General features: G+C 32.1%; 14 protein-coding genes and 1 long non-coding RNA gene across 18 annotated transcripts; 5 read left to right on the forward strand and 10 right to left on the reverse strand.

Moving 5' to 3' along the window:
• Positions 1–8,392: 8,392 nt before the first annotated feature.
• On the reverse strand, positions 8,393–26,120 carry LOC136987610 (PITH domain-containing protein CG6153). 2 transcript variants are annotated; one of them, XM_067285373.1, is made up of 6 exons: positions 25,929–26,120; positions 24,176–24,219; positions 22,208–22,285; positions 19,145–19,249; positions 16,970–17,078; positions 8,393–8,668 (listed from the first exon to the last, which is right to left on the reverse strand). In XM_067285373.1, exons 1-6 carry the CDS (start codon positions 26,112–26,114, stop codon positions 8,567–8,569), a joined length of 624 nt encoding a protein of 207 aa, XP_067141474.1. In that variant the 5' UTR covers positions 26,115–26,120; the 3' UTR covers positions 8,393–8,566. The 2 variants fall into 2 exon arrangements, with proteins under 2 accessions (XP_067141474.1, XP_067141475.1); XM_067285374.1 differs by having other exon boundaries at positions 26,051–26,113.
• A 2,799-nt stretch (positions 26,121–28,919) lies between these two features.
• Positions 28,920–35,927, reverse strand: LOC136987548 (peroxidase-like). Its single transcript, XM_067285292.1, has 13 exons — positions 35,795–35,927; positions 33,571–33,749; positions 33,366–33,498; positions 33,068–33,291; positions 31,963–32,136; positions 31,735–31,890; positions 31,278–31,382; positions 31,089–31,202; positions 30,746–30,881; positions 30,116–30,676; positions 29,874–30,043; positions 29,047–29,149; positions 28,920–28,980 (listed from the first exon to the last, which is right to left on the reverse strand). The coding sequence occupies exons 1-13, from the start codon at positions 35,797–35,799 to the stop codon at positions 28,920–28,922; spliced, it is 2,121 nt and encodes a 706-aa protein (XP_067141393.1). The 5' UTR covers positions 35,800–35,927.
• A 3,991-nt stretch (positions 35,928–39,918) lies between these two features.
• LOC136987549 (rhomboid-related protein 4-like) lies at positions 39,919–40,491 on the forward strand. The gene has a single exon (XM_067285293.1). The coding sequence runs from the start codon at positions 39,919–39,921 to the stop codon at positions 40,489–40,491; it is 573 nt and encodes a 190-aa protein (XP_067141394.1).
• Positions 40,492–43,210: 2,719 nt separating this feature from the next.
• On the reverse strand, positions 43,211–94,753 carry l(2)gd1 (lethal (2) giant discs 1). Its single transcript, XM_067285314.1, is given in 25 exon segments — positions 43,211–43,462; positions 43,465–43,510; positions 51,503–51,593; positions 52,562–52,661; positions 55,813–55,864; positions 55,941–56,041; positions 60,291–60,355; positions 60,459–60,575; positions 61,886–61,944; positions 62,019–62,150; positions 63,920–63,976; positions 65,634–65,773; positions 65,856–66,047; positions 66,841–66,913; positions 72,016–72,170; positions 75,958–76,053; positions 77,724–77,808; positions 82,487–82,611; positions 83,982–84,032; positions 84,102–84,224; positions 85,674–85,770; positions 90,108–90,302; positions 90,375–90,478; positions 90,574–90,736; positions 94,566–94,753. Coding segments are annotated over 25 exon segments (2,553 nt in total). The 5' UTR covers positions 94,629–94,753; the 3' UTR covers positions 43,211–43,391.
• A 1,998-nt stretch (positions 94,754–96,751) lies between these two features.
• On the forward strand, positions 96,752–106,363 carry LOC136987535 (transmembrane protein 237-like). The gene is made up of 4 exons (XM_067285282.1): positions 96,752–97,319; positions 102,738–103,044; positions 104,320–104,500; positions 106,160–106,363. The coding sequence occupies exons 1-4, from the start codon at positions 96,818–96,820 to the stop codon at positions 106,349–106,351; spliced, it is 1,182 nt and encodes a 393-aa protein (XP_067141383.1). The 5' UTR covers positions 96,752–96,817; the 3' UTR covers positions 106,352–106,363.
• A 4,249-nt stretch (positions 106,364–110,612) lies between these two features.
• Positions 110,613–112,772, reverse strand: LOC136987530 (serine/threonine-protein phosphatase 6 regulatory ankyrin repeat subunit C-like). Its single transcript, XM_067285273.1, has one exon. It carries the CDS (start codon positions 112,450–112,452, stop codon positions 111,565–111,567), a length of 888 nt encoding a protein of 295 aa, XP_067141374.1. The 5' UTR covers positions 112,453–112,772; the 3' UTR covers positions 110,613–111,564.
• Positions 112,773–120,000: 7,228 nt separating this feature from the next.
• LOC136987532 (uncharacterized) lies at positions 120,001–132,962 on the reverse strand. The gene is made up of 7 exons (XM_067285278.1): positions 132,780–132,962; positions 130,289–130,472; positions 128,583–128,773; positions 128,302–128,511; positions 127,945–128,223; positions 122,681–122,785; positions 120,001–122,601 (listed from the first exon to the last, which is right to left on the reverse strand). The coding sequence occupies exons 1-7, from the start codon at positions 132,916–132,918 to the stop codon at positions 121,550–121,552; spliced, it is 2,160 nt and encodes a 719-aa protein (XP_067141379.1). The 5' UTR covers positions 132,919–132,962; the 3' UTR covers positions 120,001–121,549.
• Positions 132,963–143,988: 11,026 nt separating this feature from the next.
• On the reverse strand, positions 143,989–145,800 carry LOC136987550 (piggyBac transposable element-derived protein 4-like). Its single transcript, XM_067285294.1, has one exon. It carries the CDS (start codon positions 145,798–145,800, stop codon positions 143,989–143,991), a length of 1,812 nt encoding a protein of 603 aa, XP_067141395.1.
• A 2,375-nt stretch (positions 145,801–148,175) lies between these two features.
• LOC136987618 (tetraspanin-9-like) lies at positions 148,176–155,350 on the forward strand. The gene is made up of 9 exons (XM_067285381.1): positions 148,176–148,349; positions 152,846–152,929; positions 153,004–153,052; positions 153,120–153,172; positions 153,252–153,326; positions 153,406–153,474; positions 153,604–153,726; positions 153,819–153,905; positions 153,983–155,350. Exons 1-9 carry the CDS (start codon positions 148,290–148,292, stop codon positions 154,085–154,087), a joined length of 705 nt encoding a protein of 234 aa, XP_067141482.1. The 5' UTR covers positions 148,176–148,289; the 3' UTR covers positions 154,088–155,350.
• Positions 155,351–158,315: 2,965 nt separating this feature from the next.
• On the reverse strand, positions 158,316–170,773 carry VGAT (vesicular GABA transporter). The gene is made up of 3 exons (XM_067285326.1): positions 170,701–170,773; positions 169,813–170,240; positions 158,316–160,115 (listed from the first exon to the last, which is right to left on the reverse strand). The coding sequence occupies exons 2-3, from the start codon at positions 170,116–170,118 to the stop codon at positions 158,916–158,918; spliced, it is 1,506 nt and encodes a 501-aa protein (XP_067141427.1). The 5' UTR covers positions 170,119–170,240; positions 170,701–170,773; the 3' UTR covers positions 158,316–158,915.
• A 1,528-nt stretch (positions 170,774–172,301) lies between these two features.
• On the forward strand, positions 172,302–173,054 carry LOC136987552 (uncharacterized). Its single transcript, XM_067285295.1, has one exon. The coding sequence runs from the start codon at positions 172,302–172,304 to the stop codon at positions 173,052–173,054; it is 753 nt and encodes a 250-aa protein (XP_067141396.1).
• A 903-nt stretch (positions 173,055–173,957) lies between these two features.
• LOC136987616 (uncharacterized) lies at positions 173,958–177,995 on the reverse strand. The gene is made up of 8 exons (XM_067285380.1): positions 177,782–177,995; positions 176,818–176,992; positions 176,634–176,737; positions 174,943–175,293; positions 174,694–174,870; positions 174,535–174,621; positions 174,183–174,264; positions 173,958–174,113 (listed from the first exon to the last, which is right to left on the reverse strand). The coding sequence occupies exons 1-8, from the start codon at positions 177,834–177,836 to the stop codon at positions 174,020–174,022; spliced, it is 1,125 nt and encodes a 374-aa protein (XP_067141481.1). The 5' UTR covers positions 177,837–177,995; the 3' UTR covers positions 173,958–174,019.
• Positions 177,996–181,633: 3,638 nt separating this feature from the next.
• Positions 181,634–190,772, reverse strand: LOC136987563 (sushi, von Willebrand factor type A, EGF and pentraxin domain-containing protein 1). 2 transcript variants are annotated; one of them, XM_067285312.1, is made up of 13 exons: positions 190,419–190,768; positions 190,003–190,182; positions 185,666–185,878; positions 185,500–185,595; positions 185,294–185,419; positions 184,928–185,215; positions 184,718–184,849; positions 184,468–184,644; positions 184,225–184,404; positions 183,969–184,148; positions 182,809–183,249; positions 182,643–182,724; positions 181,634–182,326 (listed from the first exon to the last, which is right to left on the reverse strand). In XM_067285312.1, exons 1-13 carry the CDS (start codon positions 190,471–190,473, stop codon positions 181,903–181,905), a joined length of 2,574 nt encoding a protein of 857 aa, XP_067141413.1. In that variant the 5' UTR covers positions 190,474–190,768; the 3' UTR covers positions 181,634–181,902. The 2 variants fall into 2 exon arrangements, with proteins under 2 accessions (XP_067141413.1, XP_067141414.1); XM_067285313.1 differs by having other exon boundaries at positions 182,184–182,391; positions 190,419–190,772.
• A 2,965-nt stretch (positions 190,773–193,737) lies between these two features.
• LOC136987588 (uncharacterized) lies at positions 193,738–215,028 on the forward strand. The gene is made up of 3 exons (XR_010882626.1): positions 193,738–193,828; positions 194,906–195,038; positions 214,767–215,028. It is a non-coding gene; the product is annotated as an uncharacterized lncRNA (long non-coding RNA).
• LOC136987582 (TATA box-binding protein-like 1) lies at positions 206,221–238,533 on the reverse strand. Of its 2 annotated transcripts, XM_067285343.1 has the most exons (6): positions 238,459–238,533; positions 238,026–238,282; positions 222,395–222,477; positions 218,519–218,686; positions 214,931–215,025; positions 206,221–207,002 (listed from the first exon to the last, which is right to left on the reverse strand). In XM_067285343.1, the coding sequence occupies exons 2-6, from the start codon at positions 238,260–238,262 to the stop codon at positions 206,794–206,796; spliced, it is 792 nt and encodes a 263-aa protein (XP_067141444.1). In that variant the 5' UTR covers positions 238,263–238,282; positions 238,459–238,533; the 3' UTR covers positions 206,221–206,793. The 2 variants fall into 2 exon arrangements, with proteins under 2 accessions (XP_067141444.1, XP_067141443.1); XM_067285342.1 differs by having other exon boundaries at positions 238,026–238,490.
• Positions 238,534–243,956: the final 5,423 nt, after the last annotated feature.

The following is a 243,956-nucleotide window of genomic DNA, read 5'->3' on the forward strand; positions in this document are numbered from 1 at the left end:
TGATAAAACCGGAAACAAATAGAAAAATAGAAAAAAAAGCAGACCAAACATCAATTTTGGAAAAAAGAAAGGAAAATAAAACTTTTCTGTCCATTGTAAACGGGTACGAGATCTAACTGTAATTTCTTAGGTAGAGTGCATTGTTAACATATGTGCACCCCACTGAGGATACTCCTTTACACTTCAGTTATCCTCCAAGCTCATTTGACTGACTCTATTCTTTTATTTAGTTTAATTAAACTCTAATGTTCCTTCAAACGTAAAACAGCTTTGGATGAATCGTCGGTTAATTAAAAAATAATTTTCAAAGAAAATTTGAATAAACTAAACTCCTACGATCTTACGCTTGATAAGCTTCTGCTCTAGGAAAATTAACTCGAAGTCTGTTCCCCCCTTCTTCATTAAACATTGCAACTATCGTATTTAGTCTCTGTGCTTTGTAAAGAGACTCAATTAGATGAGAGTCGTTCTCACGAATTTGTCAAAATTTGTCGAGTAAAATATATATATAATTCGTTGGGAATTTAAGGAAATTAACTAGTCGTGTTTCATTAAAATATTATGCTTAGTCTCTTCTCTATTGTTTCCTCTGTTGTGAGAGACTCAATTAGATGAGGTATGTCCTGGTAAAAGAGAATTTATATATTCATCACTTCTACTGAATTTACTTGGCGTGTGACTCGCTCTTCGTTAAAATACTAAGCTTAGTCTGTCTTCTGTAGTTTCCTATGTTGATAGAATTATTTAGAAGAGGTATATTTTCGTGAATTTATTAAGAACTTGGCCATGTCCTGCTCTTCATTAAATTAATACTTAGTCTCTTATATAGTCTAGATTGAGAGGCTGGGTCAGATAAAACTTATCTTCAAATGTTTCAGGTGAAAATCCAAAATTACATACAAGTTAAGGGTTTCTAACTAAGGAAAAGTACTTGGAGTGTGTTCTATCGTCGTTAAATAATATGTATATTCTATAGTCTCCCTGGGAAGAGAGACTTCGACGGTAGAGACACACTTTCGAATTTCTTAAGATGCGCCATGTAAAAACTAAAAATATGAATAAATTTAAAGCTCCTGCTCTTGGAAATTTACTTGGCGTACACCTTCCTCTTCATCAAAGTAATCTGCTCAAACTTTTCTATCGTATCCGCTCGTAAATTTGTTATTACGCACCAAGTAATTTTGTTTGTATTTTCGAAAATTTAACTTGGCGCGTATCCTTTTCTATATTAAACAATGTATTTAATATCATTTTATATAGTTTTAGTTAAGCAGGTTCTGTTAGCCAGCATGTTTCAAAATGCGCCAAGTAAAAACAAACAAGTCAAGGCTCGTGCCTTCTTCTTTATTAAACAATGCAATTGTTCCCTGTTGAAGAAGAAGAAGAAGAAGAAGAGAGACGGAGAGATTCTCACGAATTTACCGAAATTCGCCAAGTAAAAATAAAAAATTCGAAATTGCATGCAGGCCATATTATATAGTTAACAAAAGTGGACTCGGACACGATTCGTGATCCGACAATGATACTTCGTGATGGCATCTTGACCGTTTTAAATTCTCTTCGTGACAAGAAACAATCTGTGGCAACTCTATAATTAATTACATTGCGCTCATTTTTGAATGTGGATGTTAGAAACGGACGAATTATTAACATTTAGGACCGAATTGGAATCGTTAATCTTGTTTCTTTTCTGGAATTTAAAAAAATGTTCGTGAGTGTCTCGAAGGGATTAAAAAATTTGAGAATGTGTAATTTAAGGCTAATTAAACTGTATTTAAATATACAAATTCAATTTTTGGAAGGAGGGAACCATTTCTAGTCTCGGAATTCACAGTTTGGTCCTTCAAATGCGGTTCAGTTTAGGCGCGTGTTGCTCTAGTCTCCTGTTAGTTTTATCGCGAATTTTGGCGCAATTTTTATACGCTAAACGGTTTATTTATGCAAATTATACTGTTGTTCAGCGATTAAACTGTATATATGAAAGAAATGCTGGACTAGTTAAGTGATAGGAATTTTAGTAAGGGAGTCGATAGTGGACATCGATTGTGTTCATCTCTTTTCTCGTTCCCCATCTCCACACCTGAAACGTCAGACGGTAATTTTCGTGTGATGTGATTCTTTCTTTCCCATTCTATGTAATTGTGATGCCAATTATGTTCCCGGCTGAATGGGGTGTGTACGAGTAAGAACTCGTCTCTATCTGAGGCGAACCGAAATGACGGGGTCTACTAACGATTACTTAACATCCCAGTGATTTGTACGTATGTCACGAAGAACACTAGAAAATTATTACATACCTGCATGAAAATGCTATTTGTTCTGATCATCATTTGTTTCTTTCGACATGAGAATTACTACTGTCACATACTGTTGGTCCATTATGCAGAGACTCGAGTATCCATCGGAAGATTTATACCCACTAACACAAATGGCAAACTACGAGAAATTAGTGTTGCCTGTGTCAGTTTTATGTTATGTGATTCTCAACTAAATGCATACCATTCTAACTCTTAACGTGACAAAATGCGGCCTCCAATTTTCACGGCCCTGATTACGTTCTACACCGTATCATTTATTAATTATTAGGTTTTCCCCCCATCTTCGTGTGTTTTTTGATGGCCAAACACCGCCAGGTTTTCTTAGAACGGTATCGATATAAACCCACACCTCGCTTGGTATTCGTAGAACTTGAATAAAATAATAAAAAAAAAACCCCAACGTCATTCCCTGTACGTTACGTAAGTGATATCGACCTCATTTGTGTTTCGTACAACATAATTTATGAAACAATTTGGATGTTGTATAAAAAAAAAATGGTTTAATAAAAGGTACATTCTATGATAATTAGATGAGCACCATCCAATTGTAGGCTTCTGCTATCATCAGAAAACTAACCCTACAATTTAGATAGAGGGTTCCACCCTAACATTTACGATTGCGTTGACACGAAGGACCGAGTTGCGAGTCTAAGTAGTTGTACCCACCCCCTCCGTCCCACTTGTACATTGGATGAGGAGGAAAAGTCAGCACGCCTCTTCATTGTTTATAAAGTAAACAGGTGAGAATTGTTCAACTACCAATTATTTATATAAGAAATAATAATAATAATAATTTTTTTTAATTATTATTTTTTTTTTCAAATTAAAAATCGTTTTTCCTTTAAATTAACGAATTTCTAACCTTTAAATTCCTATTTTTTTAATATTTAAATTGTTTTATTTTAATTGATTTTAAAGCCACGTGTTCTTAAAGGATAGCTTTTAAATGTTTAAATTTAAATTCGTTGTTTAAAAGTATTTATAATTATATATTTTAAGTGATTATTTTCTAAATTTAATTAAGTATTTATCAAACTATTTATATTTCAGCATTAAAATCGCCAATTTTAAATTTAAATACGTTTAAATTTCGATCAAACATTTTATTTTTAAAATGATCCGTTTCAAATTTTCAATTGTTTCTTTTCTGATCAAATACTTTAAATTGTCTGTTTCGTCACATAAGAAAAAGTCAATTTCAAAATTGAAATCGTTCACACTTTGATTAAACACTATAAAATTGTCTATTTCATCAATAAAATAATCAATTTCAAATTTAAATTGTGCACGTGTTTAAAACTAATCTGTTATGAAATTAAGATGAAATTTTTCAATTTTTTCATTAAATAAATAAAATTTTATTCTAAAACCTTTAATTATAAAAATATAAAACCGTTGGATCGAAATCTAAACACGAAAATTGACAATTTTTCCAGCACGAAATCCTAAACTCCAATTAGATCATAATCTAAATGGGACAAGGATTCGCAAAATTGTACACTACCGACAATCATGTTGTATATATAATATATATAAATATATATAACATACATTTATACAAACAAAACCACGCGGTAGCTCTTAGAAAATGATATTTTTTAGCCCATGGGCTTAGAAAATGCTGCAAGGTAAATCACGTACATCGTCCTAAATTAAAGACGTTGTATAGCTCCAAGTTCTTCTGTATGTCGGTCCGAAAGAAACGAAATTGTTTCGCTTAGCCTATTTTGATTAAATTAAGAGCTACGGGCCATATTATTACTCATTGACTTCGTTTAGTTATTTTGCTTCCAGCCAAATTCAAAATGGGGGCAACAATGACGTTAGGTCCTAAATATGATAAGAGGAACGGATAATTTATATGGCTTATTTACTTATATAAGTAATTTATGGGTTGGAAGTTGTTAATTTATCTACTACTCCTTCCTATATCTTAATAACTGCGTTCGGTTATTTTGTTTCCTTGATTTACAGTTAGTTCTTGTGACTGACAAGAGGGGCGCTCTACTAAGAAGTTAATAATCGAATTTATAACGTGTTTGGCAGCAAATTTATTAAGCATTTTTCACTTTTTTTGTTGAATTACACTTAAACGGACGGTTCCGGTTTCCTTTTAAGCGCGCGAATTTACCCGAAATTTCCAGTAGAGAGTCATCTACATACATATAAATGCCCAAGAAGAATTCATCAATTTAAATATTTTTATTTCGTATTCAAGTAATAATTAAACTGATACGTAACCGAACATTCATTCTGCGTGACACGTATAATTTAATCTTAAATGGCACTTAAATCCCGACCCGAGACGATTATAAATTCCAGCCAACCTGATATAAATCATAGTGAAGGCAGACTAATGTCTTCGAGTCACGTGTTTGTACGGCGGTTATTTTATGCGATTTTTATGCAAATTCATTTTTTCCCCTGTATTTAGTAATGGAACAAGAGTTCTCGGTACCGATGGTAATTAAAAATTACTACTTAATTCTACAACAATTAGAAGCATTTCCACTCATCGTGGGCGAGACAAAGAGTTGAGGAAGGAGCCATCCATCTACGGAGACGACGAGTCAACGTCACATTGTGTCCTCAGCTGTAACAAGTTAGACATATTGCTGTTAATACAAAAACACGTTCGGCTATATTCTCAGCTATCAATCATTCAAGAAGATAAAACTTACTCGGACTAAGCGATAAGTCGATGTCATTAGGCGAGCTAACAAAGAACCACTACATCACATGTTTAATGGACTTTTCTAACTTTTCTCCCGTGTCATTCCTTTGTATTTAGGAAGACTAAGCAAGCCTCGAGGGGTCAACCCCCCTCCACCATCCGCATTTCTTCTACCATCGGAAATGATTCCACTTTGGCAGATAAGAGACACAGAAAAAAAAACCCCACACAATACAAAGGTGGTGATGGATGAACAACTTAGCCCCGAGCTGTTCCAACCAACCCGTTCATGTATTAAGCGAGACACCGAAAGAAGTTAAAAAGAAAATTGCACTAAAGACATGACTTAGGTAAACAATGTCGCAATACTGAATTCGTTTTTTCAGTTCAGCTTTATCGGAACGCAAGGGAAAGTTTATAAGCCAAAGAAGGAGGAGGAGGAGGAGGAGGAGGAGGAGGAGGCAAGGGAAAAAAATGAAGCTGCATTCATTTTCTTTTCTCGGATGAATGGTTTGAAGCTGTTAGATGAAGGAGGGTAGGATGTTTACTTGATGGTGGAAGAAATTATGACGATTGCTTTATACTAGAGCAGCATCGTGGAGCAATAATGAAAGTGAATCCGCTTGATTTACTTTAGCCGATATGCATCGATTCCATCTTTTCTCATCGCGATTTCTCCTCGCTACTGTTTCTCTATGTAATTTCTGACGATACTACACTCTCTCCACTCATTTTAATAACCTAATTTGACTAAAATATTAAAAATTATTTTAAAAAATCCGCCATTTTTGTACTTTGTATTTAAAAAAGAAAAAAAAATGTACGTTTCGTTTCTCAAAAATGGCGCCGCCGTTTTTAATTAATAAAGTGAATTACAATTCATATCTTGTAGATTTTTTGTTGTAGACAGATATTTAGATTGTTGTTACACCTTTTATCTGCCAAATTAACATTGTATAACGTGTTCTCCGCCATCACGATCGTTGTTAAACAATGCGCACGAGTTATATTTAAATATAATATGAACGGCCATTAAAGATTGCTATCTGTAAATACGACCATTAAAGATGTTTATTGTGTTTACAGAATCGGCATCTCCTTTTGACTAGTAGAATGGCGGAAGGATAAGAGGCCGACGACAGCGTGTAATTATATTGTGATGTATTCTATAATGGTGGCCATTCTCTCGTTCTATGGACAATGCAGTAGCTACCGACTATACCTAATTTCGATCGTCGGAAATGGAGTAAATATCAACGTTGTAGGTCTATTAATAATGATGGATGGAAACAATCGTAAAAAAATTAAAAAATTAATTTATTTATCTCTAATAGATTCCTCCTCGATTTCCATAGTTTGTAATTAAAGCGCCACCTTAATTTTATTTAAATTAATTTCGCAAATATTTAAAAAAAAGCAGGCGGCGCTCTAAATCTACTTTATGGATTTCCGAAGATGTAAACATTTATCAATGCTTAAGAATGGAGGTAAGGCTTAATTTTTTGTAAGCGCGGTTCTTTTTTGGTACGGATAGAAAACAAACGATTTTAAATAAATGAAATGACGTAGCTTAGAGGTAAGAGTTAAGATAATTTTCTAATGGATATGTTATTGCCATAATGGATGCGCGTGGCCTGTATCAAGATGCCGATATATGTAATCACTCGCGATTTAGATCATCGGAGACTGCCTTAATCAAAATTACGATAGCAAGACCAAGTTAACGCAATTTAACACGAATTTGATCATATTCTAGCATTTGCAACCCCTTAATTTATGTAAACAATCGATATAATTTTGAATAACAACAGGATAATTCCGTGCAAAGCCATTTATAACGCTAGGTATATAGTAATACACGGCGGAGTATCGGCATGTTCCGGCAGACATTTTTACATAAAAATAAATGGCCAACGGGTTAAAAATATCATTTTTAATTATTTAAAGCGCCGTATTCCATCGTAACATTATACAACTCGCCAGAGATTTAACAATATTTGTTAAATTTTACGATCATTACGCGTCGAGTCGCATCGCGGCCATTTTGAAAAATTTCATATTTTATTGACGTTGCTGCGACGTCGTAAACGTTGCTTCATCAAATTCTCTTCCTCTAGAGATTCATTCAAACTCTTTTCATTATTTTCTGTTACTTTTAAGTATTTAAAACATTGTAAAAAAGTTTTAATTGAAAACTTCTCGGTTAATTCGCGCAGAAAACGTGTTGTTGTTGTTGTCGTCAACGTTTTTTGTAGTGATTTTTATTGTTATAAACAATGTAACCTGCAGCGTTAACTTTGATATTTTATTGTATGGCTAATTACGAATTTAATTCGATTGAAAGGGATATTTATCAGAAACAATTGTACATCCCGAGGCCTCTTCACCATCTTTAGTTTACTTTCTTTCCAGATAAACAAAACATAAATGTTTCCTTTAATATCAAATATTTAAATTCCGATTACACATAATCTATTATTAATTTTAATCACTTTTAATTCGACCGTTCAGATTTTCTTTTTTTATTTTTTCTTCTTTTGTAAACGTAAGCAGAAACATATTAATATATCTATTGTTTGCTTGAATTCTTCTAAAAAACAAATAATAATAACGCATTCTTTTGTATAAATTATATATGAAACCCTTTATTAGATTTATGATTTTATCCAATAGCTTCATTAAAAATATTTTTGCAAGTTTTTTGTAAATATTTTAAAGTCAATTCATACTGAAAACTTTTATAATTTGTGATTTACAGCGCTTAAAGTTCCCCCGAAACTATAAAAAGTATCAGTTTATATTTTGCAGCATTCGTTCTTTATGGTATTTTCTAGAGCCTTAATTCGGTAGCCACGAACATTTTTGGTGCCTGACTTTTGTGTGTCACCCATTAACATTTTTTGAGTGTTATCAGTTATAAACCATCCATTTTTTGATTCTTCAGCAATTCACTTTTAGAGCCTCAATTTACTGAAGATGAATACTTCAGGCTTAATTAACCATTGAAGACATTTTTTTTTAAGCCTAACTACCATCTGATTCTATTATTTCTGTGCCTAAAAATCGTTTCATTTAGAAGCCTTGACCAATTACAGTATTTTTAGATGATTAAACTGATTTTATATCGGTCGAAGGGAGTTTATTATAATTTAATCTTAAATGAAAGGACGAGAAGAAAACTCATCACGTTAATATTTTTTCCTGAAATTTTGGAGCTTGAAAACTTCGAAAAATAACGTTTTTAGCGGCATCAAAAAACGTTGAACCCACCGAAGCACAGCAAGGGGTTTACTCCGTGGCGCCATCTGGCATACAAAACTGTAACACCCCGCAAAATTTTTCAAAAATTCAAAGTAATCTCAACAGATTATTAAGAACAAAGCACAAAAGGAGAGCGCAATTGAGAAAAATTAATCATTTTTTTAATTCAGATATTCATTTATAGATTTACATCTCGCAGTTTTTGCCTTCTTTTGGCTTTATACAGCGACAAACGTTGAAAGTAGAAGAAAATAAATTACAAAAAATGTTGTTATTATTATTTTTTAAATTAATAATTTGTTTAAAAAACTTTTTAAAGCACTTCACGTGAAACGTTTTCGAATAAAGTTGTCTTGTGATCGGCCGGATTGGGAGCTGCTTCGTAAGAACAGATGGCAACCTCCTGTCTTTGAGCCTGAAAAATAGAAGGAAAAACATCAAAAAATTCAGTTAAAATTTTTATAAATTTAAGGGGGGGGGGAAAAAAATAGAATTTTTCTGCCAGAAAATTGCATTTTTCTTATAAAATACTTTTATTGATATTTTGGACGTTAAATATCATTTTTTCTCCACAATTTAGTTTTATTAAGTTATAAAACGCAAAATTTCATTTATACGTTTGTTTTTTACTCTAACTTCTTGTACTTTTTTAGATTTTTGAAAATTTTTTCGATGGCGCGCACGGTGTATGCGACGCAACGCGAAATTGTATTTATAAAATATATCGCATCTCGCTTCGCTGAAGTGTAAAATTATGATCAAATTAGTGATGAAATGTATTTAAATGATTCGTTTGTCAAAAAAAAAAAAAAAACCAATTTAATAGAATTTTGTTTTGGCTGCGAGATGGAGAAGCGAAGCAACGCGCCGCGCCGCGCCGCGCGATCATTCGAATAACAATGCGATCTATTGGGGATTTTATTGGTAATTTAATGTTTTTTTTTAAAATAAGAAGTAAGTAAGTATAGTCTTATATTCGCTAAAATTATATTAAAAAGAAATTCTCATTTATACATTTCTTGAAATATTGGTAGGGGCTAACCATTAACCTCGCGCGTATGGTCGCGCATGATGGCGTGGCTTTGCGTCACGTGTGGCGATAATATATATATATATTTTTTTCTTTTTTCTAGTTAAAGCAGATGCTAATTGTTATCTGTTTGCTTATTCTAACGCAAATTTAAATTATATTCATATGTTTTAATGTTAATACACCAAGATAAATTATCGGGGCAGAAGCATGTTATGTGGCACGATGCGAAGCGTCGACGCGCGCAGACACCCGAACATTCATATTTTCACTAGCAGTTATCTATAAAAGAAAATGTTCCTAGTGTTATTTTGTTTCTAAGAATTATAAGAATCATTTTCGAGTTTATTAAACCTAGTTGGAATAGTATAAACTGAGGAAGTGTGTTACGCGAAACGTCGCATCGCCTCGTCGCAGCGCTACCATGCGCGGACATGCAAATGAGTTCAAGTAGTAATGAAATATCAGTTTTTTGCATAAAATAACATGATAAGAGGCCAGAAATATCATTAAAACATCAGATTTTAGGCCAAATAATCACGAAAACGTAATAAAATAACAAATTCGGCACATAAAAGTATGTAGCATACCTCAAAATCTGCCTGAATATTGAGTTTTTTCCTCACTGACAGCAACATTAAACTTTCTAGTTCATGCAGGAAGAATTTTATATTCAAATTCATGTTGTAAAGCACAACTCAACGAATGAAGCATTACTTTTGTATACAAATCAGATGTTAAGATCCTTAATGCGTGTCCAAAAAAAAAATATTTAAGGACTCATACAACAAATTTTGCACAAAAAATAGTGCTGCAAACAATTTTATGTTGGGAAGTTTACTTTACACACAAGATAACAGCTTAAACCTTTTAATTTGAGTCAAATTAGCTTATTTTCAATGCCATGTGCCTGAGAAGGCAAAGTTTCTGGTTTGTAAGGAAAGTATGCAACTAATTCAAGTTTCCAATGAAAAAAGAGTGGTGTATATCACTGGTTCTTAACCTTTCTATACTCGCGGCCCACCAAATATTTCATAATTTTTTGTGACCCCCATATTTTTAATAATAATTTATATTTGTTAAATTATCTATAATAATTTGATTTTTTTATTATTGCTTTATTTTTTTATATAGTAAATGCAAATCATAAGGAAATAATAAAGTTATCTATTTCAATAACATTCAAACTTCACAATTAAACATGAAAACTCATTAATTTTTAACAAAAAATAAGAAACATGTCGATAAATCGATCCAAAATCGATGCTAAAACTAAAACACCCACAACTTGTGGTAAAGATTTTGCGTATCTTTTGCAAAAATATTTAAATTTTCAAAGCCTACTACTAGGCCTACTATTTTTCCTAATTATTTTTAAAATTCCAGGCATTAATAGTTTCTTAGAATTGCTTTGAAATAAAAGAAGTAAATACTACAATGTAAGTAGCATATTTGCATTTATTTTTTCTGTACTAACAAAGTTGTATGTAGGAAAAAATAAATAAAGTTCTCCTATTTAGTTTTTTTTATCTTTCTTATTTCACTTTTCAATACGATATTCAGTTATACATCAATTTCCTTTATTATATTCTGAAGGAAATTTTGCATGATTTGGCAACCCCCTGGCAAACTTCTTAAGAATCACTGGTGTATATGACAAAATTTTACAATAAACTCTGTGACAAAAGCAATTTTATTCATAAAAAAACTAGTTTAAGTGCTTTAATTTTTGATTGACATATAAAGTTTAATCTAGTTGCTTCCTTGAATACTTTAAACTTTTATAGTGTGAAGTTTTAAGTCAAACTTTTCAAGTTTACATTAAAGGAAAGAAGTCAATTTTCTATCCAAAATCTGCCTAAAACTGTATACAATTTCGTTTACGGCACAGCAAATTAATAAACTTTCATTTAAACGTCAAAAACTTTCTTAATTAAATTTAACAAGATGCTCATTTTCCACTATTATTAAGATAATTTTTAATTACACTTGTTAAACTTTTGAGTGAGTTTTTCTTCTTAATTCTTTCAAAAAAAGATGAAGCAAAAAAATTAATTTCCGGTATTTAAATGTTGCAATCGAAAAGTTTAGTTTCATTCTCATTTTATGAAAGTTTTGAGTAATTTTTAAGTGTCTGAAGATGAGGAAAACTTTGTTTGGAAGTACAGTTTATATTAAGACGTTCTCAACTTAAATGTGGATATTAGGAAATTTCTATTTTTTTTTTTTTTTTTAATATTTGAATAACATTACATTCTTCAATTATCCTCACAATTAACTTTATGTGGACTAACAGAATAAGTGTTAGTGTGAACAAAAGCAAATTTAAAGCTGCATTAACCGATTTTAAAATATATATTCGAGTAGTTAAGCTTTTAACTCTAAAACCGAGCATACTCGAGAAATATTTACCTTCTAAACGGTTTTCTAATGTTTACGGCACCAAAAATCCCGAAAAGCTTTAACTTTCCTCGTCACAAAAATGGCCAAAACCTTACATAATAGTGGGAAATGTTGTATTTTTGTACAAATAAAAGCATTCTTTGAGTCATTTTAATTTAAAATACCCAAAATTTCACATATATTTTAAAGATAAATGTGTGCTTTCACGACACAAGCTATACATCAATCAGTTCCTGTCTGTCAATAATATTTTTGAGTTAAACTTAAATGGACTCAAGGGAATTTGATAGTTACTGATTGTATTTAACACCACTAAATAGTTAGAGGGCACTACTGCTAGGAAACTAACATTATAAATGAGTGAAACAGCAATTCAAGCTAAACAACTGTTCATATATTTTCAAATTCTTTTTAATTTTTAAAATTAATAATCACTGATATCAGTAGATTTGAAAACTTTATATGTCTATAGATTCTTTCCAAATTAAGGAACTGTGAATATTCACAAATAGTAATCAAACTACTGGATTCGAGAACTAAAAATGCTAGTTATATAATTAAAAACCAAATTATTTACTGAAAACCTGTGCACATGATTACTTCACAGTGTTACAAACATTAACGAAACAGATAAGGTAAGTTTTCATATTTACGAGCAGTTCCGCAATGGTATTCTGCCCGAGTTCGGTTCCGGAATATCGGCTTTCGTCCGCGATAAATTAATTGGAATTGAAAGGAATCCCAGTTTAAGTCAATTGTAACTATTATCTTAACAAATACACAGTTTACTTCTAGAAAATCCCAGATCTTCTATAACGTTTACAAGAACCTTTTAGGGTGTTTACCCGATTGAGAACTATGTCTCTCTCTCTTCGGTTAACTGTGCAATGTCAATGTTAGCTAATTTATTTATTTTCTAAGAAAAAAGTTTGCGAGACAATAAAAACATCTTATGTAAATCTTTGTTTTTCCTCGCCAAGCTTGTTTGGAAATTTTGTTAATTATTATTTGAACCGTTTTTATTTTTTCTGAGCAAATGAAACAAACCAAAGTAAATGTATACCATTGTGTTGTTTTATAGACAAGATAATTCACCGTCTCCAAACTTTGAGTTTAATTTTTGATTTTCTACTAGTCAAGCTTGTATCTGCTGCATAAAATTGCCATCAAAAATGCAATTTTTTGTAAAAATAGGATAGGATATATAAAAAATAAAAGATTACAAACAAAATAACGGCTTAATTTTTTACTTCTGTCGAGAGATTTTAACTTACTTCCAATGCCAAGTGCCTAAGAAAGTAAAGTTTCTAGTTCCTATGAGAAAGTATGTAACTAATTCAACTTTCCTGTGTAAAAAGAGTTCTTTGGTGTACATGAATAAATTTTATACTGAAAACTTTGACAAAAGCAATGTCATTCATAAAAAACTAGCTTAAAATGGTTTAAACTTTCTATATCAATCAAAAATTAATCTTGTTGCTTCACCCAAGTACTTCAAAACTCAACATGACAAAAATTTAAGTCAAAGTTTTCAAGATTACATAAAAAAGAATTGAAGTAAAAAGTCAATTTTCTATCCAAAAATCTGTGTAAAACAGTAAGCAATTTCATTTATAATGCAGCAAGTCAAACTTTAAGTTATTCTCATTATCAACTTCATGTCATTGAACTTTACAAGTTCAACTCACAGATAGCTTCAATTTGAACCTCAATTACCAATATAAAGAATTGCAATATAAGGTAACATTCGTAAGATGGATAACTTCTTGTTCTCGGATAGTTCTGTTGTGGACCCACCATAAAAATTTATCCAACTTTATCGGTCACAAATTAAACAAATTGTTATATTTTGATTATACAGGGTGTATCAGTACAGTGGTTACAAACTTTCAAGAGAAATAGAGTACACTTAGATGATGGGAAATCACATAGCAATGCATGGTCGGAAACGCTTTCCTGGCGCAGTAGTGACGACACAAAACACAAGAAAGGACACAAACAGGGTGAGAAAACATGTTTATTATTCTTAATGTGTACAGCAAAAATCTGGGACGTCTTTGGCCAGTGTAGCGCGTCGCTACCGGCACCGGGAAAGCGTTTCCGACCATGCACTGCTATGTGATTTCCCATCGTCTAAGTGTACTCTTTCTCCCGAAAGTTTGTAACCGCTGTACTGATACACCCTGTATATGTGTTTAGTTAGATCTAGTAGGAATGATTTACTTGCCATAGGGTATGAACAAGTAAAAAAGAGCAATAGTTTTCAATTGAGACAATTCCTGTATCTATGTTAGGCTCAAAGACCGAAATTGCTCATTGAACGATAAAAATGACCACAACGCATTGTGGCTAATTCAAAATGGCCACAAAATGAATTCATGTCGTGGCATTTGTAAAAACAGCCACAATGCATTGAGGTCATTTTCAGTTAGCCACAAAGTGAAATTCGTGTTGTAGCTTTCATGATATCTGACCACGATGCATTCTGTTTAGGTTACTCAGACAGGTTGAAATTAGTTTGAATGTTTTAGTTAGGGTGTCTGATGTTGATCGGGGATGTATAGCTCCCAGAAATGTTTTAGCTGTTGTGAGCATTAATCAATCAGGTCTCTATCAATTAAGAAACAAGGGTCTTCTTGATCAACTTTATGCTCATAATGAATTTACAATTTCTGAGAGTAACTTTATTAACATTCAGGACGTACCCTCAACTTCACTCTTTGATCAGCATCAACGTTAACATCTAGAAGTAAGCAAGGGTTTATAATGTGTCACTGTAAAAAACACTATATTGATAAAAAAATGCAAATGCCACTTAAAGAACATAAAGTGCAACTCAAAATGTCACGGTAATAGTTCTTGTAAAAACAAATAACTCTGAAACATTCTTGATTCTCATAAAAAAGACTGATTTATTAATAAAAGTTTCTGACAAAGTAATTATTTTTAGTAAATTAGTTGTTAGAAAACGTTGACATATCGAGCACCACAACAGATTTTCACAAATGATTACATGTTGTTGAAAGTAACTAAGCAACCTAACCTAACCTAACCTAACCGAACACGTGGTCAGATATCAAGAAAGCCACGACACTAATTTCACTTTGTGGTCGTTTTTTTCGCTCGATGAGCAATTTCAGTCTTTGAGCCTAACATGTACATTTAAATAATGGCAAAAGAAGCTTCCATTTACGAAAAAATATCAAACAAAACAATAGCGTGTGAATCAAAAACTATATTCAATGAAATATGACAGAACAATAGTACATTTTTAGAAAAGGGTATACATCAATTCCAAGAGGGGGGAAAAAATTCACTGCAGGTGGTTTCGGAATGCATTCTTATCAGCTTCCAATGATAATGTTGGCTGAATTACATAACTGATTAATGAAACTTATAACTTAACAAGCAATTAATTATTGTGACATGTCACAATGCCGGGCTGAAATTTTTAATCATTTTTTAATTTAAAATATATACTCTCCGCCTCAAATTGGTAGTGGCTTGCCCCTGTGCTGTACATCATACTTTTCTGTTAGATAACTGGTATGAATCTATCATTAACTTCTTTCAGGAGAAAATTTTTGAATTGAAATAATGCAACTTCCAGTTTGCACCAGAAGTTTGTATATAGTTAATCAGGTCCTCCTATCCCTAATCTTTCCATATCTGGTCTTGGCTTTCATCTAACTCTGTTCTCAAGATTAAGGAAGGACAGACAACAGTGGGAATTTATATATCTACAATTTTTTCAAATTGCATTCCAAAAAGTAATCCAAAAAACTTGGCAGAGTTTCAATCTTTGATCTATTGTAATTAAACTAAAAAAGTTTTTAACTGATTCAAACACAATAGAACAAATATTCATTTGAAGTAAAACAAAATTACAGGATCATGTAATCTTGAAGATGCTAAAGACTTACTTTACAACAAAAGTACTTGAAATAAATCTTTAACTAGTTCATAAAGGAATTAAGCATAAAATGCATTGTTTTCTTCTTGAAATTTATCTATCTGTGGCATACATGCAAACAGTGCCAAGGGCAACAAGATCGAGCATTTTAAATAAATCTGGTTCTTTTCTAATAGTTAAAAAAAAAAAAAAAAATCACCAATATAAAACTGATATATTATTCATTCACTCTATTTATCAGTTACAAAATTTGATAGTAAATATTGTCCTGGCCATTTTAAGTTTATACTTAGACAATACTTTATAAGTCTTCTCACTTCATCCCTTTCATGCACTATCAGGAAATAACAGTCATGCAGTGGGGTTGACCTTTCTTTAGAGACTTTTCACCTCGATATGGAAAACAAATATTTTAATGTTTTAATTATTGAGGCAGAGGAGAAGCCTCTAAAGATTGTCGACTCCACCACACGACTGTTATTTCCTGATGGAGAATGAAAGGGATGAAGTCAGAAGACTTTTTAAAGTATTGTCTATTTGAGAAGTTTTGTAAATTTTCTAAGTAACTGATTAAGTTAAAAAAATCAGAATAAAGCAAAATTCTCAAAATAACCTGACAATACTTGAATTAAATACTAACAGTATATATATAGAATGTCCTAAAAATATGTATATACACTTTAAATTAGAAAATTAAAGTAAATATTATTATATAAATTGAAGTCTAAATCACAGTTATTAAATATTAAGTAAAGAAGGAAGTTATTAAAAATCAAAGTATCTATTCACTTTTTTTTTTAGGGGCAAACCCGTATAAAATTGGAAAAGCTTTTGTAGATATATTATTATTTCAAGTTTAAGAATCCAAAACAGGACACACATTAAGAATTTGAATAATTTTGTACAAATAAGTAAAGCATTTTAAAATTTATTCTATAATTATTTCAATTTTCAATGCTAAATATGAATGTGAAGATAAGTTCCCAGAATTAAAGATTTTCATTCAATAATCATAAACCATAGATCAGTTATAATTAATTATAGTACATGAAATTTTATATTAAAAGATAAGGTTAACTAATAACATGCTTTCATAGGCTTGAAACAGTTAAGGATTTGATTCTGTTCTACTCTTTCAAATGTTTCCGAATTATTTAATTTCGAATTAATTCAGATGATTAAAACTCTTATAAATGACAAAATTTCCTACTTTTTTATACATAATTCAATTAATTATAATCTTGGAATCGTGTAGCAGCATCTGAGTAATTATTTGAATTTTAGGTTGTTTCACATTTTACATGTTAGTATGAATCACTTCACAAGTTTAAGTTTCTCAGTAATTATTATTAACTAACTGAAGCACTTACCTCTGAAAATTCTCCCCGTAAACCTATGTAATATATTCTTGTTTTGTCACTTCCAAAATTTTTTGGAAAATGTATGGAAAGATAATACATACTAGAAAATTTTACTATCCTGTCAAATAAAAAATAATTTTATTAATTGTTATTTGTTTTATTTACTAAATATGTTAAATTCTACTCAATTAAACAGCTAGTTTCTAATTTGTATAAAATGTATACTTTGATATACTGAATTTTAAAAATTTCTTTCGGTGGCTCGGAGCCTTTTAAGTTAGCGGCACTTTCTTAATTTCAAATTTTTGACAGTATACCGGTACTGATTTTGCAGCAAACGTATTCTTGTATGTACCAGTGATCAAATGAAAGTTTGAGTGTACTTGGTGAAGCTGCAAGCCAGATGCGTATGGAACAACTGTATGCCCCAAGAAATGCTTAAATACTTATACTATGATCTACAATATATACTTGAGAGAAAACATTTGAGACCCCTTACAAATAAACTTTTCATTTGATTGCCCTATTTAAACAAGATGCCATCCCAATGATTTACATAAAAGTAAGTAAGTACAGTGATGCCTCGTACTTCAAACAATTCTAGCTTTGAACATTCCAGAATTTGAACACTAAATTCGACAGAAATTCAATCTCAAGTTCATCCCATGTTCAAACTACACATGCATGTGCATTCAAATAGTCTCTCTCTCGCCGTGAAAGCATCTCTTGTATTATGTTCATATATTTTCAATACATTTTGCTTTATTTTTTTGCTTTTATTATATATTAATATATTACCCCTACCTATTAACTATGGCATCCAAGAAGAACGTGGAAGCAATGAAACCTAAGAGTAAGGTTGTTAGTTTTCATTTTATTTTACAGTATTTATGGATTTTATTTATTGATTTCATGTTTTAATTTACAGTCAAACCTTTGTTTTCAAACATAATTTGTTCCTAAAAGATGTTCTAAAACCAAAACAAATTTTCCTATAAAAACAATAATCTGTTCCTAATTCCAAAAATAAAAGTTTTTTTTAAAAATTTTTCTTTTTAGCTTTATTTCATGCATAAAAATGCTACAAATGCAATGTAATATTATATATAATATAATACTGTATTATATATAATAAATTTTTATTTAATTTGACTTAAACACTTTTAAACACGAATTCTTGTTGTCATTTATATTATGCAAATTTCAATTAACAGCATTTTCATTAATTTATATGATTTAAATTCTACTGTGGCACATTCTGAAAAACGGAAGTAGTATCTTTCCCAAATGCTCGTCGAAATCTAATTTAAACATCATAGATCATTCGTGTCGTGATATCTAATGATGCCAGGCAATCTTGGCACCTCTGAATCGGTAATCCTGTTGTTAATTGGTCAAGCTATAGATTTTCTTTAACATAGGAAGGATAGGGAGTCGACCATCTGTGACTGGCTCTTGTCGAATAGCTTGCTCGGCAATGGGTGCAATTACTAGTTTGAAATTCTGTTCATAAACTGATTTGTTTGAAAAATGAGATGTTCAAAAACAGAGGCTTGACTATATTATTTAGGGCATTTAATTATGTAATTTTTACTTTAAATTATGTATGTTTGCTTGTTTAAGTTTTTAAAAATGCATATTGTTTAGGGTCTAGAAATAGATTAATTCACTTTCCCATTATTTCTAATGGGGAAAATTGATTTGGAGTTCAAACTGCCCCCTTGAATGAATTAAATTCATGGAAGCATCACCATAATATAAAAAAAAGTAGACAAACAATAAGCATTTAAGTTTTTGAAATTTTGTAGCATTCTCAAAGTATTCATGCCACACAGTGGTTGAGAATAGCAAATTTCTTCTACAAATCCACACTTTATAATACCACGTAATAACTCTGGATGCATACGGGAAGTAATTTGAAAATATGTTCTATATTAAAGAATATTTGAATATTTAACAAATACATAAACATAAAAAATTAAATTGCAACTAAAACTAAAAAATGTTCATATCTAAACTTAAAAACTACCTGAACAAGTGAATAACAATATGTAAAAAATGATATCAAAAATTCAATTATGAAAAACTTCTATTCCTTTCCTTGTAAATTTTATTTATTTATAACACTGTACTTTAAATATTAATACTATTATTAATCAAATAAATAAATAAATAATGATTTACTTTGTTGAATATTCTAACGTTCCGGTGGGATCATGATATAATTCAAATTCTTGATCCGGAGTGGCACCGACGTCATCAAACGACAGGTGAGGCCTATTTTTGAATCTAGAATAATATATAATGTTTATATAAATTTTATAAACGTTCTAAATTCCTAATGGAAGTAATGATTATAAACGTTAAATTTTAAGAATCAATAACAAGTGTACAAAACTTCACAAAAAACATTTGTTTGCAAATTTCATCACATGCAAATTTATGAATATTTTTAAAAATTATGTTCAATACTGAAAACTTTGACATTATCTTAACTTTATTCTTAAATTTCTATTAAAAAAAAATATATATATACAAATCCTTTGAGAAAGCAAATAATGCATTTAATATATAATTTTCTTAAAATTATGTCTATAGTAGCAACCAAAATAATGTCACGCTTATGCAACATTGCCTAAAGAATACATCTGTATTATGGCAGCAAGATTTAGATATGTTTTGCCATACTGTAAACAAATAAATAAATTACAACAGAGAGATTAGAATTAGAAATACTGCGAGATTTAGACACTGACCTAGAGTTAAATTTCATACATGACAATCGACGATGACAACAGAACAAGAATGAAATGGCAATGTATCATCTAACACTACACTTTTCAACTGAAGTACTGCCAGACGTCGATCCGACATTATTTATGAGAGAAATACCATATTTACTCACATATAGGACAAGGTGTGACTTTAGGTGCGACAAATAAATTTAGAATTGTATTAATAATCATAAATAAAATATATAAAATGCACATATTAAGGCAAACATGGTTGTTTGCTTTAATAGGTGATGAATGGAAAACAAAACCAAAACACTATAATGAGCATGACCGAAAAAGTTTATTTTTAATTTATTCAGAATATGCTAATATTCATTAAAAATCATTAAAATAACAATTTAACTGTTTAATATGAAATAACTACATTTATAATAATAGCTGAGTGACCTGTATTTCATTAATGATTCTATAAATAATGAGGAACTATTTCTGCGGACAAATGAGATGAAATGTGGTTTTAATTGATGGACGTAGGATTAAACCAATAAACAAAGGAGATGTGTCTTAATTTATTTACAGTACATGTCAACTTACAATAAATAGACTGTAGACCTATAATGGCAGCACGAACTATATATGGTTCACAGAAATTATTGCAAAAATGCTTTGGGTTTTAGACCAAATCATCACAGATCTTAAAAAAAATAAAATAATTTTATTTGGAACTGGGGTACAAGGACTGGCATCAGTACAATGCATGTAGTAAGAATGAACTCAAGAGGGAGACAAAGACTATGTGGGAGATGCACTGAACTGTTGCCAGGATGACCACAATGCAAAGAATCCTTTGCTCACATGTATAGGATGACCTAGGTCAGGGATGGCAAACCTTTTTGAGTCCGCGTGCCATACGGTAAGCATACTTAGCTTTAAAGATGTTAATGCGTGCCAAAGTCTTAGACTTCAAATAATGATATTTAAAGAAATTAAACGAATACGCTTTAATTTGAATAAATGTAAAAAATCTGATTGAAAAAAAGGATGATCGAGTGATAAAACAGAAAGGATGATTGAAAAGGACAGAAATCATATGATACACTACGTACCAGATAATTTCTCTTACGTGCCACTTTGGACACGTGTGCCATAGGTTCGCCACCCCTGACCTAGGTTTTTGAAGCAGTGAAAAATGAATGAAAACTTTGTATTATACGTGAGTAAATATATCTCTAAACAAGACACTTGTATTAATTCCCATGTAAAAGAATATTCAAAATAATTTAAAATGTCAAAAATATATCTTAACAATAATCACAAGATGAGGCTTTTTGTATTAAATAAAGTGGTTCTCAAATCAAACTAGTACCTTGTTGAGGTTGGTCAATACTTAATAAAAATCTTAATAAATCAGACAAATGCAAACATCTGTGACCAAAGTGGCTTTTGAATTCGAAACCTGATAAATTAGAAGTAAAGCTTTTGCAAACTCCACTATTGGATTAACAAAATTGAGAAACAATCCAGTCTTAACATTCATGAAAATTCTACTTTGAGCTTCCAGAGCAGACAAAGCCAATATACAGGGGCCACATACAAATATAAACAGTTCTTAAGAAGAAAAATGGTTAAAACTTATGTTTCTTTTTTTAATTTGAATCCCAGTAGAGCTGTGGTTCTCAATCTGTGCTCCGTGAAGCCACTTCGAGTGTTCCGCAAAAAATCAAATATACAATTAAAAATTGTTGCAAAAGAAATATCAATACAATGTAAAAATAATTTTTGTATGGGATACATTCCCATCAGCAAATGCCAATGTCTCATCTACTAGACAGTGTTCTTGATTTCAAAAAGGTTTGCCACCCTGCTTTAAAGCTGATGTATTGTAAGTGTTCCACAGGGAAAAAAATGTCAAAGTTTAGTGTTCCCCGACTTCAAAAACATTGAGAACCACTGCAGTAGAGGATACTTAATAATTTGATATGTCTTCTGTCAGTATTTTCTTAAAATTAAATGCATTCATATACTTAACATTTCCTTTTAATAACCGTTCGTCTTTGGGAACTCGTGTACAAATATAATCTTTGTTAGTCCTAAAGTACTTGGAAACACAAAATTTATCAACAGTCCTCCAATAAAGTAGGCTTTTCTGTGAATCAAGACTAATGTTTTTATTATTATTTACCGACAGAGATATCCAAAAGAACTTTTACTCTTGCTATAAACCTTTCAGAAGCACTATATATTAATTTTATAATATTTATACTTAAACTAAACAAGAACTGGTTTTTGTGTTTATTTAACACCTATAAAACTGGCTACAGAATACAATTATACTATTAAAAACATTTTTCTCCCCACAGCCGATACTTGATATTCCGAGCAAAAAGGAAGTAGAAATGTCGTCGCAATTTAGCTTGCTTGTATGAAATATTCTACATTGTGTACGAGCATGCATCGTAAGATTTACAAATATATAGTTTAACTTAATTTAAATAAGAAAAATTTAACTCACAGCCTCATTTTGGAAGGGTGGCTTCCGTTTTCTCCTCCGATTACTATAATACCTTTTAACTTTACATTTCCGGTGAAACTGTAGTTGAAAGAAAGGAATAAATTAGAAAGTTTATTAAATATTTTATGTTAAAATCATTCAAACAAATTAACTTTCTCATATCTTAAAATTAATACAAGATAAATCTATTTTAATTTTCAAAAAACCAGTATATTTGTGATACAGAATACAAGTTTTATAATTTTAAATCTATTTTAAAGAACTTAAATTGGGCCAGAAAACAAATCTTATTCAAAAATAATTTTGAATTAACCAATGCTTTATGTTAACAATTTCCCATTTGGCATCGAGATGACTTTGTCAAACAATTGATGTCAAAAGTTATTTGCAGAAATTGCATACAAATATATATATATATAATTAGTGAAATTCACACAATTGATGTCTTTTTATCGGTCATTCTTTTCAACGCCAACCTCAAATACGCTCCCCTAAAAGTAGCAGCATCCAAACTAGTTTAGTTGTTGCTTCCTACTTCAGTTGTGCTTCTTATTGTCTGTCAAATAACTTGATCCTCTTCCACCCACACAACTTTAAAACTAAACAGCATAAAAAGCATCACAGTTACTCATTGGACAAAACAGAAAATGTGCACATCAAACTGAAAATACCTAGACTATGCAAATGGCCACAAGGTAAAGGAATAAAATTTAATAGTTGTTCTCATTCAGCCTTTTCTTGTTTTTATTGAGCACTTAACATATATCACTGATTTGCATATGACACACAAGGAGTTGCCACATCAATTCAGCATCTTTCACAATAATGCATTGCTAGTGATTTTGGGCTATTGCATTTTTACGGTAGCCTACTTACTAAGCCTATGCAAATTCCCAGCAATGCATGTGATCCACATTCGTGTTTTTCAGGTTACGTCCCCAATCATCTACAGACCAGTCAGAGCAACTATCAAAAATTCACAAGGTTCCATTCTAGATTCAAATTTGGATCTCTCGGAACAATCTGTCATTTCAGTTAAAAATTCACCCCATTACATTATCATAAATGGTTCTTTCAAAGTAGAACATCCCATACCCTTAACATATCAATTTTGCAATAACTAGTATCAAGAGTTCCAGAATTAAACATTGTAAACCTCCAAAAACTTGCATCTCTCTAAGATAATTTTCAGTTAACTTTCCAAGGCAACAAGCACCACAAAACATGAGTATTTGCCATTTTGAGTTGAGGCTTCTTAAACTTTATTATTGTAATTCTTTTTACCTCTTTGTCCTTACTTTTTACATTTCTGTATATATATTGTCTACTTTATTATTGTAATATTTTACTTTCTTCCATACTGGAAATAGAAAATTATCATATATATGACATTCAAAGAGATGAACTAACTAATTTCACTAAAGATGACAAAGTATACACCACTATGTATAAATAATAATAAACTTTACTCAGTTTCCAGTGTTAATTTCATATACCTTTTTAATTATACTAAAAAATATATACGACTTACTGTTTTGATGATGATAAAATTAACATCTTTAGCATTTTTTAATAGGATTTCAAAGCTGACAAGTTCTAAAAATGCTTCACATGCATGAGAATTTGAGTTGGTGTTTTTGTTCTCCACGTATGAGGAGAAAAAATACCAACCAGAGCTTTTATGGAAGACATGCCAGAAACTTAATTGCTACATATCTAATATAGAGGAAAGTAAAGGTTATAACTTCTGTCTTTTATTTTAAGCTTATAAAATTTATAAATATCCTTCACATAACAAGATAATCCAAAAATATTGTGATTTTGTCACCAAAAATAATAATAATAATAATAATAATAATAATAATTAAGTAAAATAATGTGACCCAATCTGAAATTTATCTGTTCTAATTGCATATTATAGAAAATATAACAATTTTATTTAAAATTTTAAACATAAAGAATACTCACGGAATGTTAAACAGCAATTCCTCATCAACGTCGCTGTCTACATACTAAAATAATAAAAATCAATATTTAGTATCTAACATATTTTACAAAAAACTATTATGTTGTTTATTCATTCATATTTTAATATATTTATAGTCTTTTGGTTTTGGATCCTAGTCTCATTCATGCAAATAATTCCCAAATGCCAATTCATCAATTAACTTTGGATTTTAATTTTCCATCAAATTATCAGAATCTCTCATAGAGTCACACGAGGAAGTCGGCGGTCAGATAAAGCCGTAAGAGAACGAGAGAAAGCTAAATACGACCGCACAAGAGAGCAAGTCTTCGAGCATTTCTCACGATGCCATTTTATAATTTAAAAAGAATTTTTAAACATTTATAAATACATTAATGATGTGATTTTGAAACTAGAATTTCAAGCTAAATATTTAATTCTGGAATAATGTCAAAATTCAAACAGAATTTTTGCTCGGGGCCCATACTGATCTATATAATGTTCCAATTTCGGAATAGACAGACCTAACTTGTATTCTTACAGAAAATTTGTATGCCAAGCAGAACTTGTATCACCTTTTATACAGTATAATGCAGCAATTTTCTCAATATTTTCTTCAAAGGTTTTGTACTTCTTTTATCAATGCTAAATATTTGCATGATTTCATAAGTTACTTTTTCTATGTTTATACCAGTGACTGTAACTAAAATATCCCTATAGTTCAAATGCAACAAAATTTAGTATGGTGACATTTCAGAGCACGTGGAAGAATTCCTGTAAAAAAATAGTACTAAAACTCACCACTGAACTTAGTACTTTTTGCACTGCTAGCAACAAACATTTTATTTGTATCAGACACTCATGCCATTCTAAAAGTGTAAAAGGTATATGCATTCTCAACCTAGTATAGTCGGCTAAGCAGCACAGAACGCTCGCAGATCCACGTCGAACCGCACAAAAAATTTCCGAGGTTCCGACTCGGAATCGAACAGAGTCCTCTCCGAGCAACGAGTGGTTATTTTTGCCGATTTGACGAGCAAGCATTTGAAATCTAATTAAAAACTCGTTTATAAAATATTTGTTTGCAGGAGGAAAAATTAATTTCGTAGGCATTAACTTTTAAAAAACAACACCGACAAGATTTTATTTCTGCAAAAGGCCAGTACTACTGTGCATGGAGTTGCAAAACACTCTGACATAAGCAAAGGAAACCAAAAGGAACCATACACTTAAGAGCAATCTTTGACAAAATATTCTCTCCTTAAGTTTTCTGCATTTATACCAAATAAAAATTAAGAAATAATCTCATGTCAGCAATATATATAGGAAACCGCCCAGCATTTTAACGAGAAAAACATTGAATTTTAAACACCGTTTAAGGATAATATTCAGATTTGTTTCGAACGGTTCATAAAAATTACGGCAACACTTCGGGGCAAGTTTTAGGAGTGCACACCTCTCAAATTATCATTCCCAAAGCTGTGGTTCCTTTTGATCTTTCAGTCTCAGTCCTTTGACGTAAATAAAATCTTGTCTTAACGAATGTAGAGTCACTGTTTAGCTAATATGCATGAAATAAGCTGCAAAAAACAAGAATAAATATATTAATTTGTAAAAAAACTCGGCATTCATTTGCCAAATAGTAATTACAGTTAATCCTTGTTTTTCGTACATTTATGTAAATTCGAGCACATTCTGAAATTCAAAACAATTTACTGTATATATTTTCAATGGTGGGAAAGTATCATTGCCAACCTTTTCTAGATCTAGTCTCTTCTCCCATGGTTTAAATATATATTTTCCCGAACCATCGACTTCTTCGTTTAAACATTGCACATGATCAATATCAATCTTATTAAATAAACTATATTCTATACCAAGCTGTGGAGAGCTGTCTGCACCAGAGTGTTCGCATCCAGCATGGTGTCGATGACCCGCCATTTTGCAAGTTACTTCGCCGCCCTCTGTCGTTCTGAAACGGCAGCTTAAATATTCTGTATTGTTAATTATACAAATTTTAAGAAATTTGTAAACTTTATTAAGTTTATTTTTATAATACTACTAATAATTATATTTATTTATTTTTGTGTTTGAGTAATTAAATTACGTATTATTTGATCATCGCTTCGGCTAGTTGGCCGCATGATATTAATCTAGTGAACCCCGATTAATATCATGGATACGATTTCGAATCCTCGGCTTCTTTGCAAATATTCTTTAATAAACTTTCGTTGGATAAAATGACGAAAATGTTCGTATAGTTCAATACACGGTGACAATTCCGCAAAAAATTGATTTAGTTCGTCTTCTGATGGGAGCATTTTTTTCCTTCGGGAATTCTCGTAGTTATCTCGTAGAATTCTTGCGCCTGACGTGATTCTTTCAAATAGGAGACACGCGATCACCTGACACAGTCAGGAAAAGTAACGCGCATCGGATCGAAAATTAAGGAAGGAGCAAAGGACTTCAAAAAAAATTTGTAGACATTTTAAGGCAGTTTATAAGAGACGGAAATTATTTTTTCAGGTCACCAGTCGCGCATTCTGTTCATTTGCATATGCGCACGCTTTTTCGCGTAAACTGCGAGCGTTTTGAGTAACTGGTTGATGGAAAAGTATGTAGTGTATCTGGTTTCGACTTTCAAGTATCTAACTCCGTTTTCAAGATTAAGGAAAGACTGAAGGATGGACGACAGTGGGAATTTATAGGTTTACAATTTTTTCAAATTGCAGTCCAACAAGTCAAAAGAGAGATACAAAATGGAGGCCGAGATAGGAAAAATCCAGTCTTTTCTGATACGTGAAGGGATAGAAGTTTTGATGGATACTTGCAAAGAGACGGTAAGTTAAGCCTTTTAAGCATATCTAGAAGTACACTGATAAAAAAAAACGCTCATGTGTTTGATGTGTTCCATTTAACGATCCTTTAATTTTTTGTAATATGGTAAACGCGTCGAAATCGATTCGTGGAAGAAGCGGGTAAAACAGATTTAAGAAAGGAAATTGTTGCAGATCACAATGGCAGGCAAACAGTGACTTAACTACAGGAAAGGCCTTTTTAAAAAATTGAAAGGCTGTCTTGTTAATAACACACGTAGCATTTCGATATATACGGATGCATTATAAACGATTGTTGCGTTACAAAGAATTCTTCAATAATTGAAAGTAACGATTGTTGTTAATACAGTAATTTCTTATTTAGAAGCGTGATGTTAATATGTGGATGTCGATTCCCTATAATTCTTGCTACTTTTGTTCAATCCAGGTGAAATTTTGGTTATATTCTTGTGCGTAACACAAAAATACGCGAAGGAAAATTTAGGCAACTTAATTTGCGGAGATATTAACTATTAGCTATATAAAAGAAAGGTTTTATCTATTTCGGCTCAGTAACGTCATTTGCCTAAAGTTGCATTTTAAAATATTTTGACAAATGCTGAAATTTTAAATTTACTTTATTCGATTTAAAAAATAGCCGCATAGTGTCGCTTCTACAATAAATTTTTTCAAACGTTCCATAGTGACCACGTGACGCTCTATTATCCAATCGGAACTAGCGATCTGTCTAAAATGTATTACAGCGCATCAGTTGTATAGCCTACTTAATTTGTACAAATTTTAGATGCTTTTCTTAAATTTCTTGGAATCTCTACTCTTCACAATTCTTCAATCTGTACTTTCTATTTTTACATGGAAAGTAGTCCGTCATTGCTTGACAGAAAAATTTCTAGTTAAATAGTTTTCTAATTATGGAATAATAGATCAAAGTCAATAATGACTATAAAAAAAAACTGCCCTGAAATAAGTCGGCCAGATGGCCGTAGCGGTTAAGGCCTCAGTCGTCTACTATGGTGGATCCGAGATCGTGATTTTTCGTGAACGAGTGCTGCTAGGCTTGCAATTGTTCTATAATACGATAAAGTATAGCGTCAATTCAAATTGTTTCGAATATGTTGGGTCCCGTCTTTCGCCACCCGTCTGTCCATTATTGGCCTGGCTGAACCCACGATAGGTCTACAAAAAAAATCTCGTAGTGTCCACAGGACGAAAAGAGTAAAAAAGCCGTAAAATAAGTGCCGCCCTTATGTAAACTTATTATTGTAGAAATAATAAGCATTATAAATAATTTTTACATTGTCGCCCTATATAAATCTGCCCAGACTAAAACTATATGGTATAGATCAGGGGTGGCGAACCTATGACGCGTACTCAAAGTGGCACGTAAAAAATCACGTGGCATGTAACGTATCGTAGGATTTCGATTCATCACTTGTCTTTTCAATCATTCTTTTTGTTTATCACCCGATTACCCTTTTATCAGCTAGCATTTTTACATTTATTCTAATTAAAGCAAATTCCTTTCATTTATTTAAATATGTTTACGTGTGTCAAGGTTTTAGACTTCGAATAAACATATTTAAAACTAATAAGTATGCATACATATGGCAGGCGTACTTAAAAAGGTTGGCCATCCCTGGCATAGAACATAATCTAGCACTGATCAATGCTTCGTGCATCCATGCATCTTCCCTTCTTAGCAAACGAATAACTACTGAATGATATATAGGAATTTGAATATTTAAATATTTATATCATTGATGTCAGCGTGTGAATTCTTCAAAAATAAATGATAAGTGTTCATTTACGTTTTTATATGTATATAAAAAAAAAAAGCACTTTGAATCTAAAAAGTTCACTATAATACATTTATTAGCTGGTTATTAAGCATTAACTGACAATACACGGATTAATAACTGAATATTTTCAAATTGATAGATGGAATCTTTGAGCAGCTCACAATGGAATTCCTGAAATTAAAATTTAATTTAATTAAATTCAAAATGTAAATACATTATCTTAATTTAATTTCTTACCAATGATCCGAAATTCTGAATACTTTTTTTTGTAAATCTTTAATTTCGGTATTATCACATAGGACCCTTGCCAGTGTTGTTTTGCGAATTTCTCGTAATTGTTCTGTAATACGAAACAATACATTGCCAGCAATCTCATTACAAATTAATAATTTGAATAACGTCATTAATCCTTAAAAATATTTAACAATACTCTGTTGTCTGTCTATCATTAGAAGAGACTTGGCTCTTACGTTGCTAACTATTAGTTGCTATAGAAACAGGCGAATTCATTTGTTTTTAGGTGGATGACTATAAAGTGGGATAGGCTTAAAAATATTGTTTTAGTGATACGAAAGCCTTATCATAGGAGACTGGCAGGGCTTTTTGGCTTGGTCTTAATATTTACAGACCCCAAAGGTATTTCTTACAAATTATTCATTCGAAGCGGCCGGATGGCCGAGCGGTCAAGGTTAGCAGCCGGGGGACCCGGGATCGAATCCGGACGGGTCGAAAAATCCCCAGGAATTTTTCGGGGAGTGGTCCGTCCGGATATGTCGGTCCCCGTCCCTCACCACCCGGCCGAACCCATAATGGGCTTGCTATAAGAGGCCGTCTTAGTGCCCACAGGGCGGAAAGAGTTACCAAAAAAAAAAAAAAAAAAATTATTCATTCATCGTTTTTCTTGTGAATTTAGTAAAAACCTTCAATATTGATTTTTAATTAATATACTGGAGATGTCTCAAATTCTGAAATGCCCTGATGATAACATATTGAACCAAATCTCTTCTGGATGCTGATAAAAAATTACTATTTTTGGTTGTTCTAAAAATATAAATAAGTAAAACCTGAGGTGAAGGATCCAATCTCGTTGCAGTGTTCAAAATAGAAACGATCACCAAATTTTAAGCGCTCGAATTGTTCCGCAATTATCGATGCAAAAACAGGACCAACAATACTCCCTTGAACGGGAGTCTCAGATGTACCACCGGTATATAAATCGATGTCGTGTACGCTCCTATATAAGAAAAGTAAATATTATGAAGGTAGATTTCACAAAATATCAGTGGAAACTTTAAACAAGGCTTACTTGTACAGTTTCTTGAGAATCTCAATAGTATTTGGATTGATAAATCTTCTCAAATCGCTAAATGTTTCAATTTTAACATTGAAAAAATGTTCGACGTAAGAGACGTAACCGGGTAGACCGTGATCTCTACCTCTTTGGATGTTAAAAGCCACGAGATCTAGTCCAGAATTATTGCCTCGTCTTTGGTACAGATGATTTCTGACGTCATCAACGAGCAATTCGTCAAAACACTGAGAAGGTTGTTGCGTGGCACCTTTCATCAGTCCATCCAGTTGTCCATTGTACAGTTCAAAAGGGTGAAAATAGTTGTCGCGTAAACTAATGCTCGATTTTTGGTTTTCGAAGTAGATCAAATCGAAGATGCCATCTATCAACGAGTGGCCAAATCTATAAGCGGCTGTGCTAAACTCGTTGAGTAACGAAGGATCAAATTCGGGATCGTAAACGGTGCATCCACTTTCGGCCACGTCTAAAGAGTAACGTTTCATGTAGTTGCTTCCGAGAATCGCAGGCAGAAATTCGTTCCACGTGATCATTTGCATCTCGGCAATAACTATTCTCCTATAATTTGATTTTTAAAAAATATATTAAAACTTGCAAATATGGTTGAAAAGTAATTTTCAATGTCACCTTGTCTCTTGAAATAATTTTTCATCCGACCATTTAGGATTATAACACGCTAATTGTTCCGCAATGCGATTATGTTCTCTGGCCCAAATTGTGTGCATGCTGGTCAATGCGGGATTTTGGTTTAATCGGACGTCCCCTATTCAAAAATTAGAAATATAAAATATACTAAATCTCGAGTACTAGCCTTAGATGCCTAATTTGATGGCATCTAAAAGTCTTCATTTTATAGTGCGAGTGGTTCCTATCTCTCATCTGTGCTAACTGATTTCAATGGACAAAATTTAGGCCCTATCACATAGCATATATCGAGCCCAATGTAAGGTGGTTTCATAGAAGAAATTACCTGCTCGAAAGCAGAAAAGATTTTCATTGGGTCTACTGCAACTATCCGAATTAGGATTGGTGGAGGCGGGTAATACGTCGCCACTACGAGGATGAAACCTCATTAGCAATTTGCCTAAAAAGACGTAATTGATCAGTTATAATTTTAATATTAAAAAATGCGTATAAATCGGTAGAATAAAATTCTTACCGTCGTTGTTATTGCTTCTTAAATTATTGTTCTCGTCAACTGCAGTCCCGTAAACTTGAGAAGCATCAACAAAAGCCGTTTGTTGGTTGGTTTGTTGGCGTGGTCCTCGAGAATTTGTAGAAAAATACTAAATTATTCAGTTTGCTGCGTTCGTATTTACTTTAAATAACCATAAGAGATGGCTTCAAGCAATTTTAAATTGTCTTCTTCGTGTTTATAAGAATCAATTTAACAAGCCAGTGAAGTAAAGATTAGCAGAAACAGATGTGTCTTCACTGATTTTCCCGCTTTGCATCAAAAATATCAAATAAAATTTCAGGCAATCACCACTAAATACTTCCTATATAAAGCTTAGTGTGATTACCATTTTTCCGGAGTTAGTTATCTACGAAAGTGATGCCATCTTCCATGATTATAATTCTTATTGTATATGATATAAAGTATTATTTATAAATACCAAATATGCAAGAACTGCATCTGGCTGATCGAACGAAATTTAAACACTTCCTATTAAATTTAGAGTAGAAATAATCACGAGGACTGATGAGGATGGGCAGACATTGTGGATGATCATTTTCGTTTGCTGGACAGCATTGAATCATTTCGTTGTCAACTGAAAAAACGAAATGTCATCCACGTCAACAATATACTTAAGGTGTATTTAATACTAATTGTTATTAATTACCCGTTCGACTAATCGGTGTTAAGGTGATGTCGTGATCTATAAATTGACCCCATATCATGACGATGTGGGTATTTCTGTCGGATGGTTCGTTATAAATTTGCTTGTGAACCTTCACAGATAATTCACGAGGAGAAGGGAGAGGACCATTTCTGCCAGTTCGAGGAAGAGAGATATCTGTCAAAAACAATAAAATCTTCAACCCTTCAAATAAATCCTTTCTACCCGCATATCGTCCTTCTTAGGGTATAAACGTAAAAGGAATTGCTAGCAAGAAAATATTTATCAAATGGTAATTTATATACAATAGCTTCGTGTTCTGATGCTGCTGTAGGTCATACGTATTGAAATTTATTTATTAATAAAATGTACTGACAATACACTAACTATGGTAAAGCCTCGCACAGTGTTGGTTAGAAGCAAAGATTGCTAAGATCAAGGTCAAATGAATAAACACAATCGAACCCACCCATCCAGCATCAACTATTTTCATCGTATATTATCGTCTTACGTCATTTGCATAATGACTTAAGACGATAATATACGATTATGATGATGAAGAGGGTTGTTGCGAGGTAAAATGTATCACTATCATCTTCGCCATCTTGGTAATCTATGTATTGGAATCGTTCATCTGTCACGTACTCGTATTACTTCATAAACCATTTAATTAATTATCGAATGATACACACGAAAGTAAAATTAACCTTTGGTTTATTTAAAAATTTAATATAATATGTGCTTATTTCTTTATTGTTATCAGTTATTTTCTTATTAACCGAGCTAAGTAGGTTTATTCGTATACGGACACGTGGGGATGCCTCCCGGGATGAGGACTTTCTATGGCAACTGGTCCCAATTCAGTTGTTAGGTCCAACGTGCCGCTCGCTCGGAGTTTTCCGGAAAAACCGGAAAACTCCACGTGGCCGGCATGTTGGACAGGCGCGAACCCGCGACCAATGTTTAGTGTTTTATCCAGTCGGCCACATCGAACTGTCTTTAGCAACAAAAGCATAAATATTAACATATCCTAAAACTTTAAGTTAAAAAATAATAGTTATACTTTTCTTTATGAATTGTTTTGTAACTAATTTTTAATTGATCTTACTATCCTCGTAATCCGGCGACAGGATTCTTCTTAAGCAAATAAATGCTTCGCCCCACTTGGGATTTTGCAAATTATTGCAGCTTCCATCAAACGTTCTGTACTTCGAATCAGTGCAATTATTGGCAATCTTCCGTCCGCAAAGATCTACAGAATCGATTTCGAGTTCGTGACCGATATCAATATTCTTCATGTCGTGAAGAATTTGATATTTGTTGAGATCCAACCTAAGAAAACACAATTCCTAGTTATGGCACGCGCCGTTTTTAATTAAATATTTAATTTTTTCATTCATAATTACTTGGCCGTTAATAATTTTGACATTTCTTCGTAACATTCGGCAACTTTTTCCATTTCTATCGATTTACGAAAGGTCATTGTAAACTTTTGATGATGCACTTCGGCGTAATCGCGACCGCTGTTCAAAATTCTTCCTAAAGATAATTATATTTAAGTTCAATTACATTTAAGTGCGTTTAATAAGATGAAAAATGTGTAAATATTACCTTGACTGATCCATCTTCTTTCTTTTTCTCTCATTTTCTGTATAAGATTATTGGCTTCGTCAAAGGCCTCGCGCAATAACGATGATGATACTTCCGTACGAGAATGTTGCGAGTGATGATGAGGTATCGTTAAACAATTGATGATGACGGTCAAAAATACTCCCAGAATTGCTATTTTACTAACAAGGATGCAAATTGAAACGTAACTTTCAACTAAATCGCATTAACTTCACAATGGCAATGAAATTAAAAGCAAGTAAATTCATTATAAAAAATTAAATTTTTAAAGTTTATTCACTATATATTTATAATTTTTAATTTGTACGCATATGTACAGTGAAAACTGCTTAGGCCACCACCCGCATTCGATGGGCACCTGTCAAAACGGGCAAAAATTTCTGGCACGGAATACTTTATACATAGTCAGTGTCGTCTTTAGGGGAGGGCCTACGGGGCCCGGGCCAGGGCCCCGAGGTCGTAGGGACCCCCCGAATCCGAAAGTAATAAAGTTACAAAGAAAACAAATAGGTTACTCGAAATGAAAAAAACATTAATAATACGATTGAAATTACTCCTCCAATACGTAGTGTGAAGTGTTGAGTACAGGATGAAAAACCTCACTGGCTAAAAAGAAAAAAGGTCAACAGATTTTCTGGGATATGTTAAAAGGGTGATAGCACGATATCCGTAACCGGTCTCGCCCGCGCTAGTTCCAGCGACCCCTAGGTCTGTATTCTAGTATTGATTCTGTTTCTTCATGGGGGCCCCCAACATTCTTCTGGCCCAGGGCCCCTTACGTTCTAAAGACGGCACTGCATAGAGTCTTCGTATAAATTACCCGTATTAAACGACCACCCGTGTAACGCGACCGCGGGCATCGATGTTTGGTCCGAAACAACATACAACTGTAATAAGCGACCACTTCCGCCAATATATCCGGTCTAAACTATTGTTCGAACCCATCCGAACAACGTTTCTCCCTCCTAATATAATAAATTAGTTTAAACTCTTGTTGGAACCCACCCACCCTTGAAATTAAGTGCAGGTATTAATGAATTAGTCTAGCAACAAAGGAAATTCATTTCAATTTGTTCGAAAAACAAAAGAAATGCGAAGCGCTGTCGTTAGAAGATCGTGTTAAAGTTATCAGAGAAAGTGAAAACGGTTATCAGAACGGCAATTGGAGAACTGTGGGAAAACGAAATTTATTTTACCGTAGGTCTACAGTATTTTCCTTGGGGGTATAAATTATTGTACAGGATACAATTAATCGGCTGATCTCATCGTTTGATAAATTTATTTTGAAGTTCATATACAGTACACGTGCGATAAACAGTTTCTGTATCAACCTATTTTATTTCCACGATATTTTAAGGAAAATAATGTCCAAGTAATTTTCGCAAGCAAAATATTCAAAAAACAATAAATGCATTAATGCAAAAATCAGTTTTACGGGCAACCTTCCTTTCTTGATTCGGCCGTTGTCATTGGACAATCTCGGAATATAATGAAATCGCATTATGAAAGAAATAATAAAATCGCTTTATTATTAATTAATAATTTTTCTTGTTGTACCTGTACTTAAGGAAATATTAAATATTAAAAAATACAGCATTTTAAAAGTTAGAATAAGGTTAAACTAACGAAAACCAAAACCAGCGCGTGGTATCTCTCCATTACTTTGGTGATGGAGAGATACCACGCGCTTGTATATCGATGACGTAATACGCGTAACTGAGGAGCGAACGAAAAGAATCGAGTTGAATTAAGTCGGAAAAAGAGAGTGCATTATAATGGAGAAAATGCGAGTATTGTATTGTATTAATCTTTAAAATATTAGTATTAAATCTGTCTTATAAAATCGCGACGATTCCTGTTAATCGAGTTATCCGATAAGAATAAAATACAATAGCAATATAGCTCTATCGTGGAAAAAATTCGCTTATTTTTGCCCACTTCGAGTTTTGCTTAGTGGAAATGGCTAAAAAGTGCGCAATATACGTACGGAAATGCGGTATTACAGCACCACCTGTATTGGACGACCACTTTTTGAAGGAACCGTGGGTGATCGCCATAGACAGGTTTTACTGTATATGCATTATAGTTAATGAAATTCTGTATAGAATTAAAACCCATTGAAGGATCCTTAACTTTATCTCGAACGTTGAAGTCTCTTCAGAAAAGCATTTAAGAAAGATCAACATAGAACGAGACTCGAACTTACCTCATTGTGTTACTGGATAACTGATTAAGTGTAACAACCGAACGGAAAATTTATTTAAGTATGAGTAATTTTAAATTCCCTCCCATTGTCTTCTGATTGGAAGTTATTGAATTCAACTCGGCACGCGTCTGCTCTCATCTGCAATGTTCAACACATAAACCCATGGATAAAACGAGCAACATCCTCTTCTGACAAGAATCTTTCGAGAATTCCAAGTAAAAATAATTTAGAAGAGGGGTCAGATATTTTCATTAATCAAAACCTTAATATGGCACTCGTAAATCACGTTGCAAATATAGCCTATGGTTAATTCGAGGCACGAAAAATTCCGTGTAACGGCTCGTTGAACCATAAAGAAATTTCCAATTGGTTAATTATAAATTCATAATTTAGTACATGTTTTAATTTTTTAATATATGGTTCCTCATGGAATATATTAAAGCATGAATGGAGGAGGTTCAAAGGATAATTCATGTTCGAGTCGCTGAACTCGAATTTATTCAAAGTCAGTTGAAGAACATTTCAAGGTTGAATCACAATTAAGGTAAATTATATTATGCCTTAACTTTCGAAGGAAAAGTGTTTCTCGAAAGGTTAACACACTAAATAATACTGTATCGTGTAAGTATGACACGAAAAGCAACGTGCACGACACGTAACTTCGGTGTCCAGAGTCGTCATTTCACTTTTATTTTTCAAGGTTATCCGAATTAAAATTAAAAATACATCAATTCGCGCGTTGTGTATCTGTGCAACTTCCTAATAAATTAGTAATATCAAAGCCTCATTCGGTAGAAACTAAATAATATATCCCTGTCTGTCTGTCTTTCACGCTGTACGTGTAGAGAAATTAAATATGAACCAACGTATTTTAAATGTTTGCCTCGAATACAATGCAGCAATTTCTTTTAGGAAATTTGGGCCTCGTTAGAAACAAAACCACGTTCTTACATTTTGAAAACGCTCCGAAAATGGAGTCAATTTAAAATCATACACTGCACCTTAATCAAAATGGCGGCAGCGTATTAAATCTACGAAAATTAACTTTATTCGCTTACATTAGATGGAAATCTTTAAATTACGCGAATTTTCTATTAAAAATGATTAATTTTAGGAGAAAACATTAAGAATTCTTTTACCAAATCAGTTTTAGATTAATAACGCGCGGACACGCGACAGGATTGCAAATTTTGAAGCTAATTAATATAACACTCGGTAAAAGCACAATCTGCTTAATTAATTAAATTGCATTATGTAGTTATAAAATACAACAAATTATCAAATTTACATTTATATATAAAATTTTGCTGCGCGAGGCTAACAACGAAACCACGCGAAACTAACTAACATGGCGACCACCCCGCTATAGACAAGATTTACAAAATTGAACTGATTAAACTACGTAAATGACAATTAAATGCATTCGTTTATAAAGTACGAAAGGAATTAAGTGTAAACAAGAGTAAGGTAACGAACGTTAACCAGCAAAACAAGTGGTTACGCAATTGGAAAACCGGCCGAATGGCGGATTTCCAGTGACATTAATATGATGCAAAATCGCGTGATGAATATTGTAAGTAATAAATGGCCGTGTTAAGTTCATGCAGTGTCATTTATAAATAAGTTTTTTTTTTTTTTTTGGACCGGTTTCCCTCTTAACCAAGGTCTTATTAAAGACGTTACAAATTATACATAATAACATAAATTAACTACCGTATTTAGTTGTGCCAGCATCTTCAATTTGGGTCGTTAACATAGATTTAAGCCAGTTCGACGGTTAGATTTAGTTAAAAAAAGAAATTTAATTCGTATTTTTATTATTAAACCCCACACTCGACGTGTTTTCTACACACGAAGGCAATTCTATACCGTGTAGTTCAGTTCGTTGATGCCGAATTACCCGTTTCTTGCAATTCTGTTGAAGATAATCCATTTGAATCCGGGTTTAACTTAATTACAATTAAATGAAGCCAAATCTTATTTTGTTGTAGGGTGAAATATCCCAAAGTTTTTGCGATCAGAAACAAATTCCGCAAACCGAATTCTCGATTTCATTTGGATCTTTTTATTCTTCTGCGTTGTGTGCCATTTTCCGTATCCATCGTGGGGACCGCCCATAAAATATTCGTGGGAAGTTGCTCTCCCGAATTCTATCCCGGTTCCCCCAGGGTGGGAGGACGACGCCTTAATCCCCTCTGCCCTCCTTCCCGGTTCGTGGTATATGTTGTTGCAATGAGATTTGGAGGCTGCTAAAGTATTATATTTTATGATATTGTGATGACATCTGGAAGGAATTTAACACCTTCGGCAGGAGTTATTTGATATTCTCTTGACGACCATTGCCGAAAATCACTGTACAACAAAGTAGTGATTTTCAGCAATGGTCGTCGAAGAGTTGGTAATAAACGCCTTCGGCAGAAATCTTTGCGAAATAAATACCAATCTCTTCGTTGTAACATTCAGCATTTAAACATTCTTTTTGTAATTTCGTGATTGCATTCTTTACAATTTGAACTTAAATATAATAAAATCGAGTTTGGTATTAAATATAATTGAACTTTTAAGACTTCCGAGGAATGATTTTAGTATGTATTTTTAACTGCCGATTGCATAAATTCGAAAAAATTAACTTTACATCGTGATGAATCCACCCAAGAATGTTTGGGATTTACATCGTTTGTGAATTTGAAATCGACTGCATAAATGCGCTATATCATCGACACACCTTATCGGGAATATCAAGAAATCCACTGAAAAGTTTCACTCGGACATCGAGGCCAACTTTATGAGCGTATTGCTTCAATTGTCTCAGCCCATCTTTGTGACTGCTTTATGACTCGTTTACGTTTTGTGTGTGTTCGCGTGCGCTTTAACTGGAGTTCTTGTGTTGTTTTTTTTCGTCGCGAATATCACTATGAAGATTTGTTGTGTAATTGGGTGTAATGCTAGTTCACTCAAGAACAAAGGAACATCATTTTTTTTAAAATTCCCGGCATTATTTGTCATCAAGGATCCCAAACTGAGGAGCTTTCACGACGAAGGCAAACTGCATGGCTCTCGAGAATTAACCGGAAAAATTTCGTTACGAATAAAGTGAATATCAATACAAGAGTTTGTCAGAAACATTTCATTTCAATATTTACGTTAATAAACACTAAGTTATATTTTAAAACCTAAAAGAGTTTACTGATTTGCTTATATTAATTTAGTTAGGTATAGTGCATTTATAAACGAATAACTAATGTAATTTCAGGATTTAGCTAGTGCAAACTTATAAACATTACACGTTAAAACTAAAAGCAAGTAGGCTTATTATATGCTAGTTTCAACTAGAAAATAAAAGTACTGAACAATTTGAATAAAAAAATTTCCACAGCTGTTTTTAATTAAACTTTTACTTTCAGACAAAAATTCTTAGTTAAGAAATACGTAAAAACACGAGTTTAAACAAACAAAAGAAAACATATCTTTCCAGGCAATATTACTTCGCTGTTATTCATTACTTTTACTTTTATATCAGGAGAAACCCAGCCACTTGTTAAATAGTTATGGGCCTCTAAAGATTTATAAGCTTTCATTTGTGACGGTGTAGAAATTTGTTGTCAAAACCAAATAGTTTATAATGTCACCAAATTTTACTTTCGGCCACAACTTTTGATCTACGACGAAGTCTGATAAACTGGCTTCGTATGGATCGCCTTGAAATAACGAAATTTTCTCTTCGTACAGAGCTGCATCTCGTCCTGTTAGACCGCTAGAATAGCCCACAAGAAAAGAATCTTTTTTAACTTAATCCATGATAATAGAACTGCAGTATTTTTGTACGTTTAAACTAAAAAACGACGTCGAATAACAGACCACGTGCAAGCTTACATCGTGATGAATCCACCCAAGAATGTTTGGGATTTACATCGTTTGTGAATTTGAAATCGACTGCATAAATGCGCTATATCATCGACACACCTTATCGGGAATATCAAGAAATCCACTGAAAAATTTGACACTCGGACATCGAGGCCAACTTTATTGATGCAGTATTACTTCAATTGTTTGAAAAAATTCTTCGTTACGCAACAATCGCTTATAATGTACGCGTGTAACAAGATAATCTTTCGATATGTAAGATGGCCTTTCCCGTGGGTACGTCACTCTTTGTTTGCCTGCAACTATGCATCTACAACGCTCGACACGTTCTATTCTTAAAACCCGAAAATGTCTGCATAGGAGTAATAAAAATATGCAAGACAGATCCTTCCAGGTTATTTTTGGCATCGTTCGAGCATCTGGACGAGAGCCACATTTTCTTCAACATGCTCTTGTTTACCGTCTATGGTCGAGCTATAGAAGGAAGAATAGGAAGCGCCAAATTTTTCTGCTGCCTGCTGATCCTCATAATAACTAGCAATGCCATTCTTACCGTTCTATTAAGTATTATGGACACCGTAGATCGAGACTATGCCAAACAATGCATCGTGGGTGCATCCGGAGTTATTTTCTCGCTTAAAGTATTAGCCAATCGTTACTGGCCTTTCATAAGTATTTTGTCCGTGAAAATAGATACGTTTTGGTGTATGTGGACTGAAATTTTGTTCGTTCACGTAATCGATCCGAATTCGTCCTTTTTGGGTCATTTAGCTGGAATCTTAGCCGGGATGCTACTGGTTAAAACGAATATTGACACGCCAACAAACCAATGAGAACACGTTTCTATATTAATGCATTCAAATAAAGAAGCAATTTATTTATTAACTAAAACAGCAATAGCAAATAATATTTAAAGATACCATAAATAAAAATATAATTCATTAAATTTAATCGTGAAATTCTTTAATAAACAAGATGCGGCATTCAAAATTTCTCCAAAATTAATTAAGATATACAGTATTGTACTGTACATCATGTGAGATTTGTCATTGTATTCAGGAATAGTTTTACCGTAGTTTGATTTTGAGTAAAAGTAATCGGATGATCCCGTCGCCTAGTTTGAACAGAGTCGATAGATATTCTGGTCCTTGAGCTATGCTCTGAAGTAGAGTCGCACTACAGCCACAAGTTTATCTACTGTATTTGGTTAGTAGGTAGTTTTTCTGTTTACAAGCATTTTTGTAACTTTTTTCTACTGTTCTGTCAAAAAAATCTTATTCGTAATTACATTTTTTAATTTTATATCACGTATAAAAAAAGAAAAATTGTTTGGTTTATAAAAAAAAATTAATATGATGGTAATTGAAATTACAGATGAGGATGTGCATAAATCGAAAATATAATTATTTTCGATTTAATTTATCCAGGTTTTAAATAGAGATCTGTTTAAAACTGTTATATAATGTTCTGCATTATCAAAAGTAGAATATGAATGAAGATTTATTGATGGCCTACTACACCTGTCCTTAGTGATATTTTAAACCTATATAAAAAAACATGTCTTTCTTTAGTCTCCATGTCATCACTAATCATTATCACTATCTCTTGCCATCCTACGTTTACCTATTTTATTTGTCAATCTCTAACTCGTCGTCTTCTAATTACGTCTAAGTTATTATGTGTGTGTAAATAGTTGGAATTTCTTCCTTTCCCTCTAACAGCCTATATTTGAAATACAAGAACTAAATCTACTGACTTTTAATCCCCTTCTCTAACCTGTTCCTAACTTTATTTGGCTCAACTTTAATCTCTCTCTATCTCACATTAATAAACACAATATAAATTGTGAATAACATACATCACGGCTATTTTCTCACTGCAAACTACAATTCACCTAATATTAATAAATAAATAAAAAAGATAGGGGCTTAACCTTGACAAACTCAAAAGCCACCCTACAAACCTCTTGTTTTGTAACACTTTAAATCTATCCTATATGTTAACATTTCTATACATTTCCATAATTAAATGTATATAATTCTCGTCGACCTCTTTTCTTCCCGATTCGGAGTTCTTGGGAATCCCGAAGGTATCCCTTATTAAATAATATGTATACAGGCTTAGTCAAAAAATTTATAGTTATGTTTTCTTCTCAATGAAAATTCCCAAAAATATATTTAAAAATGAACACAAATTGTAAGCAAAAACCAAACAGTCTAATCAATTTAAAGTTTAAAATAGTGAAAGTGACAGTTAAGAGAAATATAAACATTAACAACATTTATGAATAAATAATGTTCAAAACTGAATTAAAATAGTAATTATAAGCAGTCCTTTAAAAAAAACAAAACAATATTTGAGTTAAAAACAAGAAAAATTTCAATATTAGAAGAATTTCGAATGTTTATAGCCGATTCTCCCTACGCTGGGAAGTGATTGCAGTGCTCGAATTGAGAAATATTTATTACGCAACTATCGTAGTATTAGAGCTATTGGCAGCTCGAGGACCGGTATATCCGTCGACTACGATAATAGAGAAAATAGCTTATAGTGGTGGTGCGGGTAGTATGACGAGGACTGGAATCCGTTTTGACCCGGTTTGGACCGATGAAAAATTTTCGAGATTCCAACCAGTGGGTTACTCCCTGTAATTCCCTCAGCTATTTGGCTGGTGCTACTGATAATTAAATAATGCAGGTTGTATTTACCTTTTTTAAAATAAATTATATATTTAGAATTTGAACACACAAAAACTTCAAATTGTTCAGTGTACTTTTAAAATGTTTGAAGGAATGCAAAAAAAAAAAAAAAAAAAAAAAAAAAAAATAGCTTAGATTGCTAAGTTGGTCTACAACCAGAATTTTGGAAGTAAATCAGGCTCTGTCCCTCATCAGCTGGCCATCTGACTAAAAGGCTCTCTTACTACACAAAAGGCAAAGAAATAAAATAATGTATAAGTTTTATCTATTAATATATAGGGTGTGATGCTAAGCATTTGGTAATTATGAGATAAATTCAGCTCTTTTGCATGAAAAGCAATAAGAACCTAAAAGTACTTTCTGCATTAATTTTTGTCAGAGCAGAGAACAAAAGAATACTCATAAAAATTGAATGCAAATGCAAATGGGCAAGATCCTTGAGTATTTTTCTTTAACCAATAAAATTTTCTTACTGCAAGCTCTGCGCTTAGGCACAACCGAGGATCTCTGAAGTAAAACATGTTACGTGACATTAGTATCATTTCCAGTAGGTAAAAATCTGTTAACTGTGATTTGAATAGATTTTACATGCTATAATACTGGAAACGATATTGTCACGTAACATGTTTTACTTCTGAGGTCCTCGATTATGCTCACTATGAATGACCACAAAGCCCAAAAAAACTGGATGGCAGAAATAACACCATGAATTTTCTTTTAAATTCTTTCTGACCTATAGCTAGTTTTTTACAGGCCCATTTATGGGGCATGACATATCCAGAATTACAGGTAATATATTGATACTAATATTTGTCTTTGATAATATGGAACATAATAATACTATATATCTACATTTAACAGATAACGAAATCAATTTATTATTAAACAATAAATTTACATAATTTACAGATTTAAGGCAGATTTATATGCAATAATCGCGTTTCCAGCAGTTACATTTTCGATTAAGGACACTTTAAAAGTACAATTTTCTGAAAGGATGCTAAGATAAAATGCTCATCTATTAATTAAAAGAATTAGCTGCCAATTACTAACCACCTCTCTCTGACTTCTTCCACCTGTTTCATGAGCAGGGGATCACGAATCCCATTTTCACTTCCAATTTTCCTCCGGTAGATTTGCGGCCATCCATTATCTGCACAAACAATTTTTAAATTAGAAAACTGTTGCTTTAATGTTCATTTAAATGAGGTACACTTAAACCAAACCAAATAATAATTCATCCAGTGGTTATTGAAGCTCTAACTTAATTATTAACTTCTTTGTATTCACATCAATCTGTAACAGGACTCAAATCCAATTTCTGTTACTCTATACAGACCTCTGTCCGATTGATTCTGCACCCATGGCCCTCATTTTCTGTATTATACAGTTACGTATAATTGGATGATTAGCAGATCATATGTAAGTATATTTTAATAAGTTTAAGCGCCACAATACAAAGACAAATTATCACCCTGGGCCATTATCTTTTTCTATAGACAAAGTAGCATAAATCTGATGGCCATTTAATATAATTTTGTTTGCATTGTTACATAATAACAATTATTTGTTTTCTTTTTATTTACATGAATGTTTTTCTTGCACAATGAACATGAATATCTATATAAATAAAAATGTAAATGTTCATTTGTTCAAATCAATCAGTGAAGAACTTTCGTTCTTCACCGATTGCTTTGAAATTTTGACACAATGTTGCATTTGAATACATGTGTGTTTTTATATACCAACTATTATACAGATGTTGAAATTCCCTCACAGGGGAGAGGGACAGGATTAAGGCTTACTGTGAAGAACTCGGCTTCTATTATACCATTTTAGATGCAGTTTTTTGTGTTTTAATAGGGTACGTCGAGAGAGTGTGCACTAAGAAGGAATTTTTTGAAATTCCCCTCTGCGAGGGAAGTGTTACAAGAATGTGATGTGCAAGATTTACAGGCACAGATGTGGATTTTTGCAGGAAATCGAACATATTTTTAGATCCATCTAAAAATTTTCTAATTAGTTGGAAATGGGGACCTAATTCTTGCATTCTGTGAAAACAGGTAAGATTGGCTATAATGTAATAATCTTAATCTTTGCTATTGTTATGTTACTAGCAGATAAGCCAGGCATTGCTTGGGCAAAAAGTATGAAATATAAGGAAAATTTGCCATTTCTAATTTTTTTAGGGAAAAAATTAAATTCCTATCATAAAGAAAAATTTACTGGGCCAAGTAAAATTTTCATAACCTCAGGCCTTGCTCTATTTCCATTACATTTATATTACTTCAAACTCAGACAGCATAGATTTCAATGCATAGCATGTGTTGCAGAAATGCAAGACACACCACTTAAAATTAATAACAACACTGGAAAAAATCTCAAATAAGCTTTAGTCCCAAACTCAGTTAACAGAGAATAACTGCCACCAATGTCATCATATATAGGTGCATCATTTAGCTTGTCTTTTAATGGCAAAAGATGATAGTTACTGGTGTTTAGCATTTGTTTCTGTGAGATCAAACTCTCTTTTCCTTCTGATGTAAAAGCACCAGAATCTTAACCTAACCCTCAAGAAAACCGTGAATGTTTTAGTGGATTCGTTTTTATTGGCCTGACCTCTTGGAATTGTCAAGATAATTGGGCTGATTGTTTGTGGGAAAAAAATTTATGGTTGTGTAATAATCATCTACCTCTAGCCAAACTGCTTTTAAGCTGTGATCTCTTGATAAATTATTTCTGTTAATTTGTGTTTCGTTCCAGCCTAATACTAAACTGGCAACTCTAGTTATGCATTCTGGACCCCAATCTGATCTTCACTTCCAAATTATTAATTTAGGTATAACCATACCGGTTATGACTTTAGCACCCGGGGCCCTCCACAACAGTCGGTTGATCAACACGGTGTACATATCTAATGCATTTTTGGTTTTTATTTATATCTTTCTATATGATCTGCCAAGTTTAATCAATATGTTTAATATAACTTGATAAAAACTGGACAGATCATATGGAAAAATCTAATATATCTTTTTGGTCGTTTTGAAATTCACAGGAAGAATATGTAAATTAGTTAGCACATAATTTTCTACTAAAATAATACAGTGGACAAAAGTTTCAGACCACTTCAATGCACTACATATGTAGAATTTTAGTATATTTTAATAAGTTTCACTGTTTGTTGTTGTTTAAATATATTTAATTTGCACATACTGTTTGACTAATCTGTTAATTCTAGAGGGTTTTGCACCGTACATACCCATTTATCAAGTAAAAAATTTGATCTCTAATAGATGCCATATTAAAAGACCACCAGACATTTTGTACCAGTGAAAGCATCTGATTAAATACAAAGGTGCAATAACAAAACAAGGCATTTTTCTTGAGTTCACAAGTGATCTCTGGAAACATGGTGATGTGTACGGGACATATCTTTGCTCAGGCTGTTTAGCACATCAACTGTCCAAACAAATTCTGATTCACATAGTAGTAGAAAGCCAAATTATCAAACTAAACTTTTGTAACAGGCTAACTTGCTCAAAACATCTATTGTAAGTTTTATAGAAAATGTATAACAACTATGATTAGTGAAAAGTAGCATTCAATATGTTTTTTACCATCACAGACATCAGTCAAAGTATTTATCAGATTGCCATTGCAAGTCTTTTTTGAGAGATGTTAACTTGAAAATACATGAAGAATATAAAAATAATTAATAAACCATTATTATTATTGTTGTGTTAAGTGAGATATACTCGGTTAACACCGGTGGCTGTGTACTATGACGGACCAAAACAAAAATTAATGAAGTGTATCAGTGTGTGTGTCTGTATTCAGGAATTTCCTCACAATATGACATGTATTCAATATAGTGACCTTCTGTAGTGTGATGTATGTGTTACTATTCAATTGTAATGTGCCCAGGCTTCAGTGTAGTGTGTGTGGTATGACACCTGTAGAAGAGAGAACGACAGGTACAATAAGCACCCTATCCATCCTCCACAGATGCCTTATTTCCTGGGCAAGTTCTGTGTACTTGCTGACTTTTTCAGTGCATGTGTTTTGTATATTGTGAGTGTTTGGAATGGATATGTCTATAATGTATGTAATTTTATTGTTTGTCAATGAGTGTAATGTCTGGTCTGTTGTGGTAAATTGTTTTATCTGTGATTATGGCTCTGTCGTAGTACATTTTGTGCGTGTTGTTTTCCAATACTGTCTGTGGACTGTACTTTTAGTATGGTTCATGGATGTCTAATAATTTGTGTTTCTTTGCAAGCTCTTGGTGTATTATATTTGCTACTTGATTATGTCTGTACCAGGAGCTTGCAACCAGAAGTGATGTGTTGTATAGTTTCTGGCATAATGTGACATTTTCTGCACACATCATTTGCGAGTGTTGTATCTTTGAGTATGTGTTTTCTGTAGTTTTTAGTATTTGACCTGATCCTGTATGGCAATCATGAATTCCTCCATCTCCCCAAAGAGGCATCCCAGAGCTAACCAGCTGTTTGACACAGTTTTGTCAATAAAATCCTGGGCCAGGTCATAAGGATGCCTGCCATGGAGTGCCTTTTGAGCCCATGATTGCTTAACAGTGTCTATGCTTTTTATATGTTGTATTGTGTCCATATGTTGAGTGTAAATTTAATCGTGTGTTATTCGAGTCTGCTAGAGTTACTGCTTTATGTAATTGTGATGTTTCTTGCTTTTTGTAGAAAAACTCTCGCAGTGTCTGTATTTGTTTTAGTGAAGGTTAACTATGTCAATGTAAAGATGGCGGCCACGTCTGCCATCTTTACGTGGAAGGGTTAATCTTTCCGTGGCAGATTTAGGATGATGTTGTTTGGTGCTTAGTGAGTGTTGTTCTTGTTTTCCTTTGGAGTTGCTTGAGATCTGTGTGAGTCCAATGTATAACTCCAAAAGAATATGATACGAGTACTGGGATGGCATACGTGTTTATTGCTTTAACTGTGTGTTTTGCATTTAACTCTGTTCTAAGAATAGTATTTAACCTACTTTGGTATTCTTTACTTAATCTTTGCTTTATTTGTGCATGTTCTGTTAGTTCTGCCTGTTGGAATCCTAAATACTTGTAGACCTCGCCCTCTTCCATGGATTCAATAGCGTCTCCATTTCCAAGTGCAAAATCTTCTTTCTTCAGGATTCTTTTTTCTATGTGAAGTGTTTGCATTTGTCTAGGCCAAACTCCATTTGTATGTCCTTGGTGTATGAATGTGTGATTTGTAGGAGTTGATGAAGTTGTTTTTGTGTGGATGTATAAAGTTTTATGTCGTCCATGTACATGAGATGTGATTATAATAATAATAATAATCTTATTTCGTCCACTAGTACATATCTATTAGCAGGACTTATTAAACTGGCTTTAAGGATACTGTAACTCAGTTTCACAATTATAAAATTACTGTTCCAAACACTGTAACTCAACTGGATGTGGAATAGTATTAATTACAGTAAAAATAAGGAAAAAGGAAAAAAAATTATAAACAACAATTATATGAACATATTAATATCCCAATCATGGAGAAGATTCATAGAGGGAGGGGAGAGTGTGACGTATAAAGAGAATGATCACAACAGGTTGAGATGTAGTGTAAGTCATGGTGAACAATTGAAAATGTAAGTGTAATAATAGAATTTAAATGTAAAACAACATGGTAAATTTAATGGTTAACTTAATAATTTTATGTTTTAATATAGAAATTTGTCTAAAAAGTCACTGTTAATAATGTTTAAATTTAATTACTGGATGGAAATCTGGATGGAAATCAGAATGGAAAGAATTAGCCCTGAAATTGTAAGAATTTTATATTATTATTGGTAAATTTTTTAATAAGATTGTCGGAAAATTTAAAAAAGATTTTTTTTTTTAATGTAGAATGTGTCATATAAATACCTGCTGATGAGGGACGAACAAATCCGAAATGCAATATTAAAATGTGTGTGTCCAGGTAAATTAAATAAAACAATAATTTTATAATCTGTGAAACTGAGCTGCAGTATCCTTAAAGCCAGTTTAATAAGTTCTGCTAATAGATATCTACTAGTGGACAAAATAAGATTATAATAAGTTAAGGACATTGAGGCATATTAATTTAACCATTATTATTATTATTGTGAAAGTTCATTATCAATTTTATTGATCAGATAACAAATAATTAAAATAGGGGCTGAGGAGAAAGATAAAACTTATTATTATAAAAAGTAACAGAGAAATGGACAGATCTAATATAGAAGATAGATATGCTAATAAAACCATTTAAAATTTTAATTTTTCTGAGCTTTGAATTTTATTATCAAAACCAAAACAGAAGATATAAAACAAATGTATTACACCTTTAATAGCTTAAAAACATTTTCAGCTGCGTTAATCAGCCTTCGTCAGTTAAATGAATACCAAAAACGAACAAAATTCGAATTTACAAAAAACCGCATCTGCGCATTGACGGGTCTAAACTACAAACAGAATAAAAGAAGAAATTAATAAACTGCAATAAATAGAAGAATATGACGAGACCGTAGTAGGTTCCATCTCTTTCCCGTGCCAAAGCGTAATGTTATTCGACAAGTGACTTCCAGGCAGATGATAGGCCATCCGCATCTCTGTGGTTGATACATAAAGCGCAGTTATCTACGCTTTGCATTTCCATTTTTTCCAAGTATTTGACAGCCTGCTTGGATTGAGTGGCTCTTATGACGGAGGCCTTATCCCAGTGCACCGTTATATCATGTTGTCTAGCAAAGGTTGCTAGGACCGTGCTGTCACTGCCACTGTTTACCGAGTATTTATGCTCTTTTATCCTCTGTTTCAGGTTACGTAATGTGGTGCCTACGTACACAATGTTGGTGTTAAAACGATGATCTTTTATCGGTATAGAATATACCCCTGTTAACTCACTCAAGCGATCTCTCCTCTTGCCGTTTCTCAGTAGTCGGTAAATCGTTGGATTACGTTTGTAAATTACGCGCAGGTTCGTCTCTCTGGCCACATTTTTGACAACCTTATTAAGAAAGGGCATATAGCTCAACACAACCATTTTCTGTGGATCCCCATCGTTGTGCTGCCGACTGTTCTTCTGCAATTTAGTTATTAGCCGATCAACGACACTCCTTTGGTAACCATGCTGTGCAGCCACCCTTCGTATGTAGGCCAACTCCTTTAAAGTGTCTTGAATACTCGAGCAGTGGGTGTAAGCTCGTTTGATCCAGGAACGAAACGCCGCCATCTTAAACTGTCCGGGGTCTACAGAGTTACTGGGGATGACGAGGGGCTGGTACACCGGTTTACGGTAGACACTCGTTCTTATCTCCCCTTCTTTGCAGGCGATGGACAGGTCCACGAAGTTAACAAGAAACTCACTCTTTTGATCCAATTCCACAGTTAGACCGTACGGGTTGTGGTTGATTACGTCTATGAAGTGCTGGATGTTGCAATCATTAGCCCAGAGGATGAAAATGTCATCGACGTACCTGGTATATATTACCATGTCGTTCTGGAATAATGGTAAGATATCGCGTTCAAGGTTGTGTAGCACCATCTCACAGAGGACTGCGGACATGGGGCTTCCCATCGGGACACCCCTTCCTTGTATATAAATTTTCTCATCAAACTCGAAGAAAGCAGAGTGGCAGACCAAATCCGCTAACTCCTTCTTCGAGTTTGATGAGAAAATTTATATACAAGGAAGGGGTGTCCCGATGGGAAGCCCCATGTCCGCAGTCCTCTGTGAGATGGTGCTACACAACCTTGAACGCGATATCTTACCATTATTCCAGAACGACATGGTAATATATACCAGGTACGTCGATGACATTTTCATCCTCTGGGCTAATGATTGCAACATCCAGCACTTCATAGACGTAATCAACCACAACCCGTACGGTCTAACTGTGGAATTGGATCAAAAGAGTGAGTTTCTTGTTAACTTCGTGGACCTGTCCATCGCCTGCAAAGAAGGGGAGATAAGAACGAGTGTCTACCGTAAACCGGTGTACCAGCCCCTCTTCATCCCCAGTAACTCTGTAGACCCCGGACAGTTTAAGATGGCGGCGTTTCGTTCCTGGATCAAACGAGCTTACACCCACTGCTCGAGTATTCAAGACACTTTAAAGGAGTTGGCCTACATACGAAGGGTGGCTGCACAGCATGGTTACCAAAGGAGTGTCGTTGATCGGCTAATAACTAAATTGCAGAAGAACAGTCGGCAGCACAACGATGGGGATCCACAGAAAATGGTTGTGTTGAGCTATATGCCCTTTCTTAATAAGGTTGTCAAAAATGTGGCCAGAGAGACGAACCTGTGCGTAATTTACAAACGTAATCCAACGATTTACCGACTACTGAGAAACGGCAAGAGGAGAGATCGCTTGAGTGAGTTAACAGGGGTATATTCTATACCGATAAAAGATCATCGTTTTAACACCAACATTGTGTACGTAGGCGCCACATTACGTAACCTGAAACAGAGGATAAAAGAGCATAAATACTCGGTAAACAGTGGCAGTGACAGCACGGTCCTAGCGACCTTTGCTAGACAACATGATATAACGGTGCACTGGGATAAGGCCTCCGTCATAAGAGCCACTCAATCCAAGCAGGCTGTCAAATACTTGGAAAAAATGGAAATGCAAAGCGTAGATAACTGCGCTTTATGTATCAACCACAGAGATGCGGATGGCCTATCATCTGCCTGGAAGTCACTTGTCGAATAACATTACGCTTTGGCACGGGAAAGAGATGGAACCTACTACGGTCTCGTCATATTCTTCTATTTATTGCAGTTTATTAATTTCTTCTTTTATTCTGTTTGTAGTTTAGACCCGTCAATGCGCAGATGCGGTTTTTTGTAATTTCGAATTTTGTTCGTTTTTGGTATTCATTTAACTGACGAAGGCTGATTAACGCAGCCGAAAACGTTTTTAAGCTATTAAAGACTTCCTACTGGATATATTAAAGGTGTAGTATGTTTGATTTATATTCCAATAAACGTTTCTCTTTTGTTTTATTCGAAGTTATTTAAAACTGTTTTATAATTTGTATTTTAACAAACAACCTAAATATATTGCTTCGATTTATTTTGCAAAACAAGCTAAATAAACTTTTAAAACAAAAGTCATTTCCTACCTCAAAACTATCATGAATGGTACATTTCTTTTCTAGGTCGGTCAGTTTTATACTTAACGTTCCCAAGAGTACGTCACTCCTGAAAAATCCCCTGCAATGATAAAATTTATTATAGACAGATCAATTTTCTTGTAGATTTTAAAGATCTATGTATTGTATTATAATTTTATTTTATAAGATTAAATCTGTTTCATTAATTAATATCCAGGAAAGGTGATGGAATATTTACAGATTGTTTCAGATATCTTGCTGGGTTCCTAAAGTTATAAAAAATTTGACAAAATTACCAAAAAGGGGCTCTCAAACATTTGTCAATGTGGCAATCTGTTCCCATTGCTGCACATTTTCACAACCTGGTCAAAATTTGCAAAACCAACTGTAAGCAAACACTTTTATTTTTTTTGTAAGAAGCCATTTAATAAAGTTCCCAATATTTACTATTCATTAATTAATTTTCTTTTTTTAAACATTTCCAGATAAATATCAACAAGGTTTTTTGTGCAAGTCATGAAAAGGCTTTATAAAATGTTAGCAACCGGAATTAAATTTATTCTCGTCCAAATTTTGTAAATAAATTAATATTATTATTATTCATTTATAAATTAAATTAATTAACACAGAAAATAGGATATTGTAAACTTAGTTATGTATTTGAAATGAAAAATTTGATTTTTCGGAACGAAAACATTTAGCTTATGTGTAAATATGACACGTCTTAAGATCTTGTGAAACTTCCAATATGACAGAGTCAATACAAATACTCTCTATCATAAAATCTGGTTTAATATAATTTAATCCTCTTTTCTAAACATATTTTATAATTAATGAATTAATTCAGCTTTTTGAAAGTCTTAAACCTGCTTTAGACATATTTATCAGTTGGTAATGGAGATTATACTTTAGAAGAAAAAACAATATATGTCATTATATGGAACTATATTGGTGACAATATGTACCTATTTGTCTAATAAATTAAAGCAATCATAATTAATGTTTTTTTAAAGCTTAGATACATTAAAAATAATGTTCTTAATGAAATTTAAAATGCTAGAGACTCACCCTCTCGACCACACTTCTATTTTGACAGGTTGTCTCTTAAAAATTCTTGCCAAAGACCTCGATTTCCTGTCGATTTTAAATTTGAACGTTTCTTTATATTCTAGAAATTGATACAAATTATGTTAGAATGTCATTAAAAATTTATACTTAATTATACTAATGCAGACAGTTCCACAAAAAGACAATTTAAATTTTGTAATGCATATCTTGTCAAGAAACTCAAAGTTTATCACTAAGTGGCATTCACATATTGAATCTTTGGTGTGTTTTGTCAAGATGGGAGCAACAAGGTGGACAGGAAGTGCTAAACCAATTTTGGGACTCTAACTTTTCCAGGTGACACTCATAAGATTCTTGGTCGACATGCTTTGCATCGTTCTAGTTGGGTATATTTCTTTGCGGTCTAGTCTCATTAAGGTGCACATAGGTCCTCCATTACATTGTCATAGTAACGAAACTCCTGATTTGATAACTCTCATCGCAAAAAATGTACCTGGTTTCTACAAGTGGAAATGCATCCACTGGCAGAATCAAGTCGTTAAATGCAATATTTAAACCTTTACAGGTTGGGTTAAGCCTTAATTTTAAGACAACAATAATCGATAATTATTATTTAAAAAAGACATTTTTAAATAATTTATCTTAACATGCAACAGGTCTCTGTATTGTATCCTCAAATCTTTGTTAATAAAATACCACAACTAATCAAATTATTAAATGTTATTTAGAAGTGCAATACATTGGTATCGTGTATTTCAAATGCTAAACTCAAGAGAGATTCATCTGGAGTTTGAACAATGCTACATTCTAACAGCACACAGTGAAGAAATGTGCCACTGCTTAAACACCATCTGTTGTGCATCAAGTTGTTTCTCACTCTTGCTGTGAAAGAATCTCCTGCATTATGCTTGTGTATTTTCATGCTTTTATGTTTAGTTATATATGTATAGTGTTTTCTTGAATGCCATGGTTAACAGATGAGTGTGGAAGAATATGGTATCACCAATCGAGCTGAAAAAGAAACTTACAGCAAAGCATAAAAGCAATATACCCATGATGCAATGGCAGTGTGTTTACGATGCTGAAGTCAATAGTGCAAGATCAGTAAATGCAATTTTCATTTTATTATAGAGTATTTATGTATTTTTTGTTTTCATGTTTTAATTATTATTTACGGCATTTAACTGTTATTTTTACCTTAACTTATGTGTATTGTTTATGGTTAGGGAACGGATTAATTCACTTTCATCATTTCTAATGAGAAAATTGATTTAGATTTTCAATGGCCTCCCAGAGTGAATTAAATCTGAGATACAAAGCACCACTGTATATCTAAACAATACCTAAGCTTATGTAATACTTATACAATAAGACCCTGCTTAATGCTGCCTCGATTAACACCGATTCAATATAACATGGTATGCTTGAAACCTAAAAAATGCTCAAAATTTACACTGATTCAAATTAATGTGGCATTTCACTGATTCATATATAATACGATTATTCCCAGACATGAACCAATCAGCAAAAGGTGGCTTAATCTATGTTTGTTTTCTGCAATTTTGGGAAAAAAATATAACATCATGGATGCCATAGGAAATAGCGACTTCACTTGGCAAGAATTAACTGATAAATGCACGAACAGAATGTGGAAGACGGTATCCAAGGATTCTAAATGAGAAGAGCCAATCATTGACCAAATTGTCAACCTAATCAATACAGCAGGACTAGGAAATGTAGACAAGCAGGATATTGAGGAGTTACTGCAGGGAGCCTTACCAACAATGACCTTCAAGAACTGGCAGAACAAGGAATTCATGTAGAACTGGAGAATAGAGATACTGAAAACAAAGTACCCAAACAACTTGCTACAGATTTCCTTAGTAAAAGTTTGGTAACAATAACCAAAATCGTTGATCAAATTGTAGTGAATGATCCAGATTTTGAAAGGAGTGTAAAAGCAAAACGAGGCGTTTTGGATGCAATCTTCTGCTACTGACATTTGCTTAAGGAAAGAAAAAAAAAAAGCAACAAATGAAACTATATGACTTTATCACAAAAAACAAGAATTTCAGAAGAGCCACGACCTTCGTCACAAAAAATGAACTTTATATTTCTGTGTGCATATGTTTGTGTGTTATTTAACATAATTTTATATTAATTTGCATAATAATATAACTTAAGCAAATTTTACTATAATTTTATTTTTGGTCGTGTGTTCCCCTTTTCCTATTTACTCTATGTTAAAATGACCTCATTTAATGCTGTTTTGCTTAATGCTTTGTCGTCTAGGAACGCATCCCCCACATTAAGTGAGGTCTTACTGTATATATACTGATTATGTGTGGCCTTGGAAAGCTCCACTACTGCCATGACTTTTATGTTTGACTTATGACCAATTCACATGTGTAGATTTTTAGTTCGATCACAACTACATTAATACAGGTAGTTCCCAACTTACAGTTAAATTGGATAAATTTAGTTGATTAAAAATCTTGGATAAATTTAGTTGATTAAAAATCACTTGGATAAATTTAGTTGATTAAAAATCTAAATTTGTCTAATGGAAATTCTACTTTTAAAAAAATACATTGATGCTATACTTATTTAAAAAACCTGAGACAGATTGATACAGAAGTAAACTGCAATTAAATCTACATATTGCGATTTTTATAGGTAGTATGTTGTTTGTTAATCAAATATTGTAACAACTATATAATAATTTTACTTACGTATAATGTAAATAAATATTGCTTGTATAGTTAGTCCAAAGAATTTGATAATTACTTTTTAGAAATTTGCATCAAAGAACTGCCCATAAAAAATATAAACTGTAATTAAATAAATGATCAAATTACAAACTTATTTGTGAGTAGTAGACTTGGCAACACAGTTCCTTTAATGAAGGTAAGTATTTTTACTTACTTAGAGTTTCAAATATTATCCCTTAAAGTTTGTAGTAAATAAGCATTTAACATTTAAATGTTTCTTGCAACATACAGAAAGGTAATAATAAACACTACCAGCTCACAGCTTCTTCAAGTTTATACTTTTCAAATAAACTTTTGTTTGGTTATCCGGTGATATACTGGATAACCAAACAAAAGAATTCAGGATTCATGAAACAATAAAAAGTAATTTTCTGACTTATTTCATAATAAATTCAGTTGTTAATTTCTTTTCATATCAATTAAATTTTGAATCTAGCAATTATAGCATCTTACAATATAAAAATAATGATTAATGCTCACCAGGATTATTGGTATCTTTCACGGTATGCGTCTTAGCCTTTTGAGGATTGTCCTGTAGGCGGAAGGAGAATTAATTATCGTTCTTTCTGTCGATCCATTTCTTTAACTAAAGATTTTTGCATACTCACGGTCGGGAATGGAAACTCGACCTTGACGTAAGAATCCAGTTCGGTCGGCTTTCCTATACAAAATAAAATAGAGCAGTCGCTTGCATGCTTCCTCTTTTCCTCTGGAATACAATTATTTCTAATATTCATCTTAAAGAAACTAATATAATATTTTTACATAAATGGCCAAGGAAGTGCCCTTAAAGAAATATGAAATTAAGAATGAGAAATTTAAACAGAAGTCTGAAAAGATATGCTTAACAGTGATAATTTATACTCAGTGACATGCGTAAATAAAGGAAAACAATAAATGTAGTCATGAAGTGTACATAGGAAAGTCGTAGCAAATAAACAAAGTGATAGCAGGTTGCAGCAAACTCTTTGCGATTTCTATCATTTTTTTGTATGCAAGAGGAAAAGCCGAAGCAAATCAACATAGATATATGCATAATTCATGCATTATAATAAATTACATCTCAGAAATTTGAATATCGGTCAATAAGATATACAGCAGAACCTTGATTATCCAAGTAAACTTATCAAATAAACTTTTGTTTGGTTATCCAGTATATCACCGGATAACCAAACAAAAGAATTCAGGATTCATGAAACAATGAAAAGTAATTTTCTGACTTATTTCATAATAAATTCAGTTGTTTGATCAAAAATCAAATTACCATGGTACCACGAATAAATCGAAAAGTTGAAAAACACAATCCAAAATGATATAAATCTTGTGTTTTTAATTTTTAGACGATTTCAATGTTATATTACTTAACACCTGTTTTTACACTTTAGTGAATTTAATCATGTATAAGAATAATATTTTACATTTATTATATAGTTAATACACATACAATATTAAAGAATAAAAATGTGTATAATTAAGGTTACAATTTAATACAAACAATTTGTCTCGACATTGAAATTAAATGATAAATGTAACAGAAACAAATCATTTTGTAATAAGTGTTGTTGTTTTATACTGTAATTTGTAAAAGAAGGTTTAAGTAGTGTATAATATTCATTTACAGGTTTATCTAGGATAATCAGGGTTCTACTGCATGTGTCAACAAGACCAATAACAAGATTTCTTAAAACTTCTACAAATGTTATAACACATTTTTTGTAGTTTATATTCACAAAACATCCCATTATAAAAGTAATACTGAGAAAATTATTATGACGCAAACCTTACATCACAAAATATCTTTAATAGATTGTTATTTATCTACATCCAATTGAGGATTAAAATTTAATTAATAATAATTAAACAAGGTACATCTTTTAAAAACTTTCAAAAGAAACAAATAATTTCAGTTATTTGGGCAGTAACTGTGATGTTTAGGAACTTAAATAACCAAGTAAAAGAAAATTAATGTTGATTACACAACTAACCAAAAGTATTTGTTTCTATTAATTTTTAGAGTAATTTGTTTATAATAAGCTTTAAAAAACTAAAGTAATAATTTGATATACACATGTCATAACTAGGGTTTCTCATTTCCTGGACTTTGCTTGTCCCAGGATAGAATTAATTATTTTTAACATATAAAATAAATCTTAAAATCAAATGATATAATTATTTTTCATTTTTTAAAGTAATTTAATACGTTCTGCAACCTCCAAAATCATAATATTAACAATTCTGTGTAAAATATGCATTAAAAATTATATTTGAATTATGTAGAAATTTTCACCAATAGAAAAAAATTTATTAAAGTTTGTTGGAAACTGCTTACAAAAATACCTTTAAATTGAGTTGAAAATTTAAAGAAAAAAATGAACTTAGATCAAACTTCTAACATAGAAGGTAATTTTCATTTTTTAAATAAAACATAATATAATATAAAAATTTACAATAATATTGTAAGATTTTGAAAACCAAAGATGGTCAATACTCCGATCACTCAATCTGGTTATTATTTTAATAATGAAAAGTCCCACTCCGCTACTGAAAATGCCCTTTCTGATTCACTTCATGTGAGTGGAATCGTCTTTAATGCATTTAAGAGAAGATTGATGTTATCTGTTTTTCACCTGTAGCCTGGAAATTTCTAGTTCATTTTCAAGATTGTAGTACTTCTTTTGCTCTCTAGTATTCTTGATTTGTGTACCTTGGCTGCTTTAATAATGGTATCGAGCTTATGGCCTGATAATTCGGCAGTTCGTTTGGCTTTGATAATCAGATTTATGAAGAAAAACTTCATACTTGAAGACTTCGTACTCGTTCCTATCCCTTCCCAATTTGCACAACCTGGCATAATGCAGTTATTGAAGCTACTGGGGATGGTTAAAATTAAGACAGCATTGGCACAATTATTCGAGATATTACAGGTTCTGACAAGTAAAGAATTTTCAGAGTCCTGCCAAAATACATATTGATTATTGACAATCTGTGAGATGTCATAACAAACAAAAATTTAAAAAACTAATAAGCAGGCTTAAAATTAATAAATACGAATGTATTCTGACAGTTTATGAGTTAATTATACTTTATATTTGCAAAATTTCCTCAACCTTAACACAAAAAAAGAAAAAAGTGAACTTTTAAGAAATTTGTGGGATTTCCCGGGATATTTCCCAGGTTAAAAAAACAACCGGAATCCTGTTGCCATTTGAGAAACCCTAGTCATAACTGATATTATTGTGTCAAACTCAGTATGCAAAAGATAATCGCTGGTCTTCTACACCTATAAAATAACAGCTCTAAAAATATTAATTACAATGAAGTCCCCATATAACAATATTTAGTGGGACAAGAAAAAAACATTGTAGATTGAGTTTTTAAAGGGTATCCCCTTCCTTGTTTAACACTGTAGAAATAAGTCTATTTGTAGTCTGATGAAGTCAGGTGATGTTAGAATAGAAAAAAACATAGTAATACATCTAGTACAAGATTTAATTTCATTGCATATATTTACATGTTAAGTACAAAATCAATTGGAACCCGAATCTTTCGAGGCAAAAGTGAATGAATTAAAACTAAACTAAACTAAACTAATTCTAAAAAATAAAATTATGCACTACACCCAACGGGCTTCCAACATTATGAAAGCATCTAGGCTTTGTGTCTTAATAGGTTGTCATGTTCATTTGTTTTGTCAACAAATTAATGGAATTTGAATCAAACATTTCTTCTAATTCCTTTTTTCTTTTCAAAATATTTGCCACAATTGGCTGTGAAAGCCCTTGTTTTTAGCTACTTCGATTTGCATTAACCCTGCAGCAATGTCATTAACGACAATCAACTTTTTCACTAAGCTAATTTGTTTTTGTTTACAAGCACCAGCCACTGCCATACTTCCCACCAAATTATACTCCTGTATGGTAAAAGATAACTATCTATAGTTGCCAGATGAAATTTCAAATTATTATAGACAAGAGCCCAAAAAGTGCAATAGTACTAAGCTGCTCTAGAAAAAGTTAAATCTGCTTTCCTTTGTCATTTTGTGTAAAATGTAATCATAAAGCTTTGCTAAAAATTAATAAGTTTAAATGCTAAACAAATAATTTAGGCACTAAAATACCAAAAAAACACTAAATCCAGCAATCTGCTCTCATTGGATACCTACTGATTATAGGCAATGAATGCAGGTAATGTTTGTGGTTTAATTGCTATATTAGGGGAATACCATATTTTGATTCCAAAACAAAGCAATAAATTAAAATTTAATTTACTGCATTATCATCATTGTAGAGAAAGGGAAATACTAAGTATTTGGAGGGATTTTTCATTCTATTGATAATTGCAATACCAAGATTTGATTATATATAAATTTCATAACTAATGATCATTGCTTTTTGATGTAATTTGATATAACCAAATTTGTTTTATTACAAATCAATGTAAATGAAAATCTTTTAATTATAAAATATTCATAAAAATTAGATGTAGTTGTATATGCTACGGAATATAATTTAATTCAATTTTGTTTTGTATCATCATGAAATTTAATACTTAAATAAAAGTTGTTAACTAATTGTACCACACAAGTAACTGATAGGTGAATATAATTGAAATTATAAAGAAGTTTTGTTTTGGTAAAAACATTTTATAAGTGTATCTGCAGTAATGACAAAGTAACTATTTCATTATGTAATTTTGGTCTATTCCGAAAAGGACACCAATATATCCACAAGATTAATTGGTACAAGTGAAATGACATCAGACCTCAATAATCCACTATAAATTATGAAAATCTGCAACAGATTTGAGTCCAGATTCCCACAGCAGATCAGTGTCTTGCTGTGTAACCATCTGACTGACAATAAAAAAAACAGAATTTTATATTTGAGATGTATAGTTTAAATGATAATTTGCTTCAAATCTAAAATATTAATAACTAAATAATTCAAAAACCTATTTACCTGGCAAATTAATTCCTCTCTCCACAGAAATTTCAAAGTCTGTATCACTCAAATCTGTATTGCATCTAAAATAAACAGTAGTAGAAAGAAATTAGATATAATTTTTGTTTAATAAACATTTCAAAAATTTATATATTTGTAACAAATTTTAAAAGATGAAAAACTTACTGCACCATAGAAAACAGCCGTGTTTCGTAATGAAAACGTGGCAGAGGTTCTCCCAACTTTCGAAGATGTTTGACGACATCCAAGTCCTTTCGACTCCCATGAGCCAATTTTTCGAATCTATTTTTAAACATTTTAAGTTAGAAGCTACAAAACATTTCAATTTGTAATTATTTTATATGTAAATACTTTAAAGTTTGATCTTTTAAATTTTACATTAGTAAATTTTCCAGTAAAATACGTTACACCAACATTATGTTATAATAATCAAATGAAATTCGTTTGAAAAGTAAATATAATCAAATCAGCAAGATGAATAATTTGCAACTATTTATTAAAATCTTATTTAACAAATATTAATTAATTCATATATTAACTGATTAACAAACAACATAAAGCATAAACTACATGTTTTCTTTTGACTTTTCTTGGTTTTCCTTTGAATTAATTTACAAACTGATTTTCATTGAAGAAATTAAATTAATCCAATTTCTTGATTTTTTATTTATTTTAAAATGATTAAATGATGGTTTGTTTAAATATGTATTTTAATTATCAGTGGTTTTTAATTATTTTATCAAAATTATTTAAGTTTCATCTAAAGAAATATATTAACTTAATAAAATTTTAATGTATAGTTCAAACATGTTTATTGAGAAATTCTTACCATAAGTAACAAATCATATTTAAAGTTTTCATGTGAAATTAATATGAGTTTCATACAAATAAATTAAACTAGATTTCTTTAAATGCTTCGTTTAATAACATCAATTTAATTAATTTAAAATTTTATATATTTTAATTTTGTGTCCGTTAAAGTGAGTCATTAGAAATGTTGCATTCAATACATTAAATTATAGAAGTCAATTATACTATATATCATCTGCATTTATTATAACTATATTGAAACAGTAATTACAGTTATAAGATATGAAGTTAGATGCCTACAGAATTGATAAATGATCATCTAAAGCAGAGTTTCCCAATGGGGTAAATGAGCAAATTAAATACATATTTTATATGCATAAATAATATTTTAATATTGTTTAATGATTTAGTAAATATTTTCAAGAATTTTTAAACAATTATAATTGTATTTGTAAAATTTTAAAAATGATAGTAAAAAAAATGTATCTATTTATTTAAAGGAGTCATGGAAAAAAATTTTTTGAAAAGGGATTGATACATGAAAAAAGTTGGAAACCCTTGATCTAAAGCAAGTTGATTAAAAAATGTCAGTTTTATAACAAATTTGAATTTTCAAGGACTTCGTTTATCTGCTTTTACACAAAGAAATTAATTTCATTGAATATTTTAAGTGTAATCATTACAAAATGTAATTGAACTGTGAGCAAATCTACAATTATTGACATTTCTTAAAAATATTAAATTACTCAAAATATTTCATATAATATTTAATTTTGTCTTACTTAGAAGCAGAAGAAACATCTCCAAGTTTCAAAAAATGGTCTTTATTTCGCTGACAAATCTAAAATAAATTACATAATTATATTAAAATTATTGTAGTATTTGTTTATAAATGTAAATAAATATAAATCTTACTTCTATTTGATTTACAAGATCCGTTTCTAATCTAGAATACAAATCCTCGCTGTCTTCCCCTTCTCCTATGGCAACACATTCAGATTTGTCAACAATAACATAATCTTCTTCTATTTGAGGCGGAGTCGGTATCTAAAATTGTAGATAAAAGTAATAAATCTTTTAAAGAAATCAGATAAATTTCAAGAATCATCTTTCTTTAAATTCATAAGAAATACAAAAGATATTCTTTAGGAATTTATTAAAATTGATGATGTGTTCATATTAAAAACAGATCAAGTAATTGCAATAAAACCTATTGATTAATAAAAATAAATTTATAAATAAAGAATAATATTTAATATTAAATTACTTTCAAAGAGGCTAATTTTCAACTTGTTGATAACTTTGATCACTATGTTAAGAGTATTGTTAATACTGTATTTTCCAGCGTATAAGACAACTTTTTAACCCAGGAAAATCTTCTCAAAAGTCGGGGGTTGTCTTATACGCCGGACAATACGGTACTCCTAATATGGCAATTTAAATGTGTTAATTCCGATTTGTAGTTTTCACGACTGGTACAAAGACAGCACTGCAATAAGTGAAAATCCTTACTACAAACTTTATAAGTTAAACTATTACTTGATTTCGTTACTACTTTAGCTATTTTTAAATATGTTTCTGTTACGATTTAAGAATCAAACATTTCTGTTTAGGGGTCAGAACTATTTTTTTCAGTTGTTAAGAGAAATCTCATTAACATTTAAGTCTTTCGTTTAAAAATTCTGAATCACAAAGAGAAATAATGTCATGAAATCAAATCCATTAATTTATCTAACAAATATTTTACATCATTATAAATTGTCAATATATTAATTTTATAGAATATATATTTAAGCAATTATCTCAATTTTAAAATTTACATTGTCTTCAAGTAGATTTAAGACATTCTTGATTTGTGAATTTGGTTTCTACGTAACTTCAATGATAAGAAATAACCCAGTGTGGCTGGAATTATCAATTCTTGATCGTCTGTGCAAAAATGTCATCTTTAAGAAAATAAACATCCTAAAAGACATTTAATTAGTTGCTTAAATGGCAATTTCTTGATCAAAACAATTTCATTTACAATACATTTACAAGTTAAGATGACCAAAAATGTTTCTTATTTAATGTTTTGCTTTCCCTAAATTAGCAGTTTGTTTTTTTTTTCAATTATAGTGGATCAACACCTGTCTTATTTTGCACAAATCTGCAGTAATGTACTTTCATAATTATTATTATGCAACTCTTACAACATACACTAAAACTGACTTTCAACTAAACAAATCTGAGCAAATCAAGCTGTTATGAGTAACACAAATTGTTTAATACATGAATGACCTGTTTTTATTTTGTGTGTGGGTAACGTAATAGTTGAAATTTTTAAGAAAATAATTACTTCTTATTAATTAATTTTATCTGCTTAAAATGAGCCAAACATTGTTATACTGGTGACTATTGCATACCTTCCTAAATTTTGATATATTTCTATAAAATAACTGGTCTTAATTTGTGCAAATCTTTATGTGCATTCTCAAAGTGTAATCCATGCCTAAATCATGACTTAGAACCAACAGACAAGAGTAACGAATTAGAATTTTTCAAACATCAATAACAATAAATGTGACATTGTCAGATTGATTTAAATCACTGTTTGTTCTTTATATTTTTAATTGTTGTATTTTTTCAATTGTATTGTTTGTCAAATATGAGAAAGAATTTAATTTATGGTCTCATTTCATTGATTTCTTTAGTGTTTACATTGATAAAGATAAATATAAATCTGTTAAGAACTGAATTATTTTATATTAAAATTTCTCTACTATTAAGATTTTCAAATCAATTAATAAACAATAATTTCAATTGATAAAACTTACGGATGTGGCATCGATCGGTAAGCCGTTTCGTGTCGCTTCTATCATTGGTTCTATACCCTAAAATATTTCAATAAAAATGTTAATAATTAGAATTCTCATTAAAATTACACTAAAATATGATTATTCAATACAATATATAACAAAGATATTTAATGAATAATAAAATTTTATTGAATCAATGATTTTCACAATATTTTGATTATTCAAATTATTTGGTTTGTAAAGTTTTGAAGTAGATTATACTTTGTTTAAAGTGAAAAAATATAAATTTCTCTATAGAAATACTTACCAGCCGACCAAATTAAAAGTTTAGTCGTGAGAGTTAGACTTGGTGATGCTGTGAACCAGCTGTGAATAATGCTTACTATGTCACAAGAAACACTTAAATCGTGAACATTTGTTTACTATGAATCCAAGAAATAGCATTTAAAACTAAATAAATGAATCAGTAGTGCATGATTACAGCATTGCCAAGCCTACATCATGCTAACTTTTCATCAGCTGATAGTTTTATCATTATTTATCATAAAAATTATTAAAATTTTATAAAAGTGTGAGATCGAGGGAGATAGGAGGAAGTCGTATCTCCCCTTTCTGGCAACAGGTCGTTGACCTTTCTCTTGTCAAGATGGCTAAGATTACGATTTCGGTCCCGACTGTCGGGACTCTTCTTGTCGGGCGAGTGGATGGGAGGTGAGAAGGGGTCGACGATAAGGCGAAAGCGATATTTGAGTCAAAGAGGACACTATTTAACCATTAAAACAAGATTTATTGGAATTAAACAAAGGACACAATTACAAAAGTTGACTAATTTCCCTAATTCGCATAGGGTTCGAAAGAGAGCTTACAGGTTCAGTTCATACCTCATAATACGTTCCTTATCGAGTTAGCACTTTGATATCCAAGAAGTGTATATAGGTATCCGGAAATGGCACACTTTCATAAAGTCACGACTGAGCGCGGTGACGCTGGAACTGTAGGTCCGCAGCGGTGACGACCTGCGATGGCATTGGTCCGGCAGATGATAAGAGACTCTCTGAAGGGGGGAAAGAAGTGGCTTTTATAGCTTTAGGCTAGGAAAATTGGTCACGTGATTGATGGTTGATGATTTGGGTCATAGGTGTTCCCGGGACCAAAAATATATGACGAATTTGAACGTTAACTATAAACTTAAGTTGCAAGATGATCTGTATACAGCTTAAGAACAATGGATAGTTGACAGTTATATGGCCAGGGACGCATATTTTCTCGGTTAGGAATTTTTTCTATCGAGGATGTTTACAATAGGGAAAATTATTACAATTTTGAGTCTGATGGAATTCCAGATCTCACAAAAGTAAACATTTGTTTTTCATATTATTTAATAGAATTACTTAAAAATTACTCTAAATTTTCCACAACAACACAGATTTTTACATGATCATTATGCTAGCTCATCCTTATAATTATCTTTTGATTAATTTTACAATAATTGTCAATGGGTAAAATATACAAACATACTGACATGTTTTGATTATATTATTGAATGATGTAGTTATATCACAACTGAAGCAGTCAATAAAAGTTGCATAGATGAATGTTTTCAAATATTAATGGGCAATTAAGTCTATTTTGTGTTATTAATTTTACACATTCAATTGTATGAACATATTTTAATTAAATTTACTAATTTTAAAACGTTGCGTATTGTGTAAATTAAATTAAATTTAAATACCTTGCTCATTCGCAAATATTCCTTAGCTTGTTGAATATCGCCTTTATTTTTAGACTCCAAAGCGGCTTTTTTAAACAGGCGTTGTCGCTCAAGTAAGAAATTCAACTGCTTATCTAGCACAAATGAAGTACTTCGAGCACCTAAACAGAAAATTATATTAAAGATGACGACAATTTTTTAAACGACATCTACATAAAATTAAACACAAGTTTTGTTTAATACTTAATTTGGGATTCCTTCCCGTATTTACGGCACTATTAGCCTTATCGCTCTGAGATTTATTCGGAATGGCCGGAGCAGGTCTCCTCGGAGGAGCTTGGGGTTTACGTGTGGCCGGCGATGGCTCGGCATTTCTGCTAGGAGCAACGGAAGTGGCCTCTTTTTGAGCTCCTTCAGTGGGAATCGGTCCAAAACCTAAATAACGTAATTTAAATATAATTAAAACTTTTACAGTTTTTCAATATCTAATTTTTCTATATTTACCTAATGGACTTTATTAATTTCTTTTGTGAAATTTCCCTGTATACTTTTCATGTTATTAAAGGAAAATAAGCAATTTTGTTACAAATGTAATTGTTGTTCTTTCTAGTATCTTGTCCCACATCGAAATAAGGTCCACCAAAATTCCATGCAAGTATACACACAGTGTTGAGTCATGTTAACAGCAAATTGAATGTCACTTTATGACTGTTCCTTGTCTCTTATTGGAGTATTGTTTGGGTCCCTTACTGCTTAACTTTGATGGAAACAGATGTGTTCGGCAAGGATTAGCCATTGCCCACACATGTAAATCTATTATATTCATTTAAATTTTATAATACTTGCCTACCATAATTAGTAAAATCAAGTAATCTCTATCCGTCAAGTCCATAATATAATATGCCAAGTTATATTAAAATACTTGACATAAGAAAGATTTCCCAAAACTCCATAAATTTTCTGGATTATTTTTAAGACTAAACACAAGGAATTAATAAAACTGTTTCACTATCAAATGAGGGTGCAAGAGATAAAAATTTCTAGAAAAGGTTTGATCCCATCTAAACTAGGAAGATATTTCCAGAAAGTATTTTATGTTGTGAACTGAGTAATAAATTTATCATTGTTAACTAACAAGTGATGTAAAATAACGTTTGATAAAAATCAAAACAATATATTAAAATAATCTAAATTTAATTTATAATAAAAATTAATTAAATCGAATTACCTGGTGGTGTTGCTAATTCTTCAAAATCTACGGGTTTACCAGCTTTATATTGTTTGATTGCATCTTCATATTGCTTTGATTAAAAAAAATAAATTATTAATCCATGCAAATGCAAAACAATTGCATTATTGTTCCAAATACACTTATGGGAAACTTTGCAAAGTTCTCATACACTTATACAGAGAGACTGAACAAATACAAGATGTAATTGAATCAAAAAGAGTATAATGCATTACATGAATAATCAAATGGCCAGAAATAACATTTTTAAATATCTTATTTACACGTCACATTTTATTATATTAAATTATAAAAATTAAAACATGATTTTGTTAATTGTTCTGCAATAATTCATGCTCTATATAAAGAATTGAATCTACTCTAAAATTTCAATGTTCAAATTAAAAGAAGCAAACAAGATTAGCAGTTTTTAATATCACATTATATACTTAACCATTAGTATTAAATAAATAAAAATTACAGGTAGGCCGCCTACAACACTGTAACCTTTACAATGCGTTTTTGCTCGAATGCGGTTGGAAAAATGCGGAAATTTTCTTACAACATGGTTTAGAGTACTTAGAAACGAATTATCTTTCACATAACAGAAAAATCACAACAGAACACATGACACGCGCCACAGTTCGGTGTACAGAGCTAAATGTCCTTGAGAACAGCTGTTTGTCGACATTGGCAGGTTATTCCCATGAACGTTTCGGGGGAAGACCAGTTTCTAGACAGATGTGCATCAGTTACCATAAACACTCAAATATATCACTAAATTTTCAATCATTTATACTCTTTCAATAGGTGGGGACTGCAAAAATGGTCCAAAATACAGTATAAACTTCTATTGGTTGTATATTTTTAACAACATAGTGAAGGGAAGTTATTTTTTGTAATTTTTACTGTCCACAAAACTGATTGAAAAAATTTTAGCCATAACAATGCCAAATGAAAAGAAAGGACCGTTGTTAAAAGGAAATTTATATCTCTTCAAACAAAGATAGAAATTTTGGATCAAATTAAAAATCAAGAGCGGATAGCTGATATTGGTAGGCATTTTAATTTAAATGAGTCAACTATTTGGTCGGTTAAACAATCGGAAGAAAAAATTAGGAATTCGGTTGCATCTGGATCATCTATTCTTGCAAAAAATGTTGCTCGTCCGAGAGCACCTACAATGGAAAAAATGGAACAAGCGCTAATGGTCGCCTTTAAATAACAGTTGCGTTTAAATAAAAGTGCACTTAAACACAAAGCATTAAAAATATTTGATTATTTAAAATAAATGGGACAGTCGTCAGCAGATAAAAAAAGTGTTAAATTCGTGGCTAGCAATGGCTGGTTTGAAAAATTCAAAAAATGCCATTCGTTGTACAACATACATATACAAGAGGAAAAGGCCTCTGTGGATGAGGATGCAGCAAAAAAATATCCAGCAGAACTAGCAGATATTATTCAAACAATGGGTTATTTGGCTGACCAAGTGTTTAATGCTGATGAAACATGATTATCATGGAAAAACGATGCCTAACAGGACCTTTATCTCAAAAAATGAAAAAACCGCTCCTGGCTTTAAAGTTTCCAAAGATCACATAACTACTTTTTTGTAGTAACACGTCTGGTGATTTTATAACCAAGCCAATGCTCATTCATTGAGCACTAAATCCATGCTTGATGAAACAGTGCAACAAAAACAACTTTCCCATGTATTGGAGAGCCAACAAAAAGACATGGATAAAGACTGGCCAATTATTTAAGGATTGTTCCAGATGTAGAAAATTATTTAAAAAAGAAGAACTTAGCATTCAAAGTCCTACTGATCTTAGATAATGCGCCCTTGCATCCAATTGATTTAAATCATCCTAATGTTAAGATTGCATTTTTACCATGCAACACCACTCCGCTATTGCAACCCTTGGATCAAGAAATCTTAGCTACTTTTAAATCATACTATATCCATAAATCATTTGAATTAATTTTGGAGAAAATAGATTCTACAGATATTACAGTCAGTGAAGTTTGGAAACAATTTTCAATTTTAAATTGTGTAGAAATTATCGGCTCGTCCCTAAAAGAAATGCGCCAATCGACTCTAAATGCTTCCTGGAAAGCTTTATTACTGGAATGGTCAGTCAAGAAAATGTTGTTGAGCCAATTCAGTGTGAATATAATAACATAGTAAGCCTTGCACACGCAATAGGAAGTGATGGATTCACTGAAATAACTGTTGATGATATTCTAGAATCAGTTATGGAAAATGAAATAAACGAAGCAGATTTGGTGACAGTTATATCCGAAACATTACCGATTGAAGATAATTCTGAAAATCTTTTCAATGAAGAAACCAAAAACTTTACTCTGAAAGGTATAGAAAAATGTTTGGACATGGCAAAACAGATGGAATCTTACTTTTTAGAGAACGATCCTCTGCCAGAGAGAGTGGAAATATTTAAAAGAAATCTTCAAAATTGCTTATCTACCTATCAAGAAATTTATAAAGATTTGCAAAGCAAGAACAAACAATCTTTAATGACAGATTTTTTAAAACCTAAACCTACCAGTGCAGTGAAACTTGTTGATCAAGCTCAGATCTTGAAATAAGGCCAGTCAAATGTTCTCAAACAACTATAATAAGTGACGATGAGGACTATATTCGTAAGCATAACATTATGTCTCTTTTTGATTTTGATTTGAAATCATAATCTTTTTAGTTTTTATATGATGTTGAATTTTATTTAAGTTTTTTATGAAATGTTTTTATGTACATAAATTTAAAAAATGATGAAAATGTTGTGCCATAAAAGGCAGTTTTTGTCTTTTTAGAACTGAATCCCAGATTTTGTATTAAGTTGGTGTCTCCTATAACGCGATTTTCCACAATGCAGTATTTTCAAGGAATTATCTACCGTGTTGTAGGAGTCCTAGCTGTAATTTAATTTAAAAGTCTTCTATACTTTTTATAATGGAAGAACAGAAGGTTTATTATTTTTGACTCTGTGTCAGAGACACTAAGAAGGTCTTTTTATCGTACCCGTTGCAGTTGGCCTGATAACCGGGGATGGAGCCCAACACGTCTGGAAACAGACCACCCACAAAGAATTCCCCAGAGTTTCGGAATGTCCGAATTTGGTCCCGAATCCTCGGAGTGACAGGCCTACATCATAACTGCCTCTGACATTCAGTCATCCATTTTTACTTGAGAACAATAATTTTTTTCGGAAATAAGTTTAAAAATTACAGCTTAATGTTTTAGTTTTATTAATTTTCTTTGCCTATACTTAATGGAAAAAAACAACTCTTTCCTTTATTAGAGAGGTCTTTTGCAAAATTTCCATAAATAGTTAAAAAAAAAGGAGAGTACAAAAAAACTTTGGCAAAAATTCAATAATTAACAGATTTAATTATATAAAAGTATTTATAACTATGTCCATTGATTTACATAACAAATTACTAAGTAAAATGTTAAATTGTAATTTCAATTTTTCTTTCTCGAGTGGTTCTGCAATTAAATCCTTTGGATTCAGGTTTATCAAATCTCAGCCATTAGAACTGAATTTAATACAACCAACAAAATATTTTTTTTTTAAATTTGGAATATCAAATAGGATATAAATCCCTTCAATCAAACTTCTCCTCATTAATTCCACTTAACTTTATAAAATGATTTTAAATATAATACGCCAACAACTACCGAATTATATCAGGTTATTATATGACAATTATTTTAAATTAATTGGACTGCAATTTGAAAAAATTGTAAACCTAGAAATTCCCATTATCATCTGTCTGTCTTTCTTTAATCTCGAGAACAGAGTTAGATAAAGGAAAGAATAGGGAAACCTAGGAGCAGGAAAACTTGATTAACTATATACAAACTTCCGACGCAAACTGGAAGTCATGTTATTTCAATTAAAAAGTTCCTCCGAAAGGTGTCAGATAGATGACTGACACAACTCTATTGTTAAAGGAAAAGTATGATGTACAGGGGAAGTCACTACTAATTTGAGGTGGAGAGCATATATTTTAAATTAAATAAATTAAAAATATGATTCAAAATTGCAGTCTGGAATTTTTTATTGTGACTTTGTCACAATAAAAAATAATCGTTCATTAGTAAGTAATTTGTCACTAAAGGGAGATTAGGCACAATCTCTTGTTAGATTTAATAATTATAATTAAATTAAATAATTTAGAAAATTCTGTAAGAAAAGAATCAGCCCAGAGTGAGACTCGAACTAACAATTGTCACTTACTGTACAGATGCATTGCCAGTTACGCTACCTGAACCTCCAGTCTGATTTTTTCTTCCAGATATATTTAAACACGAGATAACCATTGTCAGTTACATACAGTACTGGCTGACAAATTATTTAATTTAATTATAATTATTAAATCTAATAAAAGAGGGAACCTAACAATGCTCTCTAGTGACAAATTATTTAGTAATTAATTTAAAATAATCACAATATAATACCTGATATAATCCAACAGATGTTGGCATATTATGTATGTATACATCAGATTTCCAGATGTTGGCTTATGGATTTTAAATAATTATAAACATAAAATGTCCAAAAGTGAAATTATTTTTCATATTGTTATATTTTCTAAAGTTCATAAAATATGCACTAAGGCAGTTTTAATAGTAATTAAAAAAATGATGGCAAAGTCCAAAAAACAGTTACTCCTTTCTTATTCATGGAAGTGACTATGAAAACAATGTTTTGGAATACATTTATGCCTTTCAATGCCTTCTTAAAACTGCCACTCTGTGAATTTTATAAATTTTTAAAAATATTCTCTGTAAGAATTCCCCACCAGGGATCACTTAGAAATCTATGTACTAATGGTGCTTCTTCTGGTAGATAAAAGTTCTGGTTATAGTCCCGGTACCATATGGACGGAAGAATGAAGACACCCGCTTGTTTTGGTTACAGTTTTAGAAAGTTTTTAGCCTTTTAACAAAATACTTTTCGTGTTTTTAAGGAAATTTTAAAATTTTTCTGACGACTAAGTATCCTACAAAGTCATCATTGATTGTATTCCAGAACACAGAATTGAATAAAAGAAAGATTATTTTGTTGGATTTCGTCTTCATTTTTAAAGTTATATTTTACGAGATAAATAATTTGAATACCAATGTTAATTCAATAATTAAAAGAATCTCACTTTAACAATTCTTCCCATACGACGGACTTTACTGTTGTTTCCTTCAGACTTTGCAGTTTCCAAGGTACTACGAAATTTCTCCAGACGCTGATTCAAAGCTTCCATCACAGTTTTGGGAGGAGGAGGTGCTCCAAACAAACTAGGGTCAACCGGTTCTTGAAAATATAACAACTGCCATTAGTTTTGAAATATCTAATTAAATAATATACAGTAAGACCCCACTTAACGCTGCCTCAATTAATGCTGATTCGATATAATGTGGTCTGCTCGAAGCTTAAAAAAAGCTCAAAATTTACCCTGATTCAAATTATCACAGCATTTCATTGATTCATATATAATACGATTATTCCCAAACATGAACCAATAAGTAAAAGGTGGCAATTCAGCATAGTACCATACTTCTCTTAAATCTACATTTGGTTTTGTGAAATTTTGGAAAAAATATAACATCATGAATGCCATAAGAAATATTGACTTCACTTGGCAAGAATTAACTGGTAACTCCACGAATGAAGTGTGGAAGAAATTATGGCTAAAGGTATCCAAGAATTCTCAATGAGAAGAGCCTATTGCTGTATCGTTAGGTTGACCAAATTGTCAACCTAATTGATACATCAGGACTAGATGTAGATGAGCAGGATATTGAAGAGTTATTGCAGGTTTCTGGTGAGAGCCTTACCAACAATGACATGGAAAATGGAGATTTTGAAAATGAAGAACCCAAAAGCGACAAATGAAACTACACGACTTTATCGCAAAAAACAAGAATTTCAGAAGAGCCAGGACCTTCATCACAAAAAATGAACGTTACATTTCTGTGTGCATATGTTTGTTATTTAACATATATTATTATGTAAATTAACTTAAAATTAAAGTAAAATTTGTTTATTTTTAGTCGCATGTTTCCTTTTTCCTATTTACTCTATGTTAAGATGACCTTGTTTAATGCCGTTTTGTTTGTAGATGACAAAGTGCTAACTTTGTCATCTACAAACACATTCCCTGCATTAAGCGGGGTCTTACTGTAATGTTAACAAATACTTATGTTACATAAATTTAAATGAATGTCATAGATTACAAAAATTTATATACACACAACCAAATATGGAATATTTAGGTGGGACAGAATTAATTTGAGAAGTCTTTTTGATTTTAATACCAAATAATTAATCTAACCTGACAATTTAAATTAAATTAGAATCTATAAAACAGTAAATTCTAATTCAATTTTAATTCAAAATGATAAATTTGTAGCATTTACTTTATAAAGGTTTTAAAATTTCTTGCTTCTTTGCTTCCATAAAGAAGCAAACACTTTTAAAACTTTTATATATATATGAATTTCATATTCTGTCAACATCAACAAGCATCCTTAATTGATGGCAGGTTAACTGAAGAGGTCCTGGAGTCTGTTCAAAATCGAATGAACCTTATTGTAAAATACAAGTAAAACGGCAAAGCCATTTTTGGGATGAGACTATGTCTTGGAGAGTGCAAGTTTGCAAGTTCCATCTGAGGGCGACAGATGGTGCTACAAGTTCTACATTGCATTTGCATTTGTTTATTGTTTCAGTTCGTAAGTAATGCATGCACAAATCTCGCACTGGCGCCTGTTTGTAGAAACAGTCTCACTATTTTGTATTATATTTTGACCCAGTTATGATTTGGGCACCAAATATTCTGTGCCAAATTGCAACTCCTAGCATGTACTCCTTGATACCTCTAAGGTGTCCATCCATTGACAGCAGTGTGATTTTATAGAAAAGACATAGTCACATCAATAATAAATATAAATTACAAGCATAATTATTTCATCTTGATTAAAATATAATACTTAAAAATAATGAGAATATGTACAAGTCACTGCAGTACCCAATGCTGACTTTATACAGATAAGGAAGGACTTATAACTGACAATAAAAGAATTACATTAAAACTGACAATCTGTATTGTATACTACAGTAAAAACCTACCCAATGAAAACACATTAAAACTAGAGTATGTATATGCAATGTAAAAATTGGATTTGTTATATTCTTTTTCTAGTCAAGTGATCTTTGTAAAATGCAACAATTTGTTAATGCAAGAACTATTATATTATAGATAGTATGTAATTTTGTTTGTTGGTATGATAATATGAGTGTGTTTTGATCTATAACAGAGTTGCTTAGTTGTGAGGAACAAAACCTAACATATTAATAAGAAAAAGTTACATTTTATAGTTAAAGATGAAAATAATTGTACAGTCTAGTGAAGACAAAGAGATTAGACCACCCTCAAGATTCCAATTTAGACTTAAACCAAGGATCTTCCACATTAGCAGGAATATTGTAAGTTCCACAATAAGTTCACTTGCCCCATGTCATTTCGGCATTCTAAATAATTTGTCAGCTAGTAAAATAACTGACTATCATCCTGCCAGATAAAGTTCAAGCAAACAAAATTACAATGTAAATAAAAACACTCGACAGAGTCAGCCTTTTCAAACTGCATATTGAGAGATCAAGAAGCTCTAAACAAATCAAACACTAAAAATCTTTTCTAATTTCTTATATAAAGATGTCAATGTTAATACAATAGAGCGTCGAAAATCGGAATCAATTGGAAACTGGGGTTGTTCCGATTAGTCATTTGTTCCGATTACCGACTTTGTACGAAAAAATATATTAACCTGTCCGATGTTCAAATTTTTCTCCGTTGCGTGTCGCTTCGTGTGGAATTTTCGTCGATTTTAAGCCTAACGAAAATTTTTATAATAATAATCGAGGCTATCGTATCGTTAAAAATTATTTCTGCATTTTGTACAAACAAAATAAATATATTGAAGAATATATAAAAACATGAAAATTATACTTTAGAAGTAAATCTAGTATCAAAAACGTTCGATTCAGCACGACACAGTCCGACTGAAAATCGTTCCGATTAACGACACTCTACTGTAAATTTATCAGTTAAAAGCTCTCTTCATAAAATTTTTGTATAGACTGGAGTATGTGCAAACAAAATAAAATACACCAATGAACTATAAAATAAAATCCAGTATGTTCTTTACTGATGGAAAATACAAATTAATGTTTTCATTCACTGCACTAGATCTTTGGGTTCTACGTTTTCAAACTGGAACACACAAAGAACTTTGTTTTAAATGTCTCAAATACCCAATTTTTTTAATGCAGTTTAAACTTAAAATTTGTATGGTTCAAGTAAAATTTCAAATTAATAGAAATGACTACACAAATTATGATAAAATTAACATAAAAGAAACATTAATAATATTCAAGCAATATTTTTAAATATATGCATGGCAATTATTATTCAAGACACCATAACCCAAGGCCAATATATTAAAAACATCTTGCTACAAAACAGAGTTAAAAATATTGGTTCATATTTTCTATCAGTAAAGCAAATACTGAAGTTTATTTTATGAGTTCATCAGTATTTTTTGATTCACTACAAGTTAAGAGGTTACTTATTAAAGTTAAATTAAATAAATAATCAATAGCTATTAATAATGATCTTTTTTATTCTCTAATATATAAATGTAAACTATGCAGTAACTATTTTGAATCTGCATATTGTTATATGTAAGAATCTAAAACCTTGCTCAATCTCAGAAGGTGTAAATTAGATTTTATATTCAATAACAACACTAAAAATAACTAATGTGTAATCTCTACTTTTTTCTCTACATACATAAGGTAGACAAATTGTCATTACAACTTTTCAGGCTAACTAGAGAACTAGTCCTAAAACAAGGTTAAAACCCTTTTCCCCCTTCATTTTTTTTATAATTTTTATAATCTTTGATTTGTTATTTTTTTCTTTTCTTGAAAGCAGAATATCAATAATTCAGTATTCAATATTGATACAGTAATTAACTTTCTTTGGTATATTGCTATAATTTTATTTTTAATAATAAAACAAGTTTGGAATTATTACCTTCGGCCATTTGCATAGCTAAATTCTGAAGGTTTTCATTGATTTGAGGAACAGTTTGAGGCGGTTCGACACTCCTTGCTATAGGTGCTTTATTTTCTAAATTCAAAAAAATAAAAAAATAAAAAGATCTTAGAAAATATTTAATGTATTAGAATACAATTACTTTAATATTAAGTTTATTATAATATTTCAACAAACAAACAAAATCTTTTAGTAAAATATATATAAAACTTTTTCACATCCTTTGTATTCAGGACCATCATCCTACTCTTAAATTTTCTTAAATATACAATAAAATATTATTATTATTATTGTTAATAGTTAAATAAATCATAAATGTTACATTATTCAAAAGATATAACCAAACAAATATTTACTTAAGTTATTAAACTGCTATTTACAGTATTTTTGATAACCAGATTGTGTATTATTTTTTATACAACCTTGTTTCACACTTTGAAATTTAAAAACCTTTAAATGTTATCTAAATAATAATTAATAATTTAAAGTTTAACTTTGAGTATTATAAATAATAAATTTGTGCAAAATTATCATTATGCAATAAAGTAACAATTGATTTTAAATTATGTAGAATTTATTGTGTGAAAATAGTCATCAAAAATTCCTTGCAACCTTTGTCGTCAATAAACTTCTACATATTTATAAGACATTACTTTCTAAAAATAAAAAAGTAATTTTTTGTATTTATCCATAAAATAATTAAATTTATGTTTTGTTTAACAATAAATAAAATAGATTTTGGCGAGTTACTTCAATTTATTGGTAAAAAGAACATTAAGCTTTGGATAAATGTATCATTTTTATACTAAATGGAAGAGAGAATTAAAGCTGGAAGTTTTATCTCAATTCTGATTTTAATGCAGAGAAAACTGCTACTTAATATCATTAATTAATTAATGAATTTTGAAAAAAATTAGTAAAATGATAATTCTGAATTGTGTCAATAACTTATAAAATTAAAAAAGTATTAGACTTAATAAACACTAATGTTGTGTGTTTTTTCTCAAAGACACTTGGCAAGTTTTCTATCAAATATCTTTATTCATTCTGGATAAAGATATTTGATAGAAAACTTGCCAAGTGTCTTTGAGAAAAAACAAACAACATTAGTGTTTATTAAGTCTAAATCATAGAACAAGACACGGTTTCATCAAACAGATAAAAAAGTATTATTTAAGAAAGACAAATATGAAAATAAATAAATAAAAACAGAAGTTCTATCTTGAGGAAACCGTGTTTTGTATTTTCTTTTCATTTCTTTTCTTTCGAAGACACAATGTAGTGACGTAAACTTAAACACTGGGCGAATTTTTCATCCTTTTTATTTGGTTGGTATACTGAATAAAAAGGATGAAAAATTCGCCCAGTGTTTAAGTTTACGTCACTACATTGTGTCTTCGAAAGAAAAGAAACGAAAATAAAAACAGAAGTCTGAAATCCATCGTTGTAGGAGCAATATTAAAATGAATCTGTAATTATTCTTTCAAAATTTGTCTGCAATTCTGTAAAATTATTGTCTGTAAATTTCAAATAAAAACTGAATTAAGTTCACAGTTCAGACATCTCATAATTTACAGACAGAAAAACTTATTTCTAATATAACTGACTTATAAAATGAAATAAAAACATATCAAGAAGATTATAATGTTCTTATTTAGAAACTATTAACTCTCTGGTATTAAATTTCAATCCTTATTAAATATTTTATTTCATTTTTAATTTAAATATACATCGTCTAGGCACACCTTGATATCCTGGCGGCGGCGGCGGCATATTTCTTAGATCGACCGGTTGTCCGCTCTCTAAAGCCGTTATCACATTATCGAATTGCTGAAATAGGAGAGAAAAATCTGTTTAGAATCCAAAAATTCAATAAGCTTTTAAAAGAAACATTAAATAATTAACATTATTAATTAATCAGACTAATTAATTTAATAGTTAATAAAAATTAATGCCTGCAATATCAAGTGATCAAATGAAAAGTTTACTTTGAACGTTAGGCTGTGCTTGCTATTTTCCTGCTACACATCCCAAAAAACATATTTTTAACATTTATTTACTACAGACTTGACAGATAAAATTTTAAACTCTAAATAAATAATTCAGTAGGGCATAATGAGTCGGCCAAATACCATTGATTTCCAAATCACAGAGTCTAATCCTCACAAGTAAACTTTTAATTTGATCATGTATAAACTCTGATACGGTGGTTCTCAATCTATGTTCCATAAATTTGCTCCCGAGTGTTCAACATATCCGAAATATTACTTTATTCGTAGAATATTCCAGTTTACTATTTTATTTGACACAATAAAGACTACTGCTTTGTTGTTTCGTGAGAATAAATACAGAATTGCTTATCAGTTTTCAAATATAATGACAACAATGCTCCATGTAATGAGAAGTATATGAATGGTGTTCCATGGCATAAGAAAGGTTCAGAATTACTGCATTAATATATAAAATATATGTGCAACCCATTTTATGAACCAAAAGATTATTTGTTTAATAGCATTAACTGTTTATTTTGTATGTGAATATTTGACAATTCAAAATTTTAATTTTTTTAAAATTCAAATAATTTATATTACCATATGTTTAAGTTAGTTTTTTATTTAATACATACACTTTGCATTGAATTATTTATTACAAAATTTTCATGAACTCTAAGTATAATATTTACAAAAAATTACTGTAAAGCACCATTCATTGTGATGTGATTTTAAAGAGCATTAGTTTCTATGATTAAATTTATTTATTCTCATCTCTATATTACAAATATTAATAATATAACAGGATTTTCAGATAATACATAATCTTAATTACAATTACAGGTTGCCCTTGATTTATACCAGTTTGATGATAATTGTTTCAAAATTATTCCCATATGCAAAATGTTGCAGGCACAAGGACGTCACAATCTGGGAAAACTGTATTTATCATAGAAATTAGCAGATCGGTTGCGACTAAAACATCAAGTTTTAAGGACACCGTTTAATATAGTAAAATATCTACTACTATAAGTTGTTTTCTTGCTGTTTTGTTAAACTAATTAATTAGTTAAACAAAACAGCCGTTAATTAACCAAAGTATGCATTCGGATCTGTAGCTGAAAACAGTAAAAGCTTATGTGTAATGATTACAACTGAGAAAAGACAATGGTGACTTATTGCACAAAGGTTGGAGAGCAGTGTATGGCTGTTTGTGGAGCTTTAAACCTTGCAGCTTCAACAACTATAACAATCCTGAACAATGCAGAAAAAAATTAAGCACTCTTATCAAGCCATGCCTTCTGTTTTGGCATGTAATATTGCATGTTTAGAAAAGATGGAAAAACTTTTGACTATATGAAATCCTGATTTGAGTGATTGATCATGATTGAAAAATAAGTTCTCATTATTCTAATGATCACAATGAATAAAACTAAGCCTTCGCTTGATAAACTTAAAGAAGAAGCAGGTAGCAGCAAACCATTTGTTGCTAACAAGGAATGCTAATTGTTGCTAATAAGTTAGATTTAACTTCAACTTAAAAATTCATAACATTAAAGTGTCCAGAGAAGCTGCAAGTGTTGATATTATAGAACAAATATCTGGCAAGTGTCCAAAGACTTATAAATGAAAGCAAATAGCCTCCTGATTTAGTCTTCAATTAGATAAAATAATAAAAATACATAAGTTACACAAACTATTTTTACTGAATGATACACTCAATGCTTAACCAGTGGTTTCCAAGTTTTGCAAAATTAATAACAACTTACCTCAAAGTTTTATTGGTCATGGATAACCCTAAAAATCAGTTATTTATTTGCTACCAAATTATCAATTTCTCAATTGATTGAACAAGGCATGATTGTGACATTCAAGGCATACTATCTGCAGATGACTTTTAAAGACATGATAGAGGCAATTGACATGGCAATGACAGAGAAGTGTACTGGACATCCTTACACATTTTGAAAGCCAATCATCAACATAACACTTTCCTGAAAAGATGCTAGCCAATTCTGTATGAATGGCATTTGGAGAAAATTGTGGCTGGGTGCCATTTTGAACTGTGTTAGCACAGAACCAGTGGTAGAACTGGAAGTGATAGAAGAAATCACTACATGGCAACGACTTTGGTTTTCAAAACATTGATGCTCGGGATATCACAGAGTTACTTAGACTGCACCACTTTCAAAAGACCTTGAATTTACAGCTTGAAAAGACATTGGAAGTAGTGCAAGAATTTGAAATGAATCAATTCTTTACAAAGTTCCTGCAAGATAATCTTACCAAAATGTGTGAAGCTCTAGATAACTTCCCTAATGGAGACAGCAACCTTATCTGAGAACATAGCTCCATGATCTTAAGATGGGTCATGCCCTGCTCCAGTCCTACCACAATATATTGCAGGAAGACTTTAAAAAAACCTGAATGTGGCAGTTGGCATTGATCGAGTTCTTTATAAAAGTACAGGCAGAGCCATCATCAAGAGAGCTTGCGGGCAGCAGAATGGCAATCCCAAAAGGTCAATGTAAAATTTTTTACTAATTAATAATGAATTTTATCACTATATAATTGTAAAGACTATTGATTTATTTTAAAAACAAATATTCTAAGTTTTACATACATTTACGTAGAAAAGCAAATTTATGACTACTTCTGACGGAACTTAACTCCAGCTTAAATTGAGGAATACTCTATGTTTAAATGCTATCATTTTCAAGTCTGTGAATATTATATTTGGATAAATAAATTTAAAGCATCAAAATTAAATTAAAAAAACATTCAGATGCAAAAGATTAATTCATTAAAAAAATGCCATGATAGAAATGTATTAACAAATTTAGGTAAAAGAAAGCATTCAACAAAAGGAGATGTGACAATCACATGGTAAGTCAGTGGTAATATGTAAATTTTTCAGACTAAGATGCAAATCATAAAAGTGATCTGGACAAATCATATTTTGCACAATACCAATGTCTCCTGAAGAGACAATGTGATGCAGTCTACTAGGTGTTATAGTCCAGATGCTCAACTGCCTACATCTTTCTATTACTGCCAAAGGAAATCATTTTGAACTTGATCTCAAACAAAATAAAGCACACATTTTGGTATCAATTTCTGCAAAGTTATTTTTACCCTTTACAGTCAAAGATTATTTGTATGTTATGATAAGTTATCTTAAATTGATTCCCTTTGGTTATTTTAGCACTGAAACAAGCATGCACCAATGTAAAGTACATACACTTGTGTAATACTGAAAAGATCTCTCTTGTTCTGGACAGATGTTCAAGTAAACTCCCTGTATGTATATGTATATATATATCCTTTGACATTCAAACCCAACTTTTTTTAAGTAAAATTAGAATACACACTTTTATTTATCATGAAAAAAGGAGTTTAAAAGAAATCCTTTACAGTTAAAATTTAGCATTAGAATATTCTACATGAATACATCCAAAAACTACTTAGCTATAGAGAAATATAATAATAATAATACATTTAATTAAATATTGACATTTTTATTTTAGAATTGGACTAAGTAGAGTATACTTGCAGCTTAACAAGAGTCATTTGTGGGGTTCATTTTTTTTTTTTTGTGGGAAATTGCAATTTCACTTATAAGATACAGGAAAATTCAAGTTTTGTTTTGAACTAAAGTTGCATTTTACATGCCTTAAAATACAGCAAATAATGTAAATAACTTCTATGCATAAAATTAAAAAAAAATGAATTTACAAAACTGTAGGTAGTAAAACTAGGCAGGCAACTACATTTGGAAGTTGAGGAAGATGTTAATGAAGTGCTGGGAAGCTATAGTCAGGAACTCAGTAATGAAGATTTAATTCAGTTAATAGAAGAAATGGTTGACAAAGACAATATGACAAGAACAACAAAGTGAGGAATGAAAGAAATTCATTTGTAAGCAGCTGGCTGAAGATTTTCAATTGATCAAGGAGGCACTAAGTTCTTTTGAGTTTCAAAGCTCACACGTGGAAAGATTTAAGCATGTTTCAGTAGTAGTACAAGAAGCCATTGGCTGCTACAAACAAATTTACAAAACAAAAAAATTAGTTGTACAGACATCCTTTGACATGTATTTTAAGAATTAAGTGCAATTGAAGAATAACACCTCTAATTTTCTTCTTTTTTTTTTTTTTTTATAAAATTGGATTTATGTTACCATATACATACATAGCATACCACAGCAGATGCATACTATATACAATATACAGCAGATTTTTATTTCATTTAAAACACTTGCTAGTAAGCAGTAGTAAGCAAGTAAACTAACATTATGTACTCTATTAATTAAGTACAATTGAAGGATCAAACATTAACAATAGGTGGTTATTCTGTATAGAAATGTACTTTTTAGGTTAGTTTTTAACTTACGACAAAATCTTGGAGACCTAACCTGTTCAAAGTAGAGAAACACCTGTATTTATGAACATCTAATATTTTTTAATAAATTAATATTTAACTTTATTAATAAAAAACTACAAAAAAATAATTAATACCTTAGCAATTTTTACATATTTTATGGCCAATTGAGTATCTCCAGCTTTTTTGGCATGTAATGCTGCTGCTTTGTATTGATTTTTTCGTTGATTTAATAGGGTAACCTCAGAATTTTCGACTTGATCTAAAATAATATCATCCTTTATTAAATTTAAATCTTAAATAAATATTTTATACAAATTATTAGATTTTTATTTCTAAATTGATTTTATTCTATGAATAAATTACATAAAAATTTGTTTTAGAATCTTTAATATTTTAAAATTAAAATTTAATCTTTAATTAAAAATTCTGATCTATCTATAGGAAAGATTAGCATTGAATGCAAGTCAATGCAATTCAAACTCCAAAAAATTCTGGCAGTTTAAAACTGTTTTGATTATAGATTTTGAAGTTATGTAAATTCTTTAATAACTAGTATAGTCTGTGCAGCAAAAGATTAGCTACAAGTCAGCCTGAGCTGGAAGGGTCTATGTCAGATGAAAGGGATAAAAGGAGACAAGGTGATTAACATATGAGTAATGTTAGAATTAGAAGTAAGTAATAAAGTTTGTAAAAATAATAAAATTATTATTGATAGAGATGGCATAAAAATATTTTAGAAATGTAAAAAGCAAGAGAGCTGAAAGAGTTCAGATCCAAATCTCAATTCCCAAAGGGAAACCCATATGTTGCCTTCCATTCATTTTGTCTGACATATCACCTCCCAGGTCAGACTGACTCATGTTTACTCTTTTGCTGCACAGACTATAATCAAATAAAAACTTTGATCAAATTTATGAACAATTTTTGTAGATTTTTGCTTAAATTTGATCAAGGAGTAACTTTCTAAAATTTTATAATATGATTTTTCCAAATACATTACATTATAAACAGAACCTTTGAAATAAATGCGACCATTTTAAATTACTCTAATTATGTTAATTATTACCAGAAATGTATACAACACATAACCAATTGATAAAGTAACCGTCTGAGTTTTGTCTCCCATCTTCATTCGAACGTCTTGTCGTCTACTATCTCTAGGAAGTGACAAATGAAAATGGCAACTCTGCATTAGAGAAGGTGTTTTGTGTTTTGTGAAAGGCAAAAACCTATCCTAGAAAGTTGGAATCACTCATCATAATGCAACATGAATAATCTGTGGAGCTGTAGAATTGTGGCTGCTGTGAGAGGAGTGTTAACTGATATATTGTAGTGAGAGGAGGAGTTTGAGTATTGGTCAGATGTGTGCTGTTGTGACATGAGGTGTTCCCATTAAAAAATTTTAATGGGCAAATGTGAAATTTTGACAGTTTTCTAATGTTTTAATATATGTTAAAACATTTTCAGATAAATTATTGTAATTATGTCACTATTAAGATGATAACATTCTTTTTGGAAAATCCTATATATATACAATATTTACAAACAATTACATTACATTTGTTATATACAGACATTAAGTTTAAGGATTAAACAACAACTTCAAAATCTAATTAGAGCTTCACTTACCAGCTGTTGGAATTTGTGTGTCTACAAAATTTTTAATTTTATCATTCTCCTCTATAAAACAGATTAAACAACATTAGTATAAATTCAAATACTTTAAAATTAGATTAAAATATTACTAACCAGGTGTTACAGCTTTTGAATCCTTAAAATTTTCAATTTTTTCTGTATTTTCTGGCATTTCTAATTTATTTTCTAACAGTGAGTTATCCGGAGTAATGGTGTTTGTTTTCAAATTTGGTTTTGCTGAAAATAAGATATTCTAATTAAAATTTTATTTAAATCACAGAATTTTAATTATTATATACCCTATGTGTATACTCTCAAGCCTAATAAATTCGTTATCATCATATTTTCATGTTTTAGTTAGATATTACATAAAATTTGTTGTGGTTTTGTACTAGTAATGCTTATCAGTCAATTACAACTTGTGCATGCATTCCTGTATTCAAATTATAATACAAGAATGCACAAGTTGTAATCTATTGTACATTACATTTGACTTGAAAATGGACAAAAATATTTGTCATTAAAGGTTCAGTGAAGAAACTGTGCAATACTAGTATAAACATTTCAAAGCAGTAATGCCAAGCCTTGAAGATTATTCTTGGCCTGAAAGACCCACAACAATGTATTCTGAAGCTTTAAACCAAGCTGCTGTTTCAAATCCAAACACAAGCACTCAAACTATCTAATAAACTGAGGATATCACAATCCAATGTTCATTATTTGCATAAGCTTGGAAAGTTTAACAGAAGTTGCCACGTTATCCCTCATAATTTAATGTCTGCACAAGTTTGGCACTGTGTCAAAGTGCATCATCAATTTCTAAGAAATCCTAATGCTTAACACTTCATCAGATGGATTGTTATATGTGATGAAAAATGGATATAATTTTGTAATTCTGACATGCAAAATCAATGATTAGATCCTGGACCAGAACCAGTCCAAAAAAGGAAACACTCCAAATTGTGGAAATTTGAAGGTCCAGTCCACTAAGAGTTGGTTTCTGATGGTCGTGGCATTAATGTAGAACTTTCATGTGGCCAACCGGAGTAATTCATGAGCTTTAGTTAATTAAAAAATAGATACTTCTTCAACAGGGTAATGCTCTTCCACATGTTGCATGTTCAGCAAAAGAAAAATTTGAAACTGGATGAAATGGAGTTGATGCCACATCCAGCATAAAGCCCAGATTTAGCACCATCAGACTACTATCTTTTTCAGTCCATGACACACTTTTTGGATGGGAAAAAATTTGAAAATCTTCTGGATGTTGAAAATGTAATCAAGGAGTTTTTGCCTCAAAATCCAAGGAATGGTTCAACTGCAAATTCAAGATTGGTAAAGACCATAGAACACAATGATCTTTATTTTGAAGAGTAATCCATTATTACAGTTACCTATTATATACATTTCTTTATACATTATAAAAACTGCAAGGATCCACCATCTGTGTTTATCACATGCATGCATTTTATAGGACACCGGGATAACGTGATTTCTATATGGCAATTTGTTTGCATAAAATGCATTTACATACATATAACAGTAATTCATAACTTCCTGACCATTCTGTGTACCCCTTCAAGTTATAATTTTGTATCATTTTGTACAAATCAAAAAACTATTGTTCTTTTTACTACCATATGCTGAATAACTATATTACCAAAACAAAAATATCATCACTTTTACCTGGTTCTTTTTTCTTAGGTATGGCTACTTGTGGAGGAATTTCTTCTTCATTTACAGCACGGCCAGCTTTTGCAGATTTAATTAAACCTTCCAAAGTCTAAGATATGCATGTCAAAATGTTAATCAATTATTTTAGTCAAATTTTAAAAACTTCAATATATTTAACAAAATCCAAAAATTTAAAATCAAAGTTATATTTTGTTTTCCATAAATATATAAATATATGTATATATATATGTATATATGTATATATATAATCTTTGAAATTATTCAAATCTAAAATGTTTTCAAAGAAAATTTCACACAGTTTTTCGAAACATTTCTTAAATAATCTGTATATAGATAATATATATATAGTATATGTATATACAATATACAATATATACATATTCAAAGTTATATTTATTATTTACTTTTGAATAATCATAAAACTACTATTTTAAGTCCAGAGCCAAGGATCTGAGGAAGACTTTTACAAAATTAATCTTTATACTGACAGTGAAAAATTATTGAAAACTGTTGTCTAGCTATTCAAATAAATTATTTCAAATTCATTTACATAAAAAGTAGCACTATTCTTCTCTCAACTAGAATATTCAGCTCTTCAAACTCATAAATGCTGGCATCTTATTGTAAATAAACAACCCTAATGCAACAACAACAATGCACCAATCACTGCCATAAATCATTGGGCTATAATTTGGAATAAATAATTATAAATAATAAATGAATTTGGCACCAGAGGGAGGCATTAGGTGCTATCTCCTATTAAAATGAATAATTATAATATTTAATTAAATAATTTAGATTAAACTGGAAGAAAAGAATCAACCCAAAGTGAGACTGAAGCCCACAACTTTCATTTCGCTTACCATGCAAATGCATTACCAGTTATGCTACCTGGACCTTCGGTCCAATCTCCTCTTCTAGTATATTTAATGTTAAGCTATAGCCATTGTTGACCATCATGGTGCCGACTGGGGGAGTATTCAGCGCCCTCATCCAGTAAACATCCACACAGACTGAGTGCCTTGCCTTGGCTCAGACAATAGCTATAGCTTAATGTTAAATATACTGGAAGAGGAAATCGAACCGAAGGTCCAGGTAGCATAACTGGTAATGGTAAGTGAAATGAAAGTTGTGGGCTTCAGTCCTGCTTGGGGTTGATTCTTTTCTTCCAGTTTAAGCTAAATTATTTAATTAAATATTATAATTATTAATTTTAATAGATGGCACCTAATGCCTCCCTCTAGTGCCAAATTCATTTATTATTTATAATTATTTATTCCAAATTATAGCCCAATGATTTACAGCAGTGGTTGGTGTGTTGTCTTATTGCGCATTCATGTCAGTTAAACAGAAGCTTCCAAAGAATTTACAAAGTCAATCAATGCTTGGAATGCTAGAAGAAAAATATTGACTAATATCAGTCAATATCATAAATATTGGCTCAATATGTGTACAAAAAAAAATCATTCAAAAGCTTGAATGAGCTATAAGATTGAGTGAGACACTTTGTAACTTTAGAATATACTAAAGTTCTCATAAACCATATTTAATTAAAATAAAAAAATAACACTAACCAATATCTTATGAGGAGCTTAATTTACAGCAAATTAATTATTCAACACATGGCAAAACCTCATTATTTTGAAATTCAAGGAACAAAAAAAATTTAAAAAAAAATCATCATCAAATTATCCAAACTTTTCTTTGAATCAAAGATTTTTGTAATTCTCAAATAAAATTATGTCAACTACGAACACAATATAGTGCTTTCGACGATCACTTGGCTTTTCTTCTCCCTGTTATTTAGTATTATCAACTAAATAACAGGGAGAAGAAAAGCAAAGTGATCGTCGAAAGCACTATATTGTGTTTGTAGTCAACAAGAATCAAGCGCGACACGGTTTCAAGTCATTAAAATTATGTCATTATCTTATGTAATTTCATCCATTGGTTTACAAATGCATTCATATTACAAGTTAGTAATTTAAGCTAGTTCAAAGAAACTATCAGTTGGCATGTACTTAATGAAAACATAACCAAATTACATTCAAAGCAATATATGAAAATAACATAAACCAGAAGGTTGAGTGCTTCAATAAGAATACCTCAAATTTTGTCTTGAGTTCCAGATTAAAAAAATTATGTGATCTGATGTAAACAAGCTCTATTACCAGCTAAAGCTGTAAATACACATTCTATCATGAATATGCACTTGTACTTAATGGACTTTGAAATTATTGAAACAATAGATTTTTGCAAAAAATGTTCAAAATAAATGCCAAACAATTTCTTCCATAAAAATAAAAAATTTCTCTCTTTATTGGCGATGTGTGCAATGTCGAAATAAGCTAGAATGGTTGTCTGACAATGTAAAATTGAAACCAAAACTGCCACTTGGGCGTGGAAGCTCTCTTATAAACACATAATATGATAGAAAATTTTAAATTAAACAATATTTTTGTTGGTCACCAGCCCAGACAATGATTTTGAATTTCATTGTATGTGTATTTTGAATTATTCAAACTAAAATATATGCAAAATCCTATTCTCTTGTCTGGGGACTAGACTTGACTTCAAATCACGCAATACTTCAATTTTCTGATATCAAAATAATGAGGTTTTACTGTAATTTTAAAATTTTTACTTGTATTCATATGAGTTATTTCATTTGAAAAAGTGGAGAGAATGATTTCTCCTATGCAAAATTTTATTTAATTATTAGTCATATGAATTTAATCATGTATAAAATTTTACTAAAGAAATAGCTATTTAATATAGTTGGTACAGTATGTTAGTAAATATATAATTCTTGCCAGTTTTATTAATTTTTTTCCAGCCAATAATAAATATTAATGTTATAGAATCTGTTATTGAAGATCTATTTGTGTTATAACTAACTATTAGTATTATAAATAAAATATTTTACCTATACAGAACAAAAAACTTCTACAGTATATAAGAAGATTAGGTACTTTTTGGTTAGCAGGATGCCAGTCAATATATGCAATCAAAATCGCGAATTCGTGTGAAATTTTCTAAGTTACAACAGATTAGTTGTTTTAAGTGAAAACAGAAGCAAACTTACTATTTCTGTTAATAGGATTTAAAAATTTATGAAAGATGATTGTGAATTTCACAAGCGTGCTATCTTTACACTAAGTTGAACAAAACGATTAGCATATTCATGTGCTTTTGTCACTGAAGGAGTGAAAATTCATTATATTTTACTATATGTGTTGTTGTAACTATTTATAAACGTTTATTACATGAATAATTTTTATTTTATAATATTTATTATTTTTTTACAAATTTTTATAAATCTGACAATGTGATGTAATTATTTTTGTCACAAATTTCACACAATTATGCAAAATGGTTTTATGAATCAGAGTGAAGTGTGTTCTTTGCTTTCAGATTTTGTGCAGCAAATTTCTGTTTTTTCTACATTATTTAGTAAAACTTATTGAAAATGGACCATAAATTATGAGATATTTCATATGTCGAAGAAGGCGATATTAGTTTATTTCAAAAACAAAGGAATTTGCACGAAGAATCGTCGAATGTCTATGTATTTTTGTTCATCGCATAGTCCTAAACTAAGACATCGTATAAGAACATATGGTAAAAGGAAGGGAATTATAACCACCGGATGGTTTGTAGGATCACGCATTTCATTTTTTGTTTGTATGTCTATTGAATATGGAAATAAGATCCTGCAATTTCTGTCAAATGCAACTAGGCCTAAATTCAAGTACTGCTGTAGACCAGAACAGTTATGTGAGAGGTATGTGCTCATTCCCTAATAAATCTTCCTAATGTAAAGATTGGCAATGTAAATTTAATTGTATAAAATGATGAAAATAGGTACTTGCACAGGAAGCAAAATGTCTGCAGTGTTATTCTGCACCAGTGGGTTTGAGTAAATGGGGAAACAAAGTACAGTGTGGTTATTCTCGTCACCACTTGCAATCGTATCTTATAGAATTCATGTGGAGAAGGCAATATTCTAAACAGGAAGCATTTACAGCTATGTTACACAATATCTCAAAATTTATGCCACCTAAATGATACTTCGCAATTCTTAAAAATAGAAGTTTTTGTAATTTATTGTTATATTAAAAAATATTATTTGTAATTATTGAATTTATGTTTATAAATTACTCCATGAAAAAATTGCAAAATAAAAGTTCAATTTTGCAAATAATAGAAGGATTTCAACTGGCGTCCTCTGAACAGAAAAGTACCAAACATTATTAGAATTTGAAATGCTGTTATTGTCATAGTAAACTACATTAAATTGTGTTTTTTGTTATCTAGAATATTTCAAAAATCCTATCATCATATTTAAATAATCTTGTTATTTTGCATTTCTTACAAGAAAATTTTATTTATTACTACTATATCATTAACACAATTAAGACAAACCTTTATTCCTCTTCCATATCTTTTTGCCTTTAAATTATCCCCTAAAGATTTAGCAGAACTTTCAGCTAATTTATATTGATTTAGTCTTTCTTCCAAAGTAGCAAGTACAGAATTTGGAGATGATTTCGGTGGGGATGGAGGTAAACTTTCTTTTTCTGGAGCAGCAGTGTCTGGTAAAATGGCTTCGAGTTCCGCCTGAAATTTTTAAATATAAACTTTACATTTTTTATAACTGTCATATTTTCATGGTGATAATTAAATTATAACCATTATTTCGTCGTCTCCCGAGGCATTTTCATCGTTTTCGTCCTCGCTGTCAATGTCCTTCATGCATTCGGCAGCTATTTTGTCAATGTCTACCAGAGCCACAGCTATTAAAGTATAAATGTTTATTAATTTATAACAATAACAATATTTATGATTATATATTTAAAAAACAGTTTTATCAATGATGAAAAATTCTTACGGGGTGGTTTTTTCCTTTTAGGTAATCTTGGTTGAGATTTCCCTGATAACAGTGCCATTAATTCATCTTCTAAACCTTCTTCATCTTCACTTCCATCACTACCTTCATCAGCAATTCCCATATTTGAAATATCAGAAAGGTCGGGTAAATCCATTAAACCAAGCTAAATAAAAATAAAAGATTGTGAGAAATTATTCATTTAAAAATTATAAATTATATCAACCCAATTAATTAGTAATGCCAAACAAACTGTTGTATTATTTATCAGACTGCAACAAGGCAAACTTAATGATTAGATAGTGCTTAACTGCCTATCTGCAGTTACAACCCATTAATAATCCTGCAGTTTGTTTGGCAATAGAAATATACATTTTTAAATGGCAGTCCGCCTGGACAATTATTCTAGAATATCATCTATCACCACAATGAAGATACTAAATCGCAAAACAATGATCTGTAACTATTAATAATTCTTCAAATTGGTGGAGATTTTACTTATGATCAGCAGTGAAAATGATCAGAGAGTCAAAATGTTTGGATAAGTTTTGACAACAATTTATATATTTGATTACTCAGTTCATTCATACTTTGCAAATACTTTTACAAACAGTATAAATAACAGCTTAAGATTTACATAAATAGTTCAAAACTGTAGGTGATTGAGAAGTATTATCAATTAAAAAAAAAATCAGTCAGTTCTTAAATCAAGTAGGAATTATTATCTAAAAACTTAATTTAATGCACAACCCAATACATATTTACATTTAAAATTCCTAGTATAAAATAGAATTTAACATCCAGTTTTATATAAACAATCATAAACAAAACCTGTTTTAACTAGTAATTGAACTTTAACAGTATGAAGGAGTCGGGAGTTGCAATTTGGCACAAGTATTAAGTGCCCAAATCATGCACACACAGAAAAACCAGACTTGTAGGTACTCAGAAGACTGAAAACTGAGTCAAAATAAAATACAAAATGGCAACATACTCTACAAATAGGCAGTAGTGCAAGATTTGCGCATGCATTGCTCGTTGGGAATGCAAATGTTGTGAAATTGAATTTTGACAAACGGATGAAAAAAACCCATTTACCTGACCCGTGTTGTTCCCCACATATCTCTGGTTGTCACGTGCTGACCTTGACTGATTGACCCGAGATATCTCGTTTCATCATTGGCACGTAATTATAATTTTATATTAAAACTAACTTCTGAAATATAATTTTTTTTTTCTTTTTACACTTATTAATATATATATTTTGTTTGTGCAAAATAAAAAAATAATTTCGGACGACACAATAGCTACCATTATTTTTTCAAAAACAGGAAATTTTCATTAGGCATCGACAAAAATTGAACCCGGCGCAACAAGCAACAGAGAGAAATTTCGAAATTGGATAGATTAATTTCACTGAAAATGCATTGTGGACGACCTCGTGTGGTCGTGGTCGAGGGCAGCAAAGTTTGAATGATTGCACTCAAAACCAGCGATACCAGAGAAGATTGGAGAATGAGAATGAGACCTGTCTTGAGCGTCAAAATGATCCTACTTAGTAGTGAGTCTCTGAGACACAGTCTTGTCCCAAATACGGCTTTGCTGTTGTACTTGTTTTCAGAATATACAGACTTTAACAAAAGCGATACAAATGATTCTAAATTGCATAGCATTTCTTCTGATTTTAAAAGCATAATTGTTTTTACAAACATTAATTTTTAACGCTATAATAGCTGATTCATATAAATATAATAAACCATAAAAATTACTTTTAAATTTAGAACAATAGTAGACTAAAGACTAACAACAAAGCAATTTTTATGTGCTAAACATAACAATTAATCACAAAGAACCAATATCTGGCTACAGAAATTACACATAAAACCCAAACAAATAATTATTTATGTAAAAGAACTTAATCAATTGTTTCTGTACACAGTAATAATCATAAAATCACAAGTTTATCTTGTTAGAATTTATCATTTTGAAAGACCATATATCCACAGTGGCGAGACTGTGACTCTTCTAGATCCTTATTGCAGCTCTTGTATATCAGATCCTTACACCATACTGTATACTGTATATATTGCAGTATATAGGTCATACATAAAGTACCATTCCAATATAAGATTTGGGTCTCACATATTTCTGATTTGTGTATGACTCATATCATGACTAGGTTTGGCCACCTTTGCTATATTATATTAACTTGCTCCAATATAGCTTATCTAGTTTGAGAAAACTATATATATATTTAAAATGAATAAGATATTTAAAAGAATGAAAAACTTGATATAAGTAAAATTCTCTAAAACAATTTCCAATATCCTATTATACAAAATCAACATCAGGTATACTTCATCTAGTATATATTTTTGGGAAAATTTAAATTAACAAATAACCCTCATAACCTTCAATACAATTTTTCAATATTTTATAATCATCATTGTCTATTCAAATCTATTAACATTTGTCACTTTAAGCATTGGTAATCCCAGCATAACTAGGTCAGCCAGCCTATCACTCTGGAGGAGGGGCTGCCGAGACTTCGTATGGGGCCCAGAAATAGAGTGAGCCCCTTTTGCCATTTTTTTTTTTGAACAAAGGAAACACAGAATATTTCTTTATTAATAAAAAAGAAGTCTTAAAGATTTTATTCTTTTGTTAGTAAAAGATAGCATTAATTTATAAGAACCAGAATGGGTCCCTAAATTTTCTACAAGCCCAAGAAAAATTCCCTCTTCTCGACGGCCCCATTGGGAGACTGAGCATCAAATCCAAGTGAGCAACTATTGGAATTTTTCATTGTCAGTTTATCTGGTGTATGTCAGACCCATTCCTCACCACTCACCTTTGTCACAAACCTCGACTTACCCACAACGGGCATAATTAAAAGGCCCTCTTAGTGCCTATAAAGCAGAAAGAGACAAAAACAGAAAAACATCTGACATTTAATTATCAACATTTATTAAACTGGGATTTTTGTAAATTAATTTGTATATCAAGTATTAATTGACTAAAGTATCAATTAATTTTGCACAATTGCAAATGCAAATGACATCGTCAGTACCTTAACGGAGCCGTAAAACACGCCCATAGGAGCAAAAAAGTCAGAAAAACCATACTTCTGCAAGCAACCCTCGGCGAAATATGACTGCACAAAATCAGTCTACTTCAAAGGCACGACCACCATGCACTCTGCTAAGACTATTTGGTCCGGGCGACCATGCCTGCGAGTAGCCACTCAACTGTTTGCAAAGTACTCAACATTATATAGTTATAAGGCACGCCCCCCAACACATGCAGTAGCAAACACCAAAGCGCACGACTACACGTGGAGCATCAGTCGAGGCTCACTTTCGCTCACCTCGACCATTAATGGCAATTAATACGTAATCTTACAATTAACGGTACTAAATCTAAACTCAAACCCAATTCACGACTTTTGAATTAAAATTTCACTCCAAATAACGATTAAATACCGTATAATAAATTAATTATCTTTTCATTTGTATTTATTCCCTTAGCTTTAAATAATATTAATTATGCCTAATCTGTCATAAAACAAAAAAAAACAGGCGTGTCAAAAACAAGATGGCGTTGTTCGCCGATATATTTACGCCGACGTTATCCAGGCCTTTCGTTGTCTAGTCGGAAAAAGAGTCGCAAGGCTAGTATCTCCATATCAACTTGAAGAGAAGAGAAGAAAAGAGAGAGAGAGAGGCCTTTCGTTAATTTCATTTCCGTTTATTCAGTTTAAATCGTTCCGAGTAATCGTAATAGGCCCAGTTTACGATGTTTTGTATTTTAAACGCATAAATCTCTAAAGAAATGAACAAACAAGTATTTACGTATCGAAAGTCTCAACTTCACACGTCAGAAATCTCGAGAATGACGAATTACAACTGCACTAGGGTATTTAATGTGAACGGCCAGGTAATTATAATTAAATATGAAATAATAAATCACATCAACTCCAGCTTCAACGTTCTTACTTGAGACATAGGATTAGTTTGAATCCCACGTTTAGCCGCTCCTCCACGTCTTCTTCCTGCCATTTTCTTTTTAAATTAATTAATTCTATAATTTAAAATCGGTGTTTAAATAAACGAATTCTCTCTTTTAAAACCCCTTATAGCGATCTCAATGTTGACATTGATCCGCCATATTTTGGTAAGTTGCAATATTTGAAATTTAGTAGCGCCATCTACAATCATTTTAAATTTAATTTGAAAAAATTAAATTACCACAAAAATTTATAATTTTTCGAAAAAATTTATAGCTAAAATTGTTGTTTTCGATAAAAAATGGCATTTTTGTATTTAAATCGTATTTTAAAATATTACTTTTTCGCGGTAGCTAAATGACACTTGCGGCCAACCTGTTTGGTTGCCGACTCTCCCGGAAAAAGACCATTAGTTTTTAAAATTTTCCGGATTTTTTCGCGCCGCCCGCACTGAAAAATTTCGGAGCTGCTACTGCCCCTCAACCCTCAAAACATACAGAATGACATAGCGGCTAGAATTTGACGACTCTACGAGTATTTACAAGAAAATGATCGTTTTGACAATGGACGAAGAAGTTGACTAGAATGAACTAAAAGATCTGAGTTCTTTTCTGAATGTTCCTATAAATGAGGATAAACTGTATGACGATTACTGTTTACTAAGAGAAATTCGTGAAGTTGTGGCAAGCAAAACAAAGAGAGTAGACTTGCGTTGGGTCAATTTTTTTGAAAAATATGTGGGTGAATCTGGTAAAGAAATAAAAAAACTTGTTGCGTTCAGGGACCAGAACGGTTCCCATTTTTTATTTGTAACTTTATTACTTTCAAATTAGGGGCTCCCCTACGGCCCGGGCGCCCTGCCCTAAAGACGGCACAGCTCATACTGCTGTATATAAACAGCTAGTGAACTGTGTTTCCGAATGTAGAGTTTTCGGCTGCGTCATGGGAAAAGCAGCAGATTTATCAGACTTCGATAAAGGACAAATCATTATGGCTAGGCGCCTGGGAACATCAATCTCAGAAACGGCACGATTGGTCGTGCAGTCGTTGTCAGTACTTATCGAAAGTGGTGTAAGGATGGAGGAACGAGAAGTCGACAGCCAGCCGTGGCGCATTGACTCCAGAAAGGAGCGGAGACTGTTACGCATTGTTCGCTGCGAATGAAAGGTACAGCGGCCCAAATTACCAGCTGCTACAACAGTGGTGACCAAGACAATGTGTCTCAGCACACAGTGTAGCGTAGCCTTCTGCAAATTGGCCTGCATAGCCGACGCCCAGCCGAGTACCCGTGCTTATAGCATGTCATCGACAACAGCGCCTGCAATGGGCCAGGGAGCTTCGCAATTGGACCTTAGAGGAATGAAAAAGTCGTCTGGTCCGATGGTCACGTTTTCTGGTCCATCACGTTATCGGTCGAGTGCGGATACGCTGATTTCCAAAGGAGACCATGGCAGCCGGATGCACAGTTGGACAGATACAAGCCGGTGGAGGCGGCATTATGGTGTGGGCGATGTTTTTATGGGACACATTAGGACCCATCATCCCCATAAAACAATCCCTGATGGCTGTACACTATGTGAACATTATTGCAGACCAGGTTCACGATAACAATGTTCCCGGCCTATATCAACAGGATAATGTACCATGTCATAGGGCCCGAATCGTCATGGAGCGGTTCGAGGGACATTCCAACAAATTTCAAGTCATGCCTTGGCCTCCAAATTCACCTGATATCAATCCAATTGAACATTTGTGGTTCACCTGGAAAACCGAATTCGTGCTGCCACACTACCACCTCACAATGTTCGGGAACTAGAGGATCAGCTTGTGAGCACCGAGTACCAGATACCTCAGACTACTTACCAGCACCTTTTCGAGTCAATACCTCGCTGCGTGTTGATGGTTTTGCGGGCGAAAGGTGATCCTATGTCATATTAAACAGGTGGTCATAATGTAATGGTTCTTCAGTGTATATCTTATTGTGTATCTCATTTTCTTAAGTTTTAGAAAATCACAAAATCTTAAATAATGAAAAATTTCGAAAGCATGTTTTAATACTGTATTTATAAGTTAAATGTTTAAAAAAGTTGTAAATTTTGGCTATTTTCTGGCGAGTCAAATTCTATAATTTTCACATTCTGACGATAACCTAGAGGGCGCAGTTGTGATGTTAGTTTGTTTACACACGTGTTTGCGAATGGATTATTTTTTAAATTTGATCTAATTACATTTAATTTTAAAATGAATGAAAGAAAATTAACGAGGAATTTATCACCGCTGCCAAAAATCGTAAAATCGGAACCACTTCCGAATATCAAGTCAAAAAAATCACGTAAGAAATCACAAAAAATCAAAATTGTAGAAGGTAACCGAAGGAATTTAGAAAATGAAGAAGAAGATAAAGAAATTCAACAAAATATATTTTCTATAAGTGGCAGACTTCACGATTTGGATAAAGATGGTGATTCTGAAGTTAAAAGTATTGAGGAAATATCAAACGACGATCAAAATAGACAATTGCCTGTTAAGCCAAAAAGAAGTAAAAAAAGCCGTAGTAAACATGGCCCATCTCAGGAAGTAGCTAATGAGAATTTAACAGAAAATCCTGAAAACAGAGAACAACAGACTAGTATATCAACAGAAAATCAGAAAGATAGAAGGAGTTCATCCATAGGTTTAAGTGGAGAATATCCACAACATAGACAGAGTCAGTCAGTCGGAAAACTTTTTGTGGAACATAAAAGTTAGTCTAAATATAAAACACTAATATAAAGATTGGGGGTGTATTATAGATTACCACCTATGGAATTTCAGGACTTTGATTATATATTTGAACTCGGGACCGAGACGAATTCAACAGTACCCTACTTTTGGGCCGGAGGCAAAAAATAAGAAAGTTATCATACTTTTTTCGGCAATCGCGCGATGATCGAGAGTCGCGTCGCTTTCTCCGCTAAGACTATCGCGTGTTTAACAGGCAGTCCGGCAAGTCGGCCCTATAAATCTTTAACAAAGGCAGATGTTGATCCACGAGCACACTGATTGTCTACAGTTCGAGTTAAGTCCTTTTTGCACACCCTTGCGCTCGTCGACCACGGGGACTATGGCTCCTCAGTCTCGCTATCGCTGGCGGTCAGATAGTACTACGAGCTGACCACGCTATCGCAATCGGGAGTCGCAATGCTTGAACAAAAGGAAAAAAGAACTGGCGTTTGACTGTTCGTGCTCCCGACGGACTCCTCCCAGGAGGGGAGCCGCCGGCAGCCTGCCGATTGTTTAACGTCACTAGTTATTGATTCATGGTAGTTCTTGAACAAAAGAAAAAAAAGGAAGTGGCATTCGACTGTTCGTGCAATTTCTTGCCTTTCAGAGTGCTTTTTTTTAATTTGTTTGCAGACTTTACCGCGAGATGGCAGCACTAGCAACTACAGTGCCGTCTGCATGAAAGCATTAAAAAAGTATGATAACTTAAAAACTATGACAACTTTCTTATTTTTCGTCTCCGGTCCAAAAGTGTGGTATCGTTGAACTCGTCTCAGTCCCCCAGTTCAGATATGTACTCAAAGTCCCGAAATTCCATAGGTGGTAATCTATAGTATCCCCAAATATTGCATTATTATCTGTTCATGCTATTTTAATTCATTTATATAATTTATTCTTTTTATCTTACAAAAAATAATACACGAATGTTTGTATAATGCATATCAATTAGAAATTATTTTCCTTTCAATATTTATAACATAGGTTATTTATCATTACAAATGTAACTCTGAATAAGACAATCAGAATCTTATCACAGCTGTAGACCTTGCCTGTACAAATAGAAAAGTCAAAGGAACCAATGGTCTTCATGTGTCTACCCTTTGCATATGTAGTCCCTCTGAAATAAGTCATCTGAAATTTTGAAGCCCCTCAAAAATGGGAAAAAATCTGGAACTATTTCTCAAAATAATGCTAAAAATCAACCATTTTCCACTTTACTAGAGATAGCTAAAAGCTCATAAAATATGAGAAACATTATTGCATTGACTACTTCCAATCAACTTGCAAGCTCTATTAAGTCTACTGTGTGTTTAGCAAGGTATTACAAAAACTTTGGAGGCAAATATCTCTCCAAAGGTTACATATAGAGATATAGTTCCTTTGACTTTTTTGACCATCTAGGTTCATTCAGAACTGCAATTTTATCAACTTATCTACCATCCAGTTTTCTAAATATATTTCATGCAATTTATAAGAACAAATTTCATGACTTTATCAGACTTGAGGTGTCTTCATTTGTATCTATTACAGACTATTGTAATCATTGTTGGCATTTCATTTTGACAACATTCACTACACCTCACTCCCACAAGCTGATCTTACTTTAAGTCAAATTTGGGTGTAAAGGACAAAAGTGAGATCAGCCATGTTATTTGCATCTCTCCAATACTTTGTATGGAGCAACCAGTCTATGTTTCAGATTATACAGTAATATGATATTATTATCAATAAATCTCTTCATTTCACTGTTCCTTATATTTACAAAACTAAACATCTGTTCAGACAAAATCTTTATTAATCCATTAGCAACAGTTTCTCAGATTACACAGGTCTGCAAGTAAAAAACTACATAGGATTTTCATACATTTCCATATAGATTTCAACTTGGTAAAAATGAAAAACATTCCATCTCGTCAATTTTTTTTGTTACACTCAAGTTTTTTTTGTATTTAGCGTAAAATTCCTAGTTAACAAAATTTAGTATTTTTTTTTTATTTTAAAAATGGCCTTAAAACGAAGTCTTCTCACATTAATTCTATCAATTATAGCTGGACTTGACAATAAAAAAAAAAAAAAATGTTAATGGTTGAAGAGAGTAGTGGTACGGGGAGGTGGGTTAAGTAGTTTTAGCGTTAGGAGGAAGGTCGCATGATCGTGTAGAAACAGGTTAAAAATTGATACTGAGTAATATTACTAGTGAGGTTGAACATGTTTTGACATGTTATCTGGGATACTAGGAATAAATATAAACAATCTGCTGTTGGATTAGATCATGTTTCAACAAGCTAAATAAGTTCATTATCTCGCTGGCCATCTAATGCCACACTCAGTTTATATCTAGCATTCAAACACTACTATGCTTGTATTTTTATTTCTGGAATATGGCTTGCAGAGGTTTTGTAATTTCTCCCAACAGCTTCTGTTATGTTTGTGGTGAATACACAATGAAAAGTCAACAAAGAAACATAACTGAGTTTGTGAAGAAAGTTTATTTTGCATATTTCAAATTGAAACTTGGAGATCAAGACAAAGCATGGGCTCCACATAAGGTGTGAAGAAGATGTGAGGTTCTTCATTTGTGGTTTAAGGGTAAGAAATATTCATTTTGTTTTGGCATTCCTATGATATGGCATGAACAGAAAAATCACACAACCGACTACTACTTTTGTTCGGTAGATGTTAAAGGATTTATTACAAAAATAAAAAGAAAATATATTACCTTAACCATGACTCAGCTATTTGTCCAATGTCTCATGGTTCTGAAATATCAGCTCCACAGCCACCTTCTAATTTAGACGACATCCTGAGTGAGTCAAAGGACTCAGACACATTAGCTTCCCTGGACGAATTAGCTCAGATTTTTCTGTTGATGAAGGACCTCAACTTTTTTCTCAGAGTGAGCTCAACGACCTAGTAAGAGACTTAAGTCTTTCAAAAGATGCAGCCAAATTGCTAGGATCAAGGCTAGAAAACAAGAACCTGCTATCGTCTGGGACCTCATTTTCATGGTACAGGCATCAAGAGAGAGAATTTACTCAGTTTTTCTCCAAAGAGGAAAATCTGGTTTATTGTAATGATGTTCATGGGCTCATGAAGTGCGTTGAAATAGAATATGATTCATCAGAATGGCGCATATTCATTGATTTGTCTAAAACTAGCCTAAAGCAGTCCTGCTGCATAATGGAAATGTATTTGCATCTCTTCCTATGGGATACTCAGTTCATATGGGAGAAAACTATACTGACTTGGCTATGATTCTTGAGAAAATCAAGTATCAAGAGCATCAATGGATGGTTTGTGGAGATTTCAAAATACTAACCATGTTGTTGGGTCAGCAGGGAGGTTATACAAAATATCCTTGTTTTCGTTGTTTATGGGATAGTAGAGTGAGACAGCTGCACTGGACAAAAACTGACTGGCCATTACGAGACAGTTTAACCACCGGCGAGAAAACGTCATCAATACGACATTGGTTCCCCGAGAAAAAGTGTTATTACCCCCTCTTCATATTAAATTGCGGCTCATGAAACAGTTTGTCAAATCACTGCCAAGAGATGGGGATTGTTTCAGATATCTGTGTTCCAAGTTCCCAAAACTGTCTGTTAAAAGAGGGAGTTTTCACTGGTTCCGACATAAGAAAACTTTTATCTGATTCCCTTTTTTTGGAAACAATGGGAGAAAAGGAAAAAGAAGCATGGGACTCTTTCAAGAATGTAGTGCGTAAGTTTTTGGGGAATACTAAGGACCCTGACTACAAAACCATCGTACAACGCATGCTGGCAGCGTATGAAGCTCAAGGATGCCAGACGAGCTTAGAAGTTTATTTCTTACACTCCCATATTGACTATTTTTCTGATAACTTGGGAGCCTACAGTGAAGAACAGGGTGAAAGATTTTACCAGGATGTCCATGATATTAAGAGATGTTACCAAGGAAAATGGGATGTCAGTATGTTAACTGACTACTGCGGATGCTCAATCGAGAAACCAGGGAAGGAAATCGGAAACGAGTTCAGAGAAACATCAGAAAAGATGAAAAGGTTTCATAAGAAAAAAGAGTAGACTTAAAATTGTGTATAAATATCAGAAACAATTTTTTGATTAGTTGTAAGAAAATATATATTTAGTTCATTATAATAAATAAGAGTTTTATCAAAAATTTGTTTTTATTTTGCAAAAAACCTACACGTGATGGGATGTTACGGAAGTCATTTTTAGAATCTATGATCTTTAAAACATATAATTCAGCAAAAATATCCCATGCAGCTGGAAAAAGTTTTTTTTTTGCAGACCTGTGTTATTGTAAATAGAATCTTGAATTGCAACAATTAATTCTGTTGAAATATATTTATTTTTATTTATATTTTTGTTGTTGATAATATACGTTGATAATGGAAACATTAGTCTATCAATTTGGCTAGACCCATGACAAGGTAGTTGGGTGATGAATGATGGGTTTGACATATCTTAGATCAGTGATTCTTAACAGGGGGGCCACGGCCCCCCGGGGGTCCGTAAGAAGATTGCCGAGGGGCCGCCAAATTATGCAAAATTTTCTTCAGAATATAATAAAAGAAAATTGATGTATACCGAATATCGTATTGAAAAGTGAAATAAGAAGGATAAAGTTTTCCTATTTAGTTTTTTTTTATTTCTTCCTACATACAATTTTGTTAGTACAGAAGAAATAATGCAAATATGCTACTTACACTGTGGTATTTACTTCTTTTATTCCAAAGCTATTCTAAGAAACTATTAATGCTTGGAATTTTAAAAATAATCAAGAAAATAGTAGGCTTTGAAAATGTAAATATTTTTGCAAAAGATATGCAAAATCCTTACCACAAGTGGGCGTTTTAGTTTTAATTTAGTTTTAGCATCGACTTTGGATCGATTTATCGACATGTTTCTTATTTTATTTTCTGTTAAAAATTAATGAGTTTTCGTGTTTAATTGTGAAGTTTGAATGTTATTTAAATAGATAATGAAATAATAAAGTTATGATTTACATTTATTATATAAAAAAATAAAGCAATGATAAAAAAAATCAATTATAGATAATTTGAAAAATATAAATTATTATTAAAAAAATGGGAGTCACAAAAAATTATGAAATATTTGGTGGGCCGTGAGTATAAAAAGGTTAAGAACCACTGTCTTAGATTATACTATCCCTGAAAAATTCTGAAATATCAACCTGGACTTAAATCCTGGTCCTGCAGAGTGGTGGGTCAATGTCTTACCCACCCCCATTATCCAGCTGTCACTATTGTGCACTTCAAGAAACATCAATTTACAATTATCTTTATTTTGTGAATGTAAATTTAAAATTATTTTCATTTTATAATTTGTCAGTTAACGTTTTTAATGTTTTATAATTACATATTTTTACTTTTCAGATAAATTTATATCGGTAGATCAGTCGGACGAAAATGAAGACTCGAATAAAATTAAATCGTACTCGCCTCCCTCACAATTAGCATTGGACGTGGCCATAAAAAATCAGAAATATTTTTGTATCGTTGGAACTTTGTGCTGCGGTCTGCTGTCCGGAATAGGACTATGGCAGTGTGTCATTCCGTACCAGTCGGATCCTCCGGAAAAAGACATTCACAATTACCTTAATTATTGCAAAAGATGGACATTACCTTTTCAATCTTTATTTTTTTCACTTTTGGTAATTTCTACAATATTTGCTTTTGATAGGTAAGTATTACTTTATGATCTTTATTTGAAATATAATTGTAAATTATTTAACAAAAATATAATTCCAATGGACAAAGCATAAATAACATTCATACTAAATAACTATTTTTAAGTTGGAATATATCATTATATACCGTATTTTACGGACTATAAGACGCACCTTAATTTTTAAGCAATTTTTTAAAAAAAAATACCTATAAGACGCTACGGATTATAAGACGCACCTGAATTTTGAAGGCAATTTTTCGAAGAAAAAAGTGCGTCTTATAGTCTGTAAAATACGGTATACATTTTTTTAAAATATAAATTTAAAAAAAAAATCATTCTGATATCTGACAAGGTGGAGGTGTCTGAAAAGTTTCTGTGCAGTGGAAAAGGTTTAAGTGAAGTTTTATGTACAATATTGCATTTTCTCCTATTGCAAATGCCAGAAAAGTTTCTGGATAGTGAGGTCCAGAGGCCTAGTGGGCAGGAATTTACTGGAGTTTATGCAATTGGCAAAGAAGTCTTCTAAAAACCAGTATCTGTGAGCAAGCGTTGACACCATCTACCGCAAAGTGGAAATACGGGACATACAACTTATGAATCCGACATGCAATGCCATGCATACCATTTTAATGTTATTACAAATTTCTCAATGTACAGTAACTTTTCAGACACTGTAATTTGATTGGAGTTGTAATTCCCAACACAAGATGAAAACTTAAATATCCTATTTTTATCATAGTGGTCCTCAGACTGACTGGAATGAAATAAAATATAAATTATTAATTTATTATCTAAAAGAAACAAATAAAAATAATTTTCACATATGACATCAGCCTAAAGTAAACACTTAATATATTTTAAAGAATTAAAAGCTAGTGGCTTTCTTTCTTCAGTAACACATCACACATTTCCTTTAATAAAAAATACATAAATCAACCTTGTGTGATGTGTTACTGAAGAAAGGAAGCCACTAGCTTTTAATTCTTTAAAGTCTACAAAAAAGCAGTAACGAAAACCTAATTAACTTAATATATTTCTCATTTTCTTTTGCAATACTAAATGACCATACTTAGAATTATACGTCGTGTTTCTTTATTTTTTATTGCAAAAACTTTCACTTGTTAATTTTCTTCCTAAATAATCAATTTTTCTTGGATAATTTTGATAAATTTATAATTTAACAAAGATAGCCATAAACAACAAATATGCTAATTTATTTTTCAAATAAACATCCGCATTTTATTTATTATCAAAACATTATTTTGTAATATTTATTTTATATTTCAGATATGATCTCTTTCATCTACGGTGGAATACGATAAAAAAATCATTCGTCTGTCAAAATGGGCTCGTCATTGTTATTATATATCCCGTGACTTTAATATTATCTCTCAGCATAATTGACGTCGACAACAAAATTTCTCTTTACGAAAAGAATTCGTCTTTGTGGATGTCCATGAGTCATCAAGTAAATCTTTATAGAAATTATTATTATTTTTTTAAAATTTCATATGATAGAGAAATACTAAACCCTCAGCAATGATCTTTATGTTATCAATTTAACATTTATATATATTTTTTTATTTTTTTCATCCTGTAAATAGTAAGAGGCCTTTTAATCCTATACATTACGGGTTTGACCAGATCCACGGTGAGGGTGGCCGAACGACGAGGGGCCCAACATAAACGAGACAGACCACTTTCTGAAATATTCCTAGTATATTTTGAACTGCCCGATTTGTTCCGGAGTACTCTAGAGCCATAGGCCGACACTTTAACCGCTCGGCCATCCGTAGCCATTCTGTTATATCACATATAAACTATATAATTGCAGTATTAATGATTCAATATTTTAATATTTTTAACAGAAAGTGCAGACCAATCTTTAGTATCTGAAGGGTATATAATTTGTTTATAATATTCTACAAAGTAACTGGTTAGAAAATGTTCCAGTGATTTTTCTAAATTTTATTTCATAGCCTCAAAAACTGCTTTTTCTTATTATTTAGATAATAATTTGTTGTGTGTACATACAAAACAATGGATTAAAAAATATCATCTTTAAGGAAAAGAATTGCAATAATAAAGAAATGGCAAAGAAGCAATCATTAGGTTAGTCAAACCTTGACTAATATGACAGATATTTTTCTACTCCTAAATTTAGATTCATCATTCAAATTTAGTTATAATAAGGAAGAAAAATATGCTTAAAACTTGATTTAATCAATAGCTCTTATTTGAAACTCTTCAAATTTCTTCTATATTCTTCAGTTTATATATCTTTACAATATCAAAATAATTTTTAAATGAAGAAATTTCATTTGAAATACATTATTCGTTATCTTTAACACTAAAAAAGCATATTGTTGGGACAGAATACAAAAAAAAAAGATTGTTAGCAGATAATTGAAATTAAGAGATAAGTTGACAATGATGATAACAAAGCAATATTTTTAATTTAATTATTGAAAAGCTATTTTAAAGATTTATCCATCTTGACAATTTAATATGTTTGATACCCTTCTATTTTAAAAAATTTACAAAAGTAATTGAAAGAAATAGGCCTACAGGGTCTTCATTTTTTTATCCTTATTACATCTTGAGAATAAATAGCAGTCTTACAGCAGAGTCAATCTTTTTTTTAAAGGGTCCACCTAAATATGTCTGTCTCCAAAAGATCAATTCTGCCATAAGATTGTTTATTCCTGAGGTGTTGTGGCCAAAAAATAAAGATTTTATGTTTATTCAATTACTTTTGTAAATTTTTTAAAAATTTAATCTTCATCTTGGCTGTTTTTATTAATATTGATACTTATTAGTTTTATGGAGTATTGTACAGGATTTACTTTTATAGAATGTGTTAACGGAACAATATCAAGGTAAAAATATCATTTGAAGTTGTAAAATGTATATCATATATATTAAAATTGATAATATTTTCAACAAAGTAAATCAAAATTCATTAGATAAAATTGCATTTTGATAAATCCTGTGTAAAAAATACATTAAAATGGATTTTATGAAAACCGGTCTTGATTTGCACTGCCGAAGTTTAATGCTTGGTTATTATAATCATTTTGTATTAATTTTATAAAACAAAATGTTAAAATAAATATTATAACTTTAGGAAATGGTCGACGAAGTCGTCTACTGGAGAAACGTGAACACCGCTCGATGTACCGGAGCGGTACTAGGTTGGATTATAGTCGCCATCCTGCCCAAAAAAGACTACTTTGGGGAATTCCTGAAAAGAATTCGAGAAGAGGACGACAGTATTCCCGACACGTCTCGATCCGAAAATCAATGGGGATCGGTATAGATAATAAATAACGTAAATATTTTTAACTAATTAATGTTAAAGTATTATATTAGCAATATAGAAAAGGTATTTCTCTTTCTAGAAAACTAAAACTGTGATGAATTTTGGATGTTTACAAAGAAGACTCCCAAATCACGTAAAGTTTTAGTATATCGAACCGAATATAAGATGTGGTACATTTTGTAGATCACACTTATATTTTACTTGTAATCAAATATTTGAATGATTAATTATGAAAATGCATATTTGGATAAGTTTAATAATTTAGCATTGAAATATCCAAAAATGAACTAAATTTCATTCAAGGTGACAAATTTTAATTGCATAAATGTTTTATAACTTAGCAGTCACATCTCACCTTGCAAACAAAATGATTATAGATTTGTTTAAAAGAATATTGTTGAAGCAAATTCTGTCCTTTGGAATTAAAACTTGGTATTTTTAACAAAATATCTTTGCATTCTGCAAGATTTTAGCATTTTAAACAGTTTGATATGCAGTTTTCAACTTTTAAATTAAAATTTTTGTTCAGAATATAATCTATGTAAATTCAAACCATGCACAATTAATAGAACACAGTTCTTTTCAGCATTAAGATATATGTTTAAGTCAGAAAAATAGATTTTATCATAAATTTGCTACGTGATATTATTGTGACGAAGGATAACAACTGACTTTTCACAATTAGCGAAAGCCAATAACTGCCAATTTGCACACAAGTATATTTTTAATAATAATGATATTGTTGCACGAGAGAACCAGTTAAGTGATTTATAAGACACTAAATTCGGCTGTATAATTGTAAATAAATGACCAAACTGTTTTAAGAATTTAAAAAAGAAAACAAACTTTATTTGACTTTCTTTATTGATAAACAGTTACTTTAAAGGCTTGTACATTTTACCTCTTATATACATTGACAAACATCATATAAATATATAAAATCTATAATTCTTTTCAGAATTATATAATGTATATAACAGAATTAGGTCAACGGGAGCCGTTGGGCGGGACCGTGGAGAGTAATCGCAGCCTCCGAGGCTCGAACACCCTCTATTCTTCTGACATAATGCTGTTTGGTTTATTATATTTTCCCCCATTTATGCATTGAAATTACATAGATTGGTTTTCTAGACTTTATAAATAAAATTTTATTACGCAGATTTTGGCCGGGACTCTTGGCTACCGTTACAGTTTTCCCAGTCTCTCGTCGGCCTTGCCAGCAACATAAAGAAACAAAATTAAATAAATTTAAAGCGTAATGGATATTTTACGGCGGAAGACAAGTTTCAAAAACATTTTAGTATTTGACGACGACTTTGGAACAAATATGAATGGTTATTGTTTAAAATCGATAATAAAAGTGAGTGAAAATAAGAATCATATTAAAGTAAAACAGACAAAATTTAGGAATGTTTTATGACATATATACACAGTCTGAACTGCTTTTATTAGTGGAACAATTAAAAAGGGGAAATGTTAATGGAATTTTATCCAAAGAGTATTTAATTAAGATAATTTTCAAAATTTTGGAAACAGTTTATTCATCTATTTATATAAAATAATCAAAATTCTTTTAAATAATTGTAACATTAAAAATATAAAAATTTCGTTGTTGACTATAAATTTCTCATTGTTTATGCTTCTGCTTACATATATACTAATAAGTATGCATAACTATAGTATTGCGCAATGTTTCTCAAGCAAGTAAATTTGAACATTAAATGACTTCATCAAAAACTTTTGTCTAAACTTTACACTGTTAAATCATAATTATAAATAAATTATTTAATTAAGGAAAATTTTTATAAGTGTTAATGAGCACGTTTGAAAAGTCTTTGCGAGTTAAACTCGTTTGTCAAATCATTTTTGTAGCATAAATATCGTATGCAGTTAACGATCGTCTAGCCGACTTATCGCATAAATTCACGAAAAATTTTTACACACTTTTGGTGAAGGTAAATAATTGAAAATAACTTCCAAAGCTTTATTTTTATAATGCATAAATTAATATTTGCAGAATGAAATTCTTTTGAAGTGATGCAAAATGATATTTTGTACGCACCACTCTCTCGTGATGTCAAAATTATTGTTTTAAAAATTATAACTTTATGTCAATTTGTATTAATTTTTTAAAATAAACTTTTGATAAAATAAATCTGTAATAAATTGTTGCAAATGCAAATTTTTAACATATATTCTAACAACGTTCCTTACATTTTAACACGCATTCCATATACAGTTTAGTGTATTTTATGGTGTCCAGAAAATTAATTCTTCTTACTCACATAGTTTATAATTTTTACATACTTATTTTTTTATTTTTGGTTAAATTATCGGGATAAATACCTCGTTCCTGGAAGATTATTGTTTAAATAAATGAAAAAGTGTCATAGTGAAGCATTTTTATTTTTGCACAGTTTGAATCGAAAGATTCCGATTCTGTCTCCCAAAATTTGGATTCGGTCCTCGATATCTCCGATAGTTAAATCTTTTTCTTTATAAACAGAAGTTTGTATCCAAAATATAAACCCTACTGCGTAAAGACTATATTTGCCCAATGATGCCACGATCCAAATGGAAATGATGCATTTTAGTTTTGGGTGAGTTCTAAATGCTCGTCTTTTGTCAAATGTTTCGGTTTTCTCTATTTCTGCGGGTGGATGTACTAGAGGTTTATATTTTGTGTTACCGTGTTTCGCAAATCTCGAATGGGCTGTTGTGACGTGCAGTAGTAAGGCCCAGTCTCCGTTAGTATACGAAAGGTAGAAGAGATTTACAAAGTTAATCCAAAATATACCTCGGAAGTCCGGCGTACGGCGTCGAAGGATTCCCGAGCTGCGTTTCGGTAGCGAGTGGCCGTCGGCTAAGCTACGTGGAACTGCCCATACTTACACCAATCGTATAAATGAATTTCTAGATTCTTGGTAGTTTAAATTGAGGATTCCTAACCTGAGGGATCAAACAATTTATCTAGGGAGTCGATAAATAAACAGAAGTTGTTTATTGTAATTAATTGATATTTTTAATTCCTTTAATTATATTTATTTCTATTTTTAATAAAAATTTATCTCCCCCAATTAATAGTTCAGCCTGATTAAAATTATGCTCTGAATTAACTATCTTGGTTTACACTATGATCCTGTTTAGAACTTGAAACCACATCTCTATTTTAATATTTTACATATTTTATCTCTCTGCAATAGCTACAACATCTATAATGCTTTTAGAGCATTGCAATATGCTCCAAAGCATGCATTTATTGTATTGTAATATGTAGATGAAAAGTAAATATAGCATCAATGTAATGCATTAATAATGATACATATAATAATAACATATTAATTATAATAAAATCTGTAAATGTAACAAACTCTGCTGCTTGCACAGCAGATTTTCTCAAAGCATTATTTTCATTTGCCTATTTGTAAGCTCAAACATTTATTGAATTCTAATGCATTTGTTACCTAGGGTTGCATAATTGTGACCAAGAAAATCTAAATCCCATTTTTATTATTTAAAAAATAAAATAAACTAAAATATTATTTAGTTTTAGTTTTTTACTCTTATACAAGTGAGAAAAAATGAAAACTTGAACTATCAATAGATTAATCTAATGGAGAACTTTAAACCATTTTGACATTTATTTGTCTGAATGTTTGGGTTTAACATTCAGACGTAACGTTTAAAATATTTATAAATATAAATTAAATGAATATCTTTAAATTTATCCATCACTTGATTAAAATATGTTTTATAAAATCATTCTGCATCATCTTTGCACCCATCTATGGCATGCCATTTACAAAATTCTACTCCGGAGAAGGGAATTTGGTAGTTGAACTTCTCTTACGTGAATTTAAATAAAGATGCGACCCGTTTTATGTGGCATTCTCGGCTTTGTGTCGGATTAACTGTTTTGAGAATAAGTTGCCCGTCCCGTCGCCTGTCGCGAGTTGCCCCGTGTCTTTGGGAATCGACGGGTCATTGATCTAAATGCTTTGCTACCGAGAACTTGCACTGCCTTGTGTTATCAAAACATTACACATAATTTCTTTGTTTAGAAGGATTTTAACATATCAAATGTACTATTTAGGTACATAGTAATGATTTTTGATGTGTATAGTGGTTTATCTCCAAGCTTTCTACACATTCCTATGTGCACTGTTTCACATTTAGGAATCTTTGTGATTGAACGGTGTCAATGTTATAATTTTTAAATTGAGGATAAGATATTTTCTGAAATAATAGAGAACATAAATTTAAAAAAATGAATGTTTTTTATTATTGTTAAAAATATTCGTACATTAGTTATAACCACGACAGTCTTCTATTGTAAGAATGCACTAGAAAATTTGGCATTAAGATTTAACCAACAAATTAAAAAACATTTAAATTATTATACAGATTAGATTAATAACCAAAACTTTATCCGATCTTACAGTTGGATTGAGATTTTCCTTAATATTTTCTAGATGAACATAGACACTTCATTTACACAAGTTAAATTCTGTATAAGTTGAACCGCTTTCTTTGTGTTATAAATATTTTAAAAATCCCCTCAAATACTTCTAAAATACATTTCAAAATTACTTGCAAGGAAGCTACAGAAGTTTAAGCCCTTCTACACCTATTTTAAGGAGGTTAGATAACTCTATGTGTTTAAAAGAAACAAGCATTCAGAAATCTATTGTTAGAATTCTAAAGAAGCTTAAATTTTTCTAAATATACAGAGACATCTCTAACTTTAACCCTTCTAAACATATAGAAATCACAAGCAAGTTAAAGAAGTATAAGTCTTTCTAAACATAGAAATAATAAGAACTGTTAATAAGAAACTCATCTAGTTTCTTTACACAGGTTTTTGTGAATTTAGAAAAGCTTAGAAACTTTATTTATAAGCAATTAGAGAAGTTTAAGTCCTTCATTGTAAGGCAGTTAAAGCCCTAAGACCTTCCAAATGTAGAGAAACCTGTCATAGAGAAACTCATCTATTTCTTTATAAAGGTTTCTTAGTGGTTAGAAGGGCTTAAAACGTCGATATAAGCATACTAAAAAGCTATTTTTAAGCAACTGGAGAAGTTCGAGTCCTTCTACACTTCATTTTAAAGCAGTTAAATCCCTAAGATCTAAGTATAGAGAACCTGTTATAAAGAACAAGTTTATGCCCTTCTAAACTTAAAGTCTGAGGCCTTTAAACATACAAAAAAGCATTACAAAGAAGTACACTCGTCAAAACTGAAGATGGTTGGCACATTGAGAATCTTCTCGTCCACCAAAGGATGCGCAAGTAGAAGCTTCACAACTTCCGTGTTACCCTTACTTGCAGCAAGATAAAGGGCAGTATCACCATTAACATCTAGCCCATTAACCGGGCAACCCACTTCTAACAAATGAGCCACCACCTCGGATCTGTTACGTTGCGCCGCGTGATGCAAAGCCGTCTGTCCGTAACGATCACAGATTTTCGTGTCTGTACCACACTTAATTAGAAAGATGGCCGTCGAGTCGTAACCTTTATCGATGGCACAGACTAAAGGAGTTTCGCCTCTCTCGTTAACAACGTTCAGATCTACACCCTTGTTCAGAAACAACTCCATAAGTTCCCCACAGTCGCGTATACTTGTCACCATTCTGTGTAACAACGTCTCGCCTCTGTGGTTGTGTATATTGATGTTAGTACCGTCTACCATCCTCTTGAATATACCAACCGTAACGTCGTTACAACCGTTACTGCTGAACGTCTTGATGAAGATGTGCAAAGGGGTGTTACCACTGAGATTCTCTTGAACGTTCAGGTCGGCTTGCCCACTATCCAGTAATAAATGGATGATATCCACGTTAAAGTAACGCGCTTGGCACACTAGATGTAACGCAGTCTCACCTTGAACGTTGCGTGCATTGATATCGACTCCTGCATCTATCAGCACCTTAACTATACCCGCATCACCCCCTATAACAGCTTCGATGATGAGGGGCCTTCCATTGTTCTCCCAAGAGATGACGTTGGGATCTTCACCCCTGTCCAACAATCTGCACACTTCTTCTACGTTGTTATCGCCGACAGCAGCGTACAGGGGGTTGTTAACGCTATTATACATCTCTAACACCCTCTTGCCACATAATATTCGTGTGTCGACTCGTGTAGTCTGACGTTAAGGAAGCAAAACTCGCCCACTTCCTCTCGTGTGTTGCTTGTGTGACTGGACGAACGATAAACAATCAGCCAGCTCAACCCCCCTGTTTATCAGTTAAAGAGAGGTTTTAGCGTAACCAAACTGGTATAATTCCTCCTGTTTTTTATATACTACTCGCTCGTCAACCCCCCTCTTATAGTCGTAAAATTTCTCTTTTTTTTTTTGAGTCGATCGGTGGGGTGGTTACGTGCGACGTTTAACCGAGTAACTTCAACGTTGATTGATGTGGTGTGGTTAGTAAAATGTTACGAAACGTGAGTTATATACTTGGAAATTTTCCGATTTCTGTCCCCCCCGATAGACGAGTTACTGTACTTTGTGTGACGTAACGGAGATGATGTTACGAAAATTCGCCTTTTAATCGGAAATTTTTAAGTGTTTCGTATCTGTTATGTCAAGCGTTACGTAAATTACTTAATTTTCTACAGGTGAACAGGGCGATTTGTAGTGTTACGAAGGATGTTTTTGGTTTAAAAAATGCGTGTTTTTAAAGGAAATTAGTTTTGTTTCTGTGTATTTCCTCCAAAAACTGTCGACATTTTCACAGGAAACAAAGCCATTTTTATGTATATATTCTTCTAAAATCGCATGCAAATTTGCTGTTTTTTTACAGGAAATTGCCTCATTTTTATGTATGAATCCATCTAAAAAATAGCACGCAACCTAGAAAATTTCAATAGGAAATGCATCGAATTTACATGCATAAATTTCTCTAAAAATTGCATATAAATTCGCCGTATTTTTACAGAAAATGCACCCGTTTTTATGCACAAATTCCTCCAAAAAATTTACACGCAACTCCCTGACTTTTATGCAGAATTCCTCAAAAATTGCACTTCATTTACATGCAGAAAACCGCACGCAAACCTCCCATTTTCTGTAGGACAATTCCTCATTTATACACGCAAATATTCCTACAGAAAATGCACCCCATTTTCAGTTAAATTTCTCTAAAAATTGGGCGAAAATGGCCCATTTTCTGCAGAAAATTGGCTTCCATTTAAATTAAATTAATTTTATTTTTTCGAGGAACATAAAATTGTCAGACATGTTGATTTTCCGGTAATTAGTAATTCCAAGAAATCATTTTAGGATTTGAAAGGATGGAGGATAGCAAAGGACAACATTCCAACGTGAGGCTTGTTAAAGGTTAAAACCTGGGTGAGGCGCTTCTTCGACCCTTAATTATAAATTTTGAATTTTTCCACTTGAATTTTTTAAATCCAATTATTCGATTTTTTGTCTTTTTTGAATATTTATAAATTCGCTAAAAAGAAATATAAAATGCAAAAATGGAGGTTGAAGTTTTTCATTTTTTAAAAAATCAATTATTTTATTTTATTTTATAAAAAATTTTCAGTTTTGGGAGCAAAATAATGGGGGAAATTACTCAAAAAACTCATTTTTAGCTAATTTTTTTTCGAAAAATGAATTTAAATGCAGCTTTTCTTAAAGTTGCTTTCATTAAAAGCGCATTTTACCATCGTTTCCACATAAAAATTGATTTTTTAATCATTTAAAAATTATTTATTACCTAAAAAATGCATGTTTTTAGATAATCACTAAGACAAGTAGTCAAACATTAAGAATCAATTAACTTTTGATCAGCTTTTGTGGTATTTTTTAGACTTCTACCTCCGAAAAAAAACACTTTTTTGAGTTCAGTAAACCTCAAATTTATTAATTTTTTTAAAAACCCACAGAAAAATTCATAACTTGCATTAGCGCACGTGGGAAGGAAGGAACAGATGCCACCATTGTGTGATTTACACAAAGGGCTTTCAGGTATTTTGACTTCTGTCCTGAATGTCAAAGAGGTTTTTTTTGAGATTTTTTTTTGAATTTAGATTGATAATCATTTAAGTTCATTATCATTCTCGGCAGCTCTCCATGTTAAAATAATTATACAACTTGGTGGGTTGTTGTCAAAAAAGAGGCCTCTTTAGAGGTTTAATGGTGTTTTTAGAAGACTTCTTGTAAAAAAAAACACTGGTATATTTGTCTGTATTTACTTATAAGATGGTACTGGTAGCATATATTTATGTATTTTAACTGAATTTTTGACGTGTTTTTAGAAATGTAAAGACCCGCATGAAGCACGCAAATCTTCCAAAAAATACACTCAAAGAAGGTATCGGTGAATGATTTAATGCTTTAAAAAAGGTTTTGAAAGCAAATTTTTAAAAATAACTTCAAATTAATTTCCAAAAAATCCATCATAAAAATGTAATTGCACCAAGCAATCTACCTAAGATGATGCCAGTCGTGAATTTAATATTTTAAAAATACATTTTTTTGGAAGACTTAACCATAAAAATTGCGTTTTTAAAAATAATTTTTTAGAAAAATGTCCTTTTTTAAATTTTATTTGCTCCAAAAATTGCTTTTTTACGAACATTTTCACAAAAGTCTGCGCATTTTCCCTCCGAAAACCATCCAAAAACACAACTCAAATAAAAACAAATTCTCACGCACGTGACTCGAATATCGTGACTATATTGTTGCGTCATCGCCGAAAAATGAATTTCCTGTTCGTGACTTTCCTCTTCTCTCCTTCTAGAAACCTGGCCGTTGCAACGCAAACACCGATTAACCAATAGCGGCGACTTTTACCTAACCTTCGTGTCGGCCGGTGTGAAAGGTGTTGTGACGTAACTTCGTGAGTAAACATTATTGCGATCGGATCGACGTCACGTAACCGGTTTGACGCGCGGCGGAAAGATGAAAGGGGAAGGATTTGTCACTCGATGACGTATGACCGGGGGCTCACGTGGTGTTACCGATGCACGTTTTACAACCCACGCCAAAGAACAGTCGTTTATTTTAAGTGTTACGTGTTCGTTTTTTTTTGTTACAGACGTCGTTAATTTATCAAAAAATCCTGAAAAAAATCATTGTAAATCGGTAAAATGCTTTGACCTTGATGCCGAATGCGAAAATGGCAAAGCGAGAACGTATTTTGCGCTCTCGTCCAATCGAATTCGAAAATCGTCCTTTCCGTGATGCCTCGCTGTCGTCATTGTCTCATTCGATAGCGATAGATCGCGTGGCTCGACGAAAATGTCGCGATGCTTAGTCGATTTTGCCATGCGCGCCACGCGACGCGACATCGCGTAGTGGACACGTATCCGCTCCACGTCGTCCACTTCCTTACATTGGCATAAAATTTGGTATTTCCTGTAGTTACTGTTTTTAATCTTGATTACAATGCTGGTTTTGCTTCGAGTGCCGCGCTTCGTTCCGGGATGATGGGCATGTAAAGAGAGGTCCTTTTAGCGTTCAAAGGGCAGAATCTAAAAGAAATGCACGAACTATATGACCCGTTGTTCTTCGGATCAACCGTGTCGACACATGCTACCGGTAGGCTACCTTAAGGCCGAATGACCGACTACGCCGGGAATGTCCAACCCGCGGCTCACTGCACCCTAAATTTTTAGGTGCATTTTCATTTATTTTGGTAAAGTATGTCGTAAAAATTATCCTCGTTTCACCGGACACACTTTGATGTCGTAATGACGTAATTGGTGCTAGAAAATTGTTATGCATGTGGGGTAGTACATACTGTCGTGAACAATTCTTTAGTGCACGAAAAGCATCGAAACTGCCGAAAGATATACGTTGAGTGATTCCCATTTAACTAACATTCTTACAATTAAGACTAGTACCGTAAAAGCGGAAAGGCCGGATGGCCGAGAGGTCGAGGTGGCAGCCTACGGCTCTGGGGACCCGTGATTGAATCCGGACGGGTCGAATAATCCCTGGGAATTTTTTGGAGGATGGTCCGTTCGGATGTGTTGGGCCCCGTCCCTCGCCGCCCGGCTGCCCTGTCGTGGGTCTGGCCGAATCCATAACGGGCTTGCAAAAAGAGGTCCTCTTAGTGCCCATAGGGCAGAGTTATAAAAAAAAAACATGATAGCAGATATTGACATTATTATAAAAGGAATGCAATGTCAAAAATCGCATTGAATTATTTCTTTTTTTTTACTGTCAAGAAGCAACACAATATTTTTTGTAATTATATATATTTGTTATTAAAATTTGATATTCACATTTTGAACTTTTTAAAAATATATATTTATATAAGGTACCTTTGTGGGCCACTGAATATATGTAAATTTATAATTTGGCCCATTGAAAAAAAAGGTTGGACAACCCTGGACTACACCGACCTGCGATTGAGTGGGTTGGCTTGGCCAAAAAATGGAAAACATACAACCCACACGTCAAGTGATAAATTATGGGGATTCGAATTGAATTTTGACCTAGAACGTATAGCACTCTGGTGATTTTGCCCAACTTAGCAAGCGTGCACCAAACGAGCCCGTCGGAATAGTTAAAAATAAAGGACCGACTCGATCCGTATTATTAGTATGGGTCGCACGCCAGTAACTCTTTGATGCTTCCACATTGGCAACATTTCTGTGAAGGCCCACATCTGTGGTGTGTTTGTGTTTGGGAGTAGTTTACCCGTCTCCAGATTGTGCATGTATGAATGGTGCAGACTACAGACAACAATAGAAATTTAAAAGCATCCAAATGGGATTCAAACACAGATTCCTCTCTCGGCGGCATAGAAGTGGGCGTCCGGTTTTGAATCCCGTCCGATGTCTCGGCACGTGACCGTTCGGCCGATATTCATAACCTTCAAACATCACAAAGACACTTTAAGATTTTACTTAATCCTATCTTTAATTAGACTGTTCAATTGTTTCCAATACATTTATAACAAAAAAGTGTAACAAATGAGTTTTAAAAACAATACATTATACTTTTACAAGTTCAAATAATCATTTATACAATGATTTATCACAATATGTCAATAAACCACTACATAAACAATGCCTACCACAATAATACAACAGAATGTATAAAAATAATAATAATAAACAATAGAATATTACAGTAATATTAATTTGCTAATACATTACACACAAAATATTCTCAAATAACACAATTATTCACATTAATGTAGCATTTGCTCCTAAGATATTTTAAATATGGTGTGTACAATACAAAAATATAAAGCTGTTTTTGATGATAATTTCAATGTATGCGTGTTTGGTAGAAGCCTGTTATGGTCTTCTAGTTCTTTCTTCACCTTTCTGCCTCTCTCAGAATGATTTATATATATATATATGTATATGTTATACATCTGCAAAGCAGATTGACAAATATGGACATATGGACATCAACTTTTCACTGATGGAACAAACTATGTATGTAATTTGTTTACAACATATGACAGTCAACCTATTTGTTGTCAATTATGACTATGGGAAAATCTCGGATGTATATACTAAAAAATTTTATTTACATTTGTTACAAAAATATATAAAATTATATAAATTTAAAGTGTAATATAGTAAAAGTACTTACTATATTGCACTTCATAAATAACTGCACAAATATTGTTTTTAAATCATTAATTGTTTTGAAATTTAATGATTTAAAAGCAATTAAAAGACACTATATTCTTAATTATAAGGTAGCTGTATTCTTATTAGTTTTAACACTATAATCGTTTATATCAGGTATAGTATTTCATACATCAAACAAATATCTGATAGTTTAATAAACACTGAGTGGCCAATTTATTGTGACCACCTGCAAAGTTTATGCAAATCAGCTATGATGGTACTCTATTGTTACCAGAAGGCAAGACTGGTATAAAAAAAGGAATTGCTGGATGATTGTACAGACAGTTGTAAAGAATTGCATATGAAGATATGGGTAAAAGACATAATTTAACAGACGTTGAACATAGAACAGACATGAGCAAATGCGGCTCTTTTTGAGATACGTGCGGCTCTTGCCGAAAGTGTTAATTTCTGTTTTTTTATTATTATTTTTACAATTTTATTATTATAATTTTGTGAAAATATGTTTATTAAAAAAATTCAATATTGGTTTTCAATTTTGTTTTATATTATATTTATATTATATAATAAAATCGCATGCGTTACCATACTATCCACCACGATGGTACAGAACTGTGGCTCCCATGCATTTTGCAAAACCTACATTTTGCACTACATTCCCACTGAACTCTTGCTTGCCCACCCCTGACATAGAATGATTGTGGATGCTAAAAGCAGTAGACTGAGTATCAGCAACACTGTGAAGTGTTTGAGAGTGGCTGTTGTTCATGTGTACAAAGAGTGGATTACCAAAGAAAGAAGTGGGTCTCAATGTAAGGCATATGGTTGTCCTCAACTGCTAGATGCTCAAGCTGAAAGGAGAGTTTCCAGACTAGTCCAGTCCAACAGAAGAGAAACAGTGTGTCAGATTACAGCTGATCTTAGTTGGGGAACATCTCTGATGGCCTCTGAATGAACCGTTCGCTGCACGTTACATTATCTTGAGTTTGGAAGCCGAAGGCCTGTTTGAAAGCCTTTGTTGTCTGCAGATAACAAGATCAAATGACTCCAATTCACGCATGATCACAAAGATTGGACAGTAAATGACTGGAAAAGGGTAATGTGGTCTGAAGAATCACATTTTCAATTGGACCACGTAGATGGCAGAGTGCAAATATGGAGAAAACAGCATGAAAGCATGAACCCTACATGAATTGCCACAACACTTCAAGCTGATGGAGGCAATATTATAATTTGGGGGATGTTTTCCTGGCAGTGTTTGGGTCCTTTGATTTGTATGGAACAATGTCTGAATGCCCAAAGATATTTGAATATTGTCACTGACCAAGTACATCCAGTTATGTTAATAGCCTACCCCACTGGAGATTGATACTTCCAGTAGGACAATGCTCCTTGCCATAAAGCTCAAATTGTCCAAAGAGCATGACAGAGACTTTACCTTGCTTAGTTGACCTCCACAATGACTGGATCTCAATCTAATTGAGCATTTGTGAAATGAGGTTGAAAAGGCAACAGACAGCTAGATCCAGAACAATCCATTCTTAATGAACAGGAAAATGCAATTTATCAAATATGGTGTCAGATTCTTCCAGCCACTTACCAACATCTTGTAGAGTCCATGCCAAAGAAAATTTCAGTAGTATTGCAAGCAAAAGGTGGCCCAACAATGTATTGAGTAGATGGTCATAATAAATTGGGCACTCAGTGTATGCTTAATTTAAATTTCTAGCAGCCCATGATGCTTTAGAAACATATAGAACATATAGTCTTCTGATGTACCATTGGTTATTATTACTTGATCTTGGCTGATCATGCAAGGCTTTAGAACCAAGCACAGTGGAAAATTAATTGTTGATCTATATAAATACTGAAATGACTATTTTTGATAATTTATGTTTGGATTAATTGATTAGAATGATAATTTGTTTGTGTCATTAGAAAATAACGTTAAATAACTATGTAAAATTTTATCCATCTACTCTAAATAATTCAAAAGATTTTAAAAAATTACACTGGCATATAATTCTGCACCATATAATTACTTAGTATTTGTATCAAAGTTTTCAAAAAAAAAAAAAAAAATTATCAATAGGCAGACAAAAAATGAGTGAGAAAACTAACAAAAGCTAAATACAATATGTTGTAAGAAGGGGAGATTAGACAATAGACTTAAAAACAGTCAACAGGTTAATTACAATCCTCCAGTAAGACTATAATTTGTGAACAGAATATTCCAAGAGATGTTAACTCAGAGGTAAGGTTGTATCTATGGTGCCTACGTGACTACAAAATAGATTTAGTAATGTGGGCACCAACACATTAGGCTATATAGCCAGTTAATAAGTTAAAAAAGAAAACAATGTTAAACTGACATAAAAGAGGAGAAATCAAGCAGAGAAAGAACATCTAAGGAGATTAGAAGTTAACAATATACAGTACATATTTTTAAAGAGCATAAAATTGGATATCATGAAGAGATAGGGATAATAATAGTTAATATCTGACTTAATGATATCTACAGTTAAAAGAATAAAGCAGGAAATGAGGCATAATTTTTCTAAAAATCATATTTCACTTCCTGTTTTGTTCCCTGTTTGTGTTTCTTACATTATTGCGACAACAAAGTCTGTTATTAATCAATAAAATATAGCACAGTGCTGTATTTTATCGATTATTTTTGACGTTCTTTTAATCCTAGATATAAAATTGTCGGTTTAAAAGTCGACATCCAACAATCATCCATCTCCTCACTCTCTTTATACTGGCCAAATCTATACATTTAATTAATGATTACAGTTTTATGTAACAATTAGAAAAATCATAATTTTTAAACAAAACTGGAATATTTGTTAAAAATTTAATTTAGAGTTTTGTGAAGAAATAAAATTGGATTAGACACATACAGATTAGGGATACATTTTTTGAAGTAGAATGCCTTTGAAAATTTTAAAATGGATTTAGCAATATAAAAATACATAAAAGAATAAAATGTAAATTATATGAAGAATTTGGTCCTTCAAAAATCACACCAATATAAAAATCTACAATTATAAAAACATTATAACATCAATAACTTTAAAAAGTTCATATAAAAATTATTTACACAAATACAGATAAATAAAACCCTAGTAAAGTTATAAAATCATCCAAAATAATCTTGATGTATCACAAAAATTGAATCCAACTAAATAGTGTACAGACTATAATTTTTCTTAACGTGGACAGATTTGGCTTTGACGAGTTAATCGGAGGGACGGAAAGCAAACTCCAATTCAAACTACCCACAAAAACCAAATAACTCAAACTGGATTTAAATTCAGCAGAAAACCTATCAACACATAGCCACCTAACCAACAAAATTTACTACATCCATTTATACCAATTCATTTTACTTAACATTCAATTTTTCCAAAACTTACTCAGACAATCTCTTGCCAACTTTCATGTGTTGGAACATTGAAGTTTGGTCAGTTACAAATTAATAAACATCTCAAAATTTATCACTATCTTAATTATTTTTCTCTTTTATATGTAATTAACATATATTTTTCACATGACTACAGCCATTCAGTTAAATGATTTGTAACTTGGAAGACTTAAAACTACTCTTAGGGAATTTGTTTTTAGTGTAAATTAGCATCGTTCCAAACAATGCACACTTTTGACAATGTGGGAATTGAAGAATTAGATTCGACTTTTTGAAATATCTCCGAGGAATGAAAGTTCTGAACAGGATTATCTGCTATTTTTAAATTAAATTTATTTTTGGCTTCTTGCTCCTCAGTAATCTTTGATTTTCTACTATTATTATTATTTTGTTCAGAATTAAAAATATTACAATTGTTACCTTTTAATGGCGTTGAATTGTTAATGTTATTTAATGTATTATTTATATCTTTGCAAGTTTTGTATTCCGATTTCAAAATCTCATCTTCAATACATTTTTTAAACTTTCGAGAACACCTACAGCTGACACTGGTGGGAAGGAGAAAATTACATTTACATTTTTCTTTATTAGCCGACCTCTTATTACTTGTTTCATTCTTTGTTAATATGGAATTATTTAATTCATCAATGGAACAATTTGCCAACTCGCTTTTGTAAAGATTGCAGAGAGACCAAGTGCGATTCGAATAAGCATCGGACGGAGAAACAAAATAGGATTCCTCGTTTTGATAATCCAAACTTAAATTTAAATTGGGTAGAGAATAACAGAAATCTCTCCCCACATGAAATGGTCTCACCTTTAATTCGTTAGATGAATGATCATTATCCATCAACACCAGACAGGAGCAGTGAATTTGAGAATCGTACAGATTTCTGAAAGATGCTTGCGTTCGAAAATTATAGTTGACCAACTTATGATGACTGGCTAATTGCTTTTTCAGGTGCATATTCATAATTAATGAATCTTCTAGGGAAGGATCTTGATGTATTGTTAATACACTACAGTTCTGTGAATGAGACTGATGATTTTCTTGATAACAGTTGTATATATTTGAAATGGAATTTGTATCTTTTTGAAATTTATGAGAATAAGATAAAATTTTGTCCTCTCTGAGAGTTACATTTTTACACAGGATCGAAGATGACAAGCGATTATTTGTTTCTGATATACTTTTCTTGGAAAAGCAATCATCAACATTTTCTAGAAAATTCTCCATTCCTATGGATACTTCCTAAATAATTTAAAAATAACTTACAAAATACATTCATTATATATTTAAATGTTAAAACCTCTTAATTACTCCTACTTACTTTTGCTGAAATAATTTCACCATTTTCAGATTCTGTATTATTGAAAGTAATTGGACCAGAAGGATGAAAGAAACGATAATATAACAGCATACTAAGAACACCTGGATAACATTGTAACAAAGTATTGTAAAAATTTATTTTTTTTTTAAATTCTAAAATATAAATAATTCTTAATGAATTACATAATTCTGTATTAAATGAACACACTTAAACATTAAAAAAACAATTTTTTTAATAATCCAATTTCTTCAAAATTTCTCTTACAGAATATTATATAAAGTATTATTAATATAACTTATAGCATTAGCACTGTGATAGAGTGATAAAAATACATTAGCCAACACTATTTTCAGCTTAACCCTGCTCTCAAATCTATTACATCATTTGAAGTAACTCAATGATAATGCCATGTAAGAAATCATGGATTGTAATTTATGTTTAATATTTGTAAATTTAATCTATTTACAATTTATGCAAGCAATGAATGCAAAATATAATGAAAAAAACATTAAAAAATATGCTAAATAAGCTGTTCATACCTCAGTTCAAGGTGAAAGACAATGGGGCTTTTTGTCAGACACCAAAGTAGCAATGTCTGGTTTCAAGTCAGTGAATTGAAAGTGTAGATGAGCTTTCACATCAATAATTTGATTTTGTTTCTTTGATTTTTTGTTCACCAATGCTGAAAATGCCAACTCAATCAAATAGGACACGAGCTGAAACTTAATAGTTGTGTCAGAGCTTGGGATATCAGAAATAACTTCTGAACCAAAAAAAGAGATTGTTGTCATTTGTTCAAACAGACTTTTCAGGGATCCAACTGCAGTAAGTTGCAGTTGGATCCCCGAGATCCATGGGAAGTGACTCCACAGTCACAACAAAGAGATTTCTTATCCACTTACTGTTCATCATACTTTCTGGGAGATATTTGTAGTGTCATCACAATGCTTGTATGTGCTCCACAACAATTCTCAAAATGTCATCATAATTCCCTCCTGAATTTACAAAAAAAAAAAAAAAAAACAAATATGCAAAGCTGGAAAAGAAAGAGCCTTTCAAGAGTTTGTTTGGCTTAAGAGCCAAATATGCCTTTCCCTTGTCATAAACCTGAAATATTCATGTTCCGTTGCCTCGCAATGAACAAATATCAGCAAGATATGTCAGCTTGCACAATCATTTTCTATCATGAATGTAACTGTGCAAACTAAATATCTCATCCAGTAAATCTGGAGTCCATACTGCAATTCAAAGAGATGAGTAAGGATTTTCCCACAAAACAGTTAGTGCTTAGTGTAGAATTTAGGTAAAAGCACTATGCTTAGCTGCATCTCTACATAAGTAACATTGTGGTAATTTACTAGAATGGAATATTCTATATAGGCCTATAGTAAACGTTAAAGGAGAATTCTTTGAAGCAACTTTTTAAAAATTAAATCTATTTGATATTTTAATATTAATTATTTACTTATAAATAAAAATGGGATAATCTAGGTGATTTTATTCAAAACCAGGACAAAACTGGAACATTTTTCCAAGTCAAGACAGAGTCAAAAACCAGGTCTGTCCCAATTAATCTGGACATCTGGTTACTTTAGTAAAGAAAATACTTAATAGTTCTCCATTTTACACAAATTTCCATTTATGTGAGGAGTCTTGGAACATATTGGTCACATATGGCAGAGTCCTACTGTACAGTACATGGTTATGAATAAAAATTATTTATGGTTACATTTAAAAATGTTCTTAATACATTCTATTTAAAAATAGAATGTATTAAGAATAATATATACAAATCCTTGGTATGCTGAAAATGCAAAATATTGTAATATTGTTTAATATATTTTCTAAAATCAAAAATTTAAATAAATCAGAATAATAATATTCAGTTTCAAACATTTCCTTTGTGTAATTTCTTGATTTAGCTTTTATACTGTAAAAAATAAACAGAAGAAAGAAATAAAAAGATTAAATTAAATTATCACAAGATGGCAACTTAACTGCCTTACCCAAATCAATTACTTTGTATCTAAATATTAACTTAGTCATAGAGTGCAACTATGCAGACGCAAGCGAGCGAGAATATGTGGCGACAAGTGATAAATATCAAAACCTGTCTGATATGTGCGAGAACCAGAAATTCACTCTCGCCAGTGATATTTCTCGCTTCTTGCTTGTGCATGCTTTCCGTTGCAAGAACTTATATCGCTCGCTACTAAATTTGCGTCTGCATAGTCGCACCCTTATTACCACCATAGTCCCAATAATTCATCAGATTGTCTGGCTTTAATCAAAAATTAGGTTTGTAAAGGAGTTGTTTATAAAATGAATAAATTAAATTCATCAACAAGAAGTGTTTGTTTGATTTAATTTCTGTTTATACAAAGTTCATATATTCCTTAATTAGACAACTAAAGATGAAGTAATTCATAAAATATAACAAGATTTTACAAGAATAGCAATCTATGATAATTCCTTTAATTTATAAGACAACAAAAATATGAAATGCATTTTATATTAACTTTTAAAAGTGAACATTTAAAAAACTTTATTGCTATTTGTGCAAACTGAAATCTCTAATGTCTTTAAGTTCTCCTAATATTTATCTAGTGAATCAATATTTTCAAGTAATTCTTTCATTTTATCAAAAAAGTTGGCAGGGATAATGGTGCTGCAGCACCTTATCCCTGCCAACTTAAACTGTAGGCCTACTTTAATGTACTACTTTATGTAAGGTATGTATGTATGTATGTATTTTGTAAGACATGATACAAAATATAGACAGTACAGTTTGTTGTGTTTAATATATTTTTTGCAAATGATCAGTTATCCGAACAACCCCAGTCCCAAATTGTTTTGAATAATTGATGTTCTACTGTATTATTATGCTACAATCAATAATTATAGCCCAATTAATTACAGTGAGAGTTTGGATTAGTATCAATACATCAGGCTTTGGGATGCTATCCCCCCGCATAAAAACAGGCTTGACTGTATATATATATATTCATCATAAAAAATTTAATGTATTAAATTTTATAAAAATGAAGATTTTATAAGGTTGATAAAAGAAAATACTGTGACTTTATAAAACAAATAATTTAATATCATCTTTACCCAATTTAAACATTATCATCCTCATAACAACTCTCCCTACTGTAACACACTTCTGGAAATACTTTTTCCAGTTCTAAGAAGCTTCTCATATGCTAATTAAATTAAAGAACAGACCTAAGTATGTCTTACAATTTCATTACAATTGCCTCTAGTCTCAAAATATTTTCCTTTTAATGCTCACGAGTCATGGAAAAAGAAAGTCTGCCAGTGACAAATCCAAGAAATAAGGTGGTTGAGGAACGAGTGTACAGAATTTTTTGCCAAAAATTTCTGTATTAGCGTGGTTGTATGTGTTCTTACATTGTCATGTTGTAAATGCCAAGTTTTTCTCTTCTACATATCAGATCCTTTTTTCAAACTTGCTCTCTTAGACACTGCAAAACACAGAACTCAGCATTGATATTTGTTCCAATTGACACATTTGTAATACACTAATCTACAGTAACTGAAAATAGTAAGCATAACTTTTACATCTGAATGACTTGTGCATGCTTTTCTTTTTGTATAAAGTTCATTTGATTTTCTCCATTTATTGGATTACCATTTAGTTTTGATCCAGCTTTTGTCACTTTCAAATTATTAAGTGACAAAAGCTGATTTGGGACAATAATTTTCTGAAATCCATTATGATTTCAGAAAATTACTGTCTTCTTCAAGCAGATCCTGGACAAGACAATTTCCAAGTATTGATGTCTCTCTTCATGACTTAATAAGTAAATAACAAATTTTACAATAATTCTCCTGGCCATCAAGAATGACTTGACCATAAAAAAACATTAGTCATTTCTTTCATGTTTTGTATTGTTATCCTCTCATTTTGCCTCACCAAGATGGCAATTTCTTCCTTTTTGTCATTGTTTCTGATTTGTTTTTCCTAAATTAAAACAAAATTTAATGCATGTATGCTACACCTTGAAATCAGCCATTTTGTGCAATCACAGACTCTTTTAGTATGCTATAATAAGCTGACGCCTAATAGAATAACATTGAAATTTGACTCAGCATTAGGAGTAGGTTGATTTTCTCTTCCTTGAAATTTTTAAATCTATTGCTCAAATACACAGCAGTCTTTAAGTTGCTATATATTTTATCAGACCATGTATATCAGACAATATAAAATTGTAATAAGATTCATCTGATCTTTTCTAAACTTCTTCACTAACAAAATGTAAAATATAAAGTATTTTATGTCTTTAAAATTATTAGTTATGCATTGTTAAAGAATTTACAGTAATACCTTGGTTTTTGTTGACTTCAGTTTTCGTCGATTTTTTTGTGAAAAATTTGTCTTGGTTTTTGTCAGTTGCCTCGGATTTTGTCGGCACGTTCACATAACTGCCTGCTAATTTTGCGAAAACATAGAGCAATCCATGTGTTTTCCCACTCAGTGTGGTGTTATTTTTCATTGTGTGAGTATTACCCCGCATGTCTAGCTAAACAATTCCATTGCTTTCCTTTCAGCTCCATCATGGGACCAAAGAAAGTTTCCAGAGCATAGTGCTTCGAATGCCATGTTAAATGCTATGTTATATGTTTATTTATTCTCTATATTACTTTTTTTATATTTATTTTATATTAATTTCTTATTATTTTTAGTATTAAACACAATATTTATTCTTTATAAAATGTGTTTTTGGTATGTATTTTGGAGTGTCTAGAATGAATTAATTGGATTTACATTGATTCATATGGAAATAATTGCGTCAGTTTCGGATTTCACCAATTGTTTTTGGACGGATTATTGATGAAACAGGTATTACTGTACTTTGTTGATTTTTGCACAAACCTGTTTCTTGTTGAATTAATAGTAATTTTTACACTATGTTTTCTTGCAGAATCAGATTCTAAACTGTTTTTCCTTTTGTATTTTTCTAATTTAATTAAAATCTGTTTTAATGTCATAGATTAATGTAAAGTGTAAATTATAAGTCTTTAAAAAAAAACAACAAAATAATGCTATAATTAAATTTACAGGATGTACAAAAAGTTATTGTGCAATGCTAAAGGTTTAAATTTTAATAAAAGTGATGTTTTATGTACAAGATAAAAATCCAAGGAATGAGGTCCAGATTTCAGAAGAGATTACGCAAATTTCTCACTGCACAGTAACTTTTTGGACACCATAAATAATATAATGCATTCTTACCTATTATAAATGCAAAAATCACAAATCCAACAATTAAATCATCTTGAAATCCATTATTCTTTATCAAATAATAACTTAATAAAAATGCAACATTTTCTATAAAAGTAATGCTGTAAAATATTGTCGATCTATAACGCGAATGACCTTCTTTAAGATTGAAAAAGCAGAAACAATATATTTCTCCTACAATACAATTATAAAGTCTTTCTTCCCACCAGGTTGTACAAAAATCTGTGTTTTGGTATATAACCCAAACTGTCATTACGAGCCAATGTAAACCTATTCAAAAACATAAATTAGTGAATTAAACTCACTTAATTGCCACTGCCATTTTATATATTTATAAATTATTCTTACTCATAATTAAGAGTAGCCATGATCCAAATACAGAAGCAAAAAGAACCATTGATATAATTCTGCAAGATACAGTACCACTTCTCCAGATAATCTGCAAGAACATTCCACATAAAGATAATTTCTGTTTATCTAAACGAACAATTCGCATAGATTTGCTGTATGCAGATATACCCCAACTTAATGAAATCAATGATATTCCAGCTGAAATAACTGGAAAAAAAATAGTAATAATAAAAATAATAATTTAAAATGTAATCATTAATTCTAATTATTTTAATTACCTGTCCACATATTCCATTTTTCTGTACTGAACATTATATACAATTGTAAAACTAACTGAGGAGCTGATTCCATGAACGATTCAAATAATCGTAACATACAAACGTCACTCTGAGCTTCATAAAAATGTTGAAAATCTCCTAAATTTTGAGTTTTTTGAGCTTTTAAACCACATCTTAATAACTTCATATACCTGTATTCAAAAATGAATATTGAAAAATGTTTAAATTCTTTTTTGCACAGACTAACTGAATAAAAGATGAAAAATTTGCCTAGTGTTTAAGTTCATCACTACAGTGTGTCTGTGCAAGAAAGAAAATATGAAACATGGTTTCATCAGAGAAAAATGTTTAAATTGTTACTTGTAATGAAACCAAAATCTAAATTTCATACAAAACATAGAATTAGATTATTTTTGAGCTATACAAAGACTAATTAAACTAGTAAATTGGCCTAAAGAGTGAACAGGCTGGTATTTTGTAATTAAATTAGAAGTTAAATTAAATTAAAATAAATATATTTAGAATATTCTGAAAGAAAATATTGGTCAGAGTATGGCTGAAATCTACAATTCCTGCAGAACTATGCAGACATGTTGTCATTTATATGTTATTTACACTATCTGGACATCCATTCATTCTCACTTTACAAGCAATTTAGAATTAATAAATAACCATAAATATCACTATGTCAACTGGGAAATTTTACAGTCATAATTCCACCATGACACTCAGCCAGCCATATGAATATCCATTATATATATGTGTATATACACATACATAGATACTATATATATATATATAATGCATCCAAAGCCTGCATTATATGCACAACATAAGACTGTATAGTTATAGCCCAAATATAATCCAGTTCTATAGACTTATATTGTTTAAAATAGTGTATAAAATTGTGAAAACATTATTTCAACAGAAAAACATTTCTACTTGGCATCATATTCAAAATTATTAGGAAAAAAACACTAAATTCGGGAACAAAGACAAATTCTGATAAAAATTTAATCAGAAACATCTTCACTGGGCAATTTTTGAAATGCTTTAGAACAAATACATTAAAAAGAATATCACTTCATTCAAACTTTTTTAAATTTTAAAATTATCCAAAAATTATAGATATACAAAAATTAATAAAACAAACCAAAACCAGAAATAAACAAAAGTGCATCAATAATGGTATAGTGTAATATGTAAGCTCCATTAATTATAAAATATTATTAAAAGCAAAAATGAGAATTATAATAAAAATTTAGAAGTTCTGAAGAAACACTAAAAAACAGTGTCTTCAGTTTCCTGATCTATGGGTGCAAACTTATAAATTTTAGTTGTAATTGTCATCCTGGCTTTTTTTTAATAATGCATTTTTACAATTGTACTGTCACCAGAGATAATTTATCATGTTTTTTGCATATTGAGGCAGATGAGAACTCCAATAAAAAGCCAATTCAGCCATAGCCCTCAGCAGACTACACTAAACTATTATCTGATCTGATAGAGTAAAACAACAATGAATTCTGAAGACCTTGTTTTCTTTAGTGTTTTTTTTAATTATTTTTATTGTATGCATATTTTATTACAAATCCCAAAATTTTCTGTATTAAAATCATATCTATTACCTTTATGAAATTTTTAAATTTTTTTTAATGAATTGGAATACTAATAAACAAACTTGTTAGTAAATTCTAGATACTTGCCTTTCAAATATTCCTAAATTAAAAATATGAACCATCCAACAAACTTTGCTCCTTATACCATCCAGTATATACCATCGTAAACTAAATATCTGTACAATTATCGACGGCACAATCACCAACATCAAGGTACAAATCCCCCAAATCGTATAATGATTTTTGAAATACTGAATAATAAGAATGATATCTGTAAGTAAAAAAATAAAAATGTATTAATTTAAATTTCAAAAATAACAGCAATTAAATTGATAAATTCAGAACCAGTCCAACTTCTTACAAAAATCACAAGTTTAAAAAAGTTTATTTCATTAGAGTAATCACTAACAAATCACAAATTTTCTAGTCTTTTCAGACTGTCAGTCTTTCCTCAAAAAGACAGATACAATTCTGAAAGGAAATTTAGTTTTCAAATATATTCACAAATTCAAACTTTTCCAGAATTTGAATGTATATTTGTATTTGGGGCACCAGGAATAAACTTTGACAGTTTGCAAGTGCTGGGAGAGTGTGATTGTTAATGATTTTTCCAATAGAGTAGGCTCTTTTGTGATCAATTAAATCTCTAAATACAACTTTTACAGTGTATTTAAATCGATTTAACTTATATTTCACCTAAAAGTTAATATTTTTTTACAAATTATCATATTAAACAGCATTGTTCTTTAGTACATTCAAATTTGTTTATAAAAATTTTTGATAATGAATAGACACTCCAAAAAAACATTGCAATTTAATAAATTATCTATGGCCTGTGCTGACAATTTATGTAAGTCACATGACATAATGTGATAGAAAAGAACATAAATGAAATTTAAAATACACCCCACCAAATATTTTGAAGAAGAATAGTTTAGAAATAAGAGTAATTTAGCATGGTTATATCATAATTTTAACTATGAAAATGCATGTCAATCAACAGCATTAAGAATTTTTGAATCTTTTATTAGTGATTACAAGATTTGGAACTGTAAATGTGAAATATATTTAAAATGATTGAAAACAGGATTTGTAATCTTTTTAGAAATTAGAATCAACAGCTCCAAAAGAGCATAAGAGTGTGGATATAATTGTAAATCTGATCAAATACTCCAAAAGAATTCAAAACTAGACATGATTGTCAACTGAATGGAAGAACTACTTCCATTCAGTTGACAATCTGTTAGACTTTCTGGCCACTTCAAACCAACTGAAAGTCTACATCAAAATAACTGAAATTTATTCCTCCATATTCAACACACCTGTAAAAGAATATTTATATATATATTTTTCCCCATGTACAGGGTGTCCAATAAGTTTAGCTTCATGGAAGTTATGTTGATGTACTTATATACAGGGTGGGCCAACGAAAACGAAACAGCAGAGTGTTCCTGTTTGTCCAAGCAAATCGCTCGGACAAGTCGATTTTATTCTCGAGGGGACATCTTTTGCAATAAAGTTTTTGCGATTCTGAATACAACAGACAACAAAAAATTTTAAAAACTCATTTATTTTGTATTAACTAAACAAACATTTATTTCGAAAAAAAATGTTTGTTTAGTTAATATTCAGATTCGCAAAAACTTTATTGCATAAGATGTCCCCTCGAGAATAAAATTGACCTGTTCGAGCGATTTGCTTGGACGAACACGAACACTCTGCCGTTTCGTTTTTGCTGGCCCACCCTGTATATATATCAGTAATATAGGTAAGATTCTGGCTGTGAATGACATTATAGTGACTCCCTAAAATAGACAAACAACAACATAATCAGATGCAATTACTCTTTGGAAAGAGACAACAGAGTCATTATCAAAGCCATAGACCATACCCACAGGAGCAAAAAATTCAAAGGAACCATACCTATATACGTGACTCTTGGCAAGATACAGCCCCCAAAATCGACCTACTTCCAGGTCACATGCAATCGAGATTCACGTCGCTCTGCCAAGACTATCGCATTTAACTATTTAGCCAAAGCGACTACATCGGCTTCGAGTAGCCCACTCACCGTCGGTGGAGTACTCGATGTCATAGTTTTAGGGAGTGTGGGGCGGGCCACCACGCAGACGCTTCAGTGCACGACTATCCACAAAGCATCGTCAAGGTTTGCAGTCATTTGCCTTGATTGACACCTTGAATGAGGAATAGGCAGCATAGGCAAATTTCACATAGATTAATTTTGGGGGCCTATATCTCATAAAAGATCACATGAAAAGGTATGGTTCCTTTGACTTTTTTGCTCCTGTGGGTATGATATACAGCTCTGGTAAGGTTCCAACTGTCTCATTCAAAGCTTGAATTGAGCCAAAGTAACACCTTGACAAGTAGGTACTATAACAACATATAGATACCTGTCAATAAAGTACTAAAGACAGGTAACAAGTTCCTTCTTCTCGGTTCTTTACGTTATTCATTATCCAAATACACATCAAAGTAAGTTAGCATCAATCATTTAAAAAATAAACGTCAAACGTCAAAATATACGAAACTATTTGATTGCGTAAAGTTATTTTACCTGTACTGATGTCGGCTAAATACGTCCCTATAGAAAACAACAATAAAATACAATCGAATTTGGTGAAATTTGGTTTCCATTCTCTTTTATCCTTATTCAATAACTCTCTAAAATAACACTTTTTTAAAATGAGCGCCATATTTCCAAACTAAATGCCCCCTGGTGGCAGAAATGTTTTAAGTAAAAAAATCTTTTGGCTAACTTTTCGATTAGTTTAAATTTGAAATTTGAGTTTAATTATTATACTTTTCGCTCTAATATAATTTTTTAAAAATGCATACGTTATAATCGTGTAAATCTCTATTAATAAAAAAGCTATCACGTGACATTCTGGTTGACATTAGCATAGTAGCGCCGGAACCTGTTGGACGGGGAAGATCGTCGTGTCGTTTACTTGCGCTACGTTTCCGAATGCCATATATATTATTGTTATTATGGTCGGATGATCGAACGGTTAAGCGAGCAGCTTACCTCTGTAGGGGATCCGGGATCGAATCCGGACCGGCGGTCAAGGTTAGCAGCCTACCGCCCTGGGGGACCCGGGATCGAATCCGGACGGGTCGAGAAATCCCCAGGAATTTTTCGGGGGGTGGTCCGTCCGGATATGTCGGTCCCCGTCCCTCACCACCCGGCCGCCCCATTGTGGGCCTGGCCGAACCCATAATGGGCTTGCTATAAGAGGCCCTCTTAGTGCCCACTGGGCGGAAAGAGTTACAAAAAAAAAAAAAAAAAAAAAAAAAAAAAAAAAACCTCTGGTAGGGGATCCGGGATCGAATCCGGACCGGTCGAAAAATCCCAGTAATTTTTCGGGAAGTTGTTCGTTCGGATATATCGGGCCCCATATCTCGTCATCCAGCCTCCCCTGTGGACCTGGCCGAACCTATAATGGGTCCGCTTTAAAAAAGGCTCTCTTAGTGTACATAGGGCAGAAAGAGTTAAAGAAAACATAATTAATATTATTAGTGGTTTTCTTTTGTTCTTATATCACAATAACTGAATATGTGAGCACTGAGTTTTGGCTATATGGAGGACTTATCACGCACTATTGACGCAGTAGCAATTCATGCAGATTTCTCCTGCTGCATCAATAGTGTGTGATAAGTTTTCCATAGAGTAAAAACTTAGTGCTCATATATTCAATTATTAACATTATCACGATTAAAACTTGTTTATCTTTAACTGCTACCTTACATCATCGAAAGCGGGATTTTTTCATGGATAATCATTTTATTTTATGTTACTAAACGATAAAAATTTGTTATTTTATGTATCATTTAACTAAAAAGATATAATTTTGCAAGATTACGACTCCAAATAAAACGAGAAAACACCCGGAATCGTCGATTCAGTGTACGACGGAAAGAATCAAATCTAATATGATTCTGAACGTGACGACACGAGATATTCGAACCTAGATTTATTACGAGCACACTACGCGACTAATACGATGACGCTATTTCTAGTAATACAAATCCCTCTCTCGAAAAATCAGCCTGTATTTGATTTTCGTTCTCCCACAGCGGTAGAATGGCGTCTTTAACCATCTTGGCCATCCAGCCGGCGACGTTTAAAATGTTGCCTTCGTGCGCCATTTTATTTTTTAAGACTTCAAGGGACTAAAATTTGACATCAAGTAGAACATACTTTTTTAGTTTTCTCTTGATTTTTGATTTTTCTAAACATAAACCGCATACTGAATACTCTGTCAACTGGCACAGGAGCAGAAGAGTTAATTTCATTTCTGAAATGCACTTTAAGTGACATATCTTGTCGCCATTCTTTCGCTGCATTCATCAATTTACATCTGAAAAATAGACGGACGGATGGCCGAGAGATTAAAATACCATTTTACCCCATTGGGAAATTCGGAACGAGCGAAAACTTCGAGAAATTTCTTGGGGATGGTCCGTGTGGGTATGTCAGGTCCCGTTCTTCACCACTCGCCTGCTTCATTGTAGGCGTAGCCGAACCATAATGATAGTGCAGGTCGAAAATTATTTTAAAAAAGACACTTAGTAGTTAACTGTAACATTTTCAGTGGTTTAATTAATATAATAATCCGTTTTTTGATTAATAGAATATATTAAATGTACTAAGTTAAACTAGATTTGCTCTTAGCTAGCTTATTTGTTTTTCATTAATGGTGATGCCAACATGCCCGGGAGTCCATATAAATATGATTCTGGGAAGATGGTTTTGATTTATGGGGATAGCTGCAAAAATATTATTAATGATGGAATGACTGGATTTTTTAGATGAATTTATAATTTCCAGGATGCCTTAGAGTCCGTGCAACATGTTAGTCTATAGTTTTTTTTTTTTTTTTTTATTTTAAATTTTACCGCATGGGAAATTGCTTGAAGGATGGCGTAACCCTTGGTCCTGAAGATGCTCGCTTTCGTACGAAAGGTGAAGTGGGCAGAGGTCTTATTTGTTTTGTCGATGTAGGCCGCAATGACTGACTCAGTATTTTTGGTATCACGAGACCATTATTTGTTATTAGGTAGTGGGAGTATGTTGGAAAATTTTTTGTAATAATTTCCAGATGTTATTCTTGAACTGGAAGTTTGGACACCTGTTTTGCCCAAAATAGACGTTTTCGTTTCTTAATGGTTTGTTGTAAGTTTTCTATGGCTTATTTGAATTTGATCCAGTTATCTTTGTTTATACTGTGATTAAATTTTGTCCTGGCTTTGTGTTTTTTGGTGAAAGATTGTTGACCCTGTATTCCATCATGGAGTGATTTTTGTTATGAGTAAGATGTTGGCAGGAATTATTTTGGTCTATCTTAGTGGATTGCTGTTGTAGTTAGTCGTAAGACCAACTACAACAGCAATCCACTAAGACTACACAATCCACTAAGAACAACTACAACAGCAATCCACTAAGAGAAAATCTTAACAAGTGGGCTTCCAACACAAATTTGTGTTGGAAGCCCACTTGTTAAGAATTTCATGAAGTGTGTGAAGTCCAGGTCGTAATAAGACTGGTCGTTGATCTCCTAGTTTTGATTTCCGTTTTAATTCTTCTGTGTTTGCTTCTGTGGTCGATGTTAAGAGGAGTCCAGTTGTCACGACACTACTTATGACTAAAATGAGGCCAATGGCTGTATTTGTTACCCAGACATTGTAATGTGTATATTAGCCATCGTTAAGTAAAACCATATTGGTTCTCTGGATGATTCCAGCTGAGTACTTTCCTCTGGTGTCTGATTTTGAGTTACTCCAGAGAATGTGATGTGTGTTGAAGTCTGCTGCCATTATGATATTAAAAAGATTATTAAGTTTGAAGAGTTGATCTCCATCTTTGTCGTCTGCTTGAGGGGGTAGTGGACATTTATGAAATGGACTCGGTTAGGAATGAGATGTTCATAATTTGCCATTCTGGTTGACCTCATCTGGTTGTTTCTCGAGTAGTAATGAATTTTACTGGAAAGGACTTCCGAATGTAGGTGGCTAATCCCCCACCTGTGCCATTGACTCTGTGAGTATAGAAAGAGTTGTATCCGTGAAAGTCCGCACGGAGTTGGCTGGAAGCCTTGTTTCTTGTAAAAGGATAATGTCGTATGGATCCCAAGTATGTCCTACGTGTAGTTCATATTTGTTGCGAATGCTGTTAATATTCCATTGGAGGAGTTTCATGTTGCTGTTTCATGTGTTGATTTTAATTTTGATTTTTTTCCTGGTTCCACTGGTTTTTTGTTGTTGATGTCAGTATTTTACGATTTTTGCGTTTAGGACGGGTGGTTGTTATAAACGGTTAGTACTGCCATTCATTTTTTTTCATTCATTTTAAGTTTATTAGGTACCAAAATTAGTACATAGCCCGGTTCCGCTTTGGGCACTACCGCTATTGGAGTGGAATGGAACTAATTAATTATTCTAAAAATTTATTCTAAACTAGGGGAATTTTACCCTTCGCTACGCCACGAGCTTCGCCCCTTATTCCCAATATAGATAACAGCAGAGCATCGATTATCCGACCCCCTATTAACCGATTATCGGTTAACCGATTGCGTTCTAGTCGGCAAATTCAAATGTCCGCTAGTGATGTGGCGCTACAATATTTGGTTATGTCTTGCTACTTTAATATTATTTTTGTTAAATTTTTGCATGTTTTAGCTGGCAGCAGACCATGAAAGAGCTTAGCTTACCATGAAAGAGAGGCTAGTATTTAAACCAGGCCTAATACACTATACTAATAATGTATTTTTTCATACTTTTCGGTTATCCGTCTTTTCAGTTATCCGACCAACCTCAGTCCCCAATTAAGTCGGATAATCGATGCTCTACTGTATTAATAATAAAAGTTTCGTGATGATTTATCAATTCTTGGTGCTGCCTTTTCTATTTTCATTTATTTATTTATTTATTTATAACCATGTTTGTTGTCGGAAAAAAGTGTCGTGTCGATTTTAAGCTAAGAATTTTATATAGAGAGAATTTATTATATTTGGTATATAAGTTTGATAGATAAAATGACCAAGATGAATATACAGTTAAAAATTCGCTAGGATAGAAGAATTATTCCAAAAAATATGTAGTTTTTACACTTTTCCACTACCAGAGGGATTATTTTTACATATAAGTGCGACGGGGACAAGATTAAAAAACGAAGACAATCTTATATATATATATATATATTAGAGTGCTTCTGTTCTACTGAATTTTTAATTATATTGAGTTAATCAGAGACAATTAATTATGAAAATATTTATTAAATAAAAATAAATCTAAATTAAATTAACATAGTATTTATTGGAACATATGGGCTGTTACAAAGCCATATTCACATATTATTTGTGCTTAGTTTATAATTTTAAAGCAATTTTGACCCTTTGAAGTATTTTATTTATATGATAAATAAAACTTCAAATTTGTTCGTTTAAAAGGTTCGCAGTCAGATATTGTGTTAAAAAGTTGAATAGCGGCCATATTGGACTTTTTACAGTAAATGTTTTTAAAGATTTCTAAAAGTGACTCATGCTTATAATTAAATTTTTATAACATTTAAGAACTATGTAACTTACAAACAATTTTTACTGAAAACAAAATAATATTTTTGTTAAAAATTGAAGAGATTGTTTTGCGTTAATGAGATCATACTAGAAAAATATCCTTTGACCTATCCTTCGCTGCACGTTTAAAATACTTTTTTGTCCATTATTCAGTCACTCGAAACTATACAATTTTAATTAAAGCTTGTTACCGGAACCATAAAAATTCCAACTCGGGAATATATAACTTACATACAATATATAACTTCCATAATACCCTATTTATATGTTCTTATACCTAACTAACTATTGTATCGATTATAATTTTAAAATTATTTAAGAAATTAAAAATATTTTAACAGTATAATAATCTCCATACAGTAAGACCCCGCTTAACGCTGCTTCGCTTAACACTGATTCGATATAACGCGGTCTGCTCAAAGTCTTAAAAAAAATAGCTCAATGTATGCCGATTTTAATTATCGCGGCATTTCATTGATTCGTGCATAATACAATTATTTACGAACACGAACCAATCGGTACGAGGTGGCAAAAAAAGAGTCCTTTCTTTAAATCTCCGTTTGTTTGGTTCAATTTTGGAAAAAAAATATAACATCATGGATGCCGTAGACAATATCGGCTTGGCATGGCAAGAATTAAGTGATAAATGCGTGAACAGAGTGTGGAAGAAGTTATGGCTAAAGGTATCCAAGAATTCTCAACGAGAAAAGCCTATTGCTGTATCGTTAGGTTGGCCAAATTGTCATTCTAATATACAGTATACAGCAAGACTAGGAGATGGAGACGAGCAGGATATTGAAGAGTTACTACAGGTTTCTAGTGAGAGCCTTGCCAACGACGACTTTCAAGAACTGGCAGAAGAAGGAATTCGTGTAGAACTGGAAAATAGAGATTCTGAAAACGAAGAACCCAAAGAATTTCTCTACCGATTTCCTTAGTAAAAGTTTGGTAGCGAATGATCCAGAGTTTGAAAGGAATGCAAAAGCGAAACGAGGAGTTTTGGATGCGATCTTAAGAATTTCAGAAGAGCCAGGACCTTTTCATAAAAACAAGAAAAATGAAATTCACATTTCTGTGTGCATATGTTAGTGTGTTATTTAACCTATATTATTATGCAAATGAATATAAAAATAACCTAAAATTAAAGTAAAATCTGTTTATTTTTGGTCGCGTGTTCACCTATCCCTATTTACTCTATGTTAAAATGACCTCGTTTAACACTGTTTCTCTTAGCGCTTTGTCGTCTAGGAACGCATCCCCCGCGTTAAGCGGAATCTTACTGTATTTGCATGGTGACGTATGCCAATTTTCAAAACGATCTAATAGTAATAGTAAAAGTTATCTGTCTGTGTTACATCACGTTGCATTATTTGCGTCGCCATTTTTTTTCCTTTTTTTTGAATTATTTTAACATAAATACACCTTAAATTTTTTAAATATATTTTTTCCTTCTTTTAAATGCTAATTACTTATTATTTATTATTAATTAATTATACCTAATTAATATTTTATTCACATCTGTAAGTCTTAGCGCATTCGAATCCAATATGGAGGCCGCTACGTGGTGCTACACACGTTTTGATATTACTTAATGTTTAAAAAATTATTTTACCGGTTTTTTAAAATGTTATATATAATAAATTATAAGAAAAAAAACTGTAATTGAAATCATTAATGATACTTTATATTATAGAATAGAATAGTTGATTGATTATCTTTTAAAATAGTTTAAAGTAATTATTCTGTGATCAATAGAAATTTGATCTGCAAACTTTTAAATAAACTATGACGAGGAGTGGCGCGAATCGCTTTAACGAACGTTCTTTCCTTCACATCTTCAGGTATTATGGAAACTATTGAAAAGATATAGAAACAATAAATATAGTTATGACATTTTATTACAATCGTAAATTTTTTAGTTCATGTTTCCATCGCTCTGTCGCGTGTACCTACGCGTCGTTAATTAATATGAAGTGAAGAGAAATACATAAGAAATGATTCGAATTTACAACTCCATATATTTTTTCATATAAATAATAGTCTAATGATTTTATAGAGAATATAATTTCGATTATTTTAATTCTGAACGATTTTATCCACGTTCCAAGATACGCGACTCGCGGCGCATCACTTTTTAAAATGGCGAAGAATGATTATGTGGCATTACATATTTCAGAATCGTATATAAAAAAAATAAATAACAATAGCTAATTCTTTTAATATACAACATTATAAATAGACAAAGAAATTATTGATTATATATGTATGACTTTTATATAAAGGAATTTAATATAAACAATAGTAAAAGAGGAAAATTTAGTAAAAATTTTGCAGAAAAAAAACAAAAATTAACTTTATTACAGTTCTTTCCCGATTATTAATAGAATTTAGGACACGTTTTAAATATTAAAAACGATAACAATCCTTTCTAAAGGTAGGAAAAACGTAAGAATTTCATTCAGTTGAAGTTGTATCTACATCGGAAATATCAGTAATTAATGAATGATGTGGAGCGTGGAAGCAGCGTAGATGTTTAGACCCAATAATTACAACATATTAAAATATGCTTGGATGGAGAAGACATTTATCTTACTTTTATAAAATTATTTATAATTATATTTTTATCTACCGAATCCATATATTCCGATACTTATATTTTTAGACTATTTTTTACTTAAATCATTGTCTTTTCGCGACACACGGCGCATCACTTTTCAAAATGATAAAGGATGATGATACAGCACTCCATGTTTCAAATCTTATTCATCTCTCCATTCTTTTTATAGAAGAATGGTTATTTTATAAGCTATTTAAGCTTCTAAAATAACTATATATATATTTTTTTAATATAAAAATAGTAATAAATCAGGATTTAATTCTATTTTTTATAATGAGTGTGATTAAGTCCTTCCCTTGTATGAGAACCAAATGACATATTCGTAAATCAGTTACGATTCAGTAGTTACAAATACAGTGTATAACCCCGGGCATTATTTTTCTAAAAACAGCGTTACACAATTTTATGACTTTAAAATAATATATATATATATATATTTTACTTTCATGAATTAGCGATTTCTTAATTGATTTACACTGAAGTTACTCTCACAGGATCCTAAATTTATAATGGTTTTAGTAGTAATAAACCTTAATCTTATGTCTTGTAAACGTTGCAGGAGTAATTAAAATAAAATATATTTTAAAAAAACGAAAAAAAAATATAAATAACCTTCCACCCGGAATTAGTTTCTTCCATTATCTCACGCACTAGATCACCTGACGATTGTTCGACCAGATAAGAAAATGGCGACTTTTTCTTAATTGTTTTACCATTAGCCATTAATATAATTGGATAAAAGTGTTAGTTTGGTATTTTTCTTTCGGGCGCTGATTATATTTAACGCTCTACTCAATTCACAATTCATGGCATTTATGTTTTTCCCCTTCACAAAAAATAAATAAACAAAAACTAAAATATTTCTGTACAGGTTAATGTCGAATGTTTTTTTATGTTGTTCCGGTAACTATTTATCATCGCATGTAATTATATTACTACAAATTTACACAAAAAAAAATGCAAATATCATTAATTAAGCACTACATCCGCACGCATTTATCAAGTTTTTCAAAGAAAATTTTAATAAAACTTTCAAAAAAATCATTCCATATAAACTGTTAAGGTTTTTTTCTGTACATTCCTGTGTTCTGTATCAAAAACTCTACAGATAAGCCAATATTCTATGAAATTTTTGAAGTTTTAATTTTATGCGATTTTTTGATGATTTATCGAAATTTTATTAATTTACATTAAAATTTCTTTGTAATTTGCTGGTACGGAGTTACTTTTATAAATTTAACCAAAAATATCCGGATTAAAATGCTTAATTTTTACAGAAATCGTACATATATTTGTACTCGTAGTTTTTTAAATCCAAAAGTATACATATCTGAACCCGATTAAATCGTAATATGATAAATTATGTAAATACTGTAAAAAAAAATGTAGATAATTTGTTTTAATAACTATTTTTAACTGTAATTTTCTATTCTAATAGCTGGCACCACTAAATTATTTTTTTTAAATTTATGATGCCATGATAAGGTATAACGTTTAAAGCGTGTTTTATAATTAAAAAAATGGATAGGATTTATAATTTTGTAAACAAAATAACCTGGATAAATTGATTTGTTTACAGAATTAATAAAGTTTAAATCTACATTTATGTTTTGTTAAGAATTCAGGTTAAAGTGATGCAGACGACATTTTTTTCCTGGTTGCATCGAACTATATAGGGACAAATTTTAACTTGTTCACACTTTTAGCGAATAGCTTAAGGAAATAAGAATAAAAAACTATAAATGCCAACAATGTCATCGTTTATCTTCCAATGCATCGTATAATTTGACCAGTTTACGAATTTAGTGTCACAAAACATGGTTTTACGACCCGGTAGACCTGATTATTAACGATTGTTTTCAAGTTTAAAACTTGGCCAATAACTTGGCGTACTTATTCTTTGTAGAAGATATCCATTGCAAACGGTCACGGTCGAATATCGATACACAGCATTCCATTATTTATTATTCTTCGCTTCGCTCGATTAATTTCCCGCTGCTGGATCTAGTTTAGTGTCAATATACAGAGAATCACGCGCGCTCGGTCAATTCGGCACCAATTTAAAAAATTAATTAATAAAAATTTAACATCGGAAAACGGGTATTTTTACTTTAATCCAGTTTACTAATATGTTTGTAATCGAATTCAGTCAAAAAAGTTTTAATTTCATCATAATTTATTGATGATTTTAATTTTTTAATATTAGAAGGTAATTAGCATAAATTACAAAGTGTCGTGTTTCATCTTCGCTCCTGTTCAAGTTTATTGCTCTAGGCACGCGCCGATGTTTGTTTTTAGTTCTACTGGTGATTAGGCTTTTATTTCAACCTCGTCCGTTTTGGTTACAGAAGATGGGGAGACGGGCGTCACGTGATCGCTTACCTCACATTTTACCACAGAAATTACCTTACCTTGAAAGTTTTATTTTTTTTCTCAATTTTAATTATTATTAACTATCTTTTTTTGATGGATTCTCATACTTATATGTGTTATGAAGTTGTAGATATTTTTTTTATTAAGTTTTACAAATTTATGTTTTTTTCTTCGATTTTTATATATAAAATATACGAAAATTCAGATATTTATTAAAATTTATCAGAAATGCTAAACTATAAGTACAGTGTGTTTTACAATACTATTACGAACAGATATCGTCAATTATTTTATAAACATATTTATAATTTTAATTTTTATAAATTATTTAAATTGATGCAACGCGAAGCGCTCAGAATCAATTAATTACTGTCGCGCGTTATTAAAGATGGCGATGGGACTCGATTCAATTACTTCTTCATTTCAGATGTTAATTAAAAAGTGTTATTTTCATATAATATTAAATAGTGTATGTTTATTATAATTAATAAATCTATATAGGAATAATATATATTAATTACTGAGTGTATTTAAAAAATAAAAAAAACGGAACAAAAATATAATAGAAAAAAATGTTTATACTATACCAAAATGTTTTTTACATCTATTCTATTAGATCTATAATAATCCTGACGATGGTGGACTTCACGCCGATCTCTGAATAAGCAAGAGACGAGAAAATTGACATCCAGGCGACACTTAACGCCTAGATGTCAATTATCTCGTCTCTTGCTTACATCTATTCTACTTTCAATACAAGAGTTATATAAATAATAATTAAGATAAACAGCATAAATTGGTAATACAGATAAAATTATATTATATATTATTTATTTATACATTTAAATATTCATTTCTATTATTCGTTTATACATTTTACATTATACAATGCTAAAATTTTATGTACATCTTGTATTGCAAGAATTATAATTAACGTATGCAAAAAAAGTTAATTTTTTATTTTCTGGGTTAGGCATAAGGGGTTGCTTTCAGTGACTTGCAAACAGGATTTTTTAGATGCAGTATTCAACAAATAAACAATTTTTATTGATATATATATCTATAAATATCGTTCATTTGTTGGACAATATTCAAAAGGTCCTGTTTGCAAGTCACTGAAAGCAACCCCTTATGCCTAACCCAGAAAATAAAAGAAATACAGAAAAATAGGTAATATAAAAAATGAATACGTTCATATAGTATTAACTTTCTAATTCTATTGTTCTTTCTGAACTTTCTATACATGACTTACATAAATTATGTGAGTGCTCACCACAAATGTATTTATTACATCGAAAACATTTATTTGTCGTCTTTCTGCCTTTTTTATAACCGCAATCAGAACAGGATGATCGCTTCCGTGATGTTGATGCTGCAGATGTGGATGCCGCAGATGTGGATGCTACTGATGTTGATGCCGGTGATGTCCCTGTTGATGCTGTTGTTGATTCTGATTCCGATTCTGATGTTTCATGTTGCAATTTAGAGAATTGAAGGGCTGCCGTTCTAATGTTTCTGGGTAAATTTTCTTTTTGTGCACGTAATTTTAATTGCGGAGTCATTAGTTCGATCGATAGCAGTTTCATGAAGTGTCTTCTGCGTTGATTTTGTGGAAGTTTATTATTCAGATAATAAATGACATGAGAATTTACGGCCGAAATATTTAGCAAACTATAAAAAATAACAAGGGGCCAGCGTCGGCAGTATCTTGCGCAATTATAACGTGACGCCAGTTTATCAACAACGTCGACGCCTCCCTTTGTAAGATTGTAAAACGTTACGATTTCGGGTTTGTTTTTTTCCTCGGTTGAAGAATCAATGCTATTGTTGTGGTGTAAAGTTGATAGTAAGAGAGTTACTTTATTTCTTTTGGGAGAATATGAAACTAAAGTACACTTTTTTTGGAATCCAAACATGCTACTGAATACAGTTCTGTTTCTCGAAGTAATGAACTCTGGCGGTATTTCTCTTTTATTTTTTTTTAAAGTACCGACTGACGTCAGCTTTATGTCTAATAATTTTAATGCAAGTTCGTAACTCGTAAACCAATTATCAAATGTTATATTCCTTCCAGAGCCTGCTACGGGTTTACATAATCTTAACACAACATCTTTAGGAGAATTACTTGTGAAATATTGGCCCTGCGGTTGCATTCCCGCATATACTTCTAAGTTGCTACTATAAAAAGTCCTTGAATCTGTCAAGGCAAAAATTTTTATCCCATATTTTGACGGCTTGCTTGGAATATATTGCCGGAATTGGCATCTGCCCTTAAATGCCTCCAACATCTCGTCTATAGTTAAATATTCCGATGGGTAATAATTCTTTTGGCAATTAGTAACAAATTTCTCAAAAAAATCTCGCACCGCAGCGAGTTTGTCAGTATTACGACGATCATTTCTAGTAGCTTTATCGTCAAATCTTAACGCTCTTATTAGAAAACTAAATCTTTTCTCTGACATCACAGGTTTTATAATTTCTATTCCGAAACCATCGGAGGTCCAAATATCTCGCAAATTTACTGTATTTAATTTCATCACCGCACATGCAAACAATATTCCTATAAAAGCTTTTATTTCACAAATATTTGTTGAGATGGCATCACGCTCGCGGCTAAATTTTTCTTTTATTCTCTCTATATACTTATTTGTATTTTCGACAATATGATTTAATATATCGTCATCAAAAAATAACTTCCAGCATTCCGAAGGTGTTTTGACGAACTTTGCTCTTCCATTTGGGCCAGGCAAATGAGTTATAATATTTTCTTTCTCTCTCCTCTGAGTTTGAAGGGGCATTTCCTTATTCCACCTAGTTACACGGTCTTTACCCATAAAAAATGAACCAGAAGTACTAACCTCGTCTAGGTCTGAACAAGATTGTTCAGATTCAGAGTCCGATTTTCGCTGCTCCAAAATATCATCCTCTTCCTCCGAAGAAAAAACATCATCATCATCTTCAATCATCTCTGTTATCTCCGAAGATGAAAGCAAGTAAAAATTACTTTTATCCATAGCGCTGTTTTAACACAATCGTAAAAAAGAAGAACTATACTCGAAACCAAAAACAGCAACAAAAACAATGACGAGCTAATGCGAAAAAACTGCACTTATATAGTATCAGAGTAAAAAGTCACGTGACAGAGAAGGGAGAGGACTAAAATTTACCAAATATGGAAATATGTGAATAGGGTTCCTTATTTGGTAAATTTTTTGTAAGCTCCCTTTTCTGTCACGTGACTCAATAATTACTGCCCTAGACCAAGCCTAACCTTGTTTGGGAATCGAAGTTTTAATTTAAAAAAATACAATTTGACAGGAGATTGATTTATTTTATTTATTTGTAGTTTGGTATCATCTTACGAAGTTTTATGACAGTAGTTCCAATAAAATTTTTATTTATTTAAGTAATTATAATTATTATTTTACCTATCATTCAGTGTTTTTACGGCAAAAATTGAAAATTTTAAAACATTCCATTTCTGGATTCATCTGAAGACAGGTACTAGAGTTATACCATTTATTTGAAAGTTTATTTACATTCTTAGAACAATAATACATATTTGAAAAGACGGCAAACAAAAAAAAAAACCCTCATAAAACCCATATGATCTATAAGTATTAAACCAACAGCAATAAAAGAATATTCCAATTCATGAAAGACAAAATATAGGGGAAAAAATGTATTTTATAAAACTTAACATTTTCGATGCTACATTTTTATGTGCATAGTTCATATGTATTTTACAAGCGATTTTTTATATCGTCTATTGAAATGTGTACTATTGTACATGTGAGATTCCAGACAGGGTCCAAATACCTCGCAAAACGTAAGAGAAATAGAAAAATTTCTCTAGAAAAAGGACTGTGTAACATCAATATGTCGTGAAGGTACGAAATAAACAACGTAAGTCGCAGGTGTGACTTGATCATAGGTGTTAAATGTCAAATAGAAAGATTGAACTTCGACTTGGACGCTTGTATCAACGACAAAATTTATATAAAACGCAAAAACAGCATGGCCGGGGAGAAGAAAAAACAATCGCGTGATGGTCATAAAAATGTCATTACATCCTCGATTTCTCTACTATCTAACAGAATAAAATACTCGTTGGTGTAATAAAAAATGAAATTTTTATTATATTTTCTGTAATTTGATTTGTAAATGCAAAAATTAAACTTAAAAAACATCAACTCACTATAAATAATTTTATTTATTGACATCAGATTTATTAAATTTCACGAAATTGTATTATTTTTAACCTCAGAGTAGTAAAGCTTGTTTTTTCTAGCAAAAATAATAGACTCGCTAGTCCTCAACTGTCAAAAAGAAGAAACTACTAATCGCTTTATTACTTTGTTTTCAAAAACTCCCCTTTCTATCAGCTGATAGTAAAATGGCTAACAAATTGTTTACTTTCACTTAGAAAAATGTGATGATGTCATAAAACTTTATAAAAACATTTAAAAATACCAATGGAAAAATTTAAATTATTTCTGATCAAATTTCAGTTTATTAGAAGTAATTCACTTTAAAATAACGCCATTATAAACAAAGAAGCGCGCGCGCGCGCCACCGCTGCGGCTATTTTTAGTAACAACAACTGGCGGGAAATTTGAAAATTGAAATCCGAGATAACGCGCGCCATAGTGCCGATTTGGCACCAATAATTAATTAAAAATAACGGAACGCTTTAAGCAAAAAATGAATAGCGCATCATAAAATTGAAGAAAAATTAGACAGGTAATAATTTTTTCAGATTTTTCGGACAATTAGAATTTTTACACGAACTAATTAAAAATCGATTGGTGCCGAATCGGCACTAGGCGCGTGACGAAGGGTTAATTTCCCGCTGCTGGATCTAGTTTAGTGTCAATATACAGAGAAAATAATTCATTTTTATTTTCAATAAAACAGCCGCTAGAGGGATTTTGTCGAAAATGATGTCTAAGATTATGTTTAATCTCTAATTAATGAAATTAAATTGAGTTTTACGTTCTAGATTTTATGCATAGCGAAGCTTCAGTGAGAAAATTAGGTTAAAATTACACGAGATTTAGTTTAATAATTGAGAAATGTTCTTATTCAAAAGTATAATTTAATAAAGCAATTTTTAAAATGAGTAATATGCATCGGATTCCGGCGCCATGTTTGATGAAGCACGCCTCATTGAAAACTAACATTTACCGCGGTTTTAATCAAGAAATGTATCCGATTTGCAATTAAAGGCGTTTAAGGAAGAGCGAAAAATCGATTTAAGGCACCGAGAATAATATAAAGTATTGTAAGAGAAACGGAGACGTCCCGGCGATGATCCGCGTCCGCGGGCGAGTGAGGACAAGTCGTGAGGATGCGCGTGCGCGTCAGATAAGGAGGAAGTCGACGGTGCAGTCAATCTATAGAGACATTCGCCAACAGTCGGAGGTGGCGAACGAGCGCGCATGCCATCCAACGGTTGAAACTCCCGCACGTGCGGGATTCTGGACCGGGTTCGGAGGTCGAAATGGGTTCTCTACGTACTTGCGCTCGACACTGCGTGTGTTTCTTGGCCTTCATCACCTGGGTAAGTCTTCTTTCTTTCTGTATTTCAATAGAGTGACAATGGTAGAAATCCTCCGAGGGTGTTTACAATTTCGCTTTTTTGTCATCGATTTTTTAGTGAAATATATTACCCTCGGGGCTTAGATCAGAATGTGACGGTAAATTTTATCGTTTGCGCGCATTTTACAGGCGATAAAACGGGGTTTTTCTAAGTTACGCGACACCCGACATACGATCTCTGCGTATACAAACATGCTTGGTAATTAGAGAATTTAGAGAAAGAGGATGCTTTAGGTTTCGATTTCACATTTTAGTCAGCGTTACGTGTCGATTTAAAGCGAGAAAATCGCGTCGACATACTTTTGTTTCCCTTTCTAGAAGCTATTTTCGGCGATGAAAGTTACGCACAGACGGAAATAACTCGATCAAAAGTAAAGTAACATTATGTAGAAGCAACAGGCTCGAGTCGTCAGTAGAAAAAAAGGCTCGCTCACGTTATGGTGCGATCTATGCGTTTTAGAAACGTTACGATATCGATCGAGTAACAAATCGTCTCAAATAACGGAAGATGAAACGTATTTTTTGATGCAGTTTTCAACACGGTGTAACCTTGCATCGTGCGGTTGGTTGATTAACGTAATGGAGGAAAAGTAACATAAAAAAGTCCACTGGTTGCGTAACTGTCAGTTTTACGTTACTCTAAAAAAATGCTCGTTTTCTTTAGATTATCTCACGAGACGAAGACAGTTTCCATTATCTGTGAGGGGCGATGACAAGACGAAAGGAAAAAAAGTGGCATTTCCTTTCCTTTCCCCGGCTTCCTGTCGTTTTTGTTACTATAGTAGCATTCGTAACATCAACTGTATAGAATTAAATCAAGTACAGTAGGCCCGTAACGAGTATAGATGTATAATTTGTCGCGTTACAGCTGGAGATTAAGTCGAACGTTTAAAAAAGACACTTGTTGATGATACTGATTCACGTTACGTTGGTTATTTATAGAAACCGGACGGTAACTTTAACGAGGAATTAACCATCACTAATTTTAACCTACTGTCAGCTTATAGAGGTCATTAATTCTTAAGAAGAATTTTGCATGGTTACGGTCGGTGAGCCCATGTTCCGGTTCTAATAACTAACTTCTGACATAGAAATGATTCATTTGTGGGGATTCTTGTTGTGTGACGAATGTTACGATAATAAATAACTTATATACAGATTTTTTTTCTCCTACTTCTCCAATAAACCGAATTAACGCTTCAATATATAAATTTCGATATTTAGATGGGTAACTAGAAAGTGAAAGTGAAATCCCCGCGTAACATGTGACGTTTTAGCAAAGTTACGAGGATTTTTTTTACAGATTATTTATAATTTTGGAAAGTTTAGTACGTTGTAGTAACGGAAAATTAAATTTTGTTCAGCTAACGAGACGTGAAGTAACGATCGATTTCAGTTCCGTTACGAGAAAACCTCGCGTCGACCGTTACAAAAATACTAAATGGGAAATTTGATCGTAATTTAGCCTTAATAAATTAACTAAGTTACGTCAGCATATTTACAGTAAGCTTAATGTACAACAAGGAACATACTTTATGTAACTAAGTTCCTGTGTGCTGTGTTACTGTCCTTGCATTTATGAAGATTCACGAATGCATTAGCACAACAGATTGCAGAGAATATAGCCATTTGTAACTATATATTTAACTACCCCGTAAACAAATACTGTATCTAAATTTTGATAAGCGTAACAAATATAGAATTTGATTTATTTATAACAATTGATAAATTATTAAAGACGGGGTAAGACAATTGATTAAATGGCAAGTTCCTGATTTTTTAAATTATTTAATGGCGGAAAGCATCAAGTTGAAAGGATGTAAATAAAGGAAATGATAAATTAACAAATCTATATAAATATTTATGAAAAAACCCCACCATTTTGTTACGTTTGATTTTATTAGAAACGTAACAAAATTTATAGTATAGATAATATCACGAACCACGGAAGCGGGAGGTCGGTCAATCTAGATGCATAATTATAGGTCAGACAAACGTATTGACTTTGATAGACACAATATAAAGTAAGGTTTTGTATAGAACCAGCTGAACAACTTTTATATATCAGGTCGCGACCGGGTTCAAAATATAATAGGAGATAAAGCTTTAGAACACTTAGGTGGGTCCTTTTACGAATTTTTATTTTTTGACACCAGTTGCACTTTCTTCGCTTCCTGTTATTGTCAACAGTTCTCCGTTTGCACGTAGCAGATAGAATGTGCTATTTAAATGAGCCTGGGAGGGGTGGCAGATGATGATTTAATTAACGGTGCGATGCGTTTGTTGTTGTTTCATCAATTGCAAGGACAAACTCATTACATAAGTTCTGTAACATAATTAACTTTAAACTCCATTAAAATTTTTCTCAATTTTTACCGTTAAAATTCGTCAATTACACGATCTGGCCGCTATGATGATGGACGTGGATTAATGTAATTTCCTTTGCCTGTGATGTAATGATCCGTAACGGACGTTATATTCAATTATCTATTGTAAGATGGAAGCACCAGCGATTCTTCTCTCTAGAGGATTTTCTATACAAGATCAATGGTTAGATCGATGCGATAGCGATTGCGGTAAGCGGTGTAGTCGCCATGTAATATCGGTAATTTAAATGCCACGTCGGCGATTAGCCAGCCTTTAGTAATAACGATAGCGACATCGCCATTTAATAACGCGAATTTAGTCGTGAACGGTTTTGTATCCGAAATCGTGACGTCATTATCGAAGGTTTACGCTAGGAAATACGTCGACAAGTGGCGTAAAATGCAAAATATAAAATAAATGAGTCACTTTCGATTTTCTTACGATTAAGTCCAAGATGAACTAGAGCTAAAATTTTCATTTTTACGCATTCGCTGTTATGACGTTACGAGAGAAACGCTCGCGACGTTTTATGACGAAATGTTCGTATTCGTAAATGATCAACGTTAGAACGACGTCAGAAGCTAATGCGAGATGGCGAAACACTCGCACGCAATCAGCACCCATTTCGAACATTCGATTTCGGTACAGCTTGCGAGTCAACGCACTTATCGACGCCTCTGCGTTAGTTCAGATAGGAAAAGTTGCGTGAAATTCTTAGAATAAACAAGGAAATATTTATTGTGTACAGTCGTTGGAGCGTTTACGTCGAAAACCATCAGTTCTGAAATCGTTATCTTGCCATTTCTGTCCTAAATATTTAAGAAGGTGAGCGATGAAGACGACAGAAGGACACAGAGGAAGTGGTTTGAAACGAATTACTAACAATTAATGTGTCCTCTGCGCGTGATTACTATAGCCTTGAAACTACTAGGTGATGCCACGCTCTTAATTAATGCCTAATATATGACGATACTTTTCTTACATCATTCAACGTCTGTCGTCGATAATACTCGCCATTTCACGTTGTTTATCCGGCTACCATCGGCTCTCGGCGTGTTGTTCCGTACCGAAACGTTATTGGTTAATTAAGAAAACTTTAAATTTAAAAATTTAAACGATTGTTACGTTTCAGGACAATTGGTTAACGGAGAATTTCAATTTTAAACGCGATCACGGGTATAAATTTCAATTTTTTAGAATGAAAATGGCAGGCGGGGTCGAGGAAATTCGTGAATTTTCTTGTGTATTTCCTGTCCTATTTTTATATTATTTTAGATTCGTGGATTCAGCGCGTTAAGTCACGTTATCTTTTGGTGCGATCGCGTGAACGATGGCTGTAGACGCATCCGGGGAGTATTTAATTTTCTGTACCAGTAGCGGGCACGATAACAATAATTAGGCTATCTCGACAGCATCGTATCTGATTTTTTTCTGTTGGAAAAATTTTAATAATATTTTTTTACCTAGCGCTTGTTCTAAAAAATCGATGAAATAACGACAATGATTGATGGCTGCCGCCTTGTAATTTTTTATTCCATTATCGAGTTACTTGGACCGGAATGATCGCGCCTAAACCGACTGCAACTGGTAACGAGAAGTGCCACTGCACACAAAAATACTTAAGCTAACCTTGATGGAATAGTTAACGGCGCGTCGCGTCGCTTCAAGCGACGATGCGGTCATAATCGTTACCGTTTGTTTTTTCTGTACAATACGGAAAACACTATAGTAAATTCGTGTTTATTTAAGAACTTAAATGTTCGTAACGTGATCTGTTAACAAATGGCGTAAGTAGTAACGTCGCACCACGCCTCTACTTAACTGTAATTACCATTTACTCAATCTCCCTAAAAATATTAATGTTTTATAAATTTTACTGATGTAAATAGTGTTTGGCATTACATCTGAGTTAATAAAATCAATAATTTTTATCAATGTTATAAAATCACTCCGAAGATAAACCCATTCGCCATTTTGATTACGCGCGCCAAACAATAATGGCGTCACGAACTGATACTGAACGAGAAAATTAAATATTAAAGCTTTCTCTTGATAATAATTTTGCTGCATAATTTTTATCGTTAATTTCAGCTGCTAGGATGCGGAGTGATCGGATTTATGATGTGGATTCTCGCCACCTCTTCCACAGTTGGGATGTTTTTTACAGGAGCATTGGTTAGTAGAACACCTTTACCACATGACTTAGTGTTTTAAAAGTAAGAATTATAATGTATCATTTTCATTTTTAGATATTTACATATGTTGTTCTGGGTTTTGGAACTCTTATTTTTATAGGAGGTTAGTTACATAATTTGTTTTAAATTTGAATATTTTATGTACTGATTAATAGAAATTGTTATAACAGGTCTTATTGGATGGATAGGATCTTATAGAAAAGGTGGATGTTTGATGAAGTTTGTATGTATAAAAGTATTCTTTTCATATTAGTAAATTATAGTTTTGGTGAATAATATTTATTTTATATGAATTTTTTTAGTTTCTTCTTCTATCTGTTCTAACTATTGCCTGTGAAATTGGAGGTATTGTGGCTCTCTACATCATGAATGTAAAGGTAGGATGCTCTCCACTTTCTTGTTTTCCTTAACTTCTAGAAGTAAATTTAATTATTTTGAATTTTTTTCTTTTTTTAGTTGGTCAAAGTATTAGGAATTGCTTGGAATGAAGTAAATCAGGATGCTAGAAATGTCCTACAAAAAGAGGTAAATCAAATTTGTGGGACGGTCGCGTGGCTTCTACCGCGCGGCAGAAGCGATGCGATCCGTACAGCTATCAATACATCATCAAAGGAAAATCGCTAATAGCCATATTATATATTATTTACTATTTAGTTCGCATGCTGCGGATTTCTAGGACCCGAAGATTATTCACCGGAATCGACTCCCATTGATAAAAGTTGTTATAAACCTATAATGAAGGAGGAAGACATCTTAGAAGAACCGGAATTATATAAGGTACTTAAAAATTCTAATTTAAAACAATATAAACAAAGAAAAAATACATAAAATTGGCCGTTTTACACACTAAAAACCATTGTGTGTTCCAGGAGGGATGCAGAGACAAGATGATGGACTGGATGTCTAAAAATAAAACAATCTGGGTAGCGTGTTTAGGATCGATACTAGCAGTTCAAGTGAGTTGTTTACATAAATTCCGACGAATTTATATAGTAAATTAATTGTTAAACAATTTTTTAAATGAATATTTTAGGTTGTTTGCGTGCTTCTAACCGTCTACGTTGTCAGTCATAGCAAAAGAGAACGGAGAAGTTCCATCAATTCTCTCGATACCAGTCATTCCCATACATATCTTTAAACTGTAAATAATTAAATTCCAGATTTCCTGATCGAAATATAAGTATCTAAATAATTTATATAAATATATTTTTGTTGATTTTAACGTTTTATAAAACCTATTACGGGTTATTTTAGTGCTATTGAAATTGCTGTTTAACTATCAAAAAAAAAAAAGAAAGAAAGAAAGAAAAAGAAAGGCTTGACTGTAGGCAATTTGTATATATATATAAGAACATGTTTGAGATGTAAATATTACTGGTATGACTTTAATTTTGTTTAATTTACAAAAAAACCATGTATATTATCAGCATGCCAGCTTGTGTATTGTATCTGCGACGTTCTCGTTCATGTGCCTTTTGAATGTGGTACAAATTCTAAAAGAATTTCTGATTTTTTAAAAATTTTACTGTCCAATTTTCTATCTACACACATATATATAAATATATAACTCTATATTTCGAAAAAAATTATCTATTTTTGGACTGTAATTCATATTTTTAACTCGATCTGTGTTAATATTCTATGTTATATACAAACTTGAATTAAAAAAAGGTGTAACTTGTGTCGTTATGGTGCTTTAAAAGTCTGTACGTAACGCTTTACAACGGAACGGCTTTATTTATTTTTTTTAATTGATTAATAGTTCTGGTTGGGGAGGTCGTGTGACAAATTACGAACTGCCCAACACGTCCTTCTCTCTCCTCTCTCTCTCCCGTGTATCTATTGATGTTAACGAAATTTGTCCCACGGTTATTTGAAAAGGTTTCTGAGAACTTAACACTTTGATAATTGAGAAAAATGAGTGTATAGATAAATGGTTTCTTAACCCCTTTACAGTTAAAAGAAAAAAAATTATAATTTTAATTTCTAGGTCTATAAAAAATTACTAAATTTAATAAAAAATTACTCATAACCAGAAGACAATACAAAGTTTAGATAGATCCGCCTTTTATACATTACAGAAACATTATTTTGCTTTCAGATTTTCTTTTTTAATATTCCAGGAACAATAATTTGTCTTCAGATTCGTTGTTTTAACAAAAATTTCAACCTTTATATTCGTCTGTTTCACTTCATAAGAACACAAAACTATTGTGATACCTGTATTATAATGTTTATTCTCATTCTTGTGTTATAGTTGTATTCTGATTCCTATTTCCCCGTGTGACGAATCTAAAGACTATACCTTGTGTTGTCTTTTGTTTAAATTTAATTTAAACAAAAATCAAATTCGTGTAAGTGAATGTAAATAAAAGGAGGAGACGAGAAAGATTTTGATTTACCTTTTCATGTTTTATTGCTGGATTTATGAACAACAGACATCCGCTACACCAGCCAACAACATCTAGAATAAGGCGTTTCTCAATACATTACTTGCTCAATGAACTGGACATAGAAACCTTTCGGTTTTACATATTTTTTTTTTGTTTGTTTTTTTTAATCATGTGACACCAAACGTGTCGTTTGGAAGACTTAAATTTCACATATAATACTGCTTATTCTTTGAATTTGTTTTACTACAAACACATAAAACATGGTTAACATCGATTGCTGAACGTGCATAGATCGAACCAGAAGAACAAAACAGGGAAAAAAGTACAAATGTGGTTCGATCTCTCATTGATTTATGTACACAGTACCTTTACGAAAGACACCGCTTCATTGAAGTTACATAGCTATACATACATATGGAAGACCTTTTAAATTGCTAATTATCTATCTATTTACGCACCTACAGGAATTTAAATATCTCCAAAATGAACATAAACACGTTCAATGGTTCAACGAACCAAAACAAAACAGATTTTTGACATGTTTACAATTGCCAAGTTAATGAACAGAAACGACGTTAGGCAAAGAAGTCGTTAACTTCTTCGTTCACACTCGTAAAATTCTCATTTTTTAAAAATTATAATTAACTAAAAATTAACTTTATTATCGATTTCTGGAGTGTTTCTAATTAAATTTCCTTTAATAAATTGGTAAAATATGTCTATTGTACAGCGCTGCGCTTGGTTTGGTCGCGTTGCGTCACGTGGGGGTGATTGTACGAAGTTTAAATATTCTATATTTTTTTCTAAATTTATGTAAAATAATTTTTACATCAAATTTAATTTTATGTAAAAAATTGAAATTTAAAGATAAATAAAAATATAGAAAATAAATAAAACTGTCGATCCCCACTCGACGCGCCTTCGCTTATAAAACTTATTTTATTATATAAATCGCATTAAAAAATAAGCGTATCTGTTTTCTTGTATCCAATGTGACTCAAATTGGTAAACTCGATTAAGATTTATAAATAAAAACACACGAAAGTAATAGAAGTTACACAATCGACGTACTACGCGGCGCGGCGCGACGAGACCACGCGCCAGATAACACAAATAAAATTTCTACAGAACGTTGAACTTTTTTAAAAAGTATACGTAGAAGTGCTATTATAAATTTTATTTTATTAAAATACATGAATTAATACGCTTCTGTAACAAAAATCAGGAAAATTGATTAAATTCCAAGAAGGAATTTCCTAACCAAACGTATATAAATTCATAAAAGAATATAATTATTCTTCATGATTTATTATAATCAATTGGTCTACCAGACAGTATCATTATAGCTCTAACGTAATTAAAGATAATTTTCAAATTATCTCTGAATACATTGACTATAAAGAAGATTTCCTTTGTAACCCGATTGAAACGTTCGTGTTTATTTTTTCTCATATTTACTTTATACTTATTTCATAGAGAAATAAATATAAAATTCTAGATTTATTATCCTTTATATTAATTTTAAAAAATTATTTTAACGTTATTAATTAATTTCCTGTTTGTTCGAAAAATTATAAAGATTTAGTTATATATATTATATATATATACTAATTTGGGAAATTTATAGATATTTGCGAAAGAATATGACATTAGTTCATATTTTCAACACTAGGGGAAATTTGGCGCTGTTTCTTTAGAGCAGTCACTCTGCTGATTAACCAGAATTTGCCTAATTTTAAGTTAATGATTTTTCTTACTTGGGGTGTGCTGCTTTGATCTTGTAGTATATTTAACACAGTTTTAAACATAGCACAGTCGATACGCTCTGGTAACGTGAATAATAATATGAAATTTGTGTTTCTCTACGTCCCCTATTCTATAAGAGAACTACGTGAAAGGAATAAGAGCGTAGCCCCTCTGAGCGAGATTCGATTCTAGACCCTCTTGATGGAAGCACACGAGCTTCCATACTGCCACTCCAAATGACTGCTCCTGATGTTTTTAACCTGATAAATTGCAGCCCCGCATTTACACTGGTGTTATAAATATGGACTAATAATTGCCGTATATACCATTTTCTTTCGCACATACCCTTTTAATTTTGGTGTTTCATCCTTCCCTTGAAAAACTGCGTGATCGTTTCGCATTTTCGAATATTTAAATACGAATTTTAGAAAATTAAATCACTTTCACGCATAAATATAATTAAATAAATATTTTTAAAGGCATAAATTAAGAATATAAAAATACATTTTATAAATATATCGAAATGAAAGCGCACACGAAAGAACATTTCTTAAATGTTCCCAATTGGAAGACCCAAAAGCTGTTATCGTATGGTGCTACTGATTATTTGTGCAATAATTATTTAAATAATTAATACCTACTATCTCTCCTGGATTACATATATGTGCAATATTGCATTTCTGTAATGATTTTTCTTATTGCAATAGTGCAATACCTCGATAAGCAGCTGATTATATTTGGAAGACATACAATATTGACTAGATATATAAAACTGGAATATGTATATATATATACATATATATACATACATATATACATATATATATATATGCAATTATTTTAGTTCATAACATTCGTTTAATCTTTTAATAACGAACAGGGTGTAAATATATCATTTCTTAGAGCGCACATCAATAAAATAACGCGAATACTGGACCTATATCAGATAATGAATACACGTATGCCTTAATTTGGCACTGTACTGGAAGACATCTTGTTTTTTTAGTTAAAATTTTAACAATGCTGCTGAATCTGATTGTTGGGTTTATCACAGAATAAATACATTTATACTCCGCTCAATTGTAAGTTTGACCTCGCCGCTAGAGGGTTAATTAAGTCAGTTACGCCACCTGAATGTTTATTGTTTCGTTTAAAAATAATCGAAAATTAATTATGATTTTAAAAATCAATTAGAATTTGTAAATATTTTAAAGCTGGAACATTCGAAGACAATCATTTTAAGTTTGTTTCGTGCCATTTTTAATGATTGGCCCTCTGGTGGCTCGGTCAAACTTAGTCTGCGTGGATTATAGATACAATGTTAACTCTATTACAGCTTATTATATGGAAGACTTTTAGCATAAAATGGAAAATAATGCGAGAAATATAAGCTACCATTGTATGATAAAGCTAATATAGCTTAAAAATATTTCCTTAAATCAAAAATTATAGCCCTATTCGTAAAATACCCGTTACTATATATGTGTATATATACCGTTCTTTAACAGTAAACATTCGAATATTAAATAAGTAACAATTACTCCAGATATCAAATTCAGCAACTTTGGATATATCTAAGGAAGACGTAGATGTAGGCACCAGGCGATACCTTGATATGATTAAGAAGTGACTGAAGATCTTGGAAGACATACTTGGCATTGGGAATAATTGAATAAAATTTTTTGTTTGGAAGATTTCTATGTTATTCTTGATGCTTTCATCCTGGCTACTTGTTACCATTCGTCTTATAAAGAATTCTCCTCATCAGCTACTTACTAACACGGGTAAACGACAAAAAATGAAGTTACTACGTTACATTATTTGCATTCAGACTGGTTGATGGGGTACATACGGTAATGGAATGTGATATGCATCCACCAAGGCTGAAGCTGAATAATAGAGACCAATCACACCACAGAAACAACCAATACAAATTATAAAAATTTCCCAACTTATATTATACCAATTCATTGTATCCCACTTTAACTTCATGTGGAAGTAACAGGGCCAGACAAAGGATAACATGGTTCCGGTGCAACTGCCTATTAGACCCATCAACAAAGCGAAATGGGGGATGCTTATAGCCATTAACATTGTCGCAATAACAAGTAACAGTCTTAACGTCACTGCCCAAATCCGTAATTCGCCATCTTTTGCGATACACACTGGAAATTTGGTGTATGGAGGACCTTTGAAGAAGGCCGATTCCAATAATCCAACGGCTGCATAATAGGGTAACGGGTAAGAGAACAATGCCTTAATAACAAGGGTAAGATTGACAATTAACTTGAAGCCTTTAGTAGGTAGGTTGTTAGTGATGACTTCTTGTGTCTGATCTCCCCAAGTGAGAAAAGCTACCCAAGCAAATCCGGCTTTAAATATGGCGGCAGCAATATGGCTCCAGTCCAACATGCAATGGAATTTAGAACGATCTTTCAGATTTCCTTCTAGTGTAGGCAAAAATATCTGCGAAGTGTAACTGAATACGACAATTCCCAAGGTTACTGGAAACATACGGATGTTAATTCTAAACTGCACTTTGCTCCATACCCATTCTGGTGCCTTATAGAAGCAGTAACCGAGGACGGCCACGTTAATCAACAGATGAGCCATAGTGCACCAGAAACTCAGCCATGAAACCGCCGTTAAATTGCGGAGAAAAGCGCATGGCAGTAAAAACATGGTAGAGATCATCATCCAGGATCGTTGATCTATTGGACCTTCTGGGAAACTGCCGATCATTAGATCGCCACAGAGCACGACATACAATATACACGTCATAAGCAGCTCTATGATCTGGGCACAATTAACCATTTTGCCGCCCCATCTGTCGCCTAAGCAAGTCCGTGCAATACTGACATAACTGTCTCGTACACGTACCAGTTCTCCTTTCTCGTTTGGCTCGTAGAGGCAGGCGACGAGGATTTTTCCTGTGTGACAACAGATATAGGCAACAAAGAGGAGTGAGAAGATACCCCAATAGCCTCCATGGAGTACTCCATACGGTAGGCTGACGATAAACATTCCCTGTAAAGAAAACAGATTCTTTTAATTACAGAATTTTAATGTTTAATCCAATTTTTATTATAAATTCAAATTGATAACTTTAGAACTTGTCAAGTGTCGTATATACGTAATTTTAAGTTATTATTTAATCACACTTAAGCAAAATTTTGTCTCTCTTCTTGCGTATGCAATAACAATCAAGTACAAAGAGAAAAATTGGCGCGAGCGCTCCAAGATTCTGGACCTTTCTGATGGAAACACGTTTCATTTTCACAACACTATCAAGCTTACAACAAAAAGGAACTACAATGGTCTGCACTATTGTAGTTCCTTTTATTTCTGTGACTTAGAGGTGAGTGTATAATAAAGCAAATTTTTTGCATCTATGTGAAGAGTTTTGAATCATCCTGTGTAATAAATCTTGCTGTCATACAATAAACTAACTATTCATTCATATCTGTATAACTGACGTAAATAATACTATGTTAAGTGTATAAATGATAATTTGCGAGAATATACCGATATCATTTATCATACAGTATCCTGAATCTACCAGAATGTAGGAATATGCTACGTGTAATGACTATCATGGATAAGTCCATGCAGTGACGTAGCTAGAGGGTGCGGTAGGTGCTGTCCGCACCGGGTCCCTGGAAAGCGATAGGCCCATGGGGGCCCCAAAATCACAAGAAAAAAAGACCCGAAAAATTTTTCACGGCAATCAGAACAAAGCAAAATTTGGCATTTGGATGCTCGAGTTGGGGCCCCTATTACACAGGAAAACCAGCAACTCAACTGTAATCTAGTTATACACTATATAAACCACTACACAAAAATATTTTAGTCCGTTTACGTAAACAAAACAAAAAAATAACTAACACATCATTCATCAAACGAAAGAAATTGAACGTCTAAACGCAATGCTTTTAACGGAATAAATAAATTCAAAAGCCGAAATTTATAGAAAAAATTACTTGTTTTCGTTTGGACGTTCCCGATTACCGTTACGGAAAAAGGACACCCCTGCCGAAAAATTTTTTCGGGGGCCCACAAATCTGGTTCCGCACCGGGCCCGGAGAACCGTAGCTACGCCACTAAGTCCATGCTTGATTAATAAAATGCTTGATTGAATTTATGATGGACACAAAAATGGCAAATAAATGTAGTGCATACGATGGCCACCTAGAAGTGCGCTATATATCAACTAGTGTCCTAATATCATCTAGAAGTGCCCACCAATGGCCGAGTGAGTCAAACCACAGAGCACTGGTCGTTGGTCGCATGGAGGATTTCTGGGATTTCTTCGTGTGTCTAACGCCTAGATAGCGGTCAGTTTTCTATAGAAAGTTCTGGGAAGCACCTCTCCTTGGCAGACCGTCCATATGTTACGTTGCCACATCCGATCAATCCAACCCATAAGATTAAGTTTATTTACAGCACAAATAATGGCATAATTATTGATATATTTATGCATTTTAAAATAATATTTTTACCTTTTTGAAAGAGTATACTGATGCTAAGTTTTTCACACGGAATCTCTGAATGGTCAAACGTGTGGCATGAGGCCATTTAAATATGTTGTCACGAGAGAGGGGACATGTAAAAATGTTGTCAGATTATGATAGAGTGGCGATGTTATTAGACTGATGATAGTAGATTTCATTTTTGTTTTCTATTGGCCTATTATTAAAATTAGCTTTGCTACAGCAGGAAATGTGAATAAATTAATGTACTGTAGATCTGTTTTATAGAAATGCTTGATTTTAATATCGGGGGTGGCAGATCAAGCGTGACATCAGCACGGGGTATCTAAAAATTAGTGACGAAATGTGACGGTGAGAAATAGGCAGTCAAAAAGGACTGAAAATTGGTGACATCATATTTGAATGACCCCCGTGAGCCATTTGTAACCCCATTGCAGCTTGAGTGCTATGACCACCATTGTTACTATTGCATTGTTACTATATATCTCTGGAACGTAAATTTAAATATTTATGTTAGCTAGTTCTGAAGTAATTAAACTATTACAAAATGATGTACAGAATTAGAAATATGTAATTTTTACGATTATAATTTAGTAATTTGAAGGTTTAAATCTTAATATACAGTATGCAGAAATAATTCTCGTACTCGCGTGTAGACGGAAACCAATTAAAGCCAACCTAAAGAAAAAAGCAATGACCCAAAGTAAAAATATTTAGTCAAGTAGGAACTGAACCCACGTCTATAATTGAATACGGAATTCCTGCCTAGAGTCAAATATTTTCTCTATGACATTTTTAAAATATTCAAATCTAATTTTATTCAAAGCCATTATAAATATTATCTGAGAGAGAATGAACAGTCACAGCAACTAGACTAATTTTAATTACAAAGATTACATACTGAAATAAAATAAAAGGAAAAATATATTTCGAGTATGTAGTGCCATCTCTCGACGTAAGAAGATTAAAATAAATTTGTGATACATATGTTACTACAATGGTATACGAGTGCATCATTGGGCCATATCATAATGTTTTAATATGGCTCAATTAAATTGTATTTTATACCTAAACTAATCAGCAATTTTTTGTTTTCGCATATTCTTCTCCCCTCTAGTTTAAGACAATATATATAATATATATATATATATTGATTTATGTACTTATAATAACTCGAAATATTACAACACGCTTGCTGTTTAGATATCAATATGATGTTTAAACAAAGTAATTTGCATTGTGATTGTATCGGGTAACAAAGTTATGTATTTTAGTCAAAAATCAAAATCGAAAGTGATGTTATTCAGACAAAATCAAGGTTTAAAGTTCAAGGATATGTTCTTCTCGAGTTAAATGTATGTGATACAAACACGTAATTTATTACAAATGTTGATAAACTGGAGGGAGGAAATATTAAAATATTTACGAAACATATTTTGAAAGTTTTGTAACATCACACGGAATAATTTAGGTGTCGTTTTTAAATTTTAATTAGAAAATCTGTACGTTTAACTCTTCTTTCGGTCATAAAGTGGGATGAGTTTGGGTGTTTGACTTCACCTTAACTCCAACACGATATTCTTTCAACCTTGCGGAAGAAAATGCAGAAATGGGCATTGCCTAGATGTTAATGGGTGTTATATAATATACATAATACAATTAAATGCTTTAAAGTTCATTGTTCAAATCGAATTTTCGATACGTCATTTAAAATTATCATATAATTAGTATTGTTAATTAATGGGAGTTGTGTGTTTCCCATTTGAATCTCGTCACATTTTTAATGTGTTCTTCCATCGTGACGTAGAATCTACGTAATTAATCATTGTTTACAAAGAAATAGCAGCTAATTCCTCCATTGTTAGTGAACTTAATTATAATAATTAGCTTCCAAGAAGACCTGCAAATTATTACTGTACTTAGAAGCAATAATTGCATAATTTAGTGTGACAGAAAATCTTTAAACATCACGGAATTTATTTTATGAAATTAGGAAATATTAATTATATAGATTTAATTAAAAACAATAAGAAATTTCGTAAAATTCTTGATGAAATTTATGTAATTTATTGTACTTTTCGCAAAGTTCTTGCGTGCTTTACGTCATTTCCGACGTTTAGTTTATTTATTCTATTGATTTACTATAATTTTTTTTAGTTAGATTATAGTGTGGGATGTTCTTGCAGTAAATAATTATATTAATAGCATAATATTGATCTGTAACTAGCAGCGCGCCGCGACGCGTAACAGCGCGCTGCGACGCGTCGGTGCTGCTTACGAGCACTGTACTTTTTCCTACTTTTTTCCAATAATATATTGTATTATATATTTTCTCAATCATTATTGAGTACATCTAAACTGTTAACATTTTTTTTCATACATTATCGGATAGAATACAACGCTTGGATAGATACAATGCGTCGCGACGCGTAGGCGTTGCGCTCAGCCAAAGAAACAAAAAATTCTCGCCGATTTTTGTTTATAAGTTTAAAATTAAGCTTTTATAATAGTAATTGGCTACACTCTTCAACTGTGTAATTAAAATTTTCACCTGTCTATAGTAATTAAGATCTTATAGAGCTCTTGACCTCGAAAACTAGTTCAAGATCATCGAAGAGGTCATTATTATATCTGGAATTATCAATTTGTTATATAGAATTATTCGCGTTTCTAAATATGAAGACAAAATTTCCCTTTCTTTCATTAGTTTAAATTACTCAAATCTTTAAAAATGGCGATTTTCTTTACTTGAAGAGCGGCCATTTTCGATCTTATTCGAATTACTAAAATTAAAAAAATAATAAAATAAAATAAAAACGTGCTCTTACATAATAAATTTATTAAATATTTATAAAATAAATATTTTATAAACTTTTTGATTATATAAATACAGAAAACAGTGTTAAGTAGACACTCGACAAATTTTTAAATTTAATATTTTTATAGTAAAAATCACCAATCATTAGTAGATAAAAATAAAACATATAATTAAATATTTAAAAATTTAATAGCGATAAAAAGTTTTATAAGCTTAAATAATTGTTTAATCAATTAAAACTTTTCTAAAACAATAGTTTTATTATAATATCGAATTTCATCACTAGAGGTCACTAGTTGGCTTTGAAGACATGACCTCTAGTGATATTTTAAGCTACTATCGATTGATCCATCATTATTCAAGGTATTGTATTATTTAATAAATAAAGAAGTAAGAATATTTAGAATTTTATTCCAAAAATTATTTTTAGTCATTAAAATCAATTCAAATTCATAACAATTTAAAATATTTAATTAATAAAAATTTAAAAGATCTAATCGATCATCTATTAATTGGTGATTATAACACAAATTTTTAAATTTTGCGTTAAAGTAAACAAAGTTTGTAATTCTCGTGAACTCTTAACAATAATTAATGAATTTTAACATTTACAAAGGCTCATTAGCGTAGCCATCGAAGCGGATATACTTTAAAATATTATTGATCTAAAGAGACGATAACATAAACTAAATTAATGATTAAAATCCAATATTACCAGACATAAAAGTGGACTTTACCATAAATCAAGGCATTTAATATAATCGAAATTCAATATTTGAGTAAATAATTCGTTTAAACCTAAGCCGAGATTAATTCAAATGAACATCAGCCAATTTTAAATGATGACTCTCTATTGTAGCATATGGAAACCATAGATTAGTGAGCGAACTAATGAAAATAATGTAGAAAAAATTGTTTTTCCCCCTCTGTTGGCGCTAATCAGGACCCGAGAGGGGTTAATATGACCCAAGTCAATCACAAATGCGGGTCCACTAGATAAAACCCCGAACACTGGTAACACCGGTAGTATTTCAGGTTGCACCTCATCATGAACACTGGTAACGCTGAGGTCACCGGATTCGCGCCTCATCGTGGATTTTTCACGTGTGTAACACCTAAATAAGGGCCAGTTTCCCATAAAAAGTACTTCTGAGAGACACTTGTTGGCAAAGAATGCACAAATGTTGCGTCGCCTTATAAATCCAATCTAATCACAGATGCCGGTAGTCATAAAAATATATGAATAAAATCAATAAATCAAATAAAAAAACCTTGTTTTTCCATTACTTATCTAAAGAAGCTGTAATTTATATCACATTTTTTTTCGCATTAAAGACTAAATTTTGGGGCTCATTTATGTTGAAAGCCGCCAAATGGCCTACTAATTCTCTCTCTGCATGAACATGGCGCTAATAATATTCTGTTCAGCGATAAAATTGAACAAATGAAGGAAAAATTGTAAGAAATGGTGTTAACTCTGGAAAATACAGTTAATTTTCAGAATTAGTGGTGCCACTTTTACAATTTTTTTGGGTGGCGAATGCTATTAATTTTAAAATAAACATAGGATAAAACCCAAATTAAAATCAATTAATTGTATTTAAATAAAAGATTAAATTGTAATTTCAGTTTTGTTAAACATATATATTAAATGTTTCATCTTTTCTATTATTTTTTAAACTATTTTCAATACAATATAATTTTAAAAAAATTCATTTATTACTAAAGAAAATTTAAATTTAATATAAATTAAATTAAACACAAAGGTTATATATTTAAGAAAACAAAGTTAAATGTATTAATATCGAAGATTTTTATAGAATCATTCTAGAATAAGTGTGAATGTAGAAGTCAAAATTCAAATTTTATAAAATCGTGAGATGAGAAGATTAAAAATAAAGATGCAATCAAGTTGCATTTTTGAAAAATATAATTATTTATTGAATTTATTTCAGATTTATTCATTGTTTACACTATTAATATTCATGCAATTATTTTTTTTATCAATACTGCTTTAAAAAATGGCCGCTAGACGACAGCAACCAAAAATAAAATTTTCCCTCTAGTGGCAAAACTTAGTTACGACATTAATTTTCAAATTATCAAATTAATTTTCGTATTAACTAAAATATGTAAAAATTAAATCATATATTTTATTTATATTAACTTTTAATTTATATGTAAATTAAATTAAGAAATTTATTTATTAGTTTTAGTTTATTAATTTGTTTACTTAACTGATTTAATGCAATAACCTACGACCTTCGACCTATCGAAATTGGTCGTAATTCAGTTATATATCAGTTAAAGTTTTGGTATTTTGTCAGAACTGTATCATCACAAGACAGCCTTTTACATCGTTCTATACTTGACATTATATAATTTAAATGAACTTTGACCTACAGAAGTTTACAATTTTAAACAGTTTAAACATAAAATAAAAAACTTTAATTAATACTCATTAATTCCGAAAAGGGATACGAACTAACAAATTTAAAAAGGGGGGGGGGAAACATGGCTGGGAGTCGAATTTAAAGATTTACATTCTCATAAATTTTAAATTTTAATTAAATTTGGTTTTATTGCAGTTCTTAAAGGATATAAATGCTGAAAATGCTCGCCATTTTGTTACGATGAAACACAGCAAAACATTTACTATATATGACTTAATTAAATTTTCCATTAATATGAATTTCACATAAACCAATCCAAAATGTAAAGAATTACACCATTGGTTCTCAAACTTTTTTGATCCACCGTCCCCTTTGTTCCATAAAGTTATACCCAACGCCCCCTAACCCATCAGTGACCCCCAACTTTTGCCTTTGGTCGCCGTTCATACCCTGCTTCCAGCGTCCCCCTAGATTTACTCACCGCCCACAGGGGGCGGTAACGCCCACTTTGAAAACCCCTGAATTACACTAATATAAAACGTGCCAAAAAATACAGCGCAAATAGTATTATGGTATAAGCTTACCATAATACTGGTAAAATAATTTATTTTTTGAAGAATAGACAATCTGACAGATAGAATATAAACAAGCATCAAGGTAAATGTAGATATATAATGAGTGTCGGCACATTTCAAAAGCATTTAAATTAACATACAACAAGTATAAAGTTTTACAAGGATAACATGATGTTGAGTGTCATTAAATCATCATTCATGCATTATTATATCATATTAAAATAAATTTTTAAAATATTTATGCATTTTTTACAAACTTATAATTTGTAAATTGCTGAATAAACAGAAATTCGAAAATCCATTTATAAAATAATAAAGAATATTCGTGTTAATGTATTTTTGGGGGATTTTATATAAAGTTTTTGGTGATTCTTTAAAAAAATTTATAAACGAAATTGTAATAATTTTGATTATATTTTTAAGAATTTGTATTTTTAATTATTAGTTCTGCCTATAATGGATATAATCTAAAGAGAAATAGTATAAAATTATTTTCTGCGATATATCATATTCAAATCTGGAGCCTTGTTTTGCAACTGATGACATAAAATAGTTCATGAGTAAGATAGCAAAATAGTTAACAGCCAAATAACATAAATATAGTATTATATGTAAAACTAATCATGCTCTAAATGTGAATCTACGATTCAAATAAGTTTGGTTGTTTTAACGTATATGGCTAGCAACATGCGGGTTCCACTGTAGTCCATACGGTTTAGTATGCGGTAAACATAGACTACCATGAAACCTCGGCACCCACTCCTTAATTTTATTCCCCATTAATTCCAGCCCTTTGAACGAACTGGACCAAATATTTTGTAGTTATTCTCTAGGACCCTGTGGAAAATGTAGGCTACCACAAAATCTGGATTTTATCCCCTTGACACTTTATGATCTGTAAGTTCCCTTTGAATAATGTACCATATAGGTTACTTGATTTATCGGCGGGAAAACTTTGTGAGCCGTAATAAACAAGAATAGGTTATGGGAATTGCAAAATAGAAATATTTTTACATTTTTCGCGAATAATAAAAAAATTACGGCACTTGCATTAATTATTACACAATACTTACATAATAATACGTTAAACAAATTATCGCACTGTCAACAGGATGAAATTAGAGGTTGTCCGGGTTTTATGATAGCCTACATTTTCAGCAGGATTCTAGAAAGTAACTACGAAAAATTTTATCCAGATCGGTCGAAGGGTGCAGAAATATTTAAGGACAGATGGATATTCTACTTTATATATACATAGATACAGCAAACTAATGCTCTTTAATGTGTAATATATCTGCGAGTCAAATATACCTCTTGTATGTTTTATTTATGATATAATTTAATGCTATATTAGATTATATTACATAAATATGGCACAGGGTGATTCACACGAAACACTTTGTTCAATATCTCATGATTGCACAATCAGATTTAAATGATATGTAATGTAAAATATATCTTGATCGACTGATTCGTCATGAAATAAAGAATTTCGTGTTTCGTGCTCATTTTTTCATTTTATATGCCGATATTCCACATGATCTGTAGCGATTAGTGAACAGATCCATGTAGAACTAAAGATTCATACACATATATGTTGTATCTATACGATAAACTATTCTCTTTAATATCTAAATGTGTGATAGATTTACACTGAGTAAAGCATGTTATATCCACAGTCGGATTTACTGAAGCCAACAAAGTTGCACCCTAAAAAGCCTCACAATGTGAGATTACCGCTTAAGTGCTTATGATTTTAAAGTTTTTATTATTTGGTGGAAGAGAAGAACCTTTTTTTTATACTGTACTTAATTACGAGCCACAATGAATCTAGATTGTATCTATAGTATACTCTAGGCTATATAGTGATTTTATGCCTTATTATGCTTTTTAACATCTAAATAACATAAAAATATAATATTTATGTATTAAAAAACATATAATCATGGCGATTCTAGTAAGACAAAATCATAGTATAGCTGATAGAGTTACGTTTGGCCGAATATAAAAATTGAGTTATCACCAGTTTTTTTTAATATTTTCTCATAATTGTAAGACCGAGCGGAGCAAATCGCTTTAAAATTGTTATATTTATAATTTAATAGAGCATTTGTAATACATTATAAAATGTACTATACACGCTCTATTAAATTATGAATATTTTTAATGTATAAAAATTATTTTAAAGCAATTTAAGAAATATTTTTACGCCGATAATCGATAATAAAATAAATTTAAAAAAATTATTGCACTCCAGTCGAACACGAACGAGATTTCTTGCAGGCATCGACTCGAATTGCTGCAACACTCCTCCAACCAATCACGATATAGATGCGTATGCGGACAATATGGCGGCGGCGATCGATACATTTCACATCCCTCCCGAAAAAAATCAAGAAAAATTCGTGCGATAATGAGAACCGAATACAAATTTTTATGACTATTTACCTGTATAGCATTTGTAACATTCCAACCCGCTTGCCATTCTGAAATTTTAACATCGCTGGCAAATTCACCTTCCCCCACTGCACCATCCAGCACATCACCTTCCACTTCATCTAAGCTGGCTTCGGCACCTTGGATGGAAGTCGTTTGACCATCTTCTCCAGAGTGATTAAACGATGCTAATTCGGTATCCGCTTGACCGTGTCCATGTTTTGCAAAATGTACTTTTTCCGTATCCTGATGTTCACCGCAAGCACCTGGTAGATATGAACGTACCGTTTGCCACAATCGAAAAACATACCAAGACATTTCTGACAGTCAAAGGGTTAAAATATCATATATAATATACTTATTTATATTAACAAAGAAAAAATATGGAAGACATAATTCCTTGATGTTCTTCGGAGAAGTGGAGACATACTCTTTCATATCTGCCAGGCATTAAAAAAAATTAAAATTAATTTTAAAAATTCCATTTAATTACAAAGAATATTAACTTTAAAGTTAAAGCAAAGAAATCTTTCAAAAATTATTTTAAAAAATTCGAAAAATATTTCATTACATTGCTTTATTATTTTAATTTATGTATTAAATTAAGTTATTTATTGCTCGTGAGAATAAATAATAAATTATTAAAACATAATTAAATTAAATGTGTAATTTTAATAGGTAAATACAGATTTAAAAATTTAATTTTTAAGCGCCACCTAAATTATTTTTTATTTTTCTTTTGTTTTAATAATTTTATTTATAATTTTTTTACAAGTATTGATTTAATGAGGTTGTAATTTTAAATCGATTTCAAACCGATTATAAATTAATTTTTGAAAATATTTACCAGGCGTAATTTTTGATTAATTGCGAATAATCAAAGTAAAAAGAGAATCTTACTTGCTTAGAGTAGCCATTTCGCCTCCTCCTCCAGAACAGAACTGTTCTTACATCCGGGAATCCTGATGTGAATGGTCAAAAATCGATATTTTGGAGCATGCTCATTCGACAGCAAACGGCCCTGTCTGACGTTGCAGATTACACATAAAATTGCGCATGTGCTCACTGGGCTCGTATCATTAAATTTAAATTTAAACAGCCAATTAGCTTTATCTCAGTCGATTTTTAAACTGTTATCTATCTTTCGATTGGATTAAAATGCTTTTTAAAACTATAATTTTATCATTAGGCTGCTTCACATAAAGTCTGTGCTAATCTAATAGTAATTCTGGGAGATGTGACAAGAGCAACTCTGTAGAGGATTTTATGTTGTTATAAATACGTGGTATATGCTAACACAGTCTTGCAAGCACTAATGGTAGCTTAAATATTACATTAAACTGAAGTCGATGTTAAATTTCTTAATGAGATTTCAAGTTATTTTGTGTAGGTAAAATGTGTAAGAGATTAAGAGATGAATGAGAAACGATACGTGATATGTGAATTAGAAAAAGATAAGTAAAAATATAGCAAAAGGTTGTTATAGTATTCTTCTGGTGTATTCTATAGAGTTGAAGCTTATCTGGAAAGCATTTTAATGGCTTCTCCTCGTGGCAATCCCAATTCAGAAAAAGAAAATTGCAAAATTTAGCTATTAATTTGATTAAATGAAAATAATTATAAATTAATGAATTATTAAAAAGTAATGCTGTATACCTCTAAATAACATACTTAATATTTAGGCATTGGTCTGTCGTATCGTAATTAATTGATCCGTGTTATCCCGGCAATGATTCTGAATTTTATTTCATTTTGTATTCAATGAATGTAATAAAAAATATTAATTCAATTTTGACAAGAATCTGAAAGGCCTTAACCTTGATGACCACAAATGAAATTTTTTCATTTTTATATTATATTTTTTACATAAGAAACTAAATTCAGGGGTTCCCTCTTATATTCAGGTCTCCGCTAAATGGCTTTGTTGGTCCCCCCATCTAGGGTCAGTGGAATTATTTAAATATAATTTTGCCCAGTACCGATAAACACATTCACTACGTCGATTGAATGCTAAATTACAACTGTCTAGTAGTATAATTAATGAGAAAATTCTATATGTAGATAGCAGATGAATCGACAATTATACATATAAAAGAATAATATAAGTTACAAATTTAAAAATAATTAAATTTGCAACGTGTTGTTTAAGAGTTTAAAAAGTCAAAATTTATTTTTAAAATTATCATAGTTCTAATTTTTGCCCACAAGGCGGCGCCACATATACTCGCTTAATTTATTAACGGAACGGAAATTTGATTTCCGTTGAATATGACTTATTTAAATGTATTTCGAATAGAACGAGTTTTAAGTAACTTTCATTAAAAAACAATTCTAAATTTTGTTTTAATAAACGTGTGCAAGATTCTGCGCTGTTACATTTTTAAAATTCAGCAATAATGCTGGCACAAGTTAATAGGATTAGCGTGCTTACTAATTGGATAGGGATCAGCAAAAATTCTTATCTAGAATTTAAAAGAATATCGAATCGTATAAGGGAAAACATGAACAAGAATTCTGTTTTTCACGCTTACATAGTGGATGTAAGTAAAGCCGCGGGTTTAAAAAACTGTATCACGGCACAAGATCTCTTCAGTTCCATCCCTTCTCGTGTTAAACTATACGATCACGTAATACTATCTCTTATCATCGGAGAAAAGGCTTCAGAAGTCATTTTTGGAGTCAAGAAGTCCCGTTATGGCTTACCAGATAAGCAGATAATAATGTGCTGCCTTCTAGAAGAGGCTAACCGCCTGAATGTCTGTTTTCGGGAAAATGGAACGATAACTTCTTTCGTAGATTATCCTGTAAGTACTTTTGGGGTGTGTCGATGCGGTTACAGGCCTTTATATGTGGCTACTTGGTTGTCTCAATCGCAATGGGTACGCTTGTTTCTGAGGTACGGTGCTAGTATCTACGAAGATGATATCTGCAGATGTCACGCCAATAAAGCTCACGTTCTAGTTAAGATTTTTACTGCATTAACTAATAATAAATTTTATAATGATTTTGGAGCCATGTCCGAATGTTTTTGGCTATTGACGAACGAATTGGCTCCTGGAAGACCGCTGTGGAGAGAGATGTTGCGTTGGGTTCCTCGGATGAAGCGCTGCATGGAAGATGCTTCAAGCATCCCTACTCTTAAACACTGCACACGTTACGTGATAAGGAGTATCTTAAGAGAGAAGAAGAAGCTTCCTTTTGGTATCCACGAACTAACCTTACCTGACATTCTGAAGCAATATTTGAGTGTTTAAAGCTTTTAAATTGGTAATATCACTTATAAATGTGCCAAAAATTATAATTATATAGTGTTTATATTATATTTATAAAATATTCTTATGATTAATACTAGGATAAGATAACACATACCCAATATTCATTTTTTATATTATTTTTCTCGAATTAAATGTATATAATTTTATAATAAATACTAGTACTTATATAAAATAATAAGATCCCATAACACAAATTATATACGTTTAGAAATTCGTTTATACAGTAATTAATGGAAAAGTGTAATTCCAGCTTCGTCCGCCATCTTGGAAATCTGAGCGACACGCGACGTGTCTTATATATATATATAATAAAGCCAGTTAAATAAAATTATTTTAATCAAAATCATTCGATATATTGAATAATTTTATATGTATTATAAAAATATTTTTCATTTTAAGAAAGTATTTCGAAACTTTTCTTAAATTTTAATTCCAACGCGACGACGACGTGTCGCGTACGTTGACGCCAAAGCGATGATATTAATAAAAGAGTTTTTAGAAAAAATTTATTGAGAAAGAGAAAGATTATCATTATTATTATAATCATCATCATCATCATCATAAGCGAATTAAACTATATCTTTACAAGTTTTCAGGGTAATATTATTTAAAAGATAAATGTCTGCACGCTTTGCTGAAATTTCGCGTCGCAGCGCAGTTTATTAAAATATATAATTATATATATATAATACAGTTTTAAAAAACGTAAAAATAATGAAAATTAGTTTTTAAAAGTTATTTCGTATCTCGTGACGACACGAAACATTATTTTTAATTGAAAAATAATTGCTAAAATAAATTTTATATACAAATTACAGCTCCTAGTCACTTCAGAAATTTTTAATTAAATATTTTAAAAATATGTTATTAAACCAGTACTCATTATTTAAATTACTTAATGAATTTTATTTTAAATTATATATAGATTTTGATTTTGGTATAATTTATACACTTGTAGTTCGAGGAGGGAGTCTTTGCTGCAAGGTCTGCAAGGTCTGCTCTTCATTATTATTATCTACTTGCTTTGTTTTATATCTTCTAAAAAATGTAAAATAATTTATAAATATTAATTAATAATTTATAACCATAAAAGATTTAAAATCTAACCTTCTAATCCTGAATATAACATAAATGATTATAGCATTCACTACGAGCATCACAGCTAGAAGTATAACGGGAGTAAGAGCCTCTAGAAAATAAAATTATTTTTTAAAAATTATAAAATTTATAACATTTTACATTTAAAATTAAATGTTTCGAGTTTTAAAATTTGTAAAAACGGCCTTTAACGGTTTTTTTTCCACGTGATTGTAATTAACAGATTTCATTGAAGGTTTAGATAAATGTCCGTTATCATAACGGTCTTTCGAAAGAATTACGTCATATAAGTCGTATTTAATTCAAAATATTTAAAATTTTAAATTTATAAATGCCAAAATGGTAAGCTTTACGAACTAACCTTGCAGGAGATCTCTTGTATGAAGCTCCTTTTTTACGGAACTTTGATTCGAAAACAGCTTATCGTTACCGAATGCTTCTTCGTTTGCTGTTGAGAAATTTAAAAAAATTGTCATAAAACTTAAATTTTTAAATTTCAGAAGAAGAATAAGAAACTCACAAACGCAATTCGCCATGGATGCGTTCCACCTTTGATCATTGATGCAGTAAAGGTAACGATTGTCTTGTTTACTGTCGTTAAAAACATGATCTTTACAGCACATGTACATGGCAGCTGTCCCATTACTGTAAACCATATATCCTAAATGGGGAGGAGGAAGAGCCGTACAACCACGAACTGAAAATGATGTGTGATGAAATTTTCAATCTTCAATATAAGTCATTGCTATAATGCTAAATAGGAGCATACCTTTATAATATATCATAAATCCTTTAGAGGGAATGAATTCTTTAGAAGAAAGGCGAATTTTAATTTGATTCTTCTTCGATATTACGGTTCGTGGAAGATTTTTTGGCCAGCCACATCCTACTAAAAGCTTCCTATAACCCTCGGCAATTGTTATGTCATTGCAATGCTCGTTCTTTTTAGACAGTCTGAGAGATATATCAAGAAGCGTCACGCTAATTGTCTGTCCTACACCCGCTTCTATAACCCAGCTACAGTTATAAAATCGTGGATAGAACATAGGATAACCCGGAGACGTTATGTATCCCGAAGAATTCTTCAAGTGAACGTTGCAGTATTTATTGATACTGGTTTCTGTTAAAAGAAGGTTACTTCAAGTGGTGTACAAAACAACTTAAAATCGGTTAGCACTAAAATCAGATTTATATTATATAAAGTAATGAAAAACGATCCGGTACGATCATAAAGAACTGGAGACTTAAACGTCAAAGGGCCTGAAAGCTTACAGTTAACTTCATTTAGAAGTGGTTACATCTGCTCTCAACAATACAGAACATCTGCCCATCGAACAACTCAGTAAATTACTGATCTTTACTGACCGTCTAACCTTAAATGATTTATTTTCCAATTGACAGATTTTATCTTTACAACTGGATATAAATTATTTCCCGTTAAAACCCAGTGGTGCTTTTTTTTCCCTGATTAATCCTTCTAACGGATCCTCCATAGGCTGTCAAAGTACATAAATTAATTAAGTCAGTTTATCTTCCAGTGTTTAAGAAGAGCAGATAATATATATATAATTGTTAAGGTATTCTGTTTCATTTAAAAAATATCCCAAACTCGAGTAACTCTTAACGAGATACAAATAACTGTTTGAAGACCACACGCAGATCCCCATTCATGTCATATTAAAGAGTATACTTGCTTTAAAACCTCCGCCTCTTGGCCTATTCATTTTTATGTTCAATGGACTAGCGATTACAATGTCTGCATCACTCAGAGACCCGCATGAAGGAAGAATGGCCCCTCTACAGAAAAGAAAAAAAATATGGTCGGATCGACAGGTGAGAGAGCGATTGAAAAGATAAAGGAGTTGAAGTGTGCTTAATTCTTGTCACGTAGTCTAACCAAACAATGAGCAAAGGGAGGGTTTTAAATCCTGTGGGTTTATAAGTTACATGAATATATTTATATACTGTAATGCGATTTCCTAGGGGGAACGGTTTTGAGAGTTGTCAATAGCTTCTCACTACACTGAATACGGCTTAACTGCTAAATTACCATCAATGTAATAATAAAAATAAATATTGTTTTGTATAAATATTACAGTTTTTCTTTTAAATTTTTAATAGCTATTTATAAAAATAATTAATAAAGTAGCCATCTTGAATTTTCTCAGCTTACTCCTCGTTAGCGATCGAAAGTCGTTGTTCGCTTCATAAAAGTAAAATTTGCATTTCTAAAATAAAATAAAAAAGGTTGATGTGTCGTAGGCGTGTCTGAATATAATCACTAGTTCCTATGAAAAGTCATAAAGTGATGAGCTGAGAAGGAAGTCTGGCATACAATGATTGAGTTTATTGATTCGTAACCGTATCGTTAAGCTACTTTCAGAAAGTTTTAATGAGCGCATTTGTTCTCTTTTTTCGCATTTTTCTGCTTTTACAAACAATAAAGTCTCTCATATTCACCTGGAATGCAGGAATACTTGATGTCGAGGAGACCATAGTCTAAACATTTCTTGTCTTCGTGATCTCTGGCCAAGTTGAAGTTGCATTGGGATAAGCCTGAACATCTGCAACGAGTTATTGTCTATTAATAATTATATTACGTACATAATTTTTTCTACCCTTTTTCGTAGTAGTTAATACTTACTTTGATGCAACAGAAAATGATATATCTTCTGTGCAATTGGTTTGATTCCTGAGGCACGTTTCGTTCAGTTTCTCAACGTTCGTAGAAAAGGTGGCTTGGTGAACGGCCAAAATGCTGTGAGAGTCGCAGCTGATGTGAAAATCTTCGTCAGAGCAAACTCGAAATGTTTGTAAATCTGGAAATTTAGGACAATTTTCTGTTAGAATTTTACAGGTAACGTTTGTAGAAGCTGGCTATTTTAAGTCACACGAAACGTCTAAGTACCTTATACCTTATAAGGCCTCTTAAAACTATAAAATTCTAAATATTTCTAAAACTGTAAAGGCATTGTTAAAAAAATTAAGAGGGCCGTTGACTTAAAAACAAAGATAATATAAATTTTACGTTAAAAGTCAAAAAACACCAAAATCTATCGAATGAATGCAATTAATCTAAGGAAACACGCAAAAAGACGAATAATTTAACCTAGAATATCTTCCGTGTTGTACAAAAATACAATTCTAATTAAAAATCTATTAACTTGCTTAACGCTCATTAGCAACCAAATATATCTTTGTGAGGGAAAAAAATGAAGAAATAATCTTAGGCGTTAAGAAGAAACTGGAAATTAGCCAAGAAATTACAAGAAACGACCATGAAACTTCAGTTAAAATGATAGTTTTCAGCATCACAAAATAGCAATTTTGAATTTCGGGAGGGTCCCAGTTCCGGATGAAACTCGTTTTCACAATAAAATCCAATTAACACATTTTTTTGTTCCCTTCTCCCATTGCAACAACGGTCAGCACAATAGTTTCAAAATTGTCAACACCCACATTTATATAAACACACAAACACACACACACACACAAAAAAAAGAAAAAATATTTGAAAACTTGGATAAACATTCAAATAAAAAGTTTAGCACCGGTTAAACAAATTAGTTATTCAATTAAATAATAATTTAAATCAATTGTTATCTTACCTTGTGATGTCACACAGAATAGAAACGTGGTAAACACAAAATAAACAAAACGCATGATTGAAGTATTGGGCAGCTGGCTTGTGAGGCGTCACACGTCACACTGCCTACACGTGCGCTGACCACGTGCCCATTTGGTCAACACTTCATCGCGCCATCTAGCGATCGACACTTCATTCGAGCTTTTGTCACCGGTCGTCGAATTTTCGCTGCTTTACTCAAAATAGAACATGGCTCATTGCGAGTCGTGTAAAATTTTCCTACGGATCAATTGGCATTTTGATTTTTTAATGACCCCGTTACGTAATTCAATAACACAAAATTTGATTTAATTAGCAACTACGTTATTGAATCATTTCCCAATCTAGTGAAATGACCCATTCGGTAACCCACTCACAATGGCAGTTTTACAATTTAAAATTAATTATAAGTTATAATAATTAAATTGCTCTTTAATAATTGCTATTCGATTATGTAATAATTCGATTGTTATTTCCTAAAAGAGTCAAACAGCCAACGTGTTTCTATACGTCTATGTAGTGAATTTTCTTATGAAAGGAGAAAATATATAGGCCCCTATTACTGTGTTTATCTATTGATAAAAAATCTCGAGAACGTCGAAGGTGACGTGACAAGCGGCGATCTATTATTGCGTCAAGTTACGTATTCCGTAAAGTTTCATTTACACCGAATAATTGACAAACGACGTCAAATAACAGTCTTGTAACTTTATCGGCCATTAAAACTTTAATGCATAAGTTAGAAATTTCCTGAAAGTAGCAAATTATTTTATTGTATGGAATGAACTTAAAATAAGCAATTTTTTAAAAAAATTCTGTTTCTATTAAATTATTTACCTGTTCCGCGCCTTTTTAATGATAAAATTAAACCTTAGTTATAATAAAATCTCTTTTTATGCTCAATTCTATCAAAATCAACGTTTGATAGCTTTAACTTGGGAAAGAAAGAATGACATTTGAAATGATATTCTTTATTTCGTGGGTGAGTTGACCCGGATATGTCGGGCCTTATCCTCAATGCGCTCTCTCATTGTGGGCCTGACAAAATCAGAGAAGCTCCTCTTAGCGCCCTCGGGCAAAAAGTTAAAATTAAAAATAAAAAGAATGGTGTTAGCTTGGTTACAGTGTTGCTTAACAGAGTAAGCACGCGACAGCGGAGTCAATACTGACAAAAACAATCGATTTTCACTTCAATTAACAGAAAAACTATTAATATTTTGACAAATTAAGTTACAAAATCGGAAATTTCTATCTTTGGTTTCCTATAGATATCTCCTTATACAGGTTAAGTGCATGAACTAATGCTGCCACCTAGCGACCATAAATTGAATAATCGCATTCGGCCATTTTAACTCTGAGATCATTAACATTTCAATAGAATTTTGAATTAAATATTAAATATTTTGATATAAAACTTTAAATTATGCAGTATTTTTATAATATTTTGAATTTAATATATTTTATTTTTGAAATATTTTTAAAAATTCTTCTTTAAAATCCGTTTATAACATATTTTAAAAGCTCCAGAACTTTTATAAAAATTAATTAAAAAAAAAATGGCTTCCAGTGTATAAAAGTTCATGATTTATTGTAGGATATTTTAAGAGTAAAATTCAAATTTAAATTTTTTAAAAAAAGTAAAAAATAAAGTACAAAAATGCAGTGGAGCATCAGGAAAAATACAAGATCATTAATTACGTACGTTACTTATACAGGAAATGCTTACAAGACGGAGACTTTCTAATTAACTTAAAAAATTTGATTTAAATTCTTAAAAAAAACTTGAACTTTTAGATTTTTTAAATTTAAATAAATCCGATAGAAACTTGTAAACAAATTAATTTCAATACATCGAAAGATGTCCATTAATTTAAGTGAATATTCCTCTTGACATTTATACTTTACGTAAGAACTGCATCATAGAATGTAACGTAAATGTATAATAATATATAAAATGAAAGGTTAAATGTTTGTTTAATGTGTGCATTAAAATAAAAAGTTGTCATAAACATTATATTGCTTCAGGAAGAGAAAATTCCAAGGCCATTCGAACAGGTTACTGCTATATTATTATGTCATTTGTATCGAAACTTGTTGCGCTTTTTCGATTGAAGCGCACAAAAAAAATGAGATAAAGTACCATACATCCCGTTTCTTTCACTCGTTTAAAGGTTCAGATAAGTTTAATGTAACCTTTCCTTGCAAGTAAACAGCTTTCTCCTTAAGAAAAACATCTACGAAGGTCTCTGCTATCATCAGCGAAACCTGAAGACGGATCTTGTTTTTATACTGTAAACCCTCGCTTTACGACCTCTTTCTCTTTACAATCTTCCCTTTTTTTATTATAGTATTAATTTTACTTTATACGAACTGCCATATTTTTGCTGGTGGTCTTCCTTCCGGACATTGTATAATTTTAATATCTCAATGTTCATTCAATTTACAACTTTGTTCTTATGGAATCGTCAGGCTCGCTTTACGACGGTTTTTCGGAACGATTAGGGTACGAAGGGTGGGGTCTAGTGTATTTAATATGATTTAGTGTGTCTATCGTGTTTCATCGAATTATATTTTTTCCAAATAGAGTAAAGGTCTTCATATTTCTTTAAATTAATAGCGTAAATCCTTTAAAATTTCTCAAATTTTAAGTTTGAAGCCATATATTTTAAGTAGAAATATTAATTTATTTACATTTCAATCCATGGAATTTATATGAAAATTGCTTTGTTATTGCTTCAATTATAATAGATAGAATATGACCTGTATTGAATCATATTTTCCTAAATTTATAATGAATTTTGGGATACGTTTGATGGTACGACCCGAATTTTAATATATGACCCGGCTTCCTCAGAACGAACGATTGGTGAAGGTCAGTTATATTTATAGTAAAGGAAGTCAACGACTATTGTAGCCGAACGAATGCATGAACATATAAACACTTCTCGAACAATTTCCGTAGGAGAGGTGACTTTTTTTATTTATTATTTCAGAAAATTTCTTTATTTTTTGATGCGTGAAGATCCATTTTTATTAATGATATCAAGCTAGTTAGTTTTATGATGCAGTTCATACAAATACTTTTGATACTTTGAATGGCTGCTTACGAAGAACGTCGGAAAGGACATCATCGAAATCGTACTTAAATTTAAGTATATAATTTAATAAATAAATAAAAAACAAAACTTTATAGTTTGCAACGCGTTACTCGGCATATATTACCGACTTTTCATTAATTTATGCTTGTAGATGCACCTAATTTACGAACACGAGACCATTATGACGCCATTTTGGATTCTCTCGAATCGGAAATCTGTTATTGAAGCTGCTGACGAAGCTCAACGAAATTAAACAGTTGAGCCTACTTAATTAGGCTTCTCGAAAACTGAGCTATTCGCGACATAGTTTTACATAACGTTTAGCTTGATAAAATTGGAACATAACCTGGAGATTTGAGATCCTAACCCTGATAGATTCAAAGATAAACTTTATAGACAGATAAACGCATAAAACACTGCATAAAGTAGGAGTCCCCAAACTTTTTTAACCGTCGATTCCTTCAAGGATTCCTCCACTTTTCATCGATGCCCTGTTTTTCCAATATAATTAATAATAAATAAATCTAGTGAACCAGTATTAATCTACACACCGTTTTCGTAGGAAAGATCTACTTATGAGGTGCAAATATACAACATCCTGAACTGTCATATACATAACCTTTAATCTAATAATTTATTAAAAATTATTCAGGATGTTGTAAATTGATCTCCGAAAATGCCCACTTTCGGGACCGCCGGTATAAAATGTGAAGATAAGAGATTAAACAAACAAACAATTAGAATATTATAACGAGTGTTTATTAAAGTTTAATATATATTTACACACCTCCATTGAGGTAGATATCAAGACTTCCCGGTCTTACCCAGAAACCATCATTAAGAAAACAGTTAATTTGAGCATTTTTTCACTCTACAGTCATAAATAATTCATCAATCACGCATACACAAACTAGCGTAACCGTCAGTTAGACTCTGAACTCACGTTTCAGAATCTAACAGAGGGATTTACGACGATACGGCTATTTAGAAATGACCACAAATCAAATCAGTAGGCACCACGTCTGGATTGACTACCCAATTGATGGCTGTACCAGTCACGAATCATTTTCTTGTCACGTGAGGGGCTAGGATCAGCAGAAGGTCGATGAGGTTTATTTTTATCGGGTCGGGCGTACAAAGCTGCAACATCACTGACCATAATTTCGTTAGCTTCTCTGTAACCTTCGATGGTACCCCTGCCGTTTCCGCGGATGTTTGGATTATCTAGAGTATCCTGGCGGCTGACAGGCGCGTGCGAGTTTTCGTGATGCTCTACGTGAACCGGATATGACGAAGTCTTCCCGTCGTATCTCAGATTCTCCCAGGCACGCTTGTAGTACTTGTGCAAACTGTGTCCTCCGCTTCCTCCACTGTCGTAGGTCGAAATGGTGGTGTTATCCAAGGATCCTCTGCTGATGCTGTTTCTGCTCCTGGCGGATGGAAGAGGGAGGTGAGCCACACAACTCACCAGGGTACAGTATCGTGGACACTAGTCCTGTAATGTTAGCACAAGGGGTTAAGGTAGAGAGACCCATCCCCATGCTTTACTCTATGCTTCGACCAGACAAAGCATGCGTATTATTCAAAGAAATTTTTAAAAAGCCGTTAAGCTATTGGTTAATATTTATTATTATAAGCCAGCAAACTGAATTTTGATTAATTTTTGAAGATACCGATTAATTGGGGTGGGCATTTTTGAATTTTTGTATATTTTTTTAGATCTTTAAAAAAGTAAACGTCACTTACCGGCGTACAAAGACTAATATTAAAGTAACAGTGATTCCTATAAGAATGAATCCTCCAAAAACAGCTAAAGCGATAATTCCACCTAAAAATTTTCAAAAAATTAGATTTTATTTTTAAGAAATCTAAAAATAAAATCGAAATCACATCATACTTGGCTGGCGCTTACCCATATTTAGCCTGGCGCTAGCGGGGTCAGATTTATCTTCATATTTCTGCCCGATGGTGTTACTTGGTAATTCGGCTTTTGGGCCCGTATCACCTCTTATATTGAGGTTGTCAGGGATGTCGTTACTGAGAGGTTTCAGGGTGACGATATCACGCAGAGGAGGTAGCGTAGGTGTAGTGTAACGGTGCCTAGTCCATATATGTGTATAGGGTGTAGACGTTGTGGTAGTCGTTGTGGTACGATGGGTGGTCCTTCTTGTTGTGGTATAACGTGTGGTCGGTCTTCTGGAAGAGGTAGTTTCTGCAATAATTATAATTGGTTCTGTACTATGAACTGGACGTTGGGTCAATCTGTGAGTGGGACTAGGTTGCACGTGAGTATTTCTGATGGGATACACAGGCGAGGGTTGCTTCGTTGAGCTTGTTGTGGTACTCAAATCGGCTGTAACGCCAAGAAACATAATTAAAATTTTAAAAATAATATTAATTAATACAAGTTTTTCAGTTATAGTTATATTTGCATTCGTGAGAATCCCTATTACTTTATAACGGTGCCGCGATTTTATCACCTTGTATAATTTAAATTTTTTATTGGAATATTTAAAGTTATAACTGGCATAATTTGACCCTGTTAAATATTATCATATAGGTCACATTATTGAAAAAATAATAACAACATTTAGACGAATATCGCTGTTGTAGAGGAGATATGCAGATTAGATCGCATCCTGTTACATACAATGTCTGCTTACAGATGAAATATCACACTCCATCAAAACCGGTCGTGTGAAGAAATCCTGCATCTTTCCTTCATATATCCAAGTTTATAGTTTTAAATTTTCTGTATATTTTGTGTATAAAAATATAAACTACCGTGTCACGTAACACCAAATTGGTTCTACAATATTCACGCGATATTATGCCTCATTATAAGTGTCCTGCCTTATTGATTTAAGACACATTTCCTGATTAAGGTCTATAATTAGACTATTTAAGAATTAATTTAAGAAACGTGCCCTCTATTGTCACACTTTCGACTAAAAATAGATCGATATCGTGCGTAATTCTATTGTTATTTCAATGTTTATATTGATAAAAATTTGATTTAGTTCTATATTATTGGAAACTAGGAAAAAATAAATAAAGTTATGCTTCACCCACCTTCGCACAGTGGGGCATCTGCATCCCAATATCCGCTAGCAACACAGGTAAGACGAGGTTTTCCCACCAGTCTATAACCCGGTTCACAGTAATATTCGGCAATTGTACCATACACGCTGCTGTTTGTAGACAGGACAAAGCGGCCGTTCGGTGTAGAAGGTGGTACACGGCAATAAACAGCTGAAAAATTAGCACATACAAATTTAGTATACTTAAATTATAGTTTAGCCTATAAATCTAAGAATAGTTTACATACGTTCGCATCTGGGTGGTGGACCATTCCACTTTTCATCAACGTCACATATCAGATTTCCACGACCCACCAACACGTAACCATCTTGGCACGAATATTGAACACTGCTTAAGTAATGCCTGGTACCATTTACTAATGTGTATTGCCCATTGGGAATTTTAGCGGGTAATCCGCATTCCAGATCTATAAAAATAAAATTTTAGAACAGTGGTCACACTTAAATTAAATTCTTGGAACATGACATACATCTACACTTTGGTGGCAACTCGCTGAAGAATCCAGTTGGAAGACATGTTCGGATATTTGGACCGACTAGCAAATGTCCTGGAGCGCAACGATATTCTATAACAGATTCTATCTCCAAACTTCTCGCTAAAATTGTAGAATTGGCTGGCCTTTCTGGTTTTCCACAAGTCGCCGGTCCTATAATTTATGCAAATTGGTTCAGTTGACTTTTAAAACGAAAGAATTTTAAATAAAGATAAAAGTCACTTACTGTGTTGACAAATAAAATTCAGGTTTAAGTTACAATTAGTGTCAGACCAGAGCCAACCTTTGGCTCCATCAAAACGAGAACAATTCTCGTTAGTTCCGGGAAGGTTCCAAAAAGAAATTGTTACATCTTGACCTACAGCAATGGTAAATATGTAAAAATTGCGTTAGATTTGCTTTAAAATTTTACAATGCAAAGCTCACAATAACTCACCGTTAATCCATTTCCAATTATTTCTATCTCTCAAATCTCTAACTGCACCCATCCAGTATTGACCACTAGGATCGTTACGGTGTCTACGATACAATTCCCAACTTAAAAACCCCTGTAAGGCAGGACTAGTTTCGTCAATCAAACTACCCCCACGAATCTCACAGAATCTTCTAGAATGCTCGAAATTTCTTGGTTGATTATTATAAAATATATAACATTTTCCATTATACGTGGCCGTACTTCCCAGAGGTTGATCACGGAAGGATGGACATCTCTCGATAGGAAGAGCTACAATAATTAAATTAATGTGTCAATAACGTGTAAAAATTATTCGATTAGCTTTTAATATTTAAAAAATTAGACTACCTTGATCCGTGTAAACGAAAGTTTCGCATATTGAAAGAGGATTTCCTGGAGGCCCTTCGAGATGAATGCTTACAAAAGCCCCGGGCATTGCGGTGTTGCATGGTAGAAACAGAGGCCTACCCTCTTCTGTTATACAAAATTATTTGATTTAATATTATTCTACACCCGTTTTAAACAATTAAACGTAGTTAATAAAATTACATCACCTATATAACCAGTATATCGGTTGCAGATCGGATTCACCCCTAAGTCCGGCCTGTTATTGCCTACTCTTATAACTATAGTGGCTGGCCTATTGTTAGCTATAAAAATATAATTATTAGTGATATAAATTTTTATAAAATAAGTTTAAAGCTAACTGTAGAAACTTACAACAGCAAGACGTCCCGAAATCTACTCTCACCAGCTGCACCATGTAAGGTTCTAGTAAATTAACGTACCACCATGGTGTACGTTCCGTTTCGGTCATAGTACACGTTTCGGCATTAAAAAACGTGCTCGTACTACCATCAACAGCCTTTTGTGGCACACCTTTACCCATAATAGATGATTGCATAGGTGCTTTACCGGCAGCCACATTTAAAACTAGAAAAAGAAAAAAAAACGTGAATTTTAATGTTAAAAGTCATGAAAAATATATTGGCACGTAAATTTATTTTATAGGTTTACGCGTTGGGTGTATGCCAAAACAACATTACGTGTGTAACACAAAGGGACATAAATGGAGCATAAATGCCATAGAAAATTAAAGTGTGGATCATTTCGGTTAAGTAAATCTCATCCACTGTTAACGATGGAAACGGATCTGCGCGTGCAGAATTTTAACCCAGTAAAAATAAAAAGAACTTGGTTTAGTCGATCGAGTGTTGACACTCGAAACTGACTGGATAACAACAAAGGACACTTTTTACTTCACTCTTCCAGTCGATCGAAATAAAACTACATAGAAGGTCAACGGACTCGCACGAGTCAAGAAAATGCAATTTTTATCCAACTAATCGCACCCGTTGGCAGAAAAATACCGGTTGCGCCCGAGGCAATGAGTTAAAATTCCATCGAAATATACCGGAAGGTCTAGTTTCTCTAAGGTCAGACATTCCATCTTTCACTTCCGTTCTCTCATTTCTTACGTCATGGTTCTTCTTCATTTATGATACTATGACGTGACCTTATACGGGTCTGCGTTTTCCTTAAACTTCATAGCAACTCGTGTAAACAAATAAATTTTTTTTTTTCATAGAATATTTCATTTTCGTGCTCTTATATGCCTCGAATAGCTTGGTTTTTTGGTTAAAATATTTTTGAGGTTTTTGAAATCATTCAAAAATGTATCATATGATTTGCAATATGGATTCTTTACTGAAAATAAGGCAATATTTTAATTTTATGCCATAAATAAATTGAAATTTTGAAGTAACTTTTATAAATAGTTACGACGAGCTTTTTACTACTTATAATTTACTTAATAAGCTTCGTAAACATCCATTTATCGCCATTATCTCTCTTGATCTTGTACAAAAATAAAAATACATAATTAATGAAAAATATGAAATATTTTAAAAACTTAATGATGAAATTCTGTTAAAAATCAGACAGATTTCCTTAATAAAATTTACATCTTTACGCCCCTGTTTCACGCATATAAATAATAGTTACGCTTTTAAAAATCTGTATGGCAACCCTTTCAATTCGGCTCTAATATCAATGTTGCCGGACAAAACATTTTCAATAATTAATTTTGTATTGTTCCCGTGCTTGAGATTTTTTAAAACGTATACCAATATACTTATCATTTATCTGATATAAATTTAATTTTATTAGAAAGTAACTGATATTAATTAATGCAAACCCGAGTCAACGTGGCCTACAATTCGGAGGAAGTTAATGTCAAAAGGCTAAGACACGAAAGGTTCAGCGAACAAGGATATGCTAAAGAACCGTTACGATGGGTCATAACAGAGGTGGAGAAAATGCTAGTCGGTCACCTGAACATTCATTAAACGAATCGTTCGGTTAACGACCTCTTATAATTTTCGGGTTAAACCCAACAATTTAATTCACTAAACTCCTTTCACTGAATTTTTTATGAGGACTTTAACTTCTGCGTAACTTCTTTAAGAAAGTAATTAATAAGATAATTGAGGAACGGGTTAATACTACAATAAACTGGATTATTATTAGCAATTATGTAAAATAAGTAGGTTGAATTTGTAGCTACTAACAATGGTAAAACTATCGGCGTGATGCTGCGAGTAATCTAATACAGTATCTTAAAACTATAAACGATACTCTTGCAGGTTATTAGGGCTGTTAAAATTATCGCCTACGTGTTGATCGCTGCTTGTCAAAGCGTGAAAAGTAGAAATAAACTTGACGTGGGAGGTGAAGTTTATTGCATTCGACGATAGGCCGTATCGTTGAACTTTTCATCCAAGGATTGCTATTGAGAGCCCAGTTTTGAATTGCATCAATTTCAAAGTCTTCGAAACTTCGCTGAAACTTATTAAAAAAGGGATGGCAACACTCTGTGTACAAATCTAATAGAGTGTTGCCAGGCAAATAATTTAAAAAAAATTAGAGAAAAAGAATTAAAATACTTAATTATTTTATATTAAAATATAAATTTTAAAATAAATCATCTTTGGCACGCAATATTAAAACAATATTTTCATTGCATTCTCGTTATATTTCCTTATTCATAAGTATCGTAAGCACGCTGTTATATCCGGATTTTTCCCATCATCTGGGTACCAGCAATTATGAAATTGTACAAGAACACATTCGTGAATAACTTTATAAGAATTAGCTATTTTTTCATTATTATATGCATTAAAATTAGTGAATTTTCTACGCTAGTTGAAAACGTCCTATATTAACTATGACGATTATTAAATTTAAAGACGACGATGAACTAGGAAGATCAATTAACATGAATTTCGAAAGGAATAAATAACTTTTTTAAATATTTAAGCTATTCGAAGCGAGTTTTTAATGCTAATTTATACAATATTAAAGACCTCTTGGAACAGTTTAATTAAACTCGTTAAAGTTCAATAATTCTAAAGGTTAATAAAGATCATTAGAGTCTAATAAATTAATTTGTGATGGAAATTTTAATCATTATACCTCATTAAAATTGTATATTTAACGCGGAAAAACAAAATTAATTACATTAAATTGATGATAATTATGTATTGCTGGAAAGCCAAATTGAATGTTAAGAGGCGAATTTTAAGCGCGGATCAAAGTTTAACTCGGCAATTAAAAAAATAGATTAAGAATGATTCAAAATTAAATTATTAATGTTAATTATAACTTAATTAGTTTAAAGTTTGAAATCAGAATTAAAGCGCTTGGTCCTGTAAAAGTAACAAAATAATAATTTAAAAATTTATTAGATCAAAATATACTCGTATTTTTGATTGTCAAACTTTTGAAGCTTCAAAATGACTAATTATATATTAAAATTTAAATACGAGTAATTTTTTAATTATTTATAATTCTTAAAATAAATTGTAACTGTTCGTAACTCGAGGATATTGTAGCGAAAAATATACTTTTTTTTATTACATGGCATCCTAACAAATATGGAAGAGGTAACCGGTGCAGATTATAGGAGTTACTCGCTCCACTAAACTTCAACTCATCAGTTGGCCTAACAGTAATCATTTGCAATGTCACGGCCATCTTTGATTTTACTTTTTAGCGCTAGCGGGGTAGTCTTCGCGGTCAAATGAAGAAAGCAGGTAACGTTGCGGAGGTTCGGTCAACGACTCTTCCCGTCGGAAATCACCCTCCGGGTCACGTGATCGACAGTGATTTCCTGTTGCGTAAGAGGACCCCGTTCGATGTAGGTCTCGGGGTATGACCAGCGAAGCAAAAAGACACTAGTCATCTGGATAACAATGCTAAATTTACCTATAACATAAAAAGACGCATTAATTAAATCCGATATCCGTTTCTATTGATTAAATCTTTTGTGTCGCAAACTCGGTTTCAAAGGTCGATAATATTGTTATTGTCCACTAACAGATTTTATTTCAGTTAATAGTCACCATTGTTTATACTTCTTAACCGAATTTCTTTATATATATCTACATTTGCATCACTTCCAATGGCTTCCTGTAAAGAACAATGGGTATTTCCAAGGCTGAAGAACATACTTCCTAGCTACCAACCATGACATAAGCATAGACAATGAACTTGTAGTACTTTTTTACACAAAAAAATCCAGTTTGTTAAAAATTAGATAAACGGTTGAAAGAAAACAATTTTTCTCTATCTTTGCCAAAGCCTGTTTCTTATCTATTTTGTATAAGCTTGAATCGAAACTTCATAATATATATATTTTTTAATTGTTAAAATACTCGGTTCCTGTGATGAGACATCGGAAAAATCCGTAAGAATATGATGCAACCATCTTGCTTTTTATTTTCTAGATCGTGGAAATCGATTCTCATTACACTTGACCCATAGAAATTATTCATTTATGATCTAAGATTAATTTAATTTGGACGTAAAGTATGGAATGGCTAGAAACTGTAAGATTTAAAGAAACTAATTAAAATTTGCCACCGGTACCATGAAAATTCATTGCTTTTTTACATTGGAGACCTGTAGTTTGATATCTATTATATCTAAAATTACAGAAACTGATTCTCTGCATCAGTTTCCACCACATATACTTCGTTTTACGTTATGTAACTTACCACAAAAAGGGATTCCGAGGGGAACCCACGTTCCATTTTCGTTACATATTCTCCTGCTGGGTCCTAAGAGTTCGAACCCACCATCGCAGGTGTAAGAAGCCACCGTTCCTGGGGTGATGACCTCGCTTGAAAAAGCAACACTCGCGTGTGCAGGAGAGCCAGGATACCCGCAAGCATTAGCTAAACGGGAAATGGATAAAGTAAAATCTTAGAGATCTTCAACGTATACCTTTAAATAATTAATCAACAATTTTGGTACCATAATAAATAAATAAGCAAATCAAAGAGATAAGCAAATGTAAACTTTTAAATAACGTTTAATATTTTAGATCATAATATGGATTAATTAATTTAATTTACTTGGCATTCTTAATTAACTAAGACAATTTAAATTAATTTAATTAAGGCCCACTTACCGTATGCCAATAAACATAAATTATATATCCAAATCAGCAAGTGTTTATCCTTCATCGTGTCATTCCACAGAAACAAAACATCGAAACTAATATCCTCTATCGTCTCTTGCTTTATTTTAAACCGCTTCTGACGTCGATACGAAAGCGGGCCAATCAGCAAACACCTTGAAACGACGTCACGCAATCTCTCCCCAACCCACTGACGTTTTTACTTGTTATGAGGCCTGCTTGTATAGGAGGTCAGATCCGGGTAGTGAGTAGCTTCTGTCTCATTACAGCTTTTAGACGTTTTATTTCTCTCATGAATAAAAACAAGAGATTATTTTCCTTCTCGTGATTCACTAGATTGCGCGTCGTAGTGGAAATTTTCGTCTTAAGCGTAATAAAAATACGAAAAAAAAAAATAAATAATACTCCTAACCGATTTTGCAATTTAACAGCTATAATTGTTTTGTAACTAATTTTAAAAGTTAAGCACAAGTTATGGCTGAACTGAAACAATGCGTTGTTATTTTCGCGTGATGTAACGTCCTTTTACAACTTCAAAACGTCGTATTATACGATTTATTCCAAATAAAGAAATCGCAGTATTTAAAATTAAAATTGTTGGAATTTTACAAACAATTCTGCTTCACATTATTCAAATTTAAAACATTTCCATTAAAAAGAAGTGATTAAGAAATAATTTCATTAAACTATTTACACCATAATCTCTACCATTATTAGTAACGACGCGCGGCGGGTATTTTCGTCTTGTATATTCGTCAAAATAACTAAAATTAAAATGTTTATAAATACATATGTATTTCCGTATTGTAAGAATTTAAATAATTGTGTAAAAGTGTTATAAATAAAAGGAAAAAGACAGTTGATAGGTCCATAAATAAACCATTCTAAATTTGGCAGAAAAGAATATTCAAATCACGATTAGAACCAAAATTTGGAGTCACGAGAAATTTTTTCCCAGATTCCGCACATCAATTTTAAGATCACCAAAAATACCCGACCCATAACAATACACAATACTCCGTCGACAACGCCCTATGAGTTACAAATAACATTATGTCCTGGATATGAGACCGTGGGGCTGTCCATTGTTACACTATGTCCTTGGACGTGTAACCCATGTTCTTCTCAGACTAGCAATTTTTATATTGTTAGAAAAAAAACAGGAGCAATAATTCTTTTTTTTTTCAAACGAAAGAAATCGTAGAAATAATTGACATTACAATAAAACAATTCCAGAATTGCGTGTGCGGCGCGAACGTCCGAGCAGTTGCAACGCGCCATGTTATACATATGTATAATTCGGCGCGTCAAAAAAGGACGAGGAAGTATAAAACTATTATTCTACGTCGAGTTTATCGAGAGATTTTCTTCAAAATCGCTCGACAACTCCACAGTATGTATAAAATGCGGCGACAGCGTCGTCTCGTCGCGTTGCTTAACAGACCATTCAATATAGTAATATTGATGATCTGTTAGTCAATGCGATGCGACTGGTTACGATTCAATGGGCGCATTAAGTTTCCCTATGCGTTTTTTCACATATTTGAAAAGTACAAACTCCGAACGCGGCGAACGTTCACTTATGCTGCGAGTTATTAAAACAATACAAGACTTATCTAATTCTCTTTTTATAATAAATGGTGTTTTAATAACATATAACGGTGCTGTAACGAGGCATTAATCTAGAATAATTAAAATCTCCGTATGAATCTTGACGTTGATAAAGTTTCAGTTGGAATCCAACTATTCAAATTAATGGTAAAGTGTATTGAACTTTGTGAATCAAATTAGAAGTCTGCTAATTCTTAATTCTATTCTTATTCATTATCAAACGTTTTAGTGTTATTATATCCGAATGGTAACAAGTTATTTAAAATTCAATTAGACCTACTTTTCTAGAATGCAAACAATGAATATATTAATTAAAATTCAAAATGGCGGAGTATCGTATTTATTTAGTCTTTTCGTCAAAATCTAAAGAATATTTTTAGTTACTAGAAAATTTTTTAAAAATATAAATGCTTAATTAAATTCCATACACGTTGAACGAAATTTGATAAAGTTTCCGGTGAAATATTCATCTAGATCCTTAAAATTTTAAGGTTGTGGCGTATAAAATTTCACGAAACTTATGCGGCAACTAAATTTAGAATTTCGTGCTGTTTGTGTATGAAAACTGCTTATAATTTCGATATCTGGGGCGCTTTTTGTATATTAAATTTCATAAAGTTCCGATGGTTGATGGATTTTTATAGGCATAAAGTTTAATAAAGCGTAAAGGCATAAAATTCTGATATATTTTCTACTGTGAAGCATTACTACAATGAAATTTTTTGGGCGAGGTCTCGTGTCGGAATTTCAAAAATATCAAGCCACAGCATAAAATTTGACATAACTTGATAAACTTGATGAAATTTAATGTAGTTATTGAGTATGAAATCTGTGAAGCTACTAGATTTGGTGTAAATTTGGAACTATGTATGCAAATCTAGATATTACTTCTTAATATACAGCCTTTGGGGTATCGAATCTTGATAAGTGTAAGCCCTTGGGCTTCTGATGATTATGGAACTGAAATTAATTAAATTAAGTAACCTCATTAATATGGCTAGTTCTAAATAATTTTTTCACATTCCAAAAAAATTGTGCTCGTTTGTGCTCGTATCTAAAGGCTATGTTAACGCAGATAAAGCCGATTTAACAAATAATTTATTATTATTTTTTTAAAATTAGAATCTAATTAATCAAAATTATATTTAATACTTCAATAATAATTAAAAAAATAATATTCAAATTTCGAATTAAAATTTTGCGGTCATTTTTTAAAATAATTTCATTTTAAAACGCGAGATTACCTAAAAATTATGGCTGAAAAAACTCTAGGGGGCGATAAAATCTGTCGTCATTTTAATTAAGATTTTTTTATTAAAAAATTTATAGGAAGCGATTAAAATCTTTCGCCATTTTAAATTAGAATTTAAAAAAATCTAAGAGCAATTATATGCCATCACTTTGAAACAGAGCTTTAAAAACTTACAGAAATTTAAATCTGTCACCATTTAAAAATACTTTTCGTTTTCCAAATCTAGGGGGCGATTAAGGTAGATCATTATTTTATTTTATTTTTTTAAGTTTAAGGAGTAATTAAAATCTATCTTTATTTTAAACAAAATTTTATTAAAATTTAGAAGAATAATTAAACTTTCTCTCCACTTTTAACTTAAAAATTTACGAACAAAATGTGTCGCTATATTAAATAAGTTATTAAAAAACTGTAGAGGACGATTAAAATTAGTCGCCATTTTGAAATAACGTTTACGATAGGAAACGTGTTTGTGAGTTTTATATATAAACGTGCGGTCCACTGTGTTTATTATTCATTCTCATAGAGATATTTTTAAGTAAGTCGTTCACATTAAATTGTCCCAGAAGCCGTATAACCTATTGTAATCGCGTGTTATGTATAGAACAAGTATAATTACTATAAAATTTATAACATCGATCACTCGGTGAGACCCACGTGTACAATATAATGAAATAAAGCGGAAGTTAAATGGCACGCACGAAACTCTTAAAGTTTCTCGAAAATACATTCTCCTACTTGACAGGAATATGTATTTTTTATGTTTATAGCACTTACGAGACTTAACTGACCCTGACTTTCCCAATAAAAGTACTTCTAATATAAGAACTATCGAGATGAATGAACGGAGAACAATTACATCTCGCCTTAAGGCAGGAAAATAAAAAACCCGAAAGAATAAAAAACCATTTCTAGTTATTAGCCCTATTTCCCCATTGAGTTTACAAAGTAAAGAATGTAATCTACGCCCAATAATTACGTTTGAGTCGATAGACGTAACGTATCCTTATACGAGGATACTTTTACGTTTTCGGATTTCTAGTGGATTTCATATTAAATATATTTAATAATTACGGGATCTAGGAGGAAAATTTACTGGGTTTTGTTTAAAAGGGGGGTTTGTATGGGTGTAACAAGGTGGGGAATATGTTTGCCTGTTTTATTTACATCCGTATCCTTTAACTTAGAAATCCGTTTATACCGGTTATTTTTTGGAATTTTTAATAAGTTATACGCTTGACTAATTTTTAAGACTTATTCTTTATTTATTATAACATTTATTACTCTGATGATACTTCCAAGAGCAATAATATTAAATTCAGTTTTAGGTAGTTTTCTAAAGAAAGCATTATATGTATATACATGCGGAATGGCCCATAATTCAGTTAAGACAACCGAAAAATATATCTGAGAATCCGTAGCAATATATTATAAGGTTGTAAAATGTTTATTGAATATTGAGAACCTCATTTATAAGTTTTATTTTATAATTTTATAAATAGAAATTGCATAAAACTTTTTAAATCGTTAACTGACTTTTAGGCCACACTATAAGTTACTGTACATGTTTAGTATAACTTTCAGATATTTATTCATATAAAATTTATTTCTGTAGGGTGAAGTTTGTTATTAAGAAGAGAATAAGATTGATTTTAATGCGGTAGATCCACACTAAAATAGATTTTAGAAGAGTTAGGCCCATACAAGAAGGAATAATATATAGAAGACAACAGTAAAATCTATAAGCGGTAAGTGTTCAATGTCACTTATTTTAAACAATATTTTGAATAGTTTTTAATGAATCGTGTTAATAAAATGAAATTCAAGAGAATTATTAAAGTAAACAAGCCGTAAACTAAGTCTTTAAACACTAATTTGTCCGAATTTCCCTTTTGGAACAATGATGTTTACAATTGAAACAGGATCTTAGGCTTGTGAGGAGGTAAATCCATAGAAAACGCGAATCAAAATAGATTTTTAAGAGAAGTAATTGGAAAGAAAAATAAAACACAAAATCGTTCTCACTGAAAAAATGTTTATCGTCAAATCTTCAGACATTAATTTATCAAAATTTCCCTCTGACGGTGGGCGGTTTACTATAAAATCTATAGTTAAATTCGACCGTTGAACTTTCTTTTTATCATCTTCCCATTAAAGGCTAACAACTTATATAGGCTAACAACTGTTATAAGTAACAACCGCCATTACAGAATTTTTATTTATCTTAAGTCAATTAATATTAATATCAATTATATTCATTAATTTTTACTTGGCGTTTACTGACACTGCTTTTTTCGGATACGGATTTTTATATACTGACCTAAATTCGGCTCCCATTGCCATCCTTTTAATGACGTCACGCAATATGGAGGAATTCATTTCCGGTTGCTCGCATTCTGTTTGCCGGAACTAACGAGTAAGCCTTAGCCAAGTGACGTCACTCCTCGCGGAAATAATGTTACATCACAGAGCAATAACCATTAGGTCATCAGCAGTCATCCTAAGGTGGTTTAATATTTTGGTAGAAATTTATAAATTTAATTAGAGAAGGAAGGCAACCCGTGGTGATGTGACCCGTGGGAAAATATTCATCGCGCGTTTGCTTTGTGACGAAAATGTTTTGATATTTACACCAATTTCTAGTGTATTTGTGATCTCGACAACGTATCCCGAGATAAAATACAGGCTTACGTCAGTGACGACGTCCTAAAACTGCAAAAAAATCCACAATCCACATTCGGGATGCAAGTACAGTATCCATCAAACTAGAGGGATTTGCATGGAGAATAATTGATTTATTCTTCGATTAATGCCATTTTTAATGCGACATATCGAGAAATTTTCTATAATATCCATTTTATTTGCACATGATTTGTCGTTTCTGCATGGTAAACTACATTATAAGACCGTTGAATCGTAAATGTTGGAATGTCAAGGTTGAGCCAACACGACTGACTAATCTACCAGCAGATGCCATAGAAATAATAGGAACATCCACATAATTAAACCTTTCAGGAAGACTTCCACCGTTGCAAATTTTTTTTTTCGTAGATCAATTTACTTTTTTGTTTTTAATCCGATAATAAAAATCCTTATTGACTCGAATTTCTGAGTAGGAACATCCCGAAGCTCAGGAAAATTGAATAATACCAGGAAATTGACGTCGATCGTGTCTGTAAATCACTTTCCTTTTAAATAACGGAGCCATGTTGAGTCCGTAGAATAAATGCTATTGAAGAGGGATAAATTCTTAATTATAGTCTTTTACTATTATTTTAAATTGTGTAATAAAGAGTAAGTATGTCAAACATCCGTCCAGTGTTGGACAGTGGTTGGCACACTTACCCGTTATTGCATAATTATTTTTATCGTCCTGTCTGTCATCGCGTGAAACTCGGGTCGCATAAATTGGTAACTAAAAATGATACGATAATGCTGTTATGCCTACAGAATAAGCCCTTTCTAGACCCTCATTCAGGTTGGGAGTCTCTTGCATCTTCTGAAATTCCGTGATGTAGATCGTGGCATCGAATTGCTCTAGCGGCATCCTTATTTTTGAGAAACCTTGCGGACAGATTAACGGACGGGCAAATTGGATATAAAATTTGAATTCTCAGCTGTCAGTGTTCTATAATTCTAGTTCTGAAGCTTTGAAAATTTCAAAGGTAGCGATATTTTTCTGAATCAGAATGGCATGCGAACAGACTAAATGAATATGAGATCCGTTTGTGAATTTCGAATATGTAATAAAAAATATCATTATCTTTTTAACAAAATACGATTAAAATAGTCGAATGTGGGCTATCTTAATCATTATTTAAAGAAAATTTACATTATTATGCGTACAAAAAGAATTATAATGGAGCCTCAGTATCCTTAACCCGAATATTTCGATGTACAGTACTTGGAAGTCGTACGTATGAATTCTCTTTCCTTATAGCATCTCACGATTGACTGATTTCAAATATTTGTGCGGTCCTACACACAAAAACAATTATTCGAGTTACTCGTCCTAATGACTTCGGCCATTTTGAATTCGAAATTTTCTGTTAAATTCCGTATTTTTCAATTGAAAAGAAAAAAGTACACGCCGAAGCGGAGGATGCTTGACTGCACTTTCGTTTATTAAATAATAGAAAGATCCTCCTCTTTCTTTTTTTTCTATCATATTTAGAATTCAAATTTGGGTCGGGTGAATGCAAACATCAAGGATGATGAATGCGTCTTTTGAGGTAAATGTCGCGAACTTGTCTATTCATAAAATGGTCGATCTTTCGACTTTTTCCCAATTGAGGACGGACTATTTCGGTATTCCTCTTTATTGTGTATAACTAATTGAAATCAATTTGATTCACATGCTATTGTTTTTTTAGGACTTTTTACCGAGTCAGTAGAACAGATATAATGAGAATGTCCTTCTTAAATTTCAGGACAAAGCTCATAAATATCTACGACGTTTTTTTTAATGTAATGAAGATGTCGATGGTTTCGAGTAAAACATCATCGATATCATAAATATTAAAAAACTGATTTCATTGTGCTATTTTAGACCCGCGGAATAGTCGGAGATATTGCACACACTCGCTAATCCGAACTAACTGTTGTACGGAGTTGTTCGGATTAGCGGGGTTTTTATACACGCACCTCCTTATTACACTAAGGTCTTTTTGATCAAATCCGTCGTGGGTTCGGCCAGGCCCACAATTGTCTCGAGACGGTCGGGTAGCAGGGACATACCACCTCGAAAAATTTCTGGGATTATTCGATCCGCGGTTTCCGAGTGACAAGCTGATACCTTAACCGTCTTCGCCTATTCTTCGTATTAAAAAAATAATAATAATAATCTGCGACGACTTTGTTTTTGGGTAGAAAAACGGGAAAATGAATAAAATTGTTTCGAATTAGTGAGTTCAGTTTAATGGGAATGTTCGCTTTAAATTTCAGGATACAAAGTTCATAATTTAAAAAATGATAATGCGGATAGTTTTGAGGAAAAATCATCAAAATCGTAATTAAATTATTTAAAATAAAATTGATTTTATGGCCCCACTCGTTAAGAAGTAAGCATAATGAGATCTTCAAAAAATCGAGATCCTGAAATTTTTAAAAATAAACACGATGTCGATGGTTTTGGGTAAAAAATCATCGATATCTAAACTTGTTTTTTAAAAATTGATGTTTGTAACGCCACTTTAAATCGGCGGAGAAGTGCAAAAACAAAACGTTAAACGTGAGTACAAAAGGGAATGGTAATCGATCGGTTTTACAATTAAGGAAAATTAAAATACTTTTTATGTTAAGAGAAAGTTTCCAAGCGTGTCTTTTAAAAAAATGGTTTATTTTAAACCGTTCAAAAGCATTAGTTTAATGTTTTACGATGGAAATTCAGGAAAAATCCGAAACCAATGCCCTATAAATGGATAAATGGCTAGTAAATAATCTTGCGGATAATCATTTTTTTTTCCTTTTACTTTCTTATTTTCAAAATTTTTAGTGAATAAATTGAATTTTGAAAGTACAGACAATATTCCATATAATGAGGAAAGTTATGCACTTTTCCCAACTTCTAGGTGCTTGAACTTTGTTGTTTCGTAAAGAAAATTGTGATATGCCAAAGATAATTTTGTGTTAAAATCAAAAATTTAACCAAAAATTATCATTAATAGCATTGAAAACGATTGTGAATAAGAAAAGATGGCGGAAACTAGAGGGGGGCGGTCGAAGATGACTGATGATGATGATTAATCATCAAATTATGAAATGTTATTAGGTTATTTCGAATAAAAATTACATCTATAATTAAATTAAATGGATAAGTTTTTAATAATTTACGCAATTATCACAGTGATGCGATCAGCAGCCGCGATTAAAAATGATGGATGCCCACCACATCACCAGTATAATTGACACTTTTTTGATGGATTTTAACTGTTTAAATTCGTTAGAAGTTAAGAATCTAACGGGAAATTGCAGTTAGATCATTTCTTTCTGTTATTTAATAATTTATGGGTATATTGTTTTAACTATTTGATTTTTATCTTGATAGATAAAGAACAACGCGTCACTCCCTTGGATGCGACACGCGCCGTCGCGTGCATTATCAAAATGGCGGATACATCACTAAAATCTGAATCAATAAATTATTCCCCTTTTTAAAATAATATATCTTTATTATAAATGAGTTTATTATGTTAGAAATTTTTGTGGTTTATCAATTTTATGCAAATTTCCTGTGCAGTAGCAGCAACCTTGCCGCCATTTTTAAATGTAGCGCGACAGCTTCTTGTTTATTCTCAAAGCGGATATTAACTATAATCTCATAATACATTCTAACTTTTTATTAAAAATGCAACTTTTAAAAATTGCATTACTTTTTCTTTACGGATATTGGGGATAATCAATAAAATAATAAACTATACTCCAACGTTGCGCAACGCTTCGCGTGATGTCGCTTCCGTTTTCAATATGGCGGATAGGCTATTTATTTCGAGAATTGTAAACCGTAATAAACTGAAAAATGGCTGGATCACGTAGAAAATTGTCTAAAATTAACGAAAGTTCCAACGTTTAGCGAGATATATTTAATTCTTTTATTAATAACGAGCATAAATTTTCTTCTCACGTTCTAAATTTGGTATCCAAAGTTAGCGGTCGTTAAAGAAACTGTTCCATTTTGTACAGAGGTTATTGTATCCGCCATAATTGAATATAGATAAATTTTTTGGGGTGTACAGTACATCATTAAAATTTGCTCCGAGCCATACGATTTAATATTAAAAAAAGACATTAAAAATATCTTTCCCCGTTATTTATATTTAATTTTTCTTGCTTTATTCTTTACATTATTCTTGCTCGTTACATAATGAAGGCCTAAATATCATTAGCAGACTACTGTATTATTAGCAGACTACTGCAAAGTTTAAATATGGCGCCCACATTAAAGTGCCTGTCTTATCTAAGGCACGAAGATCTCCGGATATTACTGTAAATTATACATTATATAGCACTTGGCGAACGTTAGTATACTATTATCTGTCGGTAACGCTCTACAGCGCTACTCTTCCGTAGCTTGCTCTTTGTTTGGAGCAATTTTTTGTGTGTTAAAGAAGGCGAATCGTGTCGCTATCGATCGACCTTTCAGATATGTAAATCTTACTATTTGTGTTTACGTCTGTTCGAAATACAGCAATTGTCTCTTTCCTCTATGCTTGCTGTATTTTTTAAAATGCTGTTTACTGGGCATTATCGCCATCGTCACGCTCGTCTTTTGATGTTAAGAATTTCAAATTGCCTTTATATTGCTTACAAAAAAAGGTTTAATATATATCATACTATCTTTCAAAAGAATCTGCGAGAATATGAAAGTCGCGGGTTCGGTTCCTGCACGGCTTTTTGTAATGTTTCCCGTTCATTATTGTAACCTCGCGTCCTAGGTCGGTGCTCGTGTATTCGGTCGAAACCTCTGAACAGCGGCCATGTTTTGAGGAACTTTTTAATTTTTGGTCGTTGTTTAGAAGTTTGTTTATTATTAATTATTCTTAAGATTGCATTAATATAAATTAGTTTCTCCTCATGTGAAGTAGCGTTTCCTCATAGACAAATATTTTGGTCTATTCACTTTATAAACCGTGTGCTGTTAGCGAGCAAAACGTTCTTTCCGGGTGCTCCATTAAAGTAACGCCCCCTAGCGTTAAAAACAATCATTAAAACAATAGCCTTGCTAAATCACTTGTAACTGTTATAAGCTATCAATGTAATCTATTAAGTTGCAAACTAGTAATAGGAATCCACGAGATGGTGAAGAATAGCAGTAGCAATCGGGTGGTTCGGGGCATGCAAAAATAATTCTACATTTCACACAAAACACGTAGCCGTGCAGCAGAAGTTAATCTTTGTAAACACAGCAAGCTTACAAGTATGAATTCGGACACACCAAAGGAGAGGCTTTTCCATTCTCGGCGGAATGGGCTTTGTTTCATTTACATTGTGAGATTTTGGAGGTCCTTCGATTGTAGAAAGAAAGTTTTTTGGGTTTATAGTTATATTTAGTTACTTGCATTGGTTATTTTGAGTTTTAAGCAGTACCTGAGAACAAATCAAGTTGTTATAAATCTCGTCACTTTCCGAGTAGAGCTTCACTGGACCACAGTACGAATATTAGTTGAATTGGTACCCTTTATGTGACAGGTACACCTCATTTTATATCCATTCAAGACCCAACGAGAAATGTTTCTTGCGCATTTGAAGTATAAAAGTTTATGCCAGTGTCAATAATAGGTGAAAAATAAATTGGGCCTCTCTGACTCAGTCTCTCACCCGGCCCTGGCAAACTCGACCCAACTGCACCCTACATTTTTTAAATATTAAGTATTTCTTAACAATGCGAGTGGTTATTACTGTATTGTTTATTTATAGCATAATACAACGTTATATAATTGTTTTACAATATTTGACAGTTACATAAAGTGTTAAACACAAAATGCTTTGGTGATGTTCCAAAAATAGAGATAAATTTTAAAACTTTGAGCAATAGTTCATAACATAAATAGATGAAAATTGTTTTAATATAAAATAGAACTGCCATTATGTATAATAACTTCAAAAATGCGTTAGGCATTGGTTTAATTAAATTATGTAAGATTTGTGAACCCATTTGAAACCAGCACTCAATGATTTCTTGTTTAAGCTCTGAAACTGTCGTAAAATGCTTGTTATTAGCATAAATTTTTGAGCAAGAATGCCCCCGCAAGTTCTCAATCGAATATATGTCCGAGCTTCTTGCCGGCCACTCAGTTGTCGAGTGTGAACAATGAATACTGGCATTGTCCTGTCGGAAAATCCAATCGGGTCCTCCAATTATTTTCCAATAGGTATTAAATTATTTTTAAGATTTCTTGATAATTTTTAGACGTCTGTCTACCAGTTAAAATCACTATATTTGATAAACCATTAAAGCCGAAGCAGCCCCACACCATAACAGAACCACCACTCTTTCGCATGCTGAGGACTGCACTCTTCATTCCAAATATCACGCAAGTAATTAGGCTATCCAAATTAAATTTCTTTTCATCAATGAAAAGAACCGAGAGCCATTGGTCATTCCATAGCGTGTGATCTTTAGCCCATTGCATTCTTGCCAATTTATGTTGTTTTGTTAGTGGTGGTTTTTTTATTATTATTATGGCAGCAAATTTCATGTGTGGAACTGCTGAAAATATTCGACGAACAGTGCTTTTTGATATTTTTAATTCATTTTCAAGCAAAATTTGACGAACTAATTTATCCTGTTGTGATGCAAGAAACACAATTCGATTATCATCCCTTTGAAGTGTGATTTTGGGTCTTCCAGATCGATGTTTAGACGTTTTTGGTGATGATTTTCCCAAAATTTTATAAATTTCAGATCTGTTCATTAAAACAGCAATTTCCTTGACACGACATCCTTCGGCTTTTAATTTCCATATTCATGCAATTTCTTCCATACTAAACTCTCGTGTGGCATTTTGGAAAGTTTTGATTCAATATTCAAAATATTACTTGACGTTATTATTATTTTCGTAATTTTAAGTTTCTTATGCATGAAATTTTACAATTGTTTTATAATCTATACTTTTGGGACAGCCAAAAATATATCTTTGTTGTTAAATTATTAATACATTATAATGATATTTTCATATACAAATGAAATAATTTACATTTCTCGTAAATTCCTAACAATTCTGAAAAGTAGTAAAATGTTGATTATCTAAACTTTTGGGATGCACTGTATGTATATACTGTAACAAAGGGAAAGTTCGAGCCTGGCCAAGACGGGGTGGCCACGTGGACTTTTCCGGGTTTTCTCACGTCTGTAACGTCTGAATAGAGGCCAGTTACCCTTAAAAAGACCTCCCGGAAGGCACCCCCTAGGCATATCGCCCAAGTGTTGCGTTGCCATAACTTAACTAAACAAACAAACAAACTGTATGTATGGATGTCAGGTGTGTGTACAAGGAAAGCACGATTTGTTCACCTTGTTTCTTGATAACTCCCGTGCTTTTATCGAAAATTTCTGAAATTTTGCAGGGAGATTTGTGTAGTAGGGAGATTGATGCTGTTAAAGGTCGAGGAGATGGGAAGATAAAGGGGATCGTGCGTCGTATCTCGAGTTGGGTTGGACTTAATGACGATTTTACTAGTTATTAGCATTTATAATTTTTTAAAATAAAATCCGTCCTATCCGCAAAATTAATCTTTTTTGCCGTTTTATAATAATTAAAACTATAAAATTTTAAAAAATAAAATATTGTAACAGATGGCGCCATCAAAATTGTAAATGTTGCCGGGAAAGTTAAGCAACTCGTTGTTGGATTTTTTTTTTAAATGGGTAGCAGCAGAGAGAAAATTAAGCAAAAGTTTATTTTTCGTAAGTGTGCACGGTATGCATCAGCAACGTGTAACAGAAGATTGTCACACTGGCACCGCATGCTGCTAGCTTTTGCTTCTGCCAATTGGTACAGTCGAATTGTAAGTTATTGGTGCCGATTGAGAGAAACAAACTTTACACCACAGTGCAAAGTTTAATAACTAAAATTTTGGACCTTTAATGTTGAATTACGCATTATATCCAATAGATCGAACTGCTACGTGGGAATACGCATTTGAACTATCTCTTCCACGTGAACTCGAGAAAACAAAGGAATGCTGTAAGTGTCCGAGGTTAATTTAATCGAGATTTATTTGTGCCACGTGGCACAATAATACAACCGCGCGATAAGCAGCGCTTAAGAATAAATCGAGAGCACTCTTAGTTTGGTTCACACTATACGAGTATGTTTGTACGAAGCTTAGTTATCGGCGGCAGTTCACGTTAGCAGGAAAGCTAATGGTGGCATCCATTAAGTTTCTCAGGATGAGTGATTAAGAAACGAAATTTGGTACGGTAGTTTGTATATAAGGGGTATTGATGCTATTAAATTTTGGTGGTTAAGTCGAGGGGATGGTCGTAGAGTCGGACTTAATTTAGATTTTACTTATTAGCATTTAGTTTATTCTAGAACTCGTCTCTATACTCAAAATTAAGCGTTTTGCCATTTTATAATTAAAAATATGAAATTTTGTTATAAAAATTTTCTATAACAGATGGCGCCAGGCGCAGTTTTTACATTAAAAAAAAAACTAAATGAAATCTCATAACAGCCGGGACAGTGACGCAACTCCTTGCTAATGTTTTTAAAACTTTTTGCGCTGTTTACCCCGTAGATACAGACAAGTAAAATTTCAGTTACAATAAGCGTATTTTAAATTGGTTTTTGGTTCGTGCTAATTCCGACAACGATGAACAGATTCAATCAATGTGTATATAGTTCCCAGTTATCTTTAAAATTGCAGACCCGTAAATTCCCACTCTCGTCCATCTGTCTTTCCTTAATCTCGAGAACGGAATTAGATAGATGAAAGACGAGACCCGATATGGAAACCTTAGGGGTAGGAAGCCCCGATTAACTATACGGGAACTTCCGGTTTACACCGAAACTCGTGTTATTTCAATTCAAAAATTTTTCCCGAAAGGTGTTAGAGAGATGACCGACACGATTCTATCTCAAATTAGTAGTGGCTTGCATCTGTACACCATACTTTTCCTTTAACATAGAGAGCATATATTTTAAATTAAATAAATTAAAAATTGCAGCCCGGCATTATGATCGATATCACAATAAATAATTGCACGTTATACATTACATTACATTTTAATCCTTTGAAGCAGAATTGTAATTAATTTGTTTTTGCAAAGTAAGTTAAATATACTTTATACACTATAGTTTTACAAGTTATATGCAGTAATTGTACGTTTTTTTAATGAATAAGCCATGGGACAAATAAATCCCAATCCGTGTCAATGATACAAAAGCATATATCATGTAGATGCATGCCTATCAGCAGTTGAATTGGTGAATTAGAAAATCTACTTTTTAAAAGAACTCGCAACATTAGTTTTCACGGTACAGCTTGAAGCAGTTTCTGTTGTTTGTGTGATTTGGCAAGTCGTGCAGATGACATTTGATTGTCAATGTTCGTTTGCATTGTTTGCAGCATTTTTTCATGCATGGTAAGCGGTTGCTCTTTTACTGCCGATCTTCTCTCCTCCATTTTTTGAGGTGTGTGAGGTATCCTTTCCGTTTGAAAAGGTTTCGATACGTCCTTGTACGACAGATTTTCTGAATTTGTGTTGAAGTTTTGTCAAAAAATGAATTATTCTAGATTTCCTGCCCATTTTGATAGTTACCTTCTTGTTGGCAAAGTCCACTCCGCCCAGAAATTCGTTGTAGGTCTACACAATGTTTGGGCACTTTTTACTTTTGTTCTCTCTTTCTTTCCTTTATCCCTTTGATGTCTTTTTGCATCAAAATCATATTATATAACAATGCATCAACTTTCCCTAATGAAAGTTTAACTTGTGTACTATGCATTCTTTAACTTAAATCACTTTCAATGAGGTCCACAAGTTTAGGAATAAGTAAATAGCAATGTGAATGAAACCAACTGGCTTAAAAATTACAGTGCAAAAGGGGTATAATGCTCTAATCTGAACAAATTCTGTTCTTTTCCCTCTAAAAGCAAAGAGAATTGTGGATGAGTTTATCTGTAGTTCTTTTTGGGTTGGCAAGATGAGTCAATGTAACATAAGGACAGTCTGGTCCCCATATAAGTGTTACGAGCACGCAGAAAACTCCGTGCGACCGGCTCGTGCTCGGCCCGTAACCCTTTCTCGTTCTCTTCGTATAACAACCTCGCAACGGCTAAGTTTATCGTATTTGGTTGTTTGTTTTGTATAAAAAATTCGGAGAGATTGGTTTTTGTATTTGTCTTAACAGTATATCAAAAAGCATGCGGGTAGTCTTTCTGTACACAAGTTGTGATGTTGGCTAGCAAGAAAAAGAAACAAAAATATTCTTTAAACAATAAATTGGACAGACCAAATTTATTAACCGAATGCATCATGAGTAAATAATATACAATGATGTACAATGAGCAGACAACATAATGGAATAATGAATTTGTGGGCGAAGTTAAATTAACTGAGACCTGTACTTTGTTCCGACAATTCCGTCCTTGTATTTTTTAAAGAGGGGGAAAAAAGGAATGTTTGATATTTAGTCACTCGAGGAATCCATTTTCGTAACAATCTCTATAAATTAATGTTAAGATTCCAGTATCTGGAAGTGCTGGGTCGGAAACTAAAGACTGGGACACGCTTTCAATACGGGCACAAAATTCCTCATCTACTATTTCTTTAAGGTTTACGTGGATTGATTTTTACATAAACTACTTTTGGACAGTAAATAATCCTGAGAATCGGCCTGAGTCCAGCCGGTAATAAAAAAAACTTTTTATAATCATATAATAATAATTATATATATATATTTACTGTGTGTGTGTGTATATATATATATATATATATATATGAAATTGTCATCTACGTATATAAATTTTATAGATATTCCATGTACAAAATGGTCCTAATCAATCCCAACTTTGATCAGATTCGACTAATTCGTCCTCCTCTTCGTCGTCTTCTTCCTCTGAGAAAGTAAAGTGTTCTTTTTTTAGATGTATTAGATGCTTTGACCTTCCATTCTTCGCCAGATTGTTGGGGTCGAGTTCTTTCCTGTGTTCGTAAATTAATGGAAATATGTGCTCTATTGCCGCCTGTACGTTTGCCACATTGCGTGCTGTAAAAGAAAATAATTAATGGAATAATAGATTTAAGTTATTGTAAGGAACACTTTCTTAAGGAAATATAAAAGGGAAAAGATAAAGGTTTATTAATTGGCTATGGTGATAAATAAATAAATAAATAAATACATCATCTTCTTTTGGTCTGCAATTAAAATTGCAGACCTATAGGTTATCACTGGCATCTATCTGTTGTTTGGCTGTCCATCCCAAAACTCAAGACCAGATATGGAAAGCTTAGGAACCAGAAGTCCCGAAGAACTATATAAGAACGTCCAGTCCAAACTGGAAGTTCTTATATAGTTCTCATTGGAGTTTCTGGCTCACATTATTTCAATTCAAAAATTTTTTGCTAGAACAGAATTAGATAATGACCAGCACAACTCTCTTGTTACCATGAAAAGTATGATTAGTAGTGTCTTGCCCCTGTATAAGTTAAGAGCATTGTGCATTGAGATCTAAAATTGCAGCCCATCATTGTGACAATATCAAAATAGTTGCTTGTTAAAAACTAAAGTCAAATTTTTGTCATTTAGCTACGGTAACAAATTGACACACATTAAAGAAACAGAATGGCAAAAATATTTAATCACACAGTCATGCAACAACAACTATTTCAAAAATAAAGGTTTTCAAAGATCTGTATTAGAGAATTCTTTGGAGACAAAAATTTGGTTATAAGGTTACATTCTAAATTACCAAACTCGTTTTTGCAATCATTTGACTGACTAATATTTCTCTAAAAATTTTTTCTTTCCCTAAATACACAATGAAAACAGTATATTTCATTATTGATTTGGAAATATTATTATTTGGGTCGTTTTCCTTTTAAGCTTGCTTTCCGAATATTACGAGAATTCTGGCTGCATCCAATAATGATCTTTACAACCAAGACGTGAAAAAGTGGATTAGATCTAAAGACATTTTTCTTATAGTTGCATGTATCTATTATAACTATAATGAATGATAACAGAAGTGTAGTCCAGGACACTAAAGTTTGACTGTACAAATTTCTTTGGCTCTAATCAAAATAAAGAAGTGAAAATCCAATGTAAATTCAGAATAGAGGTATACTTTGTTTCAGGAACCATGACTAAAATGTGTCTTTCAATAAAGTGGAAATTGGGTCTCTATGTATTTTGGACAGTACTAACTGGAGTTAAGTGTTTAAAGAAAGATTAAATGGGGAAATCCAAAAACAGATTGTTATTAGGGCATTCAGAATGCAAAACTGTACTGGATGTCCAACTTCTGAGGATCACCTCGTGCAACAATGGGTTATGTAGCACCTGCTGACATCTCGATGGATGCTATACATTGTTGTGTATAGGTATTCTCTGTCACGTCAATAACTGAAGACCAACAAGGAAAACGTTTCACAATGTACATTGCACCACTACTTAGCCAATTTGGATTCTGTCTGCATTATTCTAAGCAAAAACTGTACTAATGATGATAAATACACTACTTGCTTTTTGGTGAGAATGTTTTTTGATAAGTCCCCATCTTGGGTGAGATTACAGTTGCAGCTGTTAAACTGCACCTGCAAACTCCCCCAAAATGGGACCTACAAAAGTGGAGACATGCAATTTGGTCACACAAATTGGTATTCTGAATATTGTATCGTTCAACTGATCAGAGAGTCGTCCTACAGAAAACACAACAGATAGTCAGTTTTGTCTATCAAAAATCTGTTCAAAAACCAGTGTCAACCATTGTTTGGGGCCATATGCCAGCTTATGGCATCAGTCATTTTTTTACCTGTCATGGTACTATCAAAGTTAATAATTATGTTGAAATTTTGTGAAAGGAATTTCTGCCATCCCAATACCTATCATTTCCTCAGTACAATAACACTCCACCATCAAAACTAAATGGAGTTGCGGAAAAACAGAATTAGGACGCTATACCCGTCTGCAGTTGGTCCTTGATCCAAACCAAGAATGCATGGCAAATTTTGAAGTATAAGCATATCCATGCATCAAGGAATAGTGAGAATGCTTTCCATTGGAAGAAAGGCAGAAATTTGTGACAGAAAATGTGTCAATGAATAATTTTAGATCTGATTTCTTCAATCAGTTATCAGAAAAAGGGGATATGACAATGGCAAACAACCAGTAACTGGTCAGAATTTGTTTTATTATTTGGTTCTTGGATTTCCAACTTATTTTGAGAATTGGCAATCATATATATATACACACATATACATAAAATAGAACTTGTGAGGAGTCAGACTTTGTAAAAATGCCTTGCAAGTTCTATACAATGATCAAAGAGATTTTAAATACCTAAAAGTGTCTTTCCCAATTACTAATTACAGTAGAGCGTCGTTTATCCGAAAGCCGGTTAACCAAAACGTCGGTTATCCGAAAGCTTTCCAGTCGGACTGTGTCGTACCGAATCAAACGTTTTTGATACTAGATTAACTTCTAAAGTATAATTTTTTTTTGTTTTTATATTTTTCAATATATTTATTTTGTTTGTACAAAATAAAGAAATAATTTTTAATGATACAATAGCCTCGATTGTTGTTATAAAAATTTTCATTAGGCTTAAAATCGATGAAAATTCAACACGAAGCGACACGTAACAGAGAAAAATTTCAACATTGGATAGGTTAATATATTTTTTCGTACATAATCGGTTATCCGAACAACCCCAGTCCCCAATTGATTCGGATAAACGACACTCTACTGTATTACTTCGAATGTTATTAGATCCTTCCTTCCTTATTTCCAAGAGTCATAATTAATCAAAAGAATTGAAAAATGATATTTTATTTATTAACTTGAATGTTTCTTGCTTTCTGATTTATAATTATTTTCCTCACTAAGTTTCTATTACTGTTTGGCATGCATACGCTTCCAAATATAGTACACTCTTGCTAATCTGGCATACACTTCCAGAATTGTGCTGGGGGGTGTATGTTAAATTAAGGATTTAGTAATTTAGTACAATAAATCCTTGATTTAACATATACTCCAGCACAATGTGAGAGAAATTTGATTTATTTTATTACTTTACATTGAATTCAAAATTACAAAAAAATGACCAAAAATCAGTTCTGGGAATACTATAAAAGAAATGAAGAAGCCATACACTAAATTCCAGTAATATTTACTTCAAAATCATGTTTTTGACCTTGATAAGCCACACCACAAAATTAACCATTTAATTGTGTACTCCAATGAAACTGACAAAGTGAATGGCAGTCAAGATGCTTGGTATTTGGAATACCAAGCATCTTGACTGCCATTCACTTTTTCAGTTTCATTGTTTGGTATTCTTTAAATGAACATGTGAATGTGATTTATCCTGACATAAATCAAAGCTACTTTTATTCTATTTTCTCTTGTATGAACATAGAAAATATTTTCTAACAAAAACTGCTACTGAAAGTAGCACTTCAATTTTTCTCATAAAATGAAACATGTAGTTTATATCTAACCATATTCAACTTGATGCTTTTCATGTATATTGTTGAATTAAACTAACATTGAAAAACTGCATAAGCTTGCAGAATGGTTTTTGTCACTTACATACATCATCTAGAAAAAATTTGAAAGCTCAACAAATGGATTTCACATGTACTGATTACAGCATCAAACTCCATAGGTTTACAATCTGCAATCTGTTTGTTGTTTTTCATGCCAAAAGATTGAGTCATTTTTGGACAGGTTGTTGAACATACATTGAAAAAAGTACATACAGTAAGACCCCACTTAACACTGATTCAATATAACACGGTCTGTTTGAAGCCAAAATAAAGCTCATAATTTATGCTGATTCAAATTATCACGTCATTTCATTATTCATATATAATACGATTATTTACAAACACAAACCAATCGGCAAAAGCCGACAATTCGTACTTTCCTTAAATCTATGTTTGCTATGTGCAATTTTGGAAAAAATATATCACGAATAACATAGGAAATATAGACTTCACTTGGCAAGAATTAACTGATAAATGCATGAATGGAGTGTGGATGAAGGTATCCAAGAATTCTCAATGAGAAGAGCCTACTGCTATATCGTTAGGTTGACCAAATTTGTGTAAACTAATCAATACAGCAGGATATCGAGAAGTTACTGCAGGTTTCTGGTGAGAGCCTTACCAACGATGACCTTCAAGAACTGGCAGAACAAGGAATTCGCACAGAACTGGAAAACAGTGATTCTGAAAACGAAGAACCCAAAGAATTTCTCTACAGATTTCCTTAGTAAAAGTTTGGTAACAATAACCAAAATAGTTGATCAAATTGTAGCAAATGATGCAGATTTTGAAAGAAGTGCAAAACCAAGACAAGGTGTTTTGGATGAGATCTCTTGCTACTGACATTTGCTTAAGGAAAGAAAAAAAGCAACAAATGAAACTACACAACTTTATCACAAAAAATTAACTTAAACATATTCCACAGAAATGTAATGTGTTATATAAGATATACTGAGTGGCCAAAAAATTAGAGACACCCTCTGATAACAAGTTGGTCTGCTCGATCACAGCCGATATTCTTGGAATGGACTCAACAAGTTGCTGATACCGTTGCTGAGGAATGTTGGCCCATGCTAACATAATGGCAGCTCTAAGTTGGGTCAGATTGGATGGTGGTGTTTCCAAGCTTTGAAGTGATCTTTTGAATTTGTCCCACAAATGCCCCATAGGATTGAGGTCAGGGGACTGAGCTGGCCATGGAAGCAGGTTGAACTATTTAATTATTATGCCTTTGTGTCCCCTATCATGATTTAAAATTTATCTTGTATACTAGTACTTTTTTATCAATTAACAGGACTTATTATACTGTTATTATGGATGCTGAATTGTTACAGGTAAACTAAATAAAAAATATTATTTCTGATCCGTAAGACTAAATATCTGCATCCATAATTCCAGTATAATAAGTCCTGTTAATTGATAAAAAAAGTACTAGTATACAAGATAAATTTTAAATCAGGCTAAACTATGATTGATGTTCTTCAAACCAGTTTGAGAACAATCAAGCACGGGGACAAGATGCATTGTCCTGCTGAAAATGACCATCTCCATTAGGGAACATTACAGCCATAAATGAGTGTACATGTTCAGCAACAACATGTTGAGATAAGCTGTTCTATTCAGAGATGTGTCCACAAATATCAAGGGACCCAGTGTACTCCAGGAAAACATTCCCCACACCATAATTCCACTGCCATCATCCTGAAGAGTTGTCATTTGGCAGGAGGGGTCTATGAATTTGTGCTGTTTGTACAATATTCTGATCTTGCCATCAGCTGGAAACAAGATTCATCGGACCAGGCTATTTTTTCCGGTCCTCGGGTAATCAATTTCATCGTTCCTGGATCCACAACAGACACCTTTTCCCATTTTTCTGTGATACCAAAGACACTCTTGATGGTCTCCTGCTGCTAAAGCCCATCCTTTGCAAAGTGTGTTTTGTTGTGCTTTGGGATATGCTTTGTGATGCACCTGCCTTGAATTCAGCTGTAATTTGTCGTGTTGTTGCCCTTCTGTTGCTGTGGACTATGCGTGCTAATTGCCTTTCACCTCTCTCATTCACCAGCCTTTTTCGACCAGAATTGTCCTCATCGCTTGAAGTTTTTTTTCTCAACTGCCACTCTCTAAACACCCGAGATACTGTTGGGTGAGAAAATCCTAAAAGAGTTGTTTCGGAAATGCTGACACCAGCTCTTCTTGCACCGACAATCATCCCTCGTTCAAAGTCACTTAAACCTTTCATCTTACCCATTTTGACATTAACTGCAATGATAACTATGTTGTCTGAAGCTTAGCATACCTTATATAAGCAATTCTGCATTGTTACATCACTCTATGTCACTGTCAGACTGGTTTACTTTCAAATAAGGGGTCTCTCTAATTTTTTGGCCACTGAATGTATATTATTATGCAAATTAATATAAAAATAACTTAAAATTAAAGTAAAATTTGTTTACTTTTGGTCACGTGTTCCCCTTTCCCTATTTACTCTATGTTAAAATGACCTCGTTTAACGTTGTTTCGTTCAGCACTTTGTCATTTAGGAACCTATTCCCCCATGTTAAGCAGGTACTGTAGTCTATTAGGCACTATTTTCTGGACTTTAGTGTTACATCTGTTTGACTACAGCTGTCATCGTCTATTGAGCTTCTTATCAGTGGTCAACTGATGGGAACAGAGATCTTGGCTCTTCTAGGATAATGTTCATGTTCACCCTTGTACAAGATCAAAAGTCCCATTTTAAGAAATTTGATCCATCTTTTGTATTTTCCCAAATATAACATCATCCAATTATCTCCTTTTCATTCCCTGAGAGATTATTCAGTAAAGCAAGCACTAGAATAATCTTATCAGAGAAAGAAAAGGGGATAATTGGATGATGCTATATTTGGGAAAATACAAGACTGGTCAAATTTCTTAAAATGGGACTTTAGAGCATGTTCAGGGCCACGGGGATTGATCAATTGGTGGTAAGAAGCTCGTAACAGACAATGCCAGCCACAGTCCGACAGACATGCATGGTTTTCTGTCGACGAATTCTGGCTTTGGTATTTATGATACAGATTCACTGAATGACAACCAGTGATATGATTTCTTGGTGTTTCCATAGACTATATTCAATAACCTGTGAAAAATTACATAATTTTGTGGTGAAAAGCAACAAACAAATTGTAAGCCTTGGGAGTTTGTTACTGAAAGTCACTTGCTGAGCTTTCTTGTAGATGATGTAATTACAATAAAATTTCATATTTGGCTAACAGGTAAGTTTCTGTCAAGTTCTTGGTCAAGCAATTGAAATTAAATATAGACAAAGATGACAAATAAGTTTTATACACTTGGTAACTTAGATAATGTTGATGAGACAAAGAAGAAAATTTATCTACAATATTTTTAATTTTAATAAAACATAACTGTTAGTCCTATTCCATATCTTGTAATCATTATATTGTATTTTAAATAATTCAAGTATCTAAAACTATACCACTTTAGATCACACAAGACAAAACTGTTAGCAATAGATTAATAAAATTTAATTGGCACACTTATGGTGACATGGGAAAACTATGAACAGCATTTCAAAAATAGTCCAAATTTTTGTTGCTGGGAGTCTACAATGGTGACGCTATTGCAGCAGCACCAAAGACACTGTTCAAAGTGCTTTCTTTCACTCTCAGTCACACATCCCACTCAAGTTATTGCATTAGAAACAACCAAGTGCAACATATTGGCACTAATGAGACTCATTTCTAGTTCCAATAAATCTGCAACTCCGTCCATATAAACCTTGCTTTTTGAACATCTCTGTAACCAGAAGTCACAAGTTTGGACAAGTGAGCAGGCCATTGCATTGGAAAAGACTGACCGATCACCCTGTCATGCCAAATGTTAGATAGTGTGTCTCTCACAATGACTGTGATATGGATTCTTATAAACACGATGTTACTCAAACCTCTCCTCTGTTGTAGTTTAGGGACAACAAAAATTTTCAGCACATCTTTATAATGCCACTGCGACAGTAGTGCCATTATAGATCTGTAGCAGCAAAAATTGTAACTATTTTTGAAACTCTGTCCATAGTTTTCCTGTGTCAAGATAGATTAAAAAAAACTGTTGGAGATAAATATGCTAGAAAATTTTGTTTTCAGAGTGGTCAAAGTGATATAGGGTGTCTGTAATTAAAGTATATTTAACTTTTGATTGTGTTGACAAGTTTATATTTCAAGCATATTTGGATAAATATATTAACTAATTCCCAATTTTTTAGCAATGCTTGGTACATTTCAGATAGAGAATCACTGCTCTAAATGACATGTATTTACAACTTTTAAAGAATGGCACAAAACCTTAAAATGAAGCTGACAAAATTGGACAAAAGACAAGTGCAAAATGTATTTTGTCTTTTATAAAAAATAAAAATATTTTTCTCACCTGTTACTGTGATGCTTCCTGTAGAAAATATTTTTAAGGTAGCCTTTAAATCACTAATTCTATAAGTAACGCCTGGATGCAATTCCGGTTCGTAACTAGAAATGGCAACAAAAAAGATAATTGTCATTAAAGATATAAGATGATTTCTCATATCATTTTTGTTTTAATCAAGAGAGTTTGCATTTGTGAAAAAAGGGAACAGGGATTAAGAGAGACCACATTTGAGAGAACTTTAAATATCTTCACCTGTTTTGATAGTTCTTGTATTGGAGATTCTATATAAACAAGCAAGTATATCTGGAATCTCAAAATGATGATCAGGAAACATATAGTTTAGATAATGAGAAAAGACAGATGTAAATCCAGATTTAAAAAATCATGGACAATGATGAAGATAGTGTAAATTTGTTATTAATATGCTATAAAATTATGTACAGAATCTATTGGAGGATCAGAAATGATTGGCTCTATATAATAGTAATAATAAAGGTATTTTAGATGCATAATAATTAGGGATTGCAATTGCTGGATTCCTCATCCAGCAATCCAGTGCATTCTCCGGCCTGCTGGATCCAGCACTGCGGATCCGCAAATACTCAATTAACTTTCTAAATAATGGCACAAAAGTCTATGTTGTCGGTGTTGCCGCTTTGCTACGTGTGCTATCGCTCAGCAGTGAGAGCAACGTTGCCATTCAGTGCGGCATGTGCCACACCCCCTGCCCTTTTACCTCTGCTGATCTAATTGCCAGTTGACTTTCTGCTCTCGCTAAATAAAATAAGTAATTCCTCTCCTAGTCCTGGTGCATAATTCTAATTTACGGTCGGTTGTGACGTCAACGAATCAAGTGACGAAGCGATTTATAATTATTTGGTGACCCCGAAACCAACTAGCGTAGAGGCAGAAAGGGCCTTCTCCAGAGCAGGATATATATGCAGTTCATTAAGAAGTAGGTTGGGAGACAACACCATCAATACCATTTGTTTCTCGAGATCCTACTTCCAGAAAAGTAAAAAAAAAATAACAGAAGTGATTGATTTAATTTTATTTAATTCTTTAAAATACTTTATTCAAGACAAGACTAATATAATATTTTATAACTTCTACTCTAATTCTATTAAGTAAGAGTTTTAGCTTTTATTCTATAAGTGGTTAGTGGGCTAGGCTAAGCAATTTTATTGTGAAAATTAGTGAGAAACTGAGACTACCTAGTTAGTTAAATAGTTAATTAAATTAATGACTATCAACATCTTAGATATATGATGATATGAATGTATGTGATTCATGATTGTGATAATAATAACTAACTCCTAGACTACTACTAATTACTTACTACTTTACTAACACTAATAATTAAATTACTTATAAATAACTACAGACTGATATGCAGAGCCTATATAAGAAAACTGGTAAGACTGACAGCCACTTAGCCACTGATTATCCATCCTTACATTATTATAATATACTAATAAACATCACATTAAACCCGATAACATTAAGCCAAAACATCACCAACTGCCGTAAATAATCGGGCTAATAATAATTTACGGCAGTTGGTGATGTATTGGCTTAATATATTAATATAAATTAATTAGTAGAATTACCTTTGTTATTATTTAACTTAAAGATTACAGTATAATTATAATCTAACTAAACATTTAAAGTTAATTATCGCTATTTCAAGTGTTAAACTGAACCAAAGTAAAGTTTACTACCTAAATGTGTAAGAAGTTTTACTGATTTATAGTGACCAGTCTAAATAATAAAAGTTTCTTAAGTATTTAAAAAAAGTGTTTTATTTTTTTAAAAAAACCATAAATTGCTGGATAGATAGATAGATAGATAACACTTTATTGCACCAAAAATACATCTGGATTGAAAACACTGCTGGATTGCAATCCCTAATAATAATACATTAACAATTATTAAGAACATTGTAAACTATAACTGTTTGGGAAATGAAGAGTTGAAATTCTCCCATTTATATTAAATTTTATCTAATTATTAAAATATAAAAGTAATTCTATAAAATTTAATAACTGTTGAAATGAAATAGATCAATAATATATAAATTAACTATACGTATATAAACAAACATCCAACGATCACCTAAATCGGGCTACAATTTGGTTAATTCAAATAATTAATACAAAGTAATTTACCACCAGAGGTAGGCGTTAGATGCCATCTCTTAACTTAATTAATAATTATAATTTTAATAATTTATTAAATAATCTAGAACCTTCTGGAACCTTATTAATTTAGTTAAGAGATGGCACCTAATGCCTACCTCTAGTGGCAAATTATTTTGTTAGCAAGATCTAGTTTTACAGAGGCTGGGAATACAATTAATTATTTGAATTAGCTGAATTGTAGCCCTATCGTTTAGGCGATTGTTGGATGTTTATTTATATAATCATCGGGCTTTGGGATGCTGTTATATTTATATACATATATATTTGAAACAAAATAAAAATAAAATACATAATTAGCATTTTAAAATGAACAGGCTATGATTTATATGTAATTAAATTAACAGGTTATTTTTTTCAAATTCAAGAGTAACTATTCATAAAGTGTATTTTCTAAAAAATATTTGATTATTTATTTTGATTTAGATCATACACTTGTTTATTACAGTTTCAGAACTATAGCAAGACATAAGCAACAATATATATAGAAAACTTTTTGAAATTAAACACTAATTTATCAATTTTTAACATGTGCATTTGGAAAACCTACATTATTATGTAACAGAATTTTGGCTTTTAACAGACATCCCCTTGCCCAAATAAAACCGTTAAATTGAGGTTTAACTGCAATTCAATCAACCTGCACAGTTCTTTGTTCAATTAACACAATGTCTTTTGATTACAATAATGATATTAAATGAGTCATGTTTATTAAAATACTGAAATTATTGTACGTTAACTGTTCAAGTTTTTATTTATGTGCATTGATATATTTGTATAAATGAAATGTTCTTCTATTATCTAGTATTTTCGGTGATATAACATTATCTTACATTAATGGTTTTTATTTCAATTTTCTCACTGATCACAGTAACTAATATTTCATACAATGATTCAGACATTTTATCCCATCACTTGTCTCTGTATGGATACAGATGTGGACATAAACTGATATTGCCTTACTCAAGCCTCAACTTTTGACAAGTTGAAATTAAACTGGCAAATCAAATAATAGATCAAATGGACTGATTATGGAAACAAGAGCTATTGCTAACTGTAGCTTACGTCGGTCTCTGTATCAACTAACCCTCGATTTTGGGCTATCAGCTGATCATTGCTAATTATTGTTTGCCATGTTAAGCCAATCCAAGCCTTGTGGGACGTAAGACTTGGATTGGGTGGCTAATATTAGAATCTAAATGGCTTAACTGCATACAATTTGTTTGTTAATTTTTTCATTTGCCTGTCTTCTTACAAAATTTCTTGGAAACTAAACCAAATATCATTTTAAATTGTTTCAGTGAAGAATAAATTATAAAAGAAGTATTTTCTTTAAATTGAGTAATTTGTTATGAACATAATAATTTTTTAAAATTTATTAAATAACAATATTTACCTTGCAAATTTTCTATGTTTCTGGGAAAAATTAACAATGTGAATACCAAACGGCATGATACAAGTTCCTAATACATTTACGACTCTAAAGTTGGTGAAACGCACTTGAAAGCCTAATTTCTGTAATACTCGGGCATATTTCCTTGCTGCGACCTTCGACATCTCTTCACTAAAATAAAAATCATTATTATTTTATTTAAAATAAAAAATATGTAGTTCTTTTCAACAAGAAAACTGATTAAGCATAAAATAATACATTAAAAAATTAACTTGAGGCAACTATTTTTCTGAAAAACTATCATCTGGGATATCTTATATGATGGTTTGGTTAATTAATTTTCTAATTTCCAGCACCATCACACAATGATTCTATGGATAACTTCAGTTTATTCCATTTTGAGGGAATCTAATTAGCAACAACACTAAAAATCCCACTACTGCTCAAACTCACTCAACACAAGAAAAATTGCGCTAGCCACAGTCATTGTGTGGTGTTGTCACAGGTGAAGGGTGGAGAAAATATATTAATCTGAATTTTGTGAAAAATTATAGATAATCCTGATCCTTTTGGCAATGGGATAATGCTACATGTTTCATTAGACAACCAAAATTATAAATATCACTAAGAGCAAAATTTAGCTTTAGAGAGGATGGGGAATACAATTTATCATCCAAATCATAAAATTTTGTATGGCATTTTATATATGATATGCAGGAATCATCTGTCTGCGAGCAAAACTACATTGTTTTTTAATCAAATTGGAGTGCATTTTGCAAGATTTGCAAAATCAAAAGGTCCACTTGTATCTAAATATGTTGATATTTAGGAATATGAATGTCTCCCAAAATACATTGATGATAATGCTGCTAGTTGATGAACCATGATAACATTTCCATTGTTTGCTGGCACTTTCAAATTTGTATATATATACTCAAGTATAATTATGTGATAATTCAATCAGACTCTCTGTTGAAACATTATCAGACAGAATTGTGTATTTTGCAAGAGAATTTAACATCCAACATGCTGGTTCCTCTTGAAAATGTATGTGAGTAAAATTTTGTTATTGGATTTTAAAGGTTCTTGATTGTTTGGAATTAAATTCTTTTTGGGACTCATCTTTATATTGTTACTGGTGAAATTGTACAACCAACTTTATGGTTTTACTGTCATTTCCAGAAAATTAATAATATCACATAAAAAACCTTCTGGACAAGATATATAACTAAAATAATGCATTAGCTTTTGCTTTATTTGGAGCCAATGTAAGAATACCTATCATTCAAAGACCATAGTTTTAAAACTTGTAATTCATTATGCCAGTGGTGCCCAAACTTTTCAACTAGCTGGCCAAATTGCTTATAAGCCATACACAGGCAGGCCGTGGATATTTTGTATATTCCAGAATACTAAAAATGGGCCTATTTCTATCACTGATAAGTGATGTATCAAATTACATTTGTAGACCAATTAAGGCATGTTTCAAGTCAGATTTGGCCCAGAAACCAGTTTGGGCACCAATGCTTTATATCATAAAATTGAAGCTGTTTATCCACTCGATAACAATTCACATATAATTCATTAAGGTAGTTCACAACAGTTCACTAAATAATGATGAATTAGCATTAAAAAAGAAATTATTGAAACCAAAAGTGAAATTCTGTCCCAATTTATTAGAACTGACACTCTATTAAATGTTGCTACCTACGTGTTACAGCCTTTATCTAAATCAAACTGTTTAAAGTTATTTGCTTCTTACTTTTCCTATTTATTTGTAAATAGGAAAAGTAAGAAGCAAATAACCTTCCTTTTCCTTTTCCTATTTACGTACACACACACACAAAAAAAAAAAAAAAAAAAAAAAAACAAATTTACCATCAAACAGGTTTGAACCGGGCACTTTCCGATTCATAGGTGGAGATGCTACTCACTGTGCCATGGAACTTGATGGATGGCAAAGTGAACCGCAGAATTATAACAATGCAATAAGTTTCAAAACTAGAAAATAGGTATCAATCATAGCTATTTATTTAAAGTTATCATCTTCAGAACTTGTCAAATGTAAAAAATATTACAGGAAAATTGTTTACTAGGGCATCAAATTTGAGTATTTTTGGACTTGTGAAGATGCCATTATCATAGCGATAAGTAATAAACAAAAGCATTGTTAAGAAAGTGAAAGATGAAGCCAAAATCAAAAATTGGGTTTAATTGTTTAGTTCAACAAGATAATTTTATATATAGAAAATTACACTGTGTAGAACTTCAATATTGGACAGGGTATGGGACTGCGCAAGCTAAGTTTGCCAACTTGTAAACAGGCACGGGGAGTCGGCAGAAAAATACACGACTCTGGACTTGTGTATTTTTTAAAATCGACTCCCATAAAAAGATTTTACTCCTCGATTCCCAACTCTGACTCTCAATCCCTGCTCATAGAGTTTGTCCCAGGAGTAAGATTTAAGATTTGATATTTTTTATTCTGAGCAATATTGAAATGCTCTCATCTATATTCTGTTTTAATATGTATCCCAAAAAATGATCATCTTATCAATTCAGTAGGGATCGGCTTCGGTTTGGGAGTTGAAAATTTTTTAAATTTTTGCCAAATTTTGGAAGTCTCCCGGCAAATGAGAGTTGGCAACCTATACTAGGCAGTATTTACAAATTAAGCAATCAACTATTTACTGTGCTAGATTTATTAAAAAGAAATGTTTCTTGAATAATTTTGAAAAATTTGAATTTTATGTTCAGAATTCTGCTAAAGGAAAGGGAAATACAGAGAAACAACAATTGATTTTCTAAATTTGTAGACTAGAACCCCTCTCATGGACTGGGGAGAACAACTTTTGAATTTGTTTGAAGTGTTTTATTCAGGAATGTAATACAGAGGATAAAGCACTTTCACAGACACCTGCTTACAAGATTCCCATTTTGTTAATTGAAAAACACTTTATAAACCCACGGGAGTGAAATAATTTGCTAGCAGAGTTTAGCAAAAATAAAATTTTAATTAATGTAATGCTATTGTCATGTAGTGTTTTATTATGATAAATGTGTAAATAATCATTTCATGTTATCTTAATAATTTGTGAGTGTGAGCTTTGCCATAATGTGACAATGAATGACATGGAAGAGGTGGTTGAAAATGTGGAATTTTAGTGTGATATCAGTAAGGATGGCACCTTAGACAAATTGAATGGCATAAAGTTATAAAAAAATAGAGCACTTTCACTTTTAAGAAATGCATTGACAAGGAATAATTTCATTTGAATAATGTACTATTCACTGGTGAGCATTGCATTTATTTACACAGTTTACTCAACACTTAAAATTATAGAAACTGGAGAAGAGAACAGTTCAAAGACTATCACATGCTGATCTTGCACACCATTAAAATCACAATGTAGTGTGGAATTTGCTAAAAAATATTGTAAACATTTATACAGTCAGAATTAATAAGAAATAATCTCTAGTCCCAATACAACAGTGCAAGAGCATACAATAAAATTGCCTTACTTTCATTTTTCAACTTTATCCACATTTCTAAAATATTTTATTGCTGAAAGTTATTATTATAGTTGTATACTATAAAAATTACTTACAAGAAGTGCATATTCACTTCAATAACTACAAACAACACCATTAACTGATTTTTAATTAATTATTTTGCTTAATGAAATGAAAACTGCATTAAGCAGGAGAAGGAAAATCTATAAATATTGCATAAATTAATATATGATTTCTGTTATATCATTGATATCATTTGATTACACACAAAGTTTATTAGTTTGGAAAAAACTTCTCATCAATTTTTAAAGGTCCAAGTATAAACTTAAATGTATATTAGTACAAGAATAATAAATCAATCCTTACCTTGTAGCACCTGTGCAAGAAATTTTCCCTGATGACCAGATGGAAGCAGTAGTGTAAGGATTTCTCAACTTCATAGATAACATCTGTAAATTAAAAAAGGAAAAAGTTGTCATCCGCTTTAAATTTTTGATATCCATAAATATATCTGCAGTTATACAAGAACTTAATAAGAATTCTTGATGATTGATAAACGTACAATCACAATGCTTACTTATATAAAATAAGTGTTATAACTGTAATACATTGTCTCAAGTATATAAAAAATGGCAATTAAGGTAGTTTCCTGCTTCTACAATACATCATTTCAATAGTTTAACAATAAATTAATGTAAAAATTTGATATATTAATATATATTTTCTCAGTTTGTTAAAAGTGATTTCCATTTTTATCTTGGTAATATAAGACTACTTAAAAATTTTCTAAAATTAATGTTAGATTTAAATATTCAACTTTGAAAGAGAGTCTTAGAACAGAGAACATTCAAAATTTTCATACAGATTATTCTGTAATAAATAAACACTATAGGAAAATCTGCATAAAAACAGAATTGTTATACTAACAGTTCCTTTAAAAACCAAATGCTTTATTAAAATTTATGTAATTAAATATTAATATATAATTTTAATTGGTGGAAAAATATTTTTTACATTCTTATATCAGAAACAAAAATTATCTGGTAATCCAGTGGAATGCCATCCATGGAAGCTGTGGAAGCACAGCTTCCCTTGTATATTTTCTAATATATAAATACATATTGTGCAATTATTTTCATATTTTAATGTACTTTGAATTAATTAAAATTAATATTTTATTATAACTGCATTATGTATCTTATTACAAATTTCTATACTACATGTGAAAAACGATAAGATTGCTAATGTATATTCGAATATAAATTCGTATAAGCATATTCCCAATGGAAGTGCCATATTGTCGAATATGGGATAGCTTCCACGATGAAAATATCTGAATCATGTAAAGCAGCCAGATTATATGCATTCGTGCATGCGCTTTACAGAGCACCAACCTCACACGGTTTAGCTCGTGGATGCTACACACCAAAATATTGTATAATGCTTCTATCTGGGACTGGCACAGCTTCCCTATCATTAAATGTCACCTCACGTCACTGTGGTAATCATAATTGCTCCTTTTCGAGAAAAATGAACCTTCAGACTCAAATTTTAAATTAATTTTTACACATTTTACACAATGATTCACAGATGAAAATCACTTTATAACATATAACAGGAAAAACTTGTTTTCGTTTATCCTCACTATAAAATATGTTTTTTATTTTTAATGAACAAATTCAATTTTATGTACAGTACATAGAATAAATTCTCATTTCTTTCAGAATTACTTATTGAAATGCCAATATACTTTACTTATATCTGAGTGCAAATTTTATTAATGTCAATTATGTAACATATTTTAGGTAGGAAAGGATAAGCATGTGACTTGGGGGATTTGAAAATTATGAAGTCACAAAGCATGTATTAAAATAATGTTTCACATTGGAGGTGCACAAGCAAATCAATTATGAATAAAATCACATGTTCAGTGACATTCTGTTGTAAGTGTTCGTAAAAATTGATAACCAAATACTGCTGACTATTTTATAGCTTATAAATTAGTATATAGATTTAACACATGATGTACCTGGTTACTTGTTTGGATGCTTTAAAAATTCTCAGCAGAGTTTATTTTAGTATACCAAAACCTCTTAGATAAGGAATTATTACAATCTGTTACATTTTCATACAGTTGATTTAACTGAATTAACAATTAAACAGATATATAATAAACTACATAAATTAATTTTTATCCAAGGTTGGTTGCAATATTTCCTGCTATTTGTTCAAAAATAGTAGTTGTCAAGGTTGCCCTAAAACTGTTAGCACTTCAAATGAATTTCAAGGTTTTAACATGTTTTCATTTAATATATTGAAATAATATATAGGAAAAATAATTATTTATGTATTTTTGCAACCCTTTCTAATGATTTTAACATGATTACCATAAACGTAGTTATTTCATTTGTTGCACAGGTTACTTGCCTATTTCCTAACATACTGATAGATGACACCTTTTGATCACTGTTTCTTTCCATGATTGTGCTATAATTGCTGAAAATTAACAATAATATACTCTCATGCACGCTTACGTCTGAAAAAAATTTGTCAGGAATACAAATATTAGCATCAAAACTATTTCCAGAATTTCAAGACAAATTAAATGGCCTAACAAGTACAGTAAGTGTAGTTAATTCTTGAACAATACAGCTTTATTTATGTGTATACTGTATTTTTTTTATTAATTAAGTTGTTAAATTATTTGAAGAAAATATTTTGAATCATTTCCTTATCAGTAAATCATTAATATTGCAAAATTAACAACATTTTATGAGTATATTTAGCTGGAAACCTGTCTTTCTTGATTAGTAATACAAGAAATTGATAGTGAACTGCAAGCCATAGTTCAATCATTTTTCTGAATTTTCTGCTTACGTCGAAAGTTTTATTCAACTCTGAGCACATCTAAATCTTATTAATTATTTAATTATTGTTCTTATAACATATTTTATTCACAATATAAAAACTATTATGTTAAATTTATTAAATTTAACATAAAATTAAAAATTAAATAAAAGAAAATTCGATTAGCTTTCATTAAAACAGACTTGCAGATTATCCATGCCTCCACTGCCGGTCATTAGCCAGGATAATCAGAAGTATACTGTATCTGTTTTAATTCTGTAAGATAGTTTTGAACAATAAATATCTGAAATTCTTGATAATATATAAATCCATTTGTAGTGCAAAGGACCATGTGACTTTTGTCCTTTGACCCCACTTCAACATCACAAAGGGATGCCCACAGGGCTCAAGATGCGGACCAAGCCTGTGGAACCTGGTCCTCAACGACCTCCTTGACCTGTTCCAGAATATGGAGGAAGTAAGTATCCAAGCCTATGCAGATGACACCCTGCTCATGGTTGCCCATAGGAACTGTGACACAGTTGCAGACATAGCCAATGAGGCTCTGGAAAAAATTGGAAACTGGAGCAGAACACATAGGCTCCCCATAAACTATAAAAAGTGCAAGGCAATTGTATACACCAGGAAAAACAAAAAAGGACAGCTCAAACAAGCAATAGGTATAAAACTTAACAGGCAGAGTATAAAAAATGTTCTACAAATGCGATATTTGGGCATACAGGAATAGGACAAAATAATAGGAATACCCCTTTCGAAATGTGTTGTACTTCAACCGTCCAATACAGCCCCACCACGTCTTGCAACATTCTGCCATCCAGTGGGGGTGAAAGGGAAAATATCAGTCGAGCATTTGGCGGTGTGACAGTTGCATGAGAAAATTCTGTTTCCAGCAAAGCGCCATTATGTCCAACCTGTCCAATGTGCAAAGAGGCATGATTATTGGAGCTCGCCTTGCTGGAGCATCAGTGTCTAGAACAGCCAACCTTATGGGTGTTTCAAGGACCACTGTGTCAAGGGTTATGACAGTCTACACAAAACTGGGAAAGGTGTCCTCTGTGAAGCAGAACAGTGGGTGAAAGTCGAAGTTGACCGACCGGGATAGACGAGCATTGATGAGGATAGTCGTCCAAAAACGTAAGACTACACTGCAGATAACCTCAGAGATGAACACCCATCTCCAGAACCCTGTATCCACCAAAACTATTCAACGGGAGCTGCATGCTGCAAGCATTCATGGCCGAGTAGCCATCCTAAAGTCGTTAGTGTCACCACAGAATGCTATGAAGCGATGAAAGTAATGCCAAGACCACCAAAACTGCACACAACAGCAATGGGAACAAGTCATCTGGTCTGACGAATCATCATTTACATTATTTCAGACCAACGGACGTGTGTTCATCTGGCGAACACCAGCAGAGGCATTTCATGTTGACTGTCTGGTTCCTACCGTGAAGCATGGAGGGGGCTCTGTGATGCTGTGGGGAGTAATATCATGGCGTGGCTTGGGGCCACTCATAGTCCTGAGGGAGAAGGTCAGAGGCGAGCATTATCGCAGTATTCTTGCAGATCATTTACACCCTATGCTTAATACTCTGTTTCCTGGAACGTCCTCTATTCCAAGATGACAATGCCCCTGTACTCACAGCTTGCTGTGTTCAAACATGGTTGAATGAGCATAATGATGAAGTGGAACATCTCACATGGTGTCCTCAGTCCCCTGATCTCAACATCATTGAGCCTATGTGGGGTTTTTTAGAGTACAAAGTCCGTGCTCAGTTTCTTCCTCCATGAACTCGAGACCGCTCTGCAGGAGGAATAGCTGTGAATTCCCTTAAACTTTCTGCACGACCTTTATTTGTCAATCCCAAGTCAGATACAAGCTGTAATTCAGGCCAATGGTGGCCCATCTCCCTACTAATAAATATTTTGCATTCTTTTACAGGTGTTCCTATTATTTTGTCCTATACCTGTATATTTCGACAGGGCTTTAAATTGGCAACCGCATATAAACCATCCGTATATTAAAGCAATTGAAAATCAAATCAACTGACAAATATTGCAAGGTACACCTGGGGACTGAACCCAAAGAACACTAGAATGATTTATCAACAAGCAATAGAACCTGCCATTCTATATGGGATACAGGTGTGGAGGGAGGCCCTGAATAATACTCACCTAAAAAAGAAACTTTTATCTATACAGAGGAAATCAACTCTTCAGATATGCAAAGCGTACCGAACTACACCGACCAATGCTCTACCGGTTATTGCCGACATACCTCCCATCAACCTCAAAGCCAAACAAATAATTTGGCACTGGTCTTGCTCAACAACTCCTTCGAGAACAACTCAGAGACTAATATTACTCAGATGCAGGATATAGGACTTTTACCTCCAGAAAACCAACACATCTCCCAAATTAGGAGCCGGATGATAAACCACATACCAAACAGCACTCAACGAATGAAGAACCCCAAAATCAAACAGCACTATGAGGTCTCCTTCGAGTATGATCAGAACACAATAAAAAACAGCAAAGAGCAGTTAATTATTTACACGGATGGTTCCAAAAACAATACTGGAGTCAGCGCAGGAATTGTGGTAAAAAATATAATGACAAAAACTAATACTTAGCAGCACTTCGTCTGGCAGACGAATGTTCAGTAATGCAGGCGGAGCTCTGGGCTATCTTCAGGGCACTCCTGCATGTCGAACAACATCAATTAAATGCCTGCAGAAAACTACTGATTCTCACCAACAGCAGAGCTGCCCTCAACATGCTCAAGAGCATGAAGACAAAATCTTCTCTTGCAACAGAAATTATGAACCTCACCAATAAATTAGGACAAACCATAAGTATAACTTTCAATTGGATCCCAGGCCACAAAGGCTTTGAAGGCAACATGCTGACAGACAAACTGGCAAAAAAGGCAACTACCAACTCGACAATAACGTACTCAAAATACCCTACCAGCTTCCTCTACAACATTATAAATCATCAAATCGACGCCTTATGGCAAGATGACTGGAATAATGCCACAACAGGCAGGCTCTGCCACCAATACCTACCTTCGATCACTGCAAGGCACAAGAACAAATTCTTTCAGCCTTCTTTCACTCTCACGCAATGTCTTACAGGTCATGGGAGCTTTCGTGCCTATCTTTACCGCTTTAAAAAGAAAACCAATAACTTGTGTGAACTAGATACTGCAGAACATTTCCTTTTCGAATGCACTAAATACCAGGACTTAAGAGACACTTTCCAGGGAACTTGCCTGTACAAAGGACTAAACTGGCCAGCCAGGAAGCACCAGCTTTTTAACAACAAAAAAATCTTTAGGGCCTTGACCCGATTCATAACTGAGACCAAGGCGCTCGTACCTACTATGAACTTTCCTGAGCAATAGGACTCCTGGCATCGGCTATTTGTTGTGGATTTCTGCTGGTTTTTTTTCCTTCTCCCTGCATGTAAGCTACTTGTTACTACTACGAAGCTCATTGACCAGCATGTACACATTGTACACCTTCTTTTTGTAATTCTACTCATGTTTATGTTATTCGAGCTACCCTATGAACTCTCTTCTCGATAAGGAACAAGTGGTTCCAATTCTCATCTATAACCGAAAGTTCTGGAATGCGTGTTTACCTCCATAATTTTAGGCCATATGGCCAGCAATGGAAGGCAATCATCTACAATTTTGTTTTCGGGAAAGTCTTCCTAATTATTACTGTAATTTTTATTGGAAAAGCTTTTCATCACTGTATACTGTCTTTCTAATGATTATCTTAAGCGATGCAAATGCCCATGGAATCCCACAGTTGCTCTTATTCTTCACACTTTCCTATCTTCCTTACTTCCTCTTCCAACTAACTTCGTCTCTTTGCTAATCTCTTCTTTCCGTTTCTTTAGGGCATTCGTCTCTTTGCTAATCTCTTCTTTCCGTTTCTTTAGGGCAAAAGTCTCACATTAAAGGTCAGACAGCTCTCTACCTTTAAGTAAAAGTCAGTGGGGTCCCCTTCCCAAAATAGGAGGACCCAAATGGTCCTATCCAGTGCAGGCACTGGACTAATGGTAAAATAGACCCACTGTTTCCATCAATTCCTTAAGTCTCTCTAGGTTTCCTTTACTCACTACTAGTGTTCATAGTACTTGGTTTTTGGACTGTGACAAGTTTATATGATCAGTCCTCCTCCAGAAATCTTCTGTAAGGGGGGCAACTCAAGTACATAATGCAACACGACTCCATATGGGCACCCACAGGTGCAATGCACATCTCCTTGTCCAAATTTGGACTTGAAATGGGGAAACCACCTGTGCCCAGTGAAGACTTTGACAGTCAGTAACCAATTACAACTTTTCAGAGTTAGGCCAACTTCAGGCACAAAGGCATATGTCAACCTACCACTTGCCAGTGTATCACTGATCTTTGCAGTAGATCTATTTTATGTAACTAGCCAAAGGTTCTACCGTCTCCATTACAAAATGGAACCCTAGCTGCCTCCTTGGCCAGGTGATTGGCACGTTCATTGCCTGGGATCCCAATGTGGCCTCGGACCCACCTCAGGTCAACTTGTTGTGAGTGCCTTGCTCTCAGTACCCTACCTCTAATCTCCAGTACCAATTGATCTCGATGGTATCTGTCACTCAAGGCCTGAAGTGACAACTGGCTATCAGAGTAAACTATGACCAGCTCAGGACCCAGATGGTTTTGGATCTACTGGGATGCCCCTGAAAGGGCCACCAGTTCTGCCTGGAATACAAATGCTTCCTTGTTCAGTCTGGCTGATGAACTGTACACTAAAACTCCATCAAGGTATACACAGTATGTGGTGCCTACTTGACTACTGTCGTAAAGTAAAAATTAAAGCAATGAGATTGGTTATTGTAAACTTTAAAGTAAAAACTCTAAAAAATTCTTGTAAATTTCTTAAAATTACTCTTTTTTATCCGATTTCGAAAGAATTTAACACACAGAAATGTGTTTTGAATTCTTTCAAAGTCGGATAAAAAAAAGTAATTTTAACTCATTAATTTTAAGAAATTTTCAAAATTTTTTTAGAGTTTTTACTTTAAAGTTGACTACTGTCTTTTAGAGTCATTGGTGTAGATCTCAACACAGTCATATGCTGGTTCACTGATATCCCATTGCTTGGGTGAATGCTCAAAATGTCTGACTGGCATGATAGCTTAACAACTGAGTATATCTGAGTACAGTAATTTGCTTTGATGCCTTCCACTGTTGTCCTGTAGAAGGCTGCCTCTTGGCTCACTACCAGCAACAATGGCAGTAAACCAGTCAGGACCAGTGCAGCATCAGTGGACACAGTTCTATATGCGAGAGTAACCTGCAGGGCTGCAGGCCTCTGGATTGAAAGCAATGTTCTACTATGCTTGATGTTGGCAGAGTCTTTCCACCATATGCTGAAGACATCAGATCAGCTGACACCTACAAAGAGAAACTGCACTGCCAGCATTTCAGAAACATGTCCTCAGCTTAAGAAAGACACATGACTATGATTTAAGGGCAATAGGCAATGCTGACAAAACTCCTGTCTTCTTTGATATGCCAAGTGATACTACAGTCAATCAAGCAGGTGAAAAAACAGTTCTGGTGCAAACAGCAGAAGCAGAAAAGCAGCATTGTACTGTAATGCTGTGCATCATTGCTGATGGTAACAAGCTGCCATCTTACATCATTTTTAAACATAAAACCTTGCCAAAAGAAACACTACCACCTGGAATATTGGTACAAGTTCAAGATCAAGGCTAGATTAGATGATAGCAGAACTCTACATGGATTGGCTAAAGTCAATATGATTTTGGTATCCAAGTGCATTGTTACATTGGCAGTCCATGTTGGTTGACGATAGGGTTTCTCATTTCCCGGTCTTTTGCTTGTCCCGGGATTCCGGGATAAAAGTGAACTGTTTCCCGGAATCCTGGGACAAAATTAATTATTTTTAAGATATACAAAATATCATGAAATCAAATGATATAATTATTTTTTGTTTTTTAAAGTAATTTAATTTGTTCTGTAACCTCCAAAATCATATTAATAATGCTGTGTACTAATGCTGCTATATATTAAAAATTACCTTTGAATTACGTAGAAATTTTCACAAATAGAAAAAATTTATTAAAGTTTGCTGGAAACTGCATACAACAACAAAAAATGACTTTGAATTGAGTTGAAAATTTAAAGAAAAATGAATTTAGATCAAATTTCTAACTCAGAAGGTAATTTTTATTTTTTAAATAAAATATAATACAAAATATTGTAAATTTTTATAAGATTTTAAAAAGCAAAGATGGTCAATACTCCGATCAGTCAATCTAATTCTTATTTTAGTAATGAAAAGTCTTGCTATCGAGATGTCTTTTCCGATTCAATTGATGAGATTGGAATCGTGTTTAATGCATTTAAGAGAAGACAATTATTATGTGTTTTTCACCTGTATCCTGAAAGATTTCTAGTTCGTTTTTGAGATTGTAGTACTTCTTTTGTTCCTTATAGGGCCTATTCTTGATTTGTCTACCTCGACTACTTTAATAGAAACATCATAGCCCAATAATTCGACAGTTCATTTGTCTTTAATAATCAGATTATGAAGAAAAACTTCATACTTGCTGACTTTGTACTCGTTTGTATCCTTGCCCAATTTGCACAACTTGGTGTTATGCAGTCATTGAAGCTACTGGGCATGGTTAAAAATTAAGACAGCATAAGCACAATTATTCCAGATATTACTGGTAAAGAATTTTGAGTCCTGCCACAAATAAGCTATTGATTATTGACCATTTGTGACGTGCCATAACGAGGGGGGGGGAAAACTAATAAGTAGGTTTAAAATTAATAAATGACAAATGTATTCTGACAGTTTATGAGTTAATTATACTTTCTATTTGCAAAATTTCCTCAACCTTAACGTAAAATAAGAAAAAAGTGAATTTTAAGAAATTTGTGAGATTTCCTGGGATATTTCCCAGGTTAAAAAAACAACCAGGATCCTGGAATCCCGTTTGAGAAACCCTAGTTGACAACAGCTTCTGAGGTCATCTGACCAAAAGCATGAAAAAAATGAGGGAAGAGAAAAGTGACAAGGTTGCAATACCAGGAAGAGATGACTGGAATGCTGCATCCACTTGATGTATCTATCAACTTTCCTTTTAAAGCTCATCTGCGACATTTCTACTGTGATTAGAGATGCACTGCAATGGAGATGCCGGTGACTGGGAGGCTAAAAAAACCATCCCTATCTCAGATGTGCAACTGGATTGTGGCTTCATGGAAACTAATACCACAAGAAATGATGTTCAAAGGTTTCAAAGTCACATCCATTTACAACACAATGGATGGATAAGATGATGCAGTGTATCTCACATCATTTGAGAATGAGGACTCAAGTGACACTGACAGTGACAGTGAAGTTTCAAGTGAAGAACAAATAATAGCTGTCAGTTTCAAACAAAGACAATGATTATAATTTTTACAGTCCTGTGGCATTATTGTTTAGTTGAGGCCTCAGACAACTCCCTTGTTTTCTTCTTTTTTGCTTTTTCTTCACACTTTTTTCTTCTTACTTCTCATCCTCGGTGGTCTAAAATCTCCCAATAATCTTGCTGCAAGTCCTAAGATATGTAAAGACAATGATGATAAATTGCTTTAAAATTTTAAGTTGTTTTAAAAGTATTTCTTATTTTGAATATAGGCTGCACCCTAATGTCAGAAAAAAAATTTAGGGTAAAAAAGTGAGGCCTATACAGAATGTATGTGAAAGACATAACAAAATTTCAACTATATTGCAATAAATCATTAACTATTCAAGTTTAAATGTAAACCTCAATATAGTGGCATCCCATTAAAGCATCACTTAGTATTCATGAATAATATTTCCCTATAAAGAATTAAACAAATCTTTCAGTAGAGTATGTCCTACAAGATGTCTATATTGTATCTCAGAATTATTAAAGACTAGCGGATGGGCCCAGCGTTGCTCGGGCAAAATTAACGATAGTGAAGATTAAGATTATTACATTATAGTCAACCTTACCCGTTTTCACAGAATGCAAGAATTGGGTCCCCCTGTTTCCAGACTAATTAGAGAATTTTTAGATGGGTCTAAAAATATTTTAAAAATCTAAATATGTGCATCCATAATTTCCAGTATAATAAGTCCTGTTAATATATAGAAAGTACTAGTATACAAAATAAATTTTAAATAGAGTTAAAAAGGACAAAAAGACATAATAATTAAAGGTCTAAAAATATGTTCGATTTCCCGCAAAAACAAAAAAATCTGCATATGCGTCTTGCACGTCGCTTTCTCTTAACAATTCCATTGTTACGTAACACTTTTATTGTCGACAATTCTATTGTTACGTAACACTTCCATTGTTGATGGAAGTGTTAAGCCTTATTCCTGTTCCTCTCCCCCGTGGGGAGGAATTTTGAAAAATCCCTTCTTAGTGTGCGTTCTCGTGACGTACCCTAACTGTGTACCAAATTTCAACTTTGAACTCCTTACCGTTTGGGCTCTGCGCTGATTATTATTATTATCAATTCGTCTCAATTATATATATATAGATAGATGTGCTTTTGCAAAACCTATTTAATGCTATATTTAAAATATTTTCAATTCCAGAAATAAGAAAAAAGATATGTATTTTTGAAATAATTTTTGGCTAATTTTGATGTGGAGTTTGTCAATTCACTTATTTTTTTGGCACTATTACATTAAAATGACAATCTTAACTTTTTCAAGATTGCAAATTGATCCAAATAATTGCAGTTTCTTTTTTGCAGTTCCCCATCTTCCCTGATATCAATAATAGAAATGACTCATATAGTTGCTTTCAACTTACAAACAAGATATTTACCCTAGAAATTCTCTCTGTTTTCTGTAAATTTACAGCTTTGTTTGTGGTACAAACAAAGTGTAAATTTACACTTTGTTTGTGGTAATTTTGACTATGATTTCTTTGTTCCAATTTACTCTTTGTAATCAGTTATTTTGTATATACTATACTTTACATATATTATAATTTCAAACAGATCAATTCAATGCTGACCCACATCATTAAGCTTATAAGGAATATAATCATGAACATCATGATGATTAACATTGAGACTAAATATATAATCCACATGTATGCAAACAATGAAAATCTACAAGAACTGGTACTAGCTTCCTTACCTTTATTAAAGCTTCTTGTTATTAAAAAGTTAAAGAAGATTACCGTATTTTACGGACTATAAGACGCTCCTTAATTTTTAAGCAATTTTTAAAAAAAAATACCTATAAGACACTACGGACTATAAGACGCACCTGAATTTTGGAGGCAATTTTTCGAAGAAAAAAGTGCGTCTTATAGTCCGTAAAATACGGTAATTAAAAGCATTTGAAAATATCAAATACACCAACAACTGCCGTAAATGATCAGGCTAAATTTTGGATAAATGATTATAGATTAGAAATAAATTTGGCATTTATCTAAAATTTAGCCTGATCAATTACTGCATGATTTGGACTGATGTAGACATCATATGAATATACAGTAGAGCATCAATTATCTGATCCCCGATCAACCGTCACATCAGTTAACCGACCACGTTCTAGTCGGCAAATTCAAATGTCCGCTAGTGACAGGGCACTACGATATTTGGCTATGTCTCAGCTACTTTAATACTATTTTTGTTAAATTTTTGTGTGTTTTAGCTGGCAACACTGGCTCGATCATGAATGGGAGGCCAGTATTTATTTTGTGCAAAATAAAGAAATAATTTTTAACGATACAATAGCGATGATTATTATTTTTAAAAAATTGTGTAAGACTTAACATCGATGAAAATTCAACGCAAAGTAGCGATATACAGTACTAATATACAAATTACATGGGATATACTAATATACTATACTAATAATGTATTTTTTCATACTTTTCAGTTATCCATTTTTTCGGTTATCCGACCAACCCCAATTGAGTTGGATAATCGATGCTCTACTGTAATGATTATATAAATGTGAAATAAAAATTAGACATTCTTATAGTGTGTCTAATTAGTCAGTTCTGCATTTATTTCAACACATCCAAATAAAATAACATACAGGTAATCCTCAGTAAATGTGTTTTCATATTAATTCATTTTATTAATTATAAGCAATCTTTGTATTACATCCACTCTTCTAGTTTATATTTCTGGAGAATGCTGCAAGTAGGCATAGTATAGAGTTCATCATTTAATGCATTACTTTCACCCTCTTACTGACTATAGGGTGAAGAGAAGGGGGGGAAAGCATTACTTTCAAGAAATGTATCATGTTAACAGAGAGCTACCTGTATTTTTTATTGGTCTATTTTAATATTCTACAATCAGTTTTTTTCTGTTAGTGAATTTTATAACAACAACTATGTACAAAAGCTATTTTCATTATAATTTTCCTAATCTACATTCATTATTAAAATCCAACAGATTATATATGAACATTTATTTCATATATAATCTGTTCATTTTAATAACAATGAATATATAAGACTTAGAACTTCTTAGATATAAATCATTCTTAATAAATTAAAAATTAATAAAATATAACTTGAATAAAGAGAGATTGAAATTAGTAAGAAGATTCCTACAACTAAAGATGTAAAGCTGTTATTGAGAATTTTTGCTATCCATCAACAAGATTCTAACCAAAGAATGAATTCTCTTAATCAAACCCCAAAAACAGATGATGTAAACTCAAAAAATGAGATAAACATCCTGCAAATTGCATACAATTAAAACAAAATATAAAGCAACATTAAACAAGCATAAAGCTTAATTCAAATTAAAAACTCAAAAGTATTTTTGCATAATTATTTAAGCTTCATCAGTTACTTATAATTCAAAATTAAAAGAGTGTATTCCAGAGAACTTGTTTAAATTTGAAGCCAATGCACTGAAGTCAAAAAATCACAATGTAATTATTTAAAATTTATAAAAATACATAAATGATATTTTAAAACATAATATTATTAAAAACAAAATCTAAAATAATTCCACACCTTTACATCTTTTGTTTCACAATTCTTTAATAGTAAATTTAAAAAAAAAAAAAATCCAACCACAAGTATAATGCAAAGTAGCCACCTTGCATTATTTACATAGTAAATCTGATAAAGGATAAGTGTAAAAATTCAATATGTATTTTTAATGAATTTTTATAGTGTTGTCACTATCTTTACAGATTTTAAAAGTTCTGAAGATTAAAAAAACTTCAAAACAGCAATTTCTCAAAATACTTTCTTCTAATGTTTAATTAAATTAATTAATAAAGCTTAAGTATGTAGCAAAAGTTATTTTTAAGTACTTTATGTATACACACATGTAAAAATAAATGTAAATTTAATTTAACTTTATGCTTGTTCAAAATTACATTTGAAGCACATGATGCATGAAAGAAACTTGTTATAATCTAGTAATGTTGAGATAAGTAAAATAAGAACAACACAAAACCTTTCTGAAGCATAAGCCTCAAACTAGCCAATTATAAATGGCTTGCAGAGTAATGAAACACTCTACACTATCCTGTTTTTAAACACAGAATAATTAAGACAGCAGACTTTATTCAATTTCAGCCATTTCGTAACTTATGTCCATTCTGAATCATGTGCTTCATTTATATATTATTACGAGAATCCGAACTTTAACAAAAAAAGAAAAAAAAAATTTTAATCTACGATGATGCCATATGTGCTCACCAATTGTTCTCCTCGGCTATCTGAGAAAATTTCCACTTACACTTTCCCAACAACAAAAGTGATGCATTCCTGTGATCTGCTGACCTCTTAGCCGGGCGATAACAGACTGATATCAATGTTGTCGGCCAGAAAGAGTCGTCGACCATTCCTCAAGGAGTAAAGTCACCCCAAAAAATTTCTCCAACTTTCAATTGTGTCAGTGCCCGATCCTTCCTGACTGGATATATCCCCTACTTGCCCTTGGACATCGCCTATGATTGTGCCTGTAAATACGAACAGTTGGAGATTCCAACTTTGCCGACGATCCTAAGCTGGATGGTCACCAGCTAGTCACAATGCAACCCTAAGCCAGGATCATCCCTCCGGGAACATCCTTCACAGAAGGTATTTATCACCACACAAACCTCATGTGAACTCTCTTTCTCTCTCTCACGAGCCCGGGTGTATTTAGACAATTTTTTTTTTTTAATTTGAACTTTTACTTATTTTCCTTTAAATGTTTTTATTGATGGCAATTAAAAAAACCCAACAAATATTAGGCTAATACATTTCAAATGCTTACTAAATAAGCATTTGAAGTGATAGAACAAGATTGAATGTTAGCAGATGATCAATTTATCACCAAAAGATTCACATTAACAAAACAGTGCAATTAATGTAGTGCATATACATGTTCTGGCAGGAAAATACTCTAATTTTGAAACAGTTTGTTAGAAACAAATTGTGTTTTGAGTTTGATAGATGGATAGTTGGCACTAAGTGTTTGACAACCTCAAGCAAGTATTTAGTATGATTAATAGCTCTGGATGCACGAGAAGGTTGACCCCACGCAAGCCTCGACTCTGCACCACGGGAGCAACCAAAGATAAAGTTTGTGCATCTCCAATAGAGAACCCGCAGAGTCTTCAAAAATGCAGCAAAAGAAATTTCAACAGCAATCAAACACCGCATCATCGACCAATTTTACGAGCGACTACAGAATTCGACTGCATCATCCCAATGCAAATTTATATTACGAAAATTATATTTTGTAATCCATCTACTACTTAATTAATTGCATTTGTAATTTACGAATAATTTAATTGTTCCACTGGGACACACAGGCGCCCCACCCCGTACACTCTTTGTCTAAATTCTATTGCAAAATTAAAACCCAATAAACAAAGACATAACTTTTACTCATATTTATCTCAACGAATCAGAACGTTATTTTATAAATTTTCTTATACATATCACAGTAAAATTGAAGTTCTGGAATGGACTTTTTTCACTCCTGTGGACTGAGCTGCATTTGTAGCCACATAATTTTATGTATGAGTTAAACATATGACAAATAATAATAAAATAAATTGAATTGACATAAAACAGGAATAAAAGAAGTGAAACTTACTCCATTTTCTTTCTTATATATAACATTTTTTCCATGGAGGGCAATCCTCCTTAAATTTAGATGGCATCGCACATTAAAGCTACAGACAACATTATTGATCACAATATCGACTTCTGGTTGTTCTTCCTTCTCTTCTACGATTTCCGTCTTATTTCCCTTTTCTAAATCGATGATCAAAGGATTTAAATCGGATGTGGAAGATTTGAAACGATTTCTATCTTCTTCCAAAGTTGTCATGGCAACGACGCTTTGTTAGGCTTAATGTTTAAAATCAAATTACGGGTCAATATCTCAAATAACTCTTATAATTTTATCGACTAAAACGTTCCCGATGATTCTTTTATTATTATTTATATACTACTTTTGTTAGGCAATCAATGATTTTTCTTAATGGAAACTTAAATGGTTTCACTTAACATTATTCTAACAACACACCTGAAACAGGAACTACCACGTGATTAAAACATCACTGATTACACCAATCAGAAAGAAATCGTCCGGCGACACCTCGTGGCAAATGTTTTTTGTTACATTTTTTTGGGGGAATTTTGATAATTATTATTTCTTCATTAGCGAGGTTGAGGCGGAAGTTTTAAACGCGAAAACGTGTACGTCGGACGTTCGGCGCCGCTTTCCTGTAAGCTTAGAAGTTTGACAATGGCGTTTGAAATGCCGAGCTTGGTTCCACTGACTTTCCAAACACCATTGCCAAACTTCTGGGCTTACAGGAAAGCGGCGCCGAACGTCCGACGTACACGTTTTCGCGTTTAAAACTTCCGCCTCAACCTCGCTATTGTATTCTAAAATATATAAAATGTATAAAGTTCGTATGCCAATATTTTAGCTTCCATATTGGTGCCTTTTCTAGGATCCGTTGCAAAGAATACAACGTATTCTTTGCAACGAATACAGTTAACAACTTCCAACTGGAAGTTGTTAACTGTATTCTTTGTTAACTGTTAACTGTATTTAACTAGCGATTGAGTTGTTAACTGTCAAGAAATCGAAATTTTGAACATCAAAATAAGATTCTAAGATAAGTTGTTCTACTATTAATAAAAAATATTTGCCAATTTCTTAAATATATAACTGCTTTTTATTTAATTTTTTTTTTTTAGCTTTTTCCTGTTCTTACTACGAAGATAAAAGGTCTGATTCCACTTGCAAGTTTCCAGCGGCAAAGATGTAGAAAACTTTATTCCATTGAAAGCGGTACAGTAGTGTTTGCAGCTATGCAAAGAAACCAATTCGAAACGCTGTCACGCTTTCGAGCATGAGATAGAATCTATTATTCTGACGTCAGTTACCTACTATCACTTTACTGACTATCGAAAGTGGAAAGTCAGTGGCAGCGGCAAATATTCCACACGTCGGAATTCTTCTTAGCATCGTGATTAGCCACTACAGAGCACTGATTATGCCTTCAGCATACAGCTTATAGCATAGATTATGGATAATCTGTGCTAGAGAGATACCTTGTGGGATTGTTTCTATAGTAATCGTCGCCATCGTACGCTGTTGCCGTTGGAACTTACAAGTAAAAATAAGGCCTTAAGCGTTCCGTCTTTCTTCTTGAGTGTCTAAATTGAAATTGTCTTATAAACCCTGAAAATCATCAAAACTCTATATTTTTGACTTTATATGGGTTTATGTAATAACGAGTAATTATTTTATAGTGGCAGCGACACAGTGCCGGGTTGCAATTTTTAATTATAACAGAACAAGAATTTAATTAATTCACGAATTATCCCGAAGGATGTACAAATATATTGAGCGCTTCACGCGTGACAACAAAAAGAGGCCCGACAGTAATATGATAACCTTTTTTTGTCACAGAGGTTAAACATTTTAAGCATAAAAACCCGAATTTGAGTCCTTACTAATTTGGATCTTTCGGACTTGAAGCTGGTTGCAGCAATCCTTCTTCATTTATTCATCAGATCCTTTGCACCTTCTTTCGTTGTTCCTCGATAATTTTTTCTCACACGGCTACTTTGTAACGAGTTCTTCACTTCGCTTCACTTCACTTCACTTGACTCTGCCACCTCGTTTACCCCCTTGAAACAAAAACCTTCCGACCCATTTTGTGTTACCCTTCCCCCGGGTGAAGCTTTCCAGCGACACCGGTCCTTCCATTCCTACCCGGGAGGTGTTAATTCTTACAAGGCGTAAAACACACATACCAGGTCTCGATTTTCATCTATCTAACTTCGTTCTCGAGATTAAAGAAGGACCGACAGACAGCAAACACTAGACGACAGTGGAAATTTGTGGATTTACAATTTTTTTTCAAATTGCAGCCCAAAAATAACATATATTATTTTATAACATTGATAAGAATAATATGACGTTATTCTGTTTTATAAATTTTGAAAATTCGAACGTCCATTTTGGAATCTTAAAGATTATTCTTGAGATTAAGAAGTGATAAAGGTTTTTCACAGTTTAGAATAGAGACTATTCTAAATCGTATTATTCTCAAGTAATATAAGATATAAAACTGATTTAGTAAGATGAAGACACTGAATAATATTTATGAGAAAGTGAAGGAACAACTAAATAGTTTGGATGATGCAATGGTGTTAGCGATACATTGTGAAGCCATTGATAAAATAAGATATTTTGTGGGAATAGGAAAAGATTGGCCATCCAAATTGAAAATACTCAAACCTCATGAGTTGCCGAAAGAATGGAACTCGAATCAAGACCGATATTTTCTAAGATACGTGGATGATAATAAGGATCGCTTCTTGTTGGATGTGTTCAAGAGCGAGATCTTCAATTCTCTTTTCATCTTCTGGATAGATGTTCGGAACAATGACTCGAACATCATAGACATTGATAGATCTCAATATACTGGAAAAGAATTTAACAGTTTTCTGGATATCTATAAAGATGACTTCATAATTAGAGAAAAAATTGAACATCTCATATTAACCCCAGGGAAAAATAATGCTGAACCAAACAAAGATCTAACTTACCTCACGACATTCAATAATATCTTTAATAATGTAAAGAAAGAACTTACTAGTTTGGAAGATGCAATAGTGCTAGCATTGCATTGTGAAACTATTGATAAAATGAAGCACTTTGTAGGAATAGGAAAAGAATGGCCATCCGAATTGAATGTACTGGAACCCCATAAATTGCCAAAAGATTGGAATGCCAATCAGGACCGATATTTTCTAAGGTACATGGATGATAATAACGATCTCTTCTTGTTGGATGTAATCAAGAGCAAGATCTTCAATTCTCTTTTCATCTTCTGGATAAACGTTAATAATAACAATTGTAACATCGTTTCTATAGAAATATCCGACTATTGCAAAAAAGAAATTGAACAATTTCAAGAATCTATTTTGACTAAAACATGCCAGTAAGAACAGAATCGATAAACAGAAATATTCATACATAAGAAAATGAAAATAATATTGTAGAAAACTAAATAAAATTATTTTAATTAAACTAAACTTAAGCATAATTAAGTCGCGTTGTTTCTTAAAGAAAAACATGAAATTACATGGTTTATATCAAACGTAGGCAATCGTAACTATTTTACCGTTTTGTCTACTTAAGTGAATACGCTTTTATACCCGAGACCAGGTGTTTGCAATTCAACTCTACAAAGAGATATTGCTAACAGACAATTCTTGGCTTCATTTACTTCCATAACCTTATTGACACGAATGATCTCTCCAGAAACTTATACTCTATTGACGGTCGGGTGGTCGAGACAATTAAGACATCAATCTACCCCTCTGGGAGACTCGGGATCGGATCTGGACAGAGAAATTCAAGAATTTTTCATGGGTAGCAAGTTCCGGATATGTCATGTCCCGACACTCACTTCGTGTTTGTCCTCTTTGTAAGCCTAGCCGTACTTGCAATGAGTAAGGGGAAAAACAGGTCCTCTTAGTGTCCACGGGGAAGAAAGATACAAAAATGGAAGGGAGAAAAACATTATTCTATTGGAATTAATTTATAAAATATAGACTTTTATAATAAATTCATTTTTGATACAACTTAAATATAATATGCTAAATACTACATATTTTTTAAATACATAAAAACAAATATCAGTTTTACATCAATTTATGTAGGCTGCACCAGTGCCGTAACTACGCAGCTGCAACAGGTGCATCCGCACAGGGCCCACTTGGAAGGGGGCCCAAAATGCGTGTATTTGTTTTATTAATTTCCGAAACCTAATTAGTTAAGGGGCCTAAATGAAAATTCTTGCACAGGGCACAGGAATGGCTAGTTACGGCACTGGGCTGCACAGTAAGATAATACTTAGCCTACCAGTTTGGAGATACGAGTTAAAGCCTAGTCAATCCTTTCGTAATATCATGATAATACGGATCGGGGCATCTTCCCCATTTCTATGATGACAACTTATTGTGTGCCAGAACTGCCTGCAATGAAAGCCACATCTACTGTTTCGCATTAATTAATTCAAAAAATCAATTATACTAATTTATAAAGTTGCTTCGATTTGTCACGTTTCATCTCTCAACATATTAGCGAGGTTGAGGCCCAAGTTTTAAACGCGTAAACGTGTACGTCGGACGTTCAGCGCCGCTTTCCTGTAAGCCTAGAAGTTTGGCAATGGCGTTTGGAAAGTCAGTGGAATCATGCTCGACATTCCAAACGCCATTGCCAAACTTCTAGGCTTACAGGAAAGCGGCGCCGAACGTCCGACGGATACGTTTTCGAGTTTAAAACTTCGGCCTCAGGCCTCGACTCCACTAGCCGTAAAAGGGCCGTAAAACCCCTCACCGTAAAAGCTTTTAATCACGTGATCATGATATTTTACGACCTGCTCAGGCGTAAAATATCATGGTCACGTGATTAAAAGCTTTTACGGTGAGGGGTTTTACGGCCCTTTTACGGCTAATGGAGTCGAGGCCTCAACCTCGCTATTGACAAAAAACTGGGCATTGCATAAATTTCTAGAAATAAAATTAAATGAAAAAAAACACACCTATACGCATTAAATTAAAACATTGCAAAAAATGTTTATGCTACTATTTGCTCTACGTTTACACAATGTTTAGAAATTTTCTTTATTTGGGCTATTGTTTTCTACAAGGATGTACCAAAGAACACGAGAATTTGTGAAATATGCAAATTTTTGTGAAAGCTGGCAATTAATTTTAATTTTTTTTTTTAAAATTTATATCATTTTATGAATTGTAAGATCAAATTAATTAATTTTCTACAACTATAATAATTCGTAGAAAATTAACAAATTCGATTTTTGAAATTCCGAACAGTACGTTAATAGAACAATTAAATAGAATTCTAACGCAAAAACCAGGTGCTCTAGTAAAAACAGTTTGGTTCTATCTACTTCCGTTATCGAGAATTTTGGGAAAGAGAGAAAAATCATTAAATTTTTAGCTCAATCTGCTGGAGATCTCGTGCATAACTAAAGAGGGAAAGAACTGAGGCTTAAGAATTGACTATCCCATTGTAAATTTGCATATTTGTCGCCTTTAAAGTTTATTGCCGAATTTACTCAGTTCATGTTGATATCTATTGCGTAAAGTAATAGTAAAAATTAATTAATATTTGAAAAATTACAAGGCATGTAAATTTATAGAGCAACATCGTCTTTAAGAACATAGGTAGTTCTTTGCGATATGTAAACATTTTTTCTACTAACGATGATTGGTTACAATAATATTAACATAACGATATTTGGTTAGCGAACTACAAAACGAAAATGATATTACAAATTTCTTCAACCAATCATTGTAAAGATATCACTTGTAAAAAGCTATTTAAATAGTATTAAACTTATGCGTAGGACTTTATTTATTTATATTATTTTTAAATTTGCCATTTTAATCGCTTCGAGTTATATATTATAATAAATTATAGCATTATATTTGAATTTAATCACCTTTCCTTACATTTTAGCAAAAA

The sequence above is a fragment of the Centruroides vittatus genome, unplaced genomic scaffold (genome assembly GCF_030686945.1).
Source record: "Centruroides vittatus isolate TY-2023 unplaced genomic scaffold, ASM3068694v2 scaffold_2520, whole genome shotgun sequence".
NCBI lineage: Eukaryota > Metazoa > Arthropoda > Arachnida > Scorpiones > Buthidae > Centruroides > Centruroides vittatus.

What these genes read in the sequence shown, in the direction of transcription:
- LOC136987610 (XM_067285373.1), bottom strand. Translation starts at nt 26,114, where the DNA reads ATGGCGGGTCATCGACACCATGCTGGATGCGAACACTCTGGTGCAGAC. An exon ending in GAATTGCTGTTTAACATTCC is followed by an intron (nt 22,286 to 24,175) that starts GTGAGTATTCTT and finishes TTTCAACTACAG; the next exon opens with TTTCACCGGAAATGTAAAGT. An exon ending in CACCCTTCCAAAATGAGGCT is followed by an intron (nt 19,250 to 22,207) that starts GTGAGTTAAATT and finishes ATATTATTCTAG; the next exon opens with ATTCAAAAATAGGCCTCACC.
- LOC136987548 (XM_067285292.1), bottom strand. An exon ending in ATTCTCAAGAAACTGTACAA is followed by an intron (nt 30,044 to 30,115) that starts GTAAGCCTTGTT and finishes TTTCTTATATAG; the next exon opens with GAGCGTACACGACATCGATT. An exon ending in TTCAGAATTTCGGATCATTG is followed by an intron (nt 28,981 to 29,046) that starts GTAAGAAATTAA and finishes TTTTAATTTCAG; the next exon opens with GAATTCCATTGTGAGCTGCT.
- LOC136987549 (XM_067285293.1), top strand. Translation starts at nt 39,919, where the DNA reads ATGGCCTTTCCCGTGGGTACGTCACTCTTTGTTTGCCTGCAACTATGC.
- LOC136987535 (XM_067285282.1), top strand. Translation starts at nt 96,818, where the DNA reads ATGAATGAAAGAAAATTAACGAGGAATTTATCACCGCTGCCAAAAATC. An exon ending in ACAATATTTGCTTTTGATAG is followed by an intron (nt 103,045 to 104,319) that starts GTAAGTATTACT and finishes TTTATATTTCAG; the next exon opens with ATATGATCTCTTTCATCTAC. An exon ending in GGATGTCCATGAGTCATCAA is followed by an intron (nt 104,501 to 106,159) that starts GTAAATCTTTAT and finishes TTATAACTTTAG; the next exon opens with GAAATGGTCGACGAAGTCGT.
- LOC136987530 (XM_067285273.1), bottom strand. Translation starts at nt 112,452, where the DNA reads ATGTATAATAGCGTTAACAACCCCCTGTACGCTGCTGTCGGCGATAAC.
- LOC136987532 (XM_067285278.1), bottom strand. Translation starts at nt 132,918, where the DNA reads ATGGCGCTCATTTTAAAAAAGTGTTATTTTAGAGAGTTATTGAATAAG. An exon ending in TTTAGCCGACATCAGTACAG is followed by an intron (nt 130,473 to 132,779) that starts GTAAAATAACTT and finishes TTTTACTTACAG; the next exon opens with ATATCATTCTTATTATTCAG. An exon ending in AATTTAGGAATATTTGAAAG is followed by an intron (nt 128,774 to 130,288) that starts GCAAGTATCTAG and finishes TTTTGAATACAG; the next exon opens with GTATATGAAGTTATTAAGAT.
- LOC136987550 (XM_067285294.1), bottom strand. Translation starts at nt 145,800, where the DNA reads ATGGATAAAAGTAATTTTTACTTGCTTTCATCTTCGGAGATAACAGAG.
- LOC136987618 (XM_067285381.1), top strand. Translation starts at nt 148,290, where the DNA reads ATGGGTTCTCTACGTACTTGCGCTCGACACTGCGTGTGTTTCTTGGCC. An exon ending in TCTACATCATGAATGTAAAG is followed by an intron (nt 153,327 to 153,405) that starts GTAGGATGCTCT and finishes TTCTTTTTTTAG; the next exon opens with TTGGTCAAAGTATTAGGAAT. An exon ending in AAGAACCGGAATTATATAAG is followed by an intron (nt 153,727 to 153,818) that starts GTACTTAAAAAT and finishes TGTGTGTTCCAG; the next exon opens with GAGGGATGCAGAGACAAGAT.
- VGAT (XM_067285326.1), bottom strand. Translation starts at nt 170,118, where the DNA reads ATGTCTTGGTATGTTTTTCGATTGTGGCAAACGGTACGTTCATATCTA. An exon ending in ATGTTACAAATGCTATACAG is followed by an intron (nt 160,116 to 169,812) that starts GTAAATAGTCAT and finishes TTTTCTTTACAG; the next exon opens with GGAATGTTTATCGTCAGCCT.
- LOC136987552 (XM_067285295.1), top strand. Translation starts at nt 172,302, where the DNA reads ATGAACAAGAATTCTGTTTTTCACGCTTACATAGTGGATGTAAGTAAA.
- LOC136987616 (XM_067285380.1), bottom strand. Translation starts at nt 177,836, where the DNA reads ATGCGTTTTGTTTATTTTGTGTTTACCACGTTTCTATTCTGTGTGACA. An exon ending in ATTCTGTGTGACATCACAAG is followed by an intron (nt 176,993 to 177,781) that starts GTAAGATAACAA and finishes CTAAATTTCCAG; the next exon opens with ATTTACAAACATTTCGAGTT. An exon ending in ATTTATGATATATTATAAAG is followed by an intron (nt 174,871 to 174,942) that starts GTATGCTCCTAT and finishes CATCATTTTCAG; the next exon opens with TTCGTGGTTGTACGGCTCTT.
- LOC136987563 (XM_067285312.1), bottom strand. Translation starts at nt 190,473, where the DNA reads ATGAAGGATAAACACTTGCTGATTTGGATATATAATTTATGTTTATTG. An exon ending in TTTCGTTTACACGGATCAAG is followed by an intron (nt 185,216 to 185,293) that starts GTAGTCTAATTT and finishes TAATTATTGTAG; the next exon opens with CTCTTCCTATCGAGAGATGT. An exon ending in GAATTTTATTTGTCAACACA is followed by an intron (nt 184,645 to 184,717) that starts GTAAGTGACTTT and finishes CATAAATTATAG; the next exon opens with GACCGGCGACTTGTGGAAAA.
- LOC136987582 (XM_067285343.1), bottom strand. Translation starts at nt 238,262, where the DNA reads ATGACAACTTTGGAAGAAGATAGAAATCGTTTCAAATCTTCCACATCC. An exon ending in TCTTGCACAGGTGCTACAAG is followed by an intron (nt 218,687 to 222,394) that starts GTAAGGATTGAT and finishes TTTTTATTTTAG; the next exon opens with TGAAGAGATGTCGAAGGTCG. An exon ending in AAACATAGAAAATTTGCAAG is followed by an intron (nt 215,026 to 218,518) that starts GTAAATATTGTT and finishes TGCCATTTCTAG; the next exon opens with TTACGAACCGGAATTGCATC.